Below are 288,358 nucleotides of genomic sequence, written 5' to 3'. Positions count from 1 at the left end.
AAAATTTGCCATTTATTGTAACTGATATCCTAAATAATCAATATTGAATCGAATCGAAATCGAATCGAATTGTGAAATTTGTCTCAATACCCAGCCCTAAGCTATTACACGCAAATGAGGTGAGTATCAAATGCACGCAAAAACTGCGTATTATATGCACGTAAAAACTCATTTTCGAGTATAAATTGCACGATAATACACAATGCATGTGCGCTAATGCATAATCCTTACTGAATCCTTGTCTCAGGATTGGGGATGATAGTCTGGATGGTTGATGGTTTTCTGCACGGTTGTTCTCCAGATTTATCCAGACGAGGGCCACTTTCTGTCTAAGAGCAGCGAGAGACACGTGGCCTCGACACTGACCAGCTACTTCAGATCCTGCTTGCAGGACGATGGGCTTCCCGTCAGTGAGGAAGAGGAGGAAGAGGAGGAGTAGAGCGGAGATGACACAAACACACACTGACACACACCACAATGCACACACAAACACTCGGGACAGTGAAGCACACTGGACGTTGAGACAAACATCCAGAGCACAACGCTTAAGTAAACAGCGAGAGCCAGGAGTGTGTGTGTGTGTGTGTTTGAACATGTACATATGCATGTGTGTAACAGTTTGGATGATGTATGTATTAAAGCTGTGTGTGTGTGTGTGTGTGAGAGAGAGAGAGAGAGAGAGAGAGTGAGAGAGATAGAGTTTCTATGTTCCTGGCCACAGGATCATTATCGCTGGAAATGGATCAGAATGTTTCACATATCATCATGAGTCACTATAATTGGCCGACGCATTGGCCAATCACAGCACAGCAAGTCCGCCATTGCATGGTCCTTTTGCTTTGCTTCACTTCTTTTGCCACTTTTGTGTCTCAGTATGTTTTCACCTTCCGGAGGAGCTGCATTCGGTTTCATTTCTCACCATCCGTGACGAGCTCTTGCTGTAAATGCATCTGTCGAAAGCTCACGGATATGCGTGAAGATCAGCACACGTGCAGTGCATTCTGGGACGGATTGTACAGAAGACTAAGAACCTGCATCAGATGGAAGAACGGACAGATTATTTGTCTCTGGAGGGCTTTTGTATCGCTGACTGTTTAGTTTTACTGGTGGTGGGGGGGGTGATGGGTCGGGTTTATTGTTATTGTTCTCTAGTCATGTCTATAAATAAACAAATAGTCCAAATCCAACATTATTCAATTTTGATTGTGCTACAATTTACTCTTAAGTCTCGGTGCCATTCCTCATGTTCCTGCAGACTGAACAGACACAGTCAGTAGGCCAACAATCATGAGAAAATATAAATGTTAAAATGGCCAAAAGTGATGTCTAGGGGGGATTTTTGTTCTAAATGACTCAAAATATGAGGAAAATATTTTTAATTTTAAATTTGATGGTTGAACAAAACACTAAACTTGGTTAAGGTATTTCTGACAAAAAAGTTACAGGTTATATTTTACTATGCAAAAAGCTGACAGGAAAAAGTAAAAATAATTCAAAATAAAAAGTACAAAATAATTCGTTATGTTGATTCTCTCTTGTATATGTTCATAGGTTCATTGTATGATGGCCTGGCAAAAAATGATGATGAAAAAAATCATTAATCAATTGATTTCAAGCACAGCTGCGTATGCTAACAAAATCTTTAACAAAGTGTGATTTGAATGAAGGTAGGGTGTACATCACTTTTGGCCTGTTAACAGCTCCTGAAAGGTGACCTGATCCTCACTAAAGCAAGATGGACTCTTTGATTTGAAAGTGTTTCGGATGTTTGGCACTTTTTTTAATATTGTATCTCGGGCCCACGAGCTCTTTCGATTTGTTTCGGTCCGTTCTCCACTCGATAAAAATTTGGCGTCGAAACGTTGATTTTTCGCGGAGATATTTGCGATTTTTTTCCCGAGCTCGTGGCACCATTTCAGAGCGCGGCCAACGGTTTTCGGCTAATACCTCCGCGGCGCGAATACTCCACCAAAAATGACGAAACGCATATGGTTTTGTTCAGTTCGGTGAGACGGTTCGAAGGATTCTGGTCTCCGACTGATACGTTGAGTTTTCGCTGAGATATCTGCGTTTTTCGCTTCTGAAGGGGTTTTGGGGGCCCACACGAGGCTGGGGGTGGTCTCGCAATGTTTACACGGAGATTTCGGGAGTTTTACATTTTACTAAACATATTTACATATATCGAAATCCGTATATCTAAATATGTTTAGTGAAAGCGGTAAAACTCCTGAAATCTCAGTGTAAACATTGCGTGATGTCGCGCGAGAGATCACTTCCGGCGTAATGTTTGAGACTGTTCAGTTGGACATCTGATTCAGATCAGTTCGACGGCTGGTTAACAAGAGGTAAAAACTATATAAATACTGTTCGTTTTCTCACACAAACCGCTCGTTTCGTGTCTTAGGCCATGTGTACTTAGGCTACATTCACGAGTCGTTAAATCACGTTTAATTTTGACTTCTCTGTGCATGCTCTTTGAGGCGGTCCCCCATACCCTGCATTATGACTGACAGACAACACCAGTTTGACCGAAAAATGTCAAAATTGAAAATACTGTGGAAACAAAGACACCTTGGATACCCTTGAGGTAAGCTAAAACATATCAAAAATACATTTCAAAGTGAGCTATCCCTTTAAAGGGGTGGTTGATTATGATTTCACTTTTCTAACTTTTTAGTTAGTGTGTAATGTTGCTGTTTGAGCATAAACAACATCTGTAAAGTTTTGACGTTCAAAGTTCAAAGCGAAGGGAGATATTTGCTTTTAAAGAAATCACTTTTTAAGGATTTCAAAAAACCCGGGTTAGTGACATCACCAATCCCAATATTTACATAAACCCCACCCCGGAACACAATTTATATATTATCATCATAGACATATACACTAGACCTCACCTGGGGGTTCTAAGCATGCGTCAAAACCGCCACCATCTTGGAACAGGGGTCTTGTCATAGGAAGTAGCTAGGTAACGCTGCTATCTCTGCCTTTACTTCGAATTAATTGATGGTGGCGGACTTTTGTGCAGCGTATGATGTTCACGGATGAAATCTGAACTAGGAAGAATGTTTAAAAAAAAAAAAATTACAAAAAAAAATTCTTTCTGGAATCAATGATAAATACATGTCTGACCGTTGGAATAAACAAAAAAACAAGAAAAAATCACATTCATGATGATTTATGGTGATTTTATTTGCGTTAGACCTGTGTCTACTACATTGACGCTGATGCATTAAAGTGGAGGGGCTCCCCTGTTTCAAGATGGCGGCTCTATTGACGCATTCGTTCCAATGAACTGCCGTATCCAAGGTGAGGTCTAGTGTATATGTCTATGTATTATCATGACAGGATATGCTAATCAATGACTAAAAGATCCATACATAAGCTACATAAATTCATCAACTAACCTGTTCTTTTGCTTCTACATGTTTTCACTTCTTCTTGAGTCTCTCCATCTTCCTGACTCCGGTTTGAAAAGGCTAGAAGTTTTTGAAAATTTCAGTGCTTGTCTGTGTGAAGTAAAAGGAAACAAGCTCCGCCCCCTGTGCCGGGAGCAGCAGCTCATTTGCATTTAAAGGGACAAACACACACACAAAAAAACGGTACGTTTTCGCTCACCCTCAAAAAGCAACAATTTTAACATGCTATATAAAAATACCTGTGGGGTATTTTGAGCTACAATTTCACACACACACACACACACACACACACACACACACACTGGGGACATCAAAGACTTATTTTACATCTTGTGAAAGGGCATTATACCTCCCCTTTAAGTAGCAGGGAATACTGCATTGCACTGAGTATCTACACCTCCAGGCATCAAATCCTGTGGTGTTCAAGTCTCAATTTTGGGCCCTTTATTATTTAACTTATACATGCTTCCTTTAGCTGGTGTAATTAATTAGTACAATATTTACTTTCACAATTCAGATAATACAACTCTTATCTTTCGCTTAATTCAGTTTCCACTAAGCTGGACTGTATAGGGGGCATAAAATATTGACTCTCTATCACTTAAAGCTGTCAATCAGGTCGAAAACGTCAGGATTCATGTTTGAAAGTGACCTCAGCTTAAAAAAAACATAGCAATGTCACTGTCACGAAAACAGCATATTATGACCTCAGAAGCATCTCCAAAGTACTGATATTCTCTCCCCTTCTGACCAGGAGAAACTCGTTCATGCATAAGTCACGTCTAGACTTGGCTAATGCAATAGTGTTTATGCTGGGTTACCAAAGAGCTCTATTACACACTTACAAAGCATTCAGGATGCAGCTGCACGAATGCTCAATTTAAAATAAGAAATCAAATTACTCCAACACTCACATCCCCTCACTGGCTGCCCTTATCATTTAGAATTGACTTCAAGACCCTCTTTTATTTCTAATCTTTTTTTAAGAGGTATATTTCTACCAGTTTCTACCTATAAATGAGTGATATATTGCTATATACCTAAATGTATGTTTTTATTATGATTATCATTTATTTATGGTTAAATATTATTCTTTATCCATGGACTAATTACTGAAAAACATGTCTATTGTTTTACGCTTGCAGATTTGCTGGTTAGCAGTGTTCCTGTGGTCTTATTATTAGTATTGAATTCATCCAGACTGTTTAATTTAAAATATATATGTTCTGACGTGGACATATAGTATTATCCTATAAGCATTTTGACACTATCATTTTTAATACAAATGGTAGAAAAAGCTGAAAATATTTACATTTTTATATACTTTTATATATAATTGCTAATATTGCATTTTTGTTATAAGAAATTGAGAACCACTGAGTTGTTCGAGTGATTGTGGCATTTAACCCTTTAATGCTATAGTAGTGTGAACAAATGATGACAAATAACAAACTGACTCAACGTCTCTCTGTCTCTGCCTTTAGATCTGATCGGCTCAAAGATGGGAGAGCTGGTCGGCAGGCGAATTTCCCCTGGTGGAACTGATGCTAGTCGTCATCGTCGAGGTCACTGGTTTCTGTGGGAACAGGTGCGTTGTCATGGAAGCACTCTCTGAAGAAGGAGATGAGCGAGTTCAGCATGTAGCGTCTGCTGATGACATCATGACCCTCATCGGGGAAGATCTGCACAGAGGTGAGAGGTCAAAGGCATGAGGTCAGAGGGTCGAGGGCATGAGGTCAGAGTGAAGCATGTGAGGTCAAAGGGTCGATAACGTGAGGTCAGAGTGTTAAGGGCGTGAAGGGCAATAGCGTGAGGTCACAGGGTCAAGAGTGTTAGTTCAAAGGGTCGACAGCATGAGGTCAAACTGTCGATAGCGTGAGGTCATAGGGTCAGGAGCGAGAGGTCAAAGGGTCGATTGCGTGAGGTCACAGGGTCAAGTGCGTGAGGTCATAGGGTCGGGAGCGAGAGGTCAAAGGGTCGATAGCATGAGGTCAAAGGGTCGATTGCGTGAGGTCACAGGGTCAAGTGCGTAAGGTTAAAGGGTTGATAGCGTGAGGTCACAGCCTGGGTCAAGAGCGTGATGTCAGAGTGTTAAGGGCATGAGGTCAGAGTTTTGAGGGGGTGAGGTGAGATTGTTGAGGGCGTGAGGTCAGAGTGTTGAGGGCAAGAGGTCAGAGTTTTGAGGGGGTGAGGTGAGATTGTTGAGGGCGTGAGGTCAGAGTGTTCAGGGCGTGATGTCGGAGTGTTGAGGGCATGAGGTCAGAGTGTTGAGGGCGTGAGGTGAGAAGGTGTGATGTCGGAGGGGCGTGAGGTCAGAGTGTTGAGGGCGTGAGGTGAGAAGGTGTGATGTCGGAGGGGCGTGAGGTCAGAGTGTTGAGGGCGTGAGGTCAGAGGGGTGTGAGGTCAGATGGTGTGATGTCGGAGGGGCGTGAGGTCAAAGTGTTGAGGGCGTGAGGTCAGAGGGGTGTGAGGTCAGATGGTGTGATGTCGGAGGGGCGTGAGGTCAAAGTGTTGAGGGCGTGAGGTCAGAAGGTGTGATGTCGGAGGGGTGTGAGGTCAGAGTGTTGAGGGCGTGAGGTCAGAGGGGTGTGAGGTCAGAAGGTGTGATGTCGGAGGGGCGTGAGGTCAGAGGGCGTGATGTCGGAGTGTTGAGGGCGTGAGGTCAGAGGGCGTGAGGTCAGAGGGGCGTGAGGTCAGAGGGCGTGATGTCGGAGGGCCTGCAGGTGCTGGTCAGTGTCAAGGACTCACCTGTAACCTGTAGTTGACATTGATCACAGACAGCAGCTTCACTAGTTCTGCAGTTTGTTGAAAATGAACGTTCGCTAATAGGAGAGAAAGAAGTAGTCATGTGACGATGCAGCCGTTCTGTCTGAATGTATTACGCAGGGCAGTATCCACCATTAAGTGGGAGGGACTTGCCACAAGTCCCTCCCATTCATTAGAAATGGCCCAATTATCCTCCTCATTTTTCAGGCTGCTCTGCCTCAGCGGTCTAACAAAATGATTGAAACGGCCAATGAAATCAAAGAATCATAACTACTATTAAATTACCATCTCATTTATTGGTAGGCTATTATGTGTTTTCTGTCATGGGCTCACCATCCGCTGTGCCGTGTAGAATCAGGAAGCGTAACTCATCGGAGCGCGAGCCGTTCGGCAGGAGGCTGGAGATCTGAAGGACACAGTAACAGTGTTCGTGATCAAAATCAAAAGTAGGGCTGGGAAGAAATACATGTTAATTCATGCAAGAGACAAATTAGGGTAATGATAGACAGAGAAACAAGTTATTTCATACTAAATAAAAGGTTTGCATGATGATTTTATAGTTTTATTGAAATTAAAAGTTATTACTTATCGATAATGTTCTTACTATTAATAAACAAAATTTAGTTTAAGCCTAATAAATGATTATCTTTCAAATATGCTGTAAAATAATAATAAAAAAAATTCCTCTAAAAAAATCCAGTTGGCGATTAGAAGTAACGCAAGTTCCTTATAGTTTTCCAATGTATTGACTTGATCCCGTCCCTATGCCGAGAGAAACCGTGACGCATTACTTCCCAGAAAAAATGTACACAATTATTAACTTTTTTAGGGAGTGTATTTCATTTCTTTTAAAAGTAAGTTTCCCTACACTAAATGTCGCACATCTTTGTGTCTCAAATCATACAACATCTTACCTTGTATTTGAGCTCATTTTGTATGGGGAAGCCGAAGTATCTCTCTGTGAAGGTGGAAGCTGTGGAGAAACACAGAATGGTTACACTAGTGTGTGTGTGTGTGAAGTAATCTTTATTTATACAGTATAGTGCTTTTTTACAATGCAGATTGTTTCAAAGCAGCTTTACAGAGATAACAGGAAAATAATGTTTTAAAAATAAAAAAATAAAATTTTTCAAACTATCAGTATCGGCAGTTATAATGGCCGATAAATTAACATTTCAAAAATAAAATAAAAACGGACGAAACACGCTTGAACCATGTCATGAGTGTTGGAGTTTGTCCAGCAGGGGGCGCTCTACACCGTTCCTGTTGGCAACACTCGTTGAGTTGCGTCACGAGACATACATTGCTTCAATAACAATTAAAAGAACTCAAATAAGCATGACAAAATTTGTGACTATCATGTCCAGTTTAAAATAAATAAATTAATAAAATATCGGCCGATATATCGGAATATCGGATTTTAAAACCCCAAAAATATTTGTATCGGTATCGGCCTTCAAAATCCTTTATAGGTCAGGCTCTAATATTTAGCCACCCTAGAGAAAACCGTGTGTGAGAGTGTGTGTGTGCGTACATGAGTGTGTGGTTGTGCTGTGTGTTTGAGTGGAGTATGTGCCATGTGAGTGTGTGTGCATGCATGTGTGAGTGTGTGAGAGAGAAAGAGAGAGTGTGTGTGTGTGTCACACGTACCGTAGAGTTGCCAGTCGAACACTGGAGTGATTGCAGCACCGCAGCGGAGAGCAGAACTGTGAGAGAGCAGCAGAAGCGAGCTCAGAAACCCACCGTACACCTGCACACACACACACACACACACACTTCATTATGCACATCTGATGCCTGAGATCGACTCACATACTTTGAAATGTACAAAAACACTATAGGTTTTGATCTTGTAGAGCCTGTTTCTATTTCTGTGGACTGAGACTTTAATTATAGTTCAGGTATTTTTAAGTTGATTTGAGGACTGATTTGTTTCACTTTCTGTGCTTTTTTTTGACCAATGATGAAAGCCTGCTGAGTGTAAATCCTACGTCATACAGGTGAAGAAATAATTCTGTCATCATTTACAGTGATTTACTCTCCCTAAAAACAAATACGCTTTATCTAATCAAAAAAATTGTGGCAACAGATTGCAAGCAATATTGTTAATTAAATTTAACAAATTAGAATTGAGTAATAATTAATCAAATTAATTCCTCAAAAGTTAACCACTTAAAATGAGTAAAACTTAAAAAAAAAAAAAACGTACATTTAAGTTTAAGTGATCGGTGTTTATTTCAGGATTGTTTTAAAATGACGGTTTTCTCCTTCAGTGATTCTGCTTGTTAACATCAGGTGTCTTCAATGTTGACAATATAATATAAATATTTCTTAATTACTCTTCGACATCTGTCTGTTATTTAGATATTTTTGTTGAATTTTGGGGTGTAAACTTTACTCATTTTAAATGGGTAACTGTAAAGGAATTAATTTGATTAATTATTACTCAATTCTTATTTGTTAAATTGAATTAATAATATTGCTTGTAATCTGTTGCCACAATTTTATTGATTAGATAAAGTATATTAATTTTTACAGTTGTTTCTTCTGCTGAACACAAAAGACATTTTGAGAAATATATCAGTGTTTGTTTGTTTGTTTGTTTTTGGGTTTGTCCATACAATGAAAGTCAGTGATGTTTGGTTTCCATTGTTCAAGTCAAGTCACATGTATTTCTATAGCGCTTTATTCAATACAGATTGTTTTAAAGCAGCAATAAACAGGAAAATAACAGAAGCAATGATGCAAACTTCAAATTCAGTCGTAAAGCAGCTCTTAGAGACAATAGTGTCATTATTGGATGAGAAGAAAACTTGAACTGATCTGAATAGTGTCAGTGCAGTCGAAATAATAATATTGCTGAAGATTAAGTGTCTTCATCCCTAAACAACTAAACTAAAGCAAAGAGCCCAAACACCATCATTTCTTCAGTAAATTATGAAAACGTCACCTTGCCAAAAACCCCGACTCTGCCTCCATCGATATATGGCTGCTTCACCAGATGCCTGCCGCAGACAAACACACAAATCCTGTAATGCTAATAGCATGGTAACACTTTACAATACGAGTGCACTAATAAGCATTAATTCATGCTTAACTAATGCACAGATAATACTGAATTAATGTGTAACCAATGATTATCTAAGCTATTCATTGATGATTACCACATTAGGAACTAATTAAGAGTCTGTAAGGTTAATGTATTAGTTATTTTTTTAACTAATAGTGTTAATTAATATGTTAATTAACAGCATGAGCCAAAGCCTTTTATTTCAACTTCCAGATAATATGACAGGTAAGGTACACTAATATGCATTAATACATGATTAATTACTTCATTGTTACTGCAAATTACTACAATTACTAAATGACTAGTTAATAATGATGTGCCCCAACAAGTAAAGTCATAACATAATGATACCTTTGCAAATCATTAGCTAATGATTAATTAAAGCAGATGACTGGAAGTTGAAGTGCATAGCTTTGATTAATTGTGGTAATTAACACAGTAATTTACACTATTAGTTAATAAAATATGTTATTACACAATGACACCTTGAATTAATAGCAATTGATGTATTACTTAATCTATTAATCATATAGACTCTTTATTAGTTGCTGATGCAGTAATCATTAATTAATGGTTTAGTTCTTCATTAGTTATACATTAGCTCATGATTATCTGTGCATTAGTTAAGCATGAATTAATGCATATTAGTGCACCCGTATTGTAAAGTGTAACCACTATTATATATCATGTAATATAGAGATACTACTTTTGTCGCACATTGTTTTTCACTTACTTTCTAATGCAGCCCTAGTGTGGACAGACACATTGCTTGTCGCTGCAATCTTATCGCCTCACATCTGGTTAGGACACAGTAGATGGATTTTTTTTTTACTCACTCTAAAACCGAGAGTTGATCGTCTGCGTCCACGAGTCCCAACCGCTTGTAAACGCCCTGGAGAATCTGCTGGCCCTGAAAGCCACTCCCTCTGCCATCGGCCCGCGCCACAATCACACCATCACAGCCCACCAGCACATCGGCCCAATCCAGACGAAAGCGCTCGTTCACCTGCTGGCAGCCGGGACCACACTCACTGTCTCACACACACACACAGAGAGAGAGAGAGGTCAGGCATATCCGATCTGATGTGCTAGATGGATGCACTAAATCATATTCATTTTATTTTATTTTTCGTGTTCGCATTTATGAGGAAAAAAACAATGTTACAGACGTCACGCGACAGTTCCCCGTTATTCGGACGTGGGCGCTCTGAAGCGGCACTAAAAACTTCCACTGACCTCAAACAGAAAAGCACAAAACCTTAATTTCTTTTTGACTGTAGAAAGAAAGACATGAATATCTTGCATGACATGGAGAAGAGGAAAATTATCGAGATGGTGCTCGATGCAGAGCCAAATGGGAGGAGCTAGAGCTCAAGCTCCCCCTTTTCTGGAGCTCCAGCTCCACCTCGCTAAATTTAGTGGGCGGGGCTTCGCTGCAGCTTCCAATGGGAAGAGCTAGAGCTCTAGCTCACCCTCGCTGGAACTAGTGGACAGAACATAACGCGCTATCAAGCCTGTTAATGTTAGTGCGAGTTTCACCCGTGATGAAAGGACAAGTTTGTTTTGATGCGCAAGGTGCTGGCAAACATAATATTATATTTTATTCTAAGATTTGTCATGATTATGATAAATTATACAATGATTTATCGTTTCTGTGACAAACGCGTAAACACTTAGAACATTGCTCACATCTGTGCGTGTTTCTAAAAACTGTTGAAAACTTTGTATCTATGTATTCTTTTCTCTTAATTACGATGAACAGTTTCGTTGTTTTCCTCACTTTTAAAGCCGCTTTGGACAAAAGCGCCTGCTATATGATTATGTAAATTACTAGACAAAGGCAATGTGTGCACGTTTATTTTGTCCACCGCAGTAACGCGAGTTATTTGTTGTAAATTAATCTAAAAAAAGATTGTGTAAATAAATCATCTGATTAATTCATTAATTAAAAAATAAGACCAGGTTACCTAATCTGCCCTTTTTGTACGTTAATGTAAAAGCATAAGCTACTCCAATAGGCCAGTTGTATTTTTTTATATATATATTGTAAATTAAAGTGTACAATTGACTGTAATATTGGATAGACTCAACCTTCATGTTATAGGCTATGCATTAAGCTATTTTAATGAAATGGAAACAAGCAGTCCAGTACTCTAAAACCAGCTGTGTGACTTCCCACACTAGTCTAGAGGAAAAACAAGATAACAAATGTGCTGAGATTAGTGATGCATCCGCTTCACATTTTAATGGTATAATAAGAAGTACATTGAAGTACACACTTCATAACACATAACATTTCTCTTCCCAGAACTCAACCAATTTTTTTTTACATAGTACTCCCACTGGTAGATAAGATTCAAGTTCAAGTTGATTTTATTTATACAGCACATTTTATAACTGCCACTGACTAAGTGCTTTAAAGAACTACAAAAATAAAAAAATTAAGAGAGCTAGCCCATACTGCAATTCTTCCTTCTATTTCTTATCCCGACATAGGCTACGTTCAGATTGTCAGCCCAGAAAAGCACATGAAATCCGTTTCAAGCTACATCCATATGTGGTTTAAAATCCTATTCAAATACCGGGACATATGCCTCAGTCTGAACGATCGGATTTCGGGTGGTGTGTGACTCTCACGCCACATAAAATGAGATGGTGCTCGATGCAGAGCCAACTCTTGCTAACTAACAGAGTATTTTTTTTTATTTTTATTTGTGTTCAATAAAAATCAAGCTGGCGCTGAAATATGTTGCTTTTGAAATCATGCCGAGTGCACGGAAGTTAACCTGCGCGTGCGCGGTGAAGCTGGAGCTCCAGCGAGGGGAGGAGCTAGAGCTCCAGCTCCTCCCATTTGGCTCTGCATCGAGGACCACTTGAAATTATCAGGAAATTTTTTTTAAAAGTGATTTAAAAGTGAACTAATCCTTCAGTTCTATTATTAATTCTGTTTCAATACAAAACATTAAGTTCCTGCTGTGAATTAATCGCTGTGTCGAAAACAAGATTGTTTTTCTGAACACATTGGTAGATTATTTTGTTTGTTTTAAGCATAAACTTGCTTCATTATGACAAATTCTTTCAGAAAGCAATACTTTATATCTTCAATAATTTTGCTTCTCCAGAAAATCTATCTTGATTTAGGAATTTTTAGATATTTGTAGGCCTACACTTGAAAACAAGACTGAAATACTGAGGAAGAACTTCAATTTCGCTGAGTATTACTATGAATCTTTAAACTTTAAGTATTGGATAAAGCACTTTAAAAGGTGACTTGACTTGTGTGTGTGTGTGTATTTAGGTTTCAGGTCACGCCTTCATCATGAGAACATGCTGATGTCCTTGGAAATAAACATACTAAACGATTTTTATTTTTTTATTATTAATTATTAATTATTGACTCTACTGTATGCTGATATGATTATGTCCAAATGTGAGATCTCTGCTGTCTCATGTGTACGAGTATTTCATCAGAACTGATCATATGATGTACCTTTGAATCAAATATGTCCGTTTCTTTATCTCCAGGCATGAAATTATGCAAGATCAGTCAGTCTAAAAGGTGTCAACACTTCATATCTATTTTCATTTGTCTTTGACATTTGACCAGTCACTTCCACCTATAGCCGTCACACAACTGACGTAGATAGGCTACGTGTGTGCGACCATTTCTTATCAGACCACAACACAAGTTTAAGAGGATGTACGTTTTTTTTGCAGTGTTTTCTTCTGCTTCTTTGCTTCAAACTCTCCTTTTATTCTGCAAATCTTTCGACTTTTGCCTCCTTATTTCTCTACTCAGATCTTCATTCATAGGTGCGTGTGTGTGTGTGTGTGTGTGTGTGTGTGTGTGTGTGTGTGTGTGTGATCGTACAGCAGCAGCAGGAGAGGGTACTGCTTACTCTCTTCAAACTGTGGAGGGAAGCTGAGCTCGACTCTCAGTGCTGTGAACACACACATGAAACACACATCGTCACTTACAGCAAAAATCTGAATCCGAGCAAACCGCCCGAGGCTACACTCAGACTGAAGCGGCCCAATGCAGAGTTATGTTTTCACATATATTATCTGTTGAAACATGAACCACATGGGATCTGATTTGGGACACTTCAATATGTTTTGCAATGTGGTTTCAGTCTGAACAGAATTCGTGCTCAGTTTAAAGGCCTTGAACATTAACTACTGACGGTGACGGCCATGATGACGATGATCAGGAGGATGATGATTATGATTATTATGTGTTTTTGAAAAATGCCAGTTTTAGTTATGCTGTCTAAATACATACAGGTGAAACGCTTGTGCAAAAGTTCATTTATTTCATTAATTCAACTTAAAAGGTGAAACTAATATGTTATATAGACTCATTACATGCAAAGTGAGATATTTCAAGCATTTATTTGTTATAATTTTGATGATTATGGATTACATCTTATGAAAACCCCAAATTCAAAATTAGAATATTGTGAAAAGATTTTCATATCTGTTTCACTTTTATGTCTTTCTGTTGTATCCCGTAACAGTTCGCACAGTGATGATGGTGAAGATGACAGTGATGATGATTGCAGGTGATGATGATAGCAGTGATGATGAAGATAACGGTGATGATGATGATGAAGATGACGGTGATGATGATTGCAGGTGATGATGGCAGTGATGATGAAGATAACGGTGATGATGATTGCAGATGATGTTGGCAGTGATGATGAAGATAACGGTGATGATGATGAAGATGATTGTGATGATGATTGCAGGTGATGATGAAGATAACGGTGATGATGATGATGGTGATGATGAAGATGGCGGTGATGATGATTACAGGTGATGATGATAGCAGTGATGATGAAGATAACGGTGATAATGATGACGGTGATGATGAAGATGCCGTGATGATGATGATGGCAGTGATGATGAAGATAACGGTGATGATGATTGCAGGTGATGAAGATAATGGTGATGATGAAGACGGTGATGATGAAGACGGTGATGATGAAGATGACTGTGATGATGAAGATAACGGTGATGATGAAGATGGTGGTGATGATGATTGCAGGTGATGATGAAGATAACGGTGATGATGATGACGGTGATGATGAAGATGACGGTGATGATGATTGCAGGTGATGATGATGGCAGTGATGATGAAGATAACGGTGATGATGAAGATGGCGGTGATGATGATTGCAGGTGATGATGATAGCAGTGATGATGAAGATAACGGTGATGGTGATGATGAAGATGGCGGTGATGATGATTGCAGGTGATGATGATGGCAGTGATGATGACGGTGATGATGAAGATGACGGTGATGATGATTGCAGGTGATGATGATGGTGATGATGAAGATAACGGTGAAGATGGCGGTGATGATAAAGATAACTGTGATGATGAAGATGGCGGTGATGATGATGACAGTGATGATGATGACGACGGTGATGATGAAGATGGCGGTGATGATGATGATTGCATTGATAATGAAGATGGCGGTGATGATGAAGATAACGGTGATGATGATGACGGTGATGATGAAGATAGCGGTGATGATGACGGTGATAATGATGATGATGGCGGTGATGATGATGACGGTGAAGATGAAGATGGCAGTGATGATGAAGATGACTGTGATGATGATGATGATGTTGACTTCATACCCTGGTTGTTAATCTGTAAAGTCCTGATTTGTCTAACTGGACGTCGTTTCTTTCTGAATAATTCTCTGGTCTTCAGACAAGCATCTAGAGTCACATGATCTGCAGAGAGGGGGAGAAAGATAGCGAGACAACTGAAGATTCGGTCTGTTCTGATTTTTTTTAATGCAAAATTAAAACAATAACAGCTTCTCAGTGTTGGGAAATAATCGTGGTGTAAGTGAGATAATCCACGGCTAGCTGTGGATTAAACGATTTAAACACACTCTGCTTTAATCTCTTCCCTTTATTTTGGCGGATTATAGTTGGTGTGTATCTGCTGATAGTTTTCTCAAATGAAATGCTGAAGTGACACTCAGATGACGTTTATGTCCTCATATGGAGTCGGCAGACAGCAGTTGATTAAAAGAATCAAAAATTAAAATTAAGTGATAATTGACAAATGGGAAAATTAAAAAATGAGTTGACCCGCTCGCGCTCGCCTATATAATGCCAGTGAACCAATGATCATGTCCCATTTTATTAATTTAAGTGAACTGTGATGCTAATAGAGTTTCATGTACGTGAAAACAAAAAGCCAAGGTCAGATTTTTTGTTAAGAACTAGATCTGGTTTTGTGTGTGTGTGTGTGTGTGTGTGAGAGAGAGAGAGAATCAGTGTTTGTGTTTGACTCACCGCTCATGTCACTGAGAAGGTGCACAGTGGTTTGGGGGATTCCTGGACCTGAACATAAAATACAAATTATTTACAGAAATCTTCAGCCATTTTTGCTAACCAGAATGAGTCTGATACGTAAAGTCCAATGTGATGGTGTGAACTAGAGCTGCACGATCCTGATCCAAACACTGACGCTATCTTATTCCTCGGTTATTCTCTATCTATTCTCCAATCACACAGAACAACCAGAGAGAGCCGTTGTCATGTATAGATATGAAACCGCTTCACAAGAAGTTCCAGTATAATTTCTGTTACAACAATTCATATTTATGACAGAAGTACTGGGATAAAAGTTCATAGTTCGGATTTAAACAATGATGACTACGGTAGCGATCAAAATACAGTAAATCACCTTTTGACAGTTACTTGGCGCTTCAAATAAATTTATATCAATTACATCGTTACACCAGTAGGTGGCGACACGAGACTGTTAAAAAATGGATTCGTTCAAAAATAGGGAAGGGCAACGATTAATCGCGATTAATCGCATCCAAAATAAAAGTTTGTGTTTACATAATATATGTGTGTATAATTAATTTGTATATATAAATACCCACACATGCATGTATATATTTAAGAAATATGTGCATGTATATATTTTATATATATTTATTCACAATTAATATTACATATAAATATTTGATATATTAATAACACATTTTTCTTAAATATATACATGCATGTGTGGGTATTTATATATAGAAAATAATTATACACACTACACACACATATATTATATAAACACAAACTTTTATTTTGAAAGAGATTAATCGTTGCCCATCCCTATTCAAAAATGCAGATTCATACAGTATTGAAACATTTATGAGTGAGTCATTAAATCAAGTGATTAAAATTCAAATTCATTATTTTAAAATACACTTCTTGTCAGAATCTCTTAGTCTTGTAAATGACGTTATTTTGTTTATATTCAGAATCATCGGAAAATCATGATTTTTATTTTAAACAAAAAAATCTTGATGCTCAAATGTCTCCAGAATCGTGTGTGTGTGTGTGTGTGTGTGTGTGTGCAGGTCATTTACCCCTGCAGTTCAGCAGCACAGCTCGACCTTGTGGACTCAGTGAGGCTTCGTAGAATGAACAGTGAGGTTTAAACAAAGAACAGCTCAAGCACTCGCGATGGAACGGATCCACCGTGCTCACCCTGGAGGTCAAAGGTCACACTGCTGTAATGTAAGGCATTCAGGATGAATAAAAACAAAAGTGTGTGTAGATTCAGTGAGTCTGACCTGTACAGGTGCCTGTGACTGAACCCAGCCTCTGTACTGAGAAAATATCTGGAAGAAAACACACAACGTGTCAAACATTTAATAGGCTTGTGTGTGTGTGTGTGTGTGTGTGTGAACAAGTGACTCACACTGTATCCCTCTTTTCATCGTAGGTCAGGATCTCGGTGACCTCCCAGGTGCCTGAGGTCAGGTGACGCACGCTGACCTCTTCACCTTCAGGCTGAAAGCAGAAGAGGTAACACACACACATTTCAAAGACGTGATTTTTGGGGGGCTCTACTCTAAAGATCAAAATCCACCTTATTTTTCCCATATTTGACTCTTCCCAGTGCATGTTTTAAGTGTGTATGGTTTGTGCACTTTTATACCTGCTCTGACATCATGGCGAGGTGTCTGAAGGATCCTCGGTCTCCGCTTCTGAGTGGAGATGTCATGAGAAATGTTGCTCCATCTTTAGAGAAAACTGGTTTTTCATTCTGCACAAATCAGATGAGAGCGTCAGATTACTTCAACTAACGGGAAAAAATATGGCAACGTGTAAAGTGACGTAATCTTTACCTGTCTGTCAATCCATGTGTCTGATGTCATGACATGCTTCTGCAATGAGAGACCAAAACCAATGTTTATATGTGTTTGCGTCGTACACGTGCAGTATGTGTTTGTGTGTGCCATTCAGAATTGAATTAAGATGCCTTTTAATCAATCAATCAATCAATCAACGTTTATTTCTATAGCGCTTTACACAACCGTCAGGTATCCAAAGCGCTTCACATCATAAAAAGAATAAAACATAATAAAACAGCATATTATACAATAGATACATATAACAAAAAAGGAAAGAAAAAAGTCAACATAAATGGTATTAAAAGCCATTCTAAATAAGTGAGTTTATTTAGAAAACTCACTAAAAACTCACTCTAAATACGTAAGTTTATTCAGTGGGGTCACCTGACCCCACTTTTAAATTCCAATTCAGTTCCTTAATTGGAATTGAGGTAGCCAGTTGAAAAGTTAAATACAAGGAAGTAGAATTAAAATTAATTGAAATTATAATTAGGGCTGTCAAACGATTAATCGCGATTAATCACATCCAAAATAAAAGTTTGTGTTTACATAATATACTGTGTATAATTATTTTGTATATATATAAATACACACATGCATGTATATTTAAGAAAAAAAATATATTTATATATAAAATAATTATTTTATATAAAATTTAACATGAAAATATTTCTAAAATATATACATGCATGTATATTTAAGAAAACAAATATTATTTATATATAAAATATTTATATTTATATAAAAATTTAAATTGAAAATAACATGAAAATATTTCTTAAATATATATATGCATATGTGTGTGTATTTATATATATAAAATAATTATACACAGTGCACCCACATATATTATGTAAACACAAACTTTTATTTTGGATGTGATTAATCGCGATTAATCGCTTGACAGCCCTAATTTAAATCCTTGAATTTCCTTGAAAGGATAGACCAGGATGGAAGAGCACTTCATTTCCCATAATGCATCAGTGCTGCAGCTCTGTTGAGGCCAATTCAGTTCAGATTCTCTCTCATGAATGGTGTGTGTGAGAAACGCTCACCGCCACACATTTCCCCGTGTGTGTGTAGCACAGTGTGAGAATGGAGGCGTTCTGGGGACGGTTTAACCAGCGTACAGCGATACACTCGTCAGTCACCCACTGCACCATGCTGATGTAGAGCTCGCTGCGCACACACACACACACACACACACACACAATAGCCTGTAATCTCAAACATTATGAACATCTGAAGGCTTAGAAATGGAAAAGTATTTTTTAAAGAGGACCTGTTAAACTCTTTTAATGTTGTTTTTGGGCTCTACTTGAACAGGTTTTGAATGTGGATAATTTCATAAAAGATACAAAGATACAAAAACAAGTGTGTGTGGTACCTTCTCTGTAAGCTGTCAGGAGTTGTGTGTGTGTGTGTGTGCGGTACCTTCTCTGTAAGCTGTCAGGAGTTGTGTGTGTGTGTGGTACCTTCTCTGTAAGCTGACGGGAGGCAGGAGTTGTGTAGTGTGTGTGGATCCGTTCACACTGACCACATTCAGTGTCACTTCAGGATTTGCCTGTCCAGCCTGTTGCACACAGTGAGTGAAATGAAGTGAAATCCTGAGTTCTGTTGTCTTGTGTCTTTCTTCAATCGGAAAGAAATGAAGGTTTTTGAGGAAAACACTCCAGGATGTTTCTTCATATAGTGACTTTAATGGGGTCCAACGGGTCGAAGGTCCAGATGTGAGTTTCAGTGCGGATCACACGATCCAGCCAAGGAATAAGAGTCTGATCTAGACAAACCAGCACACATTTTGAAGAAAAAAAGTATTATGCTCATAATATGCTCATCTTGCACTAGCTGTGATGCGACACACATTATGTAATCACACTGAAGTAGTTCACTTTAAAAAAAAAAAAAACTTTTGCTGATAATTTCCTCACCCCCATGTCATCCAAGATGTCCATGTCTTTCTTTCTTCAGTCGAAAAGAAATTAAGGTTTTTGATGAAAACATTCCAGGATTTTCTCCATATAGTGGACTTCAATGGGGTCCAAACGGTTCAAGGTTTAAATGAGAGTTTCAGTGCAGCTTCAAAGGGCTTTAAACGACACCAGACGATGAATAAGGGTCTTATCAAGGGCCCTTTGAGTCATGACACAAAAAAAGATTTGTTCATTTTGATGAACGAGTTTGAACAGGAGAGTCACAAGCGTGCATCACAGAACAGAGCAAGGCGAGCATTTGAGCTTATAAAACTTAAAAATTTGTATTTATTTTTTAAATGAGTGATAGTTTCACTAGATAAGTCCCTTATTCATCGTCTGGAAACGTTAAAGCCCTTTGAAGTTGCATTGAAACTCCCATTTGGACCTTGAACCGTTTGGTCCCCATTGAAGTCCATTATATGGAGAAAATCCTGGAATGTTTTCATCAAAAACCTTAATTTCTTTTCGACTGAAGAAAGAAAGACATGGACATCTTGGATGACATGGGGGTGAGTAAATTATCAGCTAAAGTTTTTTTTAAAGTGAAAAAATTTAGATAAATAAATGTAAAACAACGATATATCGGACGATTTTGAAGCTGGAGGAGAAAATGAGATGGAGTTTTTCGCCCTACTCTACATTTCTGAACAGGAACACCTGTGACCTTTCACCCTGATCACGTAATGTGTGGCGCATCACAGCGAGTGTGAGACCAGTATTTGTAGTTAAAAAGTATATAAATGTTTATTGTTGTTATAAATGTCTGCTGGTTTGTCTAGATCAGACTCTTATTCCTCAGCTGGATCTTGCCGAGTCTTTGGCTGCACTGAAACTCGACCCTTTGGACCCCATTGAAGTCACTATATGGAGTCACTCAAAAAACCTTCATTTCTTTTCCACTGAAGAAAGATATGAATATCTTGGATGACGTGGGGGAGAGTAAATTATCAAGCTATAGTAAGATGCGTATTACTATAGCAGACGGATGTGCGGCTAACCTTCGGGTACGGATACCGATGTCCACGAGGATAAAGCGTCCCTGTGAAACGTGGAAGCTGCTCTTTGGGGACAAGAGTGTCATTGATGGTGAGAAATGCCAGACTGGATCCTGATGGAGACCACCAGTGAGCGCATGAAGAATGCAGGACCTCCTCTAACAGCCAATCAGAGACAGATTCAAACAGGTCAAATTATTTTATATACATAAGCAATAAGGTAACGTTACGAGAGGCTGTGCTGTATCGTGAAGAAGTAACGGCTGAAGGGCGTTGTTGTTAGGCGCGACGCGAAGCCCTTTAGCCTTGACGTCATTACTGACGTGGCGGCCATGTTGGAGGCTTACGCGCATGTAAACATACAGCAGCAAGTCGAACGAGAAGAAGCAGCAGAGTTGGGATAAAGAAAAGAAAAAAATATGTTAAAATCCCTGAAAGGTTGTGGAATTTACCGGGATATGTTAAATAGGGAAGCCAGTGACCGGCATGTGGACTAAACCGGCACTTTTAACGGTTTGGATCCATATGAAATTTCTAACAAAGAGTCGGCAAACAGTGGGAACAGGGTAATCCGGACAGATACGTTACCTGTCAACCCTCACGTGTTTTTCCGGGTTTCTCACGTACTTTTTCACGATCTCTTTTCCCGCTGTCTTCCCGTTTTATTTTATTCCTGTAAAATATCCCATATTAATATCCCATATTCTCATAACATTAACCCTTTAATCGGACCTGTCAGTCTCTGTTGTCCTGTTGCTAAACTATTCACGATACAGCACTCGCCTCGACTACCTTATTGCCTTTATAAAACGGTTGCTACACAATATTAAAGTAAAAAACAATGTATTAGTGCAACTTTCTTGAAGTAAAATCACTAAAAGCCTTCCTTCCGCTAGAAAAAAATAGTCCCTGAGCGTGAACCGCAACAACGTTCCAATGTGTAAAATGCACGAAAGCTCAAATAAAAACAACATTGAACCGCAGTGTTGCGCAGCGATCATAGACTGTCATAGCCGTGTTTTATCGTGAATAAAGCAGAGCTCTTGACCAATGAGAATCAAGGACTCGAACTAAGTTAACCGTTTTATAAACAATAATACGCAGCGGCTTGGCTCGTGTTGTTCATAATCCCAGATAGCACAAGGGTATTTGATCTCCTATTTACATCTGGAAGACGTATTTTAAAGAGTGTTTGCTCATCTGCAAGACGTCTATAGGACGTTTCCTGTCAGATATCAAATTTTATAAGACGTTTATAAGATGTCAGTTAGTTTAACATGCATTCTAAATCTAAACGTCTATTTGACATCTGCAGACGTCTTGCAGATGAGCAAACACTCTTTAAAATATGTCTTCCAGATGTAAATAGGAGATCAAACAGCCTTGTGCTATCTGGGATAGGGCTGTTCGATTCCGGATTTTTTGGAATCGATTCCGATTCCTGGTTCTGGAATCGAAAAGAATCGATTCCTCAGTTGTTGTTTTTTTTAACCGTCTTACCGTTCCACACAGTGACAAACTTTCTACTTCGGGCGTGACAAAGCGACCGTTGCGAATCCAGTTGTCCTTCCTATTAGACTATTGCGTGTGCTGCATGGTCATAAATATAACGAGGCATTTACTTCCAGGCATGAAAATGAGTCTGGGGTGAAATAGGTTAAGGATATTACTAGGGGGGTCCGGTGGCATGCTCCCCCGTGAGAAAATTTTAAATATTCCATATTTTAAAGCATCAATCTGATGCATTTTGAGATGCATTTTTTTTGACGTGATTGTGTTGACAAATGAAATCGGTGACAGGCCGCGGTTAGTGTTAAAAAAAAAAAATCTTAAAGGAGGAGTCGATTCCCCTTAATGGAATCGATTCCAACCTTTGGAATCGACTCTCAATTCCTAACGCCTCGGAATCGATTCTTTTTGGAATCGATTCCCAGCCCTAGTTCATAACAGCGTGATGATGGTGTGTTACCCTCATAAAGCCAGTCAGTTATTCCATTAAATATGAGGCCATCTTGCCCCGATGACGTCAGTCTTAGAGAACTGCTCTTCACTTCTGGCTGATAGTAGATGTTATTCTCAAATATGTATACCTGAAACAGAGAGAGAACGAGAAAGAGAGAAGGCTTGAGTCACTAATGAGGACTTATTATGCCCTTTTTCAAAGTCTAGTTCTGTACTAGAACAGGTTTTCCTGCTTGAATGTTGATTATTTCCCTCATATTCTCCATTGTTGCGGCTCCTCTTTCCCCAGTCTGTCAGTAACGCTCTGTTTACTTCCTGTCTCTATGAAGCCCCTCCTTCTGTATTTTTAATGTAAAAGTCTAGTCTGACTATAGGCTGCACAATATAAATGTTAACTGTAAACTTTGCGTTATAAGTGGTTTTGTTTGGTCTAACTCTAGCATATGACCGATGAGCCCAATATTAATATTATACCCGTTTAGATGAATGGTTAAGGGTTTATGAAACCCAAATGACACATATAGGACTAGTAATATTCAAAGCGTTGTGTGTTTCAAGCCTTTTCCATGTGTTTGTCCAGCATGTCCTCAGTCCAGTGTTTTGTGAATCGTTTTACATTTGGCTCCATTCATTTTAAAGATGCCGATTTTTTTCCCCCCGATTCCCAGTTCCCAAAACCAACAGGTTGAGTCCCAGTTTTAGTTTTCACTCTGACCGCAATTTGACTGAAATACTGTCAGTGACTTCAGTGTAGCCTAAATACATATTCCACCTTTACCGTTGCTTCTTACAAGACTGCAGCTACTTTTAACCTTTTAACATGATATTTTCAATTTTTTATAGCTCTCCTGCACATATAAAATTTTCATGTGTGCTCAGTGCACTGCACTATATATACTGTATATATATATATATATATATATATATATATATATATATATATATATGAAGAGTTCAGATGCAAAAGCCTCTAAGTGCCATTTGAAATTTTCTTCTAGAATGATGATTTTTATCAAGCTTGTATATTTAAGTTCAGTGATTTCACTTTAATGGCAATGATAATTACCTATTAATTGTTATTTAAGTAAAATTACTGAACTTAAATATACAAGTTTGATAAAAATCATCATTCAAGAAGAAATTTTCAAATGGCATTTAGAGGCTTTTGCATCTGAACTCTTCATATATACATGTCCAATTAAGGCTCTTTCAGTTTGATCTGTTTCACATCAGCTTATAAAATCGCAATGCTTGTTAGTGCTTGTTTTGTGCTGGTCGAGTCAGTGGACCAACATAGCTAACATAACCAGCTAACATCACATAACCAGCAGTGTGTTTCTGGTGAAGTTGCTTGACCATAGATGATACGCCTGGTAGACAACCTGCACTTTTCAACAGAGTTGTAGTGCAACACAGACACACAAATACTTGTGAATAATGGTTTTCCTGGTGTTTGTATTCCAGTTTTGTAAACTACACCACCACTAGGATACATGAGCCGTTGATAGTGCTGTGGTGTGATGTTGTGTGTCTGTGTGTTTTACCCCCCAGTTTTTGTGTTTGTTGTGTGTCTGTGTGTGTTACTCACAGTGGTGGAATGTAACGAAGTACAAATACTTTGTTACTTTACTTAAGTACATTTTTCACGTATAATAGTGCATACTTTTTACTTTTACTTCGTTACATTTTCCAGCAATTATTATACTTTCTACTCCACTACATTTCTACAACTTCTGTTACATTTTCATTACATTTTCTGATCAGTTTTTCCCCTGCCAAAACGTAATCTGACCGTCCGTCCGTTGCACGTTTGTCTCACCAGTGACGTTTGGTTGCCATAACATCAACTAAATGCGTCTCGCACGCAGTGTGTTTATCGTGCAATTTATACGCGAAAATTTGTTTTTACGTGCATAGGAAACACACCGTGTGTAATATACGTTTGGTTAGGTTATGGCAAGCCAAGAGGTTCAGAATTACACCATAAATTAATCGCGTTTACTGCCAAACATAGTTATTAATATATAGTAAGGATAAGCATGATGTGTATATTGCCTAATTGCAAGCTTGTTTCAGAAATGGTGACAACAATTTTTTTTTTCCATAATTATTAAACGTCATTATAGGAGTATTAGGTTGAATGAGTTAGAATTAAATGTTTTATTAATCATTAGAAAGAAATAGACATTTAGATAATTATTATGCAAGTACTTTTAGTTTTAATAGTTAAAGTACATTTAAAATCAGGTACTTTTTACTCAAGTATGATTGTCATTGTGTTACTTCTACTTTTACTAAAGTAAATATTTATCTGGTTATTTGTAGTTTTACTTAAGTACTGAGATTCAGTACTTCCTCCACCACTGGTTACTCACCAGTTGTTGTGTTTGTTGTGTGTGTGTGTGTGTGTGTGTGTGTGTGTTACTCACCAGTTGTTGTCCGTGATTCCCCCATGATGCAAACTGTAGAACACAATCAGAGACCTCCGGAGGATTCAGTTCATGCACTTCACTGCACACACACACACACACACACTTATGCACATTACGTGTCTGTATAGTCAAGTCAGCTCATTTTTAAAGCGTTGTACAAATACCGTGTTTGTAAGTTGTAGATCAAGTAAGACGCCAGGTAGGAGTATCGATACACCTACAAAAACACAAGACAAAATGGAATAAGTCAAAAAATTAAAAAAAAGCTGCACAAAATATTTATGTAGATGCTGAACAGACTGCTAAAAATTATAAAATTACTAAACATTCTTAAATCAAGATGCGTTACTTGAAGCAAAATGAAAGACTTAACTTTAACACTGAAGATGTTAAATCTTGTTTACTGAAAAAATGAAGTCAAAATGAAGTGAGTTTTGATTAAAACAAGAACAAATATCATTAACACTTTATCTATAATGCATTAAATCTGTTGAAATTGAAATTGCTCGGTTATTTGTCACGTGCATTATACTTTCTAAAGGCGCAACAATGAATATGCATTATAATGTATTATAATTATTCACGAGATCATACATAAGGTGCATTAAAAATCCACAATAAATGCATTAATTACATTTATAATGCATCATTTAAAAAGGGTTCAACAAGTGCAAATTGGGTCAGAAAAATAATCTTCTTTTCCCTTCTTGAATCAAGTTTATTTTTCTGACCCCATTGGCACATATTTTTACTTGTTTTAAGCAAAAACTTGATTCTGATCATTTTTTTTTCAGTCTTTTTGCTTCTCTAGTAAATGTGTCTTTATTTAAAGCTACACTGTGTAACTCTTTTAGTTTATTCTTAGCTAAAACACAAAAATATATGTGCTCATTAATGTATATTTAGTTCGTTCAAGTAATAAAGTATTCTCGTGAGTGTATAATATGCCATTGAAAATACATACGGGTAAGGGGTTCGCCATGTTGCTCCTCCATCTTGAAAGTACATTAGCCAAAGAGGGACATAAGCTTCGCCTTTCGCGTTTACGTTTGAGTTAACACTCATGGACGAGGTCAAACCGGAAGCCATGTTAATCTTGGACTACATTGGCCACCGTAGGAGTTAAAACGAAATCAGAATTAAGAGGAATATTAGAGAAACTAATATTCACTGGATGGTCATATACCTTTTCACCACTAGATGGGAGTAAAAATCACACAGTGTAGCTTTAAGAATGTTTAGATATTTGTAGCCTACTGGACAACAAGACAGAAACAAACCTCGTTTGCAGTGCATGACTATAATTCATGAAGCTGTTTTGCTTGATTAGACCTGTTATTTATTATAATAAAAGCTCCTGAGAATCATCGTGACCTCTGACCTTTCTGACATCGTACGCCAGTAACACGTAGTTGAGGTCTGGTGACACGGAAAGCTTGGAGGCCTTGAACACCGCCTGTGTGAAAAACTCTGGTTAGAAGTGATCATACACTATTCAGATCTAATGTTAGATGGGTTTCCTTCAACAATCGATATTATGATGAGGTAGTGTGAGTTTAACAAATAATTGTTAAAAAAAATGAGGGGTATGCATAAGACTGACATGACACCTTCATAATCTCGACATATGCATGTTTATGACAACTGGCATTAAGTGTCATTCGCTCAATTATGACATTATTAATGCAAATACATTGTCTCGAGATATAAACCAATACATCATAACCATGACATAGCAGTTTAATGATCAAACTTAAGAAACCACTTAGTTTTATTGGTTAACATTGCATTAACCCCTTAACTGTCACTTGCCTGTATACGGGCAACCTAACTTTACTATATTACTGTTCAATCCTAATCTAGTCGTGACAAACTTTTTTCTTACAAATTATGAATGATCAGTAATATATGAAAGAGTGCGCCTCAAAAAATCGACGACATTACAGGAGTTTCTGACCTTTGTCACAAAAAGTCGACGCACACACTTTTAATAATTGAAACTTTGGTTTTTAGTGCTAAAAGTTCATTATAAAACATAATTCGTATTTGTCAATAAAAAAAGATAAAATTATATTTTAAAAAGTAAGGTAAGAAGTCCTCTAAAAATTATAATATATATATATATATATATACTGTATATATATATATTTTATTATTATTATATCACATATTTTAGTAGTTCTCATAAATTAGGTATCATTTGAAAGCTTACGAACTCAGAATTCATCCTGTGAAAACCGTTTTGAAATTGGATGTTGCGTTACCATAGAAACGGTATTTTTTTATTAGGCCCCGCCCCTTTTGGGCATCATCTTTCATAATTTATTATGAAAACCTTTTCTAATCTTGACAAAACACATATTGTCCGAAAGGTCTGAGTCTCAATGTTCCATATTTAGTGACAGAAGTGATATTTGGATAGAAATGTATTAATTTGTTATGGCAGAATGCATACAATTAAATTCAATGGAATAAAATGGCACCCGGTGGCTATTTTTGGTACTACGCCTAAACAAAATCGCATGGGAACTTCAATTTTTGTGATATCAACTTCAAATTTGTATATATAGCTTTCATTTTATAGCAAAACATTTTGTAAAATTAAAAACATATATTAATAAAGTATATTTGATTTACTGTAGCTTATAACTTCCATAACTTTTTCATAGTTTAATTTTTTGAAGTGTGTTCAATTTAGTAATAATCTGCTGATTGTTTTCTTTAAAACAAGTCCACATCCCAAAGCATTCTTGAATTACAACCATTTAATGGTTTTAATGTCAATTATCAAAAAGGGGGGTGACAGGTAAAGGGTCAAACTGGCATGTGTTTGGCTTTGACATTGGCTGTCGTGAAGCCATTCCTCAAAGCTCAATGATAACTTTCGTTAACTTTACAATAAGTCAATCCACTTCACCAGATATTTATTTTTAGATCAAATTCTAAAGATGGCTGCACACGTGTCTACTTGAGTTTGTGGGTTTTGAAAGACGTTTTCAAAGCTGATTACATTGTTCTCATGTGAAGTATTTGTTTCCACGACTCACAAATGTGCTGTTCGTCATCATGACCTCGGTCTGATTGCTCTCCATGTTCAGCATCTTCAGATCTCCGTCTCGGTCCCTGTAGACGAGCCGATAATCTGAAGGAGAAACATATTCACACAGTCCGACACTATTCATATTCAACAGTTGATTGTATTAAAGCTACACTGTGTAACTCTTTTAGTTTATTTTTAGCTAAAAACACTTAGTTCTTTCAAAAATATATGTGCTCATTAATGTATATTTAGTTCGTTCAAGTAATAAAGTATTCTCGTGAGTGTATAATATGCCATTGAAAATACATACGGGTAAGGGGTTCGCCATGTTGCTCCTCCATCTTGAAAGTACATTAGCCAAAGAGGGACATAAGCTTCGCCTTTCACGTTTACGTTTGAGTTAACACTCATGGACGAGGTCGAACCGGAAGCCATGTTAATCTTGGACTACATTGGCCACCGTAGGAGTTAAAACAAAATCGGAATTGAGAGGAACAGAAACTAATTTTCACTAAATGGTCATATACCTTTTCACCACTAGATGGGGTTAAAAATCACACAGTGTAGCTTTAAAGAGCTCCTGTTGTGCTTTTGTTCATGTTTAAGACGTGGTGTGTCTTAAAGCGTATTAAAAACACCAAATACACATGGATAAAAACTGCATATTCACCACAGGGGGACTTAAAATAACTCATACTCAGAATAAAGGGGCGGGGCCTGGTTGAGTTAGTTAGTAGTGTTTTAAACTGGCAGTTATGGGAAGGGGCGGGGCATTTCCCAAACGCACTCGAAGCGCTCGACTAATCACAACACACTGATCCAGCCGACCAATCAGAGCACAGTGTGCTATTCAGAAGGAGGGGCTTCATAGAGACAGGAAGTAAATGGAGCGTTACTGACAGACTGGGAAGAGAGGAGCCGCAACAATGGAGAATATGAGGAGAGTAATCAACATTCAACCAGGAAAACCTGTTAGCACAGCCTGAACACTAAATCAAGGGCATAATAGGTCACATTTAAAGAGCCTACATGTGTGTTTACAGCCGTGTGTGTCTATTTGACAGGTCTTGTTTCGTCCGACACAAGAGAGATAGAGATTGAGAATGTGATCTTTCTCACCTGAAACCCACTGAGCTTCGAGATCCTGATCCTGCAGCTCACTGGAGAAAAGGTCATCCAGGGTCAGACAGGATCCCAGAGTGTGGTGAGCATCACCTAACACACACACACACTCTAACATGAGCATGTTCAAGATAGTGGAATGTGTTCGTCGTGTGTGCGTGTGTGTGTGTGTGTGTAGGTTTAGGGGTAGGGTTTGTGTAAGTGGAAAGAATATACAATATTTACAGTATAAAAATCATTACATCTATGCAATTTTCCCATCTAGATAAGTAAAAGCACCATCATGGTAACACACATGAAATTAAAAAAATTTAACAACATTAAATGTAACATAAAACACTAATGTGCATAACTGATTAGAAAAAAAACAATAAAACTATGAACTATAGTTATTTCAACAAAAATACATCAAATGTGAAGCGTCACACAGGGATTTTTGGGAATGTCAATTTACGGTTTTTCATTGTAAATTATACAATGATTTGTTCTTTTTCACTTTCAAAAAACGTGCGTGTGTGCATGTGTGTGTGTACAAATATATTAACATTCTTAAATTAAGATTTACTTGAGTGGAGTAAGAAAAATGATCTTGTTTCCCCTTCGAATTGCATTTATTTTTTTGAGCCGCTAGGCAGAGATTTCTTTCTTGTTTTAGGCATAAACTCACTTAATTTTGATTCATTTTTCAGAAAAGAAACTTAATGATTTAGGAATGATTTAAGAATGTTTAGATATTAGTCCTGGAAAACGAGTCAGAAACACTGAGGAAGAACATCTTTCTTTTTTTTACAGTGCAATTTGTCAGACATTTGTCCGGTTGTGTGTAGGACTAATTTCTTCATTTTTTCATTATTTTAAACATCGTTTCGCTTGGTCAGTGTCGGATATTTGGTTGTAAGAACCGGTAAATACCTGAAATAATTTGGCGAAGTGATACATGAAAGTGTAATGCGGTCAAACCTGCCTGGAACTACTTTAGCTGCGTGTTTACAGACCGTTCATAAACCAATCAGAATTAAGCATTCTCAACCATGTGATATAACACTGATTACTTTTTTTCATTTTCAAGCTTAAATGTGAAATTAGGCATGAAAATGGGAATGAATGTTTATTGGCAGTGAAACACACAGACCTGTAGACAGCAGGAAGATGGACAGACCGATCAACGACAGCACAAACGCAATGACCAAAAGTGAGATTCCCACACCCTTCCAGTTCATTTCAGACGACATACTTCCCACATCCTGCAGAGAGAGACATAATTCAACATTATTATTAGATTAAAGTTTAAATAATACATTCATCTTTCATCAGAACGTATAGGGCTGACCATGAGCCATTGACCCTGTTTACTTGCACAAGGATATTCCAATACTAATCAAAATATTAGTAAGCTTTATATAAACACATTAATAACCGTAACCAGACTAAGCCTCACTGCAAAAAATAAACCGTAAATTTTAAGGTAAAAAACTTTATACCGTTAAAAATACGGTAGGAACGTTAATGGTTTTACAGAGTTAACTTAAAATTTACAGTAATAAACCGTATTTTATTTTCTGATAAAATATTGATTTACCAACTTATTGACGTATTGATATCTGTTTTAGACCATTGTAATACACTGACAACCAACAATCATCACGGCAGTGATGAGTTACATGAGCAATCACAGCTCATCACAAGCACTCTTAGAAGAAATGGTTCTATTTAGAACCAGAAATGGTTCCATCCCCCGCTTCATATATGGAACTCCAAAATGCTTCTATATAGAGCCATTTTTTTTTGGTAAAAGGTTCTATTGGCCCCAGAGTTCTATATAGAACCCAGAGGAACCTTTTTTTAAGAGTGTATAGAACCTTTTAGGGGTTCCAAATACATAGCGCTGATAGAACCTTTTAAGGTTCTATATAGAACCTTTTCTTCTAAGAGTGAGTGAATACTTATATAACGCAATACTTAATTAAAGAAGCTGCACAGTGTCATTCACACAAACATTAAGCACCATCATGGTAACACACATGAAACAAAAAAAATGCAATAAACATTAATTTAACAACATTAAATGTAACATAAAACCCCAATGTACAAAAAAACAATAAAACTATGAGGAACCATTTCAACAAAAATACAAAAAATGTGAAGTGTCACACAGGGAATTTTGGGAATGTCAATATGCGGTTTTTCACTGTAAATTATACAATGATTTTGTTCTTTTTCACTTTCAAAAACTGTAAATTTAATGATATTTTACTGTAAAATTATATCACAGTTATTTACCGTGTATAGTACGGAAACTTTCTGTTAACCAATTAACAGTTTTGCACTGTAGCATTTTTACAGTATTTTTATGTAAGTTTTCCAGTAACAAGAAGTCTGAATAAGACTAGCTATGTTGATCAGAATTATTTGTGGAGTTTACAGCTTATTCAAGATCCACCGTGATCCGTTTCTGCGGGTCTTTAAAAAAAGTCTCAATTCTCGCTTTAAATCAGAGCAGATTCTGGCGTTAAAATCCTCTGTATTTTTGTTTTGTAGTTTTCCCAGACAAATATCTGAACATCCTAAGATCAAAATGCATTTACTTGAGATGCAAAACGTGTAGTCTTGTTTTTGGACTTTGTTTTGGGCGCTTCGATGAGGTATAACACAGTTTTCCTTTGAATTAAGTAAAAAAAAAATATATGACTAAGCCCATTTGCAGATATTTGTTGTTTTATTTTAATCTCTGTTTTCTATTTTAATCATTTTTTCATCTGCATGTCATTTTGTTCAATTCAGTTTATTCCTTAATTTCTTCATTTGAAAGTCTTAGTTCTACCTAAAACCTGCAGAAACCCCGTTAATTAGAAATGAATCATCAAAATGATTATTTACTAAAACTGTGAGAGTGTTTCACTTGAAAGCACTTTCACTGTCCCAGAAAAATGTGTGTGTGAATGTGTGTGTTTTCGACTGAATCTGATTGACTTTGTTCTATTTTTATTGCGTACTGAACACTATTTGTTTATTGAAATGACAACCCTGTACAGTTTTGTCTCTGTCTTGGATTCTGTCAGAATGAGTCAAATTTGGATTAAAGTGTCTCATAAACTTACACAAATGTTAGTCTGATAAACAAACACAAATGTAACGTTATCTGGAAGCAGACCTACTCATATAAACCAAAAGTCAAAATCAGTTGTAGGATTTAGGGCACTAGGACCATGTTAAGACATTTGAGTATGAGTACTGATGATTATGTCATCATTGTGTTATATAACTTGTCTGTGTTTATTAGTGTATGTAGGGTTAGGGTTATATATATAACCCTAAACCTACTAAAATAGGTCTGAAATTAACGAGATTGAACACATTTTTTTTCTGTGATTTATCGTGATTAAAAACATTAAATTGCGTTAAATATTTTAAATATTGCATGCGATCCTATATTCTGTGAAATTAAAGTCCCCCTGTAGCCTGTAGTCAACCATTTTATCACTTAAAACTCATATTTGATCACCAAAATGACATATTTCAAAAAAAACTTCATGCCTTAAAATATCTCTCATTTAGTATGCGCGGTTCTATGAATATGCAAATGAGCCCCGCCTCCACTCACTCCCTCACTCAGAAATCCACTGGTTGACGATCACACGTTGATCTGATTGGTTACAAGGTTGTTTGTGAGACTGTCTTTGGTTCACTGCAGTTTTAAGGAGGAAATACTCAGCAATGCTGTCCACTTATCAACTTACACACGGCGTGTGTTAAAGCGAATTAAAAACACCACATACACACACAAACAACATTAAAAACTGGATATTCACCTCACACTCTAAAAAAATTCTGGGTTGTTTTAAGTCAATTTTGGGTCAAATATGGACAAACTCAAACGTTTAAAAATGTAATTAAAAATATGTAACCCAATGGCTGGGTTTGTCCATATTTGGGTCAAATCAACCCAGCAATTTTTAGAGTGTGATTTCTGAAGGATCATGTGACACCGAAGACTGGAGTAATGATGCTTTGATCACAATATATTAACAGTTATTGTAAAAATTCATTTAAAATTAAAGCTGCAAGCAGCAATTATCGGTGTTCAAGCAGTTCAGGCCTTTAAGCACAAAAGCATAGAAAAGCATTCAATTTTATTTAACATGCATTTATCCACGGACATAATAGATGTAAAACACCATTTACAATCAATACAGGCAATTTAACATTGGAAATGCATGGTTTTAAAGCTTTTTAACAGTTATAGTGCCACCTATGGTCCGATCTCCATGAAACTGTGCATGCTTCTTCGGCATGTTATGAGACATATGATATGCTCATCAATTTTTGTGAAAATTTTGAGTTTTCCTTTAGGATTTATATGATTTTGGGTGCATTTTGTCCCATCCCTTTTGTAAACGACCCTGTTATAGCCAATCAAAAGCAAAAGTTCTACTTTTTTTTTTCGATAATTAATTATCTAGAGAGTCCAGAGTGTTAGGCCACATGCTCATCGATTTTTGTGAAGTTGTGACTTTTTGGGGGGGATTTACAGGCTTTTGCCGGAATTTTGCCACAGACCACTATCTAAATTACCCTGTTACAGCCAACATAATGCAAAATTTCAACTTTTTTTCGATAATTATTGATCTAGAGAGTCCAGAGAATAGGCCTAGACTGGTTTGGTCCCGATTGGGCAAAAAACCAGGGACTAAGTTGAACGGTCTAGTTATAAGCAATTTAGTACTTTTGGTTGCTGTAGCGCCACCTATGGGCCAATCGGGCTCATACTCTGATCACTTCTTCACAATTTGAGGCCCTACCATCTGACAAAGTTTCAGAGCTTAACCCTTAATGTTTGGGCTGCACGATGCATTTTAGGGGATTTTTTTTTCTCTCTAGCAAATACAATAGGTTTTCAACACTTCGTGCTTGAACACCTAATAAAATGCAGCATTGGTAAGCAGAAGAGACTTCTTTCAAGGCATTATAAATCAGAACTTGTGAGCGGTATGATCACTATCTCTGCATGTTAGCTTGTCACCATGTTTAGTTTTAAGATCCACATATAAAATAGCAGATTAAAGGTTTATCTGGCGAAGGTCAGGCTGGCCTCGAGGGACACGTCAGAGGACGGTCATTCAATTATTCATGAGACTCACTCAAACTTACTGAGTGCATCTAAATGTAGAGCATGAAGGAACCTGCAGGTGTGTGTGTGTGTGTGTTGATGCTGTCTGAATTGAATAATGCACACTAACTGTCCTACAGATGTCCTGAAATCTGAAGTGTTTCAACACGCTCTGAGAAGAGCAGATCATGTTTTTAAAAGCCGTCCGTCTGTATTATGTTAGTAATAGAGTTGCTTGAGATTAAAGTAAAACTCGCTAACTTTAATCTCCTGCTCACATTAAGCCTTAATGCCAGAAGAGACTGAAACAAAAGACAAAATGAAAGAAGAAAAAACAATGAGCGCTTAAATCTGTGTGTGCTGAGATTGTGTTGAGAAAGAGGACAGAAAGGGGATATTGGTTTACAAGTTCAAGTAAACCACCAAAATATGAACATTTAAATATGTATATATAAAATGTGTTCATAATTTCTTTGCATTACAGTCTGGATTAAAATGATGTTGCATAATTTGTCGTTATTATCACAAATAAAACAATCGACTCCAAGCACAACTTGCTGAACTTAACACTGAACTTTAAAATGATGTTTAATTAAACTCCTCCTGTTCTGAAAGAAAGTCTCTTCTGCTTACCATGTGCTGCATTTTATTTTAAATGAATTTAAAAATATATATTTTTACAATTTACAATATAACTGTTAATATATTGTGATCACACCAGTCTTCGGTGTCACATGATCCTTCAGAAATCACTTTACACTCTAAAAATGCTGGGTTGTTTTAACCCAACTTTGGGTGAAATATGGACAAACCCAAACGTTGGGTTAAAAAATGTAATTAACAAATCTAACCCAATTTGTCCATATTTGACCCAAAGTTGGGTTAAGCAATTTTAAAGGATTTGCTAAATTATTGATGGCGCTTGTTATTAATAATTTTTCAATATGTACAGTATATAAATACACCTTTTTTCAGAATTGTTTTATTAACAAAAAGTTCAAAAGAACAGCATTTATTTGTCATGGAGATCTTTTTTTGTTTACATTATAAATGTCTTACATTTTTATTCATTTATGTAATGTGTCCTATAGCTGAATAAAAGTATTAATTTAATTGATTAAATGTAAGTATTCAGCTCTTATTAATTACAGAATAAGTGCAAGGTTAACTCCCCAGTTTACAAAATTTACATTTACATTCTGGTACACTAAAAAAATGACATGTTGGCTTTAATTATTTTTTTTTAAAACATAATTTGTTTATGTAACTTCAACATCATGGAATTTAAGTCGTCTCAACGTACATTTTTAAAGGCGTCCTGTAATGATTCTGGTATTTTAATATTCATTCATCCATTAATATTTCAATTATTTTAGTGACATATAATTGATAGACCATAGCTAGCTATTTGCAAGCATTAGCACATATATTAGCATCTTAAATGTTAATAATAAAACAAAATGCTCCACTCTTCTCCACAATGGTAAATCTAAAAGGTTCGAATAATTCCGATGTAATTTAACATTAATCACAATTACACACTATCAAATCTTCCCCTTTTCTAAATTTCTCAACAAAAAAAACATAAAACAACGAACATTTATTCTCTTTTAATTCAACCATATGCAAAGCATGCTGGGAACTAACAAGCACCGCCCAGTTTCAGTTAATGCAACACAAATCAATCATGTAATCCAACACGAACGGATCAAGTAAACTTAAATTGTACGTATATTTAAGCAGATTGAACACAAGTCGTCTCGCTCTACACTGCCACCCTCTGGATGTAAGAATGTTTTACTTAACATAAATGGTTTGAGTTTAGACGACGCGCTACGATTTTGTACTGTTAAGTTGAGACATGAATACATTTTAGAAGCTAAATATAAATATACACTCTTAGAAGAAATGGTTCTATTTAGAACCAGAAATGGTTCCATCCCCCGCTTCATATATGGAACTCCATACCATTTTTTTGGTAAAAGGTTCTATTGGCCCCAGGGTTCTATATAGAACCTTTTTTTAAGAGTGTATAGAACCTTTTAGGGGTTCCAAATGCATAGCACTGATAGAACCTTTTAAGGTTCTATATAGAACCTTTTCTTCTAAGAGTGTATTATGCAAAGTGCACAACCTTCCTAGTTCATATTTTATATAATTCGGGACAGTTGCTGTGAAACCCCTTTCAAAAAAACATTCAAATGAACTATTAATCAGAAGTTCTACGAGGTCTTGATGGTCTCTTTAGCACACAGTGATGATGATGAGAAGTCTTCCTCACCTTCACGTCGATGGATGAGCGCCTGTGGCAGTGGTTGGACACTCCAGCCGTCTGATTCATGTCTTCCTCTTATTCTTCTGTTTTCCAGCGGTGAATCTCAGTGAAGTGGATCCTGATGAAGAAGACGCTGCGAGTGTGTGTGTTATCCCAGCGCTGCGAGTGTGTGTGTTATCCCAGCGCTGCGCGTCACTGATGCTCCAGATGCAGAAACATCTGTCTGTCGGAGCGCAAACCACCAGAAACATCACTCGAGTCGGCTGGATTATGGCAATGCGCTGGATGATTTACCAAAGTAGGACACGCGCCAACTAACAATCACCAACTGTAAAAAAAATGATTTTTTATGCTTTTTATATTCAAATTGGTTAAAGCAACACATTTTGCTTCTACTTAATTTAATTGTGTCCAGTCTACACTCTTATAAAAGAGGGTTCATTGGGGTTGTACAGTATATTATGTGAAGCGTAGGGTTCTTTACTCAACTCCAACGAACCTTTTATGCTAAATTCATTCATAAATTACATTATTCTGCAACATTTTGTAGTTGTAATTCAATTATTGTTTATTAAACTGTTTAATCATGCTGATTTTTTGGAGGAGAAACTGAAACGGCACTCTTTAACTGCATAAAATGATGTAAATATAGACATTTTCTAACCCCCATATCTGGAATTTACATGCATTCAAGAATACATTTTAGGGTCTTGATTTTTGTCAATAATATGAAATATTGATTCTGGAAAGGACAAAACAATGGTGCTTGCAGCTTTGATGAACGTAATAAGCTTTGAAGTATCGTCATATCACAGTTCAGGGGGGTTTCCACGTCTAGAAGAGCTTAACCCGCAGTAAATGAGCCGTGTCACTGTAACGCAGGCCTCCCGTGTGTTTCTCGTGGACGAGATAACCTTTCTGAAAACAGGAAGTTCTTGCTCAGCTTGTGGCGTGGAGTTTTCATCTTGCTTCATTTCCACGTAATGTTCAGTCACCTAAACTTCTCTTACAATGAATGCAAAAAATAAAACAGTAATGGCCAGAAGTGATGTGTGTTTATCAGGGAAGAATAATCACTGAACACTAAACTGCAGATACAGGTTTTATTATGCAAAAATAAAAACAAATGCATATAAAAAGCATGTTATAAATAATGCATGTGCTCATCATTTCTTTGTATAAACATAAGCACACTTTGTCATCTTTCATTGCGCGTGACTCCAAGCACGACTACATCATGCTTTTAACATATTTATAATAAAAAAATATGGTAACAATTCTGTTTAGGGTCCAATTCGCACTATTAATAGTTGATTATTAGCATGCATATTACTAGAATATTGTCTGTTTATTAGTACTTATAGATCCCTTATTCTCCATGATTATATTCTACACCCCTTAATACCTAAACTTAACTACCTTAATTACTATTAATAAGCAGTAATTAGGAGTTAATTTAATCATAAGTTGTAGTTAATAGAATTAGAAAATTAAATAATTTGTGAAGATGTTATTTTTCCTGACCGGACTAAATGGGACAAATATGGACAAACCTAGCCGTAAAAAAATTGTAATGACGTTTACCTTTAAGTTTGTCCATATTTGACCCAAACATGGGTTAAAACAACCCAGCATTTTAAAATGGTTTGTTGTAAAAATGCTTTTTTTCAACTCATGTTTGGGTCAAATACGACCAAATCTAACCGTTGGGTTTCAAAATGTGGCGATATTTGACCCAAACATGGGTTGAAACAATCCAGTAAAAATGCTTTTTTCAACTCGTGTTTGGGTCAAATATGACCTGATATTTGACCCAAACATGGGTTGAAACAACCCACCATTTTAAAATGGTTTGTTGTAAAAATGCTTTTTTAACTCATGTTTGGGTCAAATACAACCGAATCTAACCGTTGGGTTACAAAATGTGGCGATATTTGACCCAAACAGGGGTTGAAACAATCCAGCATTTTAAAATGTTTTTTTTTTTTGTAAAAATGCTTTTTTCAACTCGTGTTTGGGTCAAATATGACCAAATCTGATATTTGACCCAAACACGGGTTGAAACAACCCAGCATTTTAAAATAGTTTGTTGTAAAAATGCTTTTTTTCAACTCATGTTTGGGTCAAATACGACCAAATCTAACCGTTGGGTTTCAAAATTTGGCGATATTTGACCCAAACATGGTTTGAAACAATCCAGCATTTTAAAATGTTTTGTTGTAAAAATGCTTTTTTAACTCATGTTTGGGTCAAATACGACCAAATCTAACCATTGGGTTACAAAATGTGTCGATATTTCACCCAAACATGGGTTGAAACAACCCAGCATTTTAAAATGGTTTGTTGTAAAAATGCTTTTTTCAACTCGTGTTTGGGTCAAATATGACCAAATCTGATATTTGACCCAAACATGGGTTGAAACAATCCAGCATTTTAAAATGGTTTGTTGTAAAAATTCTTTTTTAACTTATGTTTGGGTCAAATACGACCAAATCTAACCGTTGGGTTTCAAAATGTGGCGATATTTGACCCAAACATGGGTTGAAACAACCCAGCATTTGTGTGAATTAGACCTGCTTTATATCATCTGAAAACATGTTGTACTGAAAGCATCAATAAGCAAAGTAACTGCACATCTCTCACCAACAAAACATGATTTAACACATTCCTCAGATGTTTCACACAAGTTATGATCAATATCAATAGAGATGTTTGCCTCAACAAGCAATAACCACTGGAATCTATATATTTATTTGAGGGATTTTGTGAAGCCTTCATTGAAGCATTGAATGCAATGACGCTTAATGTTTATGTTCTAAAAATGTTTTATGTACTTTTAACCCGTCAAAACAATTAATTTCTTCTTATAATATCCTGTTTTCAAAAGTTTAAACGATTAATTTCTTCTTATAATATCCTGTTTTCAAAAGTTTAACCTCAAGAAATAGAGATTAAGTGAAGATTACTTGATAAAAGAGTTGAGTAAACGACATCCTCTTTCCTCAAGCTCACACTAGATGAAAATAATAACTGAAATAACGTCAGCCATCAGCTTATTGCATTATTACAGGCTGGAACCGATTGCATAAAGGTACAGTGACGCTGCTCTCAGTGCATATCAGTCATATAGTGTTGCATTAATATGAAGTGAAACTTGATATGCTTTACAGCGATGACGATGATGATGATGATGATGATGAGGATTATTTTGCTCCTGTCGGAATCTGTCCTGGTCTCTTATCAGTCCAACTCCACAGGTAACTTAGAAAATAAACTTAAAACTTAAATTTAAAAAAAAGATATTTGGGTTGTTTTATAGTTTTTTGTGGGAATAAAACTTCATTTATGTGTGCATTTATTTATTTGTTTGCACTTAAAAATAATTTGGGTTGTTGACATGGTTAGATTTTAATTAATTAATTAAAAATATAGTTGGGATTGACAAAAATTGACAAAAAAAAACATTTTAAGGTATTTATTTATTTGCACATTTCTTGACAATTGGACATGCATATTTAAGATTTATTGATTGCTTTTTCTTTATTTATGAATTTGCACATTTCTTTAAAAATAAATATTTAGGTTGTTGTCAAATTGACAGATTTAAAGTAATTTATTTATTTTTGTTATTTTTAGTTATTTGCACATTTCTTTGAAAATAATAGGCTATATTTTTGTTTGTTTTTTCCATTTAAATAGAAATGCTAAAATGCTTTTGATTTTGTGGGAATAAAACTGGTTGACATTCATGTATGTGTGCATTTATTTGGGTTGTTGACATGGCTAGATTTGAATTAATTTGTTTAAAAATATATTTGGGATTTTTGACAAATGGTCACATTTTAAGTTGTTTATTTATTTGCACATTTCTTTAAAAATAGATATGATTTGGCTTGATTTAAGTTATTTATTCATGTATTTGTTTATTTGCTTATTTCTTTAAAAATAGATATTTGGGTTGTTGACAAATGGACAGATTTTTTAAGTTGTTAATTTATTTATTTATTTTTATTTATTTATTTGCTCATTTCTTTAAAAAAAGATATTTGGGCTGTTGACAAATGGACGTATTTTAATTTATTGATTGATTGATCTTTATTTATTTATTTGCTCATTTCTTTAAAAATAGATATTTGGGTTGTTGACAGATTTTTAAGTTGTTTATTGATTTAGTTTTATTTATTTTTTTGCACATTTGTTTAAAAAGTTATTGGGGTCGTTGACAAGTGGACAGATTTTGTAATAAATGCAGAAGCTGAGATGCTTTTTGGTTAATTGGCAGAGAAAACAGATTTAGTCCAACATAAACTGATTGATCTATATTTGTTTGTTTGAAGGGGATATTTGACTAAATACTGTATATGCATTCAGGCAATTAACCCAACTGGGTTAAACCAATTAACTCTTTAACCAATAAACTTGTGTTTTATTAGTTCAGTGTGAACTAATAGGCAATAGGAAATCATTGAGAGTGAGAGCTGGAGAATCCCTGTATTTCCCCTGCCCGAGTGTAGAGTGCTATGAGTCCACTGAAGGCTACGCGTACGACTGGTGGAGGAACCTCAGCAGAACCAATCAGACTGAGCGGATCGGGACGGCGGAGAGTGAGCGTGTGCATTACCACCAGTCCGTGTTATACATACTCTGGCTGACCCTGGACGACACGGGACTCTACATCACACGCTGGTGATCACACACACACTTCACTCACATGTCAATGCACCTGCTCTAAAGCAATATTCAAACTTTATTTACTTGTATGTTGTTTCAAACCTGCACTAATAATATATTGTTGGTTTAACTTAAAAAAAAAAAAAGAAGTAATCTGGCTGCCTTAAAAATTTAAGTTCATTAAAAAAGGAAAAATTGAGTTAATACAATGAAGGTGATTAATTTAATCATTAGAAACTTAAAATATTATGTTATCTGAACTACATCAATTATTTAAGTGGATTTGACAAAAGAAATAATGTTGAGGTTACAAATCATGAATATATATATATTTTTTTTTAAATGTAGCATGTACAGTTTTCCATACTGTGAAAATATATCATAGCAGTGTATGCATATGACTCGAGCACCACACACCACAAGTCATGTGACAGCCGAAAGTATATTAATGAAAGTCATGCATTTGGAACAGCATGACTGTGAATATATGATGACAAGATTTAAATGTTTCAGTGAACCATGTTAATATCACGCTACTTTTCAAACTCATTTTTTAAAATGTTTTTGAAAGAGAATTATTTGATCAAAAATACAGTAAAAATAGTGAAATATTATTACAGGTTGATGTAAAAATGTAATTTATTCCTGTGATCTTCATTACTCCAGTTTTCAGTGTCACATGATCCTTCATAAATCACTCTAATATGATGATCTGATGCTCATAAATAACATTTCTGATTATTATCAATGTCGAAAACAGTTTATCTTTGCAGAAACCACGACACATTCTGTATTCCGGTATTGAATGTTCAAAAGAATAGCATTTTTTTTGGGCCTTTTGTAACATTATAAATGTCAATTTACCAATTTAATGTGTCCATACTGAATAAAAGTATAATATTACTGTACATAACTAGTGCACTCTCAGAAAAAAAAGTAAAAGCTGTCACTGGGGCTGTACCTTTTCAAAAGGTAAACTTTTGTCCATTTTAGGTGATAATATGTACATTTCAGGTGCTAATATGGACATTTTATGTGCTAATATGTACATTTTAGGTGCTAATATGAACATTTCAGGTGTTAATATGTTAATTTTAGGTGCTAATATGTCCATTTCATGTGCTAATATGTACATTTTAGGTGCTAATATGTACATTTTTAGTGTTAATATTTACATTTTAGGTGCTAATGTGTGCATTTTAGGTGTTAATAAGTATATTTTAGGTGCTAATATGTACATTTCAGGAGCTAATATGTCCATTTTAGGTGCTAATATGTATATTTTAGGTGCTAATATGTGCATTTTAGGTGCTAATATGTCCATTTTAGGTGCTAATATGTATATTTTAGGTGCTAATATGTACATTTCAGGAGCTAATATGTCCATTTTAGGTGCTAATATGTACATTTTAGGTGTTAATATGTACATTTTAGGTGCTAATATGTGCATTTTAGGTGTTAATATGTACATTTTAGGTGCTAATATGTGCATTTTAGGTGCTAATAGGTACATTTTAGGTGCTAATATGTACATTTCATGTGCTAACAATGTACATTTTAGGTGCTAATATGTGCATTTTAGGTGTTAAGATGTACATTTTAGGTGCTATAGGTACATGTTAGGTGCTAATATGTACATTTCAGGTGCTAATATGTACATTTCAGGAGCTAATATGTCCATTTTAGATGCTAATATGTCCATTTAGGTGCTAATATGTCCATTTTAGTGTTAATATGTACATTTCAGGAGCTAATATGTCTATTTTAGGTCCTAATATGTATATTTTAGGTGCTAATGTGTACATTTTAGGTGTTATGTTAATATGTACATTTTAGGTGCCACTAGGAAGGTACAATATGCAGCCTTTGGGTACAAAAGTGTACCTTTTGAAAAGGTACAGCCCCAGTGACAGCTTTTGTAGCCTATACCTTTTTTTCTGAGAGTGTGTAAGTGCTTAAAATACAAGCTTCAAGTTTCTGCATTGGGACACTGAACATGAAGAGATGAAATATGTTTCTGTAGTAATCGTGTGTTTGTGTGTTGTCCTGTAGGTGGTATGAAAAAGACAGATGTGATGAATACGAAACTGATATCGTGGTTTATGAGTCGTTCCACACAGATCTCTTGTACTCCCCCATGGTGGAAGAAAAGGCGATAGCAATCTATTGTCCAGTGTGTGAAAATCAGCAGGCCGCGTTCCTCTGGTATAAGGTGTGTTGAGTTTGATGTTTGTGGCCAATTCGACAGCATGTTTGCAATGTATGAGTCAGCTAAAGTGAGGTGGGGATGTTGATCTGATCAGGGTTTATGATGAATATCCTGTTTTTCACTTAAAAAGGTTTCATATTTTGGAAATTTAACCAAACGGTGAATTCAGCTGTTCACTCTTGTTAGTAATTTACACTGAACGAAATTAGACGATAATAGAAAACTCGGTAACACTTTAATTGAAGGGGTGTGCATAAGACCGACATGACACCTTCATAATCATGACATATACATGTTTATGACAACTGTCATCAAGTGTCATTCACTCAATTATGACATTTTTAATGCAAATATGTCTTTGTTACTTGACATACATCATAACCTGTCAGTGTCTTGTGACAACTTGACATTGAATTTAAAATATCTTTATTTCAATGGACAAAAATATATAAAGAGTTTTCTTCTTCTTTGTGGACCTCGGAGAACAAGTTATTTTTAAGATTTGTACATGAAAAAGTGATAATTTACACATAAATTGTTGTTTTTCAAAGCTCAGTTTAAAGGGGCGTGTCTCCTTTAAGACGACATCATAAACACCCACTGTTCTGATTGGGTGACATCTTTGCATATGAAATGAGAATTGTACTAGTGCGACTTTTGAAATTATAATGACAGTTGATTTGACCGTGGAAAGTGGATTATAACACTCGTTTACATCTATTCACGAATGCGATAGCCTATTATTGTCCCAATCTTTTCTCTTTGGCAGAACTTCTCTCTTATTCCAAACCAAGAGTCTAAACGTTTACCTATCCGCAACTCTTCGAAAGAAAGCGAGGGTATTTACACCTGCGTTTGCACATGGGAGCACAATGGGTTAAAACACAACACCTCTGGACATCGCAGACTGATCATTAAAGGTATATAGTCCTATATAGTCCTGTACTTTGAGCTAGAAGTTATTTCTAACACACTAACTCTTGCTCACAGCTCAGTCCGTCAACAATCCTCCGGTGTTTCAACTTCCTGTCAACAACTCCGTCGTCATCACTGATGTGGGTGAGGAATGGGTTCAAATCTCTTATCATCATAAATAATCTGATTATGACCGTAAGCCTTTAACATTATTTCTTCTCACATATCAAAAAGGATGACATTTTACGATAAGATTCTATTAATTAGTTAAGATGAACAATGCGTAGGGCTGTCAAACGAGTAATCGTGATTAATCGCATCCAAAATAAAAGTTTGTGTTTACATAATATATGTGGGTGGGTGCACTGTGTATAATTATTTTATATATATATATATATATATATATAAACACACACACACACACATGCTGTATATGTTTAAGAAATATTTTAATGTATATACTGTATGTAGATTTATATATCATTTATATGATATGTAAATATAAATATTTTATATATAAATAATATTTTTTCTTAAATATACATTTCATTAAATATACATATACAGTATATACAAAATAATACACAGAGCACCCACATATATTATGTAAACAAAAACTTTTATTTTGGATGCGATTAATCGCGATTAATCATTTGACAGCCCTACTTCTGTAGCATTTATTAATTTTGGTTGACGTTCATTTCAACATTTATTTAGCATTAAGTGCATTTTTATTAAATAACATTTACAAAAAATATTATTAAATGTTTTACATCGTTAGTTTGTTATTTAATAAATTAACCAATGTTAATAAAAGAGACCTTATTGTAAAGTGTTACCAAAAAGGTAAACATGGCTATGATTTAAAAAAAAAACAAAATTAAACATAGTTTTTTTTTTCTCAAAATGTGAATATTATAGACAGTATTTTAAATATTTAAATATAAAACCAAAGGTTTTCATTCTAGTTTATTTCTTATTTTTTAAAATTATATATTTTTTCCTTTATTATTTTTTAGTTTTCATAGTAGTTTTACTATAGTAAAATGACAAAAGCACATAAGATTAAGTTTTATTTTAAAAAAAGATTGCTATTTATTTCTATTTTAGTTTTTGTTGATTTCCTGTTAATAATTTTAGTTTATTGCCAAAGCAACATTTCTACATTTCATATAATACAATTTTTTAATCAATTGACCCGCAAAACATCACAATTGTACTAGAATTGTTGCATGTTCATCATGACCATAATTGAGTATTTCATAAAAAAAAAAAATTAAAATCCTGACAGCTCAAATATGTTTATTATTATTTAATTTCCCATCTCAAGGTCCTTATTTTTTTTTTTTTATTCTATATTATTTATTTATTTTTCTTTACAATAACACAACAGAGGTACTGGTGTCTCAACAAATATTATCAATCTTTGGACATGTTTATGTATATGCATATAAAATGATAGCAAAAATAGAAATAATACAACAGGCATTTTATAGACCAAAAAAAAAAAAAAAAGAAGAGAGAAAGATATATCAGTCACTGAGCATCTGCAAGAAAGTTCTCGAAGTCCTTTTATAATGTTGGTGTGTTTTTATGCAAGTTTTCATTGTAATAATGAGCTCTGGAAAGATTTAATGTCACTGTGAAATGGAAACGCCCTGATTGCTGTTGTTTCTCAGGCACAGAACTGATCCTCGTATGCTCTGTCTTCTTTGTGTGTGATGAGTGTCCTGTTCTCTGGCAAAGGAATAAAACCACACTGAGGGAGGACGATGGATATAAGCAGGAAAACAGGTTGATATCTAGAACTTGATTAAAGAAACGTCTTGTTTTGAAAATTGCAGGATATTTTAATGGTACAAAGACCTCTTACTGTACATGTCAAAAGATCACAGGCAAATCTGATGTCTCATGTCATGACCCCTTTAAAAGAAAAGCAATTCACCATAAACTGATATCCTGCTCTTTAGTTCTTGCAAATTTTCTGATGAAAAATGGATAACGGGTGCTTTTTTTCTCCAGAACTATAGATGGCAGCGTTCAGTTATTATTGTATATTACTAAAGTTTCCGAGTTGGACCTCGTTTCTGAGTTTCGCTGCAGAACTAAAGACTCCTATAGAGTGATGTTTGTATCGGTCACTTTGAAAAGTCGAGGTGAGATGACCTATGATGAATATAACTGAATTAAAATGCATTATTATTTTACCAAATATTTGGGTGCTGTGTATTTTTATGCTCTATATTGTAATGCCGCGTCTTGACTTACATTATAGAGCAAAGTTAATACTTGAATACAATATTGCTAAGATCTCCAATTTAGTATTCATATTTTTATGTTATTTTACCATTGTAATATTTTGAATGCATGAATGTTAATTCACAAGTCATGAGAAAGTCAAAGCCTTGTTTTCATGTTGTGTTTTAGCATCAATGCACGCTGTGATTCTGGCATGCATTTGCACATTTCTTCTGGTCCTGGTGCTCAGTGGAACAGTCAAGTGGTTTTCATTGGATCTGGTGCTGTTTTTGAGGGAAATTCCCATCAAGTTCAACAGGAAAGAGGGTAAAGAATGTATTTTTAAAAATATTTTAATTTATTTGAAATATAATTTCGTTAATAGTTAAATAGATAATGCAATATTATTTACTAAAATGTATTATAATAGTCCAGTTTTTCAATTGTAAAGGAGTGGGACTGCTAGATACTGTATGTGTATGGGGATGATTTATTACTCAGTTTTTATGTCATGTTTTCCAGTACACTCTTAAATCAACGTACATTTACTTGAGAAGTCAAGTTACTTATGATATAAAGTCCTGTTTTCTGAACAAAATCAAACGAATTTTTGCTTAACCCTTGTGCTGCATTAGGGACACTTTTGGTCTTTTGCAGTTTAATTTCTTTGGCTGTTTTAATGCAAATGGTATGAAATTTGGCAAAATTGTGACTTTTTGGATAAATGTAAAAAATGTGATCCCATTTTGCAAAATATGTATAACACGCACTGTGTAGATCAAATAGTAACACTCAGCACCAAAAATGGCCCATTGAAACCCATTAAAACGTTGTTTAAATCAGAGGCTGTCATTAATACATGAAACATGATTTTTGCTCAAACATCCTTTCATTTTGAAGCAAAAGCATTATATTTGCATTATATAGTGTATTCCACCAGATGACATCACTACATATGTATTCCCAATGGGTGGAAATGCACCTTATTTTCCTGGTTTCCAATTAAAGGGTTAAAATCCTGAAACTGAATACATTTTTTGGTATTTATGATGAGGACTGATGCTGATTAAAAGATTTAACTTGGTAAAAGTGGAAAATAATAATAATATATAATATTTTAGGAAATGTTTAATATGGGGCCATTTTTGGTCTTTAGTGTGACTAAGTGTGATTTTTTTTTTAAAAATCTGGCATAACACAAAATCTTTAAATGCACCAGAAATAATGTTGCTGCTAATCTTTGACATATTCAAGACTGTGATAATCCAAATCTAAAGTTTTCTCTTTGCATTTAGTTTATCGAGAATAATTGAATTTTTGTGTTTTTTCCTCTTATACAAATCGATGGTTTTGCCAACAAAACTGGTAATTAAAGGGTTAAAATCCTGAAACTGAATACATTTTTGGTAGTTATGATGAGGACTGATGCTGATTAAAAGATTTAACTTGGTAAAAGTGGAAAATAATAATAATAATAAATAATATTTTAGGAAATGTTTAATATGGGGCCATTTTTGGTCTTTAACGCGCTAAGTGTGATTTTTTTAAAAAAAAATCTGGCATAACACAAAATCTTTAAATGCACCAGAAATATTGTTGCTGCTAATCTTTGACATATTCAAGACTGTGATAATCCAAATCTAAAGTTTTCTCTTTGCATTTAGTTTATTGAGAATAATTGAATTTTTGTGTTTTTTCCTCTTATACAAATCGATGGTTTTGCCAACAAAACTGGTAATTAAAGGGTTAAAATCCTGAAATGGAATAAATTGTTGGTAGTTATGATGAGGACTGATGCTGATTAAAAGATTTAACTTGGTAAAAGTGGAAAATAATAATAATATATAATATTTTAGGCAATGTTTGTTATGTGGCCATTTTTGGTCCTTAATGCACTCAACGGTGTTAAAAAGGGTTAAAACAAGAAAAAATATCTGCCAATGTGGTCAGAAAAATAATCTTGTTTTCCCTTTTTTTTCTGACCCCATTGGCAGATTTTTTTTTGTTTAAAAAATAAACACTTTAATTTAATGCATTCTTATGTTTAGATGTATAATGTGAGTGTGAATACTGTTAACACATATGACTACAATGCAAAATGCTTGTTTTGACAGATGGGAAGCTGTATGATGCTTATGTGATTTACCAGAGAAACTCGGATGAAACGACAAGCAAAACTGTGAGTGACTTTGTGAATGGACCTCTTCTAACAGTGCTGGAGAGATACTGTGGCTATAAACTCTTTATTCACGGCAGAGACGACCTACCTGGGGAAGGTACGCTTCTGTTCGAAACATCTCGCAGTGAACCATTTTTGATATGTTGTGTGATGAACATTGCAAAAACAATTATGCTGTTCCTCAGTGTTTCCTGTACAAATATCTAAACATGCAAATCCATATGCATGGAGAAGCAAAATGACTGAAGTCTTGTTTTCTGTAAAAATGCATCAAAATGAAGTAGCTTATTTGATATTTTTATTTATTTAACCCTTATTTAACCAGGGAAATCCTTTGAGTACAAGTCTCTTTTGCGAAGGAGCCCTGGCCAAGAAGGCCGCAGTAAAGGTTCCACATAAAACACAAAACAAAAATAAATACAATAAACATACAAGACATAATAAAAAAATTAACAGTTACAATGCTTAAAAAGTAAAATACAATGACCTTACAACAGTTAAAAATATTATACAAAATGAACATTTGGTTCAAAATGAACAATATTGTTTTAGGCATAAAGTTAATTTCATAATATCCTCCCCTAACGTCAGAGCATGCCTCAGTGACATTGAGACGTGGTCTGGGAACCACATGTTCATTTTATTGTATTTGAGGCGTGGTTTACGAATGCCCAGAGCCGTATTATTGGGTTCTACATATCAAATGTGCGTCTACGTAGCCCAGATGACATGAAAGCGACACGGCAGAAGTCGATGGGTCAGAAATTTATGATGGTGTATTGAAAGGTAACTTCGCATCTGCTGCCATGTTGGATCCATAGGTATAAACAAACTGCTTCGGTGTGTGGCATAGACGTCGTCATCGTCTTGCTGCTCCCTCCCCGTTCCCCGTTCCCTAGATCTGGTCCATGGTGTCCAGACTGCCTAGGAGCGTGAATAAAATCGCTCTGCGCAAAGGCAGCAACCAGGATACCCTTTTCATAAAATAAGACAAAATTCACTTTGAAATTAATGTTTGGTATGTTTTATCTTACCTCAAGGGCATCCAAGATGTAGGTGTCTTTGTTTACACAGTATTTTAAATTTTGATATTTTTAGGTCAAACCGTTCATATAATGGAGGTCTATGGTCACCACCTCAAAGGGCATGCACAGAGAAGTCCAGATTAAACATGATTTAATGACTCGTAAATGTAAGTACACATTGATGGCCTAAGACACGAAACAAAGGGTTTGTGTGAGAAAACGAACTGTATTTATATCGTTTTTACCTCTTGTAATCACAGCCACGTCCAAATAATCTGAGGGCTCTGTGATCTCTCGCGGGTGCAAAAAAATTCAGCGTTGTCTGTTGATATATTGAAATCGTCTTCCATTGTGATTTCCTGTATATCTAAATATGATTGGATCTTCACAGTGAAGGGTAACGCTTCCAAAATCTCTGTGTAAACAATGAGTGACGTACCGCAGACCGAAGCGCCCGTGCCCTCAGATCAGTTGGACGTGGCTGTGATTACAAGAGGTAAAAACGATATAAATACTGTTCGTTTTCTCACACAAACCGCTCGTTTCGTGTCTTAGGCCATCAACTTGTACTTACATTTACGAGTCATTAAATCATGTTTAATTTGGACTTCTCTGTGCATGCTCTTTGAGGTGGTGACCATAGACCTCCATTATATGAACGATTTGACCTAAAAATATCAAAATTGAAAATACTGTGGAAACAAAGACTCCTACATCTTGGATGCCCTTGAGGTAAGCTAAAACATACTAAAAAGTAATTTCAAAGTGAACTATCCCTTTAAAGCATATTAAAAACACCACCACTGGGGGACTTTAAATAAATTTGCTTCTGAAGTAATCAAAGATACTGAGGACCATCCTAATATTTTCTGCTGTGTGCAATAGATACACTGGTGCTTTTTGATGCATGTTTCTCAAACGTTCCATGTTCCTTCCTGTGTCTTAACCAGATTGCATGAACCTGATTGAAACTAAGATACAGCTTAGTCAGAGGCTTATCATCATTTTAACACCAGGAACAAGTAGCATATCTCCTGAAGCTTATGATCTGCAAGTGGGGATTCATCAGGCTCTGGTACAAGGAGAAACCGGTGTGATTGTCATCCAGCTGGGGCAGATTCGGGACTACACACACCTGCCTCTCGGACTGCAACATCTCCTCCGCAAGAATAATCCTTTACTGTGGAGAGACGGCCAATCCTCACCGACCTCGAGGTTCTGGAAGACAGTGCGATACAGGATGCCGGTCGCCTCATCCCATCAGAAAAGTTCGGAAAAATATCACTTGAAGGTCTGAGATTTCCAATTTAAATCAAGACATGCTTTTAGGTTCAGGATTTTACATGCATTTTCTTAACCATCCTATTATATTTGGGGTCAATATGATTTTTTTTTTCTTCAGATTTAATGACTTTTCCTAATTTAATGCGGACAACTTTTTATTTATATAATACAGAATAAATATTAAAATTATACACACATGTGGATGTCAACTTAAAAAGATATTAATTACCTGAGACAAACCTTTGTTAAAAAAAAAAAAAAAAAAAAATCATATTGTGGAGGTTTAAAATAAATTACTCAACAATAAAAATGTTTTAGATTTGAGGGTAACAGGAAGTTTAAAAAAGTCTTGAGAAAAATACGCAAGTGTGCGATTCTGGTATATTATATATTTCTTGATCAAATATATTTTCTTGGGAACGTCTTAGTTCAAGAACAAAATGACAGGCTTAACAATATTTGGTGAGGACCCATATTTAACTAATTTTTGTAGAATTATTACTCAATTTTTAAATTCAGCAAAAAGTCATGTCGGACATAATCATGAGCAATCATAGTTTGCATCATTGAACATTAGTGGCACTTCAGAGAACTCTGTAAAAGTTTGGTGTCACTACTGTGATGCATTTTATTTTTCTGGATTCTTTGATGAATAGAAATGTCAAAAGAACAGCATTTTAAAACATTTATTTTTTTGTAACATCTGTCACATTTAATGCTTCCTTGCTATATAAAAGTTTTTTTTTAATGTGTGTTGTAATGCTTATACAGGAATTAATTCGAAAGAACCCAATAAATTCATAAAACATTTGTGGATTTAAAACAATTTGGAGGTTTTTGAGAATATTTGCGATGATGATAATGCCAAAATAATAAACAGGCTTTTTGTGTCACATATTAGGTATAGGCTATATTTAAACATTTTGTCATTATATTTCTGGTCTATTCCATTCTTACTTTTATTTACATACATTACACAATTAAAATAATATTTTTGTGGTGGTGCCTATAAAAATAGTTCTGTACAAATGAAATGAATTAATTGTATATTTAATAAAATGTATGCATCTACTACCTGAACTTGTTTAATTATTTTTTAAACAAGTTTTACAGAAAGAGTGATTTATTCGACAAATTTAGCCTAGACTATTGAACACTGGTTCAGAGAATGGGGTTTAGTGTTTTAGCAATTCAGAAAAATCAACTTAAAAAATAATGTCTTTTTCGTTAAACGTCATTTTTAAATAAACAAATATTCGAATATTTGATTTTTATTAGCCCGAATATTCGAATGCAATATTTTTTTTAAATGCCCATTCCTTAGCAGAACTGCCTTTGAGTGATAAATATCTTAGCAACCAATGGTTCAATACCTTAAAGTATTTTTAAAAAGAAACGTAATTACTGTCTTTTTACAGTAGGCCTAATAAAAGCATAGCCTACTCAAACGGCGCGAACAGTAAAAAAAAAATGCCTATAGTAATAAAACAGATTGCACCAGATCGCACAGAACGTACACACACTCGAGTCAGCATATGATTATCGTGTTTACATTGCTTCACGTTTTATATTGAGAAAAACAATAATATCCACATAGGGGTGATGATTTGGATACAGCCCATGAGCTCATATCGATCAGGACATAGTGTGCAGCGCCATCTTGTGTGACCGTGACAACTCCTTAAAGTCACCATGATATCATTTTTATAAACGATTTCCAAGTACAAAAAAACTGCAATTTTCCAAAAATAAATAAAATTGTGTGTTTTTTTTTTTAATTTCATGGTGACGTCAAGAACAGAGACAAACCTGTTCAGATTATTTTTCGATACTTTTTATTATTTATTTTATTTTTTGCTACTTTGATTGTAATGCTCTTTACTTTTAATAATAATAATAATAATAATAATAAAAACTATTCTGAACCTGTTCTGAACAGAGACAAAAATCGGGTGTTTTATTTTATTTTTTATAACATTTCAGCGTTCTTCATTCTATAACGCTAAAAATAGCCTATAATTTCAAAGCAGCCTCAAGATTATTGCTTTATTTTGTGTATTCACTTTACATAATGCGTTCTGTGGATCATGTTCTTTAAGTTATAAAATAAAACCTAAAAATAACCTGCAAGGAACGTGCATGTTCTCTCTCGGTTATGAAATAACATAATAATAAAAACAGCAGGGAAATTTCTGGGAAGGTTCACTTTAAAAAGAGAAGATATGGTTCCCCAAAAACCAAATGGGAACGTTAGGGAACGATTTGTTTTCTGGGAAACTGCTACTTTTTTCTCTCAATTGAGAGTTTATATCCAGTGATCTATATAAATGATTTATATAGATCTATTCATTTAAATAGACCAGTCAGTGAGAAAATGTGAATGAATCTATGGCGCCAGAATTCCCAGAATGCTTCACTCTCTGCCCTGTCCGGCGCGATCAAGCCTGTCCTTTCAAATTGTTTTATTTTCACCAAATCCATTTGTAGGAACTCTTCCTGTTCACAGAAGAGCCAGGCACACTTTTATTAATGTGTTTTGGTGAGAATTTTTCCACACGGATTCCTGTCAGTAACTCTGTTGTTGACGCGTTGCTATGGTGACGCGGCGCTCATATTCACCACGCGGTTGCTGCTGAACCGGCTGAAGATCATCATCGTCATCATCATCATCATCATCATCATCATCACAATCCTCGGGGTTTATGGATCATTATGAGGTTATTCGACAGGTCGGTCAAGGCGCGTTCGGGAGCGCGCTTCTGGTCAAACACCGACACGGAGACGATGAGCTGCTATACGTCATCAAAGAGATTCACCTGAGACAGGTAAAGTTAGATCCGAGCCACTTCTGACTGCTTGACGTTACAAATAAAATGTCATTTCATAATTTGTGACTGTGTGCTGGAGATTTTCTGTGAAGCTTCTTTGAAACTTGGCTATTTAGACAGATAAACTTGAATCCGATCATGAATTCTTCAACATTCATAGGATTATTTTTTCAGATTAAGGAGAAAAAATAAAGGTTGGTTTGTTGGTTGGCTGTTGACAGTTAACAGGCTATACAATTAAAACATAGATTCTGAACTACATTTTTCAAATACTCAGTTTGGCAATGACAGCAGGAACTGAACTGTTAGTACTGTTGTTTAGAGTAGCTACCCAGTGAGCCAATGTATAGAAAAAAATAATGTAGGAACCAGATTTAAATATGAACATATCCTTAAAAGACGCTATTTAGGCTTCTGAATTAGTTTTTGTGAGACAATTTTAGCTGTTATAATGTATCTTTTAGTACTATAGAATGACTGTTTTAAAATCATGATGTGCTGCTGCAGTCTCTGATCCGTTCATGTGGGATGAGACCTGGGTTAATGGGATCTGGGAATAGAGAACAGGAGAAACTGGTGTGTGTGTGTGTGTGTGTGTCTCTGTCTCAGTTGTCTGCTCGGGATAAGGATGCCTCCAGAAAGGAAGTGACCCTTTTGTCCAAAATGAGACATCCAAACATTGTCACGTTTTATAAATCATTTTACGGTCAGTGTGCTTCTTCTGTGATGTATTCTTTATATTGTGTGTGATATAGATTTGTTTTAATATAGTAGCTTTAATTAAACCAGGAACATTCTGCCAATGTTCTGATTGAACAAACGTTCTTCCAGTAACATTAAAAGAATGTTTGTTCAATGTTATCTGAAAATGATCAAAAATATAATTCATTCATAATTCATAGTTTCAAGTTTTTTTTTCTGTTCGAATGTTTCTAACATTCTTTTAAATGTAACTGCCTACTTGTTTCGGAATGTTCGGATAACATTCAAAAGTAACATTTCCACAATGTTTGCAAAGTTCTAAAATGGAATGTCCACTTAAATGGATAGTTCACACAAAAATGAAAATTAGTCCATGATTTACTCACTCTCAAGTCATCCTAGGTGTTTATGACATTTTTCTTTCTGACGAATACAATCGGAGTTATGTTAAAAAATATCCTAGCTCTTCCAAGCTTTATAATGGCAGTGAATGCCCTGTATCTGTTTTAAAGTGCATCTATCCATTATAAAAGTGCATCTATCCCTTATAAAAGTGCATCTGTCCATCATAAAAGTGCATCTATCCATCATAAAAGTGCATCTATCCATTATAAAAGTGCATCTATACATTATTAAAGTGCATCTATACATCATAAAAGTGCATCTGTCCATCATAAAAGTGCATCTGTCCATCATAAAAGTGCATCTATGCATTATAAAAGTGCATCTATCCATTATAAAAGTGCATCTATCCATTATAAAAGTGCATCTGTCCATCATAAAAGTGCATCCCTCCATCATAAAAGTGCATCTGTCCATCATAAAAGTGCATCTATCCATCATAAAAGTGCATCTATGCATTATAAAAGTGCATCTATCCATTATAAAAGTGCATCTGTCCATCATAAAAGTGCATCTGTCCATCATAAAAGTGCATATGCATTATAAAAGTGCATCTATCCATTATAAAAGTGCATCTATCCATGATAAAAGTGCATCTGTCCATCATAAAAGTGCATCCATCCATCATAAAAGTGCATCTATCCATCATAAAAGTGCATCTATCCATGATAAAAGTGCATCTGTCCATCATAAAAGTGCATCCATCCATCATAAAAGTGCATCTATCCATCATAAAAGTGCATCTATCCATTATAAAAGTGCATCTGTCCATCATAAAAGTGCATCCATCCATCATAAAAGTGCATCTGTCCATCATAAAAGTGCATCCATCCATCATAAAAGTGCATCTATCCATCATAAAAGTGCATCTATCCATGATAAAAGTGCATCCGTCCATCATAAAAGTGCATCCATCCATCATAAAAGTGCATCTATCCATCATAAAAGTGCATCCATCCATCATAAAAGTGCATCTGTCCATCATAAAAGTGCATCCATCCATCATAAAAGTGCATCTATCCATCATAAAAGTGCATCTATCCATGATAAAAGTGCATCTGTCCATCATAAAAGTGCATCCATCCATCATAAAAGTGCATCTATCCATCATAAAAGTGCATCTATCCATGATAAAAGTGCATCTGTCCATCATAAAAGTGCATCCATCCATCATAAAAGTGCATCTATCCATTATAAAAGTGCATCTATCCATTATAAAAGTGCATCTATCCATCATAAAAGTGCATCCATCCATCATAAAAGTGCATCTATCCATTATAAAAGTGCATCTATCCATTATAAAAGTGCATCTATCCATCATAAAAGTGCATCTATCCATGATAAAAGTGCATCTATCCATTATAAAAGTGCATCTATCCATTATAAAAGTGCATCTGTCCATCATAAAAGTGCATCCATCCATCATAAAAGTGCATCCATCCATCATAAAAGTGCATCCATCCATCATAAAAGTGCATCTATCCATCATAAAAGTGCATCTATCCATTATAAAAGTGCATCTGTCCATCATAAAAGTGCATCCATCCATCATAAAAGTGCATCTATCCATTATAAAAGTGCATCTATCCATTATAAAAGTGCATCTGTCCATCATAAAAGTGCATCCATCCATCATAAAAGTGCATCCATCCATCATAAAAGTGCATCCATCCATCATAAAAGTGCATCTATCCATCATAAAAGTGCATCTATCCATTATAAAAGTGCATCTGTCCATCATAAAAGTGCATCCATCCATCATAAAAGTGCATCTATCCATCATAAAAGTATATCTGTCCATCATAAAAGTTGACATCGAAGGACACAAACGTCATGCGCTGGAACGCCAGTCTCTCGTGAACGCGCGTACAATCAGGGGCTAATTTTTATTTTTGGGTGAACTATCCCTTTAACGTTTATATAACCAAGAATAAACATGTTAGAAAACACTAAGAAATAATGTTTTTAGAACTTAAATTGAATGTCAGCAAAGCACCTGCTGGATTTGACCACACACTAAAGTGTTTGTGTGCGCTATCCAGACAGAAATAACCTCTACATCCTGATGGAATACTGTGACGCCGGTGATCTGATGAACAGAATCAAGATGCAGAGAGGAAAACCCTTCACAGAGCAGCAGGTCAGGCCTTCACCTTTACCCTCGCTCAGCAGATACTGTGGCTTTTTGTCACTGAGAGGCGGCTTTGGGTGTCTGAGTGTGTGTTGTGTGTGTTTCAGATTGTGGACTGGTTTGTTCAGATCTGTCTGGGACTGAAGCACGTTCACGACAGGAAGGTTCTGCACAGAGACATTAAAGCTCAGGTACGGTCACACACACACGTAATGCGGTGGGTGAATCCGGCGTCTCATGTGTCTCTGCTCCTCCAGAACATCTTTCTCACTCACGGAGGACAGAAAGTCAAACTGGGAGATTTTGGCATCGCAAAAAGTTTGAACAAGTGAGTCTGTGTTTCTTCCTTATTTATGTCAAACCCCTGCTGGTTTACACCCCTGATGTGTGTGTGTGTCGGACAGCACCACGGATCTCGCCAGGACCTGCGTCGGGACGCCGTACTATCTCTCTCCAGAGATCTGCGAGAACAGACCGTACAACAACAAGACGTAGGTACAGCATCTGTGTGTTCAGCTCTTCGTCTGCTGCTCTGTGTGTGAACTGGTGTGTCCTGCAGGGACATCTGGTCTCTGGGCTGTGTCCTCTATGAGCTCTGCACACTCAAACACCCGGTGAGTACATCGCTGGAGATGTGGACGTTATGCTTCCCCTGCTGTTGTTTAGTTCACAGGACCAGACACCAGGTACTTTACCAAGAGATCTCTAATTTATTTGGTCTTATTTATAAGCTCTTCATTCCAGCGACTCCAGCGAGAGGTTCGGTTTTATGTTACTAACCAAAAAAACTGCTTTACGAGGAACGTGTGGTTTCTATTTAGCATGGAATGAATGCCATCACACAATGATTACAAATAAACAATAATAACTGATTATGTGTAACTTATATTAAATTATGAAATTTTAGTCTTCAACCTGATCTGTTGTGTCTCTTTAAACTCTCACATGTACATTTTCAGAATGCTACTTCAAAACATTCGTCATATAAAGCGAACGTGTCTCTTCAGAAGGTTTGGATTCTGGTGCTATTCGGTCATTTTCGCTGAAATTTTTTTACTTTTTTTTATCAGAATGGTATGAAACTTGGTAAAGATTTTGGCACTTGCTGTGTGAACCAAAAAACAAAACATGGTTTGAACAGGTTAACCCTCTGGGGTTCTTCGGGTCAATAATGACCCGAAGCGTTTAAATAAAAAAATGTTAAAAATCGTAGCTTCATCGGAATGGTCCGAAACTTGGTGACTTTAATGGTACTTGGTATATGAACACCCAAAAAAAAATGGGGACAGGATTTGAAAAGTCTAAGTGGTCGTAAAAAAAATAGTCACACTCAGGACCTTCGGGTCAAAAATGACCCGCATAGGAAATGAATGGGAAATTGGCAAAAATGTGAAAATACTGAGTTTTTTTGTGCGTACAATCTACAAATCAGCAACTCAACAGTGAAGGGGTGAATCTATAAAACATCAAGAGTGCAAAACACACCTTTATACACAAACACACCAAAAAATTCAGATTATACATGTGTTTTGAATCTTTAAAAAGCTCAGTTTGTCCACGAAATGGCATCCATCTAATTTCAAAAATTGCTTTTATGAGGCCTAGGCTTCACTCTAAAATGAAATACTGCTTAAAAAATTTTTTAAAAAAATATATTTTTAAATATTTTTTTCTATAATATTCAATGGGGGAAAATTTGGTCATAATTATTGCATTAATACTAATTATAATTTTTTTTTTTTTTTTGGAAATTTTCTCAAAACACCAAAAAAGAAAAGAAAAAATATTATAAAAAACAAGTAAAAAAATTTTGACCCGAAGGCCCCGAGTGTGACCCCAGAGGGTTGTATGGTCCTGAAAAATTGTCTACACTTCGTATGTTATCTAGTGGAAGCGTTCGGTACTGCAGCCAAACACAATCATTATGAAAGCGCATTTTTTGGAGATATCAACCTCAGATTTTTAACACAACTTGATTAGATTTACAGTTTTAGAGTACTTTTTTTTTGGTTGAAAATATGTATTTCATATAAAAATTGAAAATCGTATTTTTGCATGTTTTATAACAGTAAACGTACAATTCTGTAATTTTTTTTAAGTTATGAAAGTTATGAAAGAGTGGTAAAGCATTCAAGATTCACCACAGTTTGAGTTGTTTGGTAGATTCTCAATTGAGTTTTTGTGTGAACGTCTGAAAATAATTTTATAGTGCAAAGTTTATTTATAGTCTAACCAAAAAAAAAAAAAGCATTTTAATTTGAACTATACTTCTCTTTAGGGCTGTGCAAAAATTAATTGCGATTAATCGCATCCAAAATAAAAGTCTGTGTTTACATAATATATTTGTGTGTGCTGTATATAATTATTTTGTATATAGAAATACACACACATGCATGTATATTTAAGAAAATGTGTTATTCATATATAAAATATTTATATTTATATAATTTAGATTATGTATATATATATATACAGAATTTAAGCGCAAATAATTCTTAAATATATACATGCATGCAAAGGTATTTATATATACAAAATAATTATATACAGCACACACAAATATATTATGTAAACACAGACTTTTATTTTGGATGCAATTAATCTTTGCACAGCCCTAATTCTCTTTCTTTGATTTGGGGGTGAAATATTATCTTGAAATTGTTCTTGTGTACACATTACCTGCTGCTGCTCACCAGGGTTATTATAGTTAACTAAAACCATTTTTAAAAAGCACATTTTTGTTACATAAAATAAAATACATTTTAATTGAAACGAAATAAAATCTGGTTATTTTCCAAGGAAAAATGTCTAATTTTAATTTAGTTTACCTTAATGTACTTAAATAACAACAACAAAAAACTAAATAGACATGTTTAGAAGTTTAAAAACTATAAAAAAATATATATATATACGAATAAAACTACTTAAAAATACTATAAAAACTGGAATGGTAACACTTTATAATAATGTTAGCAACATTAGTAAACTACATTAGTTAGCAACGTCTACAGCATTTATTAATATTAGTTAATAATAATTTCAACATTTACTAATACATTATTAAAATCAAAGGTTGTATTTATAACATTAGTTAATGCACTGTGAACTAACATGAACCGACAGGCATCAGTCCTGTTTGTGTCTGAAACGTGTGTGTGTGTGTGTGTCCCACAGTTCGAGGGCAGTAATTTAAAGCAGCTGGTGTTGAGGATCTGTAGGGGGCGCTATAGTCCAGTGTCTCAGCGATACAGTGCTGAACTTCGACTTCTGCTGAACCAGCTGTTCAAGATCAGTCCTCGAGACCGGCCGTCAGCGAACACACTCCTCAGAAGACCGTTACTGCAGGCTCAGATCAGCAAACACCTCGACACACAGGTACGACGTCACCTGACACTTCACGCAGACAACGAATCAACATGCACCAATGCTATATTTTCTAAATGACATAATCATCTATCTACAAATTACAGGAACATCTGTGTGAGTGTGTGTCTGTCTGTGTGTGTGTCTGTTAATCATTTCAAATAATCATTAAATATTTAACCCTAAAACCGTATTCTGGACAAATGTGGGCAAAATAGTTTTGATTTATTTTTAAGAAATACTTCCCTTGATCTGAGCGGTACAAGACTTGGCTACTTTTCCTAAGTTTGCCTCCTAAACACTCACATTTTTTTTGACTCAATTCTACAATGTTAAATGGGTGAAAAATAAAAACTCCTTAATCTTGTATTTGGGTCAAAAATGGGCACCCATAGAAATGAAATGAAATGAATGGGGAAAACTGTAATTTAGAGCATTCTAAAATAAGCCAAAATAACAGCAAAGTCACTTCATCTTTATGTTTTAGCTCTAAGAACTTATTGGAATGATATTTTAATGTAGATAAAAAAAAATAAAACTACATAGTAATTCATTTACATAGAAATAATTTACACAGAAAATATGGTACTTTTTGAAGTAAATAAATTCAAAAATACCCCCAAAATAAAAAAAACACACCAAAAATGGATAGACAAAACTTTATCGAAGACAGTGATATAACATTTATAATACATACAAATTAGAAGCCCTCTGTGCCCACATTTGTCCACAATTACAGGATTAAGGGCTATAAAGTGAATACGGTTTGAGGGCTAATGTTTAATAATTCTTTATTTTTTGTTTTGAATCATCATTGTATATATATATACATATATATATATATATATATATATATATATATATATATATATAGACATAATTTTAATTTATAGGCACCAATATAATAATACATGAACTGTTATATTGACCTACAGATTTACTAAACCTTTTTAAAATATGAAAAGTGATATAAAGCTGCACTTTCTTTTCCATTTTATGTCAGTTGCTGGAGGAAGAGTTCAGTCACACAGTTCTTCACGGACACACACCAGCGGCACCTAAAGCCACAAACAACACAGGTGTGTGTGTGTGTGTGTGTGTAGACTACAACATACAGTAAATGAAGCAGAATCTGGTGTCCTGAAGTGTATCGTGTGAAAGTTCTCTGGTTTATCTGGAAGTCTTTGGCCTTTCTAAAGATCCGGCGGGATATAAACCCGTCCCGAGAGCTCCTGTCGTCAAAGCACCAGCGAGACCCGAGCAGAGACACAGCAGAGCCAAAGCACAAGTGAGTTTTCATATAAAGACATTGACGTTGTTTGATCTTTGAGCCGTGAGTCATGTGACTGCACCTTAAAGGGAACCTATTGTACCTGGACCCATTTATATAGTCTTGAGTTTGTTTTTAGGCTCTACTAAAAGAGGTTTTCATAATTCAGTATTCAAAAAAACACATTATTCTCCTCATATTCTCCATTGTTGCGGCTCCTCTCTTCTCAGTCTGTCAGTAACGCTCTGTTAACTTCCTGAAGCCCCTCCTTCTGAAAAGCACACTGTGCTCTGATTGGTCGGCTGAATCAGTGTGTTGTGATTGGTCGGGCGGTTCGAGTGTGTTTGGGAAATGCCCCGCCCCTTCCCATAACCACCGGTTTAACACACTACTAACTAACTCAACCAGGCCCCGCCCCTTTATTCTGCGTATGAATTATTATAATGAGGAATATTGTGAGGTGTGACTCAGGACTACAATGGAGGCGTTTCAGAAGCACTGACACTGATATAGAGAAGAGCTCCCGCTGGAGGGACTTTTTCATGCTCAAACTACAACAACACACACTAAAGAGAGGTGAACATGCAGAAAAGCAGAACAGAACCCTTTAAGATAAATTGCGAATTGATAAAGTCATAATTGCGAGATATAAAGTCAGAATTGCAAAATATAAAGTCAGAATTGCGAGATATAAAGTCAGAATTAAGTCAGAATTGCGAGATATAAAGTCAGAATTGCGAGATATAAAGTCAGAATTGCGAGATATAAAGTCAGAATTGCGAGATATAAAGTCAGAATTGTGAGATATAAAGTCAGAATTGTGAGATATAAAGTCAGAATTGTGAGATATAAAGTCAGAATTAAGTCAGAATTGCGAGATATAAAGTCAGAATTGCGAGATATAAAGTCAGAATTGCGAGATATAAAGTCAGAATTGCGAGATATAAAGTCAGAATTGTGAGATATAAAGTCAGAATTGTGAGATATAAAGTCAAAATTAAGTCAGAATTGCGAGATATAAAGTCAGAATTGCGTGATATACAGAAACAAACAACACACACTAAAGAGAGATGAACATGCATAAAAGCAGAACAGGACTCTTTAAGATAAATGATAGGCTGTTAGATGAGATGAAAATAAATAAATGAACACTGATAAACTGAATTAATAAAATAAATGTTTTTGTCTCTCAGCAAATAAAGCCTCGATTTCCTGCTGTGTTTGAAAACCCGATTGCGGTTAAACCGTGTGTTGATCGTGAGCGCCGCTGGAACGGGCCGGTCGAGCGTCAGGAACCTGTGGAGGATCGTGGCACACACACACTGGAGCCCTACAAACTGTGAGACACTCGAAACCAAATCCTCTTTACTTTCATCTGTGACATTACTCTAAAGAAAAGAAACCCATGTCTTTATATTCTCTGAAACAACGTCATCAGTCCCACTATTCACTAACTACGTTGAAATCATTTGATTCCTGGAGTTTCACACTCTTTTATCACTGGAGGTGTATATATATGAATGTAGGCTAATATTGATCAGGCAGGATATGAGCATTACGGTTTACCAGGTGTGTGTGTGTGTGTGTGTGTGTTCAGTGTCGCTAAGGCGAGAGACGAGTATTTGCAGAGGCGACGTGAAGCCCAACTGTACAAACTCCGAGCTCAGAAACAACTGGTGAGTGTCACTGAACACACAAGTTATCACGCAGATCACGCTTTATCAGGAACTCGTCAGTTTGGGTCGATTTTGTAAGGAAGCTTGTTTCCACCACAGAATTAAAAATTAAAAAAAGGTAATTGCGACTTTATCTCACAATTCCTTTTTTACCCTCACAATTGAATTGCATGTTATGAATTCAGAAATTTGAGCTGTAAAATGTCTTTTTTTTCCTTAGAATTAAACTTTATTAGTCACAATTGCAACTTTATATCTCACAGTTCTGAGAAAAGATGTCAGAATCACGTGATATAAACTCGCAATCGTGAGATATAAAGTCAGAATCGCAAGATATAAAGTCAGAATTAAGTCAGAATTACGAGATATAAAGTCAGAATTGCGAGATATTAAGTGAGAATTGCAAGATATAAAGTCAGAATCCCGAGATATAGTCAAAATTAAGTCAGAATTGCGAGATATAAAGTCAGAATTACGAGATATACAGTCAGAATTTAGTCAGAATTGCGATATAAAGTCAGAATTGCGAGATATAAAGTCAGAATTAAGTCAGAATTGCGAGATGTGAGGTCAGAATTGCAAGATATAAAGTCAGAATTAAGTCAGAATTGCAATATAAAGTCAGAATTAAGTCAGAATCCCGAGATATAAAGTCAGAATTGCGAGATATAAAGTTAGAATTAAGTCAGAATTGCGATATAAAGTCAGAATTGCGAGATATAAAGTCAGGATTAGGTCAGAATTTCAAGATATAAAGTCAAAATTAAGTCAGAATTGCGAGATGTGAAGTCAGAATTAAGTCAGAATCCCGAGATATAAAGTCAGAATTGTGAGATATAAAGTCAGAATTGCGAGATATAAAGTCAGAATGAAGTCAGAATTGCGATATAAAGTCAGAATTGCGATATAAAGTCAGAATTAAGTCAGAATTTCGAGATATAAAGTCAAAATTAAGTCAGAATTGCGATATAAAGTCAGAATTGCAAGATATAAAGTCAGAATTAAGTCAGAATTGCGATATAAAGTCAGAATTAAGTCAGAATTGCGATATAAAGTCAGAATTGCGATATAAAGTCAGAATTAAGTCAGAATTGCGATATAAAGTCAGAATTAAGTCAGAATCCCGAGATATGAAGTCAGAATTGCAAGACATTAAGTCAGAATCACGAGATATAGAGTCAGAATTGTCAGAAATGTAAATTTTGCAATTGTGAGATGAAAAGTCTCAATTATCTTTTAAAATGTTTTATTCTGTGGCGGAAACAAGCTTCCATAATTTAGCTTTCATAACATCTTCTTTAAATATGTGTGCTTGTGTGTTGTAATTTACAGCTGTGTTTATCTTATATTCATGAATTTCAGTAATATTGAACAGTGAAATCACTGATGATTGTTTGTGGTGTTCAGGGTCTCAGACCGTCCACAGCAGATGCTGAAGGCTGTGAGCCGCCCAATGCACAAGAGCATCATGGGAGAAAACCGTGTCAGAGCGGGAAACTGCAGGGACAGGAGGTCACTGTCGTCACACTCCTATTCATGATCGTTAGATAACGACACCTCAGTGTGCTGAAGGCCTCTGTGTGTGTGTGTGTTGCAGGAGTACCTGAAGCAGCTCCAGCGAATCAGAGAGCAGTATCATCATGATGTCAGAGAGATGAGAATGAGAGCAGAGGTCGAGGTACGTTTTGTTGGTTCTGGACGTTGAGTGGTGAGTGAGTGCCATCATTGATGTATATGACTTTCAACTCTGGCTCTAGGGAATAGGGATGCAACAAAGGACAAAAAAATAAATACATATATATATATATATATATATATATATATATATATAGAGAGAGAGAGAGAGAGAGAGAGCGGGGGGGGGGGGGGAGATAGATATGTATATTTAATAAATACAATTATTAAAATATAAACTTTTTATATATATAATATAATATAAACAATTTGACATTATATTCATAAAACTAGATTTTTATATATATATTACATATATTAAAATGCTAATGTACTTCATTTATAAATAGATATTGAATATATAATATATAATATCAGTGTTTCTCCAATCTGCATTTAAAGAGCAGAAAATATCTAATGATATTTTTCGAGAAAATACAATATATACAATATATTTAAATTATTAATATTTATTATTATACAATATATATTTATATTAGGGCTGTGCAAAAGTTAATTGCGATTAATCGCATCCAAAATAAAAGTCTGCGTTTACATAATATATTTGTGTGCGCTGTATATAATTATTTTGTATATATAAATACCTATGCATGCATGTATATATTTAAGAATTATTTGCGCTTAAATTCTGTATATATTTATAAATACATAATCTATATTATATAAATATAATAAATATAAATATTTTATATATGAATAACACATTTTCTTCAATATATACATGCATGTGTGTGTGTATTTATATATACAAAATAATTATATACAGCACACACAAATATATTATGTAAACACAGACTTTTATTTTGGATGCGATTAATCGCAATTAGTTTTTGCACAGCCCTAATATATATATATATATATATATATATATATATATATATACCACTCAACAGCATTTCTATTTTTAAATCCACTTTGAAATCAGTTGATGATTATAAATTCAGAGATGATTCATACAGAAATCAAATTACTGTAGCGCTGTGATGTGATATACTGAGGAGTGTGTGTGATGATGTTCTCAGGACAGACGAACAGACCTACTGAGGAAGAGCAGACACACACACGCACGTGGGAAAGAGCAGCAGGTATAAACGCACACACACAAAACACATGATGACAAGACGCACACTCACGTTTGAGCGCTCCGACGCGTGTGTTTCAGAGAGGAATCATGTTTGAGATCAAGCTGAGTGATGAAGAGCACGCCGAGATGAAGACTGACGAGGAAGACGAGGAGTCAGAGGTGGACGGACTCTCACACACTCATGATCAGTGCTGCTGGGATTGTTACTTTCTACACAATATAACTTTACTTTCTACACACACGTTTCGTTACATTTCCTTGATTTCTGTTTTACAACGATGTGAATGTGGGCTAATATTGATCAGGCAGGATAAAGATGACGGTTGACCAGGTGTGTGTGTGTGTGTGTGACAGGACAAGCCCCTAAACGACACACTGACGTTGGAGCGTGGAGAAAACATCCACAACGGTCCACACGGCTCAGAGGAAGAGGAGCAGAAGAAGAGAGCTGGATGGTGTCGGGACGCCGCTGACACTTTACTGAACGCTCTCGAGCGCATGGACGTGACGACAGAGAGTATCAGTGACACTCAGACAGGTGACACACACACACACACACACATCAGCTGAATGTGTCTCCAGCTCATGGTCTGCTGGTTTGTGTGTTGATGTAGATTCAGAGGAGCAGGAGGAAGGACACAGAAAGCTCTGGACGAAGCGTTTGCCGGAGACGCTCCTGAACGCTCTCGCTCAAGCACAGCTCACGGGTAAACGTCACACTGATCACACACACATCACACTGATCACACACACATCACACTGATCACACACACATCACACTGATCACACACATCACAAGAACAACAACTGCAACTCAAACAGGGTCAGTGAGGTGACGTGTGTGTCGTTCACACAGAGACGCTGATGTCATCAGATGAGAAGAGTCTGACAGAGGAAGAGTGTGATGAGTGTGATGATGAAGAGCGTCTGGAGCCTCGATCAGATGATGAGGACACGTAAGTGACACACACACACACACACACACACACACACACACACGTCTGGTTTGCTATCTTTGTGGGGACTTCGCATAGACGTAATGGTTTTATACTGTCCAAACTGTACATTCTGTCTCCTTACACTAAACCTGCCAATCACACACACACACACACACACACATACTAACCCGACCCCTAAACCTGTCCATCACACACACACACACACACACACACACACACACTAACCTGACCCCTAAACCTGCCCATCACACACACACACACACACACACACACTAACCCGACCCCTAAACCTGTCCATCACACACACACACACACACACACACACACACACACACACACTAACCTGACCCCTAAACCTGCCCATCACACACACACACACACACACACACACTAACCCGACCCCTAAACCTGTCCATCACACACACACACACACACACACACACACACTAACCCGACCCCTAAACCTGCCCATCACACACACACACACACACATACTAACCCGACCCCTAAACCAGCCCATCACACACACACACACACACACACACACACTAACCTGACCCCTAAACCAGCCCATCACACACACACACACACACACTAACCCGACCCCTAAACCTGCCCATCACACACACACACACACACACACACACACACACACACTAACCTGACCCCTAAACCAGCCCATCACACACACACACACACACTAACCCGACCCCTAAACCTGCCCATCACACACACACACACACACACACACACACACACACTAACCTGACCCCTAAACCAGCCCATCACACACACACACACACACACTAACCCGACCCCTAAACCTGCCCATCACACACACACACACACACACACTAACCCGACCCCTAAACCTGCCCATCACACACACACACACACACACACACACACTAACCCGACCCCTAAACCTGCCCATCACACACACACACTCACACACACTCACACACACACTAACCCGACTGAACACGCCGTGACTGACGTCTGCTTCCCATCAGGAACTTTGAGGAGTCGGAGGACGAGCTGAGAGAGCAGGTGTCCGACTCCATGAGGAACCTCTTCATCATCACACAGGAGGAGGACGAGCACACACACACCGATGACCCGACACGTGAAGCAAAGGAGCAGGACGAGCACACACACACCGATGACCCGACGCGTGAAGCAAAGGAGGAGGACGAGCACACACACACTGATGACCCGACACAGGAGAGCGTGAACAGCAGCGCAGAGGAAGATTCCCAGAAAACCACAGTGGAATGAAGGAATCCTCCTTTCGTCCTTTTGTTTCTCAAGCTGACATGATAAATACATACACATATACAGGGTTTGAAATGAACACTCGCCAAATGTGTGTAAAATCAACAGTGGCGGGAAACGCTGTCAAATCACGAGCCAATCTGCCATGTTACTTACTATTGCTGTGGAAGTTTGTGTGAGACTAATCTGCACTGATTTAGTGCAAATACTCGTGATCCTCATGATATATTAAATACAGCGATAAATCTGCTCATTTCTGGCTTACTGTAACCAGTGTTGGGTAAGTTACTCTAAAAAAGTAATTAGTTACTAGTTACTAATTACCTCTTCAACAGTGTAATTAGATAACTGTACTAATTACACTCTCTAAAAAGTATTTAATTACTTTTAATTACTATTTACTTTCAAAATCCCATATCAATCTCAACCAGCTGAATAATACAAGGATAGACATGAGTCTGTTTTTAATTCTTTCAAATAAATACTATAAAATTGCTTGAATTATCCTTAAACTGACCAAGGAGAAGGTTATATTATAAAAACATACTTTTTAGCATCGGACAATACATTTTGATGTTAAACCCACTATTGTTTTCTGTCTGATCTCATGACATTTCACACTTTTTTCATACATATTTTACAATAATTCATATGAATTTGTACGAGTGCGGTCACCTCATAAAATGCATACGAATCGCTGTGAGATCGGATTGATCTATACACAGTATTTACCTCAATTACATCAGAAGTAACTGGAATTAAATTACAGATAAATGAAGAATAATCCCTTACTTTACATTTTCAAGGGAAAAGTAATTAAATTACAGTAACTAATTACTTAGTAATCAGTTACATCCAACACTGACTGTAACACACACGTCACTACACAACACATAACGACGCGCTTGTTCACTTGTGAATATTAAAAGCATTTGGTGAACAGAAAAGACATTGTTATTTTCCATAATCCTACATACACATGTATATGCAGAACTGTGACATACTGTAAGTACATTTCTCTGTTTTTTTTGGCTAGTAGAAGTTCTGAATGGCCGGTAAAGTTTGTCAGCCAGATTGGCCGGTGAGTGAAAAAGTTCATTTCAAACCCATATACACACACTCATACACACATTACCGGTCAAAAGTTTGGAAAAATGAAGAATTTTAAGAATACTTTTTCTGCTCATCAAGGCTGCATTTATTTGATTGTAGATACCGTAAGAACAGACAGTGATGCTGCTAAATATTATTCTAATGTAAATCATCTGTTTTCTATGTGAATATACAAGTGTAATTTATTCCTGTGATGTTCGGCATCATTACTCCAGTGATCTTTTAGAAATCACTCTAATATGAGGATCTGATGCTCAAGACACTGACACATTTTTTAGTCATTATTATCAATGTTGGAAACCGCTGTGCTGCTAATTCACATGTGTGTGTTCGTTTAGATGTTTTGAATGAACTGTTGTAGTTTAGAGTCAGAGGTTTGATTCATGCAAATGCGTTGATTTGTGACTTTGATTCAGTGAACATGTTCATTCACATTTTACTGTGTCCGTTTCATGAATGTTTTAATATATGAAGACTGCCGTTTATGGCTATGTATCATTATATTGGTGCATTTCACTCGATTTTTGCCTTGATTATTTAAACTATAATTTTCAACGACTGATTCATATGATGCTTCCTCTGAGAAAAATATTCTTTAAATAATTTCAGAGCAAAAACATATTTCGTTTATTTTTCTAATAACTGTAAAGTTGCTGTGGATGTAGTATAAAGCATTAGATAAACACTGACAGGACAGTATTTGGGCTCGACAAGAAGTTCAAAACAATCAAAATGAAAGTATTTGACATGTTTTTTCCCATAGATTTGATGTTTGTGTGAGTGTTTTAGAGAAGTGTTGCTCTCAGCTCTGTGAAAACACACACACACGCATGTTTATTACTTCACTAGAACCTTCCAATAAGTCTAGATTAGTCATTATGGTTACTGCATACATATACAGTTTTGATTTAAAAAAAAAATCAGTAAATCAATGTAAATTATTCCTGAGAAAAGTGTGATTGATTCATTTCATCAAAAAGGTAATATTTGTGATGTCCACGATGCTTTTGAATTTGAAATGACTCAATGTTTGAAATGATGTAGTGAAGCTGGGCCGTGTGTAGCAATGGGAAGAAGAGAGAAAAGGACGGTGGTTTTACAAAATTCAGTCGGTGAGATGTACGGGAAGGAAAAGGAGAGATGAGACAATTATATCTCAAAATTTGACATACAGGATTAAACAGCACTATATTTAAAATAGGTAAACATAACACCGGCAGATGTGAATACTGTGAACAACAACAGACGTCATGATACACTAAAAAAAAGGAGGGAAATCATCCAAAATTTGAAAAAGGAAAGAGTAAGGTTTGATTTAGTAGAAATGTTTAGGAAAAAATCTATGGAAAAGTGTTATGGAATTGTTTTACATTATTTTAGAATGATTAATATAAGTGAGAGGATTTATTTTTAGTAATCCACACTCCATACCAGTTGGTAGCAGTAGTGCACCATTTTATTGTGTGCCAACCGCCAAAAAACACGTGACGGTGGGACGTCATTCTAAACAGAGAGCCAAGATGGCGGCTGACAGTGATGTGAGTTTGTTTATGCCTGAATACGCATCATTTTGATCTGCATCATGTCAATGTCATATGTCTCATATAAATGCACGCAGTTTTTTGGAAATATGCTTGCTTATTCGGTTCTTTAACTGTCACGGGTTTCTGTTTCAGCCCGAGTCTGAAGTGTTTGAAATCACTGATTTTACCACCGCATCGGAGTGGGAGAGGTAAGTTACAGAAAAAAAGCACATTTCCTCAGTAATCACACATTTCTGTAGCTTTTTATGATTAAAGTGCACTAAAATCATCTTGTGTTTGTGTTGTCAAGTCCTTACGAAAACCCATTCTTGCCACGTAAGAATAAAACATCATTTGACTTGGTAAAACATAATTATGATAATGATCATGTCGAAATTATGAAAGAGTAAACCATAATTATGAGATGAAAAGTCAAAATTATGAAATACTAAGTAGTTACATACTCGTTATGAGGTAAAAAAAAAAAGAGTCAACATAATGAGGTAAATAGTTATTGACTTAAAAGATCATTCAAATTTTTGATGATGATAGTATGTCATAATTTAGACATTTCATCTTATGAATATTGCTCACTATGTCATCATTTCAACTTGTCAAGTCATAAATATGACTCAGAATGTTATAATTTGTGCGTTTAATCGTTTCATCTTATAAACGACTTAAAAATAGTATTAGCCTTTTTTCTAAAGCATTTATGAATTACAATCATTTAAGCTCAGAATAAATGGTGCATTTTCACCTATATGGTCAAAAAGGTTTCTTTGTGTGATATTGGTTCATTTATGGTCACTGTCACTATATCATTGATTGGTATTTATATGACGGCACAGTAACTATTATGCATGAACTATTCATGCTATTATCCATTCTATATAAATGTTAATTTTCTCCATTTTACATTGAGGTTTTGTACTTGTGTGTCTTTGTAGATTCATATCCAGGGTTGAGGAGGTGCTCAATGACTGGAAGCTGATTGGTTGTCGTGTTGGGAAACCACCGGAGAAGGTCATTACCCATGATTACAGTTACACAAATGATTTCTGAAATGATGTACGCAGAAGTTAACAGTGTTGGTGTTGACAGGGCGAATACACTAGCGGCAGCTGGGAAGAGACGTCTCTAGAGATTAACTTTGCTGATTTCAAGTTCTCCATTACACATCACTATCTGAAACAGGAGTCGGCAGACAGTGAAGGCATAGATGAACCAGAGGAAGGTACGTTTGGCCTTTGACCTCATCGGCTGACCTTTGACCTCTTCTGCGTGTGTTGAACGGTGTCTTCTGCTTTCAGATGCGTATCCGCTGGCCATGCAGGACCTGCTCTGCATGAACAATGACTTTCCTCCTCGAGCGCACTGTCTGGTCAGATGGTAAGAAGCTCTGTCAGATTTTACAAAGGACTTCATATTCAAATAGTGATTGAGAATCTAAAATATGATGCAGTGCAACGTTAGTATTTAGTTTATAACACAGTTTATAGATCATATCACTGTACCTGTGTGACTCGTCATAGACGTACACAGAGAGAAGTAGTTCCAGCTACAATGTTCTTCCGAAAGACGCATTATTCTGTTAAATGCAAGTTTATAATCGCTCACTATAGCGTCAAAAGCGTAAAAAATAAAAATATTGAGGCCCCAGACAGCAGTCATATAGTAATAGTCTATATTCTTTCTTTACTTACACACCAGTGTGAATATTTCTGTTTTTGCATTTCAAATAGGGGAAATATATAGGCTTCTCCTAGGCTTATGTTTTTAAATTTCAAAGGGCTACTGCTGTTTTTGTTTTGTATTTTCAATATTATATGCTAATATTTGTGCATAAACATATCTGGTTATAGTAAGCATACCGATTGTTTGAAAACAACATATATGCGTAGTATTGAAGGAAAATGAAAATTGACTCCCAAAATGGAGTAGGATTTACTTGAAAAAGGCTAGGCAACTTTTTTCACTCTGAAAATCCTAGTAAATTTACAAAGATTTGCCAAGTAAAAACCTAAACAGTAGCTTTAATTAGAAATATTTAAGTTAAATTTACCTGGAATATGGAATTAAGTAAACTTTACAGAAAATAAGTAATTTTAACTTGGCTAGTAAAAGGTTGATTAATATCGATTTAGTTGAAATTTCCTTTGCCTTTCCATTACATTTCACTAAAACAATAATATTGAGTTTTATTAGTCATTTATAGTAAATAATTTATATTACATCGTGTCAGATGTTAAGCATCATGTGAACGCAAAGACCTCAATACTTGGGCAGACAATACACACTGGGTCGTTTTTGTGTTTGAATGTGTCATTTTGAGCAAAAAATGTACTCGAAATGTCACAAAATAACAACTGACAACAAAAATCAGTGACAGTGTAAATACAGCTGGAAACCAGTAAAAATGAACCTCATTAATTATTCAAGGTCCAGTGCATGATGGGAACCCCAGTATCAGACAAGTTGAGTAACTTTTACTTAATTTTATTGAGTTGATATTTACACTTTCATTTCTACTAGCTTGAGTACTGATATGGAATTTACGTAGGTTTTTTTTTTATTATTGCCTGAACTAACTTTTTCATGTAAATTACGTTGTTTTTTCAGTAGTATTTACTTCACCAAAAAATCATTTTCAAGGCGAGGCTGGTGAAAAACAGCATAGACTAGTCATTGAGTTTCCACAAAGAGGAGTTGCCTGTATATGAACATGCATGTGTGTGTGAAGTCCTGACGCTCGCCTCTGTTGTGCTGTAGGTTTGGCATGCGTGAGTTTGTGGTGATTTCTCCTGGAGCGAACTGTGAAGCCATCGTCAGCGAGTCCAAGTGTAACCTGCTCCTGAGCTCCGTGTCCATCGCTCTGGCAAACACAGGCTGGTGAGTCCCAGCATGCTCCTGGATCTCTGATGAACATGTGTTTCCGTCCACACCTGTGATCCTCACGTCGTTTCTATCGTTGCTCCATTCGCCTGTAAAATCTCCTGCATTGTTTTTTATTTTGACGGTGAAAGAACATTTTAGTCATTTTCAAACGATTCTCTGGTTCAGATTGAAAGTGTCTGGTTTTACATTACCCATAATCCTAATTGTAATTATTAATTATAATCCTAATTATTTGTAATTATTATTACAAATAATAATTTATTGTTATGATTTATTATTGTTATCATCAATATAATTTCAAGATCAGGGGGGTCAATTAGAAAGAGTGGAAAAAGGTGTCACACTCGTACTGTGTGTGAAGAAAAAGTCTCTTGTGTTGAATTTAGGACTGTCGGATTTAACGCAACAATAACACACAGTTAAAAAAGATTCACCCATCAAGTCTGCGTTTTTTTCCCTACATTAAACATTATTTGTAGCACCTCCATTCCAATAATCGCAAATAGCTTGTGTTTTGTTACATCTGATAATAAATAAAGTCTCAGCTTTCAAATTCTGTCAATTTTATTATAAATTTCTAGGGCTGGACCCGAATATTATTCGTTCGGTGGGTTGAAAATGTGACATTTGAATATTCGTTTTTGTTGTTGTTGTTTTTTATTTAAATTTCGTTTTTCTATATTTAAGTTATTCGTTTTTTTTTATTATCGTTTTATTTATTTATTTATTTTTTATTTACTTAAATTTCGTTTTTATTTAAATTTCATTTTTATGTTTTATTTATTTAAATTTACTTTTTAATTTAAATTTCCTTTTTGTTTTATTTATTTAAATTTACTTTTTATTTATTTAAATTTAGTTTTTATTTAAATTTCCTTTTTCTGTTTTATTTATTTAAATTTCGTTTTTATTTATTTACATTTCGTTTTTATTTAAATTTCCTTTTTATGTTTTAATTTATTTAAATTTCGTTTTTATTTATTTAAAATTCGTTTTTATTTAAATTTTGTTTTTATGTTTTATTTTTATTTTATTTCGTTTTTATGTTTTATTTATTTAAATTTAGTTTTCATTTATTTAAACCTTCTCTACTTTGTTGCCATGGTTTACTGGGGCATTGTGGGATAGATAGTGTTTTTAGTAATCTCTTATCGCCTCTTTTTAAATGCTTTATGTGGATGTTCTGCATATTGCGTCGTGTGATGGGTTTTGTTATTACTGTACTGTGTAATATATTCTCTGTAATTGTTCATGCAATGATATGAATTATGGGTTTTGAGAGATGCTTTGGGTCTGTTTGATTAATTGAAAACAAAAATGTTGTTTAACTTTATAAATGCAATTACATCTGACATATTGCTGCAGGACACTTAGAGCAGCAGTGCTACTGTTTTGACATCAGGTGGCGCTATTGAGCTGTGTTAGCGTGTGTGTGTGTGTTCATCTGCTACTTACACCAGAGCACAGGAACTTCATGTGTTAAAGTTCTCATGCATTTAATAATTCTAGCCTTAAAATAGCTTGAATGTACACTCTAAAAAATGCTGGGTTGTTTTAACCCAACTTTGGGTCAAATATGGACTAACCCAGCCGTTGGGTTAAATTTTTACATTACATTTTTAACCCAGCATTTTGGGTTTGTCCATATATGACCCAAAATTGGGTTAAAACAACCCAGCATTTTTTAGAGTGTAACCCGACACCCTTGCTTAATTTAGAATACATGGCTCATGAATATGCAAATTAATCTCCACCTCCATTCAATCACAGTGGCTCGGATTACCTGATCCACTCGGTGGACCGTAGGAAACTACACAATATGGCAGGTGGAAATGTTGGTCTAAGTACGTTTGAAGCGGAAACTGATTCAGAAGAAGTGGAAGAGTGAATTATACAGGCTCGTCTACAAGTCGATGTATCAGAAAGATAATTCGTTTTATGCATTAACATCAGACACATGACCATAATTGATATGATTAGTCTTTCGCTTGACGACGTTATCAAACAGCTAATAATGTGTTGCTAATGTTGCTAAAACAAACACAAAGCATGTTCCCGTTCACCATCTCAGAGTCAGACATCTGCCTTCTGAAAATCAGCATCCTTACAAACACTTTGACATATGCTAACGCTTAATAATATGTTTGATTAGTTAATATACAGGTGAAACTCAAAAATAAGAATATCGTGCAAAAGTTTGTTTATTTCAGTAATTGGACTTAAAAGGTGAAACTAATATATTATATAGAGTATAGACTCATTACATGTAAAGTGAGATATTTCAAGCCTTTATTTAGTCATAATTATTTGAGTGTGATTATTATTTAGTAATAATAATAGTTAGTTTTTAACAGTTTTACATTATTATTATTATTATAAGTACCACTTTTACAATCAATATTGTTATATAATAATTGTTATGGACTTTATTATTATTATGCCCTATTATAAACCTCTAAACTCCTAAAAAAGCTGTATTTTGTACCAAATTCATTCTTAATTATGAAGTCTGTATTGATGCACATCATTTTGGAAAACATCTGTCTCTTTATGTCAATGTAAAATATGTTAATAATATGTTTGTTTAGTTAATATCCAGGTGAAACTGGAAAAATAAGAATATGGTGCAAAAGTTAATTTATTTCAGTAATTGGACTTAAAAGGTGAAACTAATATATTATATAGACTCATTACATGCAAAGTGAGATATTTCAAGACTTTATTTAGTCATAATTATTTGAGTGTGATAGTCATAATTTTGATGATTATGGATTATGAAAACCCCAAAGTCAAAATTAGAATATTGTGAAAAGGTTTTCATAAGCTGTTCGCCATAATCATCAATATTATGACTTGAAATATCTCACTTTGCATGTAATCAGTCTATATAATATATTAGTTTCACCTTTTAGGTTGAATTACTGAAATAAATGAACTTTTGCACCATATTCTAATTTTTCAATTAGTTAACTAACAAACTAACAATGAGTAATACATTTCTTACTGTATTAGTTCATCTTTGTTATCGTTAGTTAATAAAAATACAGCTGTTCATTGTTAGTTTACAGAGCATTAACAAATAAAACTTTTGATTTAAAAAATGTATTAGTAAATGTTAAAATTAATATAACTAAGATTAATGAATGCTGTTCATAGTTAGTTTAAACTTTATATTAACCAAGGTAGTTAACTAATGTTACTAATAAACCTTATTGTTAATCATAACAGCCTAATATACATATTAATACACAAATTCTTAATTCTATATTGCCAAATGAACCAGATTTTTCCTGTCCCTTCTGTGTTGATAGGAGTGATAGGAAAAGCCTGTTATATTATCCACACACCTGCTGTTCTTCTGTTTTCAGCCACGTGCCGCTGTTTGTCCAGATCCAGCAGAAGTGGAGGAGGATGTTTGCGGGCGAGTGTCAGGGACCCGGCGTTCGCTCGGACTTCGAGATCGTGCATCTGCGTAAAGTGCCCAGCCAGTACAACCACCTGTCCGGCCTGCTCGACATCTTCAAGAACAAGATTGTGAGTTCACAAAGATAGACTTTGACTGTGGCTTAGATGTAGTAGATAGTCAGATTGGCGAGCGTTCATCGGAGAGCAAATCGGACTTAAAATTATGTAGTGTGAACTAGGCTTAAAGGAGTAGTTCACTTTAAAAAAAACAAACTTTTGCTGATGATTTACTCACCCCCATGTCACCCAAGATGTCCATGTCTTTCTTTCTTCAGTTGAAAAGAAATTAAGGTTTTTGATGAAAACATTCCAGGATTTTCTCCATATAATGGACTTCAATGGGGTCCAAACAGTTCAAGGTCCAAATGACAGTTTTAGCAAACTGTTCAAAGCTTTAAACAATTCCAGACGATGAATAAGGGTCTTATCAAGCGAAACGATCACTCATTTAAAAAAAAAAAAGTTTAAAGGAGAACTCTGGCGCAAAATGAACCTTTGGTCTAATTACACATTGTTACCTAGTCAACCGTTACCTGAGATTTGTTTTCATGATTGCCGAATGTAAATAGTTTTATCTCTAAAAACAGTTTAGCCTATAACGCTAGTATAACGCTAGTATATGGGGCATAGAGTAATGACAATTAAAAATCGCTTGTTATTACCACTAACAAGGCTGAAAATAGCCCCACACTAACACAACAGCATAATAAGGGTCCCTACATTCAAACCGAAGCATTGAGAACTTTGTCAGTGTCCAAACAGTTTAATAAGAAGATATTTTATACACACAGTCAACTTCGCGAATACAGGAAGAAGCCATCTTTGAAAAATAGTCTCTACCAATCGATCTACGAACGCCGATCCAAGTGTGCTGGTGAGATGTGAATAAGGTGAGCGTGAACAGTAGGCTACGTGTACATATTGAAGAGAAGAAAACGGTTCGTGTTTGTGTTTCATCCGAAAACAACGGACCATATGAGATTCTGCACAGTTCAGCGCACTTGGATCGGCGTTCGTAGATCGACTGGTAGAGACTATATTTCAAAGATGGCTTCTTCCTGTATTCGCGAAGTGTGTATAAAATATCTTCTCATTAAACTGTTTGGACACTGACAAAGTTCTCAATGCTTCGGTTTGAATGTAGGGACCCTTATTATGCTGTCGTGTTAGTGTGGGGCTATTTTGAGCCTTGTTAGTGGTAATAACAAGCGATTTTTATTTGTCATTACTCTATGCCCTATATACTAGCGTTATACTAGCGTTATAGGCTAAACTGTTTTTAGAGATAAAACTATTTACATTCGGCAATCATGAAAACAAATCTCAGATAACGGTTGACTAGGTAACAATGTGTAATTAGACTAAAGGTTCAGTTTTATATAAGCTCAAATTGTCGTCTTGCTCTGTTCTGTGGCGCACGTTCGTGACTCTCCTGTTCGAACTCGTTCATCAAAATGAACGAATCTTTTTCCGTGTCATTTCATTCGTTGAATGAGCTAAATGACAAATGACTTTACCAGGACTACTAGTAAGTGGCTTTACTAGATTCATTTATTCATTCATCACTTTTCTAATCAAAACTCAAAAGCATTTCTTTGATATTGATTACCTGCATTTACTTGTCATAAAAAAGGTGCATTATTAGGGATGCATTTTTCAGTTGAAATGTGATAATTGCACAATTGATTGTTTTCTTTCTTTTGTCATTTTTGCCATCCGTCTCCTTCAGTCTCTTGATGTTTTGTGTCCACAGGGCTGCCCACTGATGCCGCTGCCACCCATCAACATCGCCATTCGCTTCACGTACATCCTTCAGGACTGGCAGCAGTGCTCGTGGCCTCAGCAGCCGCCAGGTGTGTGTCTGATCTGAGATCAGTCTGTAGCGTTTCAGCATGTTGTACTCACTAGAAGCCTTGTGAGGAGGGTTTAATGACTTCACGGACGTACCGGCTGCACTGAGCACTTCGGTTTTCTGTGCTGGAACTCTTAAAGTCCCCCGTCAGTCATTTTATCGCTTAAATGTCTTCTTTGATCACCAAAATGACATTTTTAAATGTGTTTTTATTGAAAAAAAAATTCTTCATGCCTTAAAATATCTTGAATGCAATTCGACACCCTTCCCTCATTTAGTATACACGGATCTATGAATATGCAAATGAGCCCCACCTCCACTCACTCACTCAGAGATCCACTGGTTGACGATCACAAGGTCGTTTGTGACGTCAGAAACACCAAAGCGTGTTTTTGAGACTGTCTTTGGTTCACTGCAGTTTAAGGAGGAAATACTCAGCAATGCTGTCCACTTATCAACGCACACACGGTGTGTGTTAAAGCGGATTAAAAACACCACATATTAACAACATTACATGCTGGATTTTCAACACAGGACTTTCTGAACTTTAACTAAAAAGGCTTTCAGAGCAGCTGAGAGGTCATTGAGGCGGCAGTGAGAAATCATGTTAGCTGTAGTCAGAACAACTGAGTCAACTCAGGTCAAATATGAGATTATTATTGACGTTCTGCTACACTGCAAAAAAAGTTATTCCTCTGTATTTTAGTCCTGTTTTCCAGGACAAATATCTAAACATTCTTAAATGAAGATACATTTACTGGAGAAGCAACATGACCAGGGCCTGAAATTAACTTTTTCGGCCACCGGCCACTGTGGCAGGTGGATTTAAAAATTCACCTGCCACAGAGACTTTTTACCAGCCACTTTTTTTTTTTGCCTCATATTTTGCCTCAGCCAAAAAATGGTAAAAAAGAACAATATTGTGAAATTCCTGTTTTTTTTTGTTTTTGTTTTTTTTTCACGTTTATATAAAGGTGAAAAAAAAAAACGGGAATTTCACAACATTGTTCTTTCACTTGTAAGAATACACATTTAAGTGCTGTCAAGTAATAATAATATCTCTAAGAACATACATTTTTTAAAAATCTTTTTATTCATTGATTTTGTCACTCACACAACATATACAGTATATAGTATACTCAACAGATAGACCTACCGCAGCTCGTATGTAAACAAATCACACGCGGCTGGGTTGATGGCTGATTTAGTCACGTAGACAGATCCTGACAGCTTTTAGTTACAGCGTTCAGGAACCGTTAACTATGCACTAAATTAATACTGTTATTACTGGTAAAGGTACCGGACATTTTCTCACTAGTTCCCAACTCCCAACATGCACAGTTGCACATGCACACACATCTGTGCAACTGTCATTGTACGTAGGCTACGTCAGCGTTACATTATCTCATCCCATCTCACCAACAGTTTAATACTCGCACATCCAAACGTAGTCGGAAAAGGGCCTCGATCGTCTTCTTCTGATCGCATGAACGTTCCGAAACAACAGTCGCGGTCATAAATCAGCCGCTCACGAACCTTGCCATTGCCGCCAATTGTCCACTTTGTATTGAAATGTCTTCTTTTACTTTTCTTTTTCTCATCCTCATCTTTTTGTTGGTTGTTTGTTTCAGCTGGCCTCTTTACCCCAGTAATGTGCCGCCACATTTTATCTAAAGTCAAACGCAATGGCGGACTTAGTTGAAATGTAAAAATCCTAATGAATCACTCAATTCTCATTGGCTACCTGCCAATGTGGCAGGTAGATTGACAGTGTTACCCGCCAATAGGAAAATTCACCCGCATTTGGCAGGTGGTCGGGTGTTAATTTCAGGCCCTGAACATGACAATAAAGTCACAATTGCATGTTATAAAGTCAGAATTGCAGAATTGCGAGATATAAATTCAGAATTGCAGAATTGCAAGATATAAAGTCAGAATTGATTGATATAAAGTCGCAATTGCATGTTATAAAGTCAGAATTGTGAGATATAAAGTCAGAATTGATGATATAAAGTCGCAATTGCATGTTATAACGTCAGAATTGTGAGATATAAAGTCAGAGTTGATTGATATAAAGTCGCAATTGCATGTTATAAAGTCAGAATTGCAGAATTGCGAGATATAAAGTCAGAATTGATTGATATAAAGTCGCAATTGCATGTTATAAAGTCAGAATTGTGAGATATAAAGTCAGAATTGATTGATATAAAGTCAGAATTACGAGATATAAAGTCAGAATTGATTGATATAAAGTCGCAATTGCATGTTATAAAGTCAGAATTGTGAGATATAAAGTCAGAATTGCGAGATATAAAGTCAGAATTGATTGATATAAAGTCAGAATTGCGAGATATAAAGTCAGAATTGATTGATATAAAGTCGCAATTGCATGTTATAAAGTCAGAATTGTGAGATATAAAGTCAGAATTGATGATATAAAGTCGCAATTGCATGTTATAAAGTCAGAATTGCAGAATTGCGAGATATAAAGTCAGAATTGATTGATATAAAGTCGCAATTGCATGTTATAAAGTCAGAATTGCGAGATATAAAGTCAGAATTGATTGATATAAAGTCGCAATTGCATGTTATAAAGTCAGAATTGTGAGATATAAAGTCAGAATTGATTGATATAAAGTCGCAATTGCATGTTATAAAGTCAGAATTGTGAGATATAAAGTCAGAATTGATTGATATAAAGTCGCAATTGCATGTTATAAAGTCAGAATTGTGAGATATAAAGTCAGAATTGATTGATATAAAGTCGCAATTGCATGTTATAAAGTCAGAATTGTGTGATATAAAGTCAGAGTTGATTGATATAAAGTCGCAATTGCATGTTATAAAGTCAGAATTGTGAGATATAAAGTCAGAGTTGATTGATATAAAGTCGCAATTGCATGTTATAAAGTCAGAATTGCAGAATTGCGAGATATAAAGTCAGAATTGATGATATAAAGTCGCAATTGCATGTTATAAAGTCAGAATTGTGAGATATAAAGTCAGAGTTGATTGATATAAAGTCGCAATTGCATGTTATAAAGTCAGAATTGCAGAATTGCGAGATATAAAGTCAGAATTGATTGATATAAAGTCGCAATTGCATGTTATAAAGTCAGAATTGCGAGATATAAAGTCAGAATTGATTGATATAAAGTCGCAATTGCATGTTATAAAGTCAGAATTGTGAGATATAAAGTCAGAATTGATTGATATAAAGTCGCAATTGCATGTTATAAAGTCAGAATTGTGAGATATAAAGTCAGAATTGATTGATATAAAGTTGCAATTGCATGTTATAAAGTCAGAATTGCGAGATATAAAGTCAGAATTGATTGATATAAAGTCGCAATTGCATGTTATAAAGTCAGAATTGCGAGATATAAAGTCAGAATTGATTGATATAAAGTCGCAATTGCATGTTATAAAGTCAGAATTGTGAGATATAAAGTCAGAATTGATGATATAAAGTCGCAATTGCATGTTATAAAGTCAGAATTGTGAGATATAAAGTCAGAGTTGATTGATATAAAGTCGCAATTGCATGTTATAAAGTCAGAATTGCAGAATTGCGAGATATAAAGTCAGAATTGATTGATATAAAGTCGCAATTGCATGTTATAAAGTCAGAATTGTGAGATATAAAGTCAGAATTGATTGATATAAAGTCGCAATTGCATGTTATAAAGTCAGAATTGTGTGATATAAAGTCAGAGTTGATTGATATAAAGTCGCAATTGCATGTTATAAAGTCAGAATTGTGAGATATAAAGTCAGAGTTGATTGATATAAAGTCGCAATTGCATGTTATAAAGTCAGAATTGTGAGATATAAAGTCAGAGTTGATTGATATAAAGTCGCAATTGCATGTTATAAAGTCAGAATTGCAGAATTGCGAGATATAAAGTCAGAATTGATTGATATAAAGTCGCAATTGCATGTTATAAAGTCAGAATTGCGAGATATAAAGTCAGAATTGATTGATATAAAGTCGCAATTGCATGTTATAAAGTCAGAATTGTGAGATATAAAGTCAGAATTGATTGATATAAAGTCGCAATTGCATGTTATAAAGTCAGAATTGTGAGATATAAAGTCAGAATTGATTGATATAAAGTCGCAATTGCATGTTATAAAGTCAGAATTGTGAGATATAAAGTCAGAATTGATTGATATAAAGTCGCAATTGCATGTTATAAAGTCAGAATTGTGTGATATAAAGTCAGAGTTGATTGATATAAAGTCGCAATTGCATGTTATAAAGTCAGAATTGTGAGATATAAAGTCAGAGTTGATTGGTATAAAGTCGCAATTGCATGTTATAAAGTCAGAATTGCAGAATTGCGAGATATAAAGTCAGAATTGATGATATAAAGTCGCAATTGCATGTTATAAAGTCAGAATTGTGAGATATAAAGTCAGAGTTGATTGATATAAAGTCGCAATTGCATGTTATAAAGTCAGAATTGCAGAATTGCGAGATATAAAGTCAGAATTGATTGATATAAAGTCGCAATTGCATGTTATAAAGTCAGAATTGCGAGATATAAAGTCAGAATTGATTGATATAAAGTCGCAATTGCATGTTATAAAGTCAGAATTGTGAGATATAAAGTCAGAATTGATTGATATAAAGTCGCAATTGCATGTTATAAAGTCAGAATTGTGAGATATAAAGTCAGAATTGATTGATATAAAGTTGCAATTGCATGTTATAAAGTCAGAATTGCGAGATATAAAGTCAGAATTGATTGATATAAAGTCGCAATTGCATGTTATAAAGTCAGAATTGCGAGATATAAAGTCAGAATTGATTGATATAAAGTCGCAATTGCATGTTATAAAGTCAGAATTGTGAGATATAAAGTCAGAATTGATGATATAAAGTCGCAATTGCATGTTATAAAGTCAGAATTGTGAGATATAAAGTCAGAGTTGATTGATATAAAGTCGCAATTGCATGTTATAAAGTCAGAATTGCAGAATTGCGAGATATAAAGTCAGAATTGATTGATATAAAGTCGCAATTGCATGTTATAAAGTCAGAATTGTGAGATATAAAGTCAGAATTGATTGATATAAAGTCGCAATTGCATGTTATAAAGTCAGAATTGTGTGATATAAAGTCAGAGTTGATTGATATAAAGTCGCAATTGCATGTTATAAAGTCAGAATTGTGAGATATAAAGTCAGAGTTGATTGATATAAAGTCGCAATTGCATGTTATAAAGTCAGAATTGCAGAATTGCGAGATATAAAGTCAGAATTGATTGATATAAAGTCGCAATTGCATGTTATAAAGTCAGAATTGTGAGATATAAAGTCAGAATTGATGATATAAAGTCGCAATTGCATGTTATAAAGTCAGAATTGTGAGATATAAAGTCAGAGTTGATTGATATAAAGTCGCAATTGCATGTTATAAAGTCAGAATTGCAGAATTGCGAGATATAAAGTCAGAATTGATTGATATAAAGTCGCAATTGCATGTTATAAAGTCAGAATTGCGAGATATAAAGTCAGAATTGATTGATATAAAGTCGCAATTGCATGTTATAAAGTCAGAATTGCGAGATATAAAGTCAGAATTGATTGATATAAAGTCGCAATTGCATGTTATAAAGTCAGAATTGCGAGATATAAAGTCAGAATTGATTGATATAAAGTCGCAATTGCATGTTATAAAGTCAGAATTGTGAGATATAAAGTCAGAATTGATGATATAAAGTCGCAATTGCATGTTATAAAGTCAGAATTGTGAGATATAAAGTCAGAGTTGATTGATATAAAGTCGCAATTGCATGTTATAAAGTCAGAATTGCAGAATTGCGAGATATAAAGTCAGAATTGATTGATATAAAGTCGCAATTGCATGTTATAAAGTCAGAATTGCGAGATATAAAGTCAGAATTGATTGATATAAAGTCGCAATTGCATGTTATAAAGTCAGAATTGTGAGATATAAAGTCAGAATTGATTGATATAAAGTCGCAATTGCATGTTATAAAGTCAGAATTGTGAGATATAAAGTCAGAATTGATTGATATAAAGTCGCAATTGCATGTTATAAAGTCAGAATTGTGAGATATAAAGTCAGAATTGATTGATATAAAGTCGCAATTGCATGTTATAAAGTCAGAATTGTGTGATATAAAGTCAGAGTTGATTGATATAAAGTCGCAATTGCATGTTATAAAGTCAGAATTGTGAGATATAAAGTCAGAGTTGATTGATATAAAGTCGCAATTGCATGTTATAAAGTCAGAATTGCAGAATTGCGAGATATAAAGTCAGAATTGATGATATAAAGTCGCAATTGCATGTTATAAAGTCAGAATTGTGAGATATAAAGTCAGAGTTGATTGATATAAAGTCGCAATTGCATGTTATAAAGTCAGAATTGCAGAATTGCGAGATATAAAGTCAGAATTGATTGATATAAAGTCGCAATTGCATGTTATAAAGTCAGAATTGCGAGATATAAAGTCAGAATTGATTGATATAAAGTCGCAATTGCATGTTATAAAGTCAGAATTGTGAGATATAAAGTCAGAATTGATTGATATAAAGTCGCAATTGCATGTTATAAAGTCAGAATTGTGAGATATAAAGTCAGAATTGATTGATATAAAGTTGCAATTGCATGTTATAAAGTCAGAATTGCGAGATATAAAGTCAGAATTGATTGATATAAAGTCGCAATTGCATGTTATAAAGTCAGAATTGCGAGATATAAAGTCAGAATTGATTGATATAAAGTCGCAATTGCATGTTATAAAGTCAGAATTGTGAGATATAAAGTCAGAATTGATGATATAAAGTCGCAATTGCATGTTATAAAGTCAGAATTGTGAGATATAAAGTCAGAGTTGATTGATATAAAGTCGCAATTGCATGTTATAAAGTCAGAATTGCAGAATTGCGAGATATAAAGTCAGAATTGATTGATATAAAGTCGCAATTGCATGTTATAAAGTCAGAATTGTGAGATATAAAGTCAGAATTGATTGATATAAAGTCGCAATTGCATGTTATAAAGTCAGAATTGTGTGATATAAAGTCAGAGTTGATTGATATAAAGTCGCAATTGCATGTTATAAAGTCAGAATTGTGAGATATAAAGTCAGAGTTGATTGATATAAAGTCGCAATTGCATGTTATAAAGTCAGAATTGTGAGATATAAAGTCAGAGTTGATTGATATAAAGTCGCAATTGCATGTTATAAAGTCAGAATTGCAGAATTGCGAGATATAAAGTCAGAATTGATTGATATAAAGTCGCAATTGCATGTTATAAAGTCAGAATTGCGAGATATAAAGTCAGAATTGATTGATATAAAGTCGCAATTGCATGTTATAAAGTCAGAATTGTGAGATATAAAGTCAGAATTGATTGATATAAAGTCGCAATTGCATGTTATAAAGTCAGAATTGTGAGATATAAAGTCAGAATTGATTGATATAAAGTCGCAATTGCATGTTATAAAGTCAGAATTGTGAGATATAAAGTCAGAATTGATTGATATAAAGTCGCAATTGCATGTTATAAAGTCAGAATTGTGTGATATAAAGTCAGAGTTGATTGATATAAAGTCGCAATTGCATGTTATAAAGTCAGAATTGTGAGATATAAAGTCAGAGTTGATTGATATAAAGTCGCAATTGCATGTTATAAAGTCAGAATTGCAGAATTGCGAGATATAAAGTCAGAATTGATGATATAAAGTCGCAATTGCATGTTATAAAGTCAGAATTGTGAGATATAAAGTCAGAGTTGATTGATATAAAGTCGCAATTGCATGTTATAAAGTCAGAATTGCAGAATTGCGAGATATAAAGTCAGAATTGATTGATATAAAGTCGCAATTGCATGTTATAAAGTCAGAATTGCGAGATATAAAGTCAGAATTGATTGATATAAAGTCGCAATTGCATGTTATAAAGTCAGAATTGTGAGATATAAAGTCAGAATTGATTGATATAAAGTCGCAATTGCATGTTATAAAGTCAGAATTGTGAGATATAAAGTCAGAATTGATTGATATAAAGTTGCAATTGCATGTTATAAAGTCAGAATTGCGAGATATAAAGTCAGAATTGATTGATATAAAGTCGCAATTGCATGTTATAAAGTCAGAATTGCGAGATATAAAGTCAGAATTGATTGATATAAAGTCGCAATTGCATGTTATAAAGTCAGAATTGTGAGATATAAAGTCAGAATTGATGATATAAAGTCGCAATTGCATGTTATAAAGTCAGAATTGTGAGATATAAAGTCAGAGTTGATTGATATAAAGTCGCAATTGCATGTTATAAAGTCAGAATTGCAGAATTGCGAGATATAAAGTCAGAATTGATTGATATAAAGTCGCAATTGCATGTTATAAAGTCAGAATTGTGAGATATAAAGTCAGAATTGATTGATATAAAGTCGCAATTGCATGTTATAAAGTCAGAATTGTGTGATATAAAGTCAGAGTTGATTGATATAAAGTCGCAATTGCATGTTATAAAGTCAGAATTGTGAGATATAAAGTCAGAGTTGATTGATATAAAGTCGCAATTGCATGTTATAAAGTCAGAATTGCAGAATTGCGAGATATAAAGTCAGAATTGATTGATATAAAGTCGCAATTGCATGTTATAAAGTCAGAATTGCGAGATATAAAGTCAGAATTGATTGATATAAAGTCGCAATTGCATGTTATAAAGTCAGAATTGTGAGATATAAAGTCAGAATTGATTGATATAAAGTCGCAATTGCATGTTATAAAGTCAGAATTGTGAGATATAAAGTCAGAATTGATTGATATAAAGTTGCAATTGCATGTTATAAAGTCAGAATTGCGAGATATAAAGTCAGAATTGATTGATATAAAGTCGCAATTGCATGTTATAAAGTCAGAATTGTGAGATATAAAGTCAGAATTGATTGATATAAAGTTGCAATTGCATGTTATAAAGTCAGAATTGTGAGATATAAAGTCAGAATTGATTGATATAAAGTCGCAATTGCATGTTATAAAGTCAGAATTGTGAGATATAAAGTCAGAATTGATTGATATAAAGTCAGAATTACGAGATATAAAGTCAGAATTGATTGATATAAAGTCGCAATTGCATGTTATAAAGTCAGAATTGTGAGATATAAAGTCAGAATTGATTGATATAAAGTCAGAATTGATTGATATAAAGTCAGAATTACAAGATATAAAGTCAGAATTGATTGATATAAAGTCAGAATCGCAGAATTGCGACATATAAAGTCAGAATTGATTGATATAAAGTCGCAATTGCATGTTGTAAAGTCCGAATTGTGAGATAATAGATTAACTATTCTGAAGGGAAAAAAGTTAGTCTTTTTTTTTTCCTTAGAATTGGCCTGATAACTCACAATTGCGAGTTTATATCTTACAATTCTGAGTAAAGATGTCAGAATTTTGAGATATAAACATTTGCAATTATGTGATTATAAAGTCAGAATTGCGAAATGTAAACTTGCAATTGTAAGAAAAAAAGTCTCAATTCTGTCTTTTTTTTTCTTCTCATAATTGCAACTTTATATCTCGCAATTGCGACTTTATCTGTCAGAATTGCAACTGTTATATAAGTTATATAGCTAAGTTATATAAGTTTATGAACATTATTTTATATAAAATATATATGTTATGAGACAAGTTGAACTCAAAAACGACTAGCCATCAATATAAATAAGTTGTGTTCCAAATTTGAGGATGCTATCTTAAAAAATGAGCTGTCAGTAAGATTTAGTTTGGGCGCAGTACCATTTTTGTCCAAAATCGTATGCGTATCTAGTGCAAAAAACGATTTTTTATGGAAATAGTGGTGTAATAGTAAAATTACAATAAAAAGACACACCTGTGCCGAATTTTACGCGGTTCGCATTAACACAGGCAAAGTGATAAAATAAAAATAAAAACTGAAAAGGCCAAAAATGTCCCTATTAAGGCGGCATAACATCTTCAGTCATTTTCCTTCTCCAGTAAATATATCTTGATTTAAGAATGTTTAGATATTTGTGCTGGAAAACAAGAACATCGAAGCTGTGTTGCTTGATTTGACCTGTTATTTTATATTTATTATTATTTTGCAGAATGTTTCCTAGGGAGTATGGAAATTTTTATTTGATACATTGGAGAAACTTTTGCTGTTGCCATGGAGTCGCATGCGTGTCGATCAGAACATCTCTGTCAATATTACATTTACTCGGTGGATTGGGTGCGCTGTGAGTGTTTACCTCTGTATTAAGGAGATGTTTACACAGGCAGATGATAATATTCTACGTATATCCTGAGTTGATTAATTTCACTGCTCTATATTACTTTGATCATAAGCTAAAATGAAAGTCAAAGTTAATATAAAATGAAAAGGTGTGTGTGTGTGTGTTTTTTTTAGACTTTGATGCGCTTCTCACTGGAGAGGTGGGCGGCGTGGAGTTTGGCAAACTTCCTTTTGGAGCGTGTGAAGATCCCATCAGGTGCGTTTGTGCTCAATGTCACGGCGGTAGTTAATGTTCAGAGATCATTTCTTAATACCAAACTGCATTAAAACATCATTAAAGGGAAATCTGAATAAATAGATAATTATATAGGTTAATAATCCGACTTAATGCATCAGTGAGTGGTATTGACTGAAAGGGAAAAGTATTTTTCGGCAACGTGAGATTATATTCATGACAACTACGCACGTTTTTCCCAAATTCTCACTACTGTAATGCAATAAAACAAATATACTTATGTTCTATATATATATATATATATATATATATATTAGGGCTGTGCAAAGATTAATTGCGATTAATCGCATCCAAAATAGAAGTTTGTGTTTACATAAGATATGTGTGTGTGCTCTGTATAATTATTTTGTATATATAAATACATATGCATGCATTTATATATTTAAGAATTATTTGCATGTAAATCCTATATATAAATACATAATCTATATTATGTATAAATATTTTATATATAAATAACACATTTTCTTAAATATATACATGCATGTGTGTGTTTTTATATATACAAAATAATTATACACAGCACACACACATATATTATGTAAACACAAACTTTTATTTTGGATGCGATTAATCACAATTAATCTTTGCACAGCCCTAATATATATATATATAGAAAGAAACAATATGTATTGTGAAAAGTGCTATACAAATAAATGTGATTTTTTTAAAGTCTGCATCTATTTGATCAATAATACAGTAAAAAATGTGAAATATTAAAATTTAAAAAACAGTTTTTTACAAGGATCGTGTGACACTGAAGACTGGAGTAATGATGCTGTAAATTCAGCTTTGATCACAGGAATAAATTACACTTTCATATATGTTCACACAGAAAACACTTATTTTAAATTCTAATAATATTTCACAATATTACTCTTTTTACTGTATTTCTTATTAAATAAATGCAGCTTTGGTGAGCACTTTAAATGACTTCTTACCAACCCCAAAACATTTAGTTAATCAAAAATACAGTAATATTTTCAGAAAAAAAAATCTAGCATAAAAATCATAAATAATAATTCAGTACACCAAATAATATCATGATCTGTAATTCTACAGATATACTTTGCGCATGTCGGTAATTTAGGTTAAAGGTGCGTTAGTAACATTTCAATGTTTTGATTGTATGTAGGTCATTTCTTAACTCATTCTCACATATAGACATGTGTGTGGTGTGTCGTCCAGTAGGTGGCACTGACCCCAAACTCCTCATGGACTGTCAATAACCATTACATCACTTCCTTTCAGAACATCAAAGCATTGCCAGACAAGCAAGTCAGACAGACAGGCGCACAATCACATAGTCAAAATGAATTTAAAGTTGGTTTCTGTCAGAAATCGAAGGATAGTGATGCTGAAATGTGAATAATACAGTGTCCCCGGGTCATTCAGGTCGGATCCTATAAGAAGAATCGTTTGAAATGTTTATTTCTTGCTGACTGATGAATAAATAGTGAAGTGATCAGTAAATCAAATCACTGTGTTTTTCAGTGAGCTGCATCTCGCAACAACGTGGCCGAACCTGACGGAGGGAATCGTTGTGGACAATGATGTTTATTCGTGAGTGTTTGCCAAGTTTCCACCAAACACACACTGCTTTTATGCACCAAAACTGACATTTTGTGCACGGTGGATGATGAAAATAGAACAGCGATGTAATCGTTTTTTATAACGCTCAGTAATTCATGAATATGCATGATGCACGAAAACAACTCAAGCTGATGTCAGTGCCAGATCCATGTTTCGTCACCTCGTAAAGAACCTGTTACCCATAATAATTTTTCACAGCTCAGGAGAAGAAGAGGGGGAGCGTGCATCGCCTTAAAAACACCCTAGCCAAAATTGATTCACGCCGCATTATTTTACGCCTTTTAGTTTAGTGATGAAGTGCTGCTCGGTGAGCCGTAGCATCACATTAACACTTTGTGCTGTTTTCTCAAGTCTCATTCGGTGTGTGGGCATGTGCTGATGAACTCTTACTTCTGGAGTACAGAGAGAGTTTTTTCATATGATTTTGGACAAACATTCAGAAGTGCGCTCGAGCACTCTTATTTCACACGCTCGTGAAACGCCGCAATCGCATGGCTTTTCAACAGATTTTGAAGCATTAGCAGTCATCGTTCATTTAGTTATTGGTTACGATGGCATCAGCACTCAACGCTTCTCGATGGGAAGAGAAAATGACGTTCTTCCTCAGTATTTTTGTCTCGTTTTCAATCCAGTACAAATATCTAAACATTCTTAAATCAAGATTAAGGATGCACCGATATTAAAAACTTTGGCCGATAACCGATAATTCAAGCCGATAACCGATATATTGGCAGATAAATCGAAATCCAAGTTTTTATAACATTTTTGAGAGCCTGATTAAAAAAATTAAGTCCCAACAAGAATTTGTTATTGTTTTTAGCATAAACTCACTTAATTTTACACATTTTTCAAAAAACGACTTAATATCTTCAGTCATTTTGCCTGTCAAGTGAATATATCTTGATTTAATTTAAGTTTAAGATTGTCTTTTTTCCAGTACAAAGATCTAAACATTCTTAAACCAAGTTTAAGGATGCACCGATATTAAAATCTTTGGCCGATAACCGATAATTCAAGCCGATAACCGATATATTGGCCGATAAATCGAAATCCAAGTTTTTTCCCTCAGCATTTTTGTCTTGTTTTCCAATAAAAATATTTAAACATAAGTGACTTTATGCTTAAAACAAGAACAAATATGCCAATGGAGTCAATTAAATTAAGTTTATTATATTTTTCTGACCCCATTGGTAGATATTTGTTCTTGTTTTTAGCAAAAACTGGCTTAATTTTACACATTTTTCGGAAAACAAGACTTAATATCTTCAGTCATTTTGTCTGTCAAAGTGAATGTATCTTGATTTAAGTTTGAAATTGTCTCGTTTCCAGTACAAATATCTAAACATTCTTAAATCAAAATTAGGGATGCACCGATATTAAAATCTTTGGCCGATAACCGATAATTCAAGCCGATAACCGATATATTGGCCGATAAATCGAAATCCAAGTTTTTTTCCCTCAGCATTTTTGTCTTGTTTTCCAATAAAAATATTTAAACATAAATGACTTTATGCTTAAAACAAGAACAAATATGCCAATGGAGTCAATTAAATTAAGTTTATTATATTTTTCTGACCACATCGGTAGATATTTCTTCTTGTTTTTAGCAAAAACTCACTTAATTTTACACATTTTTCAGAAAACAAGACTTAATATCTTCAGTCATTTTGCCTGTCAAGTGAATGTATCTTGATTTAAGTTTAAGATTGTCTTGTTTCCAGTACAAATATCTAAACATTCTTAAATCAAGATTAAGGATGCACCGATATTAAAATCTTTGGCCGATAACCAATAATTCAAGCCGATAACCGATAATTGGCCGATAAATCGAAATCCAAGTTTTTTCCCTCAGCATTTTTGTCTTGTTTTCCAATAAAAATATTTAAACATAAATGACTTTATGCTTAAAACAAGAACAAATATGCCAATGGGGTCAATTAAATTAAGTTTATTATATTTTTCTGACCCCATCGGTAGATATTTGTTCTTGTTTTTAGCAAAAACTCACTTAATTTTACACATTTTTCAGAAAACGACTTAATATCTTCAGTCATTTTGCCTGTCAAGTGAATGTATCTTGATTTAAGTTTAAGATTGTCTTGTTTCCAGTACAAAGATCTAAACATTCTTAAATCAAAATTAGGGATGCACCGATATTAAAATCTTTGGGCGATAACCGATAATTCAAGCCGATAACCGATATATTGGCCGATAAATCAAAATCCAAGTTTTTTCCCTCAGCATTTTTGTCTTGTTTTCCAATAAAAATATTTAAATATAAGTGACTTTATGCTTAAAACAAGAACAAATATGCCAATGGAGTCAATTAAATTAAGTTTATTATATTTTTCTGACCCCATCGGTAGATATTTGTTCTTGTTTTTAGCAAAAACTCACTTAATTTCACACATTTTTCAGATAACGACTTAATATCTTCAGTAATTTTGCCTGTCAAGTGAATGTATCTTGATTTAAGTTTAAGATTGTCTTGTTTCCAGTACAAATATCTAAACATTCTTAAATCAAGATTAAGGATGCACCGATATTAAAATCTTTGGCCGATAACCGATAATTCAAGCCGATAACCGATATATTGGCCGATAAATCGAAATCCAAGTTTTTTCCCTCAGCATTTTTGTCTTGTTTTCCAATAAAAATATTTGAACATAAGTGACTTTATGCTTAAAACAAGAACAAATATCTGCCAATGGAGTCAATTAAATTAAGTTTATTTTTCTGACCCCATTGGGAGATATTTGTTCTTGTTTTTAGCAAAAACTGACTTAATTTTACAAATTTTTCAGAAAACGACTTAGCATCTTCAGTCATTTTGCCTGTCAAGTGAATGCATCTTGATTTAAGTTTGAAATTGTCTCGTTTCCAGTACAAATATCTAAACATTCTTAAATCAAAATTAGGGATGCACCGATATTAAAATCTTTGGCCGATAACCGATAATTCAAGCCGATAACCGATATATTGGCCGATAAATCGAAATCCAAGTTTTTTTTCCCTCAGCATTTTTGTCTTGTTTTCCAATAAAAATATTTAAATATAAGTGACTTTATGCTTAAAACAAGAACAAATATGCCAATGGAGTCAATTAAATGAAGTTTATTTTTCTGACCCCATTGGCAGATATTTTTTCTTGTTTTTAGCAAAAACTCACTTAATTTCACACATTTTTCAGATAACGACTTAATATCTTCAGTCATTTTGCCTGTCAAGTGAATGTATCTTGATTTAAGTTTAAGATTGTCTCGTTTCCAGTACAAATATCTAAACATTCTTAAATCAAGATTAAGCATGCATCGATATTAAAAACTTTGGCCGATAACCGATAATTCAAGCCGATAACCGATATATTGGCGATAAATCGAAATCCCAAGTATTATTTATATTTTGGTGCTGTGCAAAATTATCTGTTTAATATGGTGTGTTTTAAATTAATGTGTAATATTCTAGTGGTTATTTATTTCATTGTTCATTGGAATATTAGATTTTATGAATATGTTTTATTATAACATATCCATATACGGAGATGTTTTTATTTTTTATTTTTTTTTATTTGTATTGTTGTTTATTATATATGTGGGCAACTGTGACAAAGAATTTCCCCTTGGGGATTAATAAAGTATTACTTACTTACTTACGTGTGTGTTTCTGCTCTCACAGCGATCTGGATCCACTTCAAGCGCCTCACTGGTCTGTTCGAGTGCGGAAAGCAGACAACCCGCAGTGTTTGCTGGGTAAGCGCGGCCGCTTACACATAAACACGCAGAGCGAGAGGATAGTTGAGCCTGACGTTTGTCTTGATCCTCAGGTGAATTTCTCATGGAGTTCTTCAAACTTTGCTGTCGGAAGGAAACCACCGAGGAGATTCTGGGGAGAAACTCGGTTGAAGAGGAAGGGAAAGGTCATTTCCTTTTAGATATTAATTAACCACATATGTCTGCACGAGCTGAAAATCTCATTAAGCATCTACTTGAGACACATTTCACTGGTTTTAGGGTTTTGGTTTTTATCTAAATGGTAAAGACAATGATTGTTTAAGATTTTTACAGCGAGCGTTAAATTGAATCAGTTTCTAACAGCGGCTGCTCAACTCTCATCACTTTATATATGATGTGTTTTTTGTGCATCGTTTGATTGACTGACTCCTCCCACCTCTGTGATGTTTCCATAGAGAACAGTGACATCACTCAAGCCTTGTCCAAACTGACGGAGCCGGCCGCTGTTCCCATCCACAAGCTGTCCGTCTCCAACATGGTCCACAGCGCACGCAAGCGCATACGGCGGCACAAGCGCGTCGAGGAGTCGCCTCTTAACAACGACGTGCTGAACTCCATCCTGCTGGTGAGGAGCTGTTAAAACAGAGAGCATGCTGGGTATTTACATGTGTCTGATTAGTGTGAGGAAGTGGATGATGATGGTGATGTATTGATCAGAAGCCGACTAGTGCTGGGCAAAATTAAAAGTTTGTGTTTACATAATGTGTGTATAATTATTTTGTACATATAAATAGACACCCATGCATGGATATACAGGTGAAAAAAGATTTATTTCAATAATTCATCTTAAAAGGTGAAACTAATATATTATATATAGACTCATTACATGCAAAGTGAGATATTTTAAACCTTTATTTGTTATAATTTTGAAGATTATGGCTTACAGCTTATGAAAACCCAGAATTCAAAATTAGAATATTGTGAAAAATTTTCATATCTGTAAATCATAATCATCAAAATTATAGCAAATAAAGGCTTGAAATATCTCACTTTGCATGTAATGAGTCTATACAATATATTAGTTTCACCTTTTAAGTTCAATTTTAAGACATATTTGCATGTATGTATATATATATATATATTTATGCATAATTTATTTTGTATATAAATGACACATTTTCCTAAATATATACATACACGTCTGTGTTTTTATATAATACATTATATATATATATATATATATATATATATATATATATATATATATATATATATATAATGCACACATATGCTTGTATATATTTCAGAAATATTTTCATGAATATACTATATATAGATTTATATATCATTTATATTATATATAAATATAAATATTTTATATATAAATAATATTTTTTTTAAATATACATGCATGTGTGTGTATTTTCATATATATATATATATATATATATATATATATATATACACACACAAAATATTTATACACAGTAAGTGCACCCACATATATTATGAAAACAAAAACTTTTATTTTGGATGCGATTAATCGTTTGACAGCCCTAGTTTATATATACAAAATAATTATACACAGTACACACACATATATTATGTAAACACAAACTGCGATTAATCGCTTCCCAGCACTAGTAATAATATATTATGTAATATAATAAAATGAATATATAATATAATCTATAATTCTTTACTGTGGGCTTCAGCTTGTGTAAGTTGGCACCGCTGTATTGCAGGTGGCACCTGTAAGCGCTGATGTTGCACATTCCTGCTTAATTAGCCTAAACGAGACTGATGTTTAATTCAGAAGTCACGTTGGCTGTTTGATTCGCATTAAAACATGCCAGATGATTTGTGCAGGTTATTTGCATATTTAGCAATTTGGCGTGTCTGCACCGGACCAAACTAAATTACTCTCATCGCAATCATTGCAAATATCATGAATTGATTGATATGATTAGTTATGTGTAAATCACTTCTGACTGTATCGGCTTATCTGCGGCCATATGTGTATACTATATATATATATATATTTATATATAGTCCTGGACAGAATTATTGGCACCCTTGGTAAATATGAAAGAAAAATCGGCATCGTTAATCCTGACAATGCTGATTTTTGACTTTTCATTAAAACATTATATGTATACATTTTATTACAAATATGTTTTCAAAAAATAAACGTATAACATTCTGTAGCCTTGTTTGAACTTATTGAATAGAATTAGACTTCTAGAATGTTATTTCAAGTGCAAAAAATAATATTTTTAATTTAGTAGTTTTTCCTATCATAGCCTACAGATGTCTTCGGAAACTAATTTTCCTCGATTTATTGAAGCCTATATATAAACAGCCATCTATATATCTATGCTGAATATCTCTATGATTCGTTAAATCTTAGTTTAGTTGATTGGGACTTCTTAATTATTGCCCTGATGGTAGAAATCAGGATTGCTCTACCTATTTTCTTACAGACACTTTCTATTTTGTATAAGAACTATATTCTTTACTCATTGTAATGGATGATTAAGGGAATTTGGCCTTTGTGTTTCCTCATAATTATACTCTTGGGGAAGTTTCATTTCAATGTTCCTAATCATCCTGGTGTAATAAAAATTGTAAATATGAAGGGAAATATATACTAGACATTTCTTATTATTATAAATTTTGAAACCAGTTTTGCTGAGACATCTAAAATGTGTGTTTTTTGTGTGTGTCCATCAGTATCTTTTCCCAGATGCAGCTTTGGATAAAACAGACAGTAGTGATGTTAAATCCACACAGCCCAGCCCAGGGGGAAAGACTGAGCCGGACAAAGACTCGGAAGATTACGTGAGTCTGAACACAGAATCGTTGAGATGAGATGATTCAGATGTAGAGATTTTTTTTTGTTTCAAATAGAGATCACGATTCTGAACAGACGTCTAAACACAATAACGGCATTTATTCGAGATTCTGACAAAATGTTCATATTTAAATAAAAAAATAATTAATTTGATTTAATCCTTATTTTTTTAATTGGTTTGAATGAATGAATGTCTCACTCATAAATAGTTTCATTACTGGATAACTCAGTGTTTTTGAATGAATGATTCAATGACTCGTTTTTAACAGTCACTTGTCGCCACCTACTGGTGTAACAATGTAATTGACACAATCTTTATTTGAAGTTACTTTCAAAATACTCAATTTTGATCGCTAACTATAAACTTTTATCCCAGTACTTCTGTGATAATATGAATTATTGTAATACAGAAATGATAATACTGTGTGTGTGTTTGAAAAGATTCATATCTATACATGACAACGGCTCTCTCTGGCTCCGAACGCAGATTCGTTCGCTGTGATTGTGCTTGTCAAAGGTTTAAAGGAGTAGTTCACTTTTAAAAAACTTTTTGCTGATTATTTACTCACCCCCATGTCATCCAAGATGTCCACGTCTTTCTTTCTTCAGTTGAAAAGAAATTAAGGTTTTTGATGAAAATATTTCAGGATTTTTCTCCATATAATGGACTTCAATGGGGACCAAATGGTTCAAGGTCCAAATAAGAGTTTCAGTGCAGCTTCAAAGGGCTTTAAACGACACCAGACGATGAATAAGGACCCTTTGAGTTATGACTAAAAAAAAGATTCGTTCATTTTGATGAACGAGTTCGAACAGGAGAGTCACGAACGCTTATCACAGAATAGAGCAAGGCGAGCATTTGAGCTTATAAAACTTAAAAAAAATTTTTTTTTTTTAAATGAGTGATCGTTTCGCTTGATAAGACTCTTATTCATCATCTGGTGTCGCTTAAAGCCCTTTGAAGCTGCACTGAAACTCTCATTTGGACCTTGAACCGTTTGGTCCCCATTGAAGTCCATTATATGGAGAAAATCCTGGAATGTTTTCATCAAAAACCTTAATTTCTTTTCCACTGAAGAAAGAAAGACATGGACATCTTGGATGACATGGGGGTGAGTAAATTATCTTTTTTTTTTTAAAAGTGAACTACTCCTTTAATAGGCAGAGTCGAATCATTGTCATTTAGAAATAAGATCACGTGTGTATTTGCATCGAGATTACGATCTTTTAACGCTCTCCTGTGCAGTAAATCTGAAGTGTTCACAGAAGCGTTGACTGTGTTTCCCTGTGAACAGCATCTCTATAATCAGCTGAAATCGGCTCCGTGCGACAGTCTGACGTACCGTCTGGCCTTGTGCATGTGTGTGGTGAACTTCCATCATGGAGGAGTGCGTACCGTCGCTCACCTGTGGCAGGAGTTCGTGTTGGAGATGCGCTACCGCTGGGAAAACAACTGTCTGATCTATGGGTAAGAGAACCATAACTATATGTCCTGTTAGAAGCAATTGACGTATTTTTTCCAAGTTTGCTCTGCCTGGTAAACACTTTTTTTCACCTTTCAATTTTGATATTTTTAGGTCAAACCGTTCTTGTCTATCAGTCATACACTGGAGGTCTATGGTCACCACCTCAAAGAGCATGCACAGAGCATGACTCGTAAATGTTAGTACGCATTGATGGCCTAAGACACGAAACGAGCGGTTTGTGTGAGAAAACGAACATTATTTATTGTAATCACAGTCACGTCCAAGTGATCTGAGGTCGCGGGCACTTTTGTGGCTAAAACAAACGATATTATTACTGTTCGTTTTCGCACACAAACCGCTCGTTTCGTGTCTTAGGCCATCAATGAGTACTTACATTTACGAGTCATTAAATCATGTTTAATTTAGACTTCTCTGTGCATGCTCTTTGAGGTGGTGACCATAGACCTCCATTATATGAACGGTTTGACCTAAAAATACCTACATCTTGGATACCCTTGAGGTTTAGCTAAAACATACCAAAAATTAATTTCAAGCATTTCAAGCACTGCAGTTATGCATTAACCAACTGTGCCTGTGTGGATGATAACACAAAAGACCATTTTGCAAACATAAACAAACAAATAAATCTCACAAGAGAGCATGCTGGGACCCCCAAATGTTCAAACCAAAACTACACATTTGGATCCGTTTAACCCCTTGATATTTGTACTACACTTGAAAACAAGACAGAAATTCTGAGTAAGATCATTTTTTGCAGTGGAAATAGTTTAGAATGATAATGAATATGAAGTCGATTGATTCGTGACACGCACAAGGACTCTGGTTCGAGTCTGTTTTCTTGTCTGCACGCGACATCTAAATGAATGCAAAAAGCCCAGAAATGATCTCAGTGGAGGTGATGAATTGTGGCAGTGCTGTAATGTTGTTGTACTCCGTGCCTGCTGGGAAAGAGCTGCAGGCGTCCGGATCATTGATAACATTGGCGGAGAAACAATAACGCAGTGTGTCGCGGTTCCTCCGCTGTCCCTGCGGTCCTTCATCTCCTCATGTCATTGTGTGCAAATGAGCGAAGCCTTTGAATCCGTGCGGCTCTGTTCACCTCAGGGCTGTTGTGCTGTGGCCTGATGGGAGACTATATTGATCTGTGTTGTGTTTCAGACTGGCGAGTGGCCCTCCTGATCTCAGGTGTTGTCTTCTTCATCAGAAACTGCAGGTGAATCCTCATGTGTTCACACTTGAAGTTAAAATTATACAATTTTAGTAGGGCTGGGTAATAAATATCGATTTCTCGATATTAATCGATTCTCATTTTTATGAACCGATATCGATTCTTAAATCTCAAGAATCGATTAGTCATCCTGTTTCATTTGAATGAATGGAGCATTGTCTCGCGGCTGCGCGCATCCAAAAAAAAATCGCAATAATCTTTGTCTTTGGTTACTATTGATATGAAACAAAGTCTCAATTTTCAAATTACGTCCATTTTCTTTAGAAATTCAAAAACATAAATAGCGTTTTGGCGCTGTGGCGTGAGATCGCTCTGGCGGAGCTCAGGAGAAGCAGCCGCGCTGATCTCACTTCCGGGTTAATAATACCAGTCACAGCGCGAAATAAACATGAATGAGCATCTGAAAGTGAGTTAAAGATGGAGTACAACTTATCGAAATCCGTATCATGTCACATTGATTCGCTCAATCAGCGTTTCAACCGTGGAAAGACGTCAATTAAACAGCTTGTAATCAATGTATCGTCATATTTACCTCAGAAAACCCACATCAACTCGTTAGTCAGCTAGAAAAAATAACTCTAGAGAGGAGCATTTTGCTAAATATATACAAAATATAACAATATACAATATATAAAGTGTAATTTAAGTGTTTCTATAGCTACAAAACAGTTAATTATTACCTTCATATTAGGCTAATGAAGCCTATAGGCTGCAACTAGACTCCCATAGTTTACAGCATTAGTTAAGAGATTTGATTTCCTTGAGAAAATTTGCTATTTATTGTAACTGACATCCAAAATAATCAATATCGAGTCGAATCTGAATCGAAATCGAATCGAATTGTAAAATGTGTGTCAATACCCAGCTCTAAATTTTAGTCATTTTTAGCATTCACAGCGTCATTTTTAACACCGAAACTAAAGGTACAAAACAACAAAAATTACTTTTATGAAGTATATTTTGTGACGGACCTTGAAGCAACACTAAGTAAGATTTTTTTTTACCTTAAAATAATGTTTCCAAAATCGTTATTAAGTTGTAACAGGGTAAAAGGCACTTATGGACCATCGAGTCGGGTTTCTGTAGTTCTAACGAGACATAAGAAAACTACAAATTTGACTTTCTTTACGTCAAGCGTTACAATAGTCATTATTTTGTTTTTCTTCGCTTCATCAAATATTGTTTCCACAAAAATCTGAAAACAAAAAACAGTTTTCAACGTTAATAATAATCAGAAATGTTTCTTAAAGCATCATATCACACATAAGAATGATTTCTGAAGGATCGCGTGACACTGACGACTCGAAAAAAATAAAAATAAGCGATAGTGAATTTTCTCGTGTGTTTAATTTTGATCAGATGCTGAACTGCTGCATCGAGCGAAAGAGAGCAAGGGATGATGGGAGGAAGAACGCCGCATCAGACGCAAGCCGAGACAAAAGCCGCTTGGCGCCGGAGAGCGCCGGACCTGCTGAGGTTTCTCCCGGGAAGTCGTGGGACTCGTGGAGCGACAGTGAAGAGGAGTTCTTCGAGTGTTTGAGCGACACGGATGAGATGAAGGAGGCGGACACGGAGAACGAGAAAAAAACAGCCAATAAGAGCAAAGCAGAAGGTCGACTGCAGCCACACGGCAAAATCACACTCCTGAACTCACAGGAGCTGCTCTACATCCCCGTCACACAGGTATAACACACTCGCTGGTTAATTAAAATTACCCCATGATTTACTCAGCCAATGTAAATGTGTAAATGACTCAGCCAAACACAATCAGAGTTATATTAAAGCTACAATACCTAAGATTTTATGCCGCTAGAGGGCGCTACATTCAAAACAACAACAACGGCTTTGCTTGATGACGCCGTGGAGGAACACAGAATGATGGGAACTGTTGTTTTCAACTCCACTGTGGATAAATCAGTCAGACGGGAATCGAAAATTTGTTGTTCGATTTCTATAACTGTTGCGTTTAATGACATGCTTGTTTTTCATTAAACTGAAATAACCGCAAGAAAAGTCAGGTTTAAAAGTAAATTAGTTATCACAGATGTTATAACGGTTGAAACACTTTTCAGATAAACGTCGTTTTCTAAGATACAGCCAACAGTATTCGCGGTGAATATGACCTTACGATTTTTCACATCATATGCATAGACGACAAGACATTCGAACAATAATACTAATTGTTTTGCATGGTTTACTGACATGAAACTTGAATACAAAACACGGTGTTACTCACCTGTCAAGTAAAACACATGCAAGATCGGCGTCTCTTTCTAGTTCGAGTTTTTCACGAAGTTCTCTCCATTTAGGAAATGCCGCACCGATGTTGAGCTGGTTTTATTTCTCTTGGGTCGTTTGGTTGACCCGTTCGTTGACGTTTGCGTTTACGAGACTTGTCTTTGTCGACAGAACCAGGTGCAATCGCTGAAGAATAATTGTGCTCCATTCCATAAAAAATGCGCAAAACAAGCTGACGTTTGTTGCTTGATAGACGCTAACGCACAACTACAGCTTCCGCATTTGTCCAGGACTACACGCAGTACGAGCGGAAACCGAGGTAACGCGGATATGATGACGCGATTGACTGGCGACTCCCAGCTCGCATGTCCCGTTTCCTTGGTTAAAATCTCAATTTTCTCGCGATTTAAACATTGTTTGAAACATTTGGAATATTGTAAGTTATCATCTTAACTAAATATATAACACTGGCCTTGTGATTTTGGGATATTTCAATGCAAACATCTTAGGTATTCCACCTTTAAAACATATCTTTGGCTCTTCCCAGCTTTATAATGGGAGTACTTGAAGTTTTGAAGCCCAAAAAAAGTGCATCCATCCATCATAAATGTAATCCATTCAACTCCAGGGGGGTTAAAGGAGAAGCTACTTTTAAAAAAAACTTTTGCTGATAGTTTACTCACCCCCATGTCATCCAAGATATCCACGTCTTTCTTTCTTCAGTCGAAAAGAAATTAAGGTTTTTGATGAAAACAATCCAGGATTTTTCTCCATATAATGGACTTCAATGGGGACCAAACGGTTCAAGGTCCAAAAGACAGTTTCAATCATCTTCTTTCTCTTCTCTGTTTCAGCATCTCTCCATATCTAATCTATTCCCCAGTTTGGTCATAACTGTTGTGTGTGTGTGACGCAGGAGCCGGCGCCCATGACTGAAGACCTGCTGGAGGAGCAGTCGGAGGTACTGGCCAAACTGGGCACGTCGGCTGAAGGTGCGCATCTCCGTGCCCGTATGCAGAGTGCCTGCTTGCTCTCAGACATGGAGTCCTTCAAGGTGAGGTCGCTGCTCACTGCTGTTCATGTGAAAGGGTTTTATTTGTTTGAGACTAGGCCTGCACAATTAATCGCATCGAAACGGCACGCGATTATTTTATGTGCAGTTTGTCAGTAGTAAATTCGGTAGTAAATTAATTTAATTTAATTCTCTGTAATTTAAACTTGAAAGTTAGTAAAGACATCGGCACACAGAAGAAAATTAATACTTGAATAGAGTTGAATTTATTTATTTTTTATTATTCTCCTCGCATGTTAAACTTAAGGTTTAGCCACTGTAGTCACTCGGACTATTTTAACAATGTCTAAACCCTCCTATTATCTTTGGGGTCAATTTGACCCCATTCAATGTTTAACGTCTGTAAATACATAATTCTTTTTTTTGCTTCAGATTTAATGACTTTTCCTAATTTAATGGGGACAACTTGATAAACATAAACATATTTTTTCAATGTCCTGTACACATGTTGTAGCATCGGTGTTCCTTGGGGTCAATTTGACCCCTGGCCCTTTTATTTTTATAATAAAACAATAGATAAAATACAATTTCACACACTTTTGTTTTGGTTGTTTTATTGAGGTCATTATAAAGGCCTGTTCACACCGGGACGAATTTCGCCGACGTTTAACGGCTCGTGACAAAATAAAGGGTGCCAATGTGAGTGTGCACACGGTTCTAGGTCCAAAAGAGAGTTTCAGTGCAAACTACAAACTGTTCAAAAGGCTTTAAACGACACCAGACGATGAATAAGGGTCTTATCAAGCGAAACGATCGCTCATTTAAAAAATAAATAACAAAGTTTAAGTTTTATAAGCTCAAATGCTCGCCTTGCTCTGTTCTGATGCACGTTCATGACTCTCCTCATCAAAATGAACGAATCTTTTTCCTAGTCAATTCATTCGTTTTGTTTGTTGAATGAACGAATTGACTCAGAAAAAGATTTGTTCATTTTGATGAATGAGTTCGAAAAGGAGAGTCATGAACGTGCATCAGAACAGATCAAGGTGACCATTTGAGCTTATAAAACTTAAACTTTGTTATTTATTTTTTAAATGAGCGATCGTTTTGCTTGATAAGACCCTTGTTCATCGTCTGGAATCGTTTAAAGCCCTTTGAACAGTTTGCAGTTTGGACTGAAACTGTCTTTTGGACCTTGAACCGTTTGGTTCCCATTGAAGTCCATTATATGGAGAAAAATCCTGGAATGTTTTCATCAAAAACCTTAATTTCTTTTCGACTGAAGAAAGAGTAAATTATCAGCAAAAGTTTTTAAGTAGTCAACAAAGACATAAATTACCAGAGACAGACCTTTTGTAAAAAGAAAGAATCATATTGTGGAGGTTTAAGTTACTGGGGTCAAATTGAACCCCGGTAGGTAAATTTTTTTTTAATCAGATTTGAGGGTAACAGGAGGATTAATAACTTTCTGAACCGGCAAGTTTCAATCCCTTAGAAGCCTATGGAGGAGTGATCCAGCTCTCAGATTTAATCAGAAATATCTTAATTTGTGTTCTCAAGATGAACGAAAGTCTTAAGGGGTTGAACAACATGAGGGCGAGAGAGTTTTCATTTTTTGGGGTGAACTGTGCCTTTAATTCTTTCAGAAAACATGCCATTTTGTCATTCAAGTAAATCTATGTTGATTTAAAGAAGTAGTTCACTTTAAAAAAACTTTACTCACCCCCATGTCATCCAAGATGTCCATGTCTTTCTTTCTTCAGTTGAAAAGAAATGAAGGTTTTTGATGAAAACTTTCCAGGATTTTCTCCATATAATGGACTTCAATGGGGACCAAACGGTTCAAGGTCCAAAAGACAGTTTCAGCGCAAACTACAAACTGTTCAAAAGGCTTTAAACGACACCAGACGATGAATAAGGGTCTTATCAAGCGAAACGATCGCTCGTTTAAAAAATAAATAACAAAGTTTAAGTTTTATAAGCTCAAAATGGTCGCCTTGCTCTGTTTTGTGACGCACGTTCGTGACTCTCACAAATCTTTTTTCGGGTCATTTGGTTCATTCAACGAACGAGTTGACTCAGGAAAAGATTCGTTCGTTTTGATGTGAAGTGAACTACTCCTTTAAGAATGTGAAGATATTTGTGCTGGAAAACAAGACAAAAATACTAAGGAAGGACATCATTGTTTGCAGTGTGAGCGGCTTGTTTAGGGGCGTTTGAGCCGAATGACAGATATCACACGGCAATGCAGAATGAGTCAACAACCACATTTTTATAGCCGCTCAGCCCAGACAATGGCTCCCGTCTTCCTCTGTGCACAATTCACTGAATCTTTTACAGGTTTCACCTTTTAAAAACGCTCCTTGGGAGAAGCATCATTCATTTTCATAAGCGCCACCCTTCCATCCCTCTCTGTCGGATAACGGCAAATTATCCCGCGGCGTTATGCCGTGGACAAGCCCGAGAGATTAAGGAACAAGGGAATTGTGTGGGAATGAAGCGTTCTGTAAGCACAGCGAGCGTAGCCTCATTTCCAACTTCTGCCAGTGCGCTATAAAGCAAAAATGCTCGTTTTTGATCACCGGGGGGGCGAGACCAATGTGGAAAGGTGACATTTTGTGTCTATTTTGCCTGTTCAACTGCCCTACAAAATGCTCTAATTTCCCGAGCAGACACACCAGCTCGTCTCATTGCAGTGGCGAACTGCTGTGAACGCAGCGATCGCAGTAAATGGCCCCTTTAGCTGAAGATGGCCTCTAAATTTAGCAGCACTGCTGTCTGTAATTGTGCTTAGCCAAGCATAATTTGGCATTTTGGCTTTAATTACCATCTCCCTCCGGGTGGAGAGCAGAGAGACCCGAATATGATGAATGGGGCGTCTTAAAACTGTGACGGCGCGCTCATAGCGCTCCACATTCAGCCGTCAGATGCTGAGCTAGTAGCGAGTGACTGTAAGGATGAACGTCAGTACCTCATCACCAAGTAGATCTGCACCTTTTTTTTCTTTTGCAAATGTGAAGAACTCTCTAGCACAATGCTAAAATCGAGTTTGTGTTCGTTAAGCCGTTGTTTTAGTGCATAATCATGTTCTGAATGAGTGCTGAACACAAAAGAAGATATTTTGAAGAATGTCAAACCAAACAGTTGATGGACCCCATTGACTTCCATAGTACTTTTTTCGGTAACACTTTACTTGAAGGGGTGTGCATGACGCCTTTATAATCATGGCGTGACATATTTCTTGAATATGAAGTAGGGTTTATGAAGTAGCATGTTTGTGACAACTGTCGTTAAGTGTCTTTCGCTCAATAATGACATTTTGAATGCAGATATGACATTGTTTGAGATGTCTTTGTTATGACAACTTGACATTAAATGAAGTTAAACTGGCTGTCATGAGACATTATAACTGTCATGAATATTTTTCGTGAGCTCAACTACAGTGGTACACGTTGAATTTATGATTAAAAAAGAAGTTATAATGGCTTCATGACAGCCAATGTCAAAACCAACCACCTGACGGTTTAATGTAATGTTAACCAAGTTTGTTAAAGGAGTAGTTCACTTTTGAAAAAACTTTTGCTGATAATTTCCTCACCCCCATGTCATCCAAGATGTCCATGTCTTTCTTTCTTCAGTCGAAAAGAAATTAAGGTTTTAGATGAAAACATTCCAGGATTTTTCTCCATATAATGGACTTCAATGGGGTCCAAACGGTCCAAGGTCCAAAAAACAGTTTCAGTGCAGCTTCAAATGTCTTTAAATGACACCAGACGATGAATAAGGGTCTTATCATGCGAAACGATCGGTTATTTCAAAACTTATTCCAAAAAATTTAATTTTCTAAGGACAAATGCTAGCCTTGCTCTATTCTGTGAGGCGCGTTTGTAACGTCACGTAATACGTAATTACGTTCAAAAGGTCACGGGCGACGTAGCCGTAAGTACAGAGTCAGTGTTTAAGTTGAACGCATAGGTTGAACGTGCAAACTAACTCAAACGCCGTTTACAAAACAAGGAATTAAAAGGTAAAACAACGATGTCTGACTATTTTGATTTTGTACTTCCGGCTACGTCGCCCGTGACCTTTTGAACGTAATTGCGTATTACGTGACGTTACAAACGCGCCTCACAGAATTGCAACGATTCAATGTAAATGCTTTCCATTGTGGCGATTGGCGAATGAAGTCTGGTTTCACGTGTATTTATGTATTTGCATATTGTGTATGTATCATTATTGCCAGACGATGCAAACAATTTTGCTACCATGTCATACTAAACATTATTCAGACACCAGATATCATTTTTACTAAAGTTTAGGGTCCAATTCTCATTATTAAATAGTTGCTTATTCACACACACACTTAAGCTCTTGAAGCTCCGCCCCCTGTGCCTGGAGCAGCGGCTCATTTGCAGACACAAAAAACTGTTTTTTTGCTCACCCTCAAAAAGTGACAATTTTAACATGCTATATGAAATATCTTGGGGGTATTTTGGGTTAAAACTTCACATACACACTCTGGGGACATCAGAAACTTATTTTACATCTTGTGAAAAGGGCACCCCTTTAAACTAAGATCCGATCACGATGTGTCCTCGACTACCTTTCAAACCAGGACACATTGATCGAATAACATACCGATCACAAACGTGTCACGCGAACCGCCACAGAGACACGACACACAGACCAGAAAACATATCAGATCCATTCAATCCCGCACAGAAAGCTGTATTTTAAAGCGATATGGAGGAGTTTAGGAGGAAACTGCAGCTTTATCGCTCTGTCCTCCTGTTTCAGTGGAAATTACATCAACAAATTGAATTATGCTGTGTTTCAAAACACTTCAATGGGCCTTTAAACAACAAGCTCAAAAACGCTTATAACAAGTGGACATGGCAGCACTGCAAGAGCTGTCCAAACATAAGCAAAACACGACGACTGCGCTTTAGTCGCTTTCTTCCACAGTTCCAGGTCTGACATGAAATGCATTTAGGATTAAACGTGTATCCGTCTGCCTCGCTGAGACATCATTACGTCTTGTTCGTGAGTGTCTCAGTAATTATCGAGTATGAAAGCATGCGGCGACTGACGGAAAGGTCATCATGAGAAAGTTTGCGGTAGTTTGCTCATTTACAATAGAAACGTGTGATGAATGGCTGTAGCTGAAGGACTGAACTGATAAAAACAGACAATTACATGCTTTATTCAGAGCATTTCTGCCTATTTTTTGTCTGTACGACACGTGTATTCATGTATTTGCATGTGTATGTATTATTACTGCCAGACGATGTCATACTAGACATTATTCAGACACCAGATATCATTTTTGATTTTTTTTTTTACTAGTGTGTGCAGGACACTAGAGTTCATTTATGTAAGCGAGACTAGCTAAATAAAGTAAACTGACATATTATACACAAAAAATGGGAAATGCACATGGAAATGCTCATTTCAAACTTAAATGGTTGTAATTCAAGAATGCTTTGGAATATAGACGTAAGATTGGTCTCGTTTTAAAGAAGACATTTGGCAGATTTTTCTCGAAGTGAAATAAATTAAGAAAGTGAAACAGAAAAAAAGTTTGAGTTTATAGAATTGTACAATGTAAAAAAATTAATTATTCATATTTTATATAAAATATATAGTTTCAAAACCTGGGCTACTCTAAAACTGCAGAAAAATCAAAGCCAAAAATCTGAACAAGTTGTGTTTAAAATTTTAGGTTGATATCTCAAAAAATGAGCTTTCAGTGAGATTTAGTTTGGGCGCAGTACCGAACGCTTCCACTAGGGCAAAACCAGACTCCATTACAGCCCATATAAGGGAGCCTCCATTTCCATATGTGTTTTGAGTGATCTGAACCATTATTTCCACAATTTTCATACAATTTATGAAGTGGAGATCCTATTCAGAAGTAGTATGGGAAGTTTGGCAGATTTTGATATGAATTTAACCTCTAAGAAACATACAAAGAACACGCATGCGCGTTATAGCCTATTGCCATAACACAAATGGTGAATCTATTATTTTTTTTCATAATATTTTAAAACATTTTCAGACCTTTTTTTTCTAAAATAATTGAATGGATGCTATCTTTTGAACTCTTCGCATGAAATCAAACTGAGGTTTCTAACTTTTTTCCATGTTCATCGCTATTTCAAAATAAAGGTCTGAACACGCTTTATGAGTATGAAAATATTCTTGTTGCAAATTGATAAATTATGGCTCCTGTGTAAATAAGGTCTTAGAGATTGTAAGCTTTCAAATGATATATAGTTTGTCAATATTACTAATATTATTAATTGTTTTAAAAATATAATGGCAAGCGTCCGACCTGCTGATGATGTTCTGCTGAAGTGTGTTTTCTGTAATTGCTAATGCTCTTTTTACACACACACACAGAACAACATGAAGCATTGCTTGGTCACTGGTTGATCTAAACTGGTGTAGTTAAATTTAAACAGCTGACAGATATTCAACATAATTCATGTGGGACAGACAAAACCAGTCAAATATCCACTGAGTTCTTGTCATTTTATAACCATTTTCTAAACTAAAGCGAATAAAATGTGAGAAATGTTGAAGGTGTCTGAGTACATTTTGTTTTGACTGTATGTTTAAATGCCTCAGCAATTGGGTCCTAAATGTGACCCAAACATTTCTTAAATTCAGGTGTGATATTAAGTGTGTGTGTGTGTCCACAGGCAGCGAATCCAGGCTGTTCCCTGGAGGATTTTGTGCGCTGGTATTCCCCGAGAGATTACGTGGAGGAGGAGGTGAGCGATGAGACGGGCCAGACGGTCATTCGGGGCGACCTAAGCGCCCGCATGAAGATCCCGGGGAACATGTGGGTTGAGGCCTGGGAAACGGCCAAAGCCACTCCGGCACGCCGACAGAAGAGGCTGTTTGATGACACCAAAGAGGCGGAGAAGGTCAGATCATCGAGTCAAGACACTATATAGCGATATAGACTGTTTCAAAGCAGCTTTACAGTGACAATAGCAGATTGTTTTGATCTAGAATAAAGTTATTGTCCAGCTAAAGTTGCAAAGATCATTAGTTATTAAAGGGATAGTTCACGTATGTTTTAGCTTACCTCGAGGCCATCCAAGATGTACACTACTGGTCAAAAGTTTTAGATCGGTTTTGTTTTTAAAAGAAGTCTCTTCTGCTCACCAAGGCTGCAATTATTTGATAAAAAATACAAAAAAAACAGTATTATTGTGAAATATTATTACAATTTAAAACAGTGGTTTTCTATGTGAATATATAGTGAAGTGTAATTTATTCCTGCGATCAAAGCTGAATTTACAGCATCATTACTCCAGTCTTCAGTGTCACATGATCCTACAGAAATTATTATAATATGAGGCTCAAGAAACATTTATGATTATTATCCATGTTAAACAGTTTTTTACATTTTTATTTCAGGATTCTTTGATGAATAGAAAGTTCAAAAGAACAGAATTGATCTGAAATGGAAATTAAGCTTTTGTAACATTAATCACTACCATTCAAAAGTTTGGGGTCAGTAAGAATTTATTTTTTATTTTTTTCATCAAGGATGAGTTAAACTGATCAAAAGTTACAGTAAAGATTATATTTTAAATAAATGCTGTTCTTTTGAACTTTTTATTCATCATAGAATTTGGGGGTGAAAAAATGGCACACGACTGTTTTCAACATTGAAAATAATAATTTATGTTTTTTGAGCATAAAATCAGCATATTAGAATGATTTCTGAAGGATCATGTGACACTGAAAACTGATGTGTAATCAGCAACAGTAATGATGTGGAAAATTCAGCTTTCAAATTACATATTAAAATAGAAAACAGTCATTTTAAATTGTCATAATATTTCACAATATCTTTTTTTTTTCATCAAATAAAGCAGCCGAAGAGACTTCATTTAAAAACATAAAAAAATCTTTCTGATCTAAAAGTTTTGACCAGTAGTGTAGGTGTCTTTGTTTCCACAGTATTTTCAATTTTGATATTTTTAGGTCAAACCGTTCGTGTCTGTCAGTCATATAATGGAGGTCTATGGTCACCACCTCAAAGAGCATGCACAGAGAAGTCCAGATTAAACTGACTCGTAAATGTAAGTACACATTGATAGCCAATCAGAGGCAGTTCGGCTGGGAGTGGGTTAAAACGCAAGGTGTTGTCACGGGACTCGGGTTGGCAAGTTGAAAGGGAGTTCAGGAGAACGCTGGCATCCGTGAAGGTCGCGTCTCTTTCTGTCCTTCAGCCGTCTGTCGAGCCCTTGTGGGGAAGCTGCAGGATTTACACTCAATTCATTTGCTGATTTAATTTCCTCTACTGTGTTTTGCTCCAGTAACGTGTCCCGCCAATGACAGTCGTGCATGTTTTCGGCGGTGTGTGTAGGACGGCCTGAAGGCAAGCGTCTCACAAGGGCAGCGGTGCAGCGCTAAAACACACACACACACACACACACACACACACACACAGAGTAAAGGCTGAACCTTCCCAACTACATCAGTAACGCTTACATTTAAATGTACAATTAATAATTTAACGATTAAATTGCTTTAAATTTAAAATGAGAAACGTTACATTAAAATAATTTAACAAATTAATTGCTTAAAATTCCATTTAAAATCACAAACACTATTTTTAAATAATTCTAGACTTAAAATCAGAAGTATTATAAAATTCAACAATTATAATGCTTAAAATCTTTAACATAAAAATGTTTTATAAAATAATTTAACAATTAAAAAGCTTATAATTACTGTAACACCTGTATCTGGATCAACTGTTTAATAGTGAGAATTGGCTCTTGAAGCTCCGCCCCCTGTGCCGGGAGCAGCGGCTCATTTGCATTTAAAGGGACAGACACGAAAAACGATGTTTTTTACTGACAATTTTAACATGCTATATAAAATATCTGTTGAGTATTTTGGGCTAAAACTTCGCATACACACTCTGGGGACATCAGAAACTTATTTTACATCTTGTGAAAAGGGCACCCCTTTAAACTAAGATCCGATCACAATGTGTCCTCGACTACCTTTCAAACCAGGACACATTGATCGAATAACATACCGATCACAAACGCGTTTACACTTGTGTTTTCGATGCGTACTGTATGTGGACAACATCCAGAAAATTCTCAGACTCAGTGAGTAAACACCTTTACTCCACAAGCAGTTTACGGTATGTGTTCGTTATCATTGGTACTGGACATCTGAATGAGAAAACGTGTGTGTGTGTGTGTGTGTGTGTGTAGGTGCTGCACTACCTCTCGGTGCAGAAAGCGTCTGATCTGACGAGGCATCTGCTGCCCTGTGTCCTACACGCTGCTCTTCTCAAGATAAAGGAGGAAGGTTTGTGTGAAACCACTACAGCTGCACACAGTTTCGATAGTGTCTCTGATGTCCCTAAACATGAGGTCAATGTTCTTCCAGAGTCGACCGAAGACATCCCGTCCGTGCGTAAGGCGCTCCAGCATCTCACGTCTCACGCCAGTAAACTTCTGCGTCACCCCAGTCCCGACTTCAAGAAACTGGAGGTGAGGGTCATGCCACGCTATCAGACACACTAACTCTGTCCCAAATGACGCACTAAACACTATACTCTTATGCACTATGCACTTATACACTATGTACTTATACACTATGCACTTGTACACTATGCACTTATACAGTATGTACTCATTTACTATGTACTTATACACTGTGCACTTACATACTATGCACTTATACAGTATGTACTTATACACTATGTACTTATGCACTATGCACTTATACAGTATGTACTTATACACTTATACTATGTACTTATACACTATGCACTTATACACTATGTACTTATACACTGCACTTATACACTATGCACTTATACAGTATGTACTTATTTACTATGTACTTATACACTATGTACTTATACACTATGCACTTATACACTGCACTTATACACTATGCACTTATACACTATGTACTTATACACTATGTACTTATACACTATGCACTTATACACTGCACTTATACACTATGCACTTATACACTATGTACTTATACACTATGCACTTATAAAGTATGTACTTATTTACTATGTACTTATACACTATGCACTTACATACTATGCACTTTTACAGTATGTACTTATACACTTATACTATGTACTTATACACTATGCACTTATACACTATGTACTTATACACTTATACTATGTACTTATACACTATGTACTTATACACTATGCACTTATACACTATGTACTTATACACTTATACTATGTACTTATACACTATGTACTTATACACTTATACTATGCACTTATACACTATGTACTTATACAGTATGTACTTATTTACTATGTACTTATACACTATGTACTTATGCACTATGCACTTATACAGTATGTACTTATACACTTATACTATGTACTTATACACTTATACTATGTACTTATACACTATGCACTTATACACTATGTACTTATATACTGCACTTATACACTATGCACTTATACAGTATGTACTTATACACTATGCACTTATACACTGCACTTATACACTGCACTTATACACTATGCACTTATACACTGCACTTATACACTATGCACTTATACAGTATGTACTTATTTACTATGTACTTATACACTATGCACTTAAATACTATGCACTTTTACAGTATGTACTTATGCACTTATATACTATGTTCTTATGCACTTATACACTATGTACTTGTACACTATGTACTTATGCACTATGCACTTATACACTATGTACTTATACACTATGCACTTGTACACTATGTACTTATGCACTATGCACTTATACACTATGTACTTATACACTATGCACTTGTACACTATGTACTTATGCATAGTGTACTTATGCATACGCTTCTATGCTCGCATTGTAAACGTGTGTGTCCTCTGTGTTGTCAGGAGGTTATTAATCAGATGAGTGCGGTGGAGGCCGTCGTTGCGATCGCACGCTCGCTCAAGGCCAAGTTTGGCATCACGAAAGGAGAGCGGATGGAAGATGGTGACGAGCTGGAGAGGTAAAGTCTGAACAATGGCTTAAAAATCATTTATCGGCATCCGCCCCATATCTGCCGAAACACACTGATGGAGTAAGAGCACTTTCTAATTTTTGTTCAGAAAAACCTGCCTCTGTTTATGACCTCACCCGCCTGATTGATATAGCTCCGCCCCCTTACTCGACATGACTCCACCCTCCTGGCTGACAGCTCCGCCCCCTTACCTGACATGACTCCACCCTCCTGGTAGATATAGCTCCGCCCCCTTATTCAACATGACTCCACCCTCCTGCAAGCAATTAAATTTTTTTTAATGGTTTTAGCTTTAGTTTTAGATAATAATAATAAAACCCTGGTATATACTGTAATATCAGGCTTTAGTCATTATTTTTAACATTGTTAATTAGTTTAAATTTAACCAGTCTGCTCTTAAATTATTATTGATTTTATTCATATTATTTATAATTCTGCTCTTGATGTTAGTGAAGGTATCGAGTGTAGGGGCGGAGTCTTATCATGCAGGAGGGTGGAGTCATATTGAGCAAGTTGGGTGGAGCTGTATTAAGGGGGGCGGAGCTATATCGAGCAGGTGGGTGGAGTCTTGTTGGGTAAGACTAGTGGAGCTATATTGAGGTGGGCGGAGCTATATTGAGCACTAGAGTTGAGCAGAAAGTGCAGAGTAGCAGAATCATTTAAAAGGGGGCGGAGTCGTGTTGTGCAGGAGGGGCGGAGCTTGTGCTGTCAGTCTGACGGGTGCATGTCAGCTAGCACTCGTTAGTTCCCAGGGGCCACCCGGGGCCACAGCAGTCGGTCAAGACAGACACACCGGCCTCATTAAGACGAGACCCGGAGCTGCCCGCAGGAACAAAGACAGTTCAGTGCAGGTGTGTGTGTGTGATTGTGTTGAACAGGCTGAATACACACACACACACACACAGACAGACACAGGCGTAGCTGTTTTTCTCTGAATTATGGCAGTAGTTCTCAGGCGACTATGAACATGATAAATATTCCTCTTCCTTCCTTCATCTAAACACTCCTCTACCTGTACTGTACAGTCACTGTCTCACATTATGCCGTTATTCCTGTCTGTCTCTCAGGTTTGTGAGCTGTTTGCTGGAGGAGCCTGAGGTGTGTGTGGTCGGTGCAGGTCGAGGTCCTGCTGGAAGCATCATACATAAGCTCTTCGTCAGTTCTCAACGGGTAAACACACACACACACACACACATGCCCGATCAAGGGTTTTATGTTTTATCGTAATCACGGACTGGATTCTCTCTTCTCAGACCAAAATCGACCAAAATGAGTCTGAAAATACTGGATATGAGCTCTAATCTAGTATTTTGCGATGTGCATCCATGCTTGCTTTTGATAAAAGCATCTGCCAAATGCTTCAAATGTGAATGTATAATTCTGTTCTTGAGGTTACTAATGTTAGTAACACTTTGTGCCATGCATTAACTAACATTAACGATGAGCAATACTTTTGTTTGTGTTTTGTATTGTTAGTTTATAATTACCAAATCTTACGTCATTAAATAATATAAACAGACTCAACTTGAATGTTGAAATTAACATTAAGATTATATTTATTAGTAGGGCTGTGCAAGGATTAATTGCGATTAATCGCATCCAAAATAAAAGTTTGTATAACGTAATATATGTGTGTGTGCTGTAGGGATGGGCAACGATTAATCGCGATTAATTGCATCCAAAATGACATAATATATATGTGTGTGTGTTGTGTATAATTAATTTGTATATATAAATACCCGCACATGCATGTATATATTTAAGAAAAATGTGTTATTAATATATCAATTATTTATATTTATATATAATATTAATCGTGAATAAATCTATATAAAATATACACATGCACATATTTCTTAAATATATACATGCTTGTGTGGGTATTTATATATACAAATTAATTATACACAGCACACACACATATATTATGTAAACACAAACTTTTATTTTGGATGCGATTAATCACGATTAATCGTTGCCCAGCCCTAGTGTGCTGAGTATAATTATTTAGTATATATAAATACACACACATGCATGTAGCCTATATATTTAAGAATTATTTGCACGTATATACTGTGTGTATATATATATATACATTGAAATACATAATCTATATTATACATAAATGTAAATATTTTATATATAAATAACACATTTTCTTAAAAAAATGCACGTGTGTGTATTTATATATGCAAAATAATTATACACAGCACACACACATATATTATGTAAACACAAACTTTTATTTTGGATGCGATTAATCGCAATGAATCTTTGCACAGCCCAAATTATTAGTTTATGTTAATCAATGCAGTTATCAAATGTAACCTTATAGTAAAGTGTTACCGAAATGTTGGCTGTCGGTGTAAAATAATTGTACAAAGGCTTCATATCTGCGAGACGGTGCCGGACTCGTTCACATCACGATGTCTCAAAGCGACTTTAACAGCAAGAAGAGCCAAGGCTTTCAAAAATGCATTTAAAAATGCGCTCTAGCTGTTTTTCTGTTTGTCATAATTAGCTAAATTAATGAAATGCAGCAGATGTCTTAGTTTCATTTAGAGCTTTAATGTGACACAGAGGTAATTAAACACGCCGGGCGAGTGATTCGTTTAAAATAAGATTATTATGGAGTGTGCCGGTTAAACATCATGTTTGATGAACGACTGTCCTCGCATTAGTCTTGTGTTTATGTTAGTAGTGGTTTAGTTAGTGCCACTAGTATCAGTGTGCAAACTGTTAGCTGGTCAATCTCACAAAGAGCTTTATGCCGTGAAAGTGGTTGATTTCACGGTAACACTTTACAATAAGGCTAATTAGTTAACATGAACTAAGAATAAACAATACTTCTTCATCTTACATTTACTAATACGTTATTAAAATCTAAGGTTGTATTTGCGTGCACTAACATGAACAAACAATTCACAGCTGTATTTTTATTAACTAACATTAATAAAGACTAATAAGTAACACATGTATTGCTCATTGTTAGTTAATACATTTATTAAAGGAGTAGTTTGATTTTTTATAAAAAAACGTTTGCTGATAATTTACTCACCCCCATGTCACCCAAGATGTCCATGTCTTTCTTTCCTCAGTCGAAAAGAAATGAAGGTTTTTGATGAAAACATTCCATGATTTTCTCCATATAATGGACTTCAATGGGGACCAAACGGTTCAAGGTCCAAAGGACAGTTTCAGTGCAAACTACAAACTGTTCAAAGGGCTTTAAACGATTCCAGACGATGAATAAGAGTCTTATCAAGCGAAACGATCACTCATTTAATAAATAAATAACAAAGTTTAAGTTTTAGAAGCTCAAATGCTCGCCTTGCTCTGTTCTGTGATGCGCGTTCGTGACTCACCTGTTCGAACTCGTTCATCAAAATGAACGAATCTTTTTTCGAGTCATTTGGTTCATTCAACGAACGAATTGACTCGGAAAAAGATTTGTTCATTTTGATGAACGATTTCGGACAGGAGAGTCACACAGAACAGAGCAAGGCAAGCATTTCAGCTTATAAAACTTAAACTTTGTTATTTATTTTTTAAATGAGCGATCGTTTCGCTTGATAAGACCCTTATTCATCGTCTGGAATCGTTTAAAGCCCTTTGAACTGTTTGCAGATGCAGTGAAACTCTCATTTGGACCTTGAACCGTTTGGTCCCCATTGAAGTACATTATATGGAGAAAATCCTGGAATGTTTTCATCAAAAACCTTAATTTCTTTTCCACTGAAGAAAAAAAGACGTGGACATCTTGGATGACATGGGGGTGAGTAAATTATCAGCAAAAGTTTTTTAAAAGTGAACTACTCCTTTAATGTTAACTAACGAACCTTATTGTAAGGTGTCACTGATTGCACCTTACAATGCAAAATATAATGCATTAATTTTTCTTTCAATTTTGAGGTGTTTCCATCAGATTCACCTGAAACCTCAGGGAGGGACATTAATTTCCCCCCCGCTCGTTCTTAATATTAGTCACTTCCATTTGTGTCATCGTCATTCCCAGGATGCACTTGTGCCTAATGGTCCCAGTGTAAATTGTAATTCTCAGCTACTTAAAGTTAAACAGGCCGAAAATGCGATATGAGCGTTGAAATGTCAGCCGTTGTGGTTCTCGAGGTGAGCTCTAGACATCTGTGCTCACAAGTTTTCTTTTAAGTGAGAAATGTTAGAAATTGAGTTTGTTTGCCTGAAACTCTCGCTCAATTAGCCCCCCCTCCTCTGTCTGCAATGTGTGTGTGAGGACTAAATTATAGCCTGTGTGTTGCCAGGCTCTAAATAGAAAGGCAATAATTATCCCAAGCATCCCCATGTAAATCATGTGAAATCAGGGACTCAAATGAGGTGAGATTTCCTGGAAGAGATAGAAATGAGGGAAAGAGAGACGGACCTAGTGTATAAGAGACTTTGTTGCATGTGTTTATGGGTATGTGCATGCACTGATTGATCATGTTTTGGATGCGTCACCAATGAACAGATAATGTGGTGCCGTGACCCGGACTCATCCAAAGCATTACTGCACCAACGACCAATCAGAATCTTTATTAATATTTGATTTCCTTTTATAGGAATAACATTCTGAAGGAACATTATATTGATGTTTAGACCATTTTGTACTCTTTCCTCTTCAGGGATGAAACTTGTCATCGGATTTCAACCCAAAATCAAAAGAAAAGTTCACTTTGAAATTCATGTTTGGTGTGTTTTATCTTACCTCAAGGCCATCCAAGATGTAGGTGTCTTTGTTTCCGCAGTATTTACAATTTTGATATTTTTAGGTCAAACCGTTCACATAATGGAGGTCTATGGTCACCACCTCAAAGAGCATGCACAGAGAAGTGCATATAAATACTGTTAGTTTTCTCACACAAACCGCTCGTTTCGTGTCTTAGGCCATCAATGTGTACGTACGTTTACGAGTCATTAAATCATGTTTAATTTGGACTTCTCTGTGCATGCTCTTTGAGGTGGTGACCATAGACCTCCATTATGTGAACGGTTTGACCTAAAAATATCAAAATTGAAAATACTGTGGAAACAAAGACACCTACATCTTGGATGCCCTTGAGGTAAGATGAAACATACCAAACATTAATTTCAAAGTGAACTATCCCTTTAAAGAAAACCATTTATATTTTGGTAGCATTTATTGTCATGACAACTAACCACATTCCCCACTCTTGCATTATTCTTAATGATGATTCTCATTACTGTAATACAATCATTTGTCAATTAAAGGCAGAACAACAGCAGTCACTGTATAATTTGGACACTTAATTGTGCATAATTGTCATTATAATATTGCTACCAATAATCTTAATGCATTTTTCTTCTTTTGATTTTTTTTGCTTGAAATATGACCTGCACGTGTTGAGTGGTTTGGTGAGATTCAGCGTTGCACGTTACAGCATGGACTGAACTTTTAAAAGTGCTCTTATTTGGCCTTGTATTTTGTGTTGTTCTTTTTCTTCATCTTTTTGTTTGTTTGTTTGTTCTCTCCTAACACCGCTTGTCTGTCACTCTTGTCAAGTTGGCCGACTCCAGTGACGAGGTAAAATCAGCAACATCTGACACTACGATTCCCCATCATTCACTGCAACAAAAAAAACAACAATGTTCTTCCTCAGTATTTCTGTCTTGTTTTCTAGGGCAAACATTCTTAAATCAAGATGATTTACTGAAAAAGCGAAATGAGTTTTTGATGAAAACAAGAAAAAAGGAAAACAAGATTATTTTCTGACTCCATTTGTATTCTTGCTTTAAAGGAGTAGTTCACTTTAAAAAAAAAATTGTTGATAATTTACTCACCCCCATGTCATCCAAGATGTCCATGTCTTTCTTTCTCCAGTCGAAAAGAAATTAAGGTTTTTTATGAAAACATTACAGGCTTTTTTTACATATAATGGACTTCAATGGGGTCCAAACGGTTCAATGTCCAAATGAGAGTTTCAGTGCAGCTTCAAAGGGCTTTAAACGATTCCAGACGATGAATAAGGGTCTTATCTAGCGAAACGATCGCTCTTTTAATAAATAAATAACAAAGTTTACGTTTTATAAGCTCAAATGCTCGCCTTGCTCTGTTCTGTGATGCGCGTTCGTGACTCTCCTGTTCGAACTCGTTCATCAAAATGAACGAATCTTTTCCGAAGTTAACTCGTTCATTTCGTTCATTGAATGAACCAAATGACACGAAAAAATATTCATTCATTTTGATAAACAGGAGAGTCACGAACGCGCATCACAGAACAGAGCAAGGTGAGCATTTGAGCTTATAAAACTTAAACTTTGTTATTTATTTATTAAATGAGCGATCGTTTCGCTTGTTAAGACCCTTATTCATCGTCTGGAGTCGTTTAAAGCCCTTTGAATAGTTTGCAGTTTACACTAAAACTATCTTTTGGACCTTGAACCGTTTGGTCCCCATTGAAGTCCATTATATGGAGAAAAATCCTGGAATGTTTTCATCAAAATTCGACTGAAGAAAGAAAGACATAGACATCTTGGATGACATGGGGGTGAGTAAATTATCAGCAAAAGTTTCTATAAAAGTGGACTACTCCTTTAAGCATAAACTCCCCTTATTTGGACAGATCTCAGAAAATAAGAGTCAAAATCTTCAGTCAAGTACATGTATGTTGATTTAAGAGTGTTTAGATATTTGTGCTGGAAAACAAGACCGAAATACTAACCAAGAAAAACATTTTATTGCAGTGTTTCAGACAGATGCTGATGATAATGAGGAACACAATCTGTAGAATCTGAATGTCTGTCTCTAATCGCTGCTTTTTTTTATCCTCACTTTGATTCGTTCACGTTCTGTGCGCATTCAGGGCTTCCTGATGGACATGGAGGTTTGTTTATCGACCCGTAGAGATAGAGAGTGATGTTCTCTGTGTGTAGAGCAGTCATACTTTAGCTAATGCCTCGTTGTGTGATTAAACAAAACACATCCCTGTAATAAATCAAAGTCAAAGTGATTTTATGTGAAGATGGACGTCACATCATAGGTCGATCTAAATCCAGAATGTGCATTTTCTCATCGTTCTTTCTCTGCTAATTTGCAATCAGCTTTGCAATTAGTGAAATGTGTTCCTGTATGAGCGAAAAAAATAGATTGTGTCAATTTGCTTCACTCCTGCAGTTTCAACACTCATTTAAAGGAGTAGTTCACTTTTCAAAAAACTTTTGCTGATAATTTACTCACCCCCATGTCATCCAAGATGTCCATGTCTTTCTTTCTTCAGCCGAAAAGAAATTAAGGTTTTTGATGAAAACATTCCAGGATTTTTTCCATATAATGGACTTCAATGGGGACCAAACGGTTCAAGGTCCAAAAGAAACTTTCAGTGCAAACTGTAAACTTGTTCAAAGTTCTTTAAACGATTCCAGACGATGAATAAGGGTCTTATCAAGCGAAACGATCGCTCGTTTTATAAATAAATAACAAAGTTTAAGTTTTATAAGCTCAAACGCTCGCCTTGCTCTGTTCTGTAACGCACTCCTGTTCGAACTCGTTCAACAAAATGAACAAATCTTTTTCCGAATAAATTCGTTCGTTTCTTTCGCCGAATGAACCAAATGACTCGGAAAAAGATTTGTTCATTTTGATGAACGAGTTCGAACAGGAGTGCGTTACAGAACACAGCAAGGCGAGCGTTTGAGCTTATAAAACTTAAACTTTGTTATTTATTTATTAAATGAGCGTTTGTTTCGCTTGATAAGACCCTTATTCATCGTCTGAATCGTTTAAAGCCCTTTGAACAGTTTGCAGTTTGCCCTGAAAGTGTCTTTTGGACCTTGAACCGTTTGGACCCCATTGAAGTCCATTATATGGAGAAAATCCTGGAATGTTTTCATCAAAAACCTTATTTTATTTTTGACTGAAGAAAGAAAGACATGGACATCTTGGATGACATGGGGGCGAGTAAATTATCAGCAAAAGTTTTTTCAAAAGTGAACTACTCCTTTAAGTCTCACCGAGAGCATTTGTTGAGAAGCGTCTTTGCTTTGTTGCTCGTTGACTCTCTGTATAGGTTTAGGTAACATTGTCAGCTTAGCCTATTATAAAAGCATGTTACCTTTATGTATATTGCATTAGCAGTTCATTCAGTATAGATTAGCCACGTCCACACTAAAGATTTAGGAGTGACACTGAATTAAAATTTGAGAGTGAATCTCCTTGTTGATTGATCACATCAGCCTTCTTGTATGTTTGGTAATATTGGTTGATAATACAGTCATTCGATCTCGCTTTGATTAAACCAGGATTAGGCCTTAGTTAACATTACTACTGTGCATCTTGAGACAAAACCAATATATTTTAAATGAGTAGTTCACTTTTAAAAAATCTTTTGCTGATAATTTACTCGCCCCCATGTCATCCAAGATGTTCATGTCTTTCTTTCTTCAGTCGAAAAGAAATTAAGGTTTTTGATGAAAACATTCCTGGATTTTTCTCCATATAATGAACTTCAATGGGGACCAAACGGTTCAAGGTCCAAATGAGAGTTTCAGTGCAGCTTCAAAGGGCTTTAAACGATTCCAGACGATGAATAAGGGTCTTATCAAGCGAAATGATCGCTCATTTAATAAATAAATAAATAACAAAGTTTAAGTTTTATAAGCTCAAATGCTCACCTTGCTCTGTTCTGTGACGCGCGTTCGTGATCAAAATGAACGAATCTTTTTTCGAGTCATGACTCGAAGGGTCCTAGATAAGACCCTTATTCATGGTCTGGAATCGTTTACAGCCCTTTGAACAGTTTGCAGTTTGCACTGAAACTCTCATTTGGACCTTGAACCGTTTGGTCCCCATTGAAGTCCATTATATAGAGAAAAATCCTGGAATGTTTTCATCAAAAACCTTAATTTTAATTAGGTTTCCCACCTACGAGTTGCGTCCAAAAAGCCTGTAGTAGAGTGACAAACAGAAGAGACAAAGTTCAAATATGTTTTTTCTTGCACTTATAACACAAATTCGATTGAGGTCTGTTTTCCGGAAAAACACCTGATGTGTGTTGTGCGCTGATGTGTTCAGGCCGCCCTGTTGGCTCCGATGGAGGACGAGACGGGCCGTTCGGGAGGAACGGATGACAGGAAAGCGGTTCCGGATTTTCCGCCCCCTGCTGGACGGGAGATTCTCCTTCGGACCTGCGTTCCTCGACCCGCGCCGTTCTCCAAAGCCCTGCCCCAGCGCCTCTTCTGCGTGCTCACGCGGGACGAGTTCAGGCTCGCCGGGGCCTTTTCATCCGACACCTCGTTCTTCTGAGCGCACCCGGGACGGCTCGGTTAAACGCCGCACGGCTTTAGTGAAATCAGCGAATGGTAATGGTGTCTCCTGCTGTTCTTACAGAGTCATCGGCAGTTTCCGGATCGGCCCTCGAGGCAACTGCTCTTCTGAGGGTCTCGTAACCTTCGCTTGGATGTTGAAATGGTTTTATATCTGGTGGGTTTTCACACATGCTAATAATATCCGTTCCCCTACTGTGTGTTTGATGAGGAAAGCTTTAGATTGACTACTCAATGCTTCGCCTTAGGAAACATCATCAGAACACACACACACACACAATTTACTCACTGACTAGTAGTAAATAAAAAAACTGAGCTCATGTAGCATTTAGCATCGGTGTATCGGTCTCGGATCGAGACGTTTATATATGTATATCGATTCGCTCTTGTGCTGCTTGTTTTTCCTCCGCCAGTCGCTTTCTGCTAATGACATTAATGTAATAGTCTGTCTGATGATGTATTGTCAGTCTGTGCTAGTATCTGTCTCATGCATTTGACCAGATCTAAATGTCAAACCAATATGATCGTCTGCATTGTGTGATTGTCCTAATTCAGTCGCAGATTTGACTTGATGAAAAATAATAAAATGTCTGAACATAATTGTTATTGTCGTTGTTCTCGATTCATGATCATTGCCTCATTAGCGCTTTGTGCCGCTAATCGCATTAAGGGCTTTAAATGAATGCTGGCGTTAGATCGTTATTTAATACGGGACGTTAGTTTGAGGATCTTGCTCTTGATCAGACGAGTGCGTCGTGATTTTGTGACATCTTTTGACGAATGATAACTATAACAATGTCTAATTGAAGAGAATTGGCACTGGCTGCAGTAACGTCTCTGTCCATGCGGGGGCGCTCGTGGTCGAGTGCAGAATGAATGGGAGTCAATGGGGTTTCACCCCCATAAATCCACTTTTCCCAGGATGTAATTTTTTGTCAAGTAATTTGAAAGTTGCATTCAAAAGGCAGGGCTAAGAAAATACACTTGCATTTTTAAGTTCACTTATCTGTTCTAAAAATCCGTTCAAAAACGTGATGATGTCACACAATAGCAGGATGCTAGCGTGTTCTGGCCAACAACGGCCTAACCTGTAAGACATCGAAAGGACATAAGTACTCGTTCATTCGACTTTTGGCCTATAATCTATATTGAACTTGCGAAATCAACAATAAAATCTATGTTGATTTAACGACAAGCAGGTGAAAGAGACACGTTTAGCCGTTTAGCCCCATAGACTCCCATTCATTCTGCACTCGTCCGTGATCACCTCTAGTGGAATTCTAATGGAACTGCAACCAAGATGATACACAATGGGGCTAATGGCTCTCCGTTAGACGGGCTCTGTTACAACTATGTCAGCGGACGATGACGTTGACTATTTTAAATAATCAGTTTAAACTAGGGTGGATTCTGATTGGCTGTCGGTGTTGTTATCGTTCATCATCTGGGAGAAAAAAAGTTTTGAAAGTGATTCCAACGATATGTGTGAAAAAAAATGTTTTAATTCACACCGAGAGAGATTACTATAACAATAACCATATCAGCGTTTGCTGGATGATATCGTTAGGCCATTTGTTTACCCATTGAATACGTTAGTGAATAATTGTGTCATAGCTTATCTGAACTAAACTGAACTCGCGTAAATGCTGCAAGTCAAAACCAAACTTTAATGTAACTCTGATTGTATTTGGCTGAAAGAAGAAAGTCATATAGAGAGCCTAAGTCCCGCCCCTCCGCTTCCGGCTCATGGGACCTTATTTCGGAAAAAATATGAATGGTAGTCAATGGCGAGAGACAACTTATGTTTTTATTCCGTCTGAACTGTGCCCTCAATTACACATATAATGTTTGTCAATTTAAAAGATAATTCTGAAAGTCAAAAACGTCGCAGTTTTTCATACAACAGAAGAGTAACTTTTAGTTTTATGTGAAAATCGCTCTGTGAACTACATCTCCCGGGAAGCGAAACGAGATCCTCTGCTCGTGTGTGTGCAGTCTGGTACAAAACACTCAGGTATGACGGCGTAACGTTACGATTATAACGTAAGACTGTAGAAACAATGACAGAGAATAGCCTCAGTAAAGTTAGCTTCATTCATTGAGAGAAAACGTGCGCCTGTGGGGTTTGTAGTCTTTGTAATTACGTATTTTCACAGTTTTATACCTCAACGGTTTTACATCAAACTGCGACTTTCTTTACTTTAAAATGTATATTTTAAATTTGCAAACATCATATGTGTAATTCAGGGCACAATTCAAACGAGATCAAAATATTTGTTGTCTCTCGCCATTGACTACCATTCAATATTTTTCCGAAATAAGGTCTCATGGTGGTCGACCGGAAGGGGAGGGACTTAGGCTCTCTATACACCTATGATGGCTTGAGGGTGTGTAAATTATGGGATTATTGTATTTTTTTGGTGAACTATTCCTTTAAGAGTAAAAGTTGTTACTGTTTATCTCATAACAGGTGTTCTGACGATTCATGCTACCCATCGAGATTTGCTACTTACCGGTTATGCGCATGTGCAGACTCAGTTTTTTTTTGTTTTGTTTTGTTTTTTTTAACAAAAGGTACATTTTCCTGTTATAATGTAATTCCCTTTAAAAAATGCTTACTACCATATGAATATTTGTACGGTCAGCCAGCTGAAAAAGAATAACTGAAAGTTTCAATTACTATGAGGAAAGGTGTACTTTGACAAGTCAAAGATGAGTATTTTATGATAATTTTTACTTTTCACACCGTTTTAAAAATAAAAACAGTAGTCTACAGTATACGGTAGCTACTCATAACTTAGAATTGTATTATAATTGTATTTCATACGACTTTAAAATCGGCATTCTGTTATCAATTCGCGCTACGGTAGCATTTTTCGACAAGGCAGCAAAACACCGCGGTGTAATTTGTTGTATGTTTTATATATTAGCTATTCATTATTCAACTTTGCATTGAAGCTGTCATTTATTTGTCATGTTAACGCACAGTGTTGTAAGTCTCACGCCTTTCTGTTGTGATGTGATCAGCAGGAAAACTTTATCTTGCGCCGATCGCGCTCGGTTTTAGGCTACTATGCGGTTCCGAACGGGAGACAGCTTGAGATCTCGTTGGCTCTGGCACCGTGCGATCGGTGCCGTGGGAGAAGCGCTTCACAGCTTGATGATCGGTGTCTGCTGGCTGGTCCCGTAGCGTTTCCATAAACAGAGTTATGGCTGTGAAACGCTTCAACACCCGGAGCTCCGCTTATCACGGTTCTTGTTGCCATGGCGACGTTCAGCACTTCCAACCGGCTCCCGTCTTTTTTCCCCCCGTTTGGTGTTTGGCAACGCACGCGCGTCGAGGAGGAGCGCGTGGGCGTCGGAGCGCACGCACACCCCCGCCGGTCTCTTCGGGACGACGGACAGATTTTCACACACATGTCTGTGTGGAGGATGGAGGCCTTGTTATTTTGAATTCCCTTTTCGAGGGCCAACCAAACCTTGTCCAAAATCAAACGCGCGAAAAACACACAAAAGTTGATGCGGTGCGTAAAATGGAGGCGGCGACAACAACAAAAGGAGGTTCAGAACTTCTGCCTTTGTGCCAGTTTGAAAGCTCTTCTCTCTTCCAAGCCAAACACGGATGAGATGTTACAATAACTTTAGAGCAGAGGAAGAAAAAAATGTACAAACCCATTTTTCACAAAGTTTTTGCTCTACTTTTAACCTCCTGAGACCCTGCGTGCACATACGGGGACATCACATTTTTGGTTCTGTGCAGCATAATACTTAATTCTGTGTGACTGGAACATGTTTTTCACAAACGAGGACACTTACACTGCCATCTGGTGGCGTCAGAAGAGAAAAAAAATTAACATAAATAATTTAAAGATGGCAGAGAAAACAGGTCACATGTCACGCAGCCACTCCAGACCAAAACTTCCACAAGGTAAACAATCTAATAACATTTCATTGTTGATTCTTGTTAAGTTATGCATTATAGTGTTGTATGTTTGAAACGGCATGCACATTTGACAAACTTTTGTAAAAATAAAGATTTACCAAGCTGCTAAAGTTGATGTCCCCATATGTGGACATTGGGACTAAGCTTCGTTGAAACTTGCAAAAAAAATGAAAATTTGTAGTTGCATTGAGCTTCGTGGCAGGCTCACACACTCGAGCGCGCACACACACACACACACACTCAACGGGGCGGGGCTTCACTCACGATCGCGCATGCACACATACACACACTTGCTCACTCGCACACACACACACACGCGCGCACTCTCTCTCTCTCTCTCTCGCTCGCTCGCTCACTCACTCGCTATCGCTTACACACACATCACTCACTCGCGATCGCGCGCACACACACACACATACGCTCTCTCTTGCTCAATCTCCACCGTGGTGGAGCTCTGAAAATCAAAAAATCCCCTGAAAAAGATGGGCTGATTTTTAGAATTGCGCATCCAATGGTGCACCTCTCCTGGGCACGAATAAAGCCTATGGAGGGTTCAGGGGCAACAGTTACACAGTCTTTCACACCGGTTAAGTGTGATCCACTGTTCCCACAGATAAAAAGAACATTTCTAGTTTGGAGAAGCAGAAATTTTGGAGCATTGCAAAAAAGAAATCAAATTTTCAATTTGTTTTGGATATGTTTTTTTATGTGGATATTATATATTATTATGGAGATTATATTTCATTATTATATTTATTTTGTTTTTCCATATCAATTTTCAGAAGTTATGCATGCAAGAGTAACAATGAAAAATGTTCAGGCACAATGCTCATGCTGTAAAAAAAAATAGATTTGCACTTTTTTACACAATGGTGTATTGATTGTTTTCTGTGCATACAGACAATTTTTTGTTTTTTGTTTTTTCCGAAAGTGCTTCATGTTCAAATATAATATCTGGTTATATTTCTTGCTCCCTCCTAACCCCAAAAAGCTAAGAAATCTAAAAGCACACCAAACCAAAAGTCAGGTCTCAAGTAGTTAAGATAGACCCACTGTCCTTGCATGAGGACATCATTTTATGCAAAAACTACTTCCTGTACAAAAACAAATTTTAGTTATTATACTTATTAGGTCCTACTTGTCCCAAATAGCAAGAAAAATTATAAAATGCACACCAGGCAAACTCTCGGGTCTCAGGAGGTTAAAGTGTATTTCCTCTCAGTAAACCCCCTCCGAGGCGCTCGGGTTGTTGTCATAAATCACGCTGGCACTTCTCGGTTGGAGGAGACAGATGCGGCCCGGATAACGCGGATTACGAGCTGGATGCGGTCGGTGATTGAGTCTGTTACTCGGGTCTCGGACGGGTTACTATAGTCGAACACACTTCCTTGTACTTAAACACACGGTTATAGTTTAATCAAAATTGACTATAGTGTGTATTATCAATAATTTATCCGTGTAGGCTACATCATTTTTACAGCCGTTCATCTCCAACAACTTTCATTTTCAAGTGATCCTGAAGGCCAAGTTGTTGTTTTTTCTGGTGTGTTTGATTAGAGTTGGAAAATAACTGTGCAGGAAAGTCGATCGCTGTAAATCGTTATTTTTTATTGCCATGTAATCTTTAATCAAAATAACTGGTATCCTGTTATCAGGACCGGACCCCACCATATATAATTTCGGACTAGTCATCCCTGATTGGTCTTAACCCCAGTGACGGTTAGGTTTAGGGCGGGGTTAGGGGTAGGCCATCGTCCCTGATTGGTCTTAACCCCAGTGACGGTTATGTTTAGGGCGGGGTTAGGGGTAGGCCATCGTCCCTGATTGGTCTTAACCCCAGTGACGGTTAGGTTTAGGGCGGGGTTAGAGGTAGGACATCGTGGGGTCCGGATAACAGGAAAGTACCAAATAACTTTTGCAGCGACTTCTCTTCACTCTAAAAAATGCTGGGTTTAAAATGTCATTAAACAATTTACCATTGATAGTTAAAGTTGGGTTAACAGTCATTTTAAATGAATTTTTTTAATTCAACATTTGGGTTTGTCCTTATTTGACCCAAATTTAGGTTGAAACAACCCAGCATTTTTTAGAGTGTTCTCTGATGACGAGGGCGGAGCCTTATCCCCATAGACAAAATCAAGCCCCGCCCTACATTTGTTCTTGTTTGAGAAGCCGTTTCTCTCAGAGATATAGTAGAATTTCTAACTTCGATACGATACCTTGAAAAATATTGATATTCGATACCATTTTCGATACCACAGAGAAAAAAACTGCCACAATATTAAGGGGGATTTTTTTTTAAAGTTTTTTTTTTAAGTCTAGAACATGACAATGAGATATATTTTACATGAACAAGAATGTTCTATTTGTTAATATTTTTTTAATTGGACCAGAGCTAACATGATCTGTTGTATTTTTATTACCCACTGTTATCAAAGATTAAAATATACAGTAACTTAACAGTTAACAGTTACTGCACTTAAAGCACTTAACAGTATCAAATTGGAGGATAGAGCGCCAGTAATGTATAATAATAAGATTAAACATTCAATTTTCAGTTAAAGGCATTAAATTATTGAATTCAGAAATGCCATTGTCTGTTTAGTTTAATTGTGTGTATGTGATGGATACTTTAATATCCCATGACTTGTGAATGGCAGTAAAGCGACACAACTGACGCTTGTAGGTCACATGATAATGACATCATGGCAGGTGTAGTAGCCTACATTTGACACACATAAAGAACATACTTTTTAGCTGTTTAAAGTAATTACTTATTAAAATTAGATATTACGTATTCAAATTACTCATTCAAATGGCACTAAAGCAACACAGCTGGCAGGTCAAAGCCACGTTGATAAAGCAAAAGTTTTTAAAGTATACCACAGAATTTGGATTGTTTGAACTATGAAATAAAACCTAATTTACAATGACTACTATAATTAAACGTCACTGCATCCTAGACACTATTATTTTAACCATTAATTAAAGATGAGTCTGGTCAACTATTTTTGTCCGTATAATGAAATCCAATGGGGTCCAAACTCATTTGGTTCCCAACATTCATCAAAATATCCTCATTCAAACAGGTTTGAACCACATGCCCCTCATCATTTCGACTGAACAAGCTTTGCATTTTAATTCAATTTCACAGTAGTTTGACCCCTTACAACCTGAAGGTATTTTCAATGATTTCAAGAAGAAGTGTTATTCCTAAAAGTAAAGCAAAAAGCGAGAGAGATCATTTTTGGGTGAACGATTCATTTCATTTTTAGCATGTTTGTGTGTTAAAAGGCGGCTCATATTAATGAAAACATGATCTGTTTGTACAGAGAGTGTTAGGTCAGCACTGGCCACAAAAAAATATATATAAAAATGGTTTGTGTGTGTAGGAAGTGCTATATAAGATTATCTAAATCTGGTTTCGTGCCTCAAATACCAACTCCCACATGCAATAGGTTGCATAAGCTTCGGTGTCAAGATCTCTTTAAAGTGAAAACCGCAAAGTCTTCTCAAACCAGCAGCTTATGTGGTAGAGATGCGATGTTTAACATTTAACTGATTGTTTTAAACTCTGTTTGGCAACAAACATCATTTTAGACCTAATTTTAAGATCATGAGGCCCGTACCGGTGGCTTTGACTCGGAAATGAATTCGCACTGGCCTCTTTCTGTGAGAGCCAGACGTGCAGATTAGTGTCAGGATTAACTGATTGCTATATAGGAGCAGATAGGACTACGTAGGTGGTTTGCGCTTCACTGGTTCGGCTTCAGCTCCTCAAGCCAATCACAGGCCTCATGTTGCGCACGGCTTATATTCCCCATTATACCGGAGAAAGGACTAAATGCCATTACACAGCCGATCCTGTCCCATGACAGGCTGTGTTTTATGTGTCTGTGTGATGTGCAGGTTTGCTGATGTACATGCTGTCCTGAAGATGAATCTTAGCAGTTCCAGTAAGCAGAATTAAGAGCGAGCGTGGGCTGATCATTGATGAAGAGAGCTAATGGACCCTTCGCTGATCTCCTGAAACGACTCAATGGAAACTATAAAACCTCAGCTGCCTCTATAAATGTTTTTAGTATTTTTTCAAGTACAAACATCTAACATGCATTTACTTGAGGAGCTATTGAGTCTTGTTTTCTGAAAAGGAGTCCAAATTAAGTGAGTTTTTGCTTAAAACGAGAACAAATATCTGCCAATGGGGTCAGAAAAATAAACTTGCTTTCCCTTTGTAGTTTTGTACACGAGAATGAACCTCATTGGTTCTTGCTGAAGCTCAAACGTGATGCGTAACACGAGAATGAACCTCATTGGTTCTTGCTGAAGCTCAAACGTGATGCGTAACACGAGAATGATCCTCATTGGTTCTTGCTGAAGTTCAAACGTGATGCGTTACACGAGAATGAACCTCATTGGTTTTTGCCGAAGCTCAAACGTGATGCGTAACACGAGAATGAACCTCATTGGTTCTTGCTGAAGTTCAAACGTGATGCGTTACACGAGAATGAACCTCATTGGTTTTTGCCGAAGCTCAAACGTGATGCGTAACACGAGAATGATCCTCATTGGTTCTTGCTGAAGCTCAAACGTGATGCGTAACACGAGAATGATCCTCATTGGTTCTTGCTGAAGTTCAAACGTGATGCGTAACACGAGAATGAACCTCATTGGTTCTTGCTGAAGCTCAAACGTGATGCGTAACAGGAGAATGATCCTCATTGGTTCTTGCTGAAGTTCAAACGTGATGCGTAACACGAGAATGATCCTCATTGGCTCTTGCCGAAGCTCAAACGTGATGCGTAACACGAGAATGAACCTCATTGGTTCTTGCTGAAGTTCAAACGTGATGCGTAACACGAGAATGATCCTCATTGGCTCTTGCCGAAGCTCAAACGTGATGCGTAACACGAGAATGATCCTCATTGGTTCTTGCTGAAGCTCAAACGTGATGCGTAACACGAGAATGATCCTCATTGGTTCTTGGTGAAGCTCAAACGTGATGCGTAACACGAGAATGAACCTCATTGGTTCTTGCTGAAGCTCAAACGTGATGCGTAACACGAGAATGAACCTCATTGGCTCTTGCTGAAGCTCAAACGTGATGCGTAACACGAGAATGATCCTCATTGGTTCTTGCTGAAGCTCAAACGTGATGCGTAACACGAGAATGAACCTCATTGGCTCTTGCTGAAGCTCAAACGTGATGCGTAACACGAGAATGATCCTCATTGGTTCTTGCTGAAGCTCAAACGTGATGCGTAACACGAGAATGATCCTCATTGGCTCTTGCTGAAGCTCAAACGTGATGCGTAACACGAGAATGATCCTCATTGGTTCTTGCTGAAGCTCAAACGTGATGCGTAACACGAGAATGATCCTCATTGGTTCTTGCTGAAGTTCAAACGTGATGCGTAACACGAGAATGAACCTCATTGGTTCTTGCTGAAGCTCAAACGTGATGCGTAACAGGAGAATGATCCTCATTGGTTCTTGCTGAAGTTCAAACGTGATGCGTAACACGAGAATGATCCTCATTGGCTCTTGCCGAAGCTCAAACGTGATGCGTAACACGAGAATGAACCTCATTGGTTCTTGCTGAAGTTCAAACGTGATGCGTAACACGAGAATGATCCTCATTGGCTCTTGCCGAAGCTCAAACGTGATGCGTAACACGAGAATGATCCTCATTGGTTCTTGCTGAAGCTCAAACGTGATGCGTAACACGAGAATGATCCTCATTGGTTCTTGGTGAAGCTCAAACGTGATGCGTAACACGAGAATGAACCTCATTGGTTCTTGCTGAAGCTCAAACGTGATGCGTAACACGAGAATGAACCTCATTGGCTCTTGCTGAAGCTCAAACGTGATGCGTAACACGAGAATGATCCTCATTGGTTCTTGCTGAAGCTCAAACGTGATGCGTAACACGAGAATGAACCTCATTGGCTCTTGCTGAAGCTCAAACGTGATGCGTAACACGAGAATGATCCTCATTGGTTCTTGCTGAAGCTCAAACGTGATGCGTAACACGAGAATGATCCTCATTGGCTCTTGCTGAAGCTCAAACGTGATGCGTAACACGAGAATGAACCTCATTGGCTCTTGCTGAAGCTCAAACGTGATGCGTAACACGAGAATGATCCTCATTGGCTCTTGCTGAAGCTCAAACGTGATGCGTAACACGAGAATGATCCTCATTGGTTCTTGCTGAAACTCAAACGTGATGCGTAACACGAGAATGATCCTCATTGGCTCTTGCTGAAGCTCAAACGTGATGCGTAACACGAGAATGAACCTCATTGGTTCTTGCTGAAGCTCAAACGTGATGCGTAACACGAGAATGATCCTCATTGGCTTTTGCTGAAGCTCAAACGTGATGCGTAACACGAGAATGAACCTCATTGGTTCTTGCCGAAGCTCAAACGTGATGCGTAACACGAGAATGAACCTCATTGGTTCTTGCTGAAGCTCAAACGTGATGCGTAACGCTACAATGAACCTCATTGGCTCTTGCTGAAGCTCAAACGTGATGCGTAACACGAGAATGAACCTCAGTGGTTCTTGCTGAAGCTCAAACGTGATGCGTAACACGAGAATGAACCTCATTGGTTCTTGCTGAAGCTCAAACGTGATGCGTAACACGAGAATGATCCTCATTGGTTCTTGCTGAAACTCAAACGTGATGCATAACACGAGAATGATCCTCATTGGCTCTTGCTGAAGCTCAAACGTGATGCGTAACACGAGAATGAACCTCATTGGTTCTTGCTGAAGCTCAAACGTGATGCGTAACACGAGAATGATCCTCATTGGCTCTTGCTGAAGCTCAAACGTGATGCGTAACACGAGAATGAACCTCATTGGTTCTTGCTGAAGCTCAAACGTGATGCGTAACACGAGAATGATCCTCATTGGCTCTTGCTGAAGCTCAAACGTGATGCGTAACACGAGAATGATCCTCATTGGTTCTTGCTGAAGCTCAAACGTGATGCGTAACACGAGAATGAACCTCATTGGCTCTTGCTGAAGCTCAAACGTGATGCGTAACACGAGAATGATCCTCATTGGTTCTTGCTGAAGTTCAAACGTGATGCGTTACACGAGAATGAACCTCATTGGTTCTTGCTGAAGCTCAGACGTGATGCGTAACACGAGAATGATCCTCATTGGTTCTTGCTGAAGCTCAAACGTGATGCGTAACACGAGAATGATCCTCATTGGTTCTTGCTGAAGCTCAAATGTGATGCGTAACACGAGAATGATCCTCATTGGTTCTTGCCGAAGCTCAAATGTGATGCGTAACACGAGAATGAACCTCATTGGTTCTTGCCGAAGCTCAAACGTGATGCGTTACACGAGAATGAACCTCATTGGTTCTTGCCGAAGCTCAAACGTGATGCGTAACACGAGAATGAACCTCATTGGCTCTTGCTGAAGCTCAAACGTGATGCGTAACACGAGAATGAACCTCATTGGCTCTTGCTGAAGCTCAAACGTGATGCGTTACACGAGAATGAACCTCATTGGCTCTTGCTGAAGCTCAAACGTGATGCGTTACACGAGAATGAACCTCATTGGTTCTTGCTGAAGCTCAAACGTGATGCGTAACACGAGAATGAACCTCATTGGTTCTTGGTGAAGCTCAAACGTGATGCGTAACACGAGAATGAACCTCATTGGTTCTTGGTGAAACTCAAACGTGATGCGTTACACGAGAATGAAGCATATCCACAAGTTTCCTATGCCCCATGAGGCCTTGCGTCAAAAGTGGGCGCGACTTCCGGTTGGAAGTAAACAAAGTGCAACTTGACATACTTCACACTGGTTCATTCAACAGTTGACAGTCATTCAAGTTATAGCGATCTAAACTAGATAACGATGTGAAACTCCGCCGCGTCACCGGAAGTTTCACCCACTTTATTTTTTACAGGAGCGCCCCTCGGAAACTTGTGGATAAAGTGATCAAGTCTCTTCAGAAAATTTAGAATAAACCGCTTAATTCACATTGATAATTTTTATGATCTCTTTATGAACTTTTTGAAGTGGTTTTTGTCAATGGAGGGACAGAAATCTATCATCAAAGATGAACGAAAGTCTTACAGGTTTGTGACAGAATCTCTGCGAACTATCTCTTTCAGTTCAAGAAATCTAGTTCATGATTTCCCACATCCGTGACAGGAAAACAAGCGCTGTCGTGTTTGGAGAATTCAGACAATCATAGAGAGGTTCGGACGAGTGTAAATGTTGGCATTTCAAATGGGAGTCGTGACCCGGCGGACCAGTTAGACCCACATCGATTCTCCTTTTGCAGGGAGAGCCAGTAATTAGTTGGGATTTTCTGAGAAACACAAGGAAAGAGCGCAAGGAACGATTTTTCGGTCCCAAACACACACACACACACACACACACACTCCGACACACACAGTCCCATCATGCCCCGTACGATAGCATTTATTCCAGCCATTGATTTCTGAGAGGCCGTCTGTTGGGAATCTGCAGTTAAATGGCAAGAGTATCTCGATCAGAAGACCCTTTAAACCGCTTTGAGCCCCGTATCCCATTAAATCATGTCTTTCTTAGTCGCTTTCCCGTATCCCACCCCACACACACAGCATCCGCTCCTCCTACGCCGATCTCCCCTCACTCCTCCACCGGCATCTTGGCATTGTTACCGCGTTCCTGGGGGAAAACATCCCACACAGCTCCAAATGGTTTATCTTCTCTCCGCACAAAGCGGCAGATATCAGGAGTGTGTGTGTGTGTTGGTGTTTCTTTGCATGCCCTCCTCCTGCCTCCGTTTGAACGGCCTCTCGCTTTCTGCCTCACAGATCCGGGCCATTTCAACGCGCCGCTTTTTGTAGTTGACAAGCAGTGTCAGATGCGTGCGTTCGTCACCTGCGATTCACGCGCATTTCCTTCTTATTAATTTCCTCCTAACGGTTTTTGAGGGAGAAGCAGGAGCAGGCCGTGTTTTTTCATGCATGTTAAGGCGTGACTTGTTTTCAGTGTTAAATGCATTGAATTTATAGGTGAATTTATAGTCATAAACTGCAAAAAGTGATGTTCTTCCTCATGAAACTCATTTAATGAAGATATTAACATTTATTGACAGATATGAAAAATGCATCAGTGAAGTGAGTTTATGATCAATACAAACATATTTTTCTGACCCCATTGGAAGAAACTCTTTATTTTTCTTGCATCTTGATTTAAGAATGTTTAGATGTTTGTACTTGAAAATAAAACAAAAAATGCTAAGTAATAAAAATATATATATTTTTTTTAGTGCTGGGCAACGATTAATCACATCCAAAATAAAAGTTTGTGTTTACAGAATATATTTGTGTGTACTTTGTATAATTATTTTGCATATATCAATTAGGGCTGTCAAATGATTGATCGCGATTAATCGCATCCAAAATAAAAGTTTGTGTTTACATAATAAATGTCGGTGCACTGTGTATAATTATTTTGTGTGTGTGTATATATATATATATATATATATATATATATATACACATGCTTGTATATATTTAAGAAATATTTTCATTTATATACTGTATATAGATTTATATATAATTTATATTATATATAAATATCAATATTTTATATATAAATTATATATTTTTTTCTTAGATATACATGCATGTTTGTGTATTTATATATATATATATATATATATATATATATATATATATGCAAAATAATTACAGTGCAACCACATATATTATGTAAACACAAACTTTTATTTTGGATGCGATTAATCGTGATTAATCGTTTGACGGCCCTAATATAGACACATATGCATGTATATATTTAATAAAATGATTATATATATATATATATATATATATATAAAAGTATATACATGCATATGTGCGTATTTTTATTTACAAAACAATTACACACACATATGTAAACACAAACTTTCATTTTGGATGTGATTATTCGTTGACCAGCATAATGTTTTTTTTTTTTTTTTATGCAAACAAGTGTGAACTTGTGAGAATGATGCAGATGATCAGATGTGAAACTGATTTAATATTCTGATCCATCTCTGTGCTCTCCAACCTCCTTCAAACCACACAAGGTCCAAAAGTCACCACTGAAAGGTGTGTGATGGAGCAGCTCTACACATTTCCCATGATGCACCACTGAGAGACTGTTGACCTGTTTTGCAGGGAAGAGTTCAAGTTATTTCACTCGACGCGTTCATTTCTCATCCGCACACCAGTGAAGCCCTTTCGTACCTTTCAGACACTGGATTAAGTCCTCATTCTCCCGTAGATCTGGCCCGTTTTTCCTCTCTCTCTCTCTCTCTCGCTCACACACACACTCACACACACCAATGGCTTTGAAAAGCAAACAGTCTGAGGGCAACGTGTGGTTTTCTTTTTCTTTCCCCTCCCTCCTCTCTGTCAGTTATAGTTAGGACTCTACAGCTGGAGATGAGAACGCTTCTGCAAATAAGTGAATATTGAAGAGCGTTTCACGCTTGTTATTGCAGTGTAACAGTCTGCACATACGTGTCGAGAGCATATTGAGAGGGTCATTACCCATGAGCCCGTGCTGCGCCGGTGTCTGAGGAGATCAGGCTTATCTCAGCTCTGATATCCAGCGTTATGATGTCGTTTGACCTCCGTGACCTCCTCAAAACTTTGGGCTTCACTTATAGAAGCGCGAGCAGCCGAGCCACGCTTTTTATTTGAGAAATATGACTGCAGGTTGTATTTCTTCACGGCCATTTATAATAAAAAATCATAATAGTAGCATTTAATTTAACAACACGCATATATAGTAAGGTGATCCCAGCAAAGCAGGTCAAATAAAGACATGATTTACTAAAATATAATTCAATATAACCATATAGTCTCATGCTTTATAATGATATATTAATATATATTTTCAATTTGTATTTTATTTATTATTATTATTATTTAGAGATTATTATTATTAATCTATTATTTATACTACACTCTGAAAAATATGGGTAAATTTGGGTAAAATTTTGACAAACTCAAATATTGGGCTAAAAATGTAATAAAATTTTTTAACCCAACTTCAACTTTCACTTTCAACTGTAAATTGTTTATTTACATTTTTAACCCAATTTAATAATTATAATTTAATAATATTAATAATAGTACTTTCTTTATATATATATATATATATAACCATAGTTTTAGTAGTTTATCATTTTTGTTAATTTATTTTATAAAAACTTAAACTTAACTTATTTTAATATTAATAATATATTTTATAGTCTATGTGTATTGAATATTTCATGTATATATATATGTATATACACTACAGTATATTTCGTATGTATATATATATATAGGGGAAAAGCAGGTTGTAATTGTATATTAATGTTTCCATGTATTATATATTTATATTCATTTGAATCTTGTTTCAAGATCGATTACTTAGAATGTGTATATATATATATATATATATAAACTTATATTATATATATATATATAAACTTATATATATATAATATAATATATATCATTAAATATATATTATAATAATATAATATAATATATATTATTATATTATATTATATATTATATTATTATATATATATAAACTTTATTTATCCCACATGGGGGAAATTCTTGTAACAGCAGCTCAAAAATATAAAAGTAAAATACAAAAAGATAGGGAATGGAAAATAGATAGAATAAAGTAAAATTAATTACAATAATAATAATAAGCCAACTGTATTCACACAATAATCAACCTTATGTAAACAAACAGTCTATAAACACAAATATACAAATAAGTATGCAAATGAATAGAGGCAACACATATTGCACATATACACAGTATATATATATATATATATATATATATATATATATATATATATATTAAAGCAGAGCCGGGGGCAACAGCAAACACATGAAAGCCGTTCTGACTGTTTACATGTTTGTTTTTTCCAGCTGCTCATGAAAGGAGGAAGTTCGTTCTTCAAAGAGATGAAAAGAGCAACATGAAAGAGTGAAGGTCCTTCCTGAAAGTCCTGCGTTCGCCGTGTGTGAATGATGGAGCGGCTGATGTGTGAATTGATTCGGGCTGAAGAGAGACGCCGGTCTCGTCGGGGACTTCTGATGCTCTGTGGGAATCTCACTAAGTAATTGGCCGTCAATGAAGAGCTGCATGTATTTATAGTCGTCTTTGCCATGTTTAATGCTTGCGCTATTATGTTTTCCAAAGGGAAGGGTGTCACAACAACAAGCTTTTATATCAGTTTATCAGCACAGAGAGTCTAAATATACCAAATAATAATTCATCTAATTTACACTGTAAAAAATGTAAAGTTGTCTCAACAAATTATTCTTTAGGAACTACACTGAAAAAAAAAACCATTGTTGGTTTAACTTAAAAAATGACGTAACCTGGTTGCCTTAAAAATTTAACTTCATTGAACTGGAAAAAGTGAGTTAATACAATGAAGGAGAATGATTTAAGTACCAGAAACTTAAAATATTATGTTATCTCAACTACATCAATTATTTAAGTTGATTCGACAAAAGAAAAAAATGTTGTGATAACAAATCATGAAAATATTTTTTGATTTCTCTCTTCAAAGTGCTGCTTCAATTTTTATTTTTTTAGTTGTCCCAAACTTGACTCCATCTTAAAAAAGTACGTTTGTTCAACTAGTTCATTCAACTAAAACCTTTTAATCAGAATTTATTATTTGGGCATGACTGGAAATCGCTGTAGTAGACTTTATACTGAACTATTTACTGATGTCAATATGTTATAATTGTTTGTAAATCACATGAAATATTACAGAATACAAATAGTTTCAAAGCAGATTCACTGTAATAACTAAAATAAATATTGTTGGTTTAACTTAAAAAAGTAAGTAACCTGGTTGCCTTAAAATTTTAAGTTGATTGAACTGGAAAAAGTGAGTTAATACAATGAAGGAGATTAATTTAATCATCAGAAACTCAAAATAATAAGTTATCTGAACTAAATAAATAATTTAAGTTGATTTGACAAAAGAAAAAATGTTGTGATTACTACACTGTAAAAAATATTGCTGGTTTAACTTAAAAAAGTAAGTAACCTGGATTGCCTTAAAATTTTAAGTTGATTGAACTGGAAAAAGTGAGTTAATACAATGAAGGAGATTAAGTTAATCATCAGAAACTCAAAATAATAAGTTATCTCAACTAAATAAATTATTATTAAGTTGATTTGACAAAACAAACAAATCTTGGAAAAAATTTTTACAGTGCAGAATCGATAATGCAAAGTTCATCAAATATGAGAAATCTGCTGTAAATCAGTCTCATTAATCAGTTTCCTCAGTTTAAATCAATAATATTACTGAATATTGAGTGTCTTTTAAACATTTGCAGTCACGTTGCTCAGTCTTCAGTTTAAGTTTTGATGCAGTCAAATCAATAATAATACTGAATATTGTCTTTTAAACATTCAGTCACTCCATGAACGTTGTTCACTCCATGATAGTTCGTGTGTCGATGTTAACATGAGTTTCTATTTCCGTCCCGGATCGGCGCATTCACGCGGACATGAACATCCTGGTCCTCCTTCACCCATTACCGATCACTTTGATGGCCTTAAGTTCTGGTTGTGCATCAAACCGTACAGCTCTATATCCTCCTCCACGGATTTCACTACTCCATCCACCCACCATCCATCCGTTTTTGACTCGGCCCAGGAGGATTATGCCATTCTTCACAGGACGAGATCTCAGCGAGTGGGCAGGAGAGTCAGCAGCGAAGCCCCTAATGACACAGCGACTCCCACGCACGTCCACAACCAATTTTACCCTCGCTAAAAGAACAGCTCTCGCACGTTCCCATGCATACCAATGTCCGATCGATGCCGGTCACCGACTCTCTGCCCTCCGAGATTCATTGAGCTCGGGTGCGGTGGATCGATCCCGATGAGCGACAGAGACAGACACCATCCAAAAAACAATCCCTGGAAATGTTGGTTTCCACTGGTAATCTCATTAGGGATTGAATGGCTCTCCTTTGAAAGGCGTCGATGCCAGCGAAGAGGAAGGCGGCATGGAGAATGACTATTGGATTAGCGTAATCCGGACGAGAGCTTCATCGGAGGGCAGGTTTCCATCTCTTGTGCTGCGGTTGCTGATAAGGCCGCCATCTATTGAAGGCTCTTTAGATATCATAGTCAGAAGGTGTTTACACTCCTTAAATAAAAACGCCATTCGTTTACTCCACAAGGAAAAGTCATTTTAAGAATAACTTATGAAACTTTAGGACCTGTTGTGAGTTCAGAGGTTGTTAATCAATCTGATGAAGCAAAACTACATTACCCATGATGCTGTGCAGACATTTTAATCAATCAGAGTTGATGGGAGATAGTCATCAGGAGCACGTTCAAGTTCAAAACGGTTTGTTACGGGTTATGGCCAATTTATACTTCTGCGACTTCGTGTATGCGACGCCGTCGTGAGCATTTCTGCGTTCAGGTCTTGGTTGCTCTGCAGTACTGCTGGGAAACGCTAGTTGGCGGCAGAGGGTTTTAATGTTCTACTCGCGGCTAGGTTACTACAAGCAATGGCGACTGAAAGAGAGCGGATCATGTTGGAGTTGGAGCTTATTTATGTGTAAAAAAATATATATTTATATCGTTTTACCTCTTGTAACCACAGCCACGTCTAAGTGATGTGAGGGCGCGGGCACTTTGTGAATGTAGAGGTAAAAATGATACAAATACTGTTCGTTTTCTCACACAAACCGCTCGTTTCGTGTCTTATGCTGCGTTCACGCGCTATGGAAAATAGGATATTTTCCACTTGTGAACTGGTATTTACCAGTGTGTTGTGTTCAAGTGCTTTTGTTGTGGTAAAAAGATGGAGATCCAGACCTGTTATTTAGCTAAAACTATTTTAGATTGCTTAAGTCATCTGCTACAGGAAGAAAATGATTTATCAAAACTCAAAAGGTAAATAATATGCTGTATATTTTCTAGATCATGAATAATATATATATTTTTTTTACCATTCACGACTCTCGCGGTGCTCTCCGCCATTTTGAAATGGTCAAAGGTTATCTAATCTCGGGAACTCGTCCATCAAAATATTCTACGAGTTGCCCAGTGGTAAATACCACATGAGGGGTTCATTTGCATTTTCCACGTCGGCTTTTGGTATTTATTTACCATAATTACCATAGCACATGAACGCAGCATTAGGCCATCAATGTGTACTTACATTTACGAGTCATTAAATCATGTTTAATTTGGACTTCTTTGTGCATGCTCTTTGAGGTCACGGTGGTGACCATAGACCTCCATTATATGACTGACCGGCACGAATGGTTTGACCTAAAAATATCAAAATTGAAACTACTGTGGAAACAAAGACACCTACATCTTGGATCCCCTTGAGGTACGCTAAAACATACCAAAAATTAATTTCAAAGTGAACTATCCCTTTAATTTGACTTTTTTTTTTTTCAAATCAAAGTTTGTAATGTTATGACTGCTGGTTGGTTTGCTTCAAATAAACAAAGACTTTTAAATCTCTATAGGGAAAATAAATGGGAAAAGTACATCCGGAAACCAACACTGATTAACTCTAAAGTGCGTTTGTGAAACTGTCGCCCACGTGTCGTCGAGATAAGCGCCATCTTCTGAATGCTCAAAAGTTTCATTGACACTGGATGTGCTCATAACTGTGCTGCAGATCCGTCTCAGAAAGTTTCACAAGTTGAGAAGCTCCTCTTGCAGCGCTGGAGATGTGGAGGACAGCATGAATAGACAAAAAAAAGGCAGGTGCTGCGACACAGCGATTTCTTTATGTTTTTTGGGGGATGGAGGGATGGATTCTGTCAGCATCTCAGCGTTGATATTATAAGAGTCACGTGGCATCAGCAGAACAGCAACAGCGCGCTATTCATTAATGTGGGATTCGACGGCACATCACGCCTATATGTCCGTCTCCTGGTCATTAAGTCAAACCTCGATGTCAGAAATGTCCAATAGTTGCGGTTCGGTTTGTAACACGAGCTCCGGATCTGAACGACTGGAACATAATGAAAGTTTTCCTAGTGTGTGTGTGTTCGCTGGAGAGGCACATATGCATCCATAATTAATGTCTCTGAGCATCACAGTGACCGTATGAGAGAGCACAACTGCTTCGTTATTGTTGGGTCAGACAGACAGAGAGATGATTAGCTGTAACTCTACCGATTTACAGGTGACACATGTGTGATGGACTTAAAAACTACATTTGTGGAGCAGAATTGTAACAATTATCTGCATGTAACTTAGTTGATTTTCAGCTTTTCCTGCAATCTTAAAGTCAAACCGAAACTCGCAGCATTATTCAATGTCTTGATGTAGTAATGTCCATAGATATTTATATAAAGGCTAGATATCTTAGGGCGGAGTTTCTATCGTCATCACCGGCGGCCATCTTGTCACAGGCAAGTTGATGTAAGATGAGTAATCAAAACTACTCTTATCTCGTTGAAATCTTGACGGATTTACAAACGGTTTGGTTTCTTACAAACGTTATTAACGTGGCTATAATTATCTGGATGATTATTTATTTATACACTTATTATTCATAAGTATGCTGTGTCATAACTACATCTCTGATGATTATGACAAACCAAACCGTTTGAAAATCGGTAGAAAATTGAGCAAGTTATGGTTAAATAGTACATGTACCATTAACACAGTTACGAGTGAGCGAGCTGCCTGTGACAAGATGGCCGCCAGGTGCAGACGTCGACCTCCATTGGCCAGCAGCGTGGATGAGATTTCTAGCCTTTGTAATGTCCACTGCAACAAGAAGACTGGGCGGGGCAAATCGATTAGCTCCTCCCCCTTTTAAATAGCCAATGGCGTTTTGTTTATATCCAACTTGAGCCGCTCGAAGCCGTTGTTTCCTCCTAATCTCTAACCGTTTCTCCTCCTAAACTCCTCGCTTTAAAATACAGCTTTCTGTGCAGAAATTAAAACATCTGACGCATTTTCTGGTTTTGCGGTGACTCGATCACATGATCCGCTCTGGAGCTGCGATGACACTAACGTGAAACCAGACTTTATTCGCCACAATGGAAAGCATATTTACATTGAATCGTTCCCTAACGCCTATATAGTGCACTATTTGCAATTCACCATGTAGAAAACAGTCATGTGTGAACGTGACTGATTTCAGCCGCAGTTTCAGTGTTTATAATGTTGTGGGATTCTAGAGAGCATTTGATTGGACAGAAAATCTGGTGCAGAGTGATGTTATCAAAATCATTGATCCATATTGGTGAAGTGAGAGACTAAGTGTTGAACGCTTGTATCTTCTAAATGTGAATTTTTCCATAGTTTTGGAGCACACTAGCTAACAGTAAGGCTAACATATTTATACCAAAAACCATAAAACATTTGATTTCTTGAGGAGTTTCGTGGTGTAATGCGCTTTTTTAAGCTGTTGCCGAGCGACCTTTGACATGACTGGTTCCTGGATTAAACCGCATCGATGGAAGTAATGCAGTGGATGTAAATGTGTAAGACGGTGGAGGAGTTTGAGTGTCAGTGTTTCTGATGAGATGCTCCCTGAATGCTGCCCGGTGAGAGCACTAGGTAGGCGTCAGGTGAAGAGAAGATCATATTCTGCAGTTTCGGGTCACACAGCAGCTCCTCAGGGTTTGCTGATGTAAGTGACGCCATGCACTAGAACATGATGTTCTTCCTCAGTGTTTCTGTCTTGTTTTCATTCTTAAATTGAGATACATTTATTTACAATGTCCCCCTGTGGTAAAAATGCAGATTTTAATATTGTTTATATGTCTATGTGGTGTTTTTAATATGCTTTAAGACACACCATGTCTAAATTTATGTAAATTCGAGTATTTTCTGCTTAAAACTGCAGTGAACCAAAGACGGTCTCAAAAACATCGCTGGTGTTTCTGACGTCACAAACGACCTTGTAACCAATCAGATCAACGTGTGATCGTCAACCAGTGGATCTCTGAGTGAGCGCGTGAGTGGAGGCGGGGCTCATTTGCATATTCATAGAATCGCGCATACTAAATGAGGGAGGGTGTCAAGTTACATTCAAGATATTTTAAGGCATGAATAATTTTTTCCAAGGAAAAAACATGCTTTAATATGTCATTTTGGTGCGTTTTAAGGTATAAAATTATTGACTTAGTTTAAAGTTTAAATCTTGTTTTCAGAGAAATTTTTAAAAATTAAGTAGTAAAATTATCCAAACATATCTAAACAAATATCTGCCAATTTAATTAATTCAAAGTCAAAACGAGAGTATTTTATGAACCTACTGACCGCATAAACTCACTTAATATCTTTAGTTTAAGAAATGTATCTTGATTCAAGAATGTTTAGATATTTTTTTTTACTGGAAAACAAAACCGAAATACTGATCTGGCGGTGTTAGGAGAGATGTTCTGATGAATTATTAATAAGTTTCAGCGAGATTCATTCGGCCACTGCGTTTGATGTCAGCGCTTTTAAGAACTGCACCTGGATCACCTTCTGACACTCAAGAGGAGAACAGGATCATATGTTAAACCAACCCGCTTTGAAAGCGTGATGGGAAGAGAGCAAGACAGACAAACTGGAAGATATTTTTTCCTGTTTTAAGTAATGTCATTTTTCTGACTCGTTCGGTTCCTATTTGGATGATTCTTTGTAACTTTATAAAATGACTCCGCGTTTAGTGAGTCTGAACAATTGTGTATAATCATGGGACTTCTTTCATACATCAAAATTCATTCATTATTAATTCATATGTCAAAGAGCTCAATGCAGATCTGCTAATCCAATCATTCTGGAAGTCCCCAGCTAAAAATGTAGAACACATTTTTTTTTTTGCATTTTTTTTGTTGCATAAGGAAGAAAGCCAAAATACTAAATGTCATGAACATATATTGACCGAATAATCCACTGTTTTGTTGAGGGGGGTCAAAATGACACTGAGATTTGGAGCCAAATGTGGTGTAAAAATGAATTTAAGATGGCAGCATCATTATTTTATTGATTATATTTTTACACAAATATTGGCAGGTCTATTAGTCAAATGTGTTGACTTAAGATAAGCAATCTTTGTTGCATTATATGCCAACAGTGAGAGTTCAAAAAAGGGGGTAAAAAACACTTATTTTGGTTATAACCCCAAGTTTGCATGCCTATAACTCAAAAAGTATTAAAGATATCTTAATATCCTTTTTTGATTCTGGTTCTTAACAAACTTTTCTTTTGGTATCCTTATTTTAAAGGCCTTATATAGTTCAATCCCAGAAATATGGAGATCTTAATGCGGGTCCATGAGTAAAATAGTAATTAATAATTGTTAAAAAACCTTTATCAGAGTTTAGTTACAGACATGCAAACTTGGTTAAAAAAACACAGAGAAGTGCTTTTTCCCCATTTTTGAACTGTCACCGTTGGCATTTAATACAATAAAGCTGACTAAAGCCAACAGATTTAACTAATAGACCTGCCAATCTCTGTGTAAAAAAATAAATAAATGATTCTGCCATCTCATAAAGTCATTTTCACCCCCTGTAATTTGGCTCCAAATCTCCTGTAAAATTGTCATTTTGACCCCTTCTACAAAATAGTGGATTACCTAGTAAATAATGCAGCCATTAAATTTAATAGTGTGGCTTTAATCACTATTTACATTTGTATTTCTTCAGAAAAAATACTGAAAAAAAAAAAAAAAAACTGAGTGCTTGAAGAACTAAATTAGGGCCCGTTCTAAGATAACTCCTAATTTAGCTTAAAAACTTTTACGTAGGAGTCTTTTAAAATATGATTTCACTTTTCTAACTTAAGTTTGTGTGTAATGTTGCATTTTGAACATAAACGACATCATCAAAGTTACAACGCTCAAAGTTCAAAGACCTCTTTTAAGGGTCAAGATGCTTTCTGAATTACTTTTTTCTTTAATTTTAAGAGTAAACGCCCCATTTCTATGAATTTTCTTGGAATTGGAGCGACTCTTTGCATTAAGATTCTTTATACGGGACCTGGTGTTTGACGTATGAAGAAGAACGGGCCACAGACTGAAGAGAGTGCAGGTAAAAACACCATTAATGTTCTGTGTATTAATGTGTGTGTGTGCAGGAGGTTTTATTCCAGAGTATTTGATGTATTTCTAGCCCAAGAGTCATTAATGCACAAACACACCTCCTAGTTGAGTTGGTTCACATCAGTCTCGTTGGATCGGCGGACGGCTGGTGAAACTTTTGGAAGCCGAGATGCAGTTAAACTTTACATAACCCAAGATTGCAGAGGGCTTATTCTGTACATGTAGTACAATATCAACACCTACACACCGCCACTAAAACACTGCGCCATCTGTGTCTCAAACGAAGCGTGGGCACTAACACGCTCCGTCATATGAACTAATACACAACGTGCTGCTTATTATAGAAAGTACTGATGCAAAACGCCACCGATGGCAGTCTGAAGAGGTCAGGATGTAAGATGTGCGATGTTAGAGACTTTCTCTTCAAAGCTGTGGTGGAAAGAAATATGAGATGGGAGAAAAAAATGATACTTTGCATTTACTCGCAGAACTTTTGAGTTTCTCAAGGGAACGCGAACGCATCGACATTTCATCGCCATGTCCCTTTAGGGGCGCCGTAGCAGTCGGTGACGCGGTCGTGTTGCTCTTCAGGTGCAGACGTGATGCTCTGTGTGAAAAACACACTCATTTGAGGTGTTATTCAGTGAAAATCTCAGCGAGTGTGACGTTCGCACTGCTAAACATCTGCTGCTAAACAATCATAAGGGTTTGGGTCGACATGAGGGAGAGAAACTGCTTTGCAAAAATACAGGATATTCAGCAAATATTTCAATAATTGAATGGCACATTCGTATAAATAGTCACATAAACAGTACTTTATTGTTTTTTTATTTATTTAATTATTAATTATTATTATAAAGTCTGCATAAAACAGAAGTTTACTTCCCTATGATGTGAACGCTTCTGGAATAAGAACAAATATGGGCGGGGCTTGACTTTGTTTGTGGGAATTGATTGGATGGTTGTGGTTTGCTATTGGTTGATCTCATGTGAGTGACAGGTTGCCCCGCCCTCATCATCAGAGAATAGATGCAAGAGGAAGTTATTCTGATTCAAGATTACCAGGAACAAAAATTTTAAAATACACCGTAATATTCCATGAAACATAAGAATTGTCCATTTTGATTTCATGGTGACTTCAACACTAATGTTTATGTCTTGAATTGTAAAACCTTAAAGTCCAGACATGGCTGTGGTACCATAAGGTAAAAATGATATAAATACTGTTCGTTTTCACACACAAACCGCTCGTTTCGTGTCTTAGGCCATCAACGTGTACTTACATTTATGAGTCATTAAATCATGTTTAATTTGGACTTCTCTGTGCACGCTCTTTGAGGTGGTGACCATAGACCTCCATTATATGACTGACAGACACGAACGGTTTGATCTAAAAATATCAAAATTGAAACTACTTCGGAAACAAAGACACCTACATCTTGGATGCCCTTGAGGTAAGATGAAACATACCAAAAATTAATTTCAAAGTGAACTATCCCTTTAAGAGTATGATTGATTGGCCGTGTGAATGTTCATTTTCCGCCGCACTGTTCCTTTAAATGTGTATCTGTGGAGTTATTGCGGGTCAAATGAGTCCCAGTCGTTCATATCAGTGCAGAAACAGATCGTGCCGCTGCTCTTTGGGCCATTTTCTGTGTAATGACGCTTTGACTGTTTTCTGTGTCTCTCGGGTGGCCGTGGATGTGTCGAGAGGTTTGAGAGAGACAACAGCAAAACCCCCTCCATCGCACTGCAGAAATGCTGCTAATTGTCTTTTCCATCCCATGAGTTCGACTCTCCAAAGGCCAGTGACGCTTATGGATTTTCTCAAATGTCATCTTAGTTTGGGCTCCTGGAGCCGAGCTACAAATCCACCGACAGGCGAGCGATTAAGGCTCACCTTGTTTATCTGCCGACCACCAACAACCTGGCCATTATCTGAACAATGCAACGACACACAGAAGATTCATCAGAGCGCTTTATATACGCCAGAAAACATTTGAATCTTTCACTGAAATCCACATGGCTTGCATATATAATACTGTTGTTGCTTCATGCCATGTAGACACTCATATTCTTATAATGTGTGAATGATTCCTTTAATAATACACTGCAAAAATTATGTTTTTCCATAAACATTCTTAAATCAAGATACATTTGCTGGAGAAGCAACATTGTTTTCTGAAAGATTTATTAAACTTATGCTTAAAACCAGAAACATTATTTGCCAGTTGTAGGCCTAAGGAAAAATAAACTAGTTTTTCTCTTTGAATTACTTTTCTGACCCCATTGGTATGTGTATACATATATATTTTTTTTACTTGTTTAGGTATACTTATAAACTCACTTAATTTTACATTTCAGAAAACAAGACTTCATATCTTTAGCCATTTTACTTCTAAAGTAAATGTATCATGATTTAATAATGTTTATATAATAATACAAGAACATGGGGTCAGAAAAAGTTTATTTTTTATTATTCCATTAGCCGATGTTTTTTTTTTCTTCATAAAACGAGACTTCATATCTTTTTTGCTTCTAAAGTAAATGTATCTTGATGTATCGCCGGAAGTGATCTCTCGCGCGTTACGTCACGCATTGTTTACACGGAGATTTCGGAAGTTTTACCTTTCACTAAACATATTTAGATACACGGGAAATCGCAATGGAAGACGATTTCGATATATCTAAATATGTTTAGTAAAAGGTAAAACTTCCGAAATCTCCGTGTAAACAATGCGTGACGTAAGTTAGACGCGCGAGAGATCACTTCAGGCGTAACGTCTGGGAGTGGGGACGGTTCAGTTCGGTTGATTTGGCGATCTGATTCAGATCAGTTAACAAGAGGTAAAAACTATATAAATACTGTTCATTTTCTCACACAAACCGCTCGTTTCGTATCTTAGGTGTACTTTCACGAGTCATTAAATCATGTTTAATTTTGACTTCTCTGTGCAAGCTCTTTGACGTGGACCCCCTAAAACTGCATTATATGACTGACAGACAACACCGGTTTGACCGAAAAATGTCAAAAATACTGTGGAAACAAAGACACTTCTTGGATGCCCTTGAAGTAAGCTAAAACATACCAAAAATTAATTTCAAAGTGAACTATCCCTTAAAGGGCTATAAAGTGAAGCTGGTTTGAGGGCTACGCAACAACTCACTTAATTTTGATTAATTTCCAGAAAACATGACATAATAATATCTTATCTCATTTTGCTCCTCTAGTAAATGCATCTTGATTTAAGAATTTTTGGATATGTGAACTGGAAACAAGACAAAAATACTGAGTGAAAAGCATTTCTTGCAGAGAGCATATCAGTGAGGTTTGATCAGCCGTTTAATGAGGATTTTGCTCTTGTTTTTAAGTTCCTGAAGCTCGTCTCCCGCAGAAACTTTGCTTTCGTCGGTCATCTGAGGAGAATCTCAGCAGGATCGGTGTCACCGGTGAGGGCTGACAACACGCATTCACACACCGCTCTGAGGCCTCATCAGCCGCCGCGAGTCCAACTTTGTGATTGACACCAAACCCGGCTCCATTGTCTCCGCGCAGGTTAAAAATATAATACAGCGGCAGTGTCGCCACGGCGATAAGGGCCGTCCAATCATACGTCCCGCAGCTGCCAGGTTGTTAAAGAACATGCGAAAGACTTCGGGTTCGCTGTGCATTTTTGCTGCCATTGGCACATCAGCCGCGGAAGGGCTGTGAGTGTGAAAGTCACGATTTTTCATCGGTTTCTCTATTTCTTGCGTCGTGTCACGGTGGGCTGTGACACTGCATGTGTTCGGTCCATATCACTCTTAAAAATAAAGTTGTTTTTTTGCACAGCTTATCCATATAAGAACCAATTTCAGTTCCCCCGAAAAACCTTCAGTGGTCAGTTCTTAAAGGGCTAGTTCACCCAAAAAGGAAAATGATGTCATTAATGACTCGTCTCAAGCCCGTTCATCTCCAGAACACAGTTTAAGATATTTTAGATTTAGCCCGAGAGCTTTCTGTCCCTCCATTGAACGTGTGTACGGTATACTGTCCTTGTCCAGAACGGTAATAAAGACATCATCAAAGTAGTCATGTGACTTCAGTGGGTTATTACAATGTTTTGAAGCATCAAAAATACTTTTTGGTCTAAAAATAACACAAACTCCGACTTTATTCAGCATTGTATTGTGGATCCGCGTTCAGTGACGCGGCTGACGTGTCTAAGAGGGATCGTTCCGCCTCCACCTAAGCTCCGCCCACAAACAAACATCACCACGTTTACTAACTGAAAAGGACTGTATATATTTGCCTTTGTGAGACTATAGTTTGAATAAAACCATTTTCTTTGCATGACACATTGACATTGCAGTGCAGAATAACTCTTTCGGCATTATCCCGAACATCGTAGCATTAGTTTCATGTGTCAATGAACGGAAGGGAGCGCAAACGTGACATTTTAATTTTCCCGCCAAAAACCTTGAGTTTTTCCACATACAAATCAGTCTACACTACAGGCTTCACAGACAAGTCAAGGAAGGTTGTGTGTTATTTAAGTTTTGTTACAAGCCTCCTTACATATAGCGCCTTAATAATCCCTTTTCCATTAGTGGTTCTTTAGATGTTAAAGGTTCTTCATGAAACCATCGATGGCTACCTTTATTTTTAAAGTGTGTCTTCCTTTAACCCCCGCAGCTCTTCCTAACCGGACCGGCACGTCCGTATCGAGCGTTTAATCTCCAGCATACAGATGCATCTGTGTTGTTTAAGGCTAGATTGATAAAACCTTCTCACGAAACATCTGCACAGCGGCGCTATTATCGAGCAGAAATGGGATCCGTACGGTTCTTTCAGATTCATTTATCCCAGGCTAAAGGTCAGCACTTTCTTTCAGATGCTCAGCTTTGGCATCTGTGAATAAATGTTGCTCATGCTGAAATACTTCTGAGCTCTCAGAAACTTCGGTGTGTCTGAGATAAAGTGCTATTCTGAGCTCAGGTGGAAGGTCTTTAATGTGAGGACGTGGGTTTGAAGACGCTCGATGCGCTGCATTATGCCATACAGACGACCGACCCCAACACGAGGCCGAACGGTCACTTCTGAGAGGGAAAACAACATCCACAGTAGCCTTGAAGGATGAATGCGCTTTGTTTGTAAAGGAAACAGCTTTTTATTTCATCCTGGTCTCCAGTGAAACCCAGGTTTGGAGTCTGATTTAGTATTACCAGTCACGCTGTCCTGGTTTGGGAACGTCTGTAAACCAGTTTGACCTGTGAACTTTCCCTCCAAAAATGATGGAAACCTCTTTCTGACACATAAGGGGAAAAAATGCTTTGGTATAAATCATAATTATGACATAAAAATCTTACAAACATACAATGAAAAAAATAATATGCATTATCTAATCAATAAAATTGTGGAAACATATTACAAGCAATATTATTAATTAAATTGTACAAATTAGAATTAATTAGAATGTTAATTTGATTAACTATTACTCAATTCTAATTTGTTCAATTTAATAAATAATATTTCTTGTAATCTGTTGCCACAATTTTATTGATTAGATAAAGGATATTCATTTTTACAGTGTACTAATTATGAGAATAAAAAATGGAAATAATGAATTTGAATTGTGAGATTTAGTACGTCATAGTCTAAACTTTTAAGTCATAATTTTGACTTTTGATTTTCATAAATATGACTAGTATGTTATAGTTATGATTTACCAAAGCACGATTTTGTCCCTTATGTGGCGGATATGGGCTTCCATGATGTTTTTCAGCCATTTTTCCTTCAAAACGGTTCAAATAGAAACATTTACACTTTCTTGAAGGTGAATTTTATTTAATTTATTTAATTATTTTAAATATAAAAGACATTTTTCTATGCCAGCAAACAAAAATATGTTCTAATAACATTTTCCAATACATTTGTGTGAAAGTCATTTCTGAATGTCCACAGAAACGTAAAAATATTTCAGGTTTTTTTTTTACATTTTAAAAACGTTAACATTAAGTTTTAGTATCCTCATAAACACATTCTGTTATATCTTAAGTGAACGTAAACAGTCAAGAGAAAAGAAAACGCATGAGTTTGTATATTGGATACGTACAGCTCTTAAAGTGACAGCGGCCTAATAAACCCACTGTCTGATTTAATGTTAATTTTTAATCAAATTCCCGTTAATCTAAGTCCAATTACAACGTTTCCGACCTTCCACAAACAATGCATAAATAATGTTTTTTTGAACATTTTGAGAATATTATTTGAACAAACATCTATTAATGTTACTGGAATAACAGAGTACTAACATTAATAGTGACACACTCTAATAAATGCTGAGTTGTATGAACCCAATTAGGGTTAAAAATGCAATTTAAAAAAATTACAGTTGAAAGTGAAAGTTGAAGTTGGGTTAATATTTGAAATGTTGAATTGTTGAAAAACAACCCAGCATTGTTTAGAGTGCATGTTCTCCATATTTGTCCATTCACTTTTTATTTTAATTCCTTTCTGTGAAAAGCACTTTGAATTATCATAGTGTATGAAATATGCTATCGCTATAAACAACGCTGGATTGTTTTAACCCAAATTTGGGTCAAACATGGACAACCCCAATTTAATGTTGGCTTAAAAATGTAATTTAAAATTTTAACCCAACTTCAACTTCAAATTTTTAATCACATTTTTAACCCAACATTTGGGTTTTTTTCATATTTGACCCAAATATGGGTTGAAACAACCCAGCATTTTTTAGAGTGAATGCAACATGGCTGTAAATTTATGAGCACATGCAAAAACAATAGAGAACCAATGAAATATTATGTTGTAGTCAATGTACACTCTGAAAATGCTGGGTTATTTTAACCCAACTTTGGGTCAAACATGGACAAACCCAAACATTGGGTTAAAAATGTAAGTAAAAAATTTAACCCAATGGCTGGGTTTGTCCATATTTGACCCAAAGTTGGGTTAAAATAACCCAGCATTTTCAGAGTGCATACTTAATGTTACATAATTTTGAGAAAACCTTGCCAGAACATTCCCTGTTCAGTGGGATTAAGGTGTTTGTAAATAAAATAAAATGAAATAAAATGTATCCAGTGAGGCAAGCGCTGTACTCGAAAAATGCTGGGTTGTTTCAACCCAACTTTGGGTTAAACATGGACAAACCCAAACGTTGGGTTAAAAATGTAAGTAAAAAATGTAATACAATGGCTGGGTTTGTTAATATTTGACCCAAAGTTGGGTTAAAACAACCCAGCATTTTTTAGAGTGTGGAAATAAATATTGATCCCCTCAATTTTCAAGATGGTTATGGCCTTGCATGAACCACAATAGAGCCCAACCGATAAATGATTTTGAAGGCCGATACCGATACAAATATTTTGGGTTTTAAAATCCGATATTCCGATATATCGGCCGATATTTTATTAATATTAAATATTGTTGGATTTCACACACGTGTAAAAGAAAAGCTAACTTTTCTGCAAAAGACACGTTTGATACTTTTTCTCTATGTCTAAATGTTCACTCCTCGCAAGTATAACTTACATTTTACAATGCAGGGACTGTAACTAGAGATATGCTAGTAATAAATACAGTTATAATTACTTTATTTATTCAGAAAAAGTTTGTTGTGGTTTCCAAGCTCATTAATGTTAACGTTAGCGGTCTTCCACTGATGATATTGGCATTAGCTTTGTGGTTAGCTAGTCTATGATGAGCCATAATTTAGCAATGGATAACCTCATACTGCAAATTGTAAAACATACATTTTCAATATAACAGGCCGAGGAGAGATGATTGAAGCGTGTTTCGTCCGTTTTTATTTTATTTTTTAAATATTCATTTATCGGCCATTATAACTGCCGATACCGATATTTTGGAAAATGCTTAATTTGGCTCTAAACCACAACAGAATTTCGGAAGAATCTTCAGCATAAGTCGTACGAAATGTATCATGAATCAGTCCAGGCTGGTTTATGCATCTAGACCAACCATAACCAGTATAGTTGGTGGACCAACATCATGAAACTGAGCTGCAAACCAGCCATCAAATCATGCAAATCACGCCTTATGTTGTCGTTTAAACTCTCATTGTGGAAAGGGCCGTCTTCAGAATCTTCTTTTGTGAGTAATTGATGATTTGTTGAGCGAGTCCAGTAATATAAAGCGAGATCTGCAGTCAGTCCAGTGTTAATTACTCCGAGCAGAACCGGGGCGATGCCGGAGAATGTCACAATCTGCATGTTTATGGCTGTTTAACTGGTCTTGGACTCCTCCGATGGGAAATCAGCAGACCTCTAATGGCTGTTTTCCTGCACTGATGATCGCTGTATCCACACCGCCGTCATTCGTCCCAATGTCTTTATCATAGAGACATTAGAAAAAGATGAAATCGCAGCAACTAACGCCAATTAAAAGCACTGCACTCGTCAAACGGAGGCACTGGATTCCTCATGACGGATGCGTGCTGTTGCTAGGCTTCCTCGCTCTGATCTACTCCGGCTCTATAGATCATCGTTTAATGTATGACAGGGTTAATGAGGTACACATGTGTCGCACTCAACTTTCTGTCTTGTTCCCTGTAATGATGATTTTATTGCTTATAGCAAGCTCTGGAATTAAATCATCGACTTTGCGTTTTAAAGCAGCTTCATAAACGGGAAAATAACAGAATCAATGATGCAAACTATCAAATATGGGAAGAGCAGTGTCCTAGTTCAGTTCAATAACTGTAAAGTTCATCTATTATTAAACAAGTTTAGATAAGCAGAAGACAATGTCGTTATTCAGGTCAAGTTTTGTGCATCGAAATCAATAATATTACTGAATATTAAGTGTATTTTAAAGTGTATTAAGCCTGTGTTTGTGTGCAGCTGCTTTTAAAGATAAAGACGAAACACTGATGTGAGCAGTTTTACCTGCCGTTTTGACTGAGACTCGTGCTGACGGATATTAATGAGCACATAATTAAGATTATAAATAAGGTGTGATTGTCAGAGACCATGAGCTGTTCGTCGATCTGTCTGTCTGAAACACACATGAAAGCAGATATTAGATCAGTAACGCTTCACAATACACTCCTTTGTTAATGCATTAGCTAACATTAATCAATTAGTTTAGTTAGTTTATAAAAATGCAATTAGTCATGGTATAATTTTATAAATTTAAGATTATTGCAGTACGTTTTACAAGTTTTTTTCTTAAACTGTGTTTACCGTTTCTTTGAAATTATTTGTGAAATTTACTAGCAATTTTTGAGTGAAAATAGTTTCTGCAGAATTTTTGATTTAAAAAATCTGTATTAGTAAATGTTAGCTTAATGATATGAATTGTTATACAGCATTTAAACTTAGTTAAATTGAGAGAAATGTATTTTCCCTCAGTAATTTTGACGTTTTTTCCGGTACAAATATCAAATAAAAATTAATTATATTTTTTCCTTATGGGATTTTCCTTAAAACAAGTATAAATATCTGCCAATGTGGTCAGGAAACTAAACTAAATAAAAAAAATGGATGATTTTTAAATCAAGACAATATCTTCAGTCATTTTGCTGGAAAACAAGACTGTTAGCCTATATTATTTATTTAACTTAAAATGTTTTTTTTAGCTATTTATTTTAATCAAATCCATTTATATATATTTTTTTGTATTTTATTCAAACGTTTTATGTATTTTATTTATATGCATTATATTATTAGTTTTTTTTTATCTGATTTATTTTTCAATTCTAATAAAATGTATTCATTCATTTAGAAATTTACTTTAATCCTCTAATTGTATTGATTATTTGATTTATTTTTGAGATTGTTCTCCATCCCTGAAGCCCCGTCTTATGGAGGCTTTATCCAGAGATTTTGATAAATATCTTCCAGTGTGGTCAGTAAACTAAACAAAAAAAAAAAAAAAAGAAAGAAAAGATAATTATGATTGATGATTTTTAAATCAAGACAATATCTTCAGTCATTTTGCTTAACTGTATCTTGATTTAAGAATATTTAGTTATTTTACTGGAAAACAAGACTGTTAGATAGCCTATATTATTTATTTATTTAAATTAAAATGTTTTTTTAGCTATTTATTTTAATCAAATCTATTTATATAATTTTTTTGTATTTTATTCAAACGTTTTATGTATTTTATTTATATGCATTATATTATTAGTTTTTTTTTTATCTGATTTATTTTTCAATTCTTATAAAATGTATTTATTCATTTAGAAAGTTACTTTAATCCTCTAATTGTATTGATTATTTGATTTATTTTTGAGGTTGTTCTCCATCCCTGAAGCCCCGTCTTATGGAGGCTTTATCCAAAGATTTTGATAAATATCTTCCAGTGTGGTCAGGAAACTAAACTAAAAAAGAAAAAAAAGAAAAGATAATTATGATTGATGATTTTTAAATCAAGACAATATCTTCAGTCATTTTGCTTAACTGTATCTTGATTTAAGAATATTTAGTTATTTTACTGGAAAACAAGACTGTTAGATAGCCTATATTATTTATTTATTTAAATTAAAATGTTTTATTATAGCTATTTATTTTAATAAAATACATTTATGTTCATTTTTTGTATTTTATTCAAACGTTTTATGTATTTTATTTAAAGGTATTATATTATTAGGTTTTTTTTATCTGATTTATTTTTCAATTCTAATAAAATGTATTTATTCATTTAGAAAGTTACTTTAATCCTCTAATTGTATTGATTATTTGATTTATTTTTGAGGTTGTTTTCCATCCCTGAAGCCCTGTCTTGTGTGAGGCTTTATCCACAGATTTTGATCCAGAACCGAGAGTGATGAGGAGATGTAGAATGGAAATGTGTTCCTCCAGCTGACCTGCTCTAATGAACATTCACATCAGAGACGGGAGATGAATCTTTGCCCACAGAGGATGTAAATAATGAAAGCAACCCTCCTGCAGTATGTTCCAGGAGCAGGTGTGTGTGTGTCTCGGACTTAAACCTGAATGCACACAGACTCATGGGACTCGTGTCACTGTGGGGACCTAAATTGAGGTCCTCATGAGGTAAACGCTTATAAATCATACAGAATTATTATTTTAAATGTAAAAATGCAGAATGTATTATTATTTTAAATGTAAAAATGCAGAATGTTTCCTGTGATGGGCAGGTTTTGGGGTAGGGGCAGTGTAAGGGGACAAAATATACAGTTTGTAGAGTATAACCATTACATATAAGATAGTAATCCAGACGTGTGTGTGTGTGAGTCCGTGTGTTTTCAGGGTCGTGGTCTGGTCATCATGGCAGCCGCTGGCACACACACCGAGACCGCCGCTGATGATAACAGATGTTCCCTCACCATGGCAGGACGGGCGAGAGAACGACCCTTCACCACAGGACTCCTGCAGACACGGGGAGCGAGCGCATGTGCCTCTCACACACAAGGGTGTGTTCGTGTCTGTTTGGTGTGTTATGGTGACATCATGTCTTTTTGAATACTCGATTCTGATTGGCTGGAAGGTTTGCAATAAAACCGTTTAAACCGCAGCAGAGCTGTTGAATAAGAATAATTTTAGAGTTGAATTTAGAAGATGTCTGTTTAACATGCATGCTAAATCATTACATCTTAACCCCTTAACTGTCCCTGTTCAATTTTTGTGATATCAACTTCAAATTTGGAACAAAACTTGATAAGATTTATGGCTTTGATTTTATAGTAATTTAAGAGTAAAAAATATTTGTAAAAAATATATATTTTATATAAAATAAAAAATATATAGTACAGTATTGTCAATTTAAACTTCCATAGCGTTTTCATACTTTCATTTTTTGAAGTGTTTTCACTTCAGCAATAATCTGCTGAGTGTTTTCTTTAAAACAAGACCAAACTTAGGGTATATATTCCAAAGCATTCTTAAAGACATCTTCTAAACGTCTATTTGACATCTGACAGGAAACGTCCTATAGACCATTTTGCAAGATGTAAACAACACTGGTCCAGAAGCACTTCCTGTTTCAGTTTTTTAAAAGCTAGGATAAAATACAACCAACAGAAAATATAAAACTGAATCAAAAAGTTAAACAAACATCTTTAAGATGTCATGTTTTCTTTACATGTGAAATAAAGAAAAGTTTCAGTTACAAACTGAAACAGGAAGTGTTTCTGGACCGCTGCTGTTTACATCTGGTCTATAATGGTCTATAGACGTATTGCAGATGAGCAAACACTCTAAAAAATGTCTTCCAGATGTAAACATCACATCAAATACTGTAATAAGCATGAATATCTATGGGTTTATTATGCGTCACATGACTAAACTTTTTAAACATCACCATTCTGACAGTCCACACTACTACACGAAAACGTCGTTTTCACTTTGGACATGGATCCACTTTGGAGAGTGTTTTCAAAAAGCTTTGTTTTTGAGAGAAAAAGATGCTTTTCAGTGTGGACAAGACCTATGACACTGTCCCTTTAGAAAGTAGGCATAGATAATGAAGCTTCACATGTTTGAAAGGCTCAAATGCCCCTCAGATCCTGAATGAAGCACAGAAAGACCTTCTGCTATTTAGCTGTTCGTTCCCATTTGAGTCATTACGTGTCTCCTCAACAACCTCCACAGGCTTCATGTGATGTCAGGACCACTGAGGACAAACCTACATTCGTCTCCTTGAGAGTCCCGTGCCGGCTGAGTGTGAACGGGTAGGACGTTTGCACCTTCAGGGTCCACTAGCTCTGCGTCTCACCAAACAGCATTGACAAGCCACTGTGAGCGTCTGGGGTTTTGGGACATCGCCTTCCTTATAATTACCTCTGTGCACATGCAAAGAACACAGTTAGAGGAGAAGAAGTGGTCAGAGACTTGTCTTTGACTGATGAAGCTGTTCAGTTGCAATGGGAGGTGGTTTGAGATCAGGCTCAGTTCCAGAATCACATGCTTCTTGTGTTCTAGTGGACATTTATGTTGATTGGATGGTTGTGGTTTGCTATTGGTGGATCTCGTGTGATTGACAGGTTGCCCCGCCCTCTTAAAGCTTTAAGAAAAACACAAGAAGGAGTTACTGGTGCATTTTGCTTGTGTTCAACACAGACCTTATTTCTGCCGTTTAATCAAAAACCGAGTTAAAAATAAAAAAAAATTTAAAAAAACATTGACGATATACACTGATTTTACACATCTACCATTTTGAAATCGAAAGCGAGGCTCCGGCGGGAAGAATCCCGGAAGTACAGATAGACACCCAGATAGCAAACTGACATTGAATCAACGTGGAAATATGACATCGAAACAACGTTGATCTGACATTGTTTTGCTCATCGAATTAACGTTGAACCAACGTCAGACGCGTCATTCTTTCAAAACTAACGGAAAATCAACTTGAAATCAACGCGTTGTTTCAACGTTATGAAAGCAAACCAATTTTCGATTTTCATTTAGCTTTGAAGAATGCCGCGTCTGACGTTGGTTCAACGTTAATTCGATGAGCAAAATCAACGTTGTTTCAATGTCATGAGAGACGTCGTTTCCACGTTGATTCAATGTCAGTTTGCTGTCTGGGACAACAATGTCTTGGACTACCAATTCTGAAGCTGCTGCCGCAATTTAAACTATTGGATGTTAATATCCAATATAGGATATGCTTATAGTTCGTTCCTGCTTCAGTTTTTATGTTCTAAATATATATATATATTTATAAATGTATTAATTTCACTGCATATAGTCTAAAGGATGAAAGAAATGTATGTACATTTTTAGAATAACAAATTTCTACGTTAAACTCAACAATACGCCATCGCATTCGCGACTCTCCTATGATTAAAGGCGATACTTCCGGTTTGCTTCCCACTGGAGCCATTTCAAAATGGCGGCTGCGTGAAATCAGTGCTGAAATGCAACACAATAACAACGCTAACAATATTATATCGTTCTGTGCACTGCAGTTTTGTTGTCTGCCGCTTTAAAAGCTCGAGCTCTTGAAAGCAGGATTCTGATTGGCTGTCAGTGTTTTTATTGTTCACGAGGAACAAAAATCGTGATTCCAAATTTATTTCGTTTATTTGTTAAGTTGTGGTGGTGTGAACTCTGCTATTCTTTATATTTAGAATGATTTTTAGATCTATATCTTTAATTATCGTCATTGGTGTGAGTGCTTGCTTGACTCCTGACATCGTTTCTCAGTATAGTTTGCAATCGCGAGTTATAAAGTTTATTTCTCGCAATTGCGAGTTTATATCTCACAATTCTGACATTATAACAGGAAATTGGGACTTTATATTACGCTATTCTAACCATTAAATTCTCCTTTAGCAGAGCGAAGGGGAAAATGAGACAGAATAATATGTTTTTAGCCTATAGATCAGTGTTGTAGTACTCGAGACTCGGACTCGTCTCGGACTCGGTCTCGAGACCATATTTTAATGGTCTTGGTCTTGTCATGGACTCGTGTCCATTTGGACTCGGAATTGACTTGTACTCGAACATTTTTTTTTTTTAGGACTCGGAATTATTCCCGAGTCCACTCGAGTTCAATTGAAAATATTTTTCATGATTATTAATGTATGTTAATAAAATATTTCTTTAAATTGATTGACACACCCAGTGATTGGTGATTTTCTAGTGCGCAACTGCGCATGACAAATTGTAATAAAATTACTTTTAACACCACCTTCTATGTGGCCTTTTTACCCTAAACTGATCATATTTTTTAAACTCTAAGTAAATTCAGTAAAAAAAAAAAAGGATTTCTCTAAGTAAATAAAAGTAAATTAGGTAATCAACCCTCACTGGTCTCGGTCTCGACTCGGACTCGACCGTCTCTGGTCTCGGACTCGACTCTCTATGGACTCGGTGTCGACTCTCTCTGGTCTCGGTGTCGACTCGGACTCGAGTGAGGTGGTCTCGACTACAACACTGCTATAGATCGCATAAAATATGTTGTCTCGTTTTCCAGTACGTTAGGTCTACAAATAGGCCAGTGTTCAGAATCGGTGGCTGACTGCTCTGCTGTCATTGACGTTTGTGTCTAATCACCGTTTTAGATGTCGTATTATATAGCCTATGTCCAAAGAAGCAATGGGTACACTCACAATAGGCCTCGTTTGAGTGTCAGTCAACACCGCAGGCTTTTAGGCTCGATCAATGACACAATTGATAATCGCAGTGACAATTTACCTCCATCGATTTATATACAGCAACGCCAATTTAGGAAGTTATCGATCAGACGGGCCACCGATCAGACGATCTTTCCTCCATTGTTCAACCATTGTATACACACACACACACACACACACACACACACACACACACACATCGCGAGATAATCAGGCTCTCCAGCGCATGAGTCTCGCGATCTGATTGGAGTGTGTGATGGCTGCTATATTTAGGACCCTCTTCCGCTAATTGGAGGTGAGGAATACAAGTGTGTGTGACAATGTTCGTGAGGAGAGGTGAGATTGCAGACTCTCTTTTCTCTTCCCTTTTGCCTTTTCTCATTCTTTTTCTTTTTACACCTTCCTTGCATCCATTTTCGTGTTGAGGAGATTAGTTTCCTGAGTTGAGGAAAGAAAGCGGTCGTGTGGAGAGTTGCTCGCGCTAATACAACAAACCTCGTTTCCGTCTGTGTGTGAAGCCCCGAGTGTGTTGATACAAGGACAAGATTGACAAACACAGAAGTTGAAAAAAGCCTTGAATGAATCAGAACGCTATCTTCAGTGAATCTGGTTGATCTGCTCACGTTTGGCCAGAGAAGAAACACTGCAAAAAATTCTTCCTCAGTATTTTTGTCTTGTTGTATATCCAAACGTTCAAAAGTCTTGATACGTTTACTTGAGAAAGAAAATTACTTAAAAAATCTGCGAAATTCATGCTTAAAACAACAAACAAACAAATAATCTTGTTTTCCTATTGAATTATTATTATTTTTTTCTTATCACATTTTTTTAAAGCATAAACTCTTAATTTGTAAACTTTTTTCAGAAAACAAGACTGCAGTGTAGAAGAATTGGCATGAAAAGGTTATTTACACTCTCAAAGGGTAACTAAACCCTAAACCAAACTTTTTTTAGTTTATTATCTAAGAATGGGTATAAAGTGTTTTAAAGGGATAGTTCACTTTGAAATACATTTTTGGTATGTTTTAGCGTACGTCAAGGGCATCGAAGATGTAGGTGTCGTTGTTTCCACAGTAGTTTTAATTTTGATATGTTTAGGTCAAACCGTTCGTGTCTGTCCGTTATATAATGGAGGTCTATGGTCACCACCTCAAAGACCGTGCAGAGAGAAGTCCAAATTAAACATGATTTAATGACTCGTAAATGTACACCATTGAAAAAAATTGAAAAAAATGTACACCAAGTACACATTGATGGCCTAAGACACGAAACGAGCGGTTTGTGTGAGAAAACGAACAGTATTTATGTTGTTTTTACCTCTTGTAACCACAGCCACGTTCAAGTGATCTTGAAAGGGTGCGGACGCTTCGTTGACCGCTTTGATAAAAATGACGTCGGCATGTTTCATTATATTATTTTAATTAACTACGCAACATCTTTAACACATTTTGAATCAAATTAAATCTAAATAAAGGCGTGAAGATGTGCACTTTTGCGAACTACTGTATACTGTCATTTCAGTCAAATGATGTTTTGTGTGCGAACGAAAGGAAACTGAGGTCGTTATACACTAACTTTCATTGATCTCATTAGTGGTCACATAATACGACGACCAATGGCGTCAATGTATAAGGTTCGTTTACCTTTTCCGCGTACAGGCGACACCATTGTCAAAACGATCTCCATTCACACAGATCCGCGAAACGACTAAAAAACGCTGTGTTCTGCTGCCTGGCCACTAGATGGCGATGAAACACTATAGATTGAACACGTAATACGCATGTGCGTGACGTTTTTGTCTTCGCGTTTTTATTGTGGAGACCTTTTCAAAAACGTTGCGTTTTTTTTTAGGCACCTAAAACTCAGTCGTCGAGCGGCATAAACAGTTTTACGTTTTTAGTTGAAAACGGTGTCGTGTGAAACAGCCCCTCAGGCCACATTTTAATTTATATTTGATTGAAGTGTGAATGAGACACAAGCTGCTCCTCGATTAAATTACTTTTGTGTTGTTTAGCTTTAAATAGCAGACGGTCACTCTCCGTGTGAGAGCTTGTTATTTAAAGCGAGAGCTTCACGCTGATCCTGTTCCCGTCGTCTTCAACTAAGTTGCAATTGCTGGCTGACTTTATTGAGAGCTGAAGAGGGTTTAGACTTGACAAGCATTGGCCATGCGAGGCAGTTAATCAGCGAGCCGGAGAGTCGTGGCAGTAATTGCAGGCGGCAGTGATTGCAGGCGGCAGTGATTGTGGCAGGTAGAGGTCCGTTCACCTCTCACAAGAGTTTCTACAGGTCATGCATAACACATCTGATCTGTGGATTTACCTTTTAATGCAGGTTAAAAAATGAATTTCCTTTTTTTTTTTGGTGAAAAATCAAAATGAAGTTTAAAGCAGTGGCGTAGGTTTGATTTTGAAATTGGTGGGGACATCAATGTATAAATATATTTTAAGTTTTGATCTAAATTATTGCTTGGGAGGTAACACTTTACTTGAAGGGGTGTGTGCGTAAGACTGACATGACGCCTTCAGATATGACATTGACATATGTCTTGATTATGAATGTGTCATGTTAGTCTTATGACCAGAGAAACCCATTTCGGTGGCCAAGAAGGCCATCAAACCACCAAATTCTGGTTCCTTTTAGCATGAATGCATATTGATGTCACTTAAAACTCTTTTTAATTTGCTCTAAAGTTCTCGAGAGTGAATTTGACTTTCTTTTAGATGCAGACTGTGATTGTATAAATATCACACAATCATGTTTGACGTTGAGTTCGCTATAGCGGCATGTGCGATAAATGGCGCCCAGTCTTACACCTTTATAAATATAACCGTGCATCTGCCTCGAAAGGTGTAAATTAATGAAACTCGATTATGCCATCTGTGTTCGCTCTCTTGTCAGCGGCTCACACAGGAGTTTGTACTGTATCTGCGCTCCTCTGAGCCGCTCAAAGCCAAAACGCTGTGTTTGTGAGCGTTTATCAATGCAGAGGTCGAGCGTGTCGTGTGTGTTAAAGTCACCATGAAATCAAACTACTTTTTATGGAATATTGCATCTGTGGTATTTTTTATGAGTTATTTATCTGTGCACATCATTATTATTATTTTTAATTCATGTGCCTCATAACCTTGAATCAGAATAACTTCCTCTTGCAGCTTTTCTTCTCTGATGATGTGGGCGGGGCAATCTGTCACTCACATGAGATCAGCCAATAGCAAACGGTCAAAGTTTTGGGTTTAATCACAAGCAAAACGTTTAATGTAAAAAAAAAATTAATAAAAAATAAATTCCTTAAAGCCTCCCTGTAGTCTTAAAATATTTTGAATGTAACTTGACACCCTTGCCTCATTTAGTATGCGTGGTTCTATGAATAAGCAAATGAGCCCCGCCTCCACTCACTCACTCTGGTTGACGATAACACGTTGATCTGATTAGTTACAAGGTGGTTTGTGACGTGGATGGATGGGTAGATAGATGGATGGGTAGATAGATAGATAGATGGATAGATGGATGGATGATGGATGGATGGGTAGATAGATGGATGGATAGATAGATGGATGGGTAGATGGATGGATAGATGGATGGGTAGATAGATAGATAGATAGATGGATGGGTAGATGGATGGGTAGATAGATGGATGGATGGATGCGTAGATAGATGGATGGATGGATGCGTAGATAGATGGATGGGTGGGTGGATGGATGGATGGATGGGTAGATAGATAGATGGATGGATGGGTAGATAGATAGATGGATGGGTAGATAGATGGATGGATGGGTAGATAGATGGATAGATGGATGGATGGATGGATGGGTAGATAGATAGATGGATGGGTAGATAGATAGATGGATGGATGGGTAGATGGATGGATGGATGGGTAGATAGATGGATGGATGGATGGGTAGATAGATAGATGGATGGGTAGATAGATGGATGGATGGGTAGATGAATGGATGGATGGATGGATGGATGGGTAGATAGATGGATGGATGGATGGGTAGATGGATGGATGGATGGGTAGTTAGATGGATGGATGGGTAGTTAGATAGATAGATGGATGGATGGGTAGATAGATGGATGGATGGATGGGTAGATAGATGGATGGATGGATGGATGGGTAGTTAGATGGATGGATGGGTAGTTAGATGGATGGATGGGTAGTTGGATAGATGGATGGATGGATGGGTAGATAGATGGATGGATGGATGGGTAGATAAATGGATGGATGGATGGATGGATGGGTAGTTAGATGGATGGATGGGTAGTTAGATGGATGGATGGATGGGTAGATAGATGGATGGATGGATGGATGGATGGGTAGTTAGATGGATGGATGGGTAGTTAGATGGATGGATGGGTAGATAGATAGATGGATGGATGGGTAGTTAGATAGATGGATGGATAGATAGATTGATAGATGTGATCAAACCCGTACGAACTGCAGAGTGAATGAGACTGGTAATATTGAATAACACAGTAAAGGCAGTAGTGTACTCTATCCTCCGTAACTGTGGATGTCTGGCAAAGCCTGGAGCTGTAATCATATTTGATTTCCTTGTTTATTTGAGTATTTTTTCAATATTCACCCACATGATGACATTTCTGATCGTGCATCACTGTTTACAAGCACACTCTCGCGTCCTTTATGTGTGTTCGCAGAACCTTTTGAGCGCCGAATCGCTTCAACCAAAAAATCAAGCTGTTTTCAAGAGTGGTGCACGCGGGAGTAATTACAGGCAGCTGTTGCTGAGGTGAAATTACATGTGTCTCCTTGACACGATCACTCGCGCTGACAGCCGACGAGGGAGACAATTTGATGCCGTGTGTGTGTGTGTGTGTGTGTGCATCTGCTTGAGCTTGAGATTAAGACTAACTTAAACCAGACTTAGGTTTTCACCTGCACCGCACGTCATCCCATGATTCAATTCACATTTCCGTATAGCGCTTTTCACAACACACATCATTTCAAAGCAGCTTTACGTCCATATTACAGTTTAGAGTGATCTGTTATCTAAGTTATGCATTTCAGAAATGTACATATACAAATCACAGTTAGCTAAAAATGTATTCATTTATACACTGTACTAATTTAATGCAGAACCAATGAGGTAATGAATACTTGTTTGTTAACAAATGATTATGACATTTAGACAAATGTAGCATTATTAAATGTAGCATATTAAAGTCTTCATTATCCAAACTGGAGCTGATAAACTCTCGAGTTACCTCAGGATGGGCATGATTAAACAGAAAAGAAAATACATAGCTGTTCATATCATAGCATTAAGCAAGAATAATCATGTGCATTTGATCTCATATAAGGTTAAGAGATGCATTACATGAATGCTAGATTTGAACTGGGAGAGCCTGAACATCATCAGGAAGGCTATTCCATAGTTTAGGAGCCAATTGTGAAAACGCGCTTGGTTAATTCACTGCGTTCTCTCCATTAGGGCCTCGTTTGAGGACGCCGAGAGTGATTTTTGCATTACCTGTAGCTTCATCGTCTCTCCACTTCTTCTGAACCCTGGAGGAATTCTGCTAACTTTGTTTCTAAAAGTGGCATTGCGAAGAAAGTTCTGTGGGTTGCCATGACAACCGTTTCCGAGAGAGAGAGAGGCAGAGGCTCAGTGAGATGCTGAAGAAAAGGTTGAACAAGAAGCGTTTTGAATGAAGTGTTCAGAGGCCAGGTGAGCAGATTCACACATCATGAAACCTGTCAGCCAATGAGAAACTGTGTGTTTTTTAAAACTGAATTATTGATGAAGCTGCTGTCTTGTCTGGTTTTACCACGGTAAACAAGGGTTTTTGGCACTCCGTGACATGTTGAAGATCGTCATCACTGTAGTGACGTTTATTCATTATTATAAATTCTTGAAATCAACACTTACATTTTCACTAGTTAAAATGCTAATTCTTGATATCAGAAATTGGATTTTTACTAGTTAAAATGATCATTCTTGATATCAATAATTTCATTTCAACTTTTAAAAAGTGCTGATGATTGTATTTTTTACTGTAGTTAAATGTCACCATAGGCTGCCATTCAAATTCAATTGACATCCTATTGTGACAAATAGGATAGAAATTTTATAATTTTTTTTAATTTTACATTTTAAATTGTTCAAAATTAACTACACTTTAAAAAAACTTTCTGCCGTAAAGGCTCATTTTACCACTCCCCTAGAGTTAAACAGTCGGGTTTTACCGTTTTCTAATGTATTCAGATGATATTTTTGATATTTAGAAGAATATCAGTAACCAGACAGTTTCTGGTCTCATTGACTTCCATAGTATATTTTTTTCCTACTATGGAAGTCAATGAGACTAGAAACTGTCTGGTTACTGATATTCTTCTAAATATCAAAAAGCCTATTTCCAAAAAAAAAAGTGGAGTATCCCTTTAACCACAATCAACTTGGATGTTTAAGTCATTTCAACATTTAACTGACTTCTATGACAAAAAAGTTGAAAATGACTTATTTTGATGAGTTATAGGATTGTAAAAGCATGTTGTCGTAACTTATTAAACACATTGGGTTTTTTTCAGCGTAGTAAAAATACAATTACAGATATTAAGAATTATAATTTTTGCTAGTTGAAATTTTCAAATCTTGAAATCAAGAATTCAAGTTTGTTCAAGTGATGTTGATATAAAAAAAATAACATTTTTACTAATAGAAATCTAGGTAACGCTTTCGATTACAGCCTGGAAAGTACTGTGTAATTAAAGCGATAGTTCACTTTGAAATTAATTGTTGATATGTTTTAGCTTACCTCAAGGGCATCCAAGATGCAGGTGTCTTGGTTTCCGCAGTAATTTCAATTTTGACATTTTTAGGTCAAACCGTTTGTGTCTCTCAGTCATATAATGGAGGTCTATGGTCACCACCTCAAAGAGCATGCACAGAGAAGTCCAAATTAAACATGACTCATAAATTTAAGTATACAATGATGGCCTAAGACACGAAACGAGCGGTTTGTCTGAGATTTATATCGTTTTTACGTCTGGTTCTCATGAAACAGTCCTAAAAACACAAATATGCTTCTGTCTCAGAAATAGAGTATCACACACAGTAAGAGTAATTAGTGTGAAACACATGATGTTTTTTCAGCAGCTAATTGGATTTGTGTCCTCAGGAGAGACGGTTTGCGGTGACCCGAGGCAGATTGAAAACACCGACACCGTCTGGACGCGTGTAACATCGACTCGGGAGCACCTTTAGATCCATGGAAGAGTTAGAGAAGGTCACCAGTTCTCGACTGTCCTGGGGTCGATGATACGCTGGACGGGAGGACGGTTTCTGGAACATGTATAGCGACGACACAATGAGGATAAAACGAGTCAGGTGACACTTTGAGGTCAGTGACTGAAGATCCTCTCTCTTCGCTTTTACTCTTGGAGGACAATGAAGTGGGCGTTTTTTTTTTTCAGTGCAATTAATGACAACATGAACAACGTCCTAGTTTTTGCCTCCGATTCAGTGCCAAACGAGGGAAAATTCCCAAAGATGGCCGCCTGAAAAGCTCCGGCTAGGTCGGTCACGCGGCTCGTCCAATTATAGAATAGCTGTGACAACTCGGGGGGTGAAGATGGAAACTCTTCCCTCCGACGCTATAAATCAAAGTGGTTCATTTTCAAGGTGAGATGTTGGGGAAGTTGAAGAGTCAGGAATTTGTGGGAACTGGAGCACAGTGCAGGAATCACTTACTGGAAACATAAATACAGCAAATCTTTCAATAATCAAAGCACTCCTCAAAGCACATGCTTTCAGAAGTGTAAATGCAAACTTGAGTTAAACAGCTTTAAAAATGAGGATGTTGGACATGCAGCTCAAGAAACATGTCTTATTATAAATATAGAAAACCAAGTAGCCCTCAAACCGTATTCACTTTATAGCCCTTAATCCTGTAATTGTGGACAAATGTGTGATCCCAATTTTTGTTTATTATAAATGTTATATCACTGTCTTCGATAAAGTTTTGTCTATCCATTTATGGTGTTTTTTTTTTGGGGGGGGGTATTTTTGAATTTATTTACTTCAAAAAGTACCATATTTTCTATGTAAATTATGTTTATTTTTGCGTTTTATTTTTTTTAAACTACATTAAAATGCCATCCAGTTCTTAGAGGTAAAACCTAAAGATGAAGTGACTTTGCTGTTATTTTGGCACTAAATTACAGTTTTTCCCATTCATTTCATTTCATTTCTATGGGTGCCCATTTTTGACCCAAATACAAGATTAAGGAGTTTTTATTTTTCACCCACTTCACATTGTAGAATTGAGTCCAAAAATATATAGTGTTTGTTTAGGAGGCAAACTTAGGAAAAGTAGCTAAGTCTTGTATCGCTCAGATCAAGGGAAGTATTTTTAAAAAAATAAAGATTTGTCCAGAATACGGTTTTAGGGTTAAAATGTTGGTTTAATAATTTAAATTAAAAAGAAAAATTTAGCAAGGATGGATTAAATTGATCAATTAAAATTATTTTATTTATTTTTAATAAATTAGTTTTTTATTAATGAAAGAATCTTTTAAACAAAACATTATTCATAAATAATAGGCAATAATAATTGAGCATCAGATCCTCATATTAGTGTGATTTCTGAAGGATCATGTGACAGGATGTGATTTAAGTGCTTTGAGTGCCGAGAAAAGCGCTATATAAATGTAATGAATTATTATTATTATTAATATTATTACTGAAGACTGGAGGAATGATGCTGATATATTCACATCTTAACCTAAACACACACTCTGTGTTTTATGGGGACTCTCAATAATGATTTTTTATATTGTAGAAACTGTATATTCTCTCCCCTTACACTTACCCGACCCCTAAACTTGCCCATCACACAAAACTTTCTGCATTTTACATTTTCAAAAAACATTACTTAGTCTGATTTATAAGCTTTTCCCATAATGTAGGGTTTACCAAGCAACACACACACACACACACACACACACACACACACACACAAAATGTACTCTCTCTCTCTATATATATATATATACAGTAGCTCTACAGAAGTGTCATTGTTCAATTCAGGTTTTGTTCTCGCTGAGTGTCAGTGCCGTCGAATCAATAATACTTCTAATATTAAGTGTCTTTTAAACCCCAAATGAACAAGCCAAACTATGAAAGATGACCACATGTAACAATGTTTTGCAGTGAGATCGAGAAACCCTGATATATCACAGGTTAAACCGGTTTAATGTTCACACAGTAGTATGAATAATTTACTCTGACTAATAGAGGATGTGTATTAAAGCAACACAGGGTCAGTACCTCTAATTAACCAGACATATATTCCCTCATTTATAGATGTGTGTGTGTGTGTGTGTGTGCATTCTTCACTCTGACAGCAGCGCAGCGCTCGGCTCCTCCACGGTCCCTCATTACTGGCCCTGAGCTCAGAAACAATGGGCAGGTTTGGAACAATGCGCTCGTGCCCTCGAGCCTCGGCCTACACGCGCGCCAGAGATCCACAGGAATAAATCACTGCAGAAACTGAGACGAAGGTGTTTTCAGACGCCGTCACCGGCTCAATGTAGGGCGCTTCCTAAACACCACCTCATACGTGTCTGTTAATTAGCAGCAAAATCTGTTCTCAAAGAACAAAACGGCTTTCGCTGTACTTTTGCCAAGAGACGACGAAAGTGAATGTCAGTCATGTGAATGAGTGTGATTAAAAAGAGCTGGAAGTCGTCATATGTGCACACAGGATTGCTGGATTTGGCTGTGGTTTTATATCTTTCCTTTTCCAGATGGTGCGTTTCCTTCGACGTTCCAAGAGCGAGAACATAGAGGTGCGTTCGGCTTTTGCCAGTCCTAGCTAACGCTAATATCATCTAAGATCATTTTGATAACATTCTCATTGAGTTATGGACACGTTATTAGAGGGCAAGCACCTGAAGGTGTGTAGGCGCCTATTGTGTTCGTTGGCATTCCTATTATTATTATTATTATTATCCGTTTCCCATAAAACATAGAACCGCTTGCGTGAAAGTTATGAAATTTGGTGCCACCAACTGTCCAAAATTGCACTCAAGTTTGTTAATGTTTTTTGAACGTAAGAGATACAAAGTAATTTTTCCCCTGAATCCTTGGATCATGACGATTCGATTCCATTTAGAATTTTCCGAAAAAACAACATTTTCGATTTTCACGGAAATTTAACCACATCAATCAAGTTGATTCTGAAACCATTCTCGAATAACAGATATTTTTGCAATGCTTTAGCGTATTCTGAACAAACTTGGTGTGTTATGAAAGCCATGTCCTGTGGTTACGAGGTGGCACAGTGCCACCTAGTGGTCAGGAGGACATATGAAAAATGCTCATAACTTCTGAATGGTTTGGCCAAAAATCACAAAACTTGTCTCTTTTGATTTGGCGCAGCATGCCGAGTCAAACGATACCCATATCGGCTATTTTATATTTTTTCGGTAAAATGCTATATTTGAAGATCACGTTGGCGTATATTTAAGAAACTCGCTCTGCATCATGCGGTACTCAAAGTTTTGGGACAGCGCCAACTTGTGGTCAACAATTACAAACAAAAGTCCAAAAATGTTAATAACTAATAACAAAAATTTGATCAAATTGGCCTATTGTAAATGTCTTGGGTCATGCCGCGAACATATATAGTGATTTTGCCATAGTCGGCCAAACTTCCTGTCCAGTGTCCACCATTTCGATTTTCTTTAAAAACCTACTTTTTCGGACTCCTCGTAAAGCGTTTGTCCGATTTTCACCACCTCCGAGTCGTTTCGTCTTCAGACCATGCCAGCAAAAAGTTATGGATTTTGTTTTTAGACCAAACCGCTTTCGTGTTTACCGTTTACCGCATAACATATCTGATAGCATGATGTCAAAATGATTGGGGCTGTATCTCTGCAATGCTTTAGCATATTGACATGAAATGTCAGTCTGACCACACCACATCAATTTGGTCACAGCGCCACCTATTGGTTGAAAGTGATAAACCAATTAAATTAATAGTGACTATTTTTCATCAATTTTGCTTAAAATCAACAAATATGTCTAATTGCTCATTGTTATATTTGGTATTATGTTGGCATGACTTATATTGCCTTCTTTGTGCTTGGCCCATTAATGTTTAAAATATATATACAAGTGAATGTTTGCAAAAACATTAAAAGAATGTTCCATTTTATCATTTTACAAACATTATTGGGACCTAAACTTAAAAGTAAGTACGTTTACTGATCCATAAGTAAGATGACGTTTTTAGAACGTTATTAAACATTCTATTACCGTTACTGGCAGAGCGTTTGTTGATAACTTTGAGAGAACGTTCTGAGAATGTTAGCTGGATTTTGGCTTCTCCAATATTCATTAAGTCTCATGTAATAACGGCAGCGAATGAAAAGCCTCGGAACCGAGATATGTTGATTAATGGATTCAGAGGCTTCCGACAGCACTTCGATGCATAGGATCCTATTTGCGATTTCGGCTCTGGGAACGAGGGAACGTCGAAGTGAAGAAAGTGTGATAAAATGATAATTAGTGTTAATCTGATACCATTGCCTAGCAACAGACGATAGGCTGTAATAATGGAGTAATGACTTCTATTTTTGGCGCCTCTGTCTTCCCAACCCCTGCCGCCTATTTTTCTTCCACAAAGAAAGCGAGAGAGAGAGAGAGAGCTTGAACCTAATGGTCAAAACACTCCTAATGGATCTGAGTTGAACAAACCGACCGCTAAAATATAAGGCACTGTCTCACGTCGCTTGTAAAGCTAAACGCGCCTCAAGCTCGTGCAAATTGCCTGTCAATGAATACAGGTGTATCGCTTTTCAAACGCTCCCCAGCGACGGCAGGAACAAGCTTCCTTGTTCAATACAAAACGTGTATCATTTCCATTCTGTTCCAGTCCGCATTATCATTTCAAAAGCGGCTCCTCTGATTATACTACTCCAATAAGATAAACTCATTCAGTGTTTGAACGCTTTTGGTTTCACTCTCCAAGAAGAGTGGGAGAAAACATCCCCCTTAAGGACGGTGTCATTTTTTTCTATGAAACGAAAGTGTCTAGAATAGTTAGTTTGAGTGACAATGACATAAGTTATAAACCATGCAAGTGTGAAAAATGTCCGGAGTTTTCATGTTTTTTAATTTGAAGCCTACCAAGGAGACATTTCCCCCCACTTTTCCCTACTTAAAAGACATCTTTTGTTTTTGTAGTGTGCACTTTGAACTGAACTGAATCGATCTGAATTTGAATTTCTCTCATATTTGAGAAGTTTGCATCATTATTTCCCTGTTGTGGATCTGCTTTGAGACAGTCTTGTTGAACGCTATAGAAATAAATAAATGTGACTTGACTTGATTGCTGTGTTTTTATCTCATTCTAAATGACTAAATAAAGTGAGAACAGCCAGTAGCATGCACATAGAACGAAATAAGAACATATTAAATACTAATATTGAGGGGGGAAAGTGTTGTCATCAGCTTTTTTAAATCATCAATACATAGAAATAGGGTAAAGTGCTGATGCATGTATGAAATATTGGCTGCGTTTCCCCCGCGCCGCATGGTTTCGTGTTGTGTTGCCAGCTCACTCGCAATTAAAACGACTCGATCCCTCTCGAGCCCTCTAATACTCCAGTAGAAATTTGCTGATGAATAAAGATGGTCCCAATTAAATCATAAATGACGAATAACGCTCATTAATAGTGCGAGTAGAGGCGCGTGAGCACCTTTGATTATTGACCTTTGCCCCCTCGATGATCTATGAAGCTCGTTTCTGCCAAAAAATAAAAACATAAAGCTAATAGCCATTACGGTAAACTCGTATCAGCATCCACAACAATGCATGATCGCTCTGTTTATTATACGTCTCTGCCGCTTTAAATGCGAGTTCTTTAAAGCAGGATGGATTCTGATTGGCTGTCAGTGTTTTTATCGTTCATCAGTACGGTTATCATTATAGTTGTGTATGCTATTCTTTTATATTTAAAATTATTTTTAGAACTAGTCTATATCTTTATTGTTGTTAATGTTAATGTTACATTATCATCCTTCCGATTTTTTTAATTTTTTATTTTTTATCTCACAATTTCTTTTCAGAATTGTGATTTGGCCTAATAAATAGTTAACATCTGTCAAATCTCAGCAGTCTTGCAAAACTATGGATAAAAAAATAATAAAAAATGTTAATTGTGACTTTTTAATCTCAGAAGATTCTGAGAAAAAAAAAAGTAAAAAAATGTAGAATTTGCGAGATGTTCACTAGTTTATTACTAGAAATTGCGAACAGTGCCAGTAATGTTAATTTTGACTTTTTAATCTCACAAGATTCGTAGAAAAAAAGTAAAAAATGTAGAATTTGCGAGATGCTAACTAGTTTATTACTAGAAATTGCGAACAGTGCCAGTAATGTTAATTTTGATTTTTTAATCTCACAAGATTCGGAGAAAAAAAGTAAAAAATTTAGAATTTGCGAGATGTTAACTAGTTTATTGCGAACTAGTTAGCTAGAAAATTGCGAGCAGTGCCGGTATACGCAAAGTATGTGTTTTAGTTTTGTTTTACAATTATAAAACCATGATACCATACGTAACATCCAAATTAGACCACTCGTGTGACGCGTATAAAATTCACTCGTGTGAATTGCGTATAAAAGCGTATTTTGCTGTGAACGAGAATCTTTCTGTCCGTGCGAGAGAAACACGGACAAGCACAGGCTATTTTTGGGCTTCGAAACGAGAAATACACACAAAAATGTCAAAACGTCAATTTTAGGGGCTTTTTAGTCATTCGGTGAACATAAACAGCCGGGAAAGAAATTTAATGCTTGACTTGTGTGCATTCTTTGTGCATTCGTCTTAAAGTGACAGCAGCCTATAAACCGCTGCTCTCTCCGTTAATGTTAATCAAACAACTAGAGAATCATTCACTCTTTACATTAAGAATCAGTGTATATTTAATTAATAAAGTTGTTTTATTATTATACATTTAATTATTCAATTTCTGTATAGTGTTGAATATTAATACAACTAGGCTAAATAGCTAATTTCACATTTTTTTGTTTCATATATGTCCTATTGTATTACTGAACGTTTCAACTCTCTGTTGTTGGTTGACAGTGAAGCGGCTCTGAAAGAGCAGATTAAGGGGTTGGGGGTCATTTGGGGCTTTTTGAACACGGACAAAGTTTTGCCGAGGGCCTCCAGAAGTCCAGGGGCCTCATGTATAAAACTTTGCGTAGATTTAATCCTTAAAGTGTGCGTACGCACATAAGGCAGAATTTGCGTACGCACAAAAGTTTTCAGATTTATAAAACCGTTCGTACGCCAGAACCTGCGCAGAATTCACTTTATAAATCCCAGTCAGCGGGAGATTGTGCGCACGTGCGTCTCCTCCCCGAAATAACCATATATGGAGATTACAATGCCTAGTTTAAATATGCATATCCTAATCTGCATATCATTTGCATATGATTATTCATCCACGTGATACCAAGTTTAACGGTACAAGACATTAGGAAAATATAAAATGCGGATGTGCCGTCACATTATTACAAACATTTTTTTTAGTAGCCTGTATCCTTGCCTTGTTTTGAATGAATAAATTAAATAGTGTTAAATACATTTCAGAGAAAGTTTTTCTCAATCTTTTCCACTGGCCAAATAGTATTTTTAATTGATTTATATTTTAATGGAAAGAGATAGACATGGTTGTGCATTATTTGCACGAAACAGTTTTCTCAGACAATCTCTAGTTAAAACATTAAAACACAGCATGCCAGAAGAAAAGTGTTCAAAAGCAATGCATCCACAACAATTTCTATTTATTGAATATATATATATATATATATATATATATATATATATATATATATATATATATATATATATATATTGTAACTTCTCAGTAATGATTGCATGTAGTTTAAGAGTTTAACTCCAGTAATGAGAACGGCATATTTAATCTAAATGTTTATATCAGAAGTAAAACATAGTTTAAACCATTTTCTTATTTATTTAAACTGTTATTGTGAATATGGACTGTATTTATGATTTGGACTCATAATGAAGATTTACGATTTTACTCCATCTGCCGTTAGATTATAGGCTATAAATGTGCGTCAGTTTCACCAAACGGCCCAACGCGCGTGCTGGCGCGGTCATTTAAGAAGGCATGGATGTTTGCTTCAAGTGATGATAGGTTTGTGAAATTATATTTGTATTATCTTTCTGTAGATGTATAATTTTCTTTAGATTCTCTGTCTAAGAGTGAGCAAAAAGACATTTGACTCCAGCTCACCATCGGTGTCGCCAAAACCCATACTCTTCTAAAAGAGTGCGTACGCACGGTCAAGAGCATCCTTACGGTGCGCACTTATTTACGCCAAGTTTATTTTTTATAAATCCAGATGTGCGCGTGGAAAAATGCGTACGCATATTTATATGCCCATTTTGTGCGTACGCAACGTTTATACATGAGGCCCCAGGACCGGCTCTGATTGCGAGCTATAATCGGAAATATTCTTCCATATAGCGACGATGACCCGCTGTTTCTCCGTTCGAGCACTTCAGCTCAGTCCCGGCGCGCTCCACTACTGGAAGCAGTGCATTGTGGGGTTTGAGAGGCGTCGTGGGTGGACGCGCGTGGGCGCGTGCGGGTGGGCGGCAGCACATGAGCTTTTCAACTCAATGCTGTTTTGATTCCCTTTGAGTGCCGATCGGGGAAAACGCACTTCTGGGGTTACAGCTGATGACTGTCTCTCACAAACACGAGCCGTATCAGTTTCTGCTTCTGATCTGGACGGTGTTCCAGCAGTGAAGTTCATTACACCTCATTGCGCTCGGGGGGTGATTACCCGTTTTAATAACTCACAATTACTGTAAAGCTTCTTTTGTGCTGCCCACGTGCATTACGGAAAGGCGCGATTGCTCTCATCAAATCTCCCGGCGACGCGCAGAGAACTGTCAGCGCGCGTCTCGTTCCCGCGCGCGGGTGATGGGCTATTCACGCTCGCGCGGGTACTGGAACTCTCTGCGCTATCGATCTAACGGACTGTTGGTCTTTTGGGCTGAGAAAATGAGGCATGGATTGCTTTGGCCCCAAATGTCACGGCAAACAATGTAGAGGGACACATCTGAGAGCGTGCATGACGTCCTGCTCCATTGAGATTCACTGTAGCATCAGGAAAGATCACGTGCATTAATGCGTCTGATCATGTGGAGATTATAAGGAGGCTTTAACTTCGGCATTATCATTTGATTCATGAAATCGTTTGTTCGTCGCGTCACGTGATCATTTAAGTGTTTTTATAGTTTGTGCATGTGCTCTTTAGGAGTTTCAGTGTAATTACTGGAGTGCTGCACAATCACTGTTAATGAGCAAATGTGTTTGTTAATGAGGGAAAAAGGCAATTTATAATGAAAGAGAAAAACAGTGGAAGAAATCAAGTCGTGGCTTTAATTAAAGTATACCTTACTATCATACTCTTAATATAGAGACAGATATTACAGCAGTTTTTCTTTTAATTGAACTGCTAAATGAGGACATTACAGCATTTGAGACTTTATTACTGATTGTTCTCAGTGCGGCTGCTTTGAACAATAGCTTGTTTCACTATGTGATAAAAAAGGTAATTGTGACTTTCTATCTCACACTTCTGACTTCTTGCAAGTCTTAAGACTTAATTTCTCAGATTTGCGAAATATAAAAAAAGGTGACTGTGACTCATCTCACAATTCTGACATTTTTTCTTGTTTATATCTCCGACCCGTGCATTTATATTTTTATATTCCATTATGAAAGTGCAGAAATAACTTCCTATGTTGTCTATGAAAACCTGTAGATTGATTTTTTTTTTTTTTTTTTTATGATTTGTTTTTTTTTTTCTTTTCCCATGTAAAATCATAATGATGTGACGTTTACACCCGCTCACTCCAGAGAGCCTCTGTTCAATGACGCATGAAATAATGCTTATACTGCACTGTAAAAAAAATATTGTTGGTTTAACTTAAAAAGGTAAGTAACCTGGTTGCCTTAAAATTTTAAGTTCATTGAACTGGAAAAAGTGAGTTAATACAATGAAGGAGAATGATTTAATCATCAGAAACTCAAAATAATATGTTATCTGAACTAAATAAATTATTTAAGTTGATTTGACAAAAGAAAAAAATGTTGTGATTACTACACTGTAAAAAAATATTGTTGGTTTAACTTAAAAAAGTAAGTAACCTGTGTTGCCTTAAAATTTCAAGTTGATTGAACTGGAAAAAGTGAGTTAATACAATGAAGGAGATTAATTTAAACATCAGAAACTCAAAATAATAAGTTATCTCAACTAAATAAATTATTATAAAGTTGATTTGACGAAAGAAAATATGTTGTGATAACAAATCTTGAAAAAAATTTTTTACAGTGTACAATGTTCAGGATAATGCCGAAAGAGTAACGTAAAACATTTTATTTTGATAATTTTGCAAACATTATGGGAGTGTTACTTTTGAATGAACATTCTAAAACAAGCAGTTACATAAAAATAGCATAGAATTCAGAGTCCAATTAGAACCTTTCAGAGAAAACGTTCCATGAATGATGTATAATGACATTTTAAGAACATTATTAAATACTAGATAACTTGGAATTAACACTATTGTTGTTACTGGATGTTAAACATTATTATTGTGTTTTTCGTTAACCTATTCTTCACTACAGTGAAACTGCTTTTAAAGTTCCAGTTATGATGCTCTTGATTATTAATTTGCTAAAGTTGTGCAGTCTTATTAGGTAGAAAAGTTTACCTGGATACCTGTGCTAAAATAGAACATAACTGAGAAAATAAAGTTCCTCACTCGCCTGATAAATGTGAGTTAGTTTAATCAGATTGTAGATGTTTTTAATCAAACTGGAATCATCTGGAAGAGCTTCTGTCGTGCTGTCAGCTGTCATGAAGCAGCGAGTGTGTGTGAACACACGTCACATAGCGGCTTTGACATGAACAATCTGATGTCTGTGTGTGTGTGTGTGTGTGTGTGTGTTTTTCTATCCCAGTGAGGACTTAAACCTGAATGCACACACACTCATGGGGACTCGTGTCACAGTGGGCCTTATAGTACACATGCTTAGAAATCATATAAAATTTACAAAAAATTGAATTTACCACAAAAAAAAAAATTAAATTAAATTTAAATTAACAAAATATATATTACATTTTTTTTTAAATGTAAAAATGATGAATGTTTGTGTGTGATGGTTAGGTTAAGTGGTCAGGTTATTGTGTGACGGTGTGTGTGAGTGTAATGGGTAGGTTTAGGGGTCTGGTTTGTGTGTGTGTGTATATACACTCTTAGAAGAAATGGTTCTATTTAGAACCAGAAATGGTTCCATCCCCCGCTTCATATATGGAACTCCAAAAAGGTTCTATATAGAACCATTTTTTTTGGTAAAAGATTCTATTGGCCAAGTACGGAACCCCAGGGTTCTATATAGAACCCAGAGGAACCCTAAGAGTGTATAGAACCTTTTAAGGGTTCCAATTACGTAGCACTGATAGAACCTTTTAAGGTTCTATATAGAACCTTTTCTTCTAAGAGTGTACAGTTAGACAGTATAAAACCATTAAGAAGATTAATGTAGAGTCCCCACAAAGATAGCGAACCAGACGTGTGTGTGAACAGATTTACCATTGAATAAATGTCCGTAACTGTGGTCGGAAATTAGAGGCTCTGGATTTTTACATGATTTTAATAACATCCTGTTGTGGTGAGAGGTTAACAATCTAACATGAAGCTCAGGGTGGTTATAAATATCAGTGCTTGGCGAGCAACATGCAGGATTTATTCTGACGTTACCATGGCAGCGACAGACGGGTCATCTCTGCCTCGCTGAAGCACTCGGGAGGAACTCATCAACAATAACAAGAGGACTAGTTCGGTGGTTTGATTCCCTCTTTAGACGTGCATATCAAAAAGTTCAGTGTGATTCATTAACGAACTTTCTCTGTTTAAGTTTGACTCGTTCGGCATCTGTGAATAATGGTTTTCATTGAGCAACACTGAGGCTCATTTCAGCAGAGAACATATAAAAAACAACAGCTGGACATAAATATGAATATTTCTTGACAGCTGAGTTTGATTCGCAGGGAATGCATAAACCCATAACAGAACTTTAATGCAATGTCAATGCACTATATTTCTACAGTGCTTTTATACAGTATAAATAGTTTCAAAGCAGCTTCACAATAACAAACAGATAATAAACGAACAGATTCAAAGAGCACATTTCAGCTGTAAAGTTGAATCATTCGGTAGACTACAATTCAATGTTGATTCAGTTCAGTTCAATAATTGTGTAAAGTGCATCGTTTATGAAGAGAGTTCAATAAGCAACAGAGGAGCTATAGTAGAGGGAGGAGGGGCTGTAGCAGAAGGGGAGGGGCTAAAGTAGAGGGAGGAGGGGCTGTAGCAGAAGGGGAGGGGCTAAAGTAGAGGGATGAGGGGCTGTAGCAGAAGGGGAGGAGCTAAAGTAGAGGTGGAAGAAGGAGCTGTAGCAGAGGAGGAGGAGCTAAAGTAGAGGGAGGAGGGACTGTAACAGAGGGGGAGGAGCTAAAGTAGAGGGAGGAGAAGCTCTAGCAGAGGAGGAGGAGCTAAAGTAGAGGGAGGAGGGGCTGTAGCAGAAGGGGAGGAACTAAAGTAGAGGTGGAAGAAGGAGCTGTAGCAGAGGAGGAGCTGTAACAGAGGGGGAGGAGCTAAAATAGAGGGAGGAAGGGCTGTAGCAGAGGAGGAGCTGTAACAGAGGGGGAGGAGCTGAAGTAGAGGGAGGAGGGACTGTAACAGAGGGGGAGGAGCTAAAGTAGAGGGAGGAGGGACTGTAACAGAGGGGGAGGAGCTAAAGTAGAGGGAGGAGGGGCTGTAGCAGAAGGGGAGGAACTAAAGTAGAGGTGGAAGAAGGAGCTGTAGCAGAGGAGGAGCTGTAACAGAGGGGGAGGAGCTAAAATAGAGGGAGGAAGGGCTGTAGCAGAGGAGGAGCTGTAACAGAGGGGGAGGAGCTGAAGTAGAGGGAGGAGGGACTGTAACAGAGGGGGAGGAGCTAAAGTAGAGGGAGCAAGGGTTGTAGCAGAGGGGGAGGAGCTAAAGTAGAGGGAGGGGAAGCTCTAGCAGAGGAGGAGGAGCTAAAGAAGAGGGAGGAGGGGCTGTAGCAGAAGGGGAGGAACTAAAGTAGAGGTGGAAGAAGGAGCTGTAGCAGAGGAGGAGCTGTAACAGAGGGGGAGGAGCTGTAACAGAGGGGGAGGAGCTAAAGTAGAGGGAGGAAGGGCTGTAGCAGAGGAGGAGCTGTAACAGAGGGGGAGGAGCTAAAGTAGAGGAGGAAGAAGGAGCTGTTCCAGAGGAGCTGTAGCAGAGGGGGAGGAGCTGTAGTAGAGGGGAGGAGCTAAAGTAGAAGAGGAAGGAGCTGTAGCAGAGGGGGAGGAGCTAAAGTAGAGGGAGGAAGAAGGAGTTGTAGCAGAGGAGGAGCTGTAGCAGAGGGGGAGGAGCTAAAGTAGAGGGAGGAGGAGCTGTAGCAGAAGGGGGAGGAGCTATCAGATCCGATAGTGACAAAATTACACACTGAGTACATAGTGCATAAGTAGCCTACCTAGTGTACACTCTAAGTGCATACAATTGTATAGCGTGTCATTTGGGGTTCTTGGGGTCAGAAGTGACATCATCTTGCTCACTATAGTTGTGTGTGACCGGTGTCAGTCAGTCTACTGTGCTCTGCCACTGATGATAGATGTCTGGTTCTCGCTTACACAGCATCTGGAGTGTGTATTCGTTTCCTCCAGCTGAGCACATCCACCCTGAGACCGTGGTCAGCAGATGCTGCTAAAGACAATTCACACAAGACTTCTGCTTAATAATAGAGAATGGTGGGCATAAGCAAAAAATACATAAAAAGCAGAGGAAAGAAATAACCACCTGAGAAATAACTAAAGTTGTGCGATGAGCTTATGAAGTTGCTGTAAGAATGTATTCAGCATTATTCTGTGTGGCTGTTACATAATCATGTGTAATACCGTCGGTAAAAATTATGTTCTTCCTGCGTTTGTCTCGTTTTCCAGCACAAATATCGAAAGTACACGCTAAGTACATCAAGATATATTTACTGGAGAAGCAAAATTACTGACGATATTAAGGCTTGTACTGTATGCTGAAAAATTTACCAAAATTAATGTTTAGACTGCCCAAAAATGATTTTCTTTCTCAGTATTTTTGTCTTGTTTCCAGTCCAAATATCTATTTATGTATTTAATATTTTAAAATAATTCTCAGTTATGATTTAGTATACTAGATCTATATAGTATAGTCATATTTCAACTTGTATCTCATAACGTGTGACTTTTTTTTATCCAAAGATTATTGATTTTAAGTCATCATTTAATATTTTTTTTCTCATAATTATGATTTAGTAGGCTGTCATAATTAACTTTTTTAAATCATAATTTTGGCCTGTCATAATTTCAACTTGATTTTTATGTCATAATTATAACTTTTTAAGTCAGAATTTCAACCTTTTATGATATACTAGTATGTCATAATTGTAATTTTTCTCAATTATGACTTAGTGTGTCTTTTTAAATCATAATTTTGACTTTCTATGTCATAATTTCGACTTAGTATGTCAGTTTTGAATTATCTCATAATTATAACTTTCAAGATGCATTTAATAAAGTGACAATGTGGCAAGAAAATAATCTTAATTCGAATAGAAACAAGATTGTGTTTCTCAGATCATTTTGCTTAGACAATATTTTATCGCATTTATTCATCTAGTAAATGCATCTTGATTTAAGATTTTTACAACATAAAAGTAACAAACAATGACATCACTTCTGTTTGTTGTGTGTGCATGGGAATATTTTTATGATTCAGACTTTTTTTGGGAAGATATTTTGAGAAATCTTTCCCTCCCTCATATAATGAAAGTCAATGGGGTCCAATGTTGTTTGGTTTTTCAATGTCCTTCCCAATATCTTCTTCATTCACAGAAGAGAGTCGGTCACACTGGTTTTGGAGCGACTCCTCCAAATATCATATTGCATTGCCTTAACATGATGGGCAAACGCCGAAAAAGTTTACATCCATATACATCAACAATCATAAAGCCGTTTGAGATAAAAGCAGATAACATTTTAATAATCTGCGGCGAGGTTAATTAAATGACAGCGAGAGAAAGTGTGTGTCAAGAACGACCGCATGTGTCTGCGCTCCAAACCACAGTCACAGAATAAATGTCACTGCAATCACACACTCATTAATGAAAATCCCTCCTTCCTCAGTCTCTGCTTAAAGCAAACACACACTGAGGCGGATCTGTGTGAAAGTGTGTTTAATCATAGCAGCCACGGAATATGATGTGTGTGTGTGTGTGTGTGTGATTTCAGGGCAAATATTGCCAGATATAGAGGATATGAGCTGTGTTTAGCAGATCTCTGAGACCTGACGCTCTTCTTTACGAAGGGTCAAACACACTTTAACTCTACGTTACAATACAGACGCTTTGCTATGGAAGCCCTTTTCTGCCACATAAGAAAAGAACAGAAAGAAAAAACTCAAAGTTATGACTTTTTCTCATATTTTCAACTTTTTATGTCACAATTTCGACTTTTTATGTCAATTTTTACTTTTTAAGTCATAATTTTATAATTTTTCTCATAATTAGGACTTAGTATGTCATAGTTTTCACTTTTTTATGTCATATTTTTTGACTCAAGTCATGATTGTCAATTTAGACTTGTCATTATTTCAACTTTTATCTCATAATTATGCTCAGTATGTCATAATATTTACTTTTTATGTCATAATTTTGTCAGAATTAGAAAAATCCTCAAAATTATGATTTAGTGTGTCAGAATTTTGCTTTTTTAAGCTCATAATTATGACGGTATGTCCTCATTTTTGACTTATCTCATAATTATGTCTTAGTATGTCATAATTATTACTTTTTAATCAAATTTTTTTTACATTTTAAGTCATAATTTTAAGTCAAGTTATGATTTAGTAGGCTGTCATAATTTCAACTTTTATCTCATAATTATGACTTTTTAAATCATAATTTTGGCTTGTCATAATTTCAACTTTTTAAGTCAGAATTTCAACTTTTTATGGTGTAGTATGTCATAATTTTTCTCAATTATGACTTGTCAATTTTGACTGGTCATAATTTAAACTTTTATCTCATAATTATGCTCAGTATGTCATAATATTTACTTTTTATCTCATAATTTTGTCAGAATTAGAAAAATCATCGAAATTATGAATTAGTGTGTCAGAATTTTGCTTTTTTAAAGCTCATAATTATGACGGTATGTCATCATTTTTGACTTATCTCATAATTGTCTTAGTACGTTATTATAGTTGTTACTTTTTAATCTCATTTTTTTACATTTTAAGTCATAATTTTAAGTTAAGTTATGATTTAGTAGGTTGTCATAATTTCAGCTTTTATCTCATAATTATGACTTTTTAAATCATAATTTTGGCTTGTCATAATTTCAACTTTTTAAGTCAGAATTTCAACTTTTTATGGTCTAGTATGTCATAATTTTTCTCAATTATGACTTAGTATGTCATAATTTTGCTTTTTTAAAGCTCATAATTATGACGGTATGTCCTCATTTTTGACTTATCTCATAATTATGTCTTAGTATGTCATAATTATTACTTTTTAATCAAATTTTTTTTACATTTTAAGTCATAATTTTAAGTCAAGTTATGATTTAGTAGGTTGTCATAATTTCAGCTTTTATCTCATAATTATGACTTTTTAAATCATAATTTTGGCTTGTCATAATTTCAACTTTTTAAGTCAGAATTTCAACTTTTTATGGTCTAGTATGTCATAATTTTTCTCAATTATGACTTAGTATGTCATAATTTTGCTTTTTTAAAGCTCATAATTATGACGGTGTGTCATCATTTTTGACTTATCTGATAATTATGTCTTAGTACGTTATAATTGTTACTTTTTAATCTCATTTTTTTACATTTTAAGTCATAATTTTTGATTTACTAGGCTGTCATAATTCCAACTTTTATCTCATATTATGACTTTTTAAATCATAATTTTGGCTCGTCATAATTTCAACTTTTTAAGTCAGAATTTCAACTTTTTATGATTTATTGTGTCATAATTTCAACTTTTATCTCATAATTATGACTTAGTATGTCTTTTTAAATAATAATTTTGACTTTCTATGTCATCATTTCGACTTTGTATGCAGTTTTGAATGATCTCATAACCTTTTAAGTCAAAATTTCAACTTTCTAGTGTGTTATAATTTCTCAATTATGATTTAGTGTGTGAATTTAGATCTTATAATCATGACTTAAGTATGTCAACAATTTAAAAGTGTTTTTGTGTAATGTCTGTGTTTCTAACAAACGTTATTGTTGGTGTTATTAAACCGCATTGGCCGAGATCATGTACACTAATCAAAGTAGAAGGTTCTGAATCTGAACGGCAGATGAATTATGAGTGTTATGAATGATTTAGCATCATCATGGCTGGAGGGAAGAGACACACACATCTAGTGCTCTGCCATTAATGGGTTTGGACAACGAACACATTTCACAAGTCTGCGTTTCACAGACACAAGACCCTCTCCAAACACTAATGCCATAAACAACAGCAGGACCAAACACTGACAGATGATTGACAGCTCACACTGGCTTCTCACAAACAATGACATCAATGCAATGTGTGGTGTGTGCATGAGAATATTTTTATGATTCAGACTTTTCTTGACGGCAAGAAACCAGTCATTGTGTGTGTCATGAAAGTCTCATACATGTGTTTGTACTCCGTGAAATACTGTCCTGTCTTACTGATGATCATTTCCCCCGATCAGACGTTGTGATTTTTAAATTAATCACGATTGATCTAATCGGGTTTGCAAAAATGTCTGAAATAGATTTAGTTTGATTCATTCGGATAGTTCACAGTATATAGGATAATATCAAGAGTCGTGATGTCATCAATTACAACACAAATTTGATTCTGCTGTAAAGTCTCATAACTCAGATCAAGTCAGGTCATGTTTATATACTGTAATATACTGAATATTACGATTTCTTTTTAAATCTTCAACTCATCTTCTTCCTCATTTTTGACTTGTATCATAATTATGTCTTAGTACGTCATAATTATTACTTTTTAATCTAATTTTTTTACATTTTAAGTCATAATTTTAAGTTAAGTTATGATTTAGTAGGCTGTCATAATTTCAACTTTTATCTCATAATTATGACTTTTTAAATCGTAATTTTGGCTTGTCATTATTTCAACTTTTTAAGTCAGAATTTCAACTTTTTATGGTCTAATATGTCATAATTTTCTCAATTATGACTTGTCAATTTCGACTGGTCATAATTTCAACTTTTATCTCATAATTATGCTCAGTATGTCATAATGTTTACTTTTTATCTCATAATTTTGTCAGAATTAGAAAAATCCTCAAAATTATGATTTAGTGTGTCAGAATTTTGCTTTTTTAAAGCTCATAATTATGACGGTATGTCATAATTTTTGACTTATCTCATAATTATGTCTTAGTATGTCATAATTATTACTTTTTAATCTATTTTTTTTTTTACATTTTAAGTCATAATTTTAAGTTAAGTTATGATTTGTATGGTCATGGTCATGTTAAGGTCATGTTTATATACTGTAATATACTGAATATTAAGATTTTTTTTTAAATCTTCAACTAATCTTGTATTGTAATATCTCATAATTTTAAATCAGAATTTTTAAAAAATTCTCATAATTATGATTTTATGTGTCAATGTTTCCTTTTTAATCTCATAATTATGACTTTAAAATATTTTAATTTTATTTTAATAATTATCATTGTCCTCATTTAAGCTTTTTAATGTCATAATTTTAACTTGTATCTCATAAATATGTAGTATTTTTTCTCATAGTTTTAAACTTTTTAAGTCATAATTTATTTTTTCTCATAATTGTCATAATTATAATCATACTTTTGGCATAATTAAACTTAGAATGTCATAATTTCAACTTTTATCTCATACTGTAATTATGATTTAGTATGTCATCATTTCAAAAATCTCATACTTTAATTATGATTTATTATGTCATAATTTTAAATGTATTATTTCATAATTTATTCTTATGCCGATAACTTATTTATAACTGAACGAGTCAATTCGTTCATTTCGTTCGTTGAATCAACAAAATGACAAGAAAAAAGATTCGTTCATTTTGATGAACGAGTTCGAACAGGAGAGTCACGAACGCGCATTACAGAACAGAGCAAGGCGAGCATTTGAGCTTATAAAACTTAAACTTTGTCATTTACTTTTGAAATGAGCGATTGTTTTTGCTTGATAAGACCCTTATTTATCGTCTGGAATCGTTTAAAGCCCTTTGAACAGTTTGTAGTTTGCGCTGAAACTGTCTTTTTGACCTTGAATCGTTTGGACCCCATTGAAGTCCATTATATGGAGAAAATCCTGGAATGTTTTCATCAAAATTCGACTGAAGAAAGAAAGACATGGACATCTTGGATGACATGGGGGTGAGTAAATTATCAGCAAAAGTTTTTTTTTTTTTAAAGTGAACTACTCCTTTAAGTGAATATAAAGTGTGTTTTAAACAGTGTGGCGCTCTGGTCTCTCCCTCCTCCAGATGTCAGCTGATGGTGTTTTTGACAGCAATGTTTGTTATCGTCCGTCATCCCGACTGGAGGCTGCAAATCAAAGCTGAAGGTTTTATTGGCTTGTAATCTTGGCGGTTTCGATTCCAACGCTCGAGCCTGGCCGTGTGTGTGCCTTTACGACACCCGGATCAGTGTGATATAAACAGCCCTCTTCCACTCGCCCCGAAGGCCTTTGAGTAATGCGATGCTCGCCGGTGGTGTTCCCGTTTTAATTGCTCCGGTTCCCTCTCCCCGCCGCACACAATAGAGTCTGAGAGCCATGTCTCCGTGCATTAATCATGTCTGTCTGCGGGAGGCTTGCAGACGGCAGATCTGGGGTCAGTTTCTTGACAACACTAGTGTTATCTCTCCTCCAACACACAGGCCACCTGACAGAGGAGAATCCCTTTATTCCCTTCTGCTGACACCAAGCTCTCCGACTCGACCCATAATCTCGCTCACACCTGAAGCGAATTTTAACTCGCTTGTAATTTGCCTATTGATTCATTTCAGCGAACGCCTTCTGTATGTTTGCAGGGTTGATGATTGAAATACTGATAATAATAAAGGTTACAGCGATGCACCTTTAAGTGAACTGCTCTTCTTAGTGTGGAAAACATTTTAATCATCTAAAGATACTTTTTCCATCACAATAAAGAATAATTTTTTCAGCTTATAAGGTCCTCAAAGTTATTTCTTATGGGCAATGATTAATCACATCCAAATTAAAAGTTTGTGTTTACATAATATAGGCTATGTGTGTGTGTACTACTGTGTATAATTAGCCTATTTTGCATATACAAATAGTCAATACACACATGCATGTATATATTTAAGAAATATTTGCATGTACACTGTTAGACCTTACCAGGTTTTTTACAGTAAAATAATTTACTGTAAAAAATGCACTAAAACTAATAAGTTGTATTTTTTTAGTTAACTTGAGTTTTAGTGCATTTTTACAGTATATTACTGGCAACAGTGTATAATTTCTATAGCCTAGACAAACTTTTATTTTGGATAAAAAAATTATTCTACAAAAAAATAATAAAAAAAAATAATGTTTTGTTTGTCAAACGTTTTTTAAATGTTACTACTTGTTTGGGAATGTTCAGAGAACTGCTCTTGTTAGTGTGAAAAACATTTTAATCATCTAAGATACTTTTTACATCACAATAAAGAATAATTTTTTCAGCTTATAAGGTTCTCAATGGGCAACGATTAATCACATCCAAATTAAAAGTTTGTGTTTACATAATATATGCTATGTGTGCGTGTACTGTGTATAATTAGCCTATTTTGCATAATTATATAAATAGTCAATACACACATGCATCGATGCATGTATATATTTAAGAAATATTTGCATGTATGATTTCTATGATACATAGCCTACACAAACTTTTATTTTGGATGCGATTAATCGTTGCCCAGCACTATTTCTTCATTTTAATTTTTCCCATCACAATAAAGAATTATTTTATTCTACAAATTTTTTTTTTTTAAATTATGTTTTGTTTGTCGAACGTTTTTTAAATGTTACTACTTGTTTGGGAATGTTCAACATTCAAAAGTAACATTATCATAATGTTTGCAAAAGGGCTGCCAACTCTCACGCATTGAGCGTGAGACTCACGCGCTCTCACGCCACACCCCCGATTTCTCACGCTGAAGTGTCGGGTGTCAACCCGGCCGGTCAAATGCCTGAAAGATGAGTTTATCTATAGATATACCTGTTGAGCCACTCGTGATCGACTAGTTTTACCGCAAATTAGTTCAAATATCCTCTAATCAAGAGCGAGCGTGCAAGAAAGAGAGATGTTGAGCTTCTAACGGCGCGGACGCAAAGCCAGGACTGGAGTAAAAGCCCGTTCCTCTCTGCACTCTAAGCGTTCTGTTATCACTCCGCCTTACTCCACTACGGGTTTTCCAGTCTCACTCACAGGAAAAACTGCTCCGTGTTCAATCGATTTTAAAAGATAATCTTATGTTGTATTTTTTTATATATATCACAAATGTCTGAATTTATAATACTGTATGTAATGGTTTGGAAAGTGTTCTACACGTTTAATAAATGTTCCTATTTATACTATATATATATATATATATATATATATATATATATATATAGTACAACTATGAAGCTGCTTTGATACAATCTGTATTTTAAAAAGCGCTTTATAAATAAACTTTATATTTATATAGGCTATAACTTTATAATTATTTATAAACTTGACGTGTGTGTGAGTGTGTGTGTTGAAAACAAGCTTGTAAAGAGCTTCAGCATGCATCTAGGCTATCTCGCACACGCAGACCAGATAAACAAACAATTTGACACAGGATGATTTCTGTCTGATAGCATTATGAACTCATTCCGACATCTTACCGTGAGCTGTGACAATTCATTAGCCCGTAACAGAGATGGCCAGCGCGGGATAATGATCTTAATTGTCGGTGACCCTGTGGATTCGTGCTTTGGACGCAGACCCGCTGGATCGTGTCGTCATACTGTATACTTCCACCTGCTGATGCATTCAGCGTTTGTGTTTGTGCTTGATTCTTCATAATTATTATTGCTCTGTGGGTCTTCGCATGCGCGCGCTCGTTCTCATTATTGCTCTTCATCGTCAGCGCGGATCCTGTGGAGAGGCTGAAGCGCGTGGCCGTGTTTGCCATTCAGTCGTTTCTGAATATTAGTCATTTCTTTTGTCCTGCGTTTCCTCGGTGGAGCATTTTAACCTGTCTTCATCTACGTTCTCATTATTGCTCTTCATCGTCGCGTTTCCTCGGTGGAGCATTTTAACCTGTCTTCATCTAATCCATCCCAGAGCATTTATTTAAATATCATATATGGCTGTATCAACAGACACTGGGGTTTTCACAAAGGGATCCTAAGCTTTTATTAATTTTCAGACATCTTTAGTGTGTAATGTTGCTGTTTGGGCATTAAAAACGGAGTTATTCTGTATATCAGTGTCCGTGTTTCTGAACTCCCTGAAACGCCGCCATCTTGAGTTTCTTCCCGCGGGAACGAAACAACATTTTCCTCTTAATTCAAATGCAAAGGGGCGGGGCCTGGTTGAGTTCATTAGTAGTGAAACTAGTGTTGGTTTTTAATGAACAATAAGTTCATTTTGAAAAAATCTTTAATATTATTTGGGAACAACAAGCTTAGTGAGTAGCTAGTAGCCTAATTTGTTAATATCTGACAATTTTTTTCTATTAAAGCGCACACACAATATGATGTCACACTCTGTAGCCTATATATACTTTAAACAGCATAATTTAACATAAATAGTCCTCACACTTCTGTAATGGGCTCTATGCACGGCGTTATTTCCGGTGAAGGATTAAGGATGCTCGATAACTTCCGCCGATCGTAGAGTCCAATGCAATACCGAGAATTTATATTGAATTTTATACTCCATGGTTATACTAATGAAACGTTAGTCACAAAAACAGATAAAACAGACACCCCTCGTTGTGTTTATGCTTCTTTTTAAAATTATATTAAATAAACATAACTATATATAAAATTACATCTAAACGTATGTACGTTTCGTTTCAAAGACGGGAGGACAGTAAATATTGAAGACTCATAATCCCGTTTTCTCCGGTTTTCCTCCGCTTTAATCTACACAACCGGAAATGGACGAGCATCCTTACGTCAAATGCGGAACTTATGCGTGCATATAGCCCATAAAGTGTTTAAATGTAGCCTACTAAATGCTTGGGTTGCGCCCTGGTTGAAACTGGCGGTTATGGGAAGGGGCGGGACGTTTCACAAACACACTCGAAGCAATTGACCAATCACAACACACTGATCCAGCCGACCAATCAGAGCACAGTGTGCTTTTCAGAAGGAGGGGCTTCAGACACAAGTAAACAGAGCGTTACTGACAGACCAGGAAGAGAGGAGCCGCAACAATGGAGAATATGAGGAGAGTAATCAACATTCAAGCAGGAAAACCTGTTCGAGCTCAAAAACAAAATCAAGACGTGAAAAAAGGCCATCGTAGGTTCCCGTTAAAGATGGTTTAATGAGGCTGTTGTGAGAGTTCTTTGGGTTAATCGGTAAAACATATTGTAATTTTATCCACAAAAAGCAAAATGTATAAAGACCTGTTGATTGGTTGACAGTAGGTTCCTTATATGGGAAGTCTGTAGATCTAACCTTACATTTTAAGTTATTTTGCATTAAAATGCGGCATTATCACACAAATCATCTTATAATTTACAGTGAAAATCTATTCCCAGAGTTCCCTGTATAACAGCTCACATTTTATGTTTTTCATGTTAATCATTTATTATGTTTCTTCTTCTTTATTGCATTATTTTAGTGTCATGTGTGTTACCATAGTGTTTTGTATTTGACACTGTGGATCTTCTTAACTTATGATTCATCATGTTTCTCTTTGTGTTATTTGGATGTCAGTCAGTGTATGTCGAAGGATCAAAACTACTTTTAATAGCAGCGTCGCCTTGGACTCTTGGATTTACCTGTCTATCATTTTTGTAAATTAGCTTTAAATGGTAAAATTGGCAGAATGTTCTTTATAAATATGTATACATTTTTTATTATATTTTTACAGAATTATTCTGGCAACCACAGATAATTCCTTGTGAGAAATAAAAATAGACCTGAGTGAGTGGATAGTTGTTGAACAGAGAGGATCATGGGTGGATCCGGGTCGTGTCTCTCTCTCTCTCTCTCTCTCGCCCGCAGCACTCTCACATACTGTATAAAGAAGCCTAAAGGCAGAAGGCAATACAGTCCATTAATGACAGTAATGCCTTCGTTCTGCTAGTGTTAGAGAGTAAAAGTAGAAATACTGCTAATTTAACTCTTTTCCACTAGTGTGTCAGCTTTTCCATGATACATGTTATTGAGCGTTATGAAGACTGCATGGCTGGGTTTATATGTCATCATATTTCTCGCAGTGAAGAGCTGAAGCTCAAATCAAACAGTCCACGAGGAATTCTCTCTGAAATGCCATAACTCATTTTAGTAAGGCGGAAAAAATGTTCTCATTAAAAAATAAATGAAAAGAAACATGAAAGGATCATGACTTATGTTTGCGTGACATTAGTACAGAGCCTCTAAAGGGACATCGTGATGGTAAACAGCAGTTTTAAATTAATTTCTGTGTCGTTACTTCTATTATTTTAATGCTGAAAATGGGAATGCACCGATATAAACATTTTGGCCGATACGATAACCGATAATTCTTTATATTTGAAAGCCGACAACCGATATATTGGCCGGTAAATCCAAATATAAGTTTTTATTATCCTATTTGAGAGCCTGATTATAAAAACAAAAGTCTCACCATTAAAATCAATGTCTCAAACACACAATTATAATGATGTTCTCATTATAATTTATGACAGGCTTGTGCGGCACTTTACAGTATTTTCCTTTTTTGAAGTGATTCCAATAATTTTCAAGCAATTCAAAGCCATCATGTTGAACAGTGCGCATCTGAAGTGTCTCAGCTGAAGCAAATAATACATCATTTATCGGCTTCAATATCACATACATATCGGCTGAAACATCATGCATCCCTAGATAAAAATACTGCTCTTTTTATAATCATATAATAATTCGGTAACATGTCCCATTAATGTTACATAAAAAAATGTCAGTACTTATGAATCTTTACTGTTTGTTAATTTGTGATTGATATTGTAAAGCAGCTTTGATACAATCTGTATTGTGAAAAGCGCTATATAAATATATTTGACTTGACTTAATAAAAAGACAACTAGCCTAGTTCATGCTCAGGTCCATTATGTAATATTAACAGATAAACATTTTAATAGTTTAGAGTAACTAGTCTTAAAGGAGTAGCTCGTCCATCAAAATGAACAAATCTTTAAATGACTCGAAAAAAGATTCGTTCATTTTGATGAACGAGTTCGAACAGGAGAGTCTCGAACGCTCATCACAGAACAGAGCAAGGTGAGCATTTGTGCTTATAAAACTTCAACTTTTTTATTTATTTTTGAAATGACCGATGGTTTCGCTTGATAAGACCCTTATTCATCGTCTGGGATCGTTTAAAGCCGTTTGAAGCTGCACTCAAACTCTCATTTCAACCTTGAACCGTTTGGACCCCATTGAAGTCCATTATATGCAAAATCCTGGAATGTTTTCATCAAAAACCTTAATTTCTTTTCGACTGAAGAAAGAAAGACATGGACATCTTGGATGACATGGGGGTGAGTAAATTATCAGCAAAAGTTGTTTTAAAAGTGAACTACTCCTTTAATTAATGCACCTTTTGAATTGAACATTTTGCAGCTTAGCTGCTTTTCTTTAAGGCAGAGTGATAGTTTGCATGCGTCCTGCAGATTGACCGAGACGATTGCTTCTGTAAAGACTAAAGAGTGCCTAATATCCTTCCTCCTCTCATTGCTAAATGAAACGGCTCGGAAATCCGACATAAGCGCTCGGGTCAGTGTCAAGACAAACCCTGAGGCGCCGATATTCACCAGGACGGGCAAATGAATATGAATGACGCGGGTCAACTGCCCAGTAAAATATGGCTTCAGGGGACCAATAAACTTGGGAAAAATTTTGCAGGATGAATAATACCGTGGAAAAGCCATCTGGGGAATGCGAGGGGAGCTAGATTGCTCTATTATAAAGGGCTAAAGCTGTGTTGAATGTGCGAGCGCAAAATGCCCTCCCAATTTCACCAGGGGACGAGTGGCGGCCTCCTCCCGATCAATTTACAGATAAATAACCCGTCTGTCTTCAGCATCTTCCCTCACACACAGTCCAGCCTCCAGAGCTGATCATATATCACAACACAAAGTCCTAGGATCACGATTTGCGCTGTCATTGGATGATGTGGTCGGTTCGTAAAGCCGGCTGGTTGACCTGTGTGCTTCGGACAGATAAGCCCAGCGCTGTCACGTCGTGCTGATGCCTGTATTGTTCTGCTTTCTTGAATGGGTTGAGTTCGACCGGCTGAATGCAAGAGAATCCCTGATTATAATTCTGAAGCTGACGCTCTCTGTAGAAGATCAAGCCACGTTACACACGGTATTTACTCGCAGTGAATCGTTTTACTGGCGGATTTCATTTCGTCACCTCGCCTTGCATTTTCTTGCCTTTATAAAAAAAAAGTTGTAACATGAAAGGTTAAAGTATGTTATGAGTTATTACTTATTTCACTCGAATATTACTGAAAGTTAATTGTACTTTATTGAAAAAACGAAATGAGTGCAATCCCAGCATGCTTTGAGTCAGATGTTGAAATTAAAGGAGTCGTTCTCTTAAAAAAAATTTTGTTGATAATTTACTCACCCCCGTGTCATCCAAGATGTCCATGTCTTTCTTTCGTCAGTCAAGAAGAAATTAAGGTTTTTGATGAAAACATTCCAGGATTTTCTCCATATAATGGACTTCAATGGGGTCCAAACGGTTCAAGGTCCAAATGAGAGTTTCAGTGCAGCTTCAAAGGGCTTTAAACGACACCAAATGATAAATAAGGGTCTTATCTAGCGAAATGATCGGTCATTTAAAAAAATAAATAACAAAGTTTAAGTTTTATAAGCACAAATGCTCGCCTTGCTCTGTTCTGATGTGCGACTCTCCTGTTCGAACTCGTTCATCAAAATGAACGAATCTTTTTTCGAGTCATGACTCGAAGGGTCCTTCCTTGATAAGACCCTTATTCATCGTCTGGAATTGTTTAAAGCCCTTTGAACAGTTTACACAGAAACTCTCATTTGGACCTTGAACCGTTTGGTTCCCATTGAAGTCCATTATATGGAGCAAATCCTGGAATGTTTTCATCAAAAACCTTAATATTTTCAGGATTTTTTAAAAAGTGAACTACTCTTTTAAGTGTTTTTTTTCCACAAGATTTCATAGGCCTACTTCATTTAAATAATTCATAACATTGAATCAGGTTTCTTGTTCAAACACATCATGTTAAACTGACTTGAAACGGTTATTCTTTGGCTTAACTTAATGTTTTCATGTGTTTCAGTATCTCGATTAAATAAAACAGGATTTTTATTTCCTATCATGCTTTGCATAGAGCTTAATTGGGAGAGTAAATGTTGGTGGAATATTTCATGTTTTTAAGCAAAATAAGAAAATTGAGAGACTTGTTAATGTTCTGTATTGTTAATATTTAAAAAAAGTTACCATTTAATAGCCTAAAAAACAAAACAACTATAGGATTTGTCATGCATGTAACCTACTTTTGGTTGCCAAAACCAGAGTTTTTTGCAGTGTAAAGCTAATTTGATTTCAGATATAAAGCAGCTGCTCAGCAAAAGACAATATTACTCATCTTAATTTAGTTCAGTAACTGTCGATGCTGCAAAAACACATCAAATATGAAACACATTTGATGCAGCTCAAGACAATATTATTCAGATGAAGTTTTGTTCTCGTCTTATAGTGTCAGTACAGTCAAATCAATCAAAAATATTACAATGGATAGAAACAAAACACGGTTCCTTAAGGAAACAACACTGACACAACAGTAAATATAGGCGATCAATAGTACCAAAAAAGTCTAAAAACAGAACTGGCAGCAGTGTGCGATTGATTAGATCAGATTTATAGGCGTTAAATGTCAGTACAGTGGTGTGAATAAGTGTGGCCCCCATGCTAAAGTTGCCTAAAAAGAGGAATAAAAAATCATCTTTTGGATATTGATCTTAATGCCTTATTAGAAAAATGAGGAAAACTCCAACCTTTAAGGACACCAATTTTCTTTGTGAATGAATAATTTATCATAAATAAATAAATGTTTTTCCTTAAAATACAGGGTGCATAAGTCACGGCACCCCTATGTTAAATTCCCATAGAGTCAGGCAGATTTTTATTTTTAAAAGCCAGTTATTTCATGGATCCAGGATAATATGCATCCTGATAAAGTTCCCTTGTCCTTTCGGATTAAAATATCCCCACATCATCACACACCTTCCACCACACCTAGAGATTGGCATGGGGTACTTTCCATAAGATCATCTTTCAATCCAAATCAAACCAGCTATTAGGCTAACTGAAGTAAAACCATGCCAATCTCTAGGTGTGGTGGAAGGTGTGTGATGATGTGGGGATATTTTAATCCCAAAGGCCAAGGGAACTTTATCAGGATGCATATTATCCTGGATCCATGAAATAACTGGCTTTTAAAAATAAAAATCTGCCTGACTCTATGGGAATTTCACATAGGGGTGCAGTGACTTATGCACCCTGTATTTTAAGGAAAAACATTTATTTATTTATGATACATTTTTCATTCACAAAGAAAATTGGTGTCCTTAAAAGTTGGACTTTTCCTCATTTTTCTAATTAAGGCATTAAGATCAATATCCAAAAGATGATTTTTTATTCCTCTTTTTAGGCAACTTTAGCATGGGTGCCAAAACGTATTCATACCACTGTATTTCCCTTACAGTAGGCTATATCATATCTGTGTGATCAGCTATTGTTTGTAATCTTTAGTGGAATACAATCAAGTGCTGCAGTCTGAACTAAATATTCAAGTGGAAGCGACACTCAGTCTTATTTGATCTCGAGTTTAAATTCAGCTTCATTTTCTAGATTTGCCATTCCAAATTAAGAGCAGACACACAATATTCAGCACAGATCAATAGATATTTCAAGCTCTGTTTGAGCGTGTGTGTCACTACTTTGGAGAGTATTTACATAATTTTATTCCTGTACTCCCCCATAACCTGAGTGTGAGCCAGTATCCATTTGTTAAAAGCGGCTGCCCACACACACACTGCACTGGATGGGCTGCGATCGTCACCGGCCTCCCACACAGCGTTATATAAAACTAACAGCGTCTCTTCGCTGGAGAATGAACGTCAGCAAGTGACTTCTCAAAGGTATCAACCAATTTAGAGAGAAGGCCGGGAAGCAGAGGGTTACAGCTGTCTTCTAGGAATCGCTCTTCTCGGGATCGTCTAAGTGCTCTTTGCTACAGTCGGCTTCGGACCATGCTAAACTGTCAAAAGCAAATGGATTTGATGCAACTCGACAGGGGAAAGGGCTCGGAAAGCGTTTCCACAGATCAAGGCTATCGAATGTGGTTAGGGTTACACTGTTAGACCTTACCAGGTTTTTTACAGTTTTTTACACTGTAATTTACTGTAAAAATGCACTAAAACTCAAGTTAACTAAAAAATACAACTTATTAGTTTTAGTGCATTTTTACAACACTGTTGCCAGTAATTTACTGTAAAAATGCACTAAAACTCAAGTTAACTAAAAAATACAACTTATTAGTTTTAGTGCATTTTTACAACACTGTTGCCAGTAATTTACTGTAAAAATGCACTATAACTCAAGTTAACTAAAAAATACAACTTATTAGTTTTAGTGCATTTTTACAACACTGTTGCCAGTAATTTACTGTAAAAATGCACTAAAACTCAAGTTAACTAAAAATACAACTTATTAGTTTTAGTGCATTTTTACAACACTGTTGCCAGTAATTTACTGTAAAAATGCACTAAAACTCAAGTTAACTAAAAAATACAACTTATTAGTTTTAGTGCATTTTTACAGTAAATTACTGGCAACAGTGTTGCCAGTATTTTACTGTAAAAAACCTGGTAAGGTCTAACAGTGTAGATCGGCGGATCTGTAAAATAAGCAGTGATTCAGTGCTCAAGGGATAGTTCACCCAAAAATGAAAATTATCCAATAATTTACTTTTTCAAGCCATCCATCATAGGTTGATATGACTTTCTTCTTTCAGCCAAACACAATTGGAGTTATATTAAAAATAGGGGTGTAACGATACCCTCACGATTCGATACATATCACGATACTGAACTCGCGATATTGCGATGCGCCAAGACATATGATAAAAGGTTAACAAAAATGCTAATTTTGTAAATGAATAGGCTTAGGCTTGGACTTGGTGCTGAAACCCAATGAACGGGACAATAGAGACACTTAACTATGGGCGTGACATGAAGCCGTAAAAGCTGCGATACATTTAGAATTGATTAATTGATTGTGATTTATTAAGGGAAAACTGCGCATGATCACGGTTTTATAAATCTGAATATTTCTGTGCGTACGCACGTCTTATGTTTCATCTGTACGCCACTTCTAACGCAAATCCCACGCAAAGTTTTATAAATGAGGCCCCAGCTCACAACTTTAATAGTTAGCTTAGCATATGTGATATATTAGGTAAGCTAACAAATACATGCTGAAATATTTTCCCAGTTTGAATGCAGAATAGTCATTATACTTCAATTTTCCTGTAGCTCAAACAGTAGATCATGGCACTTGCAACACCAAGCTCATGGGTTTGATTACCAGGCAAAGCAAGAATGGATAAAATGTAAATACATACGTTGAATGCAATGCACTTTGAACATAGTGTCAAATGCATAAATGTAACATTTTATCACATAGGCTAGTAATAAGGTGATTGAGTTTAGAGTTTTAGCTTTTGAGTTTATTGTTATAAGCAAAAGTAGCACTAAAACTACATTAACATTTGACGCTTAATTTCATTGATCTAACTGCATTATCTGTCAGATGAGAACTAAACTGAGCTGAATAATGACACTATTGTCTTCTGTGGAGCTGTTTATAAAGTTTAATAACTGATTAACTTGACAAAATTATTGAACTGAACTGAATCAACACTGAATGTGCTATATAATGACATAGAGCTGCTTTATTTACAGCTCATATTTGACTACATATAGGCCTGAGCATCATTAAGTTGGCTTGAGAAAGCCAACTTACTGAAATCCTATTTAAACTTATTAGTGTGAATGCTTCAAGCATTCACACTCTTGAAATCCAAATCTTTCTTATTATTATTAGTGTGAATGCTTCAAGCATTCACACTCTTGAAATCCAAATCTTTCTTATTATTCCGTATTCTTCCGTACGTTTTTCGGTCGCTTTCTTCTCCTCTCTACTTTGTGCTACAAAAACCATTCAAGTATCAAAATGTGCAGCTTTTCAAGGACATGTGTGCTATTACTTTTCTTTTTTATAACCTTTATACTTTTTAAATTATTAAACTTTTTGTGCATATTTTTTAACATGGAAGTCAATGGAGAATTCTTCAAATTCTGCTTTATGCTCCTTCTGCTTTCAAAGCCTACAACTTCTGCATACTTTCAGCTATTTCTGTCATTTAAACTTTAAAATGTTGAGAAATTTGTAAGCTATTAAAGTTGTATTCAACTTTTTGATATCTATTATACTTTTTTCACAATCTCTACTTTAGTCTCATGATGTTTTTCAAGCCGTTTCTGAAATTATAATGGGAGTGAATGAGAGAGACTGTTCAGAGCTAGAGCACGTGATGTCATAAGCTAGAGTGTGCCAGCTTGAAAACTAATGCTAAAAAATAATTTTTAAATCGCTGGCCTGACCACAATTTTCACTCTTTGGGCATGAAATTATACTTGAAACGTAGGTATTTTTGTTGTGGTTCCTCTCATGTGTTTAGTAAATCCCTGGGACTTATAGTTTTTTCACTGTGTCCTTCCAAAGCACAAGAGTGACAGACAATCCTCCATTGGCAGCAATTATAAATTCAGGTCAAACTTTTGTGATCAGAGCATTACGAACCAGTTTTTTAACTTGCCAAAGTGGTCCCTTTTTTCAACTCTATCCACACAAAAAATACATCACATCGTTCACAAAGGCCTTGTCTCGCTCACGGTCAGGTCATTTCGCCGATACAACTTATAGTTTTGTCTCTAGGGAGGTTTGTTTGAGGCCAAGTATCAGCAATTTTGGCCTCTGTCTAAATAGGAAAGCTGATTGCACAGGTGATGCTGATTAGCAAAGATCAAAGGGAGACACACATAACTGGTCCTGTGTTCTGATTGGTGGAAAGTCACTCAGCTCTTTTCTGAAGGATACTACAAGTTTTTGTTGCATTTATGCTTCTTCTTCTCCTGTTCTCCCTCTCTCTTCCCTCCTCTTCTCCTCCTCCAATCCTCTACTCCTCCTGTCCTCCTATTCTCTCCTCCTTTCCTAATCTCTTCTCCTTTCTACTCTTCCTTTTATCCTCTTCTATCCATCTGCCTGTCTATTTGACTTTCTGTGTCCAAATGATCTATGTATCTATGTCTCTATCTATGTATCTATCTATGTATCTATCTGTGAATCTATCTGTGAATCTATCTGTGTATCTATCTATCTATCTATCTATCTATCTATCTATCTATCTATCTATCTATCTATCTATCTATCTATCTATCTATCTATCTATCTATCTATCTATCTATCTATCTATCTATCTATCTATCTATCTATCTATCTATCTATCTATCTATCTATCTATCTAACCCATTTCTAACTAATTTATCTTTCTTTCTTTCTAGATAATCTATCTTTCTTTCTAACTATGCTATCTTTCTTTCTAATTAATCTTTTTCTTTCTAACTATACTATCTATCTTTTTAACTGATCTATCTTTCTTTCTAACTAATCCTTTCTTTATTTCTAACTAATCCTTTCTTTCCTTTTTTTTGTCCTTTCAAATCCATCTTTCTTTCTAACTAATCCTTTCTTTCTTTCTTTCTTTTTTCTTTCAAATTCATATTTCTTTCTTACTAATCCTTTCTTTCTTTCTTTCTTTCTTTCTTTCTTTCTTTCTTTCTTTCTTTCAAATCCATATTTCTTTCTAACTAAACTTTCTTTCTTTTTTCTTTCTATCTTTCTTTCTTTATTTTTCTATCTATCTATCTATCTATCTATCTATCTATCTATCTATCTATCTATCTATCTATCTATCTATCTATCTATCTATCTATCTATCTATCTATCTATCTATCTATCTATCTATCTATCTATCTATCTATCTAATCCATCTTTCCTTCCTTCCTTCCTTCTTTCTTTCTTTCTTTCTTTCTTTCTTTCTTTCTTTCTTTCTTTCTTTCTTTCTTTCTTTCTTTCTTTCTTTCTACCTAATCCATCTTTCTTTCTTTCTTTCTTTCTTTCTTTCTTTCTTTCTTTCTTTCTTTCTTTCTTTCTTTCTTTCTTTCTGTCTGTCTATCTTTCTGTCTATCTTTCTTTCTGTCTATCTTTCTTTCTTTCTCTTTATTTCTAATAATCTATCTATCTATCTATTTATCTATCTATCTATCTATCTATCTATCTATCTATCTATCTATCTATCTATCTATCTATCTATCTATCTATCTATCTATCTATCTATCTATCTATCTATCTATCTATCTATCATCTATCTATCTATCTATCTATCTATCTATCTATCTATCTATCTATCTATCTATCTATCTATCTATCTTTTTACCTAATCTTTCTTTCTTTCTTTCTTTCTTTCTTTCTTTCTTTCTTTCTTTCTTTCTTTCTTTCTTTCTTTCTTTCTTTCTTTCTCTACCTTTCTTTTTTTGTACTCCTTTGCTTCTCTACCTCTGTCTCTTTCTCTACCCCTTTATTTCTTTACCTGTGTCTACTTCTCTACCTCTCTTTACCTCTCTAAATAAACTTCTAGTTTTCTAAAATTTTTGGATCTTGTTTTGCATTTCAGCTTATTAAATGCATTTTAATTAAGCTTTTTTTTTGCTTTTTTGCTCTGTTTTGCTGTTGTTTTTGCATTTCAAATATTTGAACTGCAATATTTTGCATTTGTTTGTACATTTCAGTTCAGCTTTTGAAGCATTCACACGCATATTCCGCAGGAAATGCAATTTTTCTAGTTATTCCGTATTCTTCCGTACGTTTTTCGGTCGCTTTCTTCTCCTCTCTACTTTGTGCTACAAAAACCATTCAAGTATCAAAATGTGCAGCTTTTCAAGGACATGTGTGCTATTACTTTTCTTTTTTATAACCTTTATAATTTTTAAATTATTAAACTTTTTGTGCATATTTTTTAACATGGAAGTCAATGGAGAATTCTTCAAATTCTGTTTTATGCTCCGTCTGCTTTCAAAGCCTACAACTTCTGCATACTTTCAGCTATTTCTGTCATTTAAACTTTAAAATGTTGAGAAATTTGTAAGCTATTAAAGTTGTATTCAACTTTTTGATATCTATTATACTTTTTTCACAATCTCTACTTTAGTCTCATGATGTTTTTCAACCCGTTTCTGAAATTATAATGGGAGTGAATGAGAGAGACTGTTCAGAGCTAGAGCACGTGCTAGAGTGAGCCAGCTTGAAACCTAATGCTAAAAAATAATTTTTAAATCGCTGGCCTGGCCACAATTTTCACTCTTTGGGCATAAAATTATACTTGAAACGTAGGTATTTTTGTTGTGGTTCCTCTCATGTGTTTAGTAAATCCCTGGGACTTATAGTTTTTTCACTGTGTCCTTCCAAAGGACAAGAGTGACAGACATTCCTCCATTGGCAGCAATTATAAATTCAGGTCAAACTTTTGTGATCAGAGCAATACAAACCAGTTTTTTAACTTGCCAAAGTGGTCCCTTTTTTTAACTCTATCCACAAAAAAAATACATCACATCGTTCACAAAGGCCTTGTCTCGCTCACGGTCAGGTCATTTCGCCAATACAACCTATAGTTTTGTCTCTATTGAGGTTTGTTCGAGGCCAAGTATCAGCAATTTTGGCCTCTGTCTAAATAGGAAAGCTGATTGCACAGGTGATGCTGATTAGCAAAGATCAAAGGGAGACACACATAACTGGTCCTGTGTTCTGATTGGTGGACAGTCACTCAGCTCTTTTCTGAAGGATACTACAAGTTTTTGTTGCATTTATGCCTCTACTTCTCCTGTTCTCCCTCTCTCTTCCCTCCTCTTCTCCTCCTCCAATCCTCTACTCCTCCTGTCCTCCTATTCTACCCTCCTTTCATAATCTCTTCTCCTTTCTACTCTTCCTTTTATCCTCTTCTATCCATCTGCCTGTCTTAACTATTTGACTTTCTGTGTCCAAATGATCTATCTATCTATGTATAGACTATGTATGTATCTATCTGTGTATCTATCTATCTATCTATCTATCTATCTATCTATCTATCTATCTATCTATCTATCTATCTATCTATCTATCTATCTAACTAATCCATCTATATTTCTAACTAATCTATCTTTCTTTCTTTCTAGATAATCTATCTTTCTTTCTAACTATACTATCTTTCTTTCTAAATAATCTTTTCTTTCTTTCTAACTATACTATCTGTCTTTCTTTGTAACCAATATATCTTTCCTTCTTTCTTTCTAACTAATCCTTTCTTTATTTCTAACTAATCCTTTCTTTCTTTTTTCATCCTTTCAAATCCATCTTTCTTTCTAACTAATTCTTTCTTTCTTTCTTTCTTTCTTTCTTTCTTTTAAATTCATATTTCTTTCTTACTAATCATTGCTTCCTTTCTTTCTTTCATCTATCTATCATCTATTTTTCTTTCTTTCTTTCTTTTTTCTTTAGTTCTAATAATCTATCTATCTATCTATCTATCTATCTATCTATCTATCTATCTATCTATCTATCTATCTATCTATCTATCTATCTATCTATCTATCTATCTATCTATCTATCTATCTATCTATCTATCTATCTATCTATCTTTCTTTCTTTCTTTCTTTCTTTCTTTCTTTCTACCTAATCTTTCTTTCTTTCTTTCTTTCTTTCTTTCTTTCTTTCTTTCTTTCTTTCAAATTCATATTTCTTTCTTACTAATCCTTTCTTTCTTTCTTTCAAATCCATATTTCTTTCTAACTAATCTTTCTTTCTTTTTATCTTTCTTTCTTTCTTTCTTTTTCTTTATTTTGAATAATCTATCTATCTATCTATCTATCTATCTATCTATCTATCTATCTATCTACCTAATCCATCTTTCTTTCTTCCTTTCTACCTAATCCTTCTTTCTTTCTTTCTTTCTTTCTTTCTTTCTTTCTTTCTTTCTTTCTTTCTTTCTTTCTTTCTTTCTTTCTTTCTTTCTTTCTTTCTTTCTTTCTTTCTTTCTTTCTGTCTTTCTTTCTTTCTTTCTTTCTTTCTACCTAATCCATCTTTCTTTCTTTCTTTCTTTCTTTCTTTCTTTCTAATAATCCATCCATCCATCTATCTATCCATCTATCTATCCATCTATCTATCTATCTATCTATCTATCTATCTATCTATCTATCTATCTATCTATCTATCTATCTATCTATCTATCTATCTATCTATCTATCTATCTATCTATCAAATCCATCTTTCTTTCTAACTAACTAATCCTTTCTTTCTCACTAATTCTTTCTTTCTTTCTTTCAAATCCATCTTTCTTTTTAACTAATTCTTTCTTTCTTTCTAATCCATATTTCTTTCTTTCTTTCTTTCTTTCTTTCTTTCTTTCTTTCTTTCTTTCTTTCTTTCTTTCTTTCTTTCTTTTAAATCCATTTTTCTTTCTAACTAATTCTTTTCTTTCTTTCTTTCTTTCTTTCTTTCTTTCTTTCTTTCTTTCTTTCTTTCTTTCTTTCTTTCTTTCTTTCTTTCTTTCTTTCTTTCTTTCTTTCTTTCTTTCTTTCTTTCTTTCTACCTACCCCCTGTCTTTCTCTACCTTTCTTTTTTGTACTCCTTTACTTCTCTACCTCTGTCTCTTTCTCTACCCCTATATTTCTTTACCTCTGTGTCTACATCTCTACCTCTCTTTACCTCTCTAAGTAAACTTGTAGTTTTCTACAATTTTTGGATCTTGTTTTGCATTTCAGCTTATTAAATGCATTTGAATTAAGCTTTTTTTTCTTTTTTGCTCTGTTTTGCTGTTGTTTGAACTGCAATATTTTTTTTTTTAAGCATTTCAGTTCAGCTTTTGAAGCATTCACACGCATATTCCGCAGGAAATGCAATTTTTCTAGTTATTAGTGGTGCTTGCTGAAAGCAAGGCAACACTATTACTATTGTGTTTTTTGAGTCGGCCCAAAAGTTTGGCACGCTACTCCTCCCGCAGTTTTTGTCACACACCCATGAATGAGGTCTCAAAACGTGCGGATTATTCGGGAATGGTGTGCTATGACTTTTCTAAGCGATCGGGGGTACGATGTTCGCCCGAAGGGCGAACAAATTTCCCAAAAATCCCATAGACTTAACATTGCGACAAACTTTGACGACTCATAGCTCCGAGCGAGAATTTCACAGAAGCCTGCGATTTACCACATTTGAAGAGACTGACAGGCTTTGTAAGAACATACCTCACAATGGGGTAAAAGTTGCACCCCTGGGGGGCAGGAGCTGCCCAAATTTTCCCCCATTGACCCCCATGTTATTTAAAATTTCTAGTATAGCATTATACTATTCCAGGAAAAAGTTTGGCGCACTCCTACGTCCACAGTTTTTGTCACAGACCCATGAATGAGGCATCAAATCGTGCGGCCTATTAAAGAGAAGTGTCCTATCACTTTTATCAGAGATCGGGGGTACGGTGTTCGACCCAGGGGCGAACAAATTTCCAAAAAATCCCATAGACTTAACATTGAGACAAACTTTGACGACTCATAGCTCCGAACAACGATTTCGGAAAAACGTGTGATTTGCCACATTTGAAGAGGCTGGCAGCCTCTGTAAGAACATACCTCACAATGGGGTAAAAGTTGCACCCCTTGGGGGCAGGAGCTACCCAAAATTTTCCCCATTGACTTACTATGGTGAAGGATGTCCCATCAAATGCATGCGTTTTTCCTACTATGGTAAATTGCATAGGGATTTTGTATTGAACATAGCTCTGGATCATAGTGTCATAGAGACAAGGGGGCGGGCTCATTTTACTCAGACGACCAATCAGTCTCTCAGGATCATTGTGAAGCTATCAAGCCACGCCCTAGCAACCATTTAGAGCACCTTAGCAACAACTCCCATAGACTTCCATTGTAAGAGATAAAAGGGATATCTCAGGATATAAGTGTCATAGAAACATGAGGGTGGGCTCGTTTGACTTGGGCCAGCAAACAGCCAATCCTGAATCACCTCAACACTTACTGGCAACGCCCTAGCAACCATTGTAGAGCACCTTAGCAACCAAAATCCAAAGAAGGATATCTTCCATTCTGAATGTCATAGAGGCATGGGAGTTGGTTTATATCATTCATACTGACAAGCAGCCTTTGGAGTTTCATGATTGGCAGCTACCAAGCCACTCCCTAGCAACCAAACAGAGTACCCTAGCAACCATTTTGCAAGACTTTATCTCTGCATCAAAACATCGTATAGAGATGGGGGTTGGTTCATACATTCACATTGACTTTGGAGCTTCATGATTGGCAGCTGCCAAGCCACTCCCTAGCAACCAAACAGAGTACCCTAGCAACCATTTTGTAAGACCTACATCTCTGCATCAAAACATCGTATAGAGATGGGGGTTGGCTCTTTTTACTCATGCTAGCAAACATGACTTGCTACATGCTACACATGCTAGCAGAGAATAGCTACATGCTAATATTGATTAGCTAAGTGCTAAATCATGCCAAGAAAATGCTACAAATTTCATAGTAACCATCTGTGACAACTACCAACCACCTATACCAGAACATCCAAGCAACCTCCTAGCAACACCCTAGCAACCACCTAGCAACCACCCAGAACACGCTAGCAACACCCTAGCAACCACCCAGAATACCCTAGCAACCGCCTAACAAAACCATAGCAACCACCCAGAACACCCTAGCAACCACCCAGAATACCCTAGCAACTGCCTAACAACACCATAGCAACCACCCATAACACCTTAGCAACCACCCAGAACACCCTAGCAACCACCTAGCAACACCCTAGCAACCACTCAGAACACCCTATTAACCGCCTAGCAACACCATAGCAACCACCCAGAACACCCTAGCAACCGCCTAGCAACACCCTAGCAACCACACAGAACACCCTAGCAACCACCTAGCAACACCCTAGCAACCAGCCAGAACACCCTAGCAACCACCCAGAACACCCTAGCAACCGAGCGAGCTTTTTGTCACTGCAAGCACCACTTCACATTTTCCTCTGGAAATGTACATTCTAGTTATTAAGTTGGCTTGAGAAAGCCAACTTACTGAAATCCTATTTAAACTTATTATTATTATTAAGTTGGCTTGAGAAAGCCAACTTACTGAAATCCTATTTAAACTTATTATTATTATTATTATTATTATTCTTCTTACTCAAAATTTTCTGACTCTAACTCCTCCTAGAGCTTTAACTCTACAAACTCCAAACTCGGGTCAGACCTTCAGACTGTTCTGACTTAGTGTGCTATATCTTTTTAGACTGATTCGACTTTCAGATTTCTTAAAAATTAATATTAAAAATCATAAAAATCCCATTGACTTTCATTGCAGCATGGTCAAATTGAGCCAAGACTACGGTGGCCCAATAGCGTACAACAAAAACTCAAATCTAAATTCCCTGAAGCCCTAGACTCAATTAAACTACCATTCTATATGAACTAATGAACTTATCTATCTATCTATCTATCTATCTATCTATCTATCTATCTATCTATCTATCTATCTATCTATCTATCTATCTATCTATCTATCTATCTATCTATCTATCTTTCTAACAAATCTATCCATCTTTCTTTCTACCTAACTAATCTATCCATCTTTCTTTCTAACAAATCTATCCATCTTTCTTTCTACCTAATCTATCCATCTTTCTTTCTAACAAATCTATCCATCTTTCTTTCTAACAAATCTATCCATCTTTCTTTCTAACTAATCTATCCATCTTTCTTTCTAACTAATCTATCCATCTTTCTTTCTACCTAACTAATCTATCCATCTTTCTTTCTAACAAATCTATCCATCTTTCTTTCTACCTAATCTATCCATCTTTCTTTCTACCTAACTAATCTATCCATCTTTCTTTCTACCTAACTAATCTATCCATCTTTCTTTCTAACTAATCTATCCATCTTTCTTTCTAACAAATCTATCCATCTTTCTTTCTAACTAATCTATCCATCTTTCTTTCTAACTAATCTATCCATCTTTCTTTCTAACAAATCTATCCATCTTTCTTTCTACCTAACTAATCTATCCATCTTTCTTTCTACCTAACTAATCTATCCATCTTTCTTTCTAACAAATCTATCCATCTTTCTTTCTACCTAACTAATCTATCCATCTTTCTTTCTACCTAACTAATCTATCCATCTTTCTTTCTAACAAATCTATCCATCTTTCTTTCTACCTAATCTATCCATCTTTCTTTCTAACAAATCTATCCATCTTTCTTTCTACTTAACTAATCTATCCATCTTTCTTTCTACCTAACTAATCTATCCATCTTTCTTTCTAACAAATCTATCCATCTTTCTTTCTACCTAATCTATCCATCTTTCTTTCTAACAAATCTATCCATCTTTCTTTCTAACAAATCTATCCATCTTTCTTTCTAACTAATCTATCCATCTTTCTTTCTAACAAATCTATCCATCTTTCTTTCTACCTAATCTATCCATCTTTCTTTCTAACAAATCTATCCATCTTTCTTTCTACCTAATCTATCCATCTTTCTTTCTACCTAATCTATCCATCTTTCTTTCTACCTAATCTATCCATCTTTCTTTCTACCTAATCTATCCATCTTTCTTTCTAACAAATCTATCCATCTTTCTTTCTACTTAACTAATCTATCCATCTTTCTTTCTACCTAACTAATCTATCCATCTTTCTTTCTAACAAATCTATCCATCTTTCTTTCTAGCAAATCTATCCATCTTTTTTTCTAACTAATCTATCCATCTTTCTTTCTAACTAATCTATCCATCTTTCTTTCTAACTAATCTATCCATCTTTCTTTCTAACAAATCTATCCATCTTTCTTTCTAGCAAATCTATCCATCTTTCTTTCTAACTAATCTATCCATCTTTCTTTCTAACAAATCTATCCATCTTTCTTTCTAACTAATCTATCCATCTTTCTTTCTTACTAATCTATCCATCTTTCTTTCTAACTAATCTATCCATCTTTCTTTCTAAATAATCTATCGTTCTTTCTTTCTAACAAATCTATCGTTCTTTCTTTCTACCTAACTAATCTATCCATCTTTCTTTCTAACAATTCTATCCATCTTTCTTTCTAACAAATCTATCCATCTTTCTTTCTAACTAATCTATCCATCTTTCTTTCTAACAAATCTATCGTTCTTTCTTTCTACCCAAGTAATCTATCCATCTTTCTTTCTAACAATACTTTCTTTCTCTTTCTTTCTTTCTTTCTTTCTTTCTTTCTTTCTTTCTTTCTTTCTTTCTTTCTTTCTTTCTTTCTTTCTTTCTTTCTTTCTTTCTTTCTTTCTTTCTTTCTAACAAATCTATCCATCTTTCTTTCTAACTAATCTATCCAGCTTTCTTTCTAACAAATCTATCCATCTTTCTTTCTAACTAATCTATGCATCTTTCTTTCTAAAAATTCTTTCTTTCTCTTTCGTTCTTTCTTTCTTTCTTGATGCTAATAACATGCTAATCATGCTAGCTTTCTGCTAATCATGTTAGCTTCTTGTTAAAAACATGCTAGCATGATGCTAGCTACATGCTAATCATGCTAGCATGATGCTAGCTACATGCTAATCATGCTAGCTTCTTGCTAAAAACATGCTAGCATGATGCTAGCTACATGCTAATCATGCTAGCATGATGCTAGCTACATGCTAATCATGCTAGCTTCTTGCTAAAAACATGCTAGCATGATGCTAGCAACATGCTAATCATGCTAGCATGATGCTAGCTACATGCTAATCCTGCTAGCTTCTTGCTAAAAACATGCTAGCATGATGCTAGCAACATGCTAATTATGTTATTATGATGCTAGCTACATGCTAATCATGTTAGCATGATGCTAGCTACATGTTAATCATGCTAGCTTCTTGCTAGCAACATGCTAATCATGGTAGCATGATGCTAGCTACATGCTAATCATGCTAGCTTCTTCCTAAAAACATGTTAGCATGATGCTAGCAACATGCTAATCATGCTATTATGATGTTAGCTACATGCTAGTCATGCTAGCTTCTTGCTAAAAACATGCTAATCATGCTAGCTTGATGCTAGCTACATGCTAATCATGTTAGCTTCTTGCTAAAAACATGCTAGCATAATGCTAGCAACATGCTAATCATGCTATTATGATGTTAGCTACATGCTAATCATGCTAGCTTCTTGCTAAAAACATGCTAGCATGATGCTAGTAACATGCTAATCATGCTATTATGATGTTAGCTACATGCTAGTCATGCTAACTTCTTGCTAAAAACATGCTAATCATGCTAGCTACATACTAATGATGTTAGCTTCTTGCTAAAAACATGTTAGCATGATGCTAACAACATGCTAATAATGTTATTATGATGCTAGCTACATGCTAATCATGGTAGCATGATGCTAGCTACATGCTAATCATGCTAGCTTCTTGCTAAAAACATGCTAACATGATGCTAGCAACATGCTAATCATGCTAACATGATGCTAGCTACATGCTTATCATTCTAGCTTCTTGCTAAAACATGCTAGCATGATGCTAGCAACATGCTAATCATGTTAGCATGATGCTAGCTACATGCTAGTCATGCTAGCTTCTTGATAAAAACACGTTAGCATGATGCTAGCAACATGCTAATCATGCTATTATGATTCTAGCTACATGCTAATCATGCTAACAACATGCTAATCATCTTAACTACATGCTAATCAAATTAGCATCAAGCTAGCTACATGCTAATCATGTTAGCTTCTTGCCAAAAACATCTATCTATCTATCTATCTATCTATCTATCTATCTATCTATCTATCTATCTATCTATCTATCTATCTATCTATATTTCTTTCTAACTAATCTATCTTTCTAACTAATCTATCCATCTTTCTTTCTTTCTTTCTTTCTTTCTTTCTTTCTTTCTTTCTTTCTAATCTATCTTTAAAACTTCATTCAAACTTCAAAACTTCAAACGCTCTGGTCCGGCTTTCTCAAGCCAACTTAAAGTTTGTCATCAAACTTTTTTTTCTAGTTATTATTATTCTTCTTACTCAAAATTTTCTGACTCTAACTCCTCCTAGAGCTTTAACTCTACAAACTCCAAACTCGGGTCAGACCTTCAGACTGTTCTGACTCGAGTTGCTATATCTTTTTAGACTGATTCGACTTTCAGATTTCTTAAAAATTAATATTAAAAATCATAAAAATCCCATTGACTTTCATTGCAGCATGGTCAAATTGAGCCAAGACTACGGTGGCCCAATAGCGTACAACAAAAACTCAAATCTAAATTCCCTGAAGCCCTAGACTCAATTAAACTACCATTCTATATGAACTAATGAACTATCTATCTATCTATCTATCTATCTATCTATCTATCTATCTATCTATCTATCTATCTATCTATCTATCTATCTATCTATCTATCTATCTATCTATCTATCTGTCTGTCTGTCTGTCTATCTATCTATCTATCTATCTATCTATCTATCTATCTATCTATCTATCTATCTATCTATCTATCTATCTATCTATCCATCTTTCTTTCTAACAAATCTATCCATCTTTCTTTCTACCTAATCTATCCATCTTTCTTTCTACCTAACTAATCTATCCATCTTTCTTTCTAACTAATCTATCCATCTTTCTTTCTAACAAATCTATCCATCTTTCTTTCTAACAAATCTATCCATCTTTCTTTCTAACAAATCTATCCATCTTTCTTTCTACCTAATCTATCCATCTTTCTTTCTACCTAACTAATCTATCCATCTTTCTTTCTAACAAATCTATCCATCTTTCTTTCTAACAAATCTATACATCTTTATTTCTAACAAATCTATCCATCTTTCTTTCTACCTAACTAATCTATCCATCTTTCTTTCTAACTAATCTATCCATCTTTCTTTCTAACAAATCTATCCATCTTTCTTTCTAACTAATCTATCCATCTTTCTTTCTAACAAATCTATCCATCTTTCTTTCTAACAAATCTATCCATCTTTCTTTCTACCTAACTAATCTATCCATCTTTCTTTCTAACTAATCTATCCATCTTTCTTTCTAACAAATCTATCCATCTTTCTTTCTACCTAACTAATCTATCCATCTTTCTTTCTAACAAATCTATCCATCTTTCTTTCTACCTAACTAATCTATCCATCTTTCTTTCTAACTAATCTATCCATCTTTCTTTCTAACAAATCTATCCATCTTTCTTTCTAACAAATCTATCCATCTTTCTTTCTACCTAACTAATCTATCCATCTTTCTTTCTAACAAATCTATCCATCTTTCTTTCTAACTAATCTATCCATCTTTCTTTCTAACAAATCTATCCATCTTTCTTTCTAACAAATCTATCCATCTTTCTTTCTAACTAATCTATCCATCTTTCTTTCTAACTAATCTATCCATCTTTCTTTCTAACAAATCTATCCATCTTTCTTTCTACCTAATCTATCCATCTTTCTTTCTACATAATCTATCCATCTTTCTTTCTAACAAATCTATCCATCTTTCTTTCTAACAAATCTATCCATCTTTCTTTCTACCTAATCTATCCATCTTTCTTTCTACCTAACTAATCTATCCATCTTTCTTTCTAACAAATCTATCCATCTTTCTTTCTAACAAATCTATCCATCTTTCTTTCTACCTAATCTATCCATCTTTCTTTCTACCTAACTAATCTATCCATCTTTCTTTCTAACTAATCTATCCATCTTTCTTTCTAACAAATCTATCCATCTTTCTTTCTAGCAAATCTATCCATCTTTTTTTCTAACTAATCTATCCATCTTTCTTTCTAACTAATCTATCCATCTTTCTTTCTAACAAATCTATCCATCTTTCTTTCTAACTAATCTATCCATCTTTCTTTCTAACAAATCTATCCATCTTTCTTTCTAACTAATCTATCCATCTTTCTTTCTTACTAATCTATCCATCTTTCTTTCTAACAATTCTATCAATCTTTCTTTCTAACAAATCTATCCATCTTTCTTTCTAACTAATCTATCCATCTTTCTTTCTAACAAATCTATCGTTCTTTCTTTCTACCCAAGTAATCTATCCATCTTTCTTTCTAACAATACTTTCTTTCTCTTTCTTTCTTTCTTTCTTTCTTTCTTTTTAACAAATCTATCCATCTTTCTTTCTAACTAATCTATGCATCTTTCTTTCTAAAAATTCTTTCTTTCTCTTTCGTTCTTTCTTGATGCTAATAACATGCTAATCATGCTAGCTTTCCGCTAATCATGTTAGCTTCTTGTTAAAAACATGCTAGCATGATGCTAGCTACATGCTAATCATGCTAGCATGATGCTAGCTACATGCTAATCATGCTAGCTTCTTGCTAAAAACATGCTAGCATGATGCTAGCTACATGCTAATCATGCTAGCATGATGCTAGCTACATGCTAATCATGCTAGCTTCTTGCTAAAAACATGCTAGCATGATGCTAGCAACATGCTAATCATGTTATTATGATGCTAGCTACATGCTAATCATGCTAGCATGATGCTAGCTACATGCTAATCCTGCTAGCTTCTTGCTAAAAACATGCTAGCATGATGCTAGCAACATGCTAATCATGTTATTATGATGCTAGCTACATGCTAATCATGCTAGCATGATGCTAGCTACATGTTAATCATGCTAGCTTCTTGCTAGCAACATGCTAATCATGCTAGCATGATGCTAGCTACATGCTAATCATGCTAGCTTCTTCTTAAAAACATGTTAGCATGATGCTAGCAACATGCTAATCATGCTATTATGATGTTAGCTACATGCTAGTCATGCTAGCTTCTTGCTAAAAACATGCTAATCATGCTAGTTTGATGCTAGCTACATGCTAATCATGTTAGCTTCTTGCTAAAAACATGCTAGCATAATGCTAGCAACATGCTAATCATGCTATTATGATGTTAGCTACATGCTAATCATGGTATCATGATGCTAGCTACATGCTAATCATGCTAGCTTCTTGCTAAAAACATGCTAACATGATGCTAGCAACATGCTAATCATGCTAGCATGATGCTAGCTACATGCTAATCATTCTAGCTTCTTGCTAAAACATGCTAGCATGATGCTAGCAACATGCTAATCATGTTAGCAAGATGCTAGCTACATGTTAGTCATGCTAGCTTCTTGATAAAAACACGTTAGCATGATGCTAGCAACATGCTAATCATGCTATTATGATGCTAGCTACATGCTAATCATGCTAACAACATGCTAATCATCTTAACTACATGCTAATCAAATTAGCATCAAGCTAGCTACATGCTAATCATGTTAGCTTCTTGCCAAAAACATCTATCTATCTATCTATCTATCTATCTATCTATCTATCTATCTATCTATCTATCTATCTATCTATCTATCTATCTATCTATATTTCTTTCTAACTAATCTATCTTTCTAACTAATCTATCCATCTTTCTTTCTTTCTTTCTTTCTTTCTTTCTTTCTTTCTTTCTTTCTTTCTTTCTTTCTTTCTAATCTATCTTTAAAACTTCATTCAAACTTCAAAACTTCAAACGCTCTGGTCCGGCTTTCTCAAGCCAACTTAAAGTTTGTCATCAAACTTTTTTTTCTAGTTCTTCTTCTTCTTCTTATTTTTCTTACCCAAAATTTTCTGACTGCTACTCCTCCTAGAGCTTTAACTCTACAAACTCCAAACTCGGGTCAGACCTTCAGACTGTTCTGACTCGAGTTGCTATATCTTTTTAGACTGATTCGACTTTCAGATTTCTTAAAAATTAATATTAAAAATCATAAAAATCCCATTGACTTTCATTGCAGCATGGTCAAATTGAGCCAAGACTACGGTGGCCCAATAGCGTACAGCAAAAACTAAAATCTAAATTCCCTGAAGCCCTAGACTCAATTAAACTACCATTCTATATGTACTAATGATCTATCTATCTATCTATCTATCTATCTATCTATCTATCTATCTATCTATCTATCTATCTATCTATCTATCTATCTATCTATCTATCTATCTATCTATCTATCTATCTATCTATCTATCTATCTATCTATCTACCTAATCTTTCTTTCTTTCTTTCTAACTAATCTATCCATCTTTCTTTCTTTCTAACAAATCTATCCATCTTTCTTTCTTTCTAACAAATCTATCCATCTTTCTTTCTTTCTAAATAATCTATCCATCTTTCTTTCTAACAAATCTATCCATCTTTCTTTCTTTCTAAATAATCTATCCATCTTTCTTTCTAGCAAATCTATCCATCTTTCTTTCTACCCAACTAATCTATCCATCTTTCTTTCTAACAAATCTATCCATCTTTCTTTCTAACTAATCTATCCATCTTTCTTTCTACCTAACAAATCTATCCATCTTTCTTTCTACCTAACACATCTATCCATCTTTCTTTCTAACAAATCTATCCATCTTTCTACCTAACACATCTATCCATCTTTCTTTCTATCAAATCTATCCATCTTTCTTTCTAACAAATCTATCCATCTTTCTTTCTTTCTAACAAATCTATCCATCTTTCTTTCTAACAAATCTATCCATCTTTCTTTCTAACTAATCTATCCATCTTTCTTTCTAACAAATCTATCCATCTTTCTTTCTAACAAATCTATCCATCTTTCTTTCTAACAAATCTATCCATCTTTCTTTCTACCTAACACATCTATCCATCTTTCTTTCTAACAAATCTATCCATCTTTCTTTCTAACTAATCTATCCATCTTTCTTTCTAACAAATCTATCCATCTTTCTTTCTAACTAATCTATCCATCTTTCTTTCTAACAAATCTATCCATCTTTCTTTCTACCTAATCTATCCATCTTTCTACCTAACTAATCTATCCATCTTTCTTTCTAACTAATCTATCCATCTTTCTTTCTAACTAATCTATCCATCTTTCTTTCTAACTAATCTATCCATCTTTCTTTCTAACAAATCTATCCATCTTTCTTTCTAACAAATCTATCCATCTTTCTTTCTATCAAATCTATCCATCTTTCTTTCTAACAAATCTATCCATCTTTCTTTCTTTCTAACAAATCTATCCATCTTTCTTTCTACCTAATCTATCCATCTTTCTACCTAACTAATCTATCCATCTTTCTTTCTAACTAATCTATCCATCTTTCTTTCTAACTAATCTATCCATCTTTCTTTCTAACTAATCTATCCATCTTTCTTTCTAACAAATCTATCCATCTTTCTTTCTATCAAATCTATCCATCTTTCTTTCTATCAAATCTATCCATCTTTCTTTCTAACAAATCTATCCATCTTTCTTTCTTTCTAACAAATCTATCCATCTTTCTTTCTTTCTAACAAATCTATCCATCTTTCTTTCTTTCTAACAAATCTATCCATCTTTCTTTCTTTCTAACAAATCTATCCATCTTTCTTTCTACCTAATCTATCCATCTTTCTACCTAACTAATCTATCCATCTTTCTTTCTAACTAATCTATCCATCTTTCTTTCTAACTAATCTATCCATCTTTCTTTCTAACTAATCTATCCATCTTTCTTTCTAACAAATCTATCCATCTTTCTTTCTATCAAATCTATCCATCTTTCTTTCTATCAAATCTATCCATCTTTCTTTCTAACAAATCTATCCATCTTTCTTTCTTTCTAACAAATCTATCCATCTTTCTTTCTTTCTAACAAATCTATCCATCTTTCTTTCTAACAAATCTATCCATCTTTCTTTCTACCTAACTAATCTATCCATCTTTCTTTCTTTCTAACTAATCTATCCATCTTTCTTTCTAACAAATCTATCCATCTTTCTTTCTAACTAGTCTATCCATCTTTCTTTCTACCTAACTAATCTATCCATCTTTCTTTCTACCTAACTAATCTATCAGTCTTTCTTTCTACTTAACTAATCTATCCATCTTTCTTTCTAACAAATCTATCCATCTTTCTAACATCTTTCATGATGCTAGCTACATGCTAATCATGCTAGCTTCTTGCTAAAAACATGCTAGCATGATGCTAGCAACATGCTAATCATGCTAGCATGATGCTAGCTACATGCTAATCATGCTAGCTTCTTGCTAAAAACATGCTAGCATGATGCTAGCTACATGCTAATCATGTTATTTTGATGCTAGCTACATGCTAATCATGCTAGCATGATGCTAGCTACATGCTAATCATGCTAGCTTCTTGCTAAAAACATGCTAGCATGATGCTAGCTACATGCTAATCATGCTAGCTTCTTGCTAAAAACATGCTAGCATGATGCTAGCAACATGCTAATCATGCTAGCATGATGCTAGCTACATGCTAATCATGCTAGCTTCTTGCTAAAAACATGCTAGCATGATGCTAGCTACATGCTAATCATGCTAGCATGATGCTAGCTACATGCTAATCATGCTAGCGTCTTGCTAAAAACATGCTAGCATGATGCTAGCAACATGCTAATCATGCTAGCATGATGCTAGCTACATGTTAATCATGCTAGCTTCTTGCTAAAAACATGCTAGCATGATGCTAGCAACATGCTAATCATGCTAGCATGATGTTAGCTACATGCTAGTCATGCTAGCTTCTTGCTAAAAACATGCTAGCATGATGCTAGCAACATGCTAATCATGCTAGCATGATGTTAGCTACATGCTAGTCATGCTAGCTTCTTGCTAAAAACATGTTAGCATGATGCTAGCAACATGCTAATCATGCTATTATGATGCTAGCTACATGCTAATCATGCTAGCTTCTTGCTAAAACATGCTAGCATGATGCTAGCAACATGTTAATCATGCTAGCATGATGCTAGCTACATGCTAGTCATGCTAGCTTCTTGCTAAAAACATGTTAGCATGATGCTAGCAACATGCTAATCATGCTATTATGATGCTAGCTACATGCTAGTCATGCTAGCTTCTTGCTAAAACATGCTAGCATGATGCTAGCAACATGCTAATCATGCTAGTATGATGCTAGCTACATGCTAGTCATGCTAGCTTCTTGTTAAAAACATGTTAGCATGATGCTAGCAACATGCTAATCATGCTATTATGATGTTAGCTACATGCTAATCATGTTAGCTTCTTGCTAAAACATTTTAGCATGATGCTAGTAACATGCTAATCATGTTAGCATTAAGCTAGCTACATGCTAGTCATGCTAGCTTCTTGTTAAAAACATGCTAGCAACGTGCTAATCATGCTATTATGATTCTAACAACATGCTAATCACGCTAACAACATGTTAATCATCTTAACTACATGCTAATCATATTAGCATCAAGCTAGCTACATGCTAATCATGTTAGCTTCTTGCCAAAAACATCTATCTATCTATCTATCTATCTATCTATCTTTCTTTCTTACTAATCTATCTTTCTAACTAATCTATCCATCTTTCTTTCTTTCTTTCTTTCTAATTCCATCTTTAAAACTTCATTCAAACTTCAAGATTATTCAAACGCTCTGGTCTGGCTTTCTCAAGCCAACTTAAAGTTTGTGTCATCAAACTTTTTTTTCTAGTTGATTCTGTTATTTTCCTGAAGCTGGTTTGAAACAATCTGTATCATATAAAGAGGTAACGTTAGGTATGGAAATAACTGTGACTTGACAAATGAGGAACACAACAAGCGTGCTGTGGTTATCTACCTCCAATTACCCACATACATCACGGGAAAAAAATCAAAAAACAAATATTAGCATAAACATGCCAACACCCACTCAATATCCACTCATGTGCGTCCTTTCAACAGCTCCTGCTGATATTTATAGAGCCCTTGCGCTTACACCCGCCCATTATGTCGATACCGTGAAGTGATTGGCTGTCGATCGGAAATAGACCGCTCTGATTGGACCAAACGAGGTGTCCGTCAACGTGTTCCACGCCGATCTCCTCAGCGGTCGCTCCTTTATTTTCCACAATAAATGACAACAAACACTTCCAACATATTAGCATTACCGTCAACAAACGACACGCTTTAACGGAACCGGTAAGAATATGTTTAGACTTGCTTTTGGTGTACTGTTTATAATATGGACAACGACTGAATGAGCGGCTAATTATTAGCAAGTCTGCTAACGTTGTATCTGCATTAGCTGGTTAGTTAAGACAGCTCGTTTTAACAAATAATTAGACTGTACGAATTCATTATATCGTGCGAATAGCTCGGGTTAGTTCGTGGTGTGAGTTTACTGCTACTGTGAATAAGTGCGCCATGTGTTTCATTGAAACCGGTGTCTGACTGAACTCAACAGGCCTGTGATTTTAAGTGATTGACATGTCACAAGAATACGTCACTTTTCATATTTACTGATCTGGATCAATAGATTTTATTTTGAGAGTACATGTTGGCTTCTTAAATGTCAACGTGCTGTCAAATACACATCGTACTATTGACTGTCTGTTAGCAGCACAGCTAACATGCTAACTGTTGTCAATGAGAGAGATTCAGTCAGAGTGAATGACAGATATACAGTAAGCAATGCAGTATTTGACTAGATAAGCTTAAATTTGGTTTCTGTTTAGTCACAGTTGTTTATTTTCTATCTGATTAGCCTTTAATATAGCCAATTTCCTCCACATAATAAAATAGCTTTGGTTTAAAATAATTTGAAGTCATATTTAGGAGATGATTGAGAAGTAATAAGTGACATGAAATAGTGAGTGTCTTGTGGTCAACGTCCCTCAAAAGCCTGATGGATCATTTTTTTTTTAACAATTATGTATAGATCATTAAGTATACCGATGTTGCTTCAGTCAATGTGTGTCTAACAATACAAAAGTTATTCTTCTGTTAACTTTATAAAATCAGTGCACATTTCACTAGTTTTTTTGTGAACCATGGCTTGAAGGTGTTTCTTTTTTTTACAATGAAATACTAAAAATACTTTTTACTTGGAAATAAGACTTACATGGAATCAGAATACAAAAGGCATTTAGTAGATTGTGTCCAACAGGTTTTTCAGCAGTTGATCATGTTGATATAAGCCTTAGAAATGAATGGATCCGATGTAATACAGTATTGCATTAGGATTTATATCCAATTTCTTCTGAATGTTTTTATTGGTTATGTCTCAGTACCATTTTCCAGTGTTTCAACAGACGATTTTGTAATGAGTGGATGAGTTGAACTAGGTGTGTTAAATAAGGGATCCATCATAATGCCCTAGGTGTCAAGTGCACTTAACAGTGACGCAATGGACACACATCGACTTAAAGCCGATTTGCAAATCTGCCTTTAAACATAAGGTGTTGTTTAAAACAAGTGAGGGTGGCATTTTAGTTAAAAAAATATATAATTACCATTTTGGCAAAGAGAGGAGAAAAATGAGTTTTCAGTCTAGAGCCATGTGCATAATATTGCTGCAGTCTTATCACATCATAAGTGCTCTTATCAGCAGTATTGTTCTGCGGTGTTCCTCCATGGCCTGTATCTGTCAGCGGCTGATATTAATAGTGTGCTGGTGATATATGAGCTCTGCTGAACACATGTACTATAGGTGCACATCACCCCACGGGACCAACTCACTCGAGAGCCGTCGGTCCCGTGAGCCGCCTTCATGAACCGTTCAGAAACATCAGGGCCAGACCTGTTTTAATCAGTAGGTTAGTGTCGTCACATACAGAAAAGCTCACTGGGATTTGAGGATACGTCCACACTAGCGTTTTTTCTTATCCAAACTAGAGCCAGGCCGATATTAGACATTTTCCAAACTATCGGTATCGGCAGTTATAATGGCCGATAAATGAATATTTCAAAAATAAAATAAAAACGGACAAAACACGCTTTAATCATCTCTCCTTGGCCTGTTAAATTGAAAATGTATGTTTTACAATTTGCAGTATGACGTTATTGCTAAATTATGGCTCATCATAGACTAGCTAACCTGACATTGTATTTATAAGGTAGCTTATAAGTAGAGCCAGACCGATATATCGGCAGACCGATATTATCGGCCGATATTAGGCATTTTCCAAATTATCGGTATCGGCAGTTATAATGGCCGATAAATGAATATTTTTCAAATAAAATAAAAACGGACGAAACACGCTTGAACCATGTCATGAGTGTTGGAGTTGTATAGTTTGTCCACCAGAGGGCACTCTACACCGTTCCTGTTGGCAACACACGTTGAGTTGGTCACGATACATACATTGCTTGAATAACAATTAAAAGAACATCCCCATCAGTTCTCTTAACTCAAATAAGCAGGACAAAATTTGTGACTATCATGTCCAGTTTAAAATAAATAAATAAATAAAATAAAATAAAATATCGGCCGATATATCGGAATATCGGATTTTAAAGCCTTCAAAATCCTTTATCGGTCGGGCTCTACTTATAAGGCAATGTACGGACTAATTATTATTTTATTTATCAGAACTTTAATATATTTTGATGTTCCTCTGTTCTGTTGTGACAATAAAAGAAACAAGTTTCTTTTTAAAATGCTTTATCATATTATTTCAGTTAAAACTCATAAAATTTCTAATAAAGTTTTGATGCATTTAATACATTCAGAAAGTTTTGGTTTGGTTTCATACAGCAATAATGCTAAAGAACTTTACTTGACTCTCCTCTTTTTCTCCGCCGTACGAGACCAATGTTTTGCTGACTTTTTTTAATGACTTTTCAAAATATTGTGGAAAGCAAAACACTGCATAATTTTATTCACATCTGCATCCATTGCATTTCGTGCTGTTTTACTCCCCTTTCCAGGTCAGAACATCTACATTTGGTAGTTTCAGCAGTGTATAGTGTAAATGCAAAAATCAGATGCAGGTCACTTTTAAAAGATGATGTCAGAAAATCGGATTTTTCAGTGTAAATGCAGCCTTTGTTCGTAAGTTTCTTATTAACAGATTCACCTGTTCCCAAATATTCCCAAATATTCTTGCAGTATTCTAAGTTTTTTATTTATTTAAAAGCTAGCAGTTCACGTCGATACTAGGGGTGTCATCAGTGATCCGTACAAAGTTGGAAAGTTTATCCATCGTAGAGTGAAAGTTTATCAATTGCACGTGCAACAATTGCTAAACGAAACGTTCAAGCAATTTTAATCCATTCAAGCGCAAGAAGAGGGAAAAGCAAGTCCTCTGTCACGCCACTGGACACATACACACAAAATGATTTTAAAATAGCCATCTCAACAATTATTCTCATAAACCCAGTCGGTTGTGTCTCAAGTAAACGTAAACACCTGAGAAAGAATATGTCGATATATTGGATCCTATAAATACCCGCTGTCACTATAATGTTCACCGAACAATAAAACACACTTTAACAAAGTTTAATCTATATTTCATTTCTACAGTAAGTGAACACTATGCAGTGTTATTTTATATTTAATAATTACATTTCTGTACCTGAAAGCTTACTTTGTTGTATGTATCTATTCTTGTATTTTGTGTATTGTTCTTATTTATTTATTGACTGTTCACTTCAATAATGTTCATTATGTTTGAACTTCATTAATTTATAAGTGTCTTTGTGTAATTGCTTAATCTAAGACATAATCATCAGATTACTCGATTATCAAAATAATCCATAGTTTTAGCCTTAAAACTAGTTTTAAGCCTTAGCCTTAACTTTAGTTTAAACTTATAGCAGTTTAATTTGTGAAGTAGAGCCAGACCGATATATCGGCAGACTGATATTATCTGCCGATATTAGGCATTTTCCAAACTATCGGTATCGGCAGTTATAATGACCGATAAATGAATATTTCAAAAATAAAATAAAAACGGACGAAACACGCTTCAACCATGTCATGAGTGTTGGAGTTGTATCGTTTGTCCACCAGAGGGCACTCTACACAGTACCTGTTGGCAACACTAGTGTAAAGATGGATCTCTCCTTGGCCTGTTATATTGAAAATGTATATTTTACAATTTGCATTATGACGTTATCCATTGCAAAATTATGGCTCATCATAGACTAGCTAGCTAATAACGTAAGTTTCCTTTTAAAATGCATTATCATATTATTTTAGTTAAAACTCATAAATAACTACAAATAACTAATGTCAGGGAAATCTGTTAATGTTTTGTTGCGCGTTTCTGAAAAAAAAAAATATCGGCCGATATATCGGATTTTAAAACCAACAAATAGTTGTATCGTATCGGCCTTCAAAATCCTTTATCGGTCGGGCGCTATTCAGTCCCTCCAGGATTTCATGATTTTTTTGTGTGATTTTTGCGATCAAAATGACTGATTTTGTGAAAAATTTGCGATTTATATATAACATTTACCATAATAGTATTCAGTCTTTCCAGAAAAACGCTGAGTTTTTTTGTGATTGTTGCGAGCAAAAAATTGATTGATTACGCGGCCTGTTTTCTTTAAAAAATGCGATGGAATATGCGGGATATTTTATGCAATTTTATGCAATGAAATTGCAGGAATTTGCAAAAATTGAGGGAACTTGCAAAAATTGCGGTTTGATGAAAAAGAGAAAAAAAGTGATTCCCCCAACATCCTGTTCTCACTAGGCTAATGTAAGAGTCATTTCTTATTACTTCCTTTGATATGCAAGCATACTACATCATAGAAAGTACTGGGAATATTTAATTTCTCATCTTGTTTTATTTCAGACTGTAACGAGTGTAAATAAGGTGTGGCCCCTTTAAGAGCTGCGCGCTCCCTGTTGAACTCTCTGCAGTGTTATATGTGCGCCTCGAACAACCCATGTGTGCGGGTAATTTCTGATTGATAATACTTCTTTTATCTTATGTTGTTTATTAAGTAACGATGTGATGGTAGAACGTGTGACAGACAGTTATACGAGTTCGATTTGTGAGATGTCAATCGCCTCCGTGAGTCTGTCTGGCGTCGCGTAATTGCGTCACTTCATAACGTTCCCATGGAAACAGGGGGAAATTGCTGCTCTTTTGTGAAGCAAACGCAACATTTTTCAACTTTCTGCTAAGATACATGTGACTTTTTTTGAAACGAAAATGCGAGGATTATGAAATCATGCAATCCCCGCATATTTTGCACGGAAATCTGCAATTTATGCGGCGAAAGTGCGGCTTATTTGAAAAAATGCGGGCCCCGCATAAATATGCGGACTTTGGCTGATTTTGCATTGAATTCAGCGATCGCATAATCGCGTTTTTCTGGAGGGACTGGCTATTGTGAAGATCCTGTTGTAACATCTTTAAGACACACGCCAGTTGCGTTAAATCGTAAACGGTTGCTAATGTAGTTGACTTTCTTTCTCTTAATTGCTGCAGGCATCTCTCAAGTAATTGAAGTGACATTTCTTTCTCTCTTAGGGTCTCTTTCTGCAGCTATTTGCATTTCAGGTCATGATGTCAGGTTTTTTTTTGCGTAAACGGTTGCTAATGTACTGTAATGTCCTCCAGTGTGACTGTACATTGGTTTAACTTCATCCATGATGTATCAGACAAGATCTGCAGTCTTGTGTAGAATCAATTGAACGTTAAGCATGTTATTCAGTTGATTTCAGACCGTATACAGCGGCTTTGAACCCACCCGCCCCTGTTTTACAGTGTTGTGTTGTGTTAAGAGCAGTTGTGCAGTTGGAGACATTAAGCCGCGCTCTGAGTAATGGCCTGACCCGAATCGAGCGCAGGTTTGAGAATGGCAACTCGCGGCTTTCTTACGAAGTCTCCATTAGAGCGTTGATGTGCCTGCCGCTGCATCTCTCTTGACTGTATCATCATGTGTCGCGTCCCGCCAGTGTTGCGCGTAAAAGCTCTCAGCGCTCGCTCTTTCAACCTTTTAGCATTTTACTCTCATTTTTGTGCCCCTCTCTTGTGGCCTTTCGCGATGGAAATGTCCCTGACAGATTTTTGGTGTTAAAGGAACTGGATCCTTGCCTTTTCTGCATCTTTTCCTCCATCACCCATTAGAGACATTCATATATGAAGCGTCTGACACTAGACATTTGTTGAGCTCTTCCTTTGACGCAGCGGGTGGCCGTTTCCATCCACCCCTGTGCAGATTTAACACCATTACCGGCTCAGCCATCAGTCTTTCTTGTCTTTTGAATGCTCGGGGTATCTAGAGCCATCCATCAATGCAGCGGGTCATCGAGTCAATTAAGTTTCCACAACATTACAGTTTTGCCTGCGCACTTTGCAGAGAAAAGTGGCTTGTGCGGTTCACCGGCTCAGTTCTCCAACAAAGTTGCTGGTCTGTAATATTCAGATGCTCATAAACGAAAAACGTTTTGAGATTGGCGCTCTAACGGAGTAACCGCTGTCAGGATGTGCTTGGCGTTCCCACGAGCGGGAAGCGTATCCCGTGTAATTGTCCAGGTTCGCTCAGGTCGACATGTAGCGCACGGTTGACCTAATTAGAGCGTGTGCTGGCAGAACGCTGGATCCCGTCCCATGGTGCAACGGTGCCCTTCGTCGTCATGTGTTGGTGTGTGGATTGTGATTTTGAGTTGATTTTCTTTCTTTTAATTGCTGCAGGCATCTCTCAAGTAATTGAAGTGACATTTCTTTCTCTCTTAGGGTCTCTTTCTGCGGCTATTTGCATTTCAGGTCATGATGTCAGATTTTCCTGCTTTATTTTGTGTTGAGTTTTTCTAGCAAATGTTGGGAATATTGAGAATTGTAAATGGTCAACCGTTTAAGATGCCATATGCTTTTGTTTTATTCAAATTGGGGATGGGCAACGATTAATCACGATTAATCGCTTTCAAAATAAAAGTTTGTGTTTACATAATATATGTGTGTGTAGTGTGTATAATTAATTTGTATATATAAATACCCACACATGCATGTATATATTTTAGAAAAATGTGTTATTAATATATAAATTATTAATATTTATATATAATATTAATTGTGAATAAATATATATAAAATATATACATGCACATATTTCTTAAATATATACATGCATGTGTGGGTATTTATATATACAAATTAATTATACTCACTACATATATATTTTGGATGCGATTAATCGCAATTAATCGTTGCCCATCCCTATTCAAATGATGATTTATCTATTATTTTTAGAAGAGCTGCACAATTAATCATTAAAGGATCTCAATCTTGATTTAAAAACACGTGTATGATTTTATTTCTAATTGACAATGATGCGTCTCTGTCTATTAAACCTTTGACAAATACGATCACAGCGAACATTCAGATCTGCGTTCTGAGCTACAGAGAGCCGTCATGTATACATTGTATAGATATGAAGCTTCACATAGTCTTTTCAAACACAGTATCATAATTTATGTTACGATAATTCAAATGATCACAGAAGTCCTGAATAAAAGTTTATAGTAGTTCAGAATCAGAAATAAACACAAATTTATACAGTAGTGATAAAAATAGAGTAAATCAGCATTTGAAAGCAACTTAGATGCTTCAAAAAATGATTATTTCACTTGCATGTGATGATGATAATGTATTTGAGATTGAATCCTTCATTCAAGAGATTCATGCAAAAATGCTGATTCATACTGTAATGAAGTTTTTATTAGGGATGCATGATATATCGGCTACCATATCGTCATCGGCCGATCATATTTATTGTTACCGTTATTGTCCGATATATTAAAGCTGATATGGTTTATTTTCTTCAGCCGAAACTCTTCTGATGCACACTGTTCGAAGTGCTTGAAATATGATTGGAATCACTTAGAAAAAGTGCAACATGTGCATATAGGGTACAAAAAAATATAATGAACATGTGCTTGGGAAGTGGCTTTTAATAATAGAACTTGCTTTTGTAATCATTCTCTCAAAAATGATAAAATTCGGATTTAGATTTATTGGCCAACATTAGAGCCCCGACCGATAAAGGATTTTGAAGGCCGATACCGATACAAATATTTGTTGGTTTTAAAATCCGATATATCGGCCGATATTTAAAAAAAGAAATATTTCAGAAACGCGCAACAAAACATTAACAGATTTCCCTAACATTAGTTATTTGAGTTTTAACTAAAATAATATAATGCATTTAAAAAAAAACTTGTTTCTTTTATTGTCACAACAAAACAGACGGATGATAGTGGCGTTAGCTAGCTTTGTGGTTAGCTAGTCTATGATGAGCCATAATTTAGCAATGGATAACGTCATACTGCAAAATTGTAAAACATAAATTTTCAATATAACAGGCCGAGGAGAGATGATACGTCTCATTGCTGTAACTGTCACGGGCTATTAAAGAAATACTTCAGTCACATTGTCAAAAGTTAAAAGGACAGTGAGTCAACTACTGTAACAACGTAACGTAACTTTTACTAGCTAATTCCGCTTCACTCTCGGCTTATTTAACAGCAAAACTGGACATGATAGTCACAAATTTAGTCATGCTTATTTGAGTTAAGAGAACTGATGCGGATGTTCTTTTAATTATTATTCAAGCAATGTATGTCTCGTGACCAACTCAAACGGGACGGTGTAGAGCGCCCTCTGGTGGACAAACCATACAACTCCAACACTCATGACATCGTTCAAGCGTGTTTTGTCCGTTTTTATTTTATTTTTGAAATATTCATTTATCGGCCATTATAACTGCCGAGACCGATAGTTTGGAAAATGCCTAATATCGGCCGATAATATCGGTCTGGCTCTAGCCAACATATCGGCTTTCAAAATGATCGTTTACCGGTATCGGCTATGTCTATTTAAAATTGTGTTATTTTAAACAACGTCAGCAAAAAGTGATTTTCAATTTATTCAGATTGAATCGTGCCGGTCTACTAGGAAGTGTTTTATAAAAACAGCTGAGAGTGTGATAGATGAACGTCCATGGAGCAAGAGCCGAACTTCATGAATGATTCTGTTGAGTTTCTCCAGGCGTAACGTTAGATTGACATTGCAGGTGTGACAGCAGAGGTGGGTCTGTTGTGTTCGACTAGCAGGAGAGTTTCCATTCCTGTCACTTTCACTTTCTTTCTTTTGAGTTTTGTCAGCAATTTTTAGACTGCTTTAGTTTTACTCAATAAGAAAAGTGTTTCTTACTACTCTAAATGCCAATGCGTCCCGCCATCATCATCGCAGGGTAACGGCTTCTCATCACTTGTGTTTTGCATTTTCACAAGACTAAACTGAGATTTGTTTACACTCCCAATAACATATCATTTGGCTTGTACTACATGATATCACTAAATATTAATCTATGACATTTCATATTTTGGCTTTTGTAAAAAAGAAAACGAACAGTGTCTGCGCTTTCTGCCATCTTGGTCTCCATGTACCACATTGTGTCACAAAAATGAACTAAAAAACATAAAATTTGGAACTGAAGCTCATATGTGCATTCGTCACATGCTAGAACAAATCTCAAAACGACTGAAAGAACAAAATGATGACTAAATGACAGAATTATCAATTTGGGGTGAACTATCTCTTTAAATTGAGCTAAAAGGACTGATAAATATGGATAATAGGACTGATATTAGTACCTGCAAGCTGTATGTGTGTCTTGGCAACAATACAGTGAGGTTTAGTTCATTTTTGTGACACGTTGTGGTACATGGACACTAAGTTGGCAGAAAGCGCACACCAAGTGCTGGTCGGTTTGACCAAAAATTTATATCACTTTTTTTAGTAGTTAACTTTTGAAAAACCTTTGCTGATTATTTACTCACCCCCATGTCATCCAAGATGTCCATGTCTTTCTTTCTTCAGGCGAAAAGAAATTAAGGTTTTTAATGAAAACATTCCAGGATTTTTCTCCATATAATGGACTTCAATGGGGTCCAAACGGTTCAAGGTCCAAAATACAGTTTCAGTGCAAACTACAAACTGTTCAAAGGGCTTTAAACGATTCCAGACGATGAATAAGGGTCTTATCAAGTGAAACGATCGCTCATTTAATAAATAAATAACAAAGTTTAAGTTTTATAAGCACAAATGCTCGCTTTGCTCTGTTCTGCGACGCACGTTTGTGACTCTCCTCTTTGAACTCGTTCAAATCAAAATGAAGGACTCTTTTTTCCGAGTCGTTTGGTTCATTCAACGAACGAATTGACTTGGGAAAAGATTTGTTCATTTTGATTTGAACAGGTGAGTCACAAACGTGCGTCGCACAACAGAGCAAGGCGAGCATTTGAGCTTATAAAACTTAAACTTTGTTATTTATTTATTAAATGAGCAATCATTTCGCTTGATAAGACCCTTATTCATCGTCTGGAATCGTTTAAAGCCCTTTGAACAGTTTGTAGTTTGCACTGAAACTGTCTTTTGGACCTAGAACCGTTTGGACCCCATTGAAGTCCATTATATGGAGAAAAATCCTGGAATGTTTTTTTATCAAAAACCTTAATTTCTTTTCGACTGAAGAAAGAAAGACACGGACATCTTGGATGACATGGGGGTGAGTAAACCATCAAAGTATCAAAAGTGAACTACTCCTTTAAATCCCTTCCACACACACACACACACACACACAAAAAGTCCAAACTTTGCGTCTGGACCTTTTCACGAGACCGCAGTAAGTCCCATACACGCATTCGCTCGCGTACATACAGAAGAATAATGTGGTGAGTGAGCCAATCACATCAAATGAAGCAGAATTAGCCTGGATGGAGTAAGTGCCGATGGCTTCATGCGATCGAACGTTTCTCAGCCTGTAATTGTCGTGTGACCCGAGGACAGAGTAGCGCTGGCAGTAAATGTGCATAAAGCCTCGCATCGCATGCCGTTTTCTGTCCCCCACCTGTCCTGTGCTACAGAAGCAGCATGTCACGGTGAAGAGGAACACTGTCGCTGCTCGCTGACACATCCTAAACCAGATCGGCATCTTTCCCCTGCTCTAATGAGGATGGAGAACAGTGTCCGCCGAGCGCTGTCACGTCCCGATGAAGGCTCTTCTCCTGCTCGGCCTCCGGGGACCTCATTAGGCCTTTTTTTTTTTTTTTTTTTTTTTTACCGTCTCCATGCAGGAATCACATCGTTCCTTAGGGAAAAATGTAAATAAACGCGTTTGTCACTTAGCTCCCTCCCTATTTTGCTTTTTCCAGGAAGAGAAATTGCATTGTGAGGCTTAATTAGTAAGCACTGCCATTATGCGTTCTTTATAATGTAAATGAAGCGGCCGAGCGTTTGGAGAACTGTTGTCTCGCAAGCTTTGTGCCAGGTGTTTTCTGGCTGAATGCTGGTGGTGCTTTTTTTTTTTTTCATTCCCGCGCTAAAGAAAAAGACAACTGTACTGTGAAATCGTAGGACGAGCTATAATTATTTGACAGATGATTTTTTTTTTTCTCTCCCCTCCTCTCCGATCCACAGCTTTAGCGCTGTGAGTGACGACGCTACTTTGATTTCCTTTGTTGCGGTCGAGCTCAATGGTTTTCCGAACGCTGTGGCTGTCAAGCGTCGGGATTCTCTTATTCTCTCGCCTCTCCTCTTTTCCCGAGAACTCGAATCCCGGAAATCTAGGAGTTGGAACGGGGCGTGCGCTCCTCCCGAGGGGTTAGCGCTTGATTAATATTGAAAATCTATAAGTCTTCCCCCTTAGCGGCAGGTTTTATGAGAGGAAATGTGGAATGATAATCTTGCCCACCTGCTCCCGCCATCCACACCGGCAGCACGAGCGAGGGATGATGATGAGGGAGATCTGGGAAGGATTATGACTTGGAAATTGACAGTGACTGAGGACGAGGCCGCAGTCCATCCTGGGCTTGAGTTGATTTATTCGGGAGGAACTTTTGCTGTCTCTCTTTGTCCTGCAAATCTGGCCTGAATCTTGAGTTGTGTCAGCCAATCGGATTTAGCATCGCCTGTCTGTCATGTTTTCAGTATTAAATAATATATGAGATTAAAGTTAAGATATGAACCCTTCAGTTTTTCCCCGTGATTCATGGGTCCATGTTTCAGCTGATATTTGGCCATTATATGAACAACAGAAGTTCCTCCTTCAGTCATTTCCAAAATCTATTTTCAAGTGATGCTTTGGTGGGAGGAATTACGTAATTGTTATTTGAGTGGCTGGGTTAATTATAGTATTATAGTGTATATTAGAGCCTGACCGATGAAGGATTTTAAAGGCCGATACCGATACAACTATTTGTTGGTTTTAAAATCCGATATATCGGCCGATATATATATTTTTTATCAACACGAGTGTTGCCAACAGGAATGGTGTAGAGTGCCCTCTGGTGGACAAACGATACAACTCCAACACTCGTGACATGGTTGAAGCGTGTTTCGTCCGTTTTTATTTTATTTTTGAAATATTCATTTATCGGCCATTATAACTGCCGATACCGATAGTTTGGAAAATGCCTGATATCGGCAGATAATATCGGACTGCCGATATATCGGTCTGGCTCTAGCCAACATATCGGTTATCGGCTTTCAAATATAAAGAAATATCGGTTATCTGTATATACTGTATATTAGGGTTGTGCCGATAGACGATAGTATCGTGTATCGACGATAGTCTGACATATCGCCGATGGCAGATGCCTTTGACGATATCAATACGATAATTGGCTCGTTTTACCATAATGTATTAAATTATTATTATTAGGCCTATTATTATTATTATTATAAAGCTAGTATTGTTATTAAACGAATATTAGGAACTACAATTAATTTGCCTTGCCTAAATTTACAACGACATCACCTCATAACAATTGCAACAACACGCACTAATGAGGACTCCTCTAAGAGAATGTTTTTAAAACAGACTAAAAAACATCCCACATCAAAATTCAATCGCAAGGTGATCCATTCACAAATTATCAAGTGTGCTCGTTTTAACAGACGCAAAATTCAATTTCCTACAGATCCAAGATGAAAACGGCATCGTTGTTCGTCAGTATTTGTTTCTGTAAGTGTAACACATTAACAAAACGTTTAATGACACTAACACAAAAAACAATACAATTACTAAATAGTATTAATAATAATATCACTAAAATAGTATTATAGTTACCGTTATCATCGTCGTCTCTGAGGGAACGCGGCGTTAATGCAGATGCCGAAAGCAGTCCGTTTTTACTTTCACTTTCAGAGATTGAGCGCGTTTACTTGCGACGACGTTCTTAACCTGATTATGTTGAATAAACTTGACAATGCATGTGGTCATGTAAACGTTTCCTTTATCAGAGTCAAGTCATCAGTATAAATATAAACCGATCGACTCAGCTTGACGTTTGGCCCTTGCTCTTGTTTCTATCGGCATTTAAAACACATTAACCCGCGTACTTCGTGCTTACTGAAGTGCGCATGTGAAGTGCGCAGAGAGCGCACTGGTAGGGGGGCACATATCGCAAACTCCGACTCTTTCTGACCCAAGAAATTATTAAAACGTGTTTTCATCTCGTGCAGAAATAGACCAAAATGCTGCATGTAATGGCATGAGAATAGGCTAATGTGTCCGTAAATTTCCCGTTGACAAACAAAAGGATTAGGATCTCTTTTTTTTTACTTCACTATACCAGGAAATAATCTGATCCTATTAATAAACACTCCACCTTTGCTAGCAAAATAGAAAAAAGATTCTCGTATATAAAACGAAGTAGGCTAATAAAACAAGCAAATTAATGAGTAGGCTAAATAATCAAGTTAATAATCAAATAAGTTAGCCCCGCCCCCTCACGATAATATCGTGTATCGGCGATCTCACAGGCTGACGATAGGACGATATGAAAATGGAGCATATCGCCCAACACTACTGTATATATATATATTTATATATACAGTATATACCGATAACCGATATTTCTTTATATTTTAATATATTTTAATATTTCTTTATATATATATAGGGCTGGCCTGGTATGATACACCTAGCTTATATCATGATGTGATGCTTTTACAATACTCCGATAGTCGATACGATATGTATTAAGTTTTAAGAATTGTAATTCTACAATAGAGCCAGACCGATATATCGGCCGATATTAGGCATTTTCCATAATATCAGTATCGGCAGTTATAATGGCCGATAAATAAATATTTCAAAAATAAAAATAAAACGGACAAAACATGCTTAAATCATCTCTCCTTGGCCTGATATAGTGTTATATCATCAGTGGAAGAACGCTAACGTTAACATTAATGAGCTTGTAAACCACAATGAACTTTTTCTGCCTAAATAAAGTAATGATTACTGTATTTATAACTAGCATATCTCTAGTTACAGTCCCTGCATTGTAAAATGTAAGTTATACTTGCGAGGAGTGAACATTTAGACCTAGAGAAAAAGTATCAGACGTATCTTGTGCAGAAAAGTTGTGCAGAAATCCAACAATATTTAATATGAAAAAAATATCGGCCGATATATCGGAATATCGGATTTTAAAACCCAAAAATATTGTACAAGTATTGCGATTTCAATATTACGATGTTTTGAGATTTTGATATATCTGTTCGAGCACAGGAAGTCGTGAAAGAGAACTCGACTGAGCATTCACAAGCTGTCTGAGAAGCGGCTTTCTAGGTGCGCGCTTCACACAAAACTTGAATCGAGTTCTCACAATAGTTCGAGGAATTGATTTATTTTTCCAGCCCTGTGCGTTGAGAGGGATGTGTGACACGAGAGGACGACAGAGACCGTCTCTCTGTCCAATATCTTCATGTTTCTCCTGACGTTCCAAAGCAATTGAAGAGCACATTTTATCTTCCGGAGGTGCAACATTTTAAGGTTATATTCAAACCAAACTGTTTGTGAAATCTGAATCTATACTACCACAAATACTTGGGTGCTGCTGATATAATATGCATTGTGATTTTTTTTTTTTTTTGCGATTCACATTACTATGTGCTATACAAATAAACTTGGCATGTCTAACAAACACAAACTGTGTTAATTTGACGAGCAACCTACACCATTTTTCTAAAGGAAACATATTATTGGATTGTCCTACAAGCGGAATGCTCGTTTATGAAGGATAGCTATATTTAATAAGATTATGCCTGAAACCTGTTTTTTTTTTATCAATCTTGTATTTATATAATATTTGTATATTTGTAATTGAATTTTTGCCATGAATACTGCTGACATGGCATTAAACAAAAGAATCTGAATGTGATCCACAGTAAAGGACAGTTTATAATCCCCTGCGAAAAGGTGAAGATTAGTGAAAGGAAACGAGAGCTAGCATGTGAATAACTCTCTGATGGTGTGCAGGTGTTGCGGTGTGAAGCTGTTGCAGGTGCGTGGAGTGTGTGTTTCCCATTATCGCACCAGCACATGGAGACGTTCCTCCTCTCTAAGTGCCCAGTCTTGTTGGCTAATGTTTTGAGAAACATCCTGTTTAGTGACACGAGCCCTCGTCAGTCTTGACTCTTGAATTCACCGGCGCGCGCGCGTGTTAAAGCGAAGATGGAGCGACCAACCCGCCATGCTGTGATGTTGGCTCAGGGTTTTTTTGGAAGGTCACGCCGCAGTTGTTGGCAGTTTCTCCACCCGTGTGCCCTGATGTGTTGACACTTCTCGCCCACACACACACACATCGCTCACACCTCCGCCTGTCAGTCTGACTTCACCACCTGAACACGGGTAATAAACTTGTGCGGCAGCTCAATGACACGTGTGTCAATTTGGGTCGTGTTTTCAGCACCTCATTGTTTCTTTGAGCAATTACAGATACACACCTCAGAACCAAAGATGGAGCGTGTGTGTGTGTGTGTGAAATCATCAAATATTAACATTTTAAATGCGAGACTCGCGGCTATTTGCTCACGTTTGTCAATAAAACAGTGCACAAATACAGCTTGCATAATGTTTCTCATCATCTTCTCATTATTAGGATATTATGTGCTGCTGCGTTATTACTTGTCGCATTGTTTTTTCCGAGGACTAATGTAACAGCATTCGGTGAACGCACGCTTTTCCAGCTCTGTGGTGCTTCATTGAAAACAGATATTAGTGCATCCATGTTACGCTGCAGCTGCTGTAATTGTCTGCGAGACACGAGGTGTCCGTTGCGGGAGCAAATCTTCATCTCCTCTCGTTGAGTAATAGTTCACACACACACAATTGAAATAAATTGATTATGGGGTGAAGATTCCTGCGTGCAGTTTATCAGCGGTGCAATTATTTCAGTGCAGTGGAAGTGTAAAGATGTGAGCCCAACTAAATGACAATTTTGCTTTAATTATATGTAAATTACAGTGAGGTTTCTTCACGACCATTTTTTTTAGTGGCGTTATTACCTTATTTATGTTGCATGTGCATCGGTTATTTATAACGCTGTGTTTATTTTAACAGCTTTCTGTTGCCACTGTGTTTTGTTATTGGTTGTGGATTTTTAAAATTCAATTAATATTCATTGATCAGTATTTTATGATGAGAACAAACCTTGAATTGAGTTGAATAATGAATTACACTTGTCGTAGCCCTCAAGCCGTATTCACTTTATAGCCCTTAATCCTGTAATTGTGGACAAATGTGTGATCCTAATTTTTATTTATTATAAATCTTATATCACTGTCTTCGATAAAGTTTTGTCTATCCATCTATTGTGTTTTTTTAAATTTTGGGGGTGTTTTTGAATTTATTTACTTCAAAAAGTACCATATTTTCTATTTAAATTATGCTTATTTTTTTATCTACATTAAAATATCATTCCAATAAGTTATTAGAGCTAAAACCTAAAGATGAAGTGACTTTGCTGTTATTTTGGCTTATTTTAGAATGCCCTAAATTACATTTTTTCCCATTCATTTAATTTCATTTCTATGGGTGCCCATTTTTGACCCAAATACAAGATAAAGGAGTTTTTGTTTTTCACCCACTTAACATTGTAGAATTGAGTAAAAAAAAAATGTGTGTCTTCAGGAGGCAAACTTAGGAAAACTAGCCAAGTCTTGTACCGCTCAGATCAAGGGAAGTATTTTTTTAAAAATAAATCAACTATTTTGCCCACATTTGTCCAGAATACGGTTTTAGGGTTAATCCGAGTGGTTTCATAATTGACGAATTCGCAACATTGAACTGAATTGAATCAACATCGACCTGAATTGATCCGAATAATAACACTATCGTCCGTTTAGAGCAGCAGAATCTGAATAAGTCTCGCATTTGATGACGTTATTTTCCTGTTCATCAACGTGAAGCTGCTTTGAAGCGATCTGTATTGTATAAAGCGCTGTAGAAATGAAGCAGACTTGACTTGTTTTGGGCTTGTTGGGAGTGTTTTAGAGCGTTTAATCTAAAAACGGCTCACATTTGAAATATTTGCTGGCTTTGAAACGATCCGCACTGGATAAAGCACTATGGAAATAAAAGTGACTTGGGTTGTTTGGAGTGTTTTATCCACTTATTGATGCATTTGAAATATTTGCTGGCTTTGAAACGATCTGTGTTACGGAAATAAAGGTGACTTGGGATGTTGGGAGTGTTTCAGAGCTTTGATTGAATGTTGCTAATCTCAATGACTGTCCGTATGCAAACGGCAATTGAAAAGCACCCTACAATTATTGATTAAACCCTCTTGAAATAGATCTGGCGTGTGACCCGGCCTCTGTAGAGTAGACCACCAGCCCTTCCCAATCCCAACAACCCGCACGGGGGGGTATTTTTGGGGTTGGGGGTGAAGGTAAACCACCCACGTCTCCCCCCGACACCTCGGGCTCGGCTGTTTGGCTAATGAAGAGCTCAATTTAGCCAGTGACGTGCCGCGAGCAGAGTCGCGCGCTCTGACTGGCTGAGCGCTAATGACATCACGCTGGCCAGCCGTTGATTTGCCGCTGTCTCTGAGGCTTCGGGCGAGAGTCTCAGCCATGGGCTTGGAGAGTTAGACGCATGCAGAGAAGCTCTCGCTGAAGACTGAGACACAGAGAGGAGGAGGAGGAGGAGGAAGAGGAGGAGGTGCTGCTTTAGGGAGCGCAGAAGCCCATGCAGTCTCTGGTAATATGGAAACTAACCCCCTGATCCATGGAAATAATGACAGCGAACATGTGTCAGGTGAGTGTTCGATGCGGACGCACAGGTGTAGTTGTTCGAAACTTCGCTCGAGGCAGGAGTTCAAGTTTCAGGGGCAATTTGCTTGCTAAATGCATAAATGTGACTGTAAATGAATACGGTGCTGCTTTATTTGTTGTTATGAATGTGATTGAGACGTTTTCCAGCGTTGCAGTGGATAAAAGCGTGTGTTAAATGTGTAAACGAGTGTGTTGTTGCTCGAGGTGAACAGTAACGTCTCTTCAGATCTCAGTTCATTGTGATGGAGATGTTCTCCAGTTCGGTGTTGTAGTGGATAAAAGCGTGTGCTAAATGCATAAATGCATATGCTCTAGGCTAGTTGTTGCCTTTGTGGGGAGGCGACTGTGCTTCTGCGTCTCGTCCAAACTCGTTCTCCGCTCCGGTGTTGTAGTGCTGAGCTGGTTGCGAGTCGGGTGAGGTGAGGACATTCATGTTAATGTACGAGCGCTGCCGTTTACTGTAACGGGTGCTGTGAAGTGCACTCGACTGGTTGTATATCAGTGTGAAGTTTGGCGTGTGTGTGTGTGTGTGGAGATGGGCTTTGTTCAATGTGTTTCATGCGGTCGTGTAATCGGTCTTGTGAACGGCATCCGAGTGTCAGATTTACAAACGCATTTCCATTTGTATGTTAAATTTAAACTTGACTTTTACGTTTTTTTCTGACGCTATTGTCTTTTCAGAGCCGCTTTAAAGCTGAATGTCTCATTTGATGAAGTTTGCATCTGTTATTTCCCTGTTTATTACTGTGAAGCTGCTTTGAAACGATCCGTACTGTATGTAATTCAGTTTTTTTTTCTGCATAAGATCAATCAAACACTGATATTTGAGCTGGACCGAAAGTAATACTGAAAACCAACAGCATGACAGATGTGAAATGAATCTTCAATGCACCTTTGAATTTTGCATATATGTATGATACTAAAAATTCATTAGTAAGTACTAAGCGCTGTAGAAATGAAGCATTTATTTATTCAAATCAGAATTCGAAACAATAATTTCATAATAAACTGTATTTTTAGGCAGCTGTCAATCATCTGAGCATAATCGGCTGAAATTAATGAATGAGGCTCGTGTTAATAAGTACGCCGTGGTTATGAATGAAAATCTCAGTAACAAAAAGCTATATTTATTAAATGCAATCACTAATTAAGAGCATAGATTACACTTGATGATGCATCTGCAAAATGCAAATAAATGATTACAGTATTCACTGTTAATTTTAGTTTTTTTGTTTTACACACAGTCCTCAGTTTTTCAGGCTCATATGTGTTGAACAAACTGGCGATCCCAACAGCGGCGCTCGTCTCACTCCACAAAACGGCACGCAGAACACACGGCTTATTTGTCTAAGCTGACAAAATCAATACATGTGCGGCGCTCGGCTGACAGCAACACCTATGTCTCATTTCGAAGTGAGCTTTCAGGGGTTCGGATTGATAGTGCCATCGAACTGTGTATTTCTCTTTTTTTTAATTTTCCCAATCCTCCTGTCAGCAGTTCCCGGCGCGCTCGACCGTGAGACGTCTCATTCAAACATCGTTTCTGTCTGCTACACACGGGCCTATTAAAATACTGATTTCATGTGTGTTTTACATTCTGTGTCCTTGTTTTAAAGGTGTGTGTCCATGCAAACGTATGGTGTCACCAGATCCTGGCACTCCTCTTTGTCCCCTGTCGAGTGTCCATCTTTGCTGGCGTCCGGTTCGGATGAGAGAACGAGCTGTTTCTCTCTGCGTTACGGCCCGGATGCGTTTGGAAGGGAATATGGGAGGTTGCACAATTCATTTTGAAGGATGTTTGTGAGGATGGCGAGCCGTCACTCCCACACGCGGCAAACAGACGCAGTGATTTGACAGCTACCTGTGTGTGTGTGTGTGTGTGGGTGCGCATTGACAACACACACACCCTGAGGCTTCAGATCTCATGAATATCAATCAGCCGCGGCCATCAGCCTCTTAAATAATGCAGAAGCAGCGCCTCGCTGATAAATGCGTTGCGTTGTCAGCGCTCTGCCCCGGCGAGTGTTTGCTTCCTGAACCCTCTTTCATCTCTGGCCTTGTTTTCATGCCGTTTTACTAAAGGTCAAAGTGCATCGCAGGGAAATATTCAACGATGTGCTAGTCCGTTCTGCATTAGAACTCATTCAGAAACCACAAAACTGGCGATTAAAGTGTTTTCTATGTTCTGACCGGGCTTATTTAGTAAGATCATGCTTGAAAATTTTTATTTTTTATTCATGCTAATTAAAGTATAATATGAGTTGTCTTTGTTTGCTTGGTATTTATATGATATTTGTGTTTTTGTAATTGGATTTTCGCCTTGAAAATAGCCTTGGATGCTGAGATGGCGTCTATCTCTCTGTGTTTGCAGGTTCTTGAAGGACATGAGAGGCTTGTTGGCGGCCGGCGCTGTTGTGATCTGGCTGTGGTGCTGGTGAAGAGGACATGGGCCGCCGCTTCAACTCATGCAACAACACGCTCAACAGCGCCACTGAAACGGACCAGGGTTCGGTCTTCACGCCAGGACGACGTCAACAGGCCGCCATCGGGTAAAAAAGCTGAAAAACTCTCGTTTAGTCAAGTTTTTAGTATCCACCAACATGTTCTTTATCCCCGAAGCATGTTTTATTATGTTGCGCTGGGTTTAACCCAGTGAGAAACGTTTTTATCTTCAAAACTTCTGCAAAAATTTAGTTTAAAAACATGATATAGTTTACATTAATTTTTTTTTGGTTTGGTTTTTAACACTACACTGTAAAAAAAATGTTTTCAAGGCTTGTTATCACACCATTTTTTCTTTTGTCAAATCAATTTAAATTTATTTAGTTCAGATAACTTATTATTTTGAGTTTCTGATGATTTTGCATTAACTCCCTTTTTCCAATTTTAAGGCAACCAGATTTCTTAATTTTTTAAGTTAAACCAACAATATTTTTTTACAGTGTGTGCACTGAATTACATTTTGTTAGCATTGCTTGTGCAGTTTTTTTTTCTGCATAAGATCAATTTCATAACTGCAATCAAACACTTGAGATTTGAGCTGGACACAAAATAATACTAAAAACTATAACGGCATGACGGATGTGAAATGAATCCTCATTGCACCTTTGAAGAAAATGTAATAATAAAAAAAATCCACTGTTGCTTTCAGGCAACACACTTCCTCAAAATCATACAAATAATTCATACTTAATGAAATTTTAAAGCTAATGATGCTTTCTTACTCGATTCTTCTTCTTTTTTACCCATTGAAAAAAAAAACCTATTAAAAAAAAAAAACAACCATTACCCATTTTTTTTGGTTTTACCCAACCCCCCCCCCCCAAAAAAAAAAAATGTGTTTTAAAACACCATCATATAGTGTGACGAAGAGAGAGAGATAGCTTTCTGCTTGTCTATAAAAGTATTTTTTTATTTAATAGTTAAGTCATTTTGATTGAAACGCCATCCCCGTCGCTCTTTAGGTAGATGTTGGATGCTAACGCCGGCAGCGTTCACAGGTTTCACCGCCGTCTGGATGAGGTGTCGTCTCGGTGGGGATTTGGACCGCCGCGCGTGTTAGAAATCTCACTCTGTGCTAACGTGTTAATGAAAGTCTGAGACTGGTGTAATTCTCATTAACTCATTTTGCCCTTCAGATTCTCGTGCAAGACACTCGGCTCATAATTGCTAGAGGTTAATTGGTTTGGGTGAACAGCACTCATGCACACCGTCTCCCTAGAGAACTCAATTACGTCAGTGAAGACGTCATGCATTTAAAAAAAAAAAAAAATCATGCTTTTTATGCTCATATTGACCGATTTGCAGCAAATACATACGGTTTGTACTAGTTAAATCATGAAAAGCACAAACGCTTGACATTAAAATGTGATTAATAGGGGTGTCACAATACAAAAATGCAGCAAAATAAACATTACTGTGCACGTTTACTGTCAGTACTGCATTAAACTACTATATATAATGTATAATAATGCAATATTTGTGGGTCCTGATAATGCAAAATGTCTGATGTTACCTGTAAAAATTGGTAAATATCTAAAATAATTCTGTTTTCAGCTTCAGAATCGTGGTGTCTCTTTTGTCCTGTGCTTTGTGTTTCAGCACCAAGTCTATTAATGTAAAAACAAATTTAGCATTTTAATCAACACTTAACCTTTTATCATATGTCGTGGAGTATCGCAATAATATGGTATCGTGAGTTCAATATCGTGAAATGTGACGTATGCAGCCACTGATGATATTAGAGGTAGTTTCTTTAATTATTATGCATTATAATAATCCAAGCGTGTGTTTTAGGTTCCAGGCTCTTGGTAGACGCCTCAAGTAGCCGTGTCTGATGAGGATGTCTGATACTGTCAGTGAGACTATGAGAGCTCTGGACGAAAACACCTCGAGCGCAGCCGATGCCGTCACGTCACAGAACCAAAGCCGCCACGAAGACTGCAGCGACGACAGGGCAGAGACGCAGGTAATGTGTGTCAGGACAAAAGCGGCTCGCTATCCTTCAGAGCCGCTCATTTCAGTTCAGGTTTCCAGCGTAAAGAGCAAAAATCACAAACGGATAAAAGTTTTGGTAACGTTTACATGTACAACTAATAATGAACTGCACGTGTACAGCATTTAGTAATTTCAGCATTTACAAACATTAGTTAATGCACTGTGAATTATTAACAAAGATTAACAAATACATTATTTCTCATGGTTAGTACATTAAGGCGAGACTAGCAGATTTTTTAACTAGCAGATATCACCATGAAACTTTCCCAGTTTATTACCTACATTAAGATGAGAAAAAAATATATATTACAAGTTTTCTGTAATTTAATGTTTAAATATGCAAATTAGGCCTTATCTCATTAAATATGCACTAATTTGCATTCATTTTAAAAAGTGAAATCTGAGAATTGGATAAAGCCAGGTTCAAAATTCTTTTTTTATTGTGTTCACATATTAGATGAGGGACAAAAATTACAGAGGGATTTATGGATATCTTTTGTTATCCTGTAAATCAGAATATACTGCCAATTGCCTTAAAAAAATTATTTTCGCCATGTTTTTTTGGAATAAAATGTTATATAAATTAGGGATGGGCAATGATTAATCGCTATTAATCGCATCCAAAATAAAAGTTTGTGTTTACATAATATATGTGTGTGTAGTGTGTATAATTAATATGTATATATAAATACCCACACATGCATGTATATATTTAAGAAATATGTGCATGTATATATTTATTCACAATTAATATTATATATAAATATAAATATTTGATATATTAAAAACACATTTTTCTCAAGTATATACATGCATGTGTGGGTTTTTATATATAAACATTAATTATACACACCACACACACATATATTATGTAAACACAAACTTTTATTTTGGATGCGATTAATCGCGATTAATCGTTGCCCATCCCTAATATAAATCAGGCTAGGAATAATATACTTACAAATCCCTCTGTAAATGTCTTCATAATATAACTAGGTACAAGACTGGAAAGTTTGATGTGTATCGGTGTTATTGAAGTGGAGATTTCGGACTTGGAGTGTGAGAGAAAAGTCATTTTGAGAAGACTGGCCTTAGCCAATGAGATCGCGCATTTAGAGTTAAATCCCCCCTTTTACTTTCACGATTGGCTGCTGATGGAAAGGAAATTACCATATTTGGATAAGAGAAAGAGCTGTGTGTGTGATGACAGGGTGCAGATCGCGATCGCTGAGCACCAGGATGATTAATAACGACAACTTTTGAAGAATTTACAGAAATCTGCAGACGCAAACAGACAAAGTGTAGTAAAATAAAGACCTTAATGTGTATTTCAGACTTTTTTTCACCACAAGTCTGAAAGAAGACATATCCCAAAATCTCAAAATTGACCAGTGAAAAAAAAAACGATGTTTTTGCCTGCCGTGTCTCGCCTTCACTAATGAACCTTATTGTAAGAGTTACTAAGACTAATAATACAATAATATTATTATTTTGCGCGCAGCTGCTTATGTAATGCTCTGCAGTGATTGGATTTAGATAAAGGTAAATATTTATGAAAAAATAGCACATTCATATCCGATCGATGGTTAACCCTGCACACGGTACATTGTTCTTCGCACATATTGATCATTATAGTTAGTTCTGTCCCTTTGTTTGTTCGGAGAGCAAGGGTCAGCAAAACAAACGACCGAAGCGATTGTTCTGTTTAGCCACAGAAGCCCACAGGACTGGAGCGATCAATCGGCGGGTAATTGTGTTATGAGAAGCGGCAGACATGGAGCGACTCAGCCGTCTTCAGATGGGGAAGGTTACAGCGCTGAGAGTTTCTCTCTGATACGATGACACTTCCCTCTTTCTTTTCGTTTAATTCCCTTTGTCATCTTTGAAAAGCGCCAGTGAAAGGAAAGCGGATGACCGAGTCAACAGCCGTGAACGTCCCGCATGTCGCCCGAAGGGACTCAGCGAGGGTCTTTATGGCCATCTGGCTCTCCTCTTGCAGATCTTGGCAGCTCCGGCACACAATGCAACTCTACCTGTGTGTTTTACCGAGAGCGCAGACGGCCACGTTACACAGATTCTTCCAGCATCAGTTGTCAGAGAGGCTCTGTGTGGCCTTATGCCAGATTCAGCCTCTCAGGGAATACATTATGTTCAATAGCCAATTAAAGCTGAATAACCATCCGTCATTATTCGGTAAAGACACCCTGTGCTTATTAGGGATGTCCCGATCCGATCCACGGCATCGGTATCGCGCCGATACCGGCCCAGAACGCTAGATCGGAGATCGGAGGGGAGAAAAAAATATGAGCGATATCCAGTTTAGCGGCGCAGCCTGTCATGTGATGATTGTTGTGTTTAAGCACACGCGCGCAGAGAATCACTCTCGCTTTTGCGCACGGATTCTAATGTAATCGGATGATTCCACCCACAAAAGCTGCATTTCAGTCTTTTCGGAAATTCATTGGCTATCAGAAAATAGCGTCATTTCATTCTCTATTGCAACTGGATAGATAAACTGTCACTCAAAGAGAGAGCGAAACTGGCGCGCGTAAAGTTTGAAGCGAAATTTACGCGCGTGACGCGCGTCAGAATCAAAATCCGTTGGCGGTCATTGTTTTTATGTCGACCGAGCATTCATCAAGAGAGTTACCGCTCTGTATTTACTCTGGATAGCAGAACAGCGGCGTGGGGATCATCGTCGCCGTATATTTGGGTCCACCGGACCCTTCGGAGCCGAACCGTTTGGCGAGTTTCACCATTTGCTCGCTCCAGGAGCTGCGCTGGATGACGGCCGCTGTCAGCGGTACTTCCGCCTGTCACGCGCCCAGTTTGATGACCTGTTGTCCCGCATCTGAGCGAGGATCACCCTCGCCCGGCCCCTCATCCATCTAATCTAGCTGTCATTTATTTTTGTTTTGATAATAAATAGAGCCAGCCTTCAAAAGTTATTAACCTGTCCTGTGATTTTTTTCTCTCTCTCACGTCCAGACACGAATTTATGCACATATGTTGATATATAGCGCGCTATGTATGTTATGCGCGCAGTATGTCTCGCTCTAGATTCCGGGAGATTTGAACTAATTTGCGGGCATCAGGGAGACGCTATCAATATGCGGGAGACTTATGTCTGTCTTTACAACATAATACTATTTCTAGATATGGAATGAATAACATTCAATACAAAATGAACATGTCTCCATATAGAAATAATGTTTTAAGTGATGAAACATTTGCTTTGTTGTGCATAATCCCACCATGCATTTAGTCATATTAACAAAATAATTTATTGAAGCATCCAGACACTTCACCACGTGAGCAAGCAGCTAGGCTCCTGATTGGTTAACGCGGCGCGAATTCACGCCAAAGTTCAGATTTTTCAACTCGGGCGGCAGACGCGAATTCGCGTCAAACGCGTGAATGCACAACGCTCAATTCGCGCCATTCGCGCCAACTTGACGCGCGAATGAGGCGTATTCGCGTCTTCCGCGCCGCGCTCCACGCCTCATTCGCGCCGCAGGAATTTTTCTTGCATTGACTTAACATTGAAATCATTCGCGCCTGACGCCCTATTCGCGTCCGGTGTGAACGTAGCATTAGTGCGTCGAAGTTGTGATAGCGCTGTCGGCTAACGCGAAATGCTACTATTTACATTCCATGGATGTTTATTCATATATACAATTGTTTTGGACTAAAAACTTCTTCAAATTGGATTGTATGGACGCTTTACAGTGAAACCAAACCATTTTTGTTGGAATGTGGACTAACAGATGGCTAATTGGTGAGTTTCTTCCAGTTTGTGTTGGTTTGTTTTGGCTGTTGGTGGTCTGACAAAGAGACAGATTGTGCCCGCTGTGTTGATTGTATCTTAAAATGGTTTACGTCGTTCGAATCACGAGTTTCTCAGCTTTCCAAAGATATGTATTATGTTTACTTTTGTGTTTTTTTTGTTTTGTCTTTCACAAAGTTAAACCTATAAACCACCCTGTGGGCCGTATACGGCACGTCGGACCACGAAAAAAAAATATATCGGACTAATATCGGTATCGGCAAAAGCCAAAGGTGCAACATCGGTATCGGTATCGGAAGTGAAAAAGTGGTATCGGGACATCCCTAGTGCTTATTAACTATCGGACACTTCTGTTTGTCGAGGCTGAGAGAACAATCGAGACAAAGGACATGTGAACAAATTATGTACTGGATCACTGTGTGTGTGTGTGTGTATGCACACTGTATATAAAACAACCACATTCAACACATTTAAATTATATATACATTTTAATATTAAGTATATATAATTTACATTTAAATATACATTTATTTATTTAATTTATACATATACACACATATTTAGATAATTATTTTTAAATTACTTTTAATTATATATATATATATATATATATATATAATTAAAAGTAATTTAAATATATATATATATATATATATATATATATATATAATTTACATTTAAATATACATTTATTTCATATATACATATATACATGTATACGTATATAATTATATTTCCATTACTTTTGATTGAATGAATAAAAAAAAAAAAAAATATATATATATATATATATATATATTTAATCAAAAGCACACACTGTATATATAAAACAACCATATTCAAAACATTTAAATTATATATAAATTGTAATATTAAATATCTATGATTTACATTTGAATATAAATTTATTTATTTTATATATATATATATATATGCCATTTTATATAATATAAACATTATATATTTATTTAATGCATTTTTTTATTATAGATATTTTTAATATAATAATTTTATATATATAATTGGTAACATTTTAAATTAGGGAGCACAATCACTTTTTATTATTAAATATATAATATTTACATTTAAATGATTGTTTTTTTAATATAATAATTTAAATGTAAATGTAATTTTTTTATATAATAATTTTATACATTTCCCTCAATAATGTGGTTAAGGGATGTTGAATATGGTCATGCAGAATAAGGCATTTATAAGTATTAATAAACCCCCAATATCCTAGTAATATGCATGATAATAAGCCACTACTTAATACTCGATATGTGATCCCTAATCTAAGTGCTACCATATAATTTTATATATTTATTTTATTATATATCATTTTTTTTTCCAGTGTGTCCAGAGTGATTCTGTAATGGGTTTTCATCCCGGGGGATCATATTTCCATTATATTATATTAGCAGAAACCTCAAAGGTATCCTAAAAAGGACATTTCAAGAGCGTGACACTCTTTCTTTTCTTTTTTTTTTTCGTGTCCAATGAGGAAAGATGGCAGCTGTAAATCTAATGAAGGCTTTTGATTGACACTCCTTCCTTTTATTAATCTAATCGTGTCCAATATATTTGAATGAAAGGTTTTCATAAATCCCAGGACTGGTTTATATTTATAATAATATTCCTGTGCTCGATCTCCGAAACAAAGTATATTTTTCCCTAAATGAAGCACAATCCATGAAGAAAGGAGAAGCAGTTGCTGGTTCACTCATGTGATGTTTAATCGCTAGCAAATGATGCGTCTGTTCACATGATACAACTGAACAACTCATCTCTTCCGTGAGCATTTAACCTCATAAAAATAAAAATAAACTCGTTCCTTTTCCCGTAATCATCCTCCCTTTCTGGCTTACGCAACTGCACTTTGTATTTTGAGCACTTCTTGCATCGTTTTTGCATCTCTTCTTCACGATGGCTCGCTTTAATTTAGTCCTAATTTGTAAGTCGCTTTGGATAAAAGCTTCTGCTAAATGTCTAAATGATAGAGGAAAAATAGTTTTTCTTATAAGTGGTTCAGATGAATGTGTCCTTATTTCGCATCTCGTGCAGATCTGAGCTTAGTCTGTGATTTAGTGAGATTCACATGCTTCGTTTTGTCTCATTGCCCACCAAACAGCGGCAAATACCCGGACAAGGCACTAAAAGACCCAAGGTACCGCGTCCTGAGGCATGAGCACGTGTGTTTGCTGCTTCCATCCGCCAGACGGTTCAGTGTTTGCTGTCGGTCACTGTGTGTTTGTTTCATTGTAACGGGCGGCTTGTGTGTTTGAGTAGTTTGGAGACGTCGCCATGTACCGCCGTCATGATTTGGTTCAGTTCTCTGCATGATTCTCATCAGTTTTTCATGAGGATCACACGTTTGCATTCAGTTTGATGAAGCCGTTTCATAATCAGTGACCCATGTTTGTTATGTTTGCATGGGATTTTTATAAAATAAACACTGCCGTTCAAAAGTTTTGATAGGTACATTTTTTTTTATCTCTTCTACTCACCAAGGCTGCATTTATTTGATTAAAAATACACATATTAAAAATAAAATAAATTTGTGAAATATTATTGTAATGTAAATCAGCGTTTTTCTATGCGAATTAGGGATGGGCAACGATTAATCGCGATTAATCGCATCCAAAATAAAAGTTTGTGTTTACATAATATATGTGTGTGTAGTGTGTATAATTAATAAGTATATATAAATACCCACACAATAGGGGTGGCACGGTACATGAAAAACACCCGAACCGTTCGGTTCGCTTGTCTCGGTTCGGAGCGTGTGTGCGTCTCACGGTTCGACGCATGCGCCTCGTGCCCGTATGTGACGTGTGTTTTCTTTCGCGCGACATAAGCTTGTTCGACTTGGACCGGCGCTGCACAGAGTGACCGGTGAATAACATCAAACTAGCCCGAGAGCGACGGCTCCGTCACTCACTTTTGCGGTATTTTGATGTCATTACCGATCGCTCTGTGCAGAGCCGGTTCAAGTTAGTAAACAAGCCAGTAAAAGTGGAGTATGGAGCGCGGTCACGGCACGCGGAGAAATGGCAAGTGGGAGAGATGAGGGAGTTGGAGGATGCGCCAGCGTCGTATAAGCCTATGGTATAAGTCCGGTGTGTGGGAACATTTTGGATTTCATGTTATGATATTTTAATATAACGCTACAGTGGCACTTTATGTTTAGATAAGAGCTTCAGTCATACGTTTCCAAATCCTGCACTTTAATTTTAAGTGGAAAAAAAAGTACCCTCACTCTCTGGGAATAGAAGCATTGTTGATACTGTCTTTTGTGTTGAGGTTGAACTTATGTTTCACTTTATGTTTATGGCCTTTGCTATTGCTATAGCCTAACTAATTATAGGCAATGAGGTTTCATGTATATTGACTTATTCATAAAAGACAGTGTTTTAATAGTTCCTCTTTTTTTCTTTTAAAAGATAGAATTTTTGTAAGAGCTACAAAAGTTGGCAGTTAATAAATGCAAGTTAATTTCTTGTGTAAATAAGATTTGTGTGATAAAAATGCACAAGTTCTTGTAGACATAGTGATACACATTCTCCTTTTTTTTTGCCAAATAAACGAAAAGCATGTCAATGTCTTCTCTCTTGCTGTATCAAAATCTCACCTATAGCTTTCCTCTGAGATAGTCCCAAAATGTGCTTAAAGTCAAAGAGTCAAATTCAGTTTGTGCATGATTGCATGAATATCATTTTTTTATACTGTATGCTAAAGTGTGGATAATTAAGCTATAGATCACATGCAGAAGTATATTTCTGGAGTGTTAAAGATTAAAAGAAAAAAATAACAAGAACCGTACAGAACCGAAAACCGTGACCCTAAAACCGTGATACAAACCGAACCGTCGGTTTCGTGAACCGTGCCACCCCTACCACACAAGCATATATACACATGTATATATTTTATATATATTTATTGACAATTAATATTATATATAAATATGAATATTTGATATATTAAAAACACATTTTTCTTAAATATATACATGCATGTGTGGGTTTTTATATATACAAATTAATTATACACACTACACACACATACAGTATATTATGTAAACACAAACTTTTATTTTGGATGCGATTAATCGCGATTAATCGTTGCCCATCCCTAATGCGAATAGACGTTAAAGTGTAATTTAATCAATCATTTCATTCCTTATAACTTTCTTTTTATCAAAGAATCCTGAAAACAAAAAATTTACACAACTGTTTTTAACTGATAATAATAACAAATGTTTTTTGGGCATCAAATCATCATATTAGAGTGATTTCTGAAGGATCATGTGACACTGAAGGCTGGAGTAATGATGATGATAAATTCAGCTTTGATCACAGGAATAAATTACATTTTAAAACCATTATTTTAAATTGTCATAATTTTGAACAATATTACTGTTCTTTCTGTATTTTTTATTTTATTATATTTATTTCTCACTGTAACTTAATTTTTTGGCATGGTACATATATATATTTTTGTCTCTATATGAGTTTACTTGTGTTTTGATGTTGTCTTGGTACAAATGATATGGTTTACTCTGTTTAGGGAGGAGTGTGTCACCTTTTGGGAGTCTTGTATGAATGAATGTCTTGTTTGGTTTTGGCTTATATACGTATGTAGCTATATAGTACTACTGTAAAGCATTTTTTTTGTTTGTTTTTCTTGTGTATTTGTTATTTGTTTTTTGGTTTTTGCTATTTGTTATGTTAAATTCCAGCTGCTGTAAGGTCAATTTTTTATTTGAATCTAGAGTCGAGGACCCCCTCGAAAACGAGATGGCTCATCTCAAGGGGCTATTCCTCTTTAATAAAAATTGTCAAATATTTTTAATCAAAAAAATGCAGCATTGGTGAGCAGAAGGGACTTTTAAACAGCTTTAAAGGCATTAAAAACCCCAAACTTTTGACTGGTAGTGTATTTGCCTCCTGTTTTCAGGGGTTAGTTTTCCCGTACGTTCATGCACTTCTGATTGTGAAAGTCAATGACTCTGTGTAACCTTCACCCGTACTCTTCTCCAGTCTAATGCAAAGTTAAAGTTAGTTCGGAGCCTGGCCATTTGTGAAGAACCCTCTCCTTCCACAATTACCACACAACTGCCTCAAGACCACCAGGTAAACATCATCAACGGTCAATGCAATCCAGCTCATGACGTGCTGCATCATCTTTTAATGAGTCATGTGACAAAGATTTGATTTCAGATGCATATTACAGGAAATCATTTCAGATTTTTTTCTCGTTGTTTCAATCATACTGTACATTTCGCCCTGCTGTGACTAGTAATATTTCTGCTACATGATACTAATATCTTATATATACAGGTGAAACTCGAAAAATGTGAATATTGTGCAATTGTGCTTAAAATGTGAAACTGGTATATTATATAGACTCATTACATGCAAAGTGAGATATTTCAAGCCTTTATTTGTTATAATATACAGCTTATGAAAACCCCAAATTCAAAATTCAAGTATTGTGAAAAGGTTTTCATAGCTAACAGCCTTAATCATCAAAATTAGGACTAAATAAAGGCTTGAAATAGTCTATATAATATATTAGTTTCTCCTTTTAAGATGAATTACTGAAATAATTGAACGTTTGCGTGATATTCAAATGTTTCGAGGTAATATTATTTGTTAAAATATTAACCCTTTCCCCGCCATTAATGGAAATTTCTGGCTTTTTCACTCTTATGGTAGGGGGCGCTATTATGCAACTTCTGAACGAGTAACAAATCTCTTGATCAAAGCACATGCGAAGAAGCAGCAGAAACAAGCGATATCATATGTTAGCATATGTAATATAACGCGATCGTCAACATTAAACAGCATATAAATCAAAACTGCCAAATGTTACTGAATGAAATGTGGAACCATGACGAGCTCTAGGATTGTGAAGCTTTAGGGGTGTTGATGGACTCGATCTACTCCGTTTGTGTTTTGATAATCATTCTGAATCACACCCGGATTTAGTATTTAACAAAAAACAGATTTTTCTCAGCTTTTTGCTCAAAATATTGCTTTTTTACGAAACTTACCCACATTCAAGTGTTGATAGTATTTCGAGGCCACTTGCTTTCTTTGTTATATTGCATATTAAGATACTCATACAACAAAATATACTAATTCGAATAATTACATTTTCTCTTTTTTTTGTCAGTATTGCTGTTTGATTGTCATTAACGGCAATATTATTAATAACAGACCACTTAATTAATGCTATTCATCTATTCCTTTTATTACAGTTGCATTATGAGTGGCTTTATTAAAAATATGATTGAGGTAGTTCGCAAGAACTGTGATGATATAAACACAAGTCTATATTTTCACTGAGAAATTGGTGTAGTGTTGTGGAAAATTAGCTTATTGTTCTGCTCCATTAGCGTTGTGTTCATCTTCCCTCCGCAGGATAGAGATCATATTCAATTCTCCCAGACGTTTGACAGAGAAGATGCTCCTCTTACAGCAAACGATGATGATAAAGACAAAAGTGCCAACAAGCTTGAGAAAATGCCACGCAAGATGCTGTCCAGAGGTGCGTTGTGTTGTGTGATTTAGATTTTAAAGAAAAAAAAGGTTAACATGTTAAAGGTTAACTTGTTTTTGTCTCTTTGAAGATTCCAGCCAGGATTACACGGACTCCACCGGCATCGATCTGCACGAGTTCTTGGCGAACACACTGAAGAACAACCCCAGGTTAGACACCTTTGACCTCTGAGCACACTGTCCACAACCATCTTAATCTCAGGCCTTGTCTACGTGGACACGGGTATTTATATAACCAGAGTTAAAAAAAAATCCCGTCCACACAAGCTCGGTTTAAAAAAGCTCTCTGTCTACATGAAATTGCAAAAACACGTTATCAAGCGCTGTCAAGAGCATGCCACACCAGCAGGCGGCGATATAACCCTAACCGTAAAGCCACATTGGTCAATCAGAAGCCTAACAAAAAGTAATACGAGAGAATGTCTAATTGAAGAGAATTGGCACTGGCTGCAGTAACGTGTCTGTCCATGCGGGGGCGCTCGCGGTCGAGTGCAGAATGAATGGGAGTCAATGGGGTTTCACCCCCAGAAATCAACTTTTCTCAGGATGTAATTTTTTGTCAAGTAATTTGAAAGTTGCATTCAAAAGGCAGGGCTAAGAAAATACACTTGCATTTTTAAGTTCACTTATCTGTTCTAAAAATCCGTTCAAAACTGTGATGATGTCACACAATAGCAGAATGCTAGCGTGTTCCAGCCAACAACGGCCTAACCTGTTAGAAATCAAAAGGACATAAGTACTCGTTCATTCGACTTTTGGCCTATAATCTATATTGAACTTGCGGAATCAACAATAAAATCTATGTTAATTTAACGACAAGCAGGTGAAAGAGACACGTTTAGCCGTTTAGCCCCATAGACTCCCATTCATTCTGCACTCGCCCGTGATCACCCCCAGTGGAATTCTAATGGAACTGCAACCAAGATGATACACAACGGGGCTAATGGCTCTCCGTTAGACGGGCTCTGGTAATACTAAATTTGACGTGTAATACTTCATTTGACCTCCAGGGGCTGGTCATTCGACATTTCATGCAGGATGATATTCGTTTTAGTTTTTTACCCTGTTGTGGAAAGTGATGGTTATATTTATACCCGTTTTGAATCATTATGTATTAAATGTCGACGTTTATCGACAGGGACCGGATGATGTTGCTGAAGCTGGAACAGGACATCCTTGACTTCATCAGTAATAACGAGTAAGTCCAAAATTCATTTAGCATTTTTCTAGATTCAATTTTACTTGTTAAATTGAATGCAAGTAATCAAAAAAAGCATGTAGAATAAATTAAAATAACGAAATTTGCAACAGTTTAACAAAGGTTAAGAACATTTTTAAAAATGTCACAAGGCGCGTTTCCGTTACAGATTTGCGCAAAACTTTTGCGATATTTTCCGAATGTCGATAAAAAACTATAGCAAAATGACGGTGGTTTATAACCCATTTCACAGCCATGCACCGCACTAGACATTATTATTATTAATGGAAGGAGACGTGGTGTGTTATCCAAGCATTAATGGCAGGGAAAGACACAGAGTTCCTGGTGTTTCTCCCTTATTTCTGCTTTGATGTCTTAATGGCATTTCTTTGAGGTTTAGAGACGCTATTCCTGTAATTATTGTTTCTTTTTTTTTTTAAATGAATTTAATCAAGAACTCTAACTCGTATTATGTCCAAACAGTCTTTGCAAAACGAAAAATGAACGGTTGTTGTATTTTTAAAACGCAAAGTTGAACACCAACGTTCTAGTTTGACCTGTGCTATATACATCTCAATGAATTTTCATATGTTTGTTTATGACTTTTTGCCCCCTTTAAAACATTTAAAATATTCACAAATTAATATGGGAAAAATGTAGATTTTACTGGTTTTCTAAGGCTAATTTATAACATTGATATTTATGATATTTTCCCCGCAGTGCTGAATAGGTGAGTTATTATAATGCGTCTGAAAAAATAACCAGCTAAAAACATAATCTCCGGATGCACCTTTAGAGAGAACGGCACCTTTCATTCGGATTAGCTACATAATCAGAAGGTATTAGTTTACGATTCGAATTTGGACATTTAAAGCTTTAGTCTCGCGCTCCAGTTCACGAAGATCATAAAGCACGCCTGATTGTTTTATGTTATTTTACAAAAGCACAACGTTTTCTTGTTATTGTGACATTACGCAAATAAAAGTATTTGCGAATAATGTATTATTATTTTCTGTATAACCAGAAATGATAGAGTATTTTAAGTTGATTCCACTGTTGATACTCTTGGATATTGGACAAAATCGAGTGTTTATTTGTGATAATCTTAACCCTATTATTGTTCAGCCTGTACTAATGAGATGTGACGATTTGCTTTGTTCCCTTTTTGGATAAAAGCGTCTTATGTAGCCTAATAAATGTTATAATAGGCGAATGATGATAATTATTTTTATTATTTGCGGACACGGACCTAAAACACACTCCGTCTTCTAAGTCAGGTGACTGTAAATGCGCAAAATCAGTTTCCATTGCAGTTTTGCGAAAAAAATCCTTTTTCGAATTGCCTGAAAAACCTCCTCATGCGACAAAAAAAACCTTTTTGCGATAAACGGGAGTTTTTTTTTTTTTGCCGTTTCCATTGAGCGTATTTTCATTTAGCAATTTCAATTTGCGCAAATCGAAGGGTAATGGAAACGCAGCTACAGACTCTTTTCCATTTTAATATAATTGGATGCTTTTTTTTAATCGTTTAACTAAATTTTAATAATCAAAAGTCTAATCAGTTGAATTGAGTTATTGATGTGGTTTCTGTATGTTCCAGGTGTCAGAGGAGAAAGTTTCCGCCCATGACCTCCTATCACCGAATGCTCCTCCACCGAGTCTCCGCTTACTTCGGCTTGGACCACAATGTCGACCAAACCGGGAAATGTGTCATCATCAACAAAACCAGCAATACACGAATGTGAGTGACTGCGGCGTCTTTTGCATTTGATCCTTTTGAAATGAGTTTTAGAGCAGAAACGTAATTATGCGGGATTTGAGATAGGATTGTCAATGAGACGGAATAAACACTGCGCTTCTCCTGGAAAGCGTCTCATTTGTATTTCTCTCTCTGTTCCCCCGACGTCTGCAGACCGGATCAAAAGTTTTCCGAACACATCAAAGACGACAAGACGGACGATTTCCAGAAGCGCTACATCTTAAAACGGGACAACTCCAGCGTAGACAAAGACGACAACATGGTAGGTGGAGAGCTGCTGATAAAGCCAACATCAAACAGGCTATTAGTTTGCATATTAATGCATGACGTAATGTAATTCTTCATATACTGCAGGGAAAGTTCAAAGAGCGCTTTGTGTTTCAGATGCGTATGAAACTAAAAGAGGACAGGAGAAGCAAGTCAATCGAGGAGCGTGAGGAGGAATATCAGAAAGCGCGAGAAAGGATCTTCGCTGATGTAAGATGCATTAACGGCTACGTGATCGTGTGCTTATGGGTCTTTGAAATGCAATTTTAACAGCCTTGAATCTCTTTTGCAGGGTTTAGACACCTTCACTCTGGATCAAAGGTGAGCGTGAGACGAAACGCACCGAATTTAAGCGAAACGCATGTTGAACATCATGAGTTTGATTCCCAGGAAATGCATGAACTGATATATAATATACTCGCTTCTGCCTAATGCATACTTAATTTCATGAACAGAACATGAATATTTACATTTATGCATTTAGATTTGCTTTTATTCAAAGCTACTTACTAAAAAGGAACAAAAGCATTTCGTACAACATTTGTAATATACAATGTCATATTATAGGAATAGACAACATAGAGAAAATCAAGTCCCGCCCTACAGTTTTTGTTAAATATCAAGCATAACTCCGAAATATTATGGGAGTAAATGGGTGCCAGACAGTATTTGATTTGACTATAAACTTCATATTCAGTTTACCAAATTAACCTCTAAACCACAAACTTGACTCTAGAGCTGCTTTACAGCTGAATTTAATTCAGTTCGTAACTGTTGAACTTTGCAACACTGACATTATTGAATTAAATCAACATTGAACTAAATTTAACTGAATAATGACACTTGTTTTCGTTGAGCTGCTACTTTCTCATATTTGATGATGTTTGCATCTTTTATTTTCCTGTTTATAACAATAAAGCTGCAATCTGTATTGTATTAAGCGCGGAAATATAGCTGACTTGAGCTTAAAACTTTTGATGATCGTTTACTCACCCCCATGTCATCCAAGATGTCCACGTCTTTCTTTCTTTAGTGGAAAAGAAATTAAGGTTTTTGATGAAAACATTCCAGGATTTTCTCCATATAATGGACTTCAATGGGGTCCAAACGGTTCAAGGTCCAAATGAGAGTTTCAGTGCAAACTACAAACCGTTCAAAGGGCTTTAAACGATTCCAGACGATGAATAAGGGTCTTGTCAAGCGAAACGATCGCTCATTTCAAAAATAAATAAAAAAGTTGAAGTTTTATAAGCTCAAATGCTCGCCTTGCTCTGTTCTGATGCGCGTTCGTGATTCACTCGTTCATCAAAATGAACAAATCTTTTTTCGAGTCATGAATCGAAGGGTCCTAGATAAGACCCTTATTCATCGTTTGGTGTCATTTAAAGCCCTTTGAAGCTGCAATGAAACTCTCATTTGGACCGTGAACCGTTTGGTCCCCATTGAAGTCCATTATATGGAGAAAAATCCTGGAATGTTTTCATCAAAAACCTTAATTTCTTTTCGACTGAAGAAAGAAAGACATGGACATCTTGAATGACATGGGGGTGAGTAAATTATCAGCAATTTTTTTTTAAAAGTGAACTACTCCTTTAAGTTGCCCGTACTGCCATAAGTTAATAAATCATGTTGAGCGTCAAGTAATAAGCGACATGTTTTCCAGGATTCAGGAAGACGAGATGTGTAACAACATACAGCAGAGACGGCAGATCTTCAGGTAATCGCTGTCGTTTATCATATTCTTATGACATGCAAGTGAGTTTTCTGTAAAGCAGTCTGTCTGATGTTCTCACGCAGGCTGAAAGACGATCGGTCGGCAAACAGCCGCCAAAGCAGCTCCGAGAACGACGCCAGGTTTTCAGAGCCGCGTCCGTGGAGCAGCACGGACTCGGACAGCTCGAACCGCAACCTGAAGCCTGCCATGACCAAAGCCAGCAGCTTCAATGGCATCCCGGTTCTGACCCGCGGCGACAGCTCCAGCAGCAGCAAGAGCGTGGGCCGGCTCTCAAAGACAGGTGGGTGACTCTTCACAATACGCATCACATACATGCTATCCATATTACAGTTTAGAGTGATTTGTTATCAGAGGAAACTGTAAAGCATGTTTTGCATGGGAACTATAAAGCATGAATATTAGTTTTTGCTGTGGTATCGAAATGGGAAACTATTTTATTTTGTTAATTCATTTTTTTGTGGTGGTGCCAGTAAATATTTTAGTTGGCCACTGGCCCGACCCAAGAACAACCACCTTGATTTATAAAGCACATTTAACACAAAACAAATTGATCCAAAGTGCAGTACATAGTGTATAGCAGGACTACACTATTAAAAACAACCATTACAAGTTTCCAAAAGCTAAAGAATAAAAATGTGTTTAAAGAGTAGATTTAAAAATGTCCAATGATGGAGCATTGCCAAGACCTCGAGACTGTTCTTGCTCTTTTCTTCTCAGTCTTTTCTTTTCTTGCTCGTAACAGCATGCTTTATTTCAACTCTCTGCATTTACTTTTAATAACAATCATCTGAATTCATTGGTGATCGTTAATACTTTTCCCCTTAAAAAGTTCGGGATCAGTGCGTTTTTATTTTTTAGTTAGACCTTTGTTACAGTATTTATTAATCTTTGTTAATGCCAGCTAATTGTTAGTTCATGTCAGCTCAGGTCCATGAAATATGAACTCGGATATAACTTTTGATCTTAATAATGTAATGGTAAATGTTGAAATTAAGATTAATTTCAACTTAATTAGTTAAGTTTAAACTAAGATTAATAAATGCTTTAGAAGTATTTTGCACTCTTAGTTCATTTTAACTAATGTTAACAAATGTTTGCATTAGGATGCATTAAATTGACGAAGATTATATTTCACGTAAATGCTGTTCTTTCTTTTAATTCATGAAATAATCCTGAAAAAAAACATCATAATTTCCACAAAAATATGAAGCAGGCCAACTGTTTTCAACATTGATAATAATCATAAATGTTTCTTGAGCATCAAATCCTCATATTACAGTGATTTCTGTAGGATCATGTGACACTGAAGACTGGAGTAATGATGCTGAAAATTCAGCTTTGATCACAGGAATAAATTACACTTTACTATATATTCACATAGAAACCATTATTTTGAATTATAATAATGTTTTAAAAATTCTATTCGCATAAATTCAGTCTTGATGAGCAGAAAAGACTTCTTTCTTCATTGAACGGTAGCTCTCATGTAAATGACCGTCCTACGCCTGTACGACATTTGAGACATGAACACGTTTAGTGCTTTTCATTTCAAACAGGAAAAAAACATCCCATATTTGAGAGAAGAGACAAGAAACAAGTAAATTGCTAAATGAGCCGAGACATTAATCAGAAATTAATTAATATGTCATTCTCAGGCTAATACAATTATTCTCTTCTTCCATTGCTTCGGTCCCTGAGGTAATTAGAAATGAAATTGAATTGAGCATCTTGTTGGAATTCGTCTGACCTTGCTTTCTAACATTCCATATTCTGCAGCGTTTTAATATCTACAGCTCTTCCTTTGCCAATATGTCCCACGATCCCCAGTGAATTCACGAGCGATCGCTCTCACCGCTGCTTTGTTAAAGGGATAGTTCACCCAAAAAACAAAATTAGCCCATGATTTACTCACCCTAAAGTCTTCATAGGTGTATATGACATTCTTCTTTCAGACGAATACAGTTAAGTTATATTAAAAAAATAATTTTAGTAATTTAGACAGATGCAGTTTTATAATAGATGCACCTTTATGATGGATATTTGCACTTTTATGATGGGTAGATGCACTTTTATGATGGATAGATGCACTTTTATCATGGATAGATGCACTTTTATCATAGATAGATGCAATTTTATGATGGGTAGATGCACTTTTATGATGGGTAGATGCACTTTTGTGATGGATAGATGCACTTTTATGATGGATAGATGCACTTTTATGATGGGTAGATGCACTTTTATGATGGACAGATGCACTTTTATCATGGATAGATGCAATTTTATGATGGGTAGATGCACTTTTATGATGGATAGATGCACTTTTATCATGGATAGATGCAATTTTATGATGGGTAGATGCACTTTTATGATGGATAGATGCACTTTTATCATGGATAGATGCAATTTTATCATGGATAGATGTACTTTTATCATGGATAGATGCTCTTATGGTGCATATTTGCACTTTTATCATGGATAGATGCACTTTTATCATGGATAGATGCACTTTTGTCATGAATAGATGCACTTTTATGATGGACAGATGCACTTTTATCATGGATAGATGCACTTCTATGATGGATAGATGCACTTTTATCATGTATAGATGCAATTTTATCATGGATAGATGCAATTTTATCATGGATAGATGCTCTTATGATGGATATTTGCACTTTTATCATGGATAGATGCACTTTTGTCATGGATAGATGCACTTTTATCATGAATAGATGCACTTTTATGATGGACAGATGCACTTTTATCATGGATAGATGCACTTCTATGATGGATAGATGCACTTTTATCATGTATAGATGCACTTTTACCATGTATAGATGCAATTTTATCATGGATCGATGCAATTTTATCATGGATAGATGTACTTTTATCATGGATAGATGCACTTTTGTCATGGATAGATGCACTTTTATCATGAATAGATGCACTTTTATGATGGACAGATGCACTTTTATCATGGATAGATGCACTTCTATGATGGATAGATGCACTTTTATCATGTATAGATGCACTTTTACCATGTATAGATGCAATTTTATCATGGATCGATGCAATTTTATCATGGATAGATGTACTTTTATCATGGATAGATGCTCTTATGATGGACAGATGCACTTTTATCATGAATAGATGCACTTTTATGATGGGTAGATGCACTTTTATCATGGATAGATGCACTTTTATCATGGATAGATGCTCTTATGATGGATATTTGCACTTTTATCATGGACAGATGCACTTTTATCATGGATATTTGCACTTTTATCATGGATAGATGCACTTTTATGATGGATATTTGCACTTATCATGGATAGATGCACTTTTATCATGGATAGATGCACTTTTATTTTATATAGATGGACATTTTTTAAAATAACTGATTGTATTCGTTAGAAGGAAGAATGTCATAAACACCTAGGACTTGAGGGTGAGTAAATCATGGGCTAATTTTCATTTTTGCGTGACCTATCCCTTTAAGGCTCCTGTCGTTGCTCTCTCTCTAGGTTCTGACTCTTGTAGTAGCGTAGGTTCGTCCACGGGTTCGCTCTCTCGATCCCAGCCTCCCCCTGCCGTGGCTTTAACGCAGGCGATGGGCTATCCTCCTGTCATCGCTAGTAGCGCCGTTTGCTATGAGCCGCCAGCGTCTACGGCTAATGCTAGCTACTATTTGCTTCCCCTGGAAGCCGCAGGGATACCGGCCGGAAGTATCTTGGTTAACCCACATACAGGTTGGTAAACACTGTGTGACTGATTTCTCTCCATATGCATGTCTTTATATCCTCCACTAACCCTGATCTTAACTGTGTGTCTCAGTCGCTTCATAAACGTTTATGCTGGATTGAGGGTGTGATTTTACGGTACATTACTGTTTGGGCTCGTAATGAGTATTTTATTTTCTTCTGAAAGCTCAAAGTTTTTAGTAGATGCTCTGTAAATTGTACTGTACGACCCTCTGAAATCTTCTAAAAATTCAGATTTTCTGGACTCTTGTTTTAATGGTTAAAGTACATTTTAGTAATCAAAAAGCATGTCTAATTTAAATCATGGAACTTATGAAATTTAACAACATTTTTAGGCTCCCTTAAAAATATATTTGATTTAGTCCTTCCTTCCCAAATTCCATGCTTTCCTTTTGTAATTTTTCATTTCATTTTAATGGTTTAATTGAAATCTTAATAATCAAAAATAATGTCTAATCAATTTAATTATTTTTTTAATGAAATTTTGTTTTCAGAAATCTTGTGATTTTGAATTTTTTTCTGGATTTGTTATTTTATACTAAACCATAAAACTATTAATTTGATTAAAAGTTACATTAAGGCTATTTGAAATATGTTTTATTTTTTGTATTTTAAATTTTTCAGATTTTTTAATTTAAATTGTTTAATTAAAATTGAATAATCAAAAAAGCATTTCTAGTCAATTTAATTTAATTAATAAAACTTTAACTGCCTAATCCATAGATTATTTTTTATTTTTACAATAAAAAAATAAAAGATAAAAATCTATTTGAAATATGTGTTGTTTTTTTTGTATTTTAAATTTTTCAGAATTTTTTATTTTAATTGTTTAATTAAAATTGAATAATCAAAAAAGCATTTCTAGTCAATTTAATTTAATTAATAACAATTAATAACTGCCTAATCCATAGATTATTTTTTATTTTTACAATAATACGTATCTATGCTTTGTATTTATTTATTTTCTGGGTTTATGATTTAAAACAAAATGACTAAATCATAAAACATGATGATGATAATAGGGCCCTAAAATCTCCTCTTCATAGTGATCATAAAAAATCAAACGTGTTATAAAGGTCACTTTCACCCTCAAACTTCAGTCAGCCAATACGTCCACAGTGTCGTTTGTGATGTGTCCGGGGGCCAGACGGACGTGTAAAATATTGTTTTATTGGAAACCTTAAAAAATTCATGCGGCCGCTAGGTCACGTTATATGGCCAGCGCTAATGCGTTTACACCAGGCAGCACCGGTGTGTAATTGCTTATTGACCTCTTTTCGGAGTTTGCAAATGGGAAATTTCTTACTTCTGTCGAGGCCTCTGGGATGTGGGATCGTGTTCTGGGGCCGTATGTGCTGCATTTGTCATCATTTACAGGTTTATATTCAGACTTTAGCTCATCTAGTGCGGTTCATCTAAAGTTTCAAAGCAACTTCACTGAAAATCATGATGGTAATGTTTATTACGATATAAACAATGAGATTCGCTATATAACATTTGGGCTGGGTATTAACACATTTTTTGATGCTCGGTCCACTCTTCTGTCCATTTATGCTGTGATGAAATGGATATGTGCCGTTTAAATTAAATACAGAAATGCTGCTGATGTTCAGTGCTGTAAATCTACAATCCTCTTGACTGATCGCAGGTCAGCCGTTCCTGAACCCTGATAGCAGTGCTGTGGTCTACAACCCCAGTATGACCTCACAGGCCTCCAGGTGTCAATCATCTATAGCTCCGCCTCCAGTCGCTCACCAGCAGCACCAGCCCACCAATCACGTCATGTCACAGGTGAGTTTAGTATCGCTGACGTTTACAATTGGATCCAGTGGTTGGGGTCAGTCGTTAGGGTAGATGGGACATATTTGCTCTGATGAATCACTAATTTTATGGATTTATTTAAGAGCATATGTTCTTAGGTTTGGGAAATGAATCTTGTGTTTATCAGTGTCATCGAGGGGTTTATCAAAACTAACACCAATTTAGCACTCTCTCTCTTTACTCCGTGACTTTATTTCATTCTGTACCCCTGGGACTAAATCCATTTTCTTCCTGTGTGTGTGTGTGTGTGTGTGTGTGTTTCCTCTTCCTGTTCTGTGTCTTCAGCCTCTCTGGTCTGTCCAGCCGTCCACGGTGTCTTACCCACCGATCCTTACAGTGTCTCCTAACCAGCAGTTCACTGTGGTACCTACATCTCTCTCTCTCTCAGCATTTCTCAACTCCATCATCATACGCTTTTCACATCAGCAGCACATAACAAAGCTGCAGGGTTCAGCATTTTAAGAAACGTTTTTAGACACGCATCATAACCTCTTTTTCTTGACCTCCCTCAGCCGGTAAACATCCCTTAATGACTAATTAAAAGAGTGATAGATTCTTTGAATAATTAACGGAGGAGCAGATGCTAGAATTAATATTCTATGAATAGAAAAGCGTTTCTAATGGGGCACAAAAAGCAAATCCATAAAGCCTAGTTACAGTATGAGCTAGAACATTGGCCGTCTACATGACAATCAGGGTTTCCGTGGGGTCTTAAAAAGTCTAAAATTCTGGTCTTAAATTTGATTTAGTCAGGTCTAAAAAAGGCTTTTTGACTCAATCTTTTTATAATAGATTATTTAAAGGCTAAGTACGTGAGGTTTATCTGTTTATAAAACTATTTTTGTGAAGACTTTATTTTTACTAAGACACTCCTTTTAAAATCTGGCCATCCTTTTTAATGGTATTTTAATGTTTATGTAAACAAAAAGTGCATATTAATGCTAATTTTATTTATTTGCTGGGTTTCGACATACATTTGGCAAAATTGATTTCATAATAATTATGAAATGAAATGTTCATGCCATTTCATCTCTCTAGGTATGATCAACTATAATTGTGTTTTTACAGTGTAAATTTCTATACTTTCTGTAAATGTTATTTTCTCTGACGCTCTTTCACACCCACACACACAATCTCTGTTAGGCTATTAATTTTTTCTGAATATTTTTTTATTTTAATTTTTGGTAATGCGTTGTGTAGGTCTTAGATTTCAATGTTTATGGTCTTAAAACGTGACTTTCTGAAACCTGCAGAAAACCTGGACAATGTTTATATGCAGCCTCATAGTGCGATTATAATGAGATTTAGACAACATCACAACTCTTTACCTCATGCTAACACAGAACTTTGATCAAATTGATACAACTAAGCTCATAATCATAGTAAAATGTGGCTTATGTGCTGATTTTAATCACAATAATCAGGCATGTAATAATAAGGGTCATGATTCAGTTCTAAAATCTTCTGTCAGCAGGATAATCTGAGCGCCCAGTTCAGTCACATGATGATGGTCCGGCAGGCCCCGGGAGACAGCCGTGACGCTCACACGGTCGTTTACCCGTCGCCAGTGTCTCTCCAGACGCCTGTGCATCATCAGGCCGGATACATGATGCCCTCGCCTGGGCAGAACGTGCCCACGTTCCCTTCATCGCACGCGACCACCGTCAACCAGCAGCAGAGCTTCATCCAGCAGCAGGTGCGGATATGAATCATAAATCAGAGCTGAACGCTTCGTCAACACATCTTCTGTCCTTATACCAACACTTGCCCTTTTTTTGCCACAAAAATGCAAATTTGTATAGTTTTTTTCATGTTTAAAGTTTTTTTTTTGCATTGCACTTTAAAATAAACGTCTAAATGTCTGTTCTGTAGTTCCTATGCATGTGTGATTCTAATTAAATCTAATTAAAACTTCTAATTAAATGAAGAAAAAAAAACGCACGTCTGCACCAATACGCCTTATTCACGGCAGCGCCATCTTTGATTTTAAGTGAGAATGAAAGCGAGGCTGTGAGGGATAGACTTGCATCTCTTCAATGGGCTGTACTGCTATTTAATGTGTTTTCGGATTGTTCTGAAAAATATCTTGCCAAGAAATTTCGCTGTGGAAAATTGTAAGTAATCTAGCCGCTTTATTCAGCTTTTTACAGCGGATGCCATTGGAAAATCAGTAAGTCTATCCCTCACAGCCTCACTTTCATACCTGTCATGGCGCTGCTCTGAATAAGGTCTATACATGTGCAACACTTTTTGTTTGACTTCCCAGTTTATATGTCGTAATTTCAAATGATACATTTTTTTATTTGTGTGTTTAGGCTCACAATTCTGACTTTTTTCTTTCAGTTGATAGATCATATCTCATAATTGCAAATTATAAACATTTTTACATCTGACACAATTGAGATTTATTCAGATTTAAACGCATCACAGTTTGAGTTTATACCTCGCATACAGCAAAATTGTGTGATTTATAAACTCATGGAAAAACTTGAGATAAAAAGTCACAATTAGCCTTTTGTTTTTATTCCACGGTGGAGACAGACTTCTATAAATATCGAATTAATTTAACTTACTTTGTTTTCCATTTTTTTTTTTGTTCCTGATCATGATGAATGATGGGATACACGTAGACTCAAATAATTGTATTTAGTGTGCTTTAAGGCCGCTGATCTTTATGAGTGTGAATATCGAGAGTATCTCGAGGTGTATTTTGTGTGAATCAGCATGTACAGGTACGTCACTGAAGTTCACGTCATGTCATTCTTGTCACAGATGGCACCGTGTTACTGTTCACCCAGTCAGTACACAGTGTCTGGACAGCCGTACCGACCTGTGGGCTCCATGCCATACAGCGGCCCCCAGAGTCAGATGCCCACAGCACCCACGCAGCCGGCAGGTAACTACACGCATACACACACATCCACTCACATGCACATGTATACACACACATGCACTCATATACACATGCACTCTTATACACGCGTATATGCACTCTCATGCACACACGTGCACTCACATACACTTACATGTATACGCATACACATGCATGCACTCACACGCATGTACACTCATAAACCCACATGCACACTCATGCAGATTGGAGACTCATGCACATGCATTCACTCACATGCACACTCATGCAGACTCATGCACACTCATGCACACGCATACACTCACATGCAAACTCATGCACACTCATGCACACTCATGCAGACTCATGCACACTCATGCACACGCATACACTCACATGCACACTCATGCAGACTCATGCACACGCATTCACTCACATGCATACAGTCACATGCACACTCATGCACACTCATGCACACGCATACACTCACATGCACACTCATGCAGACTCATGCACACTCATGCACACACATTCACTCACATGCACACTCATGCAGACTCATGCACACGCATTCACTCACATGCATACAGTCACATGCACACTCATGCAGACTCATGCACACTCATGCAGACTCATGCACACGCATTCACTCACATGCATACAGTCACATGCACACTCATGCAGACTCATGCACACTCATGCAAACTCATGCACACGCATACACTCACATGCACACTCATGCAGACTCATGCACACGCATTCACTCACATGCATACAGTCACATGCACACTCATGCAGACTCATGCACACTCATGCAGACTCATGCACACGCATACACTCACATGCACACTCATGCAGACTCATGCACACGCATTCACTCACATGCACACTCATGCACACGCATACACTCACATGCAGACTCATGCACACGCATACACTCACATGCACACTCATGCAGACTCATGCACACGCATTCACTTACATGCATACAGTCACATGCACACTCATGCACACTCATGCAGACTCATGCACACGCATACACTCACATGCACACTCATGCACACTCATGCACACGCATTCACTTACATGCATACAGTCACATGCACACTCATGCACACTCATGCAGACTCATGCACACGCATACACTCACATGCACACTCATGCAGATTGCAGACTCATGCACACAAATGCACATGCATACACTCACATGTAGACTCATGCACATGCATAAACTCACATGCACACTCATACAGACACACAAACACACATGCACTCATATACACACACACACACACACACACACACACATGTGCAAACGCATACACACACATGCACTCATATACACACATATGCATTCACATTCACAGGCATACACACACATGCACTCGTATACACATGCACAGCATAAACACACACGCACTCATACACACACATTCATACATGCACTCCCATACACTTAAATGTACACGCATACACATGCATGCACTCACATTCACATGCGTGTACACGCATACACTCACATGCACACTCATACAGACACATGCATAAACACACATGCACACATTCACACACATACACACACGCTCTCACATACATAAGAGTTTTAGCAGCCAACACACTATATATTACAGTCCTTTTATTAAATAAACTATTTCCTCCAACAAAACTCCACCTGCAAAACTACACCGGCTGTTGTGGAATCATATATTCACTATTCGATTAAAAAATAAATAAAAGGATCACACTAAGCATTCAAACTAGCATTAAGGTGCAATATCGTCACCTACTATTATTTTGGAGTGTCGACCATTATTTGCAATGTTATCATATGTGGTATTTCATGGTTGTTGTCAATGCTGGCCTGGTACAATACAATACTCCTAAAAGCAACTTAAAAACTGTGTGCAAGTGTACCTGGTACAAAAGCTGTTTAAATGCAAAAAAGTAATCAAACCAGATATTGATTTGACTTCGTTAAAAGACGTTTATTGATAAACTCTATTCATTATCAGTGCTTTTCCATTGCCACAAGCACAGCTCACACAGAAGTCACTTTCAAACCAAGAAGATTTTCATTGGAGAATTCACTTGACGAACTTGAACATGAGCCAAATCATGTGAAACTCCTGATCCATGTATATATATATACCATTTCACAAGATGTAAACAACACTGGTCCAGAAACACTTCCAGTTTCAGTTTGTAACTGTTTTCTTTATTTCACATGTAAAGAAAACATCTTAAAGATATTTGTTTAAGTTTTTGATTCAGTTTTATATGTTCTGTTGGTTGTATTTTATCCCAGCTTTTATCCCAGTGTTGTTTACATCTTGTGAAATGGTCAATATATATATATATATGAATAAGCAGTACTGTAGTTTTGCAGGTCACATTTCTCCAATCATCTTTGAGACGTTTCCACATTTCTTCTATGTATTTAGGCTCAGTAGTATCTTCGTGTAATCGCAGATTAACTCAATGGTGGTGAAATTTGATCTCTTTGTGGATCTCAGTCCTTTTTCTGGTTCATACAAAAATCTCTCTGGATTATAACAAGAATTGCAAAAAGGAATATTTGGAAATCTAGAAACGATATCTCCTACTGGATCACGAAAGGCCCTGATATACTTCGGGCAAATCCAAGAACAAACTGGTGTGATGACATGTCAATAATAAAAAAAAAAAAGAACGGAGCAAAACAAAGTTCCTTTCAGAAATCGAAACGGCTTTTCCAGAAAAGTTGCTGTCATTTTTTTTTTTTTTTTGGTTTATTTTCTAAAGCACATATTCATTTAAACATCACTGTCATCAGCGTGGTTTATTTTATTAATCTTTTCACCAAAAAAAAACATCTAATCCTGCTTTAGCTTCAGCACAATAACACTCGCTCTCATCTGTCACAGGAGTTTTTACCTCATGTTGATTTTAGTTTGTGTTAATTACTGGGCCTCTCGATGCGCTCGTTCAGTGTACAGTGGTGTTTGTGTGTTTCACACACACAACGATTGTCGCCTGGTGCTTGTGGCATTTTGCCCTTTGTACAGATACAAAGAGGTTTGATTTTGCTGTATTGTTCAGCGTGTGCGGGTGACAAATGTTTTACAGCTTTCTGCTTGAAACGAAACATCCCTCGTGCTTTGAATATCTGAAAAGGGATCCGGTGAGAGGGCCGTCGGAGCTGTGTTTGCTGTGTCGGGTCATCGTGAGCTCTGTCGGAGCGGCTGAATGCGGGGCCGAGGCACTGTCTGAGACGCCCTACGAATCTCACAGTGAACCGGTCTCTTTTCCAGCCCCTCACTCCTCCTCGAACATCGGATCAAGCTGCGTTTGAGTCGTCTTTAATCTTCCATCTGCGAGATCACGTGATCCGGTTGGCTGTTGTTGAGAAACATGTTTCTCTTTTTTGGGTCAGTTGCGGTCATTTAATGGTCTACACTACCAGTCAAAGATTTTTTTAATTAACTTCTGCTCATCAAGGCTGCATTTATTTGATCAGAAATACTGTAAAAAAATATGAAATATTATTTTAATTTCTAATAACTGTTGTGTATGTGAATATATAGTCAAGTGTGAATGTTAAGCATCATTACTCCAGTCTTCAGTGTCACATGATCCTTCAGAAATCACTCTCATATGAGGATTATTATCTTTAATGTTGAAAATGGTTGATTCTGATGAATAGAAAGTTCGAAAGAACAGCATTTATTGTGAATTACACTTTATAAATGTCTTAACTGTCCGTTTTGATCAGTTGAATCCATCGTTGCTGAATAAAACTATTAATTCTTTCGAATGTTATTAAACTTTTGAATGGTCGAGTATCACGGTTTTCTCAAAAATATGAAGCAGCGAAAGTGTTTCTTAAAGGAGTAGTTCACTTTAAAAAAAAAAAAACTTTTGCTGATAATTTACTCACCCCCATGTCATCCAAGATGTCCATGTCTTTCTTTCTTCAGTCGAAAAGAAATTAAGGTTTTTGATGAAAACATTCCATGATTTTCTCCATATAATGGACTTCAATGGGGACCAAACGGTTCAAGGTCCAAATGAGAGTTTCAGTGCAGCTTCAAAGGGCTTTAAACGATTCCAGACGATGAATAAGGGTCTTATCTAGTGAAACGATCACTCATTTAAAAAAATAAATAACAAAGTTTAAGTTTTATAAGCACAAATGCTCGCCTTACTCTGTTCTGTGATGAGCGTTTTGACTCTCCTGTTTGAACTCGTTCATCAAAATGAACAAATCTTTTTTCCAGGGTCCTAGATAAGACCCTTATTCATCATCTGGAATCGTTTAAAGCCCTTTGAAGCTGCACTGAAACTCTCATTTGGACCTTGAACCGTTTGGTCCCCATTGAAGTCCATTATATGGAGAAAAATCCCGGCATGTTTTCATCATAAACCTTAATTTATTTTCGACTGAAGAAAGAAAGAAGTGGACATCTTTGATGACATGGGGGTGAGTAAATTATCAGCAAATTTTTTTTAAAAAGTGAACTTCTCCTTTAAGCAGCGAATCGGCATATTAGAATGATTTCTCAAAGGATCCTGCGAAACAATAAAAGTTGTTTTCTTTTCAGGAAATCCAGTGATTTAAAATGTTTCAGTGGTCATATTGTAATGTCTGGTGTTTGTCTTCATGAAACCAGTCTCAAAACACATTTGTCTGATTCTGATTGGATGAGACGCATCAGATGAATCCTGTTGGGTTTAAACGTTTCTCTAATGAAAACACAGAACTGTGTAATTTCTAATTGTATGTTTCATTTGCATAGGAAAGAAAAGTGAGGATTATGGTCTGAATCCTGTGTGATGTAAATGATAATCAGACCCTTCAGATGTTCTGCGACTGGAAACCGCCGCGTGAAGCACATTTCCTCCTCTTCTGTACCTGCTCGCTCAGCCAGAACCCAGTGTTTAATATTATATTCCCATCATGCTCCGCTTCTAAGTGGAGGTGAGAGAATAGAGCTAAAAATAGCGCACGTTCAGCATCTCCTCGCCGCGGGCCGTCCGTTTCTTTTGTCCCACTTCTGGGCTAAATTGATTGCCGTCCCTTTGGCCAAAAGCCAGCAGAAATTGAAAACGCCCTCCTTCCGCAGGGAGAGTGTGTTTGATAGTGTCACGCTACCCCCAATAACCTTGACACCAATGCAAATTATCCTGCCTCATAATGGGCCGTTTCTGCTCGCCGTACGCCGCCGCTCGTGTAAATTACCGCCTTACATGTTGAAGCTTTTAAAGGCGTGACATCGGCATCCATTATGTAAGCTATTGTCTTTTGTGGAGCGTGTGCGCTCGGATAATGAGAGGCAATTTAATGCTGCTGGTTTGTGAGATCATTAGTGATTTAAAGCGTTTAGATAGTAAGGCTATCATTAGCTAGCTGTGCTTTAATTGACGAGGTTTATGACGACACGAATCGACCAGCTTTGATGATCCTCAAGTAAAGAAACCTGGGTTGATTCAGTTAATCTGAATATAAATGTATCTCAGTATTGCCAGGATTTGTCCTTTTAGCTGTGGATGAAAGCAACCGGAGTGCTAATCACAAAAAAAAAAGAAGAAGTTGGAGACCATTTGGGAAGCAAACGTTCATTTGGTGACAGAAATAAAGTGGAGGAAAGCGGGCGAGATCCACAAAATAAGAGGAACATTTTTTTTTCTTGTACCTTTGGATGTCATAATCAGAATGCAAACAAAAGATGCCCTTCGTTTTCACAGAATACCGTCGGCAAAGATGCCCTTTAAAGTGAGAAGCAGGCATTAAGCTGACAGATTGCGACTCTTACCCTCATTTTAAAGTATGAATTTGACGTTAGCAATAAATAGATCCACATACTGTATAATATTCACATATGCAGTTCATAGTGAGCATATATAAACCCTATAGTTACAGAATAAAATAACATTTAAGCCTTGAACATTTTTATCTCACAATAGTGACTTTTTCTCTCGTATTAGCAAGTTTATATCGCTCAATTTGGACTGTTGGAATTACGTATCTCACAATTCTGACTTGATAACATGCAGTTGAGAGATATAAAGTCAGAATTGCAAGTTTTTCACACAATTCGGACTTTTTATCCCATAATTGCGATTATATAAAGTCAGAATTGCGAGTTTTTCATGCAATTCTGACTTTTTATCCCATAATTGTGATATATAAAGTCGGAATTGCGAGTTTTTCACGCAATTTTGACTTTTAATCCCGTAATTGCGATATATAAAGTCAGAATTGTGAGTTTCACGCAATTCTGACTTTTTATCCCATAATTGTGATATATAAAGTCGGAATTGCGAGTTTTTCACGCAATTTTGACTTTTAATCCCGTAATTGCGATATATAAAGTCAGAATTGTGAGTTTCACGCAATTCAGACTTTTTATCCCATAATTGCGATATATATAAAGTCAGAATTGCAAGTTTTTCACACAATTCGGACTTTTTATCCCATAATTGCGATATATATAAAGTCAGAATTGTGAGTTTTTCATGCAATTTTGACTTTTTATCCCATAATTGTGATATATATAAAGTCAGAATTGCAAGTTTTTCACGCAATTCGGACTTTTTATCCCATAATTGCGATTATATAAAGTCAGAATTGCGAGTTTTTCATGCAATTCTGACTTTTTATCCCATAATTGTGATATATAAAGTCGGAATTGCGAGTTTTTCACGCAATTTTGACTTTTAATCCCGTAATTGCGATATATAAAGTCAGAATAGTGATTTACACGCAATTCAGACTTTTTATTCCATAATTGCGATATATATAAAGTCAGAATTGCAAGTTTTTCACACAATTCGGACTTTTTATCCCATAATTGCGATATATATAAAGTCAGAATTGTGAGTTTTTCATGCAATTTTGACTTTTTATCCCATAATTGCGATATATATAAAGTCAGAATTGCAAGTTTTTCACACAATTCGGACTTTTTATCCCATAATTGCGATATATATAAAGTCAGAATTGTGAGTTTTTCATGCAATTTTGACTTTTTATACCATAATTGTGATGTATATAAAGTCAGAATTGCAAGTTTTTCACACAATTCGGACTTTTTATCCCATAATTGCGATATATATAAAGTCAGAATTGCGAGTTTTTCATGCAATTTTGACTTTTTATACCATAATTGTGATGTATATAAAGTCAGAATTGCAAGTTTTTCACACAATTCGGACTTTTTATCCCATAATTGCGATATATATAAAGTCAGAATTGCGAGTTTTTCATGCAATTTTGACTTTTAATCCCGTAATTGCGATATATAAAGTCAGAATTGCAAGTTTTTCACACAATTCGGACTTTTTATCCCATAATTGCGATATATATAAAGTCAGAATTGCGAGTTTTTCATGCAATTTTGACTTTTTATCCCATAATTGCGATATATATAAAGTCAGAATTGCAAGTTTTTCACACAATTCGGACTTTTTATCCCATAATTGCGATATATATAAAGTCAGAATTGCGAGTTTTTCATGCAATTTTGACTTTTAATCCCGTAATTGCGATATATAAAGTCAGAATTGCAAGTTTTTCACACAATTCGGACTTTTTATCCCATAATTGCGATATATATAAAGTCAGAATTGCGAGTTTTTCATGCAATTTTGACTTTTTATCCCATAATTGCGATATATATAAAGTCAGAATTGCAAGTTTTTCACACAATTCGGACTTTTTATCCCATAATTGCGATATATATAAAGTCAGAATTGCGAGTTTTTCATGCAATTTTGACTTTTAATCCCGTAATTGCGATATATAAAGTCAGAATTGCAAGTTTTTCACACAATTCGGACTTTTTATCCCATAATTGCGATATATATAAAGTCAGAATTGCGAGTTTTTCATGCAATTTTGACTTTTTATCCCATAATTGTGATATATAAAGTCAGAATTACGGGTTTTTCACGCAATTCGGACTTTTTATCCCATAATTGCGATATATAAAATCAGAATTGTGAGTTTTTCACACAATTCTGACTTTTTATCCCATAATTGCGATATACTGTATAAAGTCAGAATTGCGACTTTCACGCAGTTCTGACTTTTTATCCCATAAATGCGATATATAAAGTCAGAATTGTGTGAAAAACTCACAATTCTGACTTTATATATCGCAATTATGGGATAAAAAGTCAGAATTGCATGAAAAACTCACAATTCTGACTTTATATCTAACAATTACAAGCTTCCATAGAAATCGCATTGTTGGACATTTTTGTTTTATGGTTGTGTTTTACCTTGCGAAGAACATCAAGATGCATTTTATGTATGAAAAGTGCTATACACATTAATAAATAATTTGACAAAACAGAGATTGTTTGTTGTTCATTTGAAGGGATGATTTAGTTTTGTAAGTGGACAGTAAATGGTTAATTCTGCCACTTTCACGTACACGTATCTGCTATTGAAGCGCTTGCATTGTCCTGTCGTTTCTGTACGTTCCTTCAGGTTACCAAAATGTGATGCCAAATCAACAGCAGAACTACCAGAACGCCATCCAGCCGCTGCAGAATCAGACACTGGTCAGCAGCCAACACAGCAATATGGGAAGTCCGATGCAAGGCATGATGGTCCAGTATATGTCGGTGCCATCCTATCAGGTGAGGAACATGTAATTTGCTCTCTTAGTCTTTACAGATGCCTGTGCCCGGTTGCATAAAGCACCTTAAGTGTAATTTTCCCTTAAGTTTGCCCTTATGTTTCTCAACACCTAAGAGTGTTGCAGTGTCACTCAAGGGTTTCTTAAATTTGTCACACACATACAACACCACCTCACTTTATTTCGACATGGGGACAGAAGAGCTGTCCGTCAATAAATGTGTAAAAGTAACTAGCGTTACTTATTTAAAAAAATTACTTCGATATTTAGTTTGAAGTTACTTTACTAGTTACTTGAAAAAGTAATCTGATTACCGCTATGTAACTCAAGTTACTTCCAACCCAACACATTGGTGATTATAGATCTGTCTCATGATGAGCAGTTTAATTTCGGTTGATGAGAATGAACAGACGTCTTTTTTTAGTGCAAGATATTTCTTATTAATGCTGTTTTTAACATTTGTGATTTTGTAACATTGTTAGTGTATCATCCGGCGCTAAGGGGAGCACTTCCTAATTTCATTATACATGTTTATAATGATAATAATAATTGTGTGCCAGGTGTCCTCGGCTGTGCCACCGCAGGCGTATCATCAGCCCGTCGTCAGCCATGCGCCCGGACCGCCGTCCAGCTTTCAGGTCTACTACAGCATCGGACCTCATAACCAACAGAACGCCGTCAGGTACGGACGTCTTCAGCCAAATCAGAAACACCGGAAAAAAGCTGAAACCGTCCTTTTCATTTCGCAAAAGAACACAGCAGTTTATTTGTTTTGCAGAAGCATTTTGATTCATTCAGATATGCAGTAAATGCGTATTTCAGGGTTCGTACAAGGTGCTTAAATCGACTTTTTGATATTGAAGTTCTGGAAATCTTGTGAAAAAGCGTTTATTTATAAAGAGGTACCTGAAAAGTGCTTAAATTATTGAACGACTATATATAAATTAGTGCTAATCGTGATTAATCGCATCCAAAATAAAAGTTTGTGTTTATATAATATATGTGTGTGTGCTGCGTATAATTATTTTGTGTATATACATACACGCATATGCATGTGTATATATTTAAAAAAAAATTGTTATTTATTATATAAAATATTAAAATTTATTTATAATATAATTTATATATAAATATACATACAATATATACATGCACATATTTCTTAAATATATACACATGCATATGCATGTGTAATTATATAAAATAATTATTTTGTGTTTATACATACACGCATATGCATGTGTATATATTTAAAAAAAATGTGTTATTTATTATATTAAAATGTATTTATAATATAAATTATGTATAAATATACATACAATATATACATGCACATATTTCTTAAATATATACACATGCATATGCGTGTATGTATATACACAAAATAATTATATGCAGTACACAATATTATATTAAGAAATATGTGCATGTATATATTGTATGTATATTTATACATAATTTATATTATAAATAAATTGTAATATTTTATATAATAAATAACACATTTTTCTTAAATATACGTATGCATGTGTGTGTATTTTATATATATATATATATATATATATATATATAAAATAATTATACACATTACACACGCATGTATTATGTAAACACAAACTTTTATTTTGGATGCGATTAATCGTTGCCCAGCACTTATATAAATATGTATATTTTTTGATTAAACTATTTACATGCAGAATTAAAGCTGCAGCCTGTCTGATATATATATATATATATATATATATATATATATATATATATAAAGACATTTCGCTTGATTATGAGCGTTGTTTTGCTCATATAAATATCCAAATATAAGATGCAGCTTTCATTCTTCCAGTCCATCATATATTCATGAAGAAAAAAATCTATTTGAATAAGAAAAGCAATAACTTTGTCATAGTTTGCTTTCAATGGTTAAAGTTGCCACAGTCCTTTGCATATTTTGCATGTTGATTAATTACAATAAAAGCACATGATACTATGACGATCCGCCTGTGTGAAACAGAAAACAGACAAAATAATAGCGCTTTTTACAATACAGATTATTCCGAAGTGATGACAGAAAAATAATGCAACAGTTTGTTTCTAGAAGAAAATAACATAATAGTCAGCTTAAAGTCAGATGAATTTTCCTGAGAATAACATATTCACACGCATTTAATCTTCTGCTACGAACAGAGATGAGGCTAGCCATGAAAAGGCTTTCGGTGTGGTGTAAAATGGCTGTAGCTGTATGGGTTTTGTGCAGAGCTGTGAGGAAGAGGTCGCTCGCTCGTCTCCCGGGACCTTGACTTTAGTAGGCCACATTCAAGATGATTTATAAGTCCAGATATGCAGCTGGTCTTAATATAACGCTGGGTCCCGTGAGGAGAGCGATCTCGCGCTGCACATCCTTCATATGAAGCGGTTCACAGATGGTGAACGACGACTCACAGCTGCGTCACACGCCTCGTGTCCTCATTAAACCGCCAGAGACGACCCAGCTCTGTGAAAACTGATGATCTGGGCACTCGCCACGTTTATCAGGCGTCGTACTGATCAGAGCTGAACACACACTACCAGTCGAAGGTTAGAGATCGGTAAGATTTTTAATGTTTTTAAAAGAAGTCTACTCACCAAGGCTGCATTTATTTGATTAAAAATACACACAAAAATGGTATTGTGAAATATTATGACAATTTAAAATGACTGTTTTCTATTTTAAAATGTAATTTGAAAGCTGAATTTTCCACATCATTACTGTTGCTGATTACACATCAGTTTTCAGCGTCACATGATCCTTCAGAAATCATTCTAATATGCTGATTTTATGCTCAAAAAACATAAATTATTATTTTCAATGTTGAAAACAGTCGTGTACCATTTTTTCACCCCAACATTCTATGATGAATAGAAAGTTTAAAAGAACAGCATTTATTTAAAATATAATCTTTACTGTAACTTTTGATCAGTTTAACTAAATCTAACTAAACTAAATAAAAGTATTTTCTAATTTCTTTCCCCCAAAAATAAAAAATAAATTCTTACTGACCCCAAACTTTTGAATGGTAGTGATTAATGTTACAAAAGCTTAATTTCCATTTCAGATCAATTCTGTTCTTTTGAACTTTCTATTCATCAAAGAATCCAGAAATAAAAATGTAAAAAACTGTTTTCAACATGGATAATAATCATAAATGTTTCTTGAACCTCATATTATAATAATTTCTGTAGGATCATGTGACACTGAAGACTGGAGTAATGATGCTGTAAATTCAGCTTTGATCACAGGAATAAATTACACTTCACTATATATTCACATAGAAAACCGCTGTTTTAAATTGTAATAATATTTCACAATATTACTGTTTTTTTTTTTTTTTTTATCAAATAATTGCAGCCTTGGTGAGCAGAAGAGACTTCTTTTAAAAACATTAAAAAATCTTACCGATCTAAAAACTTTTGACCAGTAGTGTACAGTATGTGAAGCTTTTGTAACATTATGAATGTCTTTACTGTAACTTTTGAATGCATCCTTGATGAATAAAAGTATTGATTTATTTTATTTCTTTCCCCCCAAAAATTAAATAAATTCTTATTCACGGCAAATTTTTGAGCGGTGGTGTTTTAATGTTACAAAAGCTTTCTATTTCATATAAATACTGTTCTTTTAAACTTTCTATTCATCAAAGAATCCTGAAATAAAAATGTAAATAACTGCTTTCAATATTAATAAATGTTTCTTGAGCATCAAATCATCATATTAGAGTGATTTCTGGAGGATCAGAACATGAAAAATCCTACCGATCCCCAACTTTTAACTGGTAGTGTATGTGACGTGGTTTTGGCATCGTAAACGAATGTTGGCATGTGTGTGTCTCCGCAGCTCCTCCGTGGGGTTCTTGCCTCCTCCAGGATCAGAACAGATGCCGTACCACCGCACCTCGCCTCCCTGCGGCTCGCAACAGATTCCCACCCAGCAGTGCTCAGGTACGAACCCGCGGTGACCCAGAAGGCCATTCGTCCTTGTCCGTTTGCAATGATGTTTGCTGCTCAAATTTCTGAAGGGAAATATTGCAATATTAGCTAAACAGTTAATTCCAAAGACTCCTTACACTCACCACACGAGGTTAAATCGGTAACACTTTTTAATGCATTAATTTTACCTTATAATGCAATGTATGATCTCATGAACAATTGTAACCGTTGTCTATTCATTGTTAGAAAGTATAATGCATTAGGCCACCCTTAAAAATATTCTTGTTTGCCGTAACCCGACCGACCCTGTCAATTTAGGGCCGACCCAATTTTTATTTTATTTTTTCCTTTTAATCCGACCGACTTGACGGTTGTAACCTGCGTTCAGACCGACCGATTTTTTTTTTTTTACTCTTCAAACGACTAATTCAAATTCAATAAAATAATAATAATTATATTTTAGTTAGTATTGTGAAAGTTGCTTGTGTCTACATAGAATACAAACGTAGGCTACGTAAAAACCCGTGGCGTCATAGTCATCCGATTATGTTTACATTGGTTTAACGTTACGCGTGTCACACTATGGCTTGTACGTTCGCTCGTTTCATTCAGTGTTCCCGCTTGGTACCCGGTATTAAAAGGGCAACGGGGCTGAATATCAACCATTTCTATATATAATAAAAATATTAAACTATTTGTCTGTGATGCATTTTGCTATTCGCAGTCCAGAAGAGAGAGAGAGCGATCTCTCATCCGGAGCCACAGCACGACAGCCCTGCTTAATGAGTGACAATGAGGACAAAACGTGGTTACACTTTAGATCTGGGATATTATTTTAATTGTATTTTAGATTTCCGCTTTCAAAGATTATAAAAAGAAGATATTTGAGATGAAACCATTACAGACGTGTCTAGCGTAACTTCCTTCCCTTCACAGCGTTGCGCTGTCATTTCTTCCTAAAACCCAAACGTACCGTCAGAATCAGCACAATTGTTGTAAAATGCACTCTGTACTGTTGCTAAACTGCGGACGCATTCAATCATTAAAAGAGCTATTAAAAGCACAAAAGTCTGCGCAAGAGACGCTGTTCACAAGGCGACGCGCGCTCCGAAATCCAGTAAAACGAGACAAGAAAAGTAGGCTATAGCCTCGTTTTGGGCTTCATGTGCGCAGCTAAACTATCAAATATACATAAAATATAAAATGACCTGCTCTGAGATTCATTTAAACACAGTTTATGTCTTAATTGGACGTAAATAGTTGGGAGAAAATGATGGTGCATCTATTACAGTAGAGTTCTGCATTCGGTCTTAAAGGGGCAGTAGTCTAATAAACGTGTGACGATTGAGCCAGTAATGCGAATCAAACAACAAAAGGCAGATAAAAATCACTCACAGCTCTTGAATGAATAACTTAAACTTTAATAAGCATTAATCTAACTATGATAAACTATGCAGTGTCATTTTACATTTGATTACTAGCTAAATTAAATTTCTTTTCAGACAGAGCGACAGACTTAACTAAAAAGTAGCTAATTTTAGACCTCCCTGAAATTAAAGCACTGTGTATATAGGCTAATTTGTATCTTTGTTTAATTGTATTCTTTGTGTGACCATGTGTTTGTACTTGTTTTTGCCTATCTCATGTATATATGCACAACAAATAGATATTTTATACATTTTGTGACTGGCCTAAAATGTAACCGGTTGTAGATTGCATTAACACCTAGCGGTGGATGCACAGTTTGAAGACCCAGTCAGTGACGTCACAATATGCATTTTTTTTTTAAAAAAAATTCACGATCACCATGACCAAAATTGTAAAAAAAAATGTTTTCACTGAATCTTGAAAAAAAAAAAATAAAGACCTACCTACCGACCTTTTTTTTTTTTTTTTTTAAATTGCTGTTACTGCAAACCAAAATATTTTTAATGATGGCCTTAAAACACGTGACAAACAACCGATTGGCCCGACGATTTCTGAAGCGATCATAATTACTCAAAATCCAGACTGAACTTCCCGACCAAAAAAATAAATAAATTAAAAAGGCAGTTAAAACCGATTCCCTATTTTGGTTTTTGACACTTGTGTTGGCTTGTCCCATCGATTGTGCAAGCGTAAAGTGATAGCCGTTGTGATTATTAGTGATCAGATCCACATTATACAGTCGTTTAGTTTATCCTCCCTTATTCTCAGCACAGTGTTTTCTTCAAACGCTGGATTTAGACTGTGTTTCTCAAACAAAGGACGTCTGGAGAACATGAGTGTTGTCGTGACCTTCAGCCTCGTGTCATTTCCTTCGAGGTGTAAAGGTGCTAATTGAAATGACACTCAACAATCCCTTTATTGAACAGATATTAGCTGGTAATTAAAAAGTAATTCCTGTGCTGCTCTGCTGTCTCTTAGAGAAGGCTTTCACGGCTCCTTTCCAGTTGATGTGTCCTCCATTAATGTGAACGGCTTCTCTGCTCTCCATCGCTCGTCTTTAATAACTAATTAAAAGACGAGGCTAGAAGGGCTCCTCAAATGCTCAAATTAGATCCTCTTCTCCTTCACAAGCGTCTTGTGGTTTCGTTTGATTGGAGGATTAAGCAGTGAGAGAAAGTCGTTGCTCTTCTGGAGTGTGTTGAACGGCTCCGTTTCGTCTGGATATTCGTTTATTTTCCCATGCAGTATTTTGCCGACTCACTGCGTCACTGTTGGAAACACTTATTCAGAAGTTTCTTTGTGAAATAATATCCAATGTCCTGTTGTGAATGAGCTTGCCTGTTAAAAGTACAATCGGACGTTGTATATTTACACCTCAGGCTTGATTGTGTCTGTGGGGATTTGATTGGATGGTTGTGGTTTGCTATTGGCTGATCTCGTGTGATTGACAGGTTGTTGCCCCGCCCACATCATCATCAGAGAAGAGAAGCTGCAAGAGGAAGTTATTCTGATTAAAGATTATGAGGGCCAGGAATTAAAAAAAAAGATGAATAAATCATTTGTAAAAAATACTGCAATATTTTATTAAAGATAAGAATTGCTCATTTTGATTTCATGGTGACTTTGAGAGAGAGAGATTGTGTGTGTGTGTGTGTGTGTGTGTGTGAGAGAGAGAGAGAGAGAGAGAGAGATTGTGTGTGTGTGTGTGTGTGTGAGAGAGAGAGAGATTTTGTGTGTGTGTGTGTGTGTGTGTGAGAGAGAGAGAGAGCATTTTTGACATTTGTGAGTGAATTTGTGAGTGTGTGTATGAGAATGTGTGTGTTTGTGTGAAGAGAGTGTGTGTGCGAATGTGTAAAATATTGTTAGTGTGTGTGTTAGAGAGAGAGAGTGTGTGAGTGTGAATGTGTGAGAATGTGTGTGAGAGAGTGTGTGTGTGTGTATGAGAGAGATTTTGTTGAGAGAGAGAGAGCATTTTTGACATTTGTGAGTAAATTTGTGAATGTGTGTATGAGAATGAGTGTGTGTGTGTGTGTGTTTGTGTGAAGAGAGTGTGAGTGTGAATGTGTGAGAGAGTGTTAAAGTGTGTGTGTGTGCGAATGTGTGAAAGATTGTTAGTGTGTCTGTGAGTGTGTGTGTGACTTTGTGAGAGAGTGTTAATGTGTGTGTGTGTGTGTGTGTGTGTGTGAGAGAGAGAGAGAGAGATTGTGTGTGAGTGTGTTTTTGAGAGAGTGAATTTGTGAGTGTGTGTATGAGAGAGTGAGTGTGTGTGAGTGTGAGTGCGAATGTGTGAAAGATTGTTTGTGTAAGAGAGTGTGTGTTTGTGTTAGAGAGAGAGAGAGTGTGAATGTATGAGAGAGTGTTAAAGTGTGTGTGTGTGTGTGTGTGTGTGTGTGAGAATGTGTGAGGCCTGGTAAATTCCCCCCACAAAGACACCAATATCAAAAAAACAAATGTTTGGTCGTAATGAGGAAACGCTGATATATAAATGAGACTAAAGGATGTTTTTGAAAATGTAGAAATGCAGAAGTGTGTGATTAGTGTGTGGGGTTAGTGTAAGGGGAGAGAATATACTGTTTGTACACTATAGAAAAACAATGTGTGTGTGTGTGTGCAGGTGCTCCGCCCCCATCAGGTGGTGTGGTGATGATGCAGCTGGCGTTACCCGCGTCTCATTCCCCCCCGCAGTGGAAACACAACAAATACTACGAGCACAAGCCCAGCGAGATCTGCTGTGTGGACACGTCACGAGTAAGAACACACTCCAGCACCACTAACACACTCGGAAATATCAGTACATTGTTTATTTATTGCTTTATTTTGTGTATTTCATGTTCATGATTGTGCGTTCACATCATGATGAAGTTACTGACGTCACATGATTCCCTAATATGGTGAATGCGGCTTCATGTTGATGTTCAAGCGTGTGTGTGTGTGTGCAGAACAGTCCTCAGATCTGCAGCCCGTCCCCCTCGCCGGCCCAGTCGCCCACACCAACACACCTCACTAATGTAAAGAACATCCGTCCAGGCCTCAACACCCTTCCCATCATGCCTCACTTCTCCAGACCCTTCGTTTCAGGTCAAGGTGAGTCCTCGCGTCCTGTTTGGTGTGTGTTAAAGTCATTGTGAGGCTCATCGGGTGTGTGTATTTGTGTCAGGTGACGTTCGCTATCCTCTTCTGGGACACACGCTCCAGTACGGCCCTCAGATTCGCCCTCCGTTACTTCATGCCCCCCCCATGATGTCCAGTCAGGTCGGACCACCAATCACGTTTCACATCACACACACATGTGACCCTGGATCACAAAACTAGTCATAAGTCGCACGGGTGTATTTGTCAGTAGGGGTGGGGTTGGGGATCAGGGGGTGGAGCTTGCTAGGTTTAGGGGTGGGGTTAGGGATCAGGGGGTGGGGCTTGGTATGTTTAGGAATGGGGTTAGGGATCAGGGGTGGGGCTGGAAGGTTTAGGGGTGGGGTTAGGGATCACAGGGTGGGGCTGGTAGGTTTAGGGGCGGGGATGGTAGGTTTAGGGGTGGGGTTAGGGATCAGGGGGTGGGGCTTGGTAGGTTTAGGGATGGGGTTAGAGATCAGGGGGTGAAGCTGGGTAGGTTTAGGGGTGGGGTTATGTATCAGGGGGTGTGGCTTGGTATGTTTAGGGGTGGGTTAGGGATCAAGGGGCGGAGCTGGGTAGGTTTAGGGGTAGGGTTATATGTAAGGTGGGAGGAGTTGGATCTGGATCCACCTCGTGGATTTCATGTGCAATACATTGCATGGGTCAAAATTATAGATTTTTCTTTTATGCAAAAAATATTTAAGATATTAAGTAAAGATCATGTTCCGTGAAGATATTTTGTAAATTTCATACCATAGATATATAAACCTTTTATTTTTGTGAGTGAATGCTGCACAATCGTGAACATAAATGCAAGGAGATTTTTTTCAGTTTGGATTTTTTTTGCACCCTCAGATTCCAGATTTTCCTATAATTGCATCTCGGCCAAATATTGCCATATCATAACAAACACACATCAATGGAAAGCTTATTTAACCAGCTTTCAGATGATGTATAAATCTCAATTTCAAAAAAAAATTCCCATGTGACTGTTTTTGTGGTCACATATTTACAGTGCTTTACAGTTAATACTGATTTTCTACTTTAACTAGTGTCACTTCAGTTTCTATTATGGCACATTTTAAATATTAATGCAATTTTACAAAAATTGGCAATTATGAATTTTTCCTGCAGAAAAAGAATCTTGACAATGTCAACAGTCAACTCTAGTCGTGTTTGTGCCATAATATGTGCGAATAAAAGATCCCGCTGCCTTTGCCCCTCAGCACAGAGGTTGTGACAGAAAGTGTGTGTTTGTTCAATTAATTTTGTTCATCTTCTGTTTAGGCTCCTGTAGGGATTCGACACGCTGGTCGAGGCAGGAAGCCTCACAGGAAAGCGCTTTCTACAGATCTCAGTGTAGGTGGCCCATTGTAAATATGATAAAAAAGAAGGAAAAAAAATATATATATATGAATGTATATATATGAATATATATATATGAAATATATATAAATAAATAATTAAATATATATATATATATATATATATATATAATCTTTATAAATATGTATATTTTAGGGCTGTGCAAAGATTAATTGTGATTAATCGCATCCAAAAATAAAAGTTTGTGTTTACATAATATATGTGTGTTTGCTGTGTATAATTGTTTTGATATATAAATACTCACACATGCATCTATATATTTAAGAAAATGTGCTGTTCATATATAAAATAGATTATGTATTTATGTAAGTATATATAAATGTATGTACATGCAAATAATTCTTAAATATATACATGCATGCATATGTTTTTATATAATTATACACAGCACACACACATATATTATGTAAACACAAACTTTTATTTTGGATGAGATATATATATGTATATATATATATATGTATGTATATGTATTAGGATTGAACAAGTCACTAAAATTGGTTAAGATATTTATTTGACTAAATTATTTAGCAAACTTATAAATAAAAGAAATTAATTAATACTTTTATTCATCAAGGACGCATTAAATTAATCAAAAGTGACTGTAAATACATTTATAATGTTAGAAAAAGATACCATTTCAAATAAATGTAATATAACTTTCTTTTCATACAAGAATTCTGAAAAGAAATATAAAAATTAGATGTTTTTCGGGTATCAAATTATATACTATATACTCACAGAGAACTGTATTTTAAATTGTAAAAATATTTTACAATATTACGGTTTTGTTTTTGTATTTTTGATCAAATAAATGCAGCCTTGGTGAGCAGAAGAGACTGTTAAAAAATATTAAAATCATTTGAAAGATTGTCGTAAATATAAATATTTTTGCACATGTCTCATATGTCATAGAAGTGTGATTAAACCATACAAATATGAGGAATATAATACTTATTTTTTTAAATATGAGGGAAGAACAAGTCACTATTACATTGTTTCCGTGTAATATATTTTTTAGTTTTAACATTTAGTTTGTGTTTCTCCATGTTGTTATTGTTGTACAAACTTCAGACTGATGAAATGAAGCATGTCTCCCGACACAAAGTAAAAATAGACGATTATGAATCTGTCTTACACGGCTGAACCGTATTCTTTAGTCTGTTTATTGAGTTTATTGGGATGATGCAAGAAAAGCTAAAATAGATGTTTATGAACCGCTGATATTTGCGTAGCATCTTCAGTGTTTTGTGTCTCCTGCAGTGATCGCTCGTGTGCCGAGGAGCTTCAGTCGTGTGGATTTGACCCCGCCGTGACCTCCTGCTTCAGACTCGCCCAGCTAATAACACTGACACAGCCTGTGACGCCTTCCTCCTTCCACACGAGGGCGCTGTGACTGACGGTGGGTGTCTCAGCTCCTGCCATTTGAAAAAGGAAACGATCCGAACTGAACGTGTTCTGCGCTCTCATTGGGCGATTGACTGGAACGTAACAAAATGCAGCCGGAACTGTTGTTCTTTATTTTTTTATCTGCGTTTATTGGTTTGTTTTGTTTTTTTATTTGAATATTCTAGTATTAAAACACACCAGATTGATTTTCAGTTGTTTGTATCACATTTGTATCAGTTCACCAGCCATCGACAAAAGAGCGAACGAACGCACCGTCTCGTGTCAGACATAACCTGCTTACCTGATTTTTTTTAATAAGTCTTCTAATATATTCTTACTGGGGAAAATAAAAAAAGGGGAAAACGACAAAGTGCACATTTTATATTAAAATCTATTTTTAGTCTAAAAAAGGCTGTTACATTTTTACCGACACAAGTCGATTTTTATTTAAGTGTTGATCTACTTTATCAAACACTGACGTCCTTTGCCATGAGTCAGTTTGTGGTTTTTACACATCTCTGTCATCCGTCCCGATTTATTGTTCAGAACGGAGGCAGCGGCGTTCGGTCT

The 288,358-nt window shown here is 36.2% G+C and overlaps 6 protein-coding genes and 2 long non-coding RNA genes across 23 annotated transcripts in view; 7 read left to right on the top strand and 1 right to left on the bottom strand.

The window, feature by feature from the left end:
• Positions 1-1,179, top strand: part of dpp10 (dipeptidyl peptidase like 10) — a 70,819-nt gene extending 69,640 nt beyond the window's left edge. For all 3 annotated transcript variants that reach the window (XM_039683415.2, XM_039683416.2, XM_089133479.1), the window contains exon 26: positions 302-1,179. In XM_039683415.2, coding sequence (XP_039539349.2) covers positions 302-439 — 138 coding nt within the window. In that variant the 3' untranslated portion in view covers positions 440-1,179. The remainder of the gene's footprint in view (positions 1-301) is intronic.
• Positions 1,180-4,819: 3,640 nt separating this feature from the next.
• LOC120487261 (inactive dipeptidyl peptidase 10) lies at positions 4,820-36,431 on the bottom strand. The gene is made up of 26 exons (XM_039683559.2): positions 36,338-36,431; positions 30,082-30,193; positions 28,947-29,042; positions 27,835-27,929; positions 26,169-26,243; positions 24,952-25,004; positions 24,785-24,866; positions 22,363-22,483; positions 20,397-20,551; positions 18,898-18,995; positions 18,478-18,601; positions 17,417-17,455; positions 17,227-17,334; positions 16,987-17,078; positions 16,859-16,906; positions 16,652-16,773; positions 15,570-15,617; positions 14,898-14,996; positions 13,124-13,193; positions 10,089-10,283; positions 9,133-9,187; positions 7,833-7,932; positions 7,097-7,155; positions 6,516-6,588; positions 6,165-6,238; positions 4,820-5,098 (listed from the first exon to the last, which is right to left on the bottom strand). Exons 1-26 carry the CDS (start codon positions 36,395-36,397, stop codon positions 4,964-4,966), a joined length of 2,388 nt encoding a protein of 795 aa, XP_039539493.2. The 5' UTR covers positions 36,398-36,431; the 3' UTR covers positions 4,820-4,963.
• Positions 13,983-14,904, top strand: LOC148978405 (uncharacterized). Its single transcript, XR_016169354.1, has 2 exons — positions 13,983-14,350; positions 14,434-14,904. It is a non-coding gene; the product is annotated as an uncharacterized LOC148978405 (long non-coding RNA).
• LOC120487263 (uncharacterized) lies at positions 16,668-20,261 on the top strand. The gene is made up of 3 exons (XR_016169355.1): positions 16,668-16,802; positions 17,011-17,093; positions 20,178-20,261. It is a non-coding gene; the product is annotated as an uncharacterized LOC120487263 (long non-coding RNA).
• Positions 36,432-36,489: 58 nt separating the features above from the next.
• il1rl1 (interleukin 1 receptor-like 1) lies at positions 36,490-51,924 on the top strand. Of its 3 annotated transcripts, none has more exons than XM_089133477.1 (11): positions 36,490-36,629; positions 39,502-39,588; positions 40,846-41,017; positions 43,055-43,214; positions 43,981-44,131; positions 44,202-44,270; positions 45,806-45,920; positions 46,149-46,282; positions 46,554-46,691; positions 48,479-48,640; positions 50,519-51,924. In XM_089133477.1, exons 1-11 carry the CDS (start codon positions 36,530-36,532, stop codon positions 50,863-50,865), a joined length of 1,635 nt encoding a protein of 544 aa, XP_088989603.1. In that variant the 5' UTR covers positions 36,490-36,529; the 3' UTR covers positions 50,866-51,924. The 3 variants fall into 3 exon arrangements, with proteins under 3 accessions (XP_088989603.1, XP_088989602.1, XP_039539495.2); XM_089133476.1 differs by having other exon boundaries at positions 40,765-41,017; XM_039683561.2 differs by lacking the exon at positions 36,490-36,629 and adding an exon at positions 38,732-39,422 and having other exon boundaries at positions 40,765-41,017.
• A 1,573-nt stretch (positions 51,925-53,497) lies between these two features.
• On the top strand, positions 53,498-69,560 carry nek5 (NIMA related kinase 5). Of its 2 annotated transcripts, XM_039683138.2 has the most exons (20): positions 53,498-53,677; positions 54,290-54,386; positions 56,827-56,924; positions 57,023-57,106; positions 57,173-57,243; positions 57,320-57,406; positions 57,475-57,529; positions 60,090-60,290; positions 61,282-61,357; positions 61,478-61,566; positions 62,742-62,887; positions 63,146-63,224; positions 64,632-64,736; positions 64,822-64,902; positions 65,942-66,004; positions 66,082-66,162; positions 66,358-66,541; positions 66,618-66,710; positions 66,860-66,959; positions 67,976-69,560. In XM_039683138.2, the coding sequence occupies exons 1-20, from the start codon at positions 53,555-53,557 to the stop codon at positions 68,238-68,240; spliced, it is 2,178 nt and encodes a 725-aa protein (XP_039539072.2). In that variant the 5' UTR covers positions 53,498-53,554; the 3' UTR covers positions 68,241-69,560. The 2 variants fall into 2 exon arrangements, with proteins under 2 accessions (XP_039539072.2, XP_088989601.1); XM_089133475.1 differs by having other exon boundaries at positions 57,023-57,243.
• Positions 69,561-70,790: 1,230 nt separating this feature from the next.
• Positions 70,791-124,714, top strand: rab3gap1 (RAB3 GTPase activating protein subunit 1). 2 transcript variants are annotated; one of them, XM_039683288.2, is made up of 25 exons: positions 70,791-70,888; positions 71,027-71,082; positions 71,824-71,899; positions 71,978-72,110; positions 72,187-72,265; positions 73,646-73,765; positions 77,140-77,305; positions 78,990-79,089; positions 89,508-89,589; positions 91,123-91,191; positions 94,897-94,970; positions 95,045-95,137; positions 95,408-95,577; positions 97,686-97,793; positions 99,102-99,274; positions 100,452-100,506; positions 101,881-102,204; positions 103,676-103,813; positions 110,476-110,703; positions 113,026-113,122; positions 113,204-113,307; positions 114,690-114,805; positions 115,885-115,987; positions 120,357-120,377; positions 123,864-124,714. In XM_039683288.2, exons 1-25 carry the CDS (start codon positions 70,871-70,873, stop codon positions 124,092-124,094), a joined length of 2,934 nt encoding a protein of 977 aa, XP_039539222.2. In that variant the 5' UTR covers positions 70,791-70,870; the 3' UTR covers positions 124,095-124,714. The 2 variants fall into 2 exon arrangements, with proteins under 2 accessions (XP_039539222.2, XP_039539223.2); XM_039683289.2 differs by lacking the exon at positions 120,357-120,377.
• Positions 124,715-151,517: 26,803 nt separating this feature from the next.
• Positions 151,518-287,995, top strand: LOC120487062 (R3H domain-containing protein 1). 10 transcript variants are annotated; one of them, XM_089133474.1, is made up of 32 exons: positions 151,518-151,590; positions 158,864-159,165; positions 159,367-159,564; positions 160,723-160,802; positions 168,665-168,901; positions 170,352-170,573; positions 242,026-242,203; positions 243,951-244,122; positions 250,070-250,105; positions 252,978-253,070; positions 254,364-254,490; positions 254,573-254,651; positions 255,640-255,699; positions 257,300-257,440; positions 257,612-257,720; positions 257,843-257,935; positions 258,018-258,046; positions 259,389-259,442; positions 259,523-259,740; positions 262,982-263,206; positions 264,867-265,009; positions 265,325-265,402; positions 266,511-266,735; positions 267,812-267,935; positions 276,364-276,515; positions 277,075-277,196; positions 280,383-280,486; positions 284,517-284,650; positions 284,842-284,986; positions 285,060-285,154; positions 286,301-286,372; positions 287,663-287,995. In XM_089133474.1, the coding sequence occupies exons 8-32, from the start codon at positions 243,991-243,993 to the stop codon at positions 287,663-287,665; spliced, it is 2,793 nt and encodes a 930-aa protein (XP_088989600.1). In that variant the 5' UTR covers positions 151,518-151,590; positions 158,864-159,165; positions 159,367-159,564; positions 160,723-160,802; positions 168,665-168,901; positions 170,352-170,573; positions 242,026-242,203; positions 243,951-243,990; the 3' UTR covers positions 287,666-287,995. The 10 variants fall into 10 exon arrangements, with proteins under 10 accessions (XP_088989600.1, XP_088989599.1, XP_039539169.2 ...); XM_089133473.1 differs by lacking the exon at positions 151,518-151,590 and having other exon boundaries at positions 159,108-159,564; XM_039683235.2 differs by lacking the exons at positions 151,518-151,590; positions 158,864-159,165; positions 159,367-159,564; ... (1 more) ...; positions 168,665-168,901; positions 170,352-170,573 and adding an exon at positions 221,613-221,766.
• The last annotated feature ends 363 nt before the right edge of the window (positions 287,996-288,358 follow it).

The sequence above is a fragment of the Pimephales promelas genome, chromosome 7 (assembly GCF_988280905.1).
Source record: "Pimephales promelas chromosome 7, fPimPro1.hap1.1, whole genome shotgun sequence".
NCBI lineage: Eukaryota > Metazoa > Chordata > Actinopteri > Cypriniformes > Leuciscidae > Pimephales > Pimephales promelas.
Note: the sequence above shows the minus strand (reverse complement) of the source record. Positions and strands in the feature narration are given on the sequence as shown.

Excerpts from the sequence above, each read along its gene's own strand:
- LOC120487261 (XM_039683559.2), bottom strand. The coding sequence starts at position 36,397 with ATGAATCAGACGGCTGGAGTGTCCAACCACTGCCACAGGCGCTCATCC. Across the intron at positions 14,997-15,569 it reads CCTTCTCAGTGACATGAGCG|ATCATGTGACTCTAGATGCT; the intron begins GTGAGTCAAACA and ends CCCTCTCTGCAG. Across the intron at positions 7,156-7,832 it reads GTTCGACTGGCAACTCTACG|CTTCCACCTTCACAGAGAGA; the intron begins GTACGTGTGACA and ends GTTTCTCCACAG.
- il1rl1 (XM_089133476.1), top strand. The coding sequence starts at position 36,530 with ATGCTCCAGATGCAGAAACATCTGTCTGTCGGAGCGCAAACCACCAGA. Across the intron at positions 44,271-45,805 it reads CGTCGTCATCACTGATGTGG|GCACAGAACTGATCCTCGTA; the intron begins GTGAGGAATGGG and ends GTTGTTTCTCAG. Across the intron at positions 46,692-48,478 it reads CAAGTTCAACAGGAAAGAGG|ATGGGAAGCTGTATGATGCT; the intron begins GTAAAGAATGTA and ends TTGTTTTGACAG.
- nek5 (XM_089133475.1), top strand. The coding sequence starts at position 53,555 with ATGGATCATTATGAGGTTATTCGACAGGTCGGTCAAGGCGCGTTCGGG. Across the intron at positions 57,407-57,474 it reads AGACCGTACAACAACAAGAC|GGACATCTGGTCTCTGGGCT; the intron begins GTAGGTACAGCA and ends TGTGTCCTGCAG. Across the intron at positions 66,163-66,357 it reads AGGAAGACGAGGAGTCAGAG|GACAAGCCCCTAAACGACAC; the intron begins GTGGACGGACTC and ends TGTGTGTGACAG.
- rab3gap1 (XM_039683288.2), top strand. Across the intron at positions 97,794-99,101 it reads ACAAAGACTCGGAAGATTAC|CATCTCTATAATCAGCTGAA; the intron begins GTGAGTCTGAAC and ends CCCTGTGAACAG. Across the intron at positions 103,814-110,475 it reads CAGACATGGAGTCCTTCAAG|GCAGCGAATCCAGGCTGTTC; the intron begins GTGAGGTCGCTG and ends GTGTGTCCACAG.
- LOC120487062 (XM_089133474.1), top strand. The coding sequence starts at position 243,991 with ATGAGGATGTCTGATACTGTCAGTGAGACTATGAGAGCTCTGGACGAA. Across the intron at positions 254,652-255,639 it reads ACACTGAAGAACAACCCCAG|GGACCGGATGATGTTGCTGA; the intron begins GTTAGACACCTT and ends GTTTATCGACAG. Across the intron at positions 259,443-259,522 it reads CAGAGACGGCAGATCTTCAG|GCTGAAAGACGATCGGTCGG; the intron begins GTAATCGCTGTC and ends GTTCTCACGCAG.